This window comes from Synchiropus splendidus, chromosome 8 (assembly GCF_027744825.2).
Source record: "Synchiropus splendidus isolate RoL2022-P1 chromosome 8, RoL_Sspl_1.0, whole genome shotgun sequence".
Lineage (NCBI taxonomy): Eukaryota > Metazoa > Chordata > Actinopteri > Syngnathiformes > Callionymidae > Synchiropus > Synchiropus splendidus.
The window spans coordinates 22,145,064-22,428,091 of record NC_071341.1 but is presented as its reverse complement, the minus strand read 5'-3'; the positions used below and the strand labels follow the sequence as shown (position 1 = coordinate 22,428,091).

General features: G+C 45.2%; 17 protein-coding genes across 23 annotated transcripts; 10 read left to right on the top strand and 7 right to left on the bottom strand.

Moving 5' to 3' along the window:
• The first annotated feature begins 11,078 nt into the window (after positions 1-11,078).
• Positions 11,079-20,766, top strand: abhd15a (abhydrolase domain containing 15a). Its single transcript, XM_053873150.1, has 3 exons — positions 11,079-11,707; positions 15,724-16,076; positions 19,080-20,766. Exons 1-3 carry the CDS (start codon positions 11,270-11,272, stop codon positions 19,681-19,683), a joined length of 1,395 nt encoding a protein of 464 aa, XP_053729125.1. The 5' UTR covers positions 11,079-11,269; the 3' UTR covers positions 19,684-20,766.
• A 40,567-nt stretch (positions 20,767-61,333) lies between these two features.
• aipl1 (aryl hydrocarbon receptor interacting protein-like 1) lies at positions 61,334-65,101 on the top strand. The gene is made up of 6 exons (XM_053872687.1): positions 61,334-61,504; positions 62,123-62,302; positions 63,293-63,481; positions 63,693-63,869; positions 63,939-64,080; positions 64,810-65,101. Exons 1-6 carry the CDS (start codon positions 61,400-61,402, stop codon positions 65,007-65,009), a joined length of 993 nt encoding a protein of 330 aa, XP_053728662.1. The 5' UTR covers positions 61,334-61,399; the 3' UTR covers positions 65,010-65,101.
• Positions 65,102-66,928: 1,827 nt separating this feature from the next.
• trarg1a (trafficking regulator of GLUT4 (SLC2A4) 1a) lies at positions 66,929-80,427 on the top strand. The gene is made up of 3 exons (XM_053872691.1): positions 66,929-67,751; positions 79,084-79,210; positions 79,337-80,427. Exons 1-3 carry the CDS (start codon positions 67,347-67,349, stop codon positions 79,345-79,347), a joined length of 543 nt encoding a protein of 180 aa, XP_053728666.1. The 5' UTR covers positions 66,929-67,346; the 3' UTR covers positions 79,348-80,427.
• A 733-nt stretch (positions 80,428-81,160) lies between these two features.
• On the bottom strand, positions 81,161-96,225 carry gosr1 (golgi SNAP receptor complex member 1). 2 transcript variants are annotated; one of them, XM_053872688.1, is made up of 9 exons: positions 95,913-96,109; positions 95,486-95,597; positions 94,594-94,681; positions 94,391-94,498; positions 93,296-93,387; positions 90,031-90,105; positions 84,280-84,309; positions 81,788-81,870; positions 81,161-81,706 (listed from the first exon to the last, which is right to left on the bottom strand). In XM_053872688.1, exons 1-9 carry the CDS (start codon positions 96,004-96,006, stop codon positions 81,582-81,584), a joined length of 807 nt encoding a protein of 268 aa, XP_053728663.1. In that variant the 5' UTR covers positions 96,007-96,109; the 3' UTR covers positions 81,161-81,581. The 2 variants fall into 2 exon arrangements, with proteins under 2 accessions (XP_053728663.1, XP_053728664.1); XM_053872689.1 differs by lacking the exon at positions 95,913-96,109 and adding an exon at positions 96,156-96,225 and having other exon boundaries at positions 81,163-81,706.
• Positions 96,226-96,943: 718 nt separating this feature from the next.
• On the bottom strand, positions 96,944-111,965 carry cpda (carboxypeptidase D, a). The gene is made up of 21 exons (XM_053873249.1): positions 111,212-111,965; positions 110,212-110,459; positions 106,779-106,921; positions 106,509-106,678; positions 105,710-106,119; positions 105,443-105,634; positions 105,126-105,293; positions 104,904-105,013; positions 104,654-104,756; positions 103,493-103,635; positions 103,255-103,424; positions 102,873-103,175; positions 102,607-102,802; positions 101,971-102,106; positions 101,737-101,883; positions 101,564-101,662; positions 101,422-101,486; positions 101,023-101,154; positions 100,760-100,945; positions 99,426-99,528; positions 96,944-98,448 (listed from the first exon to the last, which is right to left on the bottom strand). The coding sequence occupies exons 1-21, from the start codon at positions 111,850-111,852 to the stop codon at positions 98,222-98,224; spliced, it is 4,092 nt and encodes a 1,363-aa protein (XP_053729224.1). The 5' UTR covers positions 111,853-111,965; the 3' UTR covers positions 96,944-98,221.
• Positions 111,966-112,320: 355 nt separating this feature from the next.
• On the bottom strand, positions 112,321-115,386 carry cryba1a (crystallin, beta A1a). Its single transcript, XM_053872296.1, has 6 exons — positions 115,345-115,386; positions 115,140-115,199; positions 114,944-115,062; positions 114,722-114,863; positions 113,883-114,025; positions 112,321-112,792 (listed from the first exon to the last, which is right to left on the bottom strand). Exons 2-6 carry the CDS (start codon positions 115,176-115,178, stop codon positions 112,645-112,647), a joined length of 591 nt encoding a protein of 196 aa, XP_053728271.1. The 5' UTR covers positions 115,179-115,199; positions 115,345-115,386; the 3' UTR covers positions 112,321-112,644.
• Positions 115,387-116,945: 1,559 nt separating this feature from the next.
• Positions 116,946-118,627, top strand: crybb1l3 (crystallin, beta B1, like 3). Of its 2 annotated transcripts, none has more exons than XM_053872292.1 (6): positions 116,946-117,058; positions 117,156-117,226; positions 117,290-117,408; positions 117,486-117,618; positions 117,814-117,956; positions 118,030-118,627. In XM_053872292.1, exons 2-6 carry the CDS (start codon positions 117,164-117,166, stop codon positions 118,187-118,189), a joined length of 618 nt encoding a protein of 205 aa, XP_053728267.1. In that variant the 5' UTR covers positions 116,946-117,058; positions 117,156-117,163; the 3' UTR covers positions 118,190-118,627. The 2 variants fall into 2 exon arrangements, with proteins under 2 accessions (XP_053728267.1, XP_053728266.1); XM_053872291.1 differs by having other exon boundaries at positions 117,287-117,408.
• Positions 118,628-119,195: 568 nt separating this feature from the next.
• unc119a (unc-119 homolog a (C. elegans)) lies at positions 119,196-131,205 on the top strand. 2 transcript variants are annotated; one of them, XM_053872294.1, is made up of 5 exons: positions 119,196-119,635; positions 128,736-128,849; positions 129,868-129,958; positions 130,240-130,412; positions 130,488-131,205. In XM_053872294.1, the coding sequence occupies exons 1-5, from the start codon at positions 119,512-119,514 to the stop codon at positions 130,598-130,600; spliced, it is 615 nt and encodes a 204-aa protein (XP_053728269.1). In that variant the 5' UTR covers positions 119,196-119,511; the 3' UTR covers positions 130,601-131,205. The 2 variants fall into 2 exon arrangements, with proteins under 2 accessions (XP_053728269.1, XP_053728268.1); XM_053872293.1 differs by having other exon boundaries at positions 119,200-119,635; positions 129,865-129,958.
• Positions 131,206-131,530: 325 nt separating this feature from the next.
• On the bottom strand, positions 131,531-150,402 carry foxn1 (forkhead box N1). Of its 2 annotated transcripts, XM_053872289.1 has the most exons (11): positions 150,176-150,402; positions 147,219-149,191; positions 146,220-146,306; positions 144,782-144,835; positions 137,828-137,909; positions 136,965-137,213; positions 136,784-136,890; positions 136,554-136,650; positions 134,181-134,388; positions 133,735-134,109; positions 131,531-132,917 (listed from the first exon to the last, which is right to left on the bottom strand). In XM_053872289.1, exons 4-11 carry the CDS (start codon positions 144,799-144,801, stop codon positions 132,718-132,720), a joined length of 1,338 nt encoding a protein of 445 aa, XP_053728264.1. In that variant the 5' UTR covers positions 144,802-144,835; positions 146,220-146,306; positions 147,219-149,191; positions 150,176-150,402; the 3' UTR covers positions 131,531-132,717. The 2 variants fall into 2 exon arrangements, with proteins under 2 accessions (XP_053728264.1, XP_053728265.1); XM_053872290.1 differs by lacking the exon at positions 144,782-144,835 and having other exon boundaries at positions 146,220-149,191.
• Positions 147,242-151,841, top strand: slc46a1 (solute carrier family 46 member 1). Its single transcript, XM_053872288.1, has 6 exons — positions 147,242-147,596; positions 148,166-148,557; positions 148,624-149,102; positions 149,981-150,064; positions 150,132-150,288; positions 150,352-151,841. The coding sequence occupies exons 1-6, from the start codon at positions 147,285-147,287 to the stop codon at positions 150,395-150,397; spliced, it is 1,470 nt and encodes a 489-aa protein (XP_053728263.1). The 5' UTR covers positions 147,242-147,284; the 3' UTR covers positions 150,398-151,841.
• sarm1 (sterile alpha and TIR motif containing 1) lies at positions 151,583-156,585 on the bottom strand. Its single transcript, XM_053872287.1, has 8 exons — positions 155,702-156,585; positions 154,862-155,480; positions 154,579-154,791; positions 154,423-154,514; positions 153,987-154,313; positions 153,727-153,916; positions 152,635-152,756; positions 151,583-152,559 (listed from the first exon to the last, which is right to left on the bottom strand). Exons 1-8 carry the CDS (start codon positions 156,163-156,165, stop codon positions 152,415-152,417), a joined length of 2,172 nt encoding a protein of 723 aa, XP_053728262.1. The 5' UTR covers positions 156,166-156,585; the 3' UTR covers positions 151,583-152,414.
• Positions 156,586-157,601: 1,016 nt separating this feature from the next.
• On the top strand, positions 157,602-160,743 carry LOC128764085 (vitronectin-like). Of its 2 annotated transcripts, none has more exons than XM_053873535.1 (8): positions 157,602-157,735; positions 157,888-158,007; positions 158,073-158,390; positions 158,442-158,581; positions 158,640-158,796; positions 158,858-159,010; positions 159,079-159,570; positions 160,131-160,743. In XM_053873535.1, exons 1-8 carry the CDS (start codon positions 157,678-157,680, stop codon positions 160,253-160,255), a joined length of 1,563 nt encoding a protein of 520 aa, XP_053729510.1. In that variant the 5' UTR covers positions 157,602-157,677; the 3' UTR covers positions 160,256-160,743. The 2 variants fall into 2 exon arrangements, with proteins under 2 accessions (XP_053729510.1, XP_053729509.1); XM_053873534.1 differs by having other exon boundaries at positions 157,619-157,735; positions 157,885-158,007.
• On the top strand, positions 160,697-164,483 carry LOC128764086 (vitronectin-like). The gene is made up of 8 exons (XM_053873536.1): positions 160,697-160,822; positions 161,090-161,163; positions 161,924-162,238; positions 162,298-162,437; positions 162,545-162,704; positions 162,921-163,028; positions 163,098-163,376; positions 164,062-164,483. The coding sequence occupies exons 2-8, from the start codon at positions 161,106-161,108 to the stop codon at positions 164,166-164,168; spliced, it is 1,167 nt and encodes a 388-aa protein (XP_053729511.1). The 5' UTR covers positions 160,697-160,822; positions 161,090-161,105; the 3' UTR covers positions 164,169-164,483.
• Positions 163,618-171,109, bottom strand: scarf1 (scavenger receptor class F, member 1). The gene is made up of 11 exons (XM_053873533.1): positions 170,644-171,109; positions 170,019-170,080; positions 169,684-169,785; positions 169,064-169,604; positions 168,777-168,995; positions 167,673-167,801; positions 167,029-167,135; positions 166,851-166,962; positions 166,355-166,479; positions 165,800-165,937; positions 163,618-165,459 (listed from the first exon to the last, which is right to left on the bottom strand). Exons 1-11 carry the CDS (start codon positions 170,742-170,744, stop codon positions 164,510-164,512), a joined length of 2,586 nt encoding a protein of 861 aa, XP_053729508.1. The 5' UTR covers positions 170,745-171,109; the 3' UTR covers positions 163,618-164,509.
• A 1,845-nt stretch (positions 171,110-172,954) lies between these two features.
• rab4b (RAB4B, member RAS oncogene family) lies at positions 172,955-182,388 on the top strand. The gene is made up of 8 exons (XM_053872702.1): positions 172,955-173,124; positions 176,790-176,870; positions 177,510-177,624; positions 177,791-177,853; positions 179,794-179,948; positions 180,026-180,121; positions 180,213-180,389; positions 180,521-182,388. Exons 1-7 carry the CDS (start codon positions 173,109-173,111, stop codon positions 180,326-180,328), a joined length of 642 nt encoding a protein of 213 aa, XP_053728677.1. The 5' UTR covers positions 172,955-173,108; the 3' UTR covers positions 180,329-180,389; positions 180,521-182,388.
• Positions 182,389-182,699: 311 nt separating this feature from the next.
• Positions 182,700-188,674, bottom strand: ap2s1 (adaptor related protein complex 2 subunit sigma 1). Its single transcript, XM_053873426.1, has 5 exons — positions 188,507-188,674; positions 188,012-188,161; positions 186,191-186,304; positions 185,644-185,703; positions 182,700-183,450 (listed from the first exon to the last, which is right to left on the bottom strand). The coding sequence occupies exons 1-5, from the start codon at positions 188,507-188,509 to the stop codon at positions 183,349-183,351; spliced, it is 429 nt and encodes a 142-aa protein (XP_053729401.1). The 5' UTR covers positions 188,510-188,674; the 3' UTR covers positions 182,700-183,348.
• Positions 188,675-191,286: 2,612 nt separating this feature from the next.
• Positions 191,287-248,699, top strand: arhgap35a (Rho GTPase activating protein 35a). 2 transcript variants are annotated; one of them, XM_053873423.1, is made up of 7 exons: positions 191,287-191,914; positions 224,194-228,018; positions 233,201-233,342; positions 239,566-239,643; positions 242,383-242,514; positions 244,804-244,909; positions 245,300-248,699. In XM_053873423.1, the coding sequence occupies exons 2-7, from the start codon at positions 224,305-224,307 to the stop codon at positions 245,784-245,786; spliced, it is 4,659 nt and encodes a 1,552-aa protein (XP_053729398.1). In that variant the 5' UTR covers positions 191,287-191,914; positions 224,194-224,304; the 3' UTR covers positions 245,787-248,699. The 2 variants fall into 2 exon arrangements, with proteins under 2 accessions (XP_053729398.1, XP_053729399.1); XM_053873424.1 differs by lacking the exon at positions 191,287-191,914 and adding an exon at positions 191,941-201,707.
• The last annotated feature ends 34,329 nt before the right edge of the window (positions 248,700-283,028 follow it).

Here is a 283,028-nt window from a genome sequence, read left to right as displayed (position 1 = left end):
CATCGCTGTACTGGCTCCACAGTCCAGTTTTAGCCGCCGTCTCAGGCGGTGACTACAGATGGAGTCCACCTCCCTGGAGTCCCTCAGCTCAGCTCACTTCTGCTGAGGGACACTCATAAAGACGTCCCTCCCCTGGTCAGCCAGAGAGTGCGGCCAAGTGCTCCGCTTTGCTTTACTTCACCCCGTCTGCAGCACCATGAAGGGGGAATGAGCGTTTCCCGCCTTTGTTTTCCCACATGGTGATTCAGGCAGAACAAGAACAGATCGTGATGAAGGTTACAGAAGGATATCTGCTCCTGGTGAGCTCAGATCGTGTAGAGAGATCATCTCAAACTTCACATCTCAGTAAACAAATGGCAAATGGTGTCCATTCAATGATCTTTCTTTTGTTGTTCATATTACTCATGAACAGTTGTATAATATCCTAAACCTAACCCATCATAGGATTTCATAATTCTCAATGAAAAATGAATGAAAATTCTCTTCTATTTTTCTTTGAATCTTTGAATAAATTATATACTTTGATTCTGCTCCATTTTGAAGCCATTGTTGTACATGTATATGTACTATGAGAATGACTATATTTACTGTTTTACGTTTCTCAATTGTCTTCTGTCACATGCTTTGCTTTAAGTCTATTTTGGAAAAAAAAAACAAAACCCTGAAATATTCCATAATTAATGACTATTTTGAAAGTGCATAAGTTGCAAATAAGATTTAATAGCACAATATTCTAAATAAAATTTGTAATTTTATAAAAATTTGTAATAAAAAAAAATTCTATTTAGTTATTTTTTTGTATTTTATTAGCATAGTATAATATATATATATATATATATATATATATATATATATATATATATATATATATATATATATATATATATATATATATATATATATATATATATATATATATATATATATAATATGACAAAATCCTTCATGTATTTAAGTGTATTTAAATGTGAATAATTTAATAATTTATAAAGTTTCAAAAACAAAATGACCACCGGCAAATAAATAGCACAATAGCGACTTAAATCTTGCCTGAATGCGAAACTGCATTACCAGATTCACAGTTTCACAGTTTCACAGTTTCGGGCCAGTAAAACTGCTATTGTCTCTGACCTTGAAGCAGCTGAGGGACCCAAGCGTCTCTTGCCTGATGCTGCCTGAATTTGGCTTCATGATGGATGAAAATGAATTGTTGTCATGAGCACCTTCCTGCTCGGGTCACTTGAGCCGCTCCATTAGGTCTCACACAGCTACAGGACCATCAGTCTTGGGGATGACGGGGGTCTTATCAAGATGCTGCAGGATGTCTGGGCGGCTGCACATGACCAATAGCACTTTAGCAGCGCAGTTCAAGCTCATATAGCCGTTTCCACCTCATTACCTGTGTGATGCACCCACCACAGGTCTGAGCAGGTTCTCCTGTGTCAGCGTGTCAGTAACACATTATGTTTGGTGGATCATAGTTAGGAATATAAACACACCTTCTCCCATAATGCACTGCAACAATTGACGCTATTTTTTGATCAACTTTATCGGAGTCAAAAACTTCAATCCAACATGTTTCCTGCTTCAGACAATACATTTGGTCCCTGTTTTCCCATAATTTCCCTGATAATGAGACCAAATCTGAGCCATTTGGTGATCAGACGCCTGAGCTGAGAGTCCATCACGTTCATCCACTCAGCAGAAGTGAAACATCGCGTCGTCCTTTAGAGAATCAGCTCAATAAACTCCTCATGCATCTATGAACTCACAGGCCAGGGGCCACATTTGGCTCTGAATATTCCCATAAATGGCCGTGACACAACTGTCACGCCGAACAAACAAGCGTAAACCAACATCTCACGTTTCAGTCAGGAGATGTTTGACAGCTCACACTCACGCAGCTCATTCATTAAGCAGAAAACTGGCTGCCTAACAGGAGAATAAACAGCAGGAGTCTTGGGTTTCCTGGAAGTGGACAAGCGCTGGAGTTCACTGAAGTCCTCACACTGACCTCCAGAACACAGCTAGGAGACCAGCACAGAGGCGCAGGGCTCGGTGGCTTGTGTGGCTCGAAGCATACCCTGATGCTTCCTGTGGATCTTCGTGGATGTTATTTGGTCTTGAATTCACAAGAAACGTGATCAAAAATGTTCGAACCCTATGAATGTCCAAACATGTACTGACTCATTCTTATCATCAATTCTTATCAACTGAATATTCTCTCATGGATTGCATCATACGACAACAAGCTCTTTTTGATCAATGATTGTGAGTCTTTATTAGTGAGTGAATGACTGAAGTAAATCCTTCAAAAAAAAGAAAAATATCTCACTCAACATGAAAGCACTTCTTTATTGTGTAAATATATATAATATTTTGTATGTAATATAATATATAGATAATATTTTGTGGGAAATAATCATGAAATGCTGCTTAATTTTGACATTTTAACATGTTTTTCTCGTGAATCTAGTCATTTAGATTGAAGCTATAGTTTTAAGAAAGTTGTGAGAACATCATGTGTTTACCTCAAATGTAGAAAGAAGTAAACAAAATCGTATTTTCCACCTCATTGTCCCAACTTTTCCCCGTTGTTCTCTTCGAATAAAGCTTCACAGCTTTAATTAATAAATGTTTATTATTTATTAACGCCCCGCCCACTCCTCCTCATGTCACGCAGTCAAGCCGACAGGTCGACAGCCATTTTGTATTGTTCACTTAATTCATTATAAATGGCCTTGTTATGGAGTTTGAAGTTTGAACTGGCTTACAGTTAAATGCTGTCAATTTAAATTTAAAAATAATTGCGGTGAGGTGTCCTTTTACTTTCCTTTTTAACGTTCCTTTTTTAATATATGTTTCCAGTGACCCTGTGATGAGTCAGGCTATATGTCCCATATTCCTCTGCAACAGTTGAAGTGCATTCCAGCACCAGAGCAAACATTGTAGTCAAATTTGAATGAATGAATTGGGGAATTTTTGGTAAAACCTTCTTAGTCCCAGACATCTGGCAGTGAGGAGTGGGAAGCCAGTGGGTGATAACCTCGAGCTTGAGTGAGCTCAAGAGGGCAGAGCAGCTGTAGATAGGTGAGGAAGAACCATCCTTCCAGCCTTGTTTGACAGGCTGTGCGCGTCCCTTCTGGGGGGTTTCCAGTCATGGCCGTGAAGCTAGCCATCAGAAAACGTGCTGTATTTTTGGTTTGCTTACATGATGACGCAGCACCTCCCTCCACTTGAATAAACCTCAGTATCTGGAGATACAATATCCCGGCGTGTATTTATGGAGCTGGAAGGCCTTTTTCTCCAGACTCAGATATTGAGCGTCTGTGAAGCTTTTACAGCGTCTGCACTTCCTCTCTGCGTGTCCTGCTCGGTCGTTGCCTTCTCTCCTTATATTGAGTCTTTGAGCTCAGCTCAAAGATTTTCATTTGCTTCCCTCAGCCTTTGATCCTGACTCCCACCGGACTTCTTTTCCCGATCATCGCCTTCCTTTCTGACCTTTGCTTGCTTCTTCTGACCCTAGAAGAGCAGCCATTTGCGTCTTCTCTTTCACGCCCTGCTTCACCTTCTCCTGACCTGCCTCATCCTGTATTTACACTGTGCTGCTGTTTACAAAGATGCGGGTCCAGCTAGTTGCACTGTGGTCCATCAACAACTTTTTATTTTTTGCCATTGATATGTTCCTTTCTCACAGCACTGTGTTGACCATAAAGACTATGGCCCACAATGCATTGCCAAACCACGTGACCTTCTAAGCCCAATAAAGCAAACGTGTCCTTGTATGGAGTCATGAAACCTTTGGCTCTCATTCATGTGGTAGGGCCGACTGATGCAGTGCATGATGGGACTTGCAAGACATTAACAACAACTTAACAACTCTGGAGAGACTCGGAGTAGAGGAGTCAGCAGAGGTGGTTCTGGCATCACATGAGGACGCCCCCTGGCAGCCTCCCTGTGGAAGTGTTTCAGGCACGGCCAGCTGGGAGGAGACCCAGGGGTGGACCCCGGACCAGGTGGAGGTATGAGATCTCTACACTGGCCTCTCGGGATCCCCCAGTCGGAGCTAGTGAATGCTGCCCGGCGTTTGGTGCGACCAGCTGAAGCTGCTGCCCCCGCGACACAGCAACAGATAAGTGGTTGAGGATGGAAAACAAAGCTATCACCAAACACAATACAACCAGTAGGTTTTGGTGCAAGCTGTTACAAGTGTGAACTGGCTTGGCATGTTTGGTTTTCATTTCATGGAACATCAACAGAAAAAAACATGGGGAAGAAAATACCTGTTCCTCAGTCCGCAGCATGTAGTCAGACTCAGAGTACAGAGGGAAATACACTGCTAAATGGCCACTTTCCTGGCATCTACTGTGCCTCCTAGTGGTACAGCTGGGTGTCAACTGAGAGTCAATGGTGGGAGCTACGTGTGTTTGTCCAAACCTTGCGTAAAACGCGGAGAATATTTGCCGCATTAGCAGCTAGCTGAAACATTGACTAAGGTCATGTGACGTACGCTGTAGTGAGTGCAAGCAACAGAGTGACGTGCGCCATGCTAACAGTGCACTGACAACATTAGCTTCTGGAGGTTGGACGTGGTTAAAGGGGGAAGTGAGTCAGCGTTAACATTAGCTTCTCTAGATAATGGTTGTAAATGACAGCGTCAGTGAATCGCAATCTCTGTCTCTCAGTCCAGCACTAATTCAGTTTTGACCGAAAAATATTGATGAAGTCGCGGGAAGCAAATTCTCTTTCGACGATATCTGAGGTTGCTTCTTTTAGAGAATAGAATTTCATTCGATTAAAACATCATGCGGCTCCGAGAAAACGCCGTGACGCCAAACTCCAGGGAAAAATCTACAATTAAATTACTGAGAAATCGTTTCCCGTTTGTGGAATTCATCCGCTGCAATTGGCAAATGAACCAAGACCTGGCTCTGACTTCATCTCTGAGGAAAACCTCATTTGTTTCAGTGACGCTGGATTGAGTTTTACGTGATATTATCGGCCGCGTCGGTGTCCAGTATCAGAACGATCGAGACATTTGGCTCATTTCAGCGCCGCCTTTGTTCTTCTGTTGTTGCAAGAGTGGATCGTGAAGGTCAGTGTGTGTTCACTCTTGGCTTGAGCTTCCTTCCTGTCATTCAGTGTTGATGTCATGGGTTTTATTTCAAGATCACGTCTAAAACTGCCATCATTGTTGAACTGTCTGCAGGACTGTAAATAACGTGGTGGGAGGACGTTGTGCTGACCATGATCTGCTGCAGCTTGTCATGACGAAGAGATCTGAACTTGGTGTTTACTGACCAGCACACATGGGAAAACAGGTCCTCCCATGCTTTAAACATGACTGACGCCCCAGTCGCTCCAGTCGGTGACTTCCATCATGTTGTTATCACGGCCTGCTGTTTGCTCAGATATCAGCCTGAGGTGAATAATACATGGATCCACAGCAAACCAGCGCTCCAGTCCAAGGCTAGAGGCGGCGAGGAGAGAGGAAACACACTGATGTCGACACAGATTTAAAGCCCTGATACTTTCAAGCCCCACTTTGAATGCTAGTCCTGCCTCAGTGAAGCTTCATAAATCCTTTTACCTCTAATGAAATAGTCATTTTTTCACTTGAATTTTTCCGCTTAACACATTGTTACAGACAAACATCACAGCCTGGGATTGGTGTAGTAACTCTGGGCTCCACTGGGCTGTTCACTACCAGGGGTTGAAGTATTTTGCCTGCTGGACATAAACAACATAAAGTAGAGTTTATGAGAAAAAAATACATCACATTTTATGTAAACAAACTTATCCCAAACAGTATCCGGTGCTTTATACAGTTTTATTTTATATCTAAATGAAACCTGACAAAGTTAGTTTATTGAGACTTTTCCCCCAGTTCTGCATGGAGCTAGGCCTCTGAAAAAGCTGTCCGATGAGATGAAACTAAATAAAAAGAAAAAGACATATGAAAATGACATGAAATGTTTCCATTTCTGGTTTCAACAGCACCAAGACAAATTAGCTGAGCGACACTGCAGGTCCACGTTTTATTTGTTTGGATGGATTGTTGAATGGACTTGATGTATATTGATTTATTTATTCTTTTTTTATTTGCACAATCTTGTTACACCCTGCTGTAGAACCACACAGTATATATGTATGACAACAAAGGTGTCCAAAGTCAGGCCCAGGGGCCATTTGTGGCCCTCAGTCAAAATTCGCAGTCAACAGCCTCTTTTCATGATTTAAAAACATATTTTTCCATTTCATTTTCTTGAATATTACTTTTTTTTTTTAATTCAGCATTGACTCTTTTAAGCAAAATCACTTCATTCAATTAAGTAAACAAAAAACATCACAAACAATTCCTCACCAAATAGGTGCCTCTCCAACAACACAGCAGCCACGTCTGCTGCAACCTCTCCACTTTCAAACCATGGCGAGGGTCGAAAGTCCTTCGGCACTTCAGCACGTTCGTCACTACCTCAGTCAATCATCCGGGGTTGTTTGTTCACGCACACTCACAGGAGGAAAGAGGAAAACAAGTGGTTGACTCCGCCAGGGTTCAGCTATGCGGCTCGAAGAGGCCGAGCGTCCATGAAAGAGACAAACAAAACAGCTCGGCATCATCACAGCGCCCCTCGCTAACTGGATGAACACCAGCGTAAACCATCCGGACTGAAGCGTTAATTGTCTGTTTTGTTCCGACAGCACAAGGCTCTGACAACCAAGAGCAAATCGCCTTGTACGGTCACCGCTGCTGGAGTCACGTGACATTCTCTCTTCAGTCTTGTAGCAGAGATGTAATCAAATACTTCACTCTCTCATTTACACTATCACTGCCAAGTGAGAATGTTCCTTCCTTCTTCCTTCTTCCTTCTGGTGCTGATGAATGTGGCGTTCTCCCTGAGAGATCAGTAAACTATCTGTCTGTCTATCTGTCTGTCTGTCTGTCTGTCTATCTGCCTGTCTGTCTGTCTGTCTGTCTGTCTGTCTGTCTGTCTGTGGCTGCCTGTCTGTCTGTCTGTCTGTCTGTCTGTCTGTGGCTGCCTGTCTGTCTGTCTGTGGCTGTCTGTCTGTCTGTCTGTCTGGCTGCCTGCCTGCCTGCCTGTCTGTCTGTCTGTCTGTCTGTGGCTGCCTGTCTGTCTGTCTGTGGCTGTCTGGTTGCCTGCCTGCCTGCCTGTCTGTCTGCCTGTCTGTCTGACTGTCTGTCTGACTGTCTGTCTGTGGGTGTCTGTCTGTCTGCCGGTCTGTCTGTCTGTCTGTCTGTCTGTCTGTGGCTGTCTGTCTGTCTGTCTGTCTGTCTGTGGCTGTCTTCCTGTCTGTCTGCCTGTCTGTCTGTCTGTCTGTGGCTGTCTGTCTGTCTGCCTGTCTGTCTGTCTGTCTGCCTGTCTGTCTGTGGCTGTCTGTCTGTGGCTGTCTGCCTGTCTGTCTGTGGCTGTCTGTCTGTCTGCCTGTCTGTCTGTCTGTCTGCCTGTCTGTCTGTGGCTGTCTGTCTGTCTGTCTGTGGCTGTCTGCCTGTCTGTCTGTGGCTGTCTGCCTGTCTGTCTGTGGCTGTCTGTCTGTCTGTCTGTCTGTCTGTCTGTCTGTCTGTCTGTCTGTCTGTGGCTGTCTGCCTGTCTGTCTGTGGCTGTCTGTCTGTCTGTCTGTCTGTCTGTGGCTGTCTGTCTGTCTGTGGCTGTCTGTCTGCCTGTCTGTCTGTCTGTCTGTGTCTGTCTGTCTGTCTGTCTGCCTGTCTGTCTGTCTGTCTGTCTGTCTGTCTGTCTGTCTGTCTGCCTGTCGAACACGTCTCCGCCCAACAGAAGGTGAGCAGATTTACAACACTTTCTCTTTTCATCATTGGTGGCTAATTTCTGCGGTTCACCACTGACTCATTTCTCTCCTTGAAGCACAAATATACTTGATCTCTTTCAGCGAATTCCTTCTTTCAGGGTCACATTGAAATTGTCCAGATTAGATGGAACAGCTAAGATGGAACGAGTGACGTCAGTAGGTCGTGTTGCACTTGCCATCCGAGTGTATTTTAAAGCACATTATACCACTGTGTGGGCAGGATTCGACCTCCAGTTGTTGTCTGGTATGGTTTGGAAACAGTGGCACTGAGGAAAAGACAGGAGGCAGAGCTGGAGGTAGCAGAGATGAAGATGCTGAGCTTCTCTCTGGGAGTGAGCAGGATGATGATAGAATCAGAGGGATGTGCTCAGGTGTTTAGGAGACCAAGTCAGAGAGATGGTTTGGACATGTACAGAGGAGAGAGAGCCAGTACATTGGTAGATGAAGATGTTGAGATGTTGGAACTGCCAGGCACAAGGTGGAGAGGAAGGCCACAGAGGAGATTGATGGAGGTGGTGAAGGAGGACATGAGGTTTGTAGGTTTGAGAGAAGAGGAAGCAGAGGACAGGGTGAGATGGAGGAGGATGATCCACTGTGGCCACCTCTGAAGGGAGAAGCCCAAAGGAAAAGAAGAAGAAGAAGACGAAGAAGACCTGCAGTTGTTGCACTACATTATTGCACACCATGGCTGAACTCATTTCTCTGTGGTGATAAAAGCAAGGAAACTCAATGTGAACTTGATCCATTGAGCTTGTCTCAGGTGTGTTCATGCTTGAAATTTGATGCAGAGATAAACACAGTCAGGATGGAATAGACAAGCAGCTGAGGTTGAAATGGAGGTGGAGGATAAACAGAATAACACATCCATGATTCTATCTATCTATCTAGATTTCCTCCTTCTTTCCTGCTCAGGATGTCTAACTATTGTTTTGTCTACTGTTTAGTTTGATTCCTTCACCATTGAGCGCCACAATAATCTTTTTTTTTATGTGAGCTTAAACAGGAACAGGTTCCGCTGAATGTCAGTACCAGTATTTACTACTCAGCGCAGAGAAATGCTGGTGTTATTTGCAGTTGCAAACGGCTCATGCAGAGTTGGCTTCGCTGGAGCTTTTGCTTTTGCGCCTCCAGTGAAATGCTGATCACTTTCTGCAGAGGAAGTAAGAGTCGAACGCAGTAGGGGAAGTGGTCATGAGTTGACAGGTACTGGTGCAAAACCACAACCTTATTATTTAGTTGAACTGAACAATGGTGTCGTCGAGATCAGAAGAGAGGACGCTGGTCTTTCGCAGACAAAAACTAGTCAAAGAATACGAGCACTTTATGAGAGACTGACGCCAACACTTCAGCATCTTTCACGCCCTGTCGACAACGGCAGCTCCAGAGCCAGCGTCTCCAGGCTCATTCATAACAAACCTTATTTTCCCTCCTGCATGCATGCGATTGTGAAATATTTGGCCGAGAGCAAGATTCTTTCAGACGTTCAGACGAGTGAAAAGTGAAATGTGGCCTGCAGCGGTCCATTTGCTCTACAGAGGTATCTAATAATGGAATTCTAAACTGCTCCATGAACTCTAGCATCAGCTTCTGACTTTAGTTCTTCACTCTTTCGTCACTATTTCTTCTCACTTTGTTGCTCAAAGGTTGTGTCAGGGCTAAACACACTAAGCTGTTAGATTAATGGTGAATAGGAGGAAAAAAACAGAGTTAAAGTGGTGAATAACCGTCTTAAAGTTATTAAAACATTACGGAAAAAGCAGCGGTAAAAACATAAAAAGCATCATCGTGACAGATTCATGGTGGTGTTTTCTGCCTTGTGAACAACATCTTTAGATTAGATTAGATTAGCGTTTTGCTTCGATACTGTACGTTACAGTGGCGCAATTCTGAAGCTTTTGTTTCACTAGTCAGGTGATGGGTTGATGAGGTTTCATGAAACAGTAGAGATAAGTTGATGAGGGTTTGTAAAAAAGTGTCCTAATTTTCTGAGCTCAGTAGGAGGCGCACTTGGTTTCATTATTACTTGGTTTCGTATTTGGATTAGAGCAACCATTTCAATGAAACTTCACCTCATTTTTAAACCCACAATGCCACCTACTGAGCTCTAAAAACAAGGACACTGTTTCATGAAGCTTCAGCTGCCCATCACTAGCAGTAGGTCCTACTCACACTTCCGGTCAAGCTGTACCTTGTGAGCCAAAGAACAAGATGGTGGAGTCATGAGTAGGTACACTCTCTCTTAAAGATCAACTGGGAGCGAGTCAAAGGAGAAACACTACTCCCCTGCATCTATTAACTGGAGGCTTATACTAGGGAAACATCTGTGTGAGGTGCAGCTTGGATTTGCCGTGGCAAATGGATGGACGGACGATGAAACCCTGCCATTGTCTGTTTAAAACAATAAACTTCACTTATTAACAATGTTTTTAGTTTGGTATTTAGGAATGCGCTTGAGAATATTAAGAATTTTGCAGATAATAATTCATAAATATTCTAAATGAAAATGCTGATTGTGGATCTGACATCAATGTAACTTGAGTTGAAATGTCTAGGTTTATGCAGCACTGTGTGTCCAGCGTCACTATTTAATAGTTAAAAAAAAACAGACGATTTTTGTAAGAAACACCGGACAGTCATGTGTCTGACGTGCACAGAAGCTATGGCTTTGGTCTCCCGTGTTGATGGTGCAGTGTGTGCCTCCTTAACTCATCTTGAACTGCTTCAACAAGCCACAGGGTTTAGTTTTTAAAAGCGCCTCAGTTAGTTGTGTTTAGCTTGTTCATGCAAAACAGGAAGGACGGCGCGTAAACACCACTCAAGTAAACCTTCTGAGCAGATGCAGAACTTCCACGTTCAGAGCTGTCGGTGTTTACACCACGCATGGATTCCTGCATGCTCAGCTCAGACTAGTTTTCGGGTCACCAGCCAGTGGCACCGGATGCTTCCTCTGTGAACACCTCACCGTTACTTGTTTCATATGAGGAGAAAAAATGGTGACCCTTTGAAGGTATCTGTCGCAGCCTGACCTCAAGATGGTTTGGACTCATGGGGAGTTAGGATGTGGTGAGGAGGTCTTCGGGATGGAGAGGGTGGATACGGATGGAGGAGGCTGATCTTCTGACATTAAAAAAAGGTGAATAAAAAGAGGTTTAAAGTAAAAGTAGTTCAGATGTTGATGTTCAACCACCATCCTCCAGAAGCTTCGCCTTAAAGGGGGCAGGACTTCGCGGGGGCGTTTCCAGCGTGCAGGACATTTCAGGAGCTCACAGCTGTTGAAGTGAAAGAACCGGTCCCTCTCGGAGCTGGAGAGGAGGAAATGAGCAGGAGATTGAAGTGTAATGGGAGTCAACCTGTGCCGAGCTGAGCTGGAGTCCGCGCGTCCTGGCGCAGACCTCGCGTCGCCCTACTGACTAACTCCGGGAGGAGCCGCCACAACGCTGCATCGATGCTGGAATGTCTCGCGGCTCTGTGCGTTGTGACCCTAGTGGTCGTGATCTGGCCCGGAGCCAAACTTTTTATCGCGCGGAAAGGACTGAACGCGACCGGTGAGAAGTCGCGCAGCGTGGATCTGATCTGCAAACCGTCGGCTCTGGCCAACTACCTGCTCCGACACTGCGGGAGCTTCTCCCACTTCCAGCCGTGTGTCGGCTGGCGGTGGAGGTCCAGCGCGGTCCTCCAGAGCCTCTACGAGGCGTGGTGGCCCCACCACAGCCCGGTCCAGTTCGTCAGGGACCACCTGCAGCTGAGCGACGATGGGCTGGTGGCTCTGGACTGGGCAGTGCCGGCGCACCAGAGGCGACGCCGAACCTCCAGTCACTCCACCAGCCCGGTGCTGCTCATCATCCCAAACTCTTATGGCAAGATCACCCGCAACGTGCAAGAGGTGAGCTGTTTTTTTGCTGCTAAAACTATTGCTGCATTATTGCAGAGTTTGGTCAGCTCAAAATATATATGACTGTAGCTCTCATGGTCAATATTAACAAGCCAGATTTTGACATCATAGTTTGAGCACTACACCTGTCTGTCAGGTGGAAAGAAAACAGTCATGTTCATAGTCCTCCAGAGAGTTTCTGTTTTACCCTGGAAGGGAGGGAAAGGTGATTGATGACACCTGCTGAGAGAAGTCAGAAGACAAGGTCTGTAGTTGTCACACTTGGTAAGTCAAAGTTCACGTCTGTTGCTCAGTTATTTCCTTCACTGAACACCTCTGTGGAAGGGGTTCCTCAGGTCAGGTCCGCCACAGGGCAACACTGGTCCCGGTCAGCTGCTTTCCCCAGGCACATTCCAAAACACGCAGCGATCATATGGCGACTGTGAACTGTTGTGTGAGGAGTTCAGTCAGTCAGGAGTCTGGAGATGGATGGAGCTTGACTTGAATGATTGATAGTGCGGCATATTTCCAGAGGGGAAGAAGGAGCGCTCTGTTTTCTAATCCAGGTCTGCGGGGAACTCTGTTTGGGTGATGCTGACTCATCCAAAGCATGAGTCAGCATCACATAAGCTGCGATATACGCCAAGTGACACTCCATTCAAACTCCTCTGTGTCAACTTTAGCGTCAACACTGGATGCTAAAGTCGTCCTTGGAGCAGAGGGCGCCATCTATTGGGCCCCTCCAGTGAGGACACTGTTTCGTGAAGCCTCACCAGCACATCACTACTGTTCACCTTCCCATGGTGTCCTGATCATCCATATAGTGGGCCAGTTTGCATGTCACACGAGTCACATGACTTGTTCTGAGAAAGGTTCTTCAGGAGGAAAGAGGAATTGAGCTCCTAGCACAGCTCTTTGATCAGGCAGTGCTATGAAAGCAGCCATGATTCAATGGTCTCACGAACAGGCCTCATGCCAGCTCCATGTGAGTTCACTCCAGATGATCTGAAAACACAGTGGCACATTAGAAAAGGATCAAGAGATGTTCACTGAGAACGAGGGATAGAAAAATAGCTCTGGATTTCACAACCCCGAGCGATCGGAAAGAAAAGCGGGGGGGTAAAAAGAGCGAGTGAGGAATTGCAAAATGTCTCATGAGTCGAGCTGCTCATCTGTTCTCTTCTGCACCTTGTGCGTCACAGGTGGGGCTTTTATTTTGTAGCGTTCTGTGTGGTTTGGGTGACGTCATGCAGAGACGAGGAGCACTCTGTGTGCAGTCTCTGTCAACTTCTGTTTCAAAAAGCATATTTTAGGAGCTCATTGATGCGGGATGATCTTCCTCCTCTTGAATATTTCATCAGTTTCCAGTGCCCCACATGAAGCGTCCAACCAAGGCTTTTAGAAGGAGCTGTTTTGGGTGAGATAAATTTGATACATGATTTACACAACGTGAAAACCATAAGGACTGTTCCTGATCTGTCAGCCTCTTCCAGCGGCAGTGGAAGGAAGGAATGGAGCGACTCTGCTCAGCAGGTTTCAGCTTGCCCTTCGATACACCAGTGCCTCTGTGGACTAACACCGTGATCCGGCGACACGCAGGACTCTACCACAGACCAGAATAGAACCCCAGACTGGTTATCCTGCTGTGAAGGAACCAGGGAGTTGCAGCAATAGCAACGTGTCATATTCAGTGTTTCACTGTCTGTTCTAGTGAAAAAGAGCTGAGCCAAAAGGCAAATTTTGAAGTTGAGTCCCTCAAACTGTATGGATGCTCGGATGCAAAATTTGTTTTGTTTTTGTGTCAATATTGAATATTAATATTTCTGCTGAGAATCTATTTATTTCCCACATTATTACGGCAGCAAGACACGACATCAAATCTGTTTCCTGGTAAACAGTTGGGAAGCCGAGCTCAAGCGCTTCCCCTGTTTAATACTCAGGACAAGGTTCTATTTTCAAACACCAGCTATCGTCAAGTGTTTAGCAAGGACTCGTAGCTAGATTCACATAGCTAATGCTAGCATTGCTAAGCTAAGTGTCACTCCAAAAACAAGCCTCTTTTGCCAGAGCTTTACGCCGGTTACAAGAGACATGTTAGCGCTGTCTGCTAACCACTGCTCAGCATCAGTATATATAGAAAAGATCATCCCAGCCCCAGTGAAGAAACTTGTAGAAGCTGGTGCATCTTCTGTGTCACTAACTTCGGCTACATTTTAGAGAGTCAGGTTTGTTCATTTGACTTCAGTAAAAGGAACAACTGTCGCTCCAACTGAACAACATTTGATTAATCCTTTAAGCTGCGAGTTATTCAACAGGAATTCCTTCAGAAGCCTCTCAAAAACGGCACGACTCTCCGACTGGTCGATGTGAAAACAGAGGCCTGTGTATATATATGTATAGTGTAAATGGCCACTGTGTTTGTGTTGTAGTTCCTCTTTCACCGCACTAGTGGCAACACCATCATGAGCTCTAACAACTTTGTGATGACACTGTAAGCAAGAACTCAGCAAGATCTCAGCTACTGCTGCTGTGTGAGAACTCTGAAAACTCGGTCCACTCCGTCTGAGAACATCCATGGGTTTGGCGATAGTGGGACTGCAGCCAGGCAAGAATTCATCCTGAGGTGTTTGTGGCTTACGTGGGAGAGTAAATGTCTGAGTGTGGAGTGACTGCTGCAGGAATGTGTCACTGAGCTGTCAGAAGTATCCACAGAGGTTCAGCCTTATAAAGGCTGACCAGATCAGCCGTCGACGACTGATGCAACCCTTGATACTTGGGCAGGTCATGTGTGACTCTGAAGTGTCCCAGACCTCTTTCTTGCTCTATTTGGCTCCAGTCCGGGTTTGTTAAGGGAATAATGTGTAAATGAGCTTGAAATAATCCTTTCGTAACACAATAGTGCACAGCCAGAATACGATGTTTGTCTTTATCTTGGTAAGAAGAGACAAGGCTCTGAGCCAGTAGTTACTATGTAGTTACCACTACTTGTTTTTTTTAACTTCGGCTCCGAGACAAGAGACGCGAGTACATGAGGCATGTTTTCATGCCTTTGTTTCTGTTTAGTATCCCAGGTTTCAGTTCTCTCGCTGAGACACCGTACTTCACTCGCACTTCACTCACACTTCACTCGTACACCGGCGATTGTTTTCCAAAGCAAAGTGGCTCCATGTGTGTCGAGGTGTGAGAGCGCAGCAAACAGCTGGCACAAATAAAGCCGTATGGACATGGGAAGGGAGACGCCAAGCTCTTGGCCGGGTGGATGAGGTTGACTGCTACATAGGGCTGGTCAGTCAATCGGTTTTTTTTTATCGGGATTACCATTATGTCTTCCTCCGATTATAAAAATGTGATTTAGCCGGAGACTTGTCTCCCCAACTTCTCTCATTCTGTCCCGATGCACGCAGACGCTGCACCACTCCTCGTCCGGAAGGCCCAGAGTAGCGCGAGGCTCCGCCTGTCAGCGAGAGAGCTCGAGCCTCTGTTTACACGGCATGTTGGACGCTAATATTAGCCACTGTTAGCTCCCGACTCGGTACAACGGTGGCATGGTATTCAGCGTCAGAACCTCCGAGGAGCAGATGGTCAGCCAGCGTTCTGAGTCACAAGCGCAGTGATAGCTGCTTGTTGGAGATGCTTTGAAAACCAATGATTATTTGGAATTGGATAAATGCTTAAGAACAGTCGCTCGTGCTCAACCTGAGACAGGGGTGATGAAAACAAGCGCCCCTTGTCATTCATCATGCTGCAGGAAGAGCGCTCAGATCTGGAAGTATTATCATTTAACTACTGACTTGTCTCATGAAAAATGACAAAAAAACCTTGGCATGTTAAATCACATCTTACAACATCAGAACCACAGAAAAATCTATGCATCCCAGTCAGTATTTTCTCGTCTCCACTGTTCTCTAAACCCAGACTTTACAGATTGGAGTTTCGAGATTATCATTTTTTGCCGTAATCGTCCAGCTCTACTGCTATGTTTTTGCTATGTGACTCCAGTCTAAAGTGTTCCTCTGTTCTCTGTGCAGTTGTGCGACGCGGCGCTAGCTAATGGCTACCTCCCTGCCGTCTTCAACCGGCGCAGTCACAACGGCACCCCACTTACCACCGTCAAACTGCAACAGTTCGGAGACCCCTCGGATCTACGAGAGGCTGTGCGCTACATCCGCTATCGGCAGCCTGCAGGGAAGCTCTACGCGGTGAGCGAGAGCACGGGGTCGGGGCTGCTGCTGTCCTACCTCGGGGAGTGTGGATCCTCGAGCGACGTGACGGCGGCTGTCTGCCTGTCGCCGGTGTTCCGCTGCCAGAGCTGGTTCGAGGGCGGACTCTGCTGGCCTCTGCAGTGGGTGGTGCTGCTGTACCAGAAGACGTGTCTCAGCAGGTGGGTGAGCCGAACCAAGAACAAGGGGCTTGTTTCGCAACCAGAAAAGCATTTGTCAAACGGAAAAAACATTATTTTCAGGAAGGTTTGTGAGTTGCAATTCAGTTTGGGCTGTCAGTTTTACATTCAGGTGTAAGAGCACAATTACAAGAAAAGTGAAAAAGTGACTTTATTCTTGTACATTGTATTTCAACTGGCTCTTCTTTCCCTATATTTTCAGTCATATTTACCGGTGATGTGTGTCATGGTGAAAGCTCCCTTCCAGGAGCTGCTGCGCTTTCATTCCAATAAGGGCAGCGTGACATTTAAGAAGCAGCCTGGTAGTTGAAGAGCACATTTTAATTAAAGGTTTGAAAGCTGCATCCACCTCCGCTAACCAATCAAATTAAAGGAGTGGATGGAAAAGCCAAACAGGAACGAGAGCTAATCGTGTTGATCTGGAACTGGCCTCCTCAAGTGATACTTACGCTACATTAGTTAGCGTGTTTTGTTTCGGTTGTTTCAATATAAATGGTGTTCACTCATAAACGCTTTTTAAAAAGACCAGCTAGTGGAAGGACATAGACATAAAGGACATAGAGTGAGCGTCAGTGCTTGATCCGGACCTGAAGCATGGCGAGATGTGCAGCAACAACGTATACAGCATCGCAAACCGGAGGCTTTATTGATTGAAATCTTTGAGCAAAGACAGGTCCAGAACCAAGATGGCCGCCCACCCAGTCATTTTGAGAGCACTCATTTCCTGTTTCCGAGAGCATGTTTTCTGTCAAGCAAAGCTCGCACAGTTTGCTCTTCAGTCGGAGATGGATGTCCACGTGTATTCTGATGTAGCATTTGGGTTTGAGAGGATCCATCGCTGATGCTGTTTCTTTTCACGGTAGACAGCATCCTGGTGTTGTGTTTCCGACTGAGCTCCACACCTCCACGGTTGGAAGCTTCATCGCAGTCTTGGCTTCTGGCTGACACAATTGTTGACACTTGAAAGTGCCTGTGAGGTGATCATGCTGGGGATGTTGAAACGCTGTTCTCTCTGCTTTGATCTGGGAGCCAGTGGCAGAGGAGGATCAGAGTTGTGAGTACAACGCCTGCCAGTTTCTCAGCAGCATCTCCTCACACTCAGGACGCTGTGCTGGCTTTCACTATATTGAGGGAACGTCACTGTTGGAGGGGAACTGGGTCACTTCAGTGGTCTTGAACCCAGTCAAGGGTTCGATTATTGGTAGATGAATGCTGTTTGAAGGACCTGAGTGCGTCCAACAGGATTAAAGTCAACCACACTTGCAGAAACGACCCATCTTTACATCTTTTACTTTAAAATCTTTGGTTCTGATATCATTGTACATAAGTGATTTCTTTGGTCTGAAATTCTTTCCTTTAACAATTCAGTATTTTTATTTATTTACTTGGTTTTAGTGGACCATATTTGTAGGGATTTTTTTTCAAGAAGTTTTTTCTTTATTCACAAATTTTTCACAAATTACATATATTTCATGATAAAAAATGGAGACGGCGATTATTCACATTATTGGTCAAGCTTTTTTTTTTTCTTTCGTCTAAAAAATAGATGTTTCCCTATATTTGACTGTGAAAAACAGATTGGATCCCAATAATTTTGGCTACAATAAGCCGTGTATGCATGTGTGATGCAGATGGTGTGATATTTTCCTTTTTTTCTCTCGGACTTTTCAACTTTTACAGCGTTTTGCATTGTTCAAGTATCACTGAGATGTCTCTTTTCTCCGCGGACATGTCTCTATGGACATATTTGGGGTGTCAAAAAGAACATGTCGACCAAAAGACGTACAGTGTCAACAGTGCCTCGCTGTTATTGCCAAAACCCGAGGTCAGTGCAAAATGACAAAGCAAATGAATAAATGAACGAACAGACGATTTTTCATGATGGTTTTGCAGCGGTGACAAAAAGAACGGAGCAGGGGTAGTGAGGGACTGGTGAGGCTTCATGAAACAGTGTCCTCATTTTCAGAGCCCACTAGGTGGCGCTCTCGGCTCTAAAATCTTTGGATTAGAGAAACAATTTCACTGAAACTTCAGATCGTTTTTGATTCTAAAGCGGCAACTTCTGGCTCTGAAAATAAGGACACTGTTTCATGACGCATCATCTGTCAATTATAACGGTCATAAATAACCTGTACCTAGGGCGATCTGGTGACAATTATCGTTAATATCGCAATATATATCGCAAAGAAAAATAAAATGTATCTGTTTCCTTTCAGCGCACTTAAAGGAACACACCGCCACTGACCCCTCCCTGATCTTAGACAAGTTAGTATATGTTTCACTCTGGCACGCAGCGCTATCATGCTAGCATTTAGCATTGCTAGTGGTTTCATCACGTTGGTTGCATTGACGGAAGTAAGAGTGGGGCGACGGGCCAAGTGCTTCCAAGTGTAATTCCTTTTTATCCACTTAGAAAGTGGCCAAACATACGTGGGACATATCACTCCTCAAGGGAAGACGTGTAAGTGCGTGCTACTAACTGAAGTGTGTTTTGAATCCAAATGACACCACTAGCGATGCTGTATGCTAACAAAACAGCGCTGTGCACCAGAGCTATTGAGAGTTGTGTATCAACTCCTCTACGGTGAAGGATGCTGTGGCCGTTTTTCATGACCATTTCAGAACTAGAGTTGTGTTATTCATTGTACATTCTTTCTTGGCAACCTGTGTCTGGCCACTTCCAAGTCGATTCAAACTAGAAATTCCAGAGTCTCATGTCAGATTGGGAGTGAAGGGTTGATCGACTTTCACGATGATGCGGGACGGAGACAGGAGAGTGACTGGCAAAGTATTGGCAGGAGGCCTTTGGAAAGGCGGTTGCCATGGCAACAGACGATCCGCTCTGATGGACATTGATTCTGTGAGACACTGTGACCCAGGTGAAGGCTGGGCAATCGATGCCAATTGGGAATATGGAAGCCGTGCGCCCCCAATCGATCCTGCTGATGATCCGGTGGTGTTCCTCACCCTCATCTGTGTGCACAGGTACCGGACCGTCCTGGGAGAGACCATCCCTGCGGAGAGGCTGTTCAGCAGCTGTTCCATGCGCAGCCTGGAGGAGGCGCTCTTTTGTCACAGCTGTCCTTCCTCCACCTGGGAGTCCTACTGGGAGCGTAATGAACCTCTGAGAGACGTCGATGAAGTGGCTATTCCGGTCCTGAACATCTGCGCTCAGGACGACCCGATCCGAGGAGAGACCCAGTTGACGGTTCCGTTTGAACTCTTCGAGACCAACCCTCATTTTTTCCTCCTGCTGACAGAGCGAGGTGGGCACTGTGGGTTCTCCACTGACTCAGAGCGCCATTTTGCCACCGGCGCGAGCGGTCCTGCGCCCGCAGCGAGTGGCGGGCGGCCGCACCGCCAGGTCAGGTGGAGCCACAGAGCCGTGCTGGAGTTCTTCAGGGCCACCACAGACTTCTTCGCGGCGGAGGAGCGAGCTAAGCAGCTGGCTCTGAGGAGGAGAGGGCTGGGCGGGGGAGGCGGGGGGAGAGCTTTCAGACACCGCAGTGTCAGTACGTGCAAACGGCTGCCAGTGTGTTCCCACAACATTCATGCTATCTACAGCTGGCAGAGGTCCTACACCAGATGAGGGGCCTTCTCTTACACTGTGCGAGTGAAGAGTCAAATGCTGAGTGGGGAGAAAAACAAAAGCCGAGAAAGTAGGTCAGAGAGTCATTACAGAGCCGCACTTCTGAGAGACGTCGTCCTCTGCTCCAGGCTTCGGCAGCTCTTTTTGCATGGGCTGTCTGACATTACAGAAATGGTTGTACATGCTGTCGGTGCGACACAGAAATACGTGTTTTGTCAGGCCACGTTTTTATGCTGTGCAGTCATGAGCCATGTCTGCAGGACACTTGCTGTATGAAGTGCATTTAAAATTCATGAAGTTGTGTTAAAGAAGATCAGCGCAGAATGATGATTAAATTTTCATATCATGATGTTTGGAATATGAGACACATTATTCATGTCATAAATTGTCATATTCATTTTTTATGTAAAATCATAATTAGGATTTACACCAAGAAAAATAAACTAAATGGAAATATTTTGTTCAGTCTGAAATGAAAAAACAGATTATATATATATATATATATATATATATATATATATATATATATATATATATAAATAAAAGTGTTGGCTAAAAATGTTCTCCTGTAAAAACTTTCACATTCATGTGCCCCACATTTGTGCCGCAACAGTGGTATTTTACATTTTTTATGTGTTGAATGTTTTCTTTGTGTGTCTTTAGTGAACTGGATCAAACTTGCATGGACATCAACAGAAGGTGCTTGGTGACACTGGATGGGTGGTTGAAGTAGTGCATGACCCAACAAAGCATCAATCGTTCCTTGTTTATGTTGTGTGCTTAGTTAATGAAACACGAGCGGTTCGCTCCTGATGTGTCATTTCCACGTCAGTATGGTTCCTCGTGCACGCCGAGCTGTGCTCCCACTGTGTTTTCTGTGTGCCCTCAGAGCGTGATCTCACCTGACAGCCGGAGCAGACCATTGTCCACATAAATGTTCACCTTCGTGAGCAAACACTGGCGTAGATGATGTAAACTGAGGTGACATTTGTGCCGCACCGCTGGTTGATAATTTTAGAAAAATGGGTCGGCAGTGTCGCACCACTTGACGTCCTTACTTCCTGTCTTACGATTTCTGAATAAAAATACTCCAAATAGCTTTTGAAAGTGTTTACTTTCTTTCCTAACAAAAATAGGAGACAAATATAAGACATACATTTCATGCACTGTTGATGAGGTTTGTCTTTTTTTGCCCATGAATGTTTTATTGTCTCCAGATCTTCATCTTCAATGTTCTTTGTCCAGCTCGTCCACTGCCTCTCCTCTCCACATGTCCCAACCCGTCACAGTAAGTCCATCCTCCCTGACTTTGTTGACACATTATCCATCTGTTCTCTGCACCTGTTGCTCCCAGTGGAGACCTGAACATCTTCAAATCTGACACCTCTAACTAGTGATGGGCTGGTGAGGCTTCATGAAACAGTGTCCTCATTTCAGAGCCCACTAGATGGCGCGCTCTGCTCTAAAGTCTTTGGGTTTTAGAAACCATTTTACTGACAGTTTACCGCATTTTTAAATCAACAGCGCCACCGACTGAGCTCTAAAAATAAGGACACTGTTTCGTGAAGCCTCACTGGTCCATCATTTCTTCTAACTTTGTTTGTGTCAGAGCTACTGTCTCTAAACCAAATAGGCCTTGTGCTGCCACTTCATGATCAGAGAACATCTTGTTCCGTAGAGCCACTGCCTCACTGTCCTCATGCACCAACCCTCAGATTGCATCCTCACACAGGAGCCCATGTTCTGGCTAGGATCTCTGAAACAAGGCTTCAAGGTAAGGCTGCAATTCTGTCTCAACTTATCTTCTTAACCATTGCTCTCACTGGTACAAAATGTGGACATTATTCTTATTCTTATTATTGTTACTATTGTTATTGTTATTATTGTGATTTTATTACTTTTGATGTCTGTTTTTGTTCTATTATTATTATTTTGAATCCCAATGAAGTTGAACAAATTCAAAATTTAAACGCCACAGACTATTTTAAATGTTATGACTTGTGTACAAAGTTAGTTTGAAAATCTCATTGTGTGTCTAGACACGAACACAATGACACTTTGGCACAAATGTCCAAAGAATATAATAATATTCAATGACTTTAAACGTGAGCCACTCGACGGTTTGAATTTAGCCAAGAAATATATATGTTCACCGATGCTGCCACCTTCAGGTTACAGATGACATTGCAGTGTTCAGACAGTCAACCATAACACGCCAAGAGCAACTTAAAGAAACTGTACGGTAAAACCTTTATTTGAGTTAACAAAATATTGGAGTGATTAAACCGAGGTGGTCATCTGATTTAAAAATCCACGAGGTATGAACCCTCTGGTGCATGAAATCTGAAAGCATTTAGCATAAAATCCCTTTATATTTTACATCGGGTCTTTTCATTTTTCAGTGGCCGGTTGTGAGGCTGACAGAACTGCGACAACACAACACGACACAACAACACAAACTTGATCTGGATTTTGATCTGCCAAACATTATTGTGTTGTAATCCAAACCTAAGAGTCGATGGCAATCATATCATCTGCCGTGAGCACGTGGTTCAGTGGCAGATCAACTGTCATATCTCCCACTTTTTTTCCCGTGACCTGGTTTCAAAATAGTGCCTGTATCACCACCGCGTGACCTACTTCCACGTCTAAATTAGCCAAGCATGCCATTAATGGTCACCATGGCGACCACCTCCTCTCCACTAGATGGTAGCACCAACAAGTTCCGCATGGCTTCTTCAGGGACGGAGTGTGATGCAGCAGTTTCAGCTTCTGATTCTGGCACCTGCCGTCACAGTGGAGCTCTTGCCTGAGGAGTGTCGATGCCAGCAGTGGCTGAGCATATCTGCTGAGTCACTCCAGTCACACGGACTGGATGACGTGCGTCGTCATTCAGCTGGAGCGTTTCTCTTCTGGATTTGCTTTTAAGGCCTATAAAGGCGCACCACTGCGAGGTCTGAGCATGACCTCTCACCTGGGTCCTGTTGGGTCAATCTTGTCCCACACAGCCAGAAGAACGCAGCAGCTCCATGAACGTCAAACAGCCCCAGGTTTCTGAAATGGAAATCTGCGTTCGCTTTTAATGTAAAATGGTTTACAACTGGAATAGAAGGTGCAGAGTGAGCCACTGAATGTGAAATGAGTTTAAATAAGCAAGTAAAACAAATAATAAATGGAGGAAATGAAGTGTTTTCAACTGACTTCAGCAAACAACAACAGCAGTGGGTAAATATAACCAAAGAACCAGTTTGACAGCTAACTGACCGAGAGGAGGGAAGCCACTCAGTAAAAAGAGCCGACAAAACTATAGTAATGTTAACATATACTAAAATAAATAAATGAATATTTTTATTTATTTCAATATTTGACTTTATGGTGTGTTTTGGCTTGGCCGCCATTCATGTGGCCCTGACGGAAATTGAATCGCACACCGCCTCTGGTCGGCTCTAAAGCGGTTGCCAGGGAAACCTACTCTATTTAGAGTCGCAACAAAATCCATTGACCCGAAATATCGCCAAACTCCCCTATCAGGTTCTGCAAAATCTGACTTGGTGAGAGTGGTTGGTTTGCGTCGCCACCTCTGTGCCATCGGTGCCGTCACCCCTCAGACCTGATTTAATTCACGCCTTCTAAAGTGACCAGCCTCAGGTCACATGCTTGCATGCAGACACACTGAAACATAGGTGTGCCTGCGCCCTCTACTGACCACTGTAGCCAGTACTTATTGCCAAGGCACCACGTTCTTTGCAGAATAGAATGGAACTTTGGAATGCGCTGTCGCATGTAGATGATGTCACACTATGCCTGATTCACAGGTGACACCACCGTATCGTCGACGAGGTGCTTGAGTTTGACACCTCTGGGTTCACTCTCATATGAGGCAGCTGCTTGGAAGTCTTGAAAGTGTTGTGTTCAGGAGCTATTTATGGAATTCATCACATCGGTGTCAGGCCCAGGAGATCCCTCTTTAGAGGCTCCACCAACCCGCTGATATTGAAGAGAGATTCATATGTAGAATTTGAATTTACCTTCCACCAGACGAAGCCTTCAGTTCCTGCAAAAACTCCTCTCTACATGATCTTCCTGCCACTCACTCTCACTGCGAGTGAGTACAAGTATCTCCAGATATTTGTGTCTTGCCTTCAGCAAATTCCTCAACTGTCACATTACATGCTGGGTGTGGTCACTCTCTGGTTGCAAGGGCCAGTGCACCGCAGTGCAGGCAGCGCTGGGGTTGGCTGGGTTCAGTCTATGGATCCTGAGAGGGGAAAAGGACGAAGCGCCACAGGGACACGTGGAGGATTTGTAGACAACACAGCCTCATTGTTGCGGAGAAGTACACTGCGAATGTCATGATGAAGACGGATGGCCGCTGGTATTTGCGTGTTCTCTGTGTTGTTCTAGCTCGGGTGGGTTACCACCTCCCCTGCAGGCTAAGTAGGAGTCAGCTGGTCGCTCTAATACAACATGACAGGTAGCTTTGTTTGTCTCGGCAGAAATTCCAAACAGCAGAAGCAGCTTCACAGACTGGAGCACTAGTGTCAACCAAAGTGCTGGAGACTTACAGAGGGGCGTCTGGGGTCATTTGGGGGTTTGCAAAATGCAACGCATTTTCACCCCTGCATGGGGAAAGCCGTAGCATTTGTAGAAAGGTTCTCAGTCTCATCCCTCTTTGGACTTCTTTCCCCGACTTTTGTCTTCAGGATTCAAACCCTCAGCGGGATGTGGTGGATATGTCCTCTGGAGAGGGTATCGGGGTCCAGTGAGAAGGGAGGGGCCGTGGCAGAGCTCTCACCTCAACCTCAACTCAAGAGAAACAGGGTTTCCATCCTCCTTTTATCGTTCCAAATAGAGAGAATAAACATTCATGGAAATGGCCCGATAATCCGGGTAAAAAAGGGCTTTTTGCTCGGGTTGGCTAAGGTTTCGTGGACAAAAGACGACTGGACCAGGTGCCACATCGTGGTTCAAAACAAATAGCAGCAGATGATGAAGTGAGATATGTTTGGGGTTTACGAAGAAATGGAAATCAGCCGAGTGTGTTGTGTGTTTTGTGGAGAGCGAGTGCGAGTCGCTCTTTGATGACATCATCTCATGCTGCACTCTCCTCCTAATCATTGCAAAACTATAACAAATGAAAACAGGCATGAAGTTGCATTCTTTTTGCACAAGTCCGGTAAAAATGTCGATGGAAATCTAACTACAATCGGATTACATTCTTTTTTTCCCCACGTAGATTCGGACGCTTGATTGTTCTAGTTCTCACAAAACACTACCCATAATTTTTACCGATATTTTGGCCGATGAGGCTTCATGAAACAGTGTCGTTATTTCAGAAGGTGGCGATTTCAGTTCAAAATTGATTTGAAGTGAAATGGTTTCTCAAATCCAAAGACTTTATCTAGTGGGCTCTGACACTGTCTCATGACGCCTCAGCAGCCCGTCACTAGTCACAACTTTTTTCTATCTATTTTATCGCTGTTTTGTTTTATCGATTCAAACGGCGAAACGTGAATCACTTCATACGTTCACCTCCCTGCCCATACGCTCATGAAATGATCATCTATCCTCATGTTCAGCTGGTCTTCTGCTGTAAACAGCCTCTCCCGTCTGGTGCGTAGCAACGTGCAGCCTGACAGCCCAGCAGTGGTGGAGGTCCAGAGAGCAGCAGGTGGGCTACAGGAAAAGCAACAGGCGTCACCTCTGGCCTCATCATCCACTGCACACCAGCGCGACAGAGTGTGGTCCAAGTGTCCAGTCATCCCTCAAGGACCCGGAGTTGGTCTCTCCATGTCCTCACCTTTTTGATGTGAAATCCTCGGCGGCTGAATGGGCTTAAATCAGGTCGGCCATCTTTCTGTGTCCTTGCTGTTTTTTTTTCAATGTTACATAATAAGCAGCTGCAGGAGTCTTCTCCTCAACAACAGGACCACTAGGAAACACATTTCTCTGGCTTATAGATGGCGCTGCGCCAGAAGTGAAGACGTGTTTGACTGAGATTTTGCTGTGGTGCCACGCTGACTGAACGTCACTACCCTCCCCCCTTCTCTTTATTTATTATTGCTTGTGTATTAAGTGTATAATATAACAACTGGCTCCAGCAAGACTGACATTCAGATCTTGGTAGGACCTTGAGTGAGTGAGCAGCGTGATGCAATAGGAATCCAAGGTATTATTGATGGGCAGCTCTGAGGCTCATTCACAAGGACAAGTTGTGGTCCCGTAAAAAACCTCTTGGACAGTCAGTCACTGAACAAGGGCGAGTGGGGAGTCTTCTGTGGAAATCTTTCATCATGTACACAACTTCCTTCACTCGTCCAGGAGAGTCGACTGTGAAGGACGAGAGCCTCCAGAACAACTATGCGAAGGTCAGCTTCACATTGTTGTGTCTCAAGTTGAGACCTTAAAAGCAACACGCCTTTTTAGACTTTCCTGAACTCCGATATCATTTTATCTACATTAACATTTGGATGTCGTGAATGTGTATTATTATTATTATTATGGTTATTGGTGGTTGGGATATTGCGCCCCCAAAACGTTCTCCAGTCAACTTGCTTTCCTTCAATCCGTATGTTCCAGCACATATATATGTGCCGTTGTTTAACGTTTTCCACACGTCCTGGTTGTGTTTTTCTTTTCTATTAATATCACCTGTTCCACTGTGACCCAGGTGGCAGTTCTTCCACCCCCCCAATAGACATGACACGTTCCACTGAAGGGGAAAAACATTCTGTTCTCCTGTCATAAAAACCGTCTCAATTTCATATTCAAAATTATAGGTCTGTCATTCTATTGGAGATCGACAGAATTTGAATTATATATGATATTCTGTGATGGGTGGTTAGATATATTTTAACAATTTCAACAGACCCTGTCTAACCTCCAAAATGATGAAGTGGATAGAGACCAGAATTGGAGTGACATCGCAGACAGCGGACAAACTTGGTTCATGAACTAGTGATGGGCTGGTGAGGCTTCATGAAACAGTGTCGTTGTTTTCAGAGCTCAGTAGGTGGCGCTTTACGCTCAAAAATGATAAGACATTGCTCAAATCCAAAGACTTCAGAGCAGAGAGCACCATCTAGTGGGAAAATGAGGTCGCTGTTTCATGAAGCCTCACCAGACCATCACTAGTTCATAGCCTAAAGTTAAGGATGAACTTCCTACAAAACTCTATTATCAATGACACAAATGTGCTCATGAAATGAATGGAAGATTATCAACATTTCAGAGGCTAGTTCTCTGTTGGACACGTGGAAAGTGGCCATGTAAATATGTCTAAAAAGAATAGTTAATATTTGAACCTGAACAGGATCAAGGGTCAAGGCCAATGGACCAGTCGCATGGTCCAACCTGCTTGTTTTGGAGGCCCAAAGTGTCATAGAAAGCAATGTGCGCTCGCTGAGACAAGACTCTCATGCGTCATTCCACAGGCCGATGACGCCGCAGCTCACCTCAACCCACCGATGGAACTCAGAGAATGTCGGAACCCTGTCATTGAAATGAGAAGTGAACCTAAGGCGGATGAAAGCTTGGTGAGGGGCCTTCAGGCTGGAGCTTCTTGGCTCACCCGAGGAACACAATCTGCCATGCAACGTTAACAAGTTAGTGAAGTGAGATTAGGATGAAGTGGAAACACATCAAAGGAACAAAAGAATGAGCGAAGGAGAGCATGAAGCTGTGGGTTTCCAAACCCCTGATAGGAAGTGCTGACTGACAGAAGAAGAGGAAGACCTGGTAAACATCAATTGTAAAATACATTTTGATTTGTGCTGAGGCTTTCAGGTGGCTGCCTATTTATGGAAGGAGGAAATACATTTGGATGAGTCACTTGTCCTCTGTCCCAAGCACTAAGTCTCAACACACACGCCGGACGAGCGCACGACACGCTTGAAGGCTGCTATGAAAACACTGCTGGGGACGGCTCATGTCATGGAGCCGGTCGGGATTCATCCAGAGAAACCGATACGTGGGAATCACAAGCACGTGTGCGGAGGACTTCTTTTTTTTTTTTTACATAACAAACACTTAAATAGAGCACCTGCTGGGACTTGATCAGCTTACTGTAATGCAGAGTCAGACGGGTTAATATGATAGGAAACCAGCTCAAGGTTCAGTCTCCTGCTGCCGTCCTGGCTCAGCCCTGCACAACTGCAACTGCTTATTCAGTTTGCACTGCACCAGTGCAACAAAAAGTGAAAAATGGGGACACTGTTTCGTGAAGCCTCACCAGCCCATCACTAGTTACATCTGAGTCCCCATTTAAAATTCTATGGGACAGTGATCTGGACATGGTCTGGACATGTGACAACTGTTTTTCTTGATGGTTTGTTCCTGATTTCCCTCTTTTCCTGTTGAAGACATTCATGCAACAATAACGCCTGCTGCTGGAGTTTGACCACGCACTGAACAGTTTACAGGAAAGGTCTGAGAGTGTAGACCAGGCAGGGCATTATATTCATGCAGCCCTCCAGAGATCAAAGAAAATTAACTTACATCATCTCATATCTAAGAAATTTAGGAACTAATCTCATTTAAAAATTACTGTTCTACTTTTATCACGAGATCAACTCTAAAAATACTTTGCGAAAGGTTATTGTTGAAGGACTCGTGTTCTTTTTTTTCCCCTTTTTTTTATTGAGTAGTTCGGGTCCCAAATTAACATAACATAAAAAACTATAAAATAAATAAATAATAATAATAATACAATGGGACCATTATTTCCAATATGTTTTTATATCCATTTTATTATTTATATTAGGATAAATTGTATATCAACTGTTATAAAATATACAATCAAACAGGGTTTTTTTTTAGCTTTTTTTTTCATTATTTTATTTTATTGCCATTGTTTTATTCGGTTATTGCGATTCTGTTTTGTGTTTTTTTCCCATTTCCCATTATGTTGTCATATTATACATTTTTCTTAGGATACATCACGTGGCCCCTGAGACGGTCTTATTGCCCGCTGTGTTTTAGATGACAAAACAACAGCAGAGAAGTAGATGAAAGAATGAAATGCGTCAACATTCAAATAATCAAATTAAAATGCTCCACAGAGGGGAGATTTGTTAGGAAAACGACAAGCCTCCAAAGCCTGACAGTCACAACTCAGTCACCTGAGTTCAATAAAAGCTACTGTGGATCCTCCTCTGCCATTGACACGTTTCAGTCCAGACACAGACTATTACTCATATGGGCCTTTCATTACGGCAAGTGGGAGCGTGAGCGAACACAGCTCAGCCACCCGACACTGACTCGGCCAGCCTGCTCTGCCTCTTTAAAGAGGCTGCGAAGAAGAGATGGACGGTGTGGAAGAGTGGGGGACTCGGAATAGGAAGGAAAAATGTAGGTCAACAGGCTGTGTCACATGTTCCACTAGTCTGGAATCTCGCCTCCAGTCCTGACCAGAATGTTACATAAAACTTTATTGATCTCTCAGAAGAGCCTGCGCCCCCGTCGGGCCAGCGCTCCGGCGCGATGCCATCTTTGAGAGCAAGACTCATCTTGGATGGGCGGTGTGAAGAGGCGATAGCTGGGGCAGAAAGTGGCTCAGGGCGGCCTGTCGTCTCTAATAGCTACCACTGGCCGCTGAGACGCCGTTGCTGAAAACCTCCCTGTCAGGGTGATGTCATCACTTTCAGCAGCCGCGGTTCCGCTGGCCCGCCGCCACCAACTGGCCTCAGCCTTCCTCGCTGTGGACTTTTAATTTGACTGACCTTTCATTTGTTTTTGTTTTTTTTTTTATTAGTTTCATCGTGTATCACACAAAGATTGTTTTCAAGTGACAGAGGTCACATGGGATTATATGTTCCCTGCTCCACCGACAGCGAGGCTCATCGTATCAGCGAGCCCTTGACCCCGCATGTGGCAACCTAGATAAAGCTTGCGGAAATGCTGTACTCTGGGAGTCTGTGCACCGCTGAACACTCGTGTGTCCTCCTCGTCTTCACATGCGAAGGGATCAGAGTTCCCTGACCGCTGCGGGGAAGGGTGGGTAATGAGTCGGGGAGTTACATAACCGCGACATTTAAAGCACACGGAGGGGTGTTTCATCTGTGAATAAGACTCTTGCCAATAAATATTGGTGGCAAGTGCGTGTTGAACATGACGTGGAAACGGCTCCTCCACTCAAGTGTTCCTGGAACTTCGATCTGTGAGGCGACAGTGTAAACGGAAGGTGAAGAATGAGGAGGAGGGGCTTCAGTTGTGGAAACATTTCCATTGGTTTGTGCTTCACAATGGTTGTGTCACGTATGGATACGTTTTCATGGACTTTGCTCCTTCATATTCAGCCCTCCATTACACAGGCGAACAATATGGACTTTTCTTTTTTTTGACAGGGAACTGGAAAAGTTCAAGATATCACATTTTTTTAAATTGATTTTTCATTTTATTTATTTATTTTACTTCCTCTAAAAACGCCTCCGTCCACAACAAAAAGGAAAACAAAATATCCCCAGGTCGTCCAAACCATGCAAAGCCAGCTCTAAGGCTGTGCAAAATCAATTCTTGCGTGATACTTTGATCCACTGTTCACGTCATTGAATTGGGTAAAATATCTTTTTATCCAACTGCGTTTGGTCTAGAAGCCCATCAGAGAGCAGCCGAGGGTCACATGCTTGCCTGACGTTCTGTCGACCAGCACAATTTATTTGAAATACTTGAGTGGTTCAACAACATCTAACAAGGTCCATGATCGTATCAACAGACTGAAATGAAAACTACCTTCCTTGTTCTCTTTGACCACCACTGAACAATAGTTTGAATCTGGCACGGGGCACAGCAACAGCCACAGTAGAAAGCACAATATTTGACCAGCAAATCCCTCCACATCAGACAACACTTGGGAGAGACCTGAGGGCTGGTGGAAGTTTCCACTGGCCAGGGCCTCTTCAGACTGCAGATCTGTGCTTGAGCAGAGAGAGAAAGACCAAACAGAGGCCGGACTGTTCCGAATATAGGTCTGCGCAATCTATAAGAGGGATGAAAGTGCCAACTCATTAGCAGCTGTAAATCTCTGTACAAGGGTGATCCTGGTCACATGACCCAGCACAATGAGGAGGAGGAGGAGGAGGACGAAAAACTACTGAAGAAGCAGAATACTCTGACCAGCTTTATGTCGAACCTGCTGCACATGCATTTTCTTTTCATTCATAAAAAGATACTTCCAAAACAAGACGTGTCCATTTCAGCAACACAATTGTAAGTACGCTCACAAACCAACGTCCCACTGTCCCATCAACCCCAGACGTCGTGTGACGTCGTCTCGGCCCTTTATATTGCCGCAAAATGTCATCACACGCAACTAAAATTGCTGATTCATTGGGTTCAGCCTGCTTCTGCAACCTCCACCCTGCAGGGCTCCTTATTGGCCTCAGCCTCCACACAGCACTCTCAGTGGTTGGCTGCCAGTTCCTTTCACCAGTTCTCTTTCGCTTGATCATTTCCTTAAAGCGACAGTCTCTGGCTCCACACACCTTTTTTTTTTATTTCATATTTAATGGACCTTCACTCAGTGATTGTTTTATGGCCACATCTCCTGCACAAAAGCATATTTACTTATTTTATAGGCGAGAACAACCCGCAGTAAATGGTCGGATGACAAGCCAATGATCCAGCTGCTCTCACATTATATTGATCATTGTTCAATATCTGAATATGTTTTGTATTTGTCACAATGCCTTCATATTTTTCCTCAAAAATATAGAAGTCATTAGAATTCCAAATTTAAAATCATATTTTATGTCGATCTTAACTGACTTCATGTTCAAATTTACAGGTGTGCTAGCAAATACATGATGCTCATCGTAATGAATCGAACTAGTCACAGCCTCGGCTGTGTCAATCATATTTAATGACAAATGTAATATTTACACATACAGTACACAGTCTGTCAAAATTAGTGTGAGTGTGTCGGGACACAGAGTCTTTCATATCTCAAGCGTAAACTGTGAGACGCTGGTTTGCATCAGCAAATGACGGTTGCCATCGATTAGCTTTGTTATGGTCACTGACTCGTGTCCGGTGGTCACAGTGGTACCAGACAGTACCATCTCTCAACTGAAGAAGCTTTCTCACTGTTGGATGCCTGTTTGCTTTAGAGAGAAAACAACAATAGATTTAAAGGTGATGTAGGGTTAGTATTATTATTACTATTATTATAATATGTTTTCATATTGAGAAAAGGACCTCTGTATATGAATTATTTGCAAATCTTAGTGATCGTTTTATTCATTCCAAAAGGGAGTGACATTCCAGTCAATAAAGCAAAGTCAGATTTACACGCTCGTGTTCACAGTTCAGCACTTCTCTATTCTCTGGCGTGACGCAGCAGAGCGGAGTCTGTGAAGCGGCACCTCACACAGAGCTGGACTTCCATCCACAGCGCAGCTGTCGAGTCATTGCATTCAGACATTCAACACATTCATTTATGAATTAATTTTCATAACAGGTAAACGCTGACTGTTGCCATTTTTAATGTCGGAAAAGCAACTATTTCTCAACATTGTGAGTTGCCTATGTAAACACATTGATTCAACACCTGAAGAAGAGTCAGTCGCAGTTTCACGGTGACGGCAGTGAGACTTCCAGGTTTTCCTTCTAAACCTCTCAACTCTGATGCGTTCGCTCAAAACAAAACCTCTTTGTGATATGAATTGTGAACTTCAAATGTTATCTGTGTGATGTTTTTGCTCTTTCCTAGTAGGTGAGATCCTCACTAACATTGGCAACACAGCTAATTCACAGGCTTGGGGAGGAAAAACAATAGATATTTCAGACATTTTTTAAGGGGGCAGTTAAATTACTCCTTCACTGTTTGATGTTCCCTAACCAGCAATGGTCTCCTTGAACAGAAGGAACGAGGAGATGCCCCTCCCCTGTGAGGCCCCTCATCTCCTCCATCAGTCCTCTTGCTCATGATTGAAGAGTTTGTTGTGTGGTAAGTGTAGGAGAGGAGACATCAGTGTCCACTGCAGTGGCTGAAGCTCAACTTCCTGACATGCAGACTCACATATATCTGTCCACTGTGCTGTGTATGAGATGATATGGAGCGTGGCCCCTTGAACAGCCGAAGGTTTGCCACCTGTTGCCCCATGTGACACCACTGCCCACCGCTCATCCAGATGTCTCTTTGGCATGCAGAGCAGATTCTGTGATAATGGGTGACGACGGCGTGAGAAATGCTAGGCATTAAAAGTGACTAATGACAAAAAAGACATGAGGTATAGAATGAGGCGAAGCACGGTGGGTGAGTGTGTCTGGCCCAAACTTGAAATGTTATAAAAGAAACAGGAAGTAGCAGTGATATTTCCACTGATTCATCTGAGTGCGTCACAGTGGAAGCGGAGCGTAAAGGCTGGTTAACCCTGTGAGTGCTTCAGAAGAGGACTCTTGTTTGGTGCCAAGAGAAACTCGCTCAGATTCATGTGACGGAAGAAAATGGGCTTCTTCGTGAGACATGGGAAGCGTGCAAGGAAAGGAAAAAAAATATGATGTGATCAGGAAATTTCAAGATTTCCTGCCTTTAGAGGCTCTTACTCAGTGTTACACATGTATTGACCAAATAAGGCCAGTATCCCAACTAACTAGTGCATTAGTTAGTTAGTGTACAGTGTACAGGTCTTTGTCTTCAAATGTAGCACATATTGACTTGGCCAGAGAAGTGGCTTGTAAAACAATCTGACGTGAATAGGACAAGAGTGCAACCTGATATGGCCAGTTCAAATCAAAACCCAGCAAAGGGGAAGCGTTTTCAGCTCATACCCGGAGGAAACAATGCCTTGTGATGTGGCTCTGAGCTATACAACAGCCCAGGGCGGAGGAAAGACTGACTTCCTGAATGCTGCATACTATAGCTACAAAGAATTGTGAATGCATTCAGTCAAACAAAGGGTTTGATCTGTTTTCTATGGCCATCACTGGTAATAGTCATGCACAAAATAAAGTGAAAATATGACCTGGTTAAATGCGCTTTTGTGATCTATACTGATAAAACATTATATATATATATATATATATATATATATATATATATATATATATATATATATATATATATATATATATATATATATATATATATTGTGTGGAAAATAAATAAATCATACTATAATATAATTTCTATTTTTGCCTTTAATCGGAGATACTAACGTAAAAACAATACAACGTCATCCATCAAGACTTTGATGAGTCATTTATGGAGAATTATCTGCAGCTTTAATGAAGAAAAGTTCCTCTCGTTTTACATAAAAACTTGCCATAGGTCAGCGAATAGTGACTCCCCTGGGCGGACGTGCTTCTATTGGTCAGCAGAAGCGCGTCCCGCCTTGTTTCTCACAGAGATCTGCACCCTCATTGGCCGACAGCGCTGCTCGTCATCGGCGTGTCTCGTGGGCGTCAGCCAGTGTCCTTTTCCGGTCCGTCCCTGATTGGTCGGTTGTGAGCGTTGACGTCACGGCCCTGCCAGCTGATCGGAGTGAGAAGCCGGTTTGAAGAGCGGAGTTGTTGGACCGGAGAGAGAGACCTGGGTGGGGGACCCGAGGAGCGGGCGGCCGCGCGGCCCGGGACCGATCCAGCCGGCTGGCCACACTCGGGGCTTTGGCTTTTCTCCTTCATATTCAGAGACTGAACCTTGGCGAGGTGTGAAGTTTGAGCCGTCGACATGCGCGGGAGTGTGAGGAAATGTGACTGAGAGTTAAGGTGTGGCTGAGGCTGCTCTCCCAAGGCGTCCGCAGTCGACATTCTCTCCACAATCCTGCGACTCCAGGATCGCCGACAATCGCGACAGATCCGCTTCGTTAAAGAGCACGTTACATAACGTCACCGTCTGGATGCGAACACCTTTCAGCGCCTTTATGATGTAAGAATGTTCTCAGCGGCCGCCGCTGTTTCGCCTCTGACTGAAGCAGGAATCGGGGAGGCGAGTTGACAGCAGCCGCTGGAGCAGGGCGTGCACGAGAGGGGGGGCGGGCGAGCGAGCCTCGTGTCCCACCCGAGGGTCATGGACGTGACACATCCTCCAGCCCAGTGGATCCTTCCGAACCCAGTAAGTTGCACCTCCAAACTTTTTAAAGGCCGCGCGCGAGCCCGGGTCTGACCAGCGAGAAGGTGAACGTGTCTCGAGTGTGAACTTCACCGCGCGTGTTGGCGGTGCCATTGATAGCTCGTGTGAAACAGCAACTTCATCACGAGACTTGATGCACTTTTTTTTCCGCCAAGTTGAAGCGAAGCCTTAATTGAGCGCGCAGCCAAAGTGACCCCGCTCAGACTCATTAGGATCAGCTTTGGATTGAGTGAATTCCTCAAGGCCCCACCCTTTGCAGCGCAACATGGATGTGAGGAGTTGCCTCCCCCTCCCCCTTCTCTCCCTGCGCGTCACTCACTTCCCCTCTCAAGCCTGTCTTCTGCTGCTCTTTTCCTTCCAGAGCCTCCAGGTGCTGCGGCCGGGTGATGGGACGCGGACACCTCACCGACTGACCTGTTGAAGGTGAGCCACCTCCGCCGGCTAATATGTAATCCAGCCATTGTGCAACCGCTTTCCTATAAGGCCTCGGCGTTTATGCAATCTCCATTTCAGGAGGCCTCTTATCAAACCCATGCTCCGACGCTGGAATTCTTTCGTGGAAACTGTGTGTGTGCTGGGCTTATTAGTCCGTAGGAAGGCCGCTCTTCTCTTGAGCAACAAGTAGATCTTGGATGGCCAGATCAGAGCAGCACCAGGCATGATGCAGAGTTTCACACTCCAGGGCTCTGAATTTCTCCAAACCCACCCAAGAATTCAGCCTTGTAACGTGTTCGAGTGAGTGTTGATGTGCAGTGTGTTATTTTTCTATGTTGTTTTATGTGCTGTCGGTTACAATTCAGTCGGAGGCCCAACCAAGAGCTTATCCACGTCTTATGTTCCCTTCGTTGCCGCTCGTGGACCATGTGACCTGTTGAAACCAGGAAGGTGGTTTCGTCCCCGGCACCAAGGGTGTAAAGGGATGTGTCGGTTAGGGAGACTGGGAAAAGGCCGTTCTTTGTCGTCCGGGTGAAGATGCTGCGTCGTCCGGCAGCTTTTCTTCTTCAATATTCCCTAGATCTGCTCGAGTCCAGCGTTCGTAATCCCTCAGTTTAAGGTGTATTCAGATGGAGACTCCAGGCTTCTGTTTGCAAGCTGGGAACTGCAGAGCGGCGTCGTGCCGTCGAGGCTCTCCCTCTGATGTTTAATATAAAACATGGTTTATATGAAACAATCTGAAGCGATAAATATTATAGCGCGACTTGGGTCCTATTTTTGAAGCTCATTTCAATAAATCCGATTTGGATGTCACACCTTTTGGGAGTATAAGGCGCGCGGTTAATGTTAGCACATCTTTATGGGATGTTCAGGTGGTTGTTCACCTTTGGAGTCATGTTGCTGTGACACGTTGTTCTGTGCTGTCTGTGCCGTGGCCTGGAACACAGGCTGCGTGTTGATCACCTACATGCGAATGACCCGCGCTGGCTCGTGTGCGTGTCGCAGGTCGGCCTGCGCTCGGCACCTCTGCATGTCAGCCTCCTGCATTGACGTGCATTGCGCCACTCCCTTGACACACGTGGAGCAGCAGGGAGCGCTAGATCCCGCCGCCTGCCACTCGCTATTTCCTTCTCCATCCGTCTGTGTCCTGTAGCGAAGCACCGTTTCCCCCCGGTTCCTTCAGTGTTTCAGTCCTAGACTGAATGTCAGTGCTGAGTCACAGCATGGGTGAGAAGCGACGTCAGATTCCCGGGGTGATTTGATGCACCGTGGCAGGGCTGAACCTTGACTCTCGCTGACAGCCAATCAAAGCCCGGGGATCCGGGGTGGAAATGCGGCAGCTGCAGTGAGGTTGCGTTTCTTGTGCGTGGCCACACCCTGACAGATCTTTGGGGAATTCTGGTTGCGAGCAGGGACTTCAGATGTCCTGCACTTGTTGTCTTGCGTTACACAACCTCAAAATAGATCATGAGTGGAAACAACATTTCCTGCTAGTAAACGTGCGTTTTTTTTAACTTGGTTGTTTAATGCACCTCCTCAAATTCCTCCAGTCGGGTTCCAATAATCCCGGTGGCAGTCATGCTCTGGAGTCCGGAGCCCGGATATGGAGCCTGGAGATCGCGGCTGTGTGACTTGTCTACCGCTGTGTTTGCTTGTGTGTTGGCTGACTGATATCTGCCAGCCTTTCTGTAGGTGACCCACTTATCCAACACTGGCAGTTGTGTTTGGATTGAGCTTGCTCTCAGTTCCTGCACCTGCATATGGCTGCGCCCGAGACACAATAGCAGCATCCAGACCTAAAACATTCCTGTACCAGGAAGTGCATGAACGTACACTTGGGAAATGGGAACAGCTGTCAGCCATTTCAAAAACCTCTCAGCTCATTACCCACGACGCCTCACTCATGGTGTCTATTTCCGATTCAACATGGTACAAAGGAGGTGCAACGCAATGTGCCACTAACTTTCATTAAAAGTATTTAAATTTACTTCATGGATGTATCAAACTACCTTTTTTTTCCAACTTCAAAAAGGGTGGACAAGTCTGTGTGAGGAGTGTGTGGCCGCTGTTTTAGTCTCACGCTTGCGTCAGCTGAGTGAGACGGGCGCTACTGTACATTCATCTTATTTTAGGCCGAAGCCGTCCTGCGGCACGGAGCGCTCCAGGTCGGTCCCAGAAGGGCCGGTGCTGAGAAGCGGTGGGCCTCTCTGCAGACTGGCTGGAATGTGGACCATATGTAGCAGGCATCTCTGGAATGTAGCTGGGCTTTGCTGAACTGACTGACCTGAAGGTGGAAAAGGTGGAGCTGGATCAAGTGGGGCGAAATGGAGGTAGAGCACAGGAGACGGTGGATCACAGATGCGGACGAAACAAAGATGTCGTGTCAGAGAGAGGCCGCGCTGGAGGCAGGAAGACGACGTGATCTGCAGAAGAGAATAGCACATACGGTCCTGTTATCACTGTTGTGTCTCAGTCAGCACATACTAGTTTGTAATGACCAGTAAAAGAGTCCCTTTTGTTTAGTTTACGTTTCCCCTGCTGCATTTACATCTAAAGCACATGGACCAATGATTCGGATCTGAAAACAGGAAGTGGGCTTCAGTCACCTACGTCAGATTATGTCCGTCTCATGTCCGTCTCATGTCCACTTGTACAGAATAACTTCCGTACGTTTAAAAAAAAAAGGTTTGATGGTGACCTCTCTACAGGCTTTTAGCTAGGATTTTGATATGGGGCGTCCTAAGCCACGCCCCCAGGCCATAACTCCACCCCAGCCCATTCCCTTCCAGACATGCCATGTCAATGACCGACTTTACAACTTGCTTTGTAAAAAAACCAGGCTGTAAACATATTTGTACGTTGTAAAAAAAACTTTTTATAAAAACACATCTGAGTGAAATAAGAATCATGCCAGTAAACAAATATAGCGCCCGCGATGGCCAAGCTACGACTGCATAAGTGTTGGGAAAAACTGCGAATTTCAACCATATTCTGTGAAAATACCAGGCGGAAACACTTTTTCAGTGTGATGACAATTGGAGTAGGGCATTATACAGGCACAAATGAGCGGACATTTACAGCATCCTGCTGTGGATGCAGCACGGCGGCCATTTTTTCATGTCTTGCAGTTCAGTTCTTAGCTAAATGCTAACACCAAGCAGCACCCCAAGGAATTTTTGGGGTTTACTCAACGGCGTTTTTGTAAACTGGTTCCCAACTGCCGCCATCTTTGCTGTCATACTAGAATACACTCTAACCAGAAAATGAAAGAGAGCCCGCTTGGTGCGGCCCTTTTGTCAGGAGATCCTTAATGCAGTCCTTCCTCTCTATTTAAATCATTTACGAGGAAGTGGCCACTCAACCCTCCCTCCGAAAAAAAGAGAAAAAACATCTCACGACAAGTTGGGTGACAAAATGAGTTGTGGTATTAGAAGACTTTCTGCTTGCTCTGCTTTGTTTGCCCTCAATCCTTGTGAAAGGGCCCAGCATCCCTGAAGCACCTTGCTCTCCACTTCTAGTTGTTGCTGCCCCACTTGCAGCTGTAACCAATCTCACTGTGAATCATTAATTTGTGTCCAGATAAACCGCCTGTTCTTTCAGTCACTATCGTCTGAAGGTCTGGAGAAATAGATCCCACAATACATATGTATATTTTTACCTCCTAAATGATCTGAAATGCATATTTTTAGTCTTTGGCTCCAGTTTTTGCCACACATTTTCATTATTACTGATTATTTTTGGTGAAGTGCAGGCATGCAGCAGCAACACCCTGACTGTTGAGCTCGCGTCTCCGCAGAAAGCGCTAGCAAATATATCGATCTGTTGCTGACTTGAAACCAATTTGTTTTGGCCTTGGTGTCAAGGGAGTTGGTTGTCCACATATGATGGAGTGGAGACCACGATGAGACGAGTGGTGGGTGACAGATGTACGTCCCTCACGTGTGACCCCCCCAATAAAACGTGACGTTAGTAAATTGGATTTTGGAATTGGAATGTAAACCAACGTGCCGTGACTTCTCATATATATATGTCTTTTTTTTTTTTTTTACTTCACTCTGACACTTGCTTCAGCAGTAATTTCTCGAAAAAAGACTCATCGGTGTAAACGCTAATTCTTCCCATATCCGTACTGTGTATTGTTTCCTAGCGAATTCCAACTCTTTGTTATAAAACACTCATTAGATTTGCTTTCATCTCGGGACAAGAAGTCATTTTATTTGTTCTGTTCTTCGTCTTGCCGGGTCCAGTAATTGAGTCATAGCTATATTTGGGGGGGGGGAAGAAACACTAGGTTTACCTCACATGAAGTGAAGGTCATACTCGATTAATCCACTTGGAGGGAGAATTCAATTTTGGCGCGGAGAAAAATGAAGGCATGGAAACCGACTGCGGGGACACGTCATAGCCTGCAAGAATGGCGAATGGAAGCAGCTGCCTTTGTGGCTGTTAGGTATGAAAAGTCACAGACGTGAAGCAGGAGGTTACAGTCCGGCCTCCTTTATATTGAGAGAAAATACATGATAAATATGTGTCACAGCTCTGGTGTGTAGATCTACTCTTCTAATACGCATTAGAAGGCTTTATATTGTATTGTTCACACCGGCCCATATTTTATCAAATGCTTTCCATGATAATTTAAATTCAAAGAAGCATGAGTGAAGAAAAACTGTCGTTTTACCAGCTGAAAGTCTCCCAGTGATTAGTCAGAAGACTCGGGTCGTGTCACCCTGAGAGGCGTCGTCGCTGCTGTCACCTGAACAGCTACTGTAATTCTAATCATCTGGTTTGACTGGCAGCAGCAGCAGCTTTCACATGACACACGGCAGCGCTACACGTGTCTAATGAAGATGGACACAGATGTTACAGGCGCCGCAGTCAGCTGACTCTTGTAAACATGTGCTGCATCCAGACCCGGTCACGTTCACGTGGCTGAGTCCGTCCTTTAACGCCGAGCCACATGAATCCATGTTAGCTGGGCGTCGACATGTTGCGTTCATGATCATCATCTAAATGTAAGACGGTAAATTTAGCAGCGCTGTTTATGACGATTCTATTCTTGCTCGTACCCAAAAAGGGCTGATATTTTAGTCAAAATTGGAGTTTAGTGTGGATTGTGTTAGTTGCATTTCCGGTCGTTCCGTGACATCACACAGTGTGTCTGTGAGCAAACCAAAGACAAACATGTCGGCACCACCAAAGTGGAAGAGAAACATCGGCCAGAGAAGTCTGAAGGTCAAAAAGTGAACACTGCTTGCGTTACTTCACATTTTCAAATCCCTCTATTGTCAGACTACTTTGAGAGCTGAATGTAAAAGACTGTAAACATGCAATGATTCCACACGGCATGAGTGTAACGTAATGAATTCAACAGAATAAAGGCCTTTGGAATGTAAGCTCCGCGTCAGACACCGGCCGGGAGATCATTATTCCTGGGTGTGCCATAAGGATGTCATTACGAAGCTAGCGTCGGTAGCGCTGCCAGGCCTGCGGTATGTTGCTCCCAATGTTTTGGATTGCAGCAATACCAGAAAGATGAGGACTGGTGTGAAACAGTTATTATGGTGGCCACTGGAGGACAGATAAGGGGCTCTGCAGCAAAGCTCTCCTTATCCTCTCAACACGTAACCGTAGATTATCCTCCTCTTATAGAAAACATAGTGCTGTGTTGTCATGTATACCAGACCGTGACGGGCCAATGACGGTGCGCCTCAGCGACTGTAGCAGTGCGGGACGTTGCATTTTTCCGCCGTGAAGTGGCATCCTTGGAATGATGCGCGGGGCTTCCCATTCTTTTGTTTTGGCTTCGCTGTTCCCGGCACGGCCTCCGAGATATGTTACCATTGGCAACTATTCTTAGATTCAGTCCATCTGTCGTCATTTGGGCACTTTTCACTCATCATTCTGCAATTTGAGGGAAATTACTGGTCAAACATTGGCTTCCTTGCCAACCATTTTAGACCATACGGTGCAGCTTCCAGTCCTCTGAATAAATCCAAATGGAATGGGATTATTTTTTTCCCTGAGCTCTTTGCTTCACCCTGATGATGATGATGCTGTAGTTGAGTCATTCCCACCTTCACTCTTCCGGTGTCAATGTTACGGACTTTGATTCTGAGTCTAAAGATCTCGCGAGGTGTCCTGTCGCGGCGTACGTCTGAATCTCCTCAGCAAGACTGAATCACCTGGACTCATTCTCACTCCGTGTGTTTGTGCGTACACAGGAGCTGCAGCCTGTTGCTGCTGATTGTCCTGGGAATCATCAGCCCGGTGTAATAAATCACTCCTCTGGTACACAGTGTTCTGCTCTCTGGGATGGCTGCCGTGCGCACGGACGCGTGCGAGGTTTCCACACCATGAGCTGAGGAGGAACCTGCTCACCCGACGGTGTGGCCTGTAATTACCTTCACCAGAGGTTAGGGCCGCGGTTTGACTTCCTCTCGTGCTGCGGAAGTGAATCTAAGGTCCGTCTTAAGCATTTGTTGGACGGTTATTGGCAGGTTAATGCGGTAAAATATTCATCACGTAACGTGCCTTATAGGCTCCGTCAGGTCATCAGACAGGAAGTGAGTCAGCGGAATGTTTAGGCGACAAGGTAAATGAAGCACTACCTATAATTTCTTTAATGTAGAGTGCACCTTGCCAAATAAAACGCCTGTTATTTAACTGGTGTGAAGTCTAAATATTTCATCATTTAGCTGGTAAAAATTCATATGTTAGCCGCGTATGCACTTGGCAGTCCCAAAACATTCAGCTCTTTTTTTAATATTCTCTGTTCAATATGAAACATTATCAGATTGGGGCTGTTTTTCCTCGTGAGCTGCCGCCTTATCGTCTAGTCTGAGAATGAGTGTTTTTATTTATCTCTCAGGCATGATATGGAGTCAAAATACTGGAGTCCCACCTGATTTATTAGCGCTGTCCTTTCATGCCTGTTGCTTTCATTGCCTGAATCTGTTTACTCACCACGAGCTGCTGTTTCCTCCTCTGTGTCAATTCATTTCTGTCTAACACCAAAACAATCTTAACAGGTAGCCAAAGCCAGAGGGACTATCAGGTGCCTCTTCACAAATCCGCCCGGCGAATACAGAGGAAGTTCCTCTTCCACCCCAGGTCCCATCTCCAGTGTCGCACGCCTGGAATGGTTCGGTCATGAATCAGATGGAGCCAGTCGGTGGTGTCGCCAGCGAGGGAGAGAGCGCGTGCAGTCCGGAGCGTTCTGCTGTTGCTCAGAGCAGCAAGGGGTTCGTTGGGTTTCCAGGGGTTGCTGGGTTCGTGCTGGTGCTCAGAGCCCCGTCCTTGAACTGTGGGAGAATACGCTGCGAGGGAAAGGCTTTTCAGAGCCACTGCAACTGTTCAAGCCCGGCCAGCTGACCGGGTGCCAGGCCAGACAAACCCGGGCCGACTCTTCAGCAGTGGCCGTCCCAGAGTCGATATGAAACGTCACTCATTCCTCCCCCCCCCCCAGCTCTCTGTGAAACCAGTGTTTCACCTTGAAAGCAGCCAAAATGATTTCCTAACAGGATTAATCCGTCTGAGAGGGAGGACGCCATGCAAAGGCGTGGTTTGTCAAGGTGAACAGCCACGTACTTGTGGGTGAAACTGTGAAATTCTGTGATGCTTTGACAGTATATGCTGTTACACAACGGGCCTTGTGGCGCAAGAGCTGGTCTGTATCACGAGCGCAGTCTGTAACCAGAGGCCTCGCACGACTTGTGTGTTCAATTATGGCCCAAAACAGAGGAAGGCTCAAACAGTAGGCTGGCATGACCGGTGAAGGAGACGCACACTCGCTGCTTGTTTGTTTATACACACACACGCACGCACGTAAAAGTGCTGTAAACCACAGCGTTCTCATGTAATGTCAAAGGAATGCTGTTAAGTATTTTTTCCTCTCTAGGGAGACTTTTTCTAGCTTTAAAAAAAACATCCATCCAATCCAGAGGAATCCTGTAATTGATTTCATACTGTTGTTAAGAGAGCGACCACGCCCTTCCTCCAACATGACACAGTGTCAGCCGCCGCGCTTCCTTTCAAATGCAAATTCAGTGAATTCTGATCATGTTTGACTCAGGAGCAGTAGCTTTTTACATCCAATTATGTCTCTCTCTGGCTTCCTCATTCATTCCTCCTGGTGCTTCACCTCTCCTGCTTCAAGTCGAACGTCATCCAGTTTGTTTCAGGTGAAGCGGCGAGCGAGCGCCGGTGTCCGCTGGCTGACCAACAGCAGTTCTTCACTGGCAAGCTTTATGTGCTCATGTACCGACTAAAGCTGCCAGCTGAAGAACTGTTGTGGTCGGCTCTTTCCCGCACCGACGCGAGGACGACGGAGAGGAGCGTCTGAGCGTGTGAACCCTCAGTTACTTATGCAGCCTGGTCATGTGTTAACATTCGCACCATGACACTTGCTGTATCATGTAACGTAAGCCTTGCTTCGACTTCAGCTGTGATCCTGTCAGCATGAGATTTTTCAGAGGATCGCTGCTTGAGTTTTGTGTTTTATTTTGTTGTTCGCCATGTGAAGGTCGGCAGCGTTGAAGTGGTCCACAGGCTTCCATTTGGGTCCGTCACGAGTCCAGCGTGTCCTGCAGATGAGCGAAGCTATTAATGCACAGACGGACGTCTTGCCTGTGACCCTCACTGGCCGTAAATCGCACTTCAAGAGAGAGGGCAGTGCCCAGACCAGGATATGAGCGCAAATATGTCCCCGTAATAGCTGCCAGCCCGAGTCGGACCGGGGGAAGGAATGTTCCTGGGTTTTAACAAAACCAGATGCCCCAGCTTATGCTGCTCCGCACACATGCTCTGTGTTGTCGTCTGGTAACGCCGCGCTCCGGCCAAGTGCTGGGTGGACTCCTTCCTGTCTGCACTGCATCACCTTTTTGTGCCGTCTCTGGCTCGCAGGACATTGTCTCCGTCCCAATCCCTTTATCGTCTTGTCTGCTCCTCTCCCGCTCTGGAAACACTTTTCCTCTAAGAACTCCTCAGAATACTGAGGCGGGATTATTCCGCTGCTTCTCCTGTACATCCTCTTCAGACAGGAAGTGCCAGAACCCCGCATTAATGCGCCATAACGGTACATTTTAGGCCCTGACCTTGTGTGTGCCGTGTAGGTGTGTCACGGGTCAGTGACTTGTCTGATCCGCTTGCAGGGAATTGGACTGTGAGTGCATTAAGAGATTGCAGGATGCATGAAGCTCTGAGGAAAGGCTCTGCACTCAGATCAATTCATGGGTTTTAAGGATGGCTCCTTTTGGGGTCGGGTTCATAGTTGATATTTCTTTCCCCCCCATCCGAGACAGATGCGTCGCCGCGGACCCGGTGACCTGCACCTGTGCGAGTCGGCCGCTGTGCCAGCTGCGCAGGAGGAGAGAGGGAAGCGCTCCAGCACACAGCAGGTGCCCAGCTGCGAGGCGCCGCAGTGGCCGTTACAGAACGCCGGCTTCAAAATGGATTTGTAATGGCACACAACATCAACGCAAAATAATGCAATCCTGTCAATGTTTGCAGTTATTTTTCTTTATTTACTGCTTTCATTCCTAACTCACTCAAGTTAAGCTGCTTGTCAAAGATTAAAAAGACCCTGGTGTGAATCCTTCAATCATTGTGGATTCATGAGTAAACACGAAACACCAAGCCACTTTAGTCACAGCATATTCAGCAGCAGTGGGAGGTGAACCAGGCTTTCTGCGTTGGCCACTTTGGTCCAGATAGCAAACATAGGAAGTGGACACTCCCAGTGTGGAGGCGCGCTTGTGGACATACGTAGTGACAACATGAGAAATAATCTTCTTAAGGTGCACACTGACCTTTCAGCAGTAAGTCCACACTCACCCCACCCATTTTAGACGATGAGCAAAAACAACTGCAGCTGGAGAGTAGAATGCGTCATGTGCAGCCATTTTAAACAAGCGCCTGCTTCAAACAATATTTAAACAGGTATAAGTCTATCGTCCTCTCGTCTCTGTGTTGGGTTTGTAGGAGTTCTGGAACATGTTTCTTCAGAGCCCGTGGTTTTCAAGCTTAATTTATTTCTGCCTTCAAAATCCATGGAGCTCTGTATTTCCATGGAGTGTGTTGCCATAGTGTCACACTCATGACATGTGGCCTGGCTACGTCTGACTTGATGCGGTGTGTCAGTTTGATGTTTTATTCCTGGAATAATATTCAGATTGTTTGAATGGAGTCGGTCAGCAGACGGTGTGTTCAAGAAGATGCACGTCACATCTGGCAAACTTCGGACGATGAACCCGAGTTATCGCTGAAGTTTATGGTAGCAGTGTTGCTGCTGTTTTCATCACCTGGATTTGGAAGAATATATCTTCCAAATTCTTCATCACTGTCTGTCGTAGCTGCGACAACTATCAACGTCTCCTGGTGAAACCGTGGCGCAATCCCTCCACTTGGCTTCCGGTCGCAGCTCGATGGCTTCATCTTTGTTTGAGAGGTGAGAAGCTGGCTGGCCTATCAAATAGCTCCAAAAGTATGCATCACGTATTGTCCATCTGAGCTGCTTGTTTGCTTTAGAAGCAGTAAGCTGGAGCTATTTTACTGCAACACAACTTAGCATGTTGAGCTCCGCTGAGTCCACTGTGCACCGCCTACTTCCGCTTCTGTAGGGCCCATTTCAGCAGGTCAGATGGGAAATAATTGGTTCTCACAGTCGTGGGGTATTGAGCCTAGCGAAGGAGATGCTGTTCTCATTCTGTCCCCACCACACACAAATCCAGCTAGCTGTCACAACACCAGTTATTTTCTGTAGTATGGAAAATTCCAACTCATCCGTGACACGTAGATCAGCACTTTACGACACACAGTACGTAGGTCTGGTGAAGAAACTGAGACAAATATAAGTGTTACGTGTGAATGAAACATAGTTGGCCTGACCAGCTCAAGCAGACGGCGCAAGGACCTTCATCTACGGTGGCCTGAAGTGGACCAAAAGCATGACTGAAGAGGGATTTGTGAGGAAAAGAGCATTTATATGAGTAAAAATAATAATTGAAAAGATATTTCACTTAAAATCTGTTGTAAACCTGTGTCGTTTATGCTTTCATAACACGCTAATCTAAAGTAACACCCATTAGAATCATTGCCCTTGGTCATGTTTGACTCACGGTGAGATAAGGAGGACGGTTCAGCAGGATTGTTGAGGACATATGAAGCACTCCGTCGCTCTCCTTATTGACTGTGTGGGGGAGGGGGATGTGACGCCTTATGCTATGCTTTTTGGTTTAAAATACATGTACAGTAAATAGGGGCTATGATTTTGCTTCTGTAATCCACGTGTCTTTCCACCACCTCCGCCCCCCCTCTGAGCGGATTGCCCTAACTGTATGACACCACTTGTGAGGCGGGTGCAAGTCGCTCCGGTTGCAGGAAACAATCGATCGAGTGTCAAGTCATTGAAAAGTCTGTTCCCACTGAACGCAGCGAGCGCTACTCTGCTGTCCAGTCCATGTTTGAGTTGCTTGGAGAAGACCATTCGCAGCTCCACTTTTCTGAGCCACCCAGACTGAATCACAGTCAGTTAAGAAAGAGCAGGCAACACAACGCTGATCCTCCATGAAACCCAAAGCGGATATATGATTGGGTACGAGCCGGTTTGGATCCCCACCGCAGTCCAATTGCTAGCGTCATTACTCCTTCCACCTGTTTCTTCCCGGCTCAGATGTGTGAGGACATCTGCTCGGAAAACCAACCAAAATGTCTCGCACTTATTTCATCATCCTCACCCGGGCGTCTGCTGCGGCTCCTTATAAAAGCACAAACATCTCAGCGGGCCACGCGCTCAGCCTTGAACTCGGTGAACGCAGACAAGATTCTGACTGAAACGGAGAAACCGCTACATTCTCTGGGCCATCTGATCCGGTGACGGTAACTTCTGCTGTGCAGCCGATGAGATGTCATCATTTTAAGGGACAGTATGAATGAAGCGACGCTAATGTCACAGGTCAGATGTGCAGTGACGTACTAGACCAGGGGAGGTTTTTTTCCATCAGGGATTGAGTTGCTCGTGCCCTTTGGAAAATGTCAGTCACATCTCAGCACAGCGTGTGAAGACATCAGGCCGCTGCCTCTGACCTGTAACCATCAGAAAACCAGCTGAAATTCAAAAAGGAGTTTGAAAACGTCCCCCTCCTCCCGCAAATCACAGTGCCAGCTGTTGAAACTCCATCGGTAATATTGTTAGACAACAACATCAGGGCGGCAATGACTTGTGACTTGCCCAGCTGCTTCTCGTCTTTTAACTGACTTGTACTTGTTTTATTACAGTTATTACGATTATTACTATACCCAATAATACAATGTCCCGGCTGAACCGAGCACGAGGAAAGGTTAGTCCATCAGAAAACCATGCAGACCTGCGAGAGCACTGAGACTTGCTAGTTCATTGGGACGTTCTTTATGATGGTCTCTGACTGATATCACTGGCTAAAATGGTGGAGACAAACACTTTAAGATGAGCAACATTGAGCTCAATATTTCTCACAGGATACTGTCGTTCCTTTATACCTCGCCAGGTTTCAACTGAACTGCTGTTCACAATTCAGACGTCTGCTAAGTTTTACTTTTATGCCGCGACCTCTTTATTTCTATCATCTTTTTTGTCTTGAATTACAATTATGTGTTGCATTATTCAACTACTTTTTACAAGTATGATATGATATGATATATTTTGCCCTGAAAACTGCTGACATCAATAAATAGTAGCATTTAATAGTTACACAGAAAAGAGGTTGTTTCTCAGTGGCACTCATCTTGATACAAAGAATCTTTTGTGTCACAAATTATGATTGAACTTTATTACCTCCCCGAAGGGTGTGTTGGTTTGTCCATCTGTGCTCAAAATACCATGAAAAGTTATGGACAGAATTGGATGAAATTTTCAGGAAATGGGAGAAGGAAGTCATCCGGATCACCATCTGGTTCCAGGATTTTTTTTAAAGGATTCCTGAACATTGGATGATAGAACTTCGTTTTTTTTTTTTTTTACTGTGTTCATTGTTCTCTGTGCCTGCTTTTCAAGGTTTCATGCAATTTTTTTAACCCCAAATTATTTCATTTAGAATTTCCCAAATATCTCAGTAGCCCTTCTGGAATATCAACCACCCCTGCAATACGTTAAAAAAAAAGAAAAACATCAATAATGAATTATTCCCTCTCAAATATGAGTATGTTTTGATTGATATGATCATCCATAGTAATCATTCATTTGAATAGTTTCCTTCAAATTCTTTTGCTATACACAGCATATAATAAATATTTTGTTTTTTTAAATTAAGTTTTGAATTTATTCCCCGATTCCTGTATAAACTGCCACACAACTATGAAATATGTTTTCCTGTTATGTAATGGAATCTTCTTTCACTCATTGGGTTTCATGCATATTTTTTCTCTTTTATAAATAATTTTTGGGTTAAAAAAAAATGCATGAAGCCTCAAAAAGCAAGCTCCCAATGACAACAAACCCTTAAAAAAAATTCAGTTCAATTCGTCTAAATGAAAAAAAGGTTGAGGAAAGGTGACGCTGCGATGAATCATGGCGTCACAATTGTTCCGTAGAGGAGACCAGAGGGATATGAGAGGCCACTTACAGCTCCCCACACCCACATGGCAGTCAGAAAACTCCCAAATAAAAAAGAGGCGACTGGTGTTTTGTCTGCCTCAGTGCTTTTTTTAAGCTGGAAGACGTCTCAAGGCCAGATCTGAAGAGGTTTACAAACCTCTGCTAAATTCTTCCCGGTGGGTGAAATCATGTGAAAGCCTCTTAGACAGATTATCCCTGCCTCGACGGCAGCTGGCAGTCAGATCCTTGGGAGTGCACCTGACTCAATACAGCCGCTGACGCAACCGCAGCCTGTAACAGTGAGCTGCCACAATCCACTCTGACCTTTGGCCCACCAGCGAAAAGTGTCTTACAGCATGTCTGCTGGCACCGGAGAGAGAGCGGCACGAGAAGCGCTGTCACATCAGCCCGCAGGACCGGCACCACAACAGTCGTATATAGATGCACAGGCTGGTGGTGGGCTCGGGCTGCAGACCCTGGAGTCCTGCTCCCACCAAAGCACGTCCAGTGATCTGCTCATCCTGGAACCTTCATGACCATGAAGCTCAGCCCTGCGGTCCCAGACTGCTGGGAATGAGCGGCAGATGTTCGCCTCAAACTGGAATGGAAGCCACTGCCACCACCCCACTACGCAACACTATTGTCCATAGTATATATATATATAATAATATAATATAATATATATATATTTGGTATATTACTGAATCAAATGATGGAGCCATACATACATTCAAACAACAAAATATTTTTCATCAGTTTGACAATGGCACAATAAACCACCATGGTGGCTATATTCAAGTTTTTATATCACTTTATTTAAAACTAAAGCCCTTTTAATGTCTTGAAAATATTTGTTTAAGAATTTCAATTTTCTAAGAATTTCAAGTCCATTCAGAGGAGCGGAAACCCTGGTCATTGTGTAGCGAAAAACCTCACTGAGCAAAAGCAAACAGATGCTTTTGTTTGCTATATATATATATCTATATATATATATATATATATATATATATATATATGGGATTTATTTTTTCAATCTGTAATCATGTGATGTATTGTGATGAAAAGTGCAGCCAGACATTTCAGCCGTACTTGCCAAAATAGCTAAACGTGATCAGGTGTGCTGCACAAACAAGGTGATCAGAACTCAGGAGTAGCGGACCAACAACAGTGCCAGACTGACGTGCACACGCAGTGGAAAGCCTGAGGACAAGAACTGCAGCGTTCACTTTTCAAGTGGGGAATGAGGCTGATCTGAAAGCCTCCAAAAGGCGGTTGTTGACCCTTGGAGTGGTGCGTCACGTTGTCATAAACAGGCTCCAAATTTGACCCAAAACCAATGTGGAGTCTGGGATTGTGCGAGTGTTTTACGCCTACTCACATGGTACTGAAGGCAGAACTCATCCTGTCTCAGAGGGACTGCGCAGCTGAGAGTTGGCCGGCGGTGAGCTCCCACAAATAGACAGCACTTTCACATGGAACGAAATGATGTGCAGAGAGAGTGAACTACTGTGCGTGGATCTGCAAAGTGGATCTCTCGCAGACATGTCATGTTTTAGAAACGCTTGACCTTTAGTGACATGCCAGTCTCGCCTGGTGGCAGTGAACAACAAACACTGAAACAGGTGCGACTCGGTCGAGTTGGGCTGGAAACTTAAGAAGAAAAAGTGTGTTGCAGCACTTCCAACTGAAGAGTTATAAATATCGCGACGTGCGCCTTAAGCAGGTTTTGTCTGGGGTTTGAGGCCAGGGAGAGTTCAATGTAACCTGACAACTTAATCTCTTGGCTGAGTGAGAGGCGGAGAGCGAGCGGTGGGTCGTCCACCGAGCTACTTCGGAGCACGTAGCACGAGACCCTTCGGGATTCTGTTCATCCAGCACTTCCATGTTCCGCACATTCACTAACTAAAACTCTGTTTCCTGCTGAGCAGATGAGCAACACATTTGGAAAAGTGACTCTATGAAACAATGTAGCACACATTCCAGGCCTGTGGGTGGTGTTCCAGCGAATGAAGAAGGCAGCACAGCGCATGAAGAAGCAATGGTGCGGTGCTACGCTGTGGTCACCTGCTCCGTCGACACCAGCAAGACAGTCATGTGCATGAAGATTCAAGCCGTAATGTTGTGAGGTGACAACAGTGACCAGGAAGTGACATCACTGTTTTCAGCTGTAAAGACGGAGACTCTGCGTTTTGCCGTTTTCAAATGTTTTCAGTATGGCTCCTGGTTTCATAAAGCATCGGATCAGGTGACATCGCATCCGGTTGGACGAACACAGAACATGCACAAATACATCCGGACAAACCGGATCTAGAACATATTGGGTTTGTCCTGATGAAAGAAGGCTGATGGATGAATGGATGGATGGACAGAAGAATACTAGGTGGAAACTAGCTAGATGGACAACAGTTGTGTCACTGGATGGATGAATGGATGGATGGACAATAGTTGTGTCTCTGGATGGATGAATAGATGGATGGACAATGGTTGTGTCACTGGATGGATGGATGGATGGATGGACGGAAGAGTACTAGAATGTTAACTAGCTAGATGAACAATAGTTGTGTCGCTGGCTGGATGGATGGATGGATGGACAGAAGAATACTAGAATGTTAACTAGCTAGATGAACAATAGTTGTGTCGCTGGATGGATGGATGGATGGATGGAAGACTACTGGAATGTTAAATAGTTAGATGGACAATAGTTGTGTTGCTGGATGGATGGATGGATGGATGGATGGATGGACAATAGTTGTGTCACTGGATGGATGGATGGATGGAAGAATACTGGAATGTTAACTAGCTGGATGGACAGTAGTCGTGTCGCTGGATGGATGGATGGATGGATGATGGATGGATGGATGGATGGATGGATGGGATGCAGGGACTGTGTAGCCGACAGCTTGAAGTGGACAGACAGAGAGAGAAGTGGAGAGAAAGCAAAACACAGGGAGATTGAGGCCACATGCTCCAGATCACATCTCCATCTCGCCAGCAGGTTCTCCATCACCACATCTTGATGTGCTGGTGGATTTCGCTCTGGCAGGAAATGACATTGTCTTTGAAGGAGCCGTGTTGTCTGTCCTGGTTCAGCGGGTTTGCATTCCCTGCTGCGGAGGGAAGCAGGAGACTGTGATACTGTAAAAGTGCGTGACATGCATTATTCACCCTCTGCTCCGAGGCGCAGCGGCGTCGGACAGTGAGGCGGCAGCTTCAGCATCCGTCACCAGTCAACAAGTCAGAATCCACCACGGCTCTCACCCCAGGGGCGCGGGAGGTGGACGGCGGTAACAACATTGAAACATCATCCATTATTACTGAGCGGCTCCAAACATGGCGACTGCTGCTGCAGTGTTTCCCCGGATATGGCCGCGTCCTCTTGCTGGAGCAGATCCGGTCAGCTGAGGTCAGACGGCCGCTCTAATCCTCCGACCTGGACACCAAACTAGTTATATCGGCTTGTGAGGGTTGATCCCGTCACTCTCCATTAGCTGCACTTCAGCCTCGCTGCCCTCTGCGCCAGTCACATGACCAGAAAAACTACACCCAAAACCATGCAGACATACACATACAACACTGACATACATTTAATAACAGAGTCAGAGGTCGCCACCTCTGTTTTGTGACGTGTTTGTTGGAGCTCCTCAGCCTCTCTCGGCTGTTGTGGTTGAAAGTAAAAGCAGGATTAGACTCTGCCCTGATCCATTAGGTCAATGAGCTCCCAGCAGGGCCCCTGGAGGATTTGCCTGTTTCGGCAGCGTCTCATCAAAACAATACTGTCACTTACTGCTGACACCAGAGGCCTCACACACACGCACGCGCATGCAGTGAGTCGCCTGCATCTGCAGCGACCACCTCTTCACCTGTGCCTTCACTTGGTGCTCACCTGAGGGGACTCAGATACGGAGGTTCTTCAAGGACGGTCCCAGACCTTCAGAATGTCCTGAGTGTGCGTCACCTGAGGTGAAGGAAAGGAGATTACCAAGTAGATCCCGAAACCGTCCTGAGGATGATGCCTCCAGATCCCAACCTTCAGGTCGTGACTGAAGCCGCACCAACACTGCACTATACAGACCAGATATAACACGTCGCACATGGTTGTTCACATTCAAAATGTCCTCTACAATGGAAGTGTGAGGAGGGTTTGCCACAGAGACAAAGGTGTTGCTGATGTTTGGTCTATTTTTTATTGCCAGGTTATGATGAACTCTGAACATGAGAAGGCTGCTTCATGAAGCTTCACGATCCTGTCGCTAATATCAGGCGGTGAGGGAGACCAGGTGTTATTTTCATATGTTTAATATCTGTCATGTGATGCATGGTTGTGCTCGTGAAATGTAAATAGTCATGTTGTTCTGCGTCCGTGCTGTTTTACAGACTCACTTCCTGCTAAGATAATTGCAGTTTTGTCTCGTCAAACAACCCTGAAACAACACTTTCACCTCTTTCAATTGTTCACACATTCTTACTGTTATCAAATAAACCTAGATTCAATTCACGAACAGCTCTTGTTGTATATTATTTCTATTATTGATGTGTATTTTTATTTTTATTTATTTATTTATTTATTTTTAATTTCATTTATTTATTTATTTATTTTTAGCACTTTTCTAGTTGGTGGTATCTAGATCAATATGAATGTATGAACTTCAACAACAGGATGCATTTTTGCAGTTCAAAGGTTCCTCTGCTATCATGTTTGTTCGCTTCACAACTCTGCCGAGATTTATGACACAAATATGTGGTCAAGATGATAATACATAAAAAGTAGAGGGAAAAAAATAAAAGAATAAAAAATCGTATTCACAGACTTGAATTGAATTGTTTTCGCCACAAAATTATATATATATATACCAACTTGGTTTGGAGGAAGATGTGATGAAACAAACGAATCCTTAAAAAGAAGCCTACTTTTCTGTGAGACTGCGGGGAAATAAAGATGAGATTCGGTTTGAGAGTAACTGTTTACGGCGGAGGGGCTGACTAGCTTCAGCACTTCCTGTGGTGTAGGACAGGTTTGCATAAGGAGCAGGGTGATGAAGTGGACCAGTGTTTATGTGTGGTGTGCCTTTGCCCTTTGTCCTGGCTGCTATGTGTTCTGGTATGTAGCTAAAGGTCGAGGCCAGGCGCAGCAGGGGCCATATCTGGGGCAGGAGAGCGGGCGGGTGTGTGTGTGTGTGGGGGGGGGAGCTGCGGAGCAAAGGCCAGCGGCTCTGGTCAGGGGATTAGTCCGATGGAGCCCCAGATATTGCAGCGCAACAATACACATCCTTGTGCGCAGGGTGACAGATTACTGGATGCAGAATACAGGAGGAAGTAATCGCCGCGGCAGTTGTGTGTATTTAACATTCTCTGCTGGACCCGCTTACGTAAAAGGCTCTGCCAGCGGCCAGCGAGGTGCTCACCTCAGGACGCTCAGCCAGTGTGTGGCAGCCCTCGCTGCCCACGGCCTGACTCCACGAGGCGCCGGTGCAGCCCGCTCCTGAGAGTTCTGCAAGTCACACTGCAGGCCGCCTTTTTAAAGAAGTCAACTCTGACCTTTTCCAGGCTGCGAGCGCAGCGGCGACTCAAACCTCCGTGAAGTTGTTTCCTTGTTCACAGTGGGGATAAATCATGGCTGCGTTGTTTTGTAAGAGGTTGTTGAAACGTTGCCATTTGTTGCACAATGTTTTCAGACGTGAGAAACCTTCAGATGATCCTGCAGATGTGTTCCAGCAGAGACACTTCAGGATTATTCACACTCCAGAGGTTTCCTCCGACGTGGCACGCGGGAAGGTGAGTTCCCTCCGTGTGGTGACCTTTCACCCCTGAGCAGACAAATACCAGTGACGTCGAGTGGCACCTAATGACCTTGGACTCATGTTACTATATTATAGTGTAATTATTGGCTCATCTGCATGCAGTGTAACAATTAGTTTACTTTAAATTTAGAAGCTGTTATGTTAACACACATTCATTCACTCATTCATTCATTCATGCTGTCAGTTGCTGAGTGTTTCTCCTTGCTATTTTTTAATAAAATAAACACATACTTACTTTAGAAAAAAAACGTATTTTAAAAATGTAAAATACATGTAATTATTGTAATATATATCGTATAATAAGAAATGTTTTATCACAAAATAATACAACAATATTATTTTTATTACATAATCTTATTTAAATAATATATATACATAAATAAAACGTAAAATATGTATTCATCTTTTGAAATATAATATAAAATAATATATAAAAACATATATGTTTATATATATTAAACGTATGTTTATGTAAAATAAATGTAATTATTATAATACATTTATAATACATTTTATCTTGATATATGACAAATTATAATATTCGAATGTTATTATTAAATAATATTCGTTAAATAATATAACCTAAATTATTTATTCATATTTTTAAATAACATTTTATATATATATCAAACGTATTGTTATGTAAAATTTATGTAATTATTATCATATATTTTTTGAATAATATAAATGATAACAAATTATAATAATTTGCATTATTTTTTATTTAGTAATATTATTAAAATAATACAGTTATATAAAAATATAACGTAAATTATTTATTCATTTCTTAAAATAAATTAAACTCATAAAAAAATATATGGACGATAGATTATATATATATATATATATATATATATATATATATATATATATATATATATATATATATATATATATATATATATGTCTGTGTGTGATTGGGTTTGTCTGTTTGGGGTTTTAAAAGGTATTAAAAGTAAGGAATTATGACCCAAATGTGTAGGTCATATTTCTCCCTTGTAACAATGTGTGCCACATTTTTCTAGTTTGCTGACGCTGAAGAGACGTAATTGATATCAAATAAATGAAAAACATTGACTGCCCAATACCAAGCCAATTCAGATGGTGAGGGATTCACGGCCAAATGATCTGGATGGTTATAACCTCTGCAGCTCTCACCATGGAGTGAAGTTCCAAGTGAAAATATTCATCCCAGCTGCAGCTGCTGGAGAGGAGGCTGAGAACAAGAAGGCTGCAGCCAAACAGTGAGTGACAGGCAGGAGAGTCTTCAGAGTCTGACAGCATTCGAGTCATGTTCTGCTGAAGTTGTCAGGAGCAGAGACAATATGAAGTGACGTTTATCACACCGTCTTGTACCGTTTCATCACAATCAGCGCACAAATCCATCACATGTCAAACAGATATAAATACATATATATAAAACACTGGAAGCCAGCGGAGGGTTTTACGAGGAGGATGTTTCAGGAGGAGTGGGAGCATCTGTGGGCTGGAAGACTCTGATGTTTTCTTTTCAAAGTCAGAACAGATGAAACCTCTGGCAAAAATTCTCCACCATTGAAATGAGCCTCCAACATTCTGTGCGTGTGGACGTGTGCGCGCTCGTGTGCGTGTTTGTGAGCCGCATTTTCAGCAGCCTCTGGCACAATGTGTGCATCCGTGTGTGTTTGGGAACTGGGCGCGGCTCAGAGAGGAAAACACAGCTTTGAATGACAAGTCTGCTGAAAACACTGAAGATACGCGGTGTTGAGTCGGACGCGTCTGTGTATTAATGTGTATATAGATGTGGCAAGGTGCGGTTTGGGTGCCATACGAGGCCTTTAGAGTGCAGCTGCATGGCCCCTGGAGGGCCACGACATTATGTAGCACAGGTGTAAGCACCGGATCCGTGGACTGAATGACAGTAACTGATCCTTGAATCCCAATGTTGTGCCTTCGGTCTGGCTGTAGGAAACCCAGCAGCAGAGTACACACTTGTCAAGGCTCAACTGGGAGTTTTCTTTTTGCTTCAAGCATCTGTTTGTAGTGCGGACACTAGTGATGGTCTGATGAGGCTTCATGAAACAGTGTCCTCATCTTCAGACCCCCACTAGATGGTGCTCTCTGCTCTAAATTTGATTTGACCAACCATGTCAATGAAACTTCACCTCATTCATAAACCAACAGCACCACCTACTGAGCTCTAAAAATGAGGACACTGTTTCATGAAGCCTCATCGACCCATCACCAGCAGACACTGACATTTCATTGAAGATTTGAAATATCCAAATCACAGGCAATTATTATTATTATTATTATTATTATTATTACAATGATAATAAGAACAAAAACAACAATGATTAAATTAATTATTTTTAGGAAGTCGCCTTTACGTGCATTGTACATGATCTTGCCTTGCTGGGCATTGATGGGCTGGTGAGGCTTCATGAAACAGATTCCGAGCCAATAGGTGGTGCTTTCGGTTCAAAAATGATCAGAAGTTTCAGTAAAATGGTTTCTCCAATCCAAATATTTTTGAGCAGCGAGCGCCTTCTCGTGAGCTCTGAAAATGAGGGCACTGTTTCATGAAGCCTCACCAGCCCATCACTACTCTGAAGTCTTTGGATTCTTGAAACTTGTGATGGGCAGATGATGCTTCGTGAAACACTGTCCTTACTTTAGCACTCACCACCTATTGGGCTCTGGAAATAGCGTCACTGTTTCATGAAGCCTCACCAGCCCATCACTCGTCATTTAAAACTGCCCCTGTGAAGTCTAGGATTTTAGTCAGCACAGACTGTTGTGTGGAAGACGCGGTGGAAGAAACAGTATTTTTGCTCCTCAAGGCAACCGGGCCGCCCCCACATCCTCCGTGTGTTCTGCCTTCCATGAGCTCCCCCTCCCCCCTCCCACCTACATGAGTGTTACATGTCATGTTGGCAGTGGAAGAGAGGACGAGGATCTCAGCTCAGACCTCCATCATTCCTTCTCCTTCATTTGCTCACATGTTCATGAGCGTGATTCCGCGTGCGTCATGGAAGGAGCCCAGCCCGGCTCTCATGTGTACAGATGAATGGCCTTTACACAAGGTACTGCTCCTCCCTGGGAAAGCCATGACTGTACTTTCCAAAAATAGTCTGAGTGGCTGAAAGTGGAGCGAAGGTATCAGCGGTGGGCTTCCAACAGGTCTGAATGAGACGGAGCCGGACCTCGCGCTGCTGAACTTGCTCACCTCAGCCAAGCACCGAGGCGGATCTGATTATTTATGCTGCGATGTACGTCCCATGAAGTCAAACACGCTCGCACTGGCACACGCTGCGCAGTCAGACATGCATAGTCGATGGGCTTGTGACGCGAGGCGGGTGACTCACTGTGACCAGCAACGTTTCCAGTTACCAGCCATCGCTTCTCTCCAGATCATGAATTGAAAAATGATTGACACCTTCTTGAGGGACCTTCAAAGCAGCTGACAGTGACTTAAGGCTGGACACATTTATTTTGGAAGTTCGTTTCCGAATTTGAATCATCAGGACATTAGGTAACAGATTGGTTCGTCCCGTTCCTCTATTTATTGTCATTTTCAGGTGAGGCTTCATGAAACAGCGTCAGTGTCAGAGCCCACTTATTGCCACTCTCTGCACTAAAGTCTTTATGATTTAAGAAATTATTTCACTGATACTTCACCTCATTTTTCAAGAGAAAGCGCCACCTACTGAACTCTACAAAGTATGACGCAGTTTCATGAAGCCTCATCACTGCTTCAAGATATGATCCCTGGTTCCTGCTCATATGGGAAGCGTCCTGGTGATTAAGATGCCTGAACCGCCTCTGCTAGCGTCTCGTGATGTGAAAGAGTAAGTGATGGGATGGTGAGGCTTCATGAAACAGAGCTCAGTAGGTGGTGCTTTCTGTTAAAAAATAATGTGAAGTTTCATTGAAATGGTTTTAGAGCAGAGAGTGCCATCTAGTGGGTTCCTCCAATGAGGACACTGTTTCATGAAGCCTCACTACTAGCGAGACTAAACTTGTCACTCTTTCTCTAAGGGTTAGAACAGATTTCCATCCAGAGAAACTCACTCCTCACATATTCAAAGGGATCACTTTAGCAATATAAATCCATAAATCCATTTTAAAAACTCTCGTGATATGTCAGATTAAGTTTGACAAGATTAGCTAACTTCAGATCATTTATTACATCATAAAGAAGGCCTTTTTGATCGAGTTTTAATGTTATATTGACAACTGAGATATTGTTTTTTTTTTGTTTGTTTTTATCCAGCGGAGCTATGTGATTTGTGTGAAACAGCCAGATGTTCTTCAGCCTTTTAGGGACAATATTTCGGCACTGACATAAACTTGTTTCCACAGCTTGCAAACCAGTTTTACAAGGAAGAACAAGTCTAGCTACCCTCCTCTATATTTGTTTGTTCTTTTTTTTTTAGTTTATCTACACTAAAACTAGTTCAGGCAAGAGTGACAAGAATTGCAGATTTTAATCCTGAACTTTGTTGTATTCCAATTTTGATTGACACCACTTGAAGAACAGAGCAGCCTGGTGAAAAGAAGAGGGTTTTTACACGCAAGAGCAGGACCGATAGCGTCCACCGGAGGGCGCCATCACGGGTCAGCAAGTTTCCTAACTCCTGTTTGCATAAAAAGTTCAGCCGTGACAGTTGTGATCACAGTGCTGTAAAGTTCTTATCCAAACAGAGATAGAGCAGCGACGTTGGCTCAACAAGTCATGGTGAAATACCTGTCTGCGCCGCTCTCACCAGGCAGCAAACGTTAGGTGTGAGAGCTCCGAGGAGTTGTGGGGATTTCTGTCCGAGCTATTAGTGGAAAACAAGACATTAACGCTGACTAATGCAGGAGAATAATTGGCCCCTCAAAACGCTTGCAGACTTTGCCGGCCGACTCCACAGGAGCCCGCTGACTCGCTCGCAGACACACGCACAAATATGTGGTGCCCAGATGGGCGACAGATGTTTCGCCGTCAGGGTCGTGGAGTCCACAGTGTAATTGTATTTCTCAGTATTCTCCACATTGTTCGGAGCACCACATCCTCTTAAAGCCAGGAAATTTCCTCTGGAATGGAAACCATGTCTTGCAACTCTCTCTCTCTTGTAGTCTGTGGCTCTCACAACTGCTCTGCTGCTGCGTGGTTCCATGGAGAACTGACCTCAGTGGAGACTTTACACGCACCCGAATCCTAAAATAAAGTCGGGTGGCCTGTTAGCAGCCTACTGAGGACTTCAGTTTCAATTTCACCCGTCACTTTCTTCTTCTCCCCTCTGTCCAGAGACATGATTTCCCCCAACACAAGAGCGCCACCAGGAGGCAACCCTCGATGAACGCTGGCTAACGTTTACCTGGAGCCTCCATGATAGCACCTGTCAAGAAAGTGACCAACATTACTGACATTAAAGAAGTGTTCTCCGATCCAGAACGGAGCTCAAGAGTGAAGAATTTCCTGGTTCACAGAGGAGCAGGGCGTTTGCAGGCTCCCTGTCTGCGCCAGACGTATATTATATTTGTTCACATTCCAGAGTGAATGAGTGCACAAAAACATGTTGGCGGTGTATGCAAATCTGTCTCGCTCTGTCTGTGTGCGTGTCTCCGACTCACTGCTGTGGAATCCTCAGGAACGTCTGCGCCGGGAAACTACCTTCATTTCTTAATTCACAGGGATCAAAACCAACTGAACTCAATCGAGGAATGAAGGAAACAAACAAGTACAGTATCAGGTCATGTGTTACGGGAACAATGTGCTGTATAAAAACTTCCTCTTGTGTGTATATCAAACTCAATGTTATACCTCCTTTTTTTCCTAAAAGGTAGTGATGGGCTGGTGAGGCTTCATGAAACACTGTCCTCATTTTCAGAGCCCACTAGATGGCGCTCTCTGCTCTAAATCTTTGGATTTGACCAACCATTTCAACAAAACTTCTACTCATTTTTAAACCATTTATTAAAACTCTAAATATAAGGTCACTGTTTCATGAAGCCTCACTGGCCCATCACTATTAAAAGAGCAATCTGGAAAACGCCATTGAGATTATCATGTTTTTAATGACTGGAACTTAGAAGAAATGTATTTTAATTTATTACAGACACACAGTAAATGATCCAATTTAATGAAATGTGTATGAAGTGTCGTTCACCGGCAACAGTTTTCATTGCACTGCGTAATACACTGTGACGTCTGAAACTGAGACTTGATGAGATTGAAGTTTAGAAAACTTCAGGATGAAAGAACAAAAAAATGTTGTTCCTTTTTAGTCCGCTCTTCATTGGAAGACTTCCACCCCGATGTTTAGGATTTTGTATCCAGATTCCAATTATATTTGATCAGTAAGGTGTCAGTTTTTCATTGCGATTAATCGCGATTAATTAATTACCAGCGTTCGCTTTTTTTTCAGCAACTTCACCCCGTTGCCCCGTTGCCATTTTTCCCAAATGTAGATTTGTCATTTGAAGTTGAGTTCGGAGTTGCTGAAGAAAAAAAATAAAAATTATGTTGCTCTTCTCTCTTAAAACAATGTTCTAAACAACGATTAATGTCTCTTTATTATTTTACTTTATTTTCTTTTCTTTTATTTTATTTTGCATTGTTTTGTTTTGTTTCTACAGTCAATATCGAGATTTTAAACAATAGACAACACAACAAACAATGGACTGTGTTCCCGAGACGTTTCTCTTCTGCCGTGTTTGTGTTTTTGAAACGCTGATGTGGACACAGAGATGCTCACTGGGAAAGAGGTAGATGTTTCTAATCAGATTATCTCAGTCAAATCTAATCCCGCCGCCTGTAGTTTCCACACAGGACTCGCGCCTGTAGCGTCTACATGACCGAGCGACACATTGCAAAGGGAGATGTCCGACGTGCAGGATGCGCTGCTGCTGGGGAAGGAAGGGGTCAAGAAAACCGTCCTGCACGGAGGCAGCGGAGGAATCCCAAGGTTCACCTCCGGAGCGAAGGTACGGTGTCTGTTTCTGGAGGCGAGTAAAACGTGTCCGTTCATAAATAGTGTTTCTGCGCTTACCAGTGATGAACAGCAGATGTCAGCACTGCACCGTAAACTGAACCATTTCACTCCGCTCTTTTCTTCTTCACCTTTTCATCCTGCAATTTGCATCTTCTGATCGTTGCCTGAAAAGTGATATTATCCAGTTATCGTCCATACAGTATGGACCAGTCATTTCATGTTCGTCTCCTGCTGCCACCTGCTGTCCGGTGGAGCCAACTGCAACCAATGTGTTTCCAAAAGAAAAGGTTTTAAAAAGTATCAGATTACACCGATAAAACAGATCCGTCTTTTACCTCATTGATTCCAAAGTTCACGTTGTTCCTCGCTCAGTTTCAGAAGTATTTTCCAGGATGTACTGCTGCTCTAAACTCCTCCTAGTGGGGGCGCTATAGCAATAGACATCACTTGGCTTCACCATCAACCAAAATATAATGGTTCTACTCCAAGTCACCGCCAAATGACGGACTCAAACTGAAGACAGTTGTGCACATACTGTACTGTTAGCGGTTAAATGCTCCCGCTGTCCTGTACTTTCTCAGGACGACGTGAAACTAGTTTTTCTCCTCAGGTGACGTTTCACTTCCGCACCCAGCTGTGCGACGACGAGCGCACGGTGATCGACGACAGCAAGGCGGTGGGGACGCCCATGGAAATAGTGATGGGCAACATGTTCAAGCTGGACGTGTGGGAGACGCTGCTGTCCTCCATGAGGGTCGGCGAGGTGGCCGAGTTCTGGTGTGACGTCATAGTGAGTGCCAGCGCTGTTAAATGAGCGTGAGCTCAGTCGACTTGTCGGGAGAAAGACCTTCCATCTGTGTGTGTGTGTGTCAGAGACAGATGGGCCGAGTCTCGCCGCTGTTAATCTGCAGCAGCTTCGCTGTCTTCTAAGCGGCTCAGATTCCTGCTGAATCAGCACTTCTGACTCTCCTCTGAGCAGCCACACAGAGGAGGATCATGGGAAGTTGGTGGGAGTTTAGCAAACGGTGGTTAAAATCTCCACAACTCCCACGTCGTGACAGTAACTTTAAACATTGTAAAAATATAAATATAAATTGAAAAAAATAGGGGTGGGATTTGATTAAAAAAATAGAGAATTTGTGATTAATTCATCTCAATTAATCGCAGTTTAATGGTACAAGAATATTTGCCGCAAGAAGCCACATTTTTCAATTGGAATGAATTTGGTTTATTACTGAATCAAATGATGGAGCCGTACACACATTTAAATAAATACTGCATCAGTTTGACAACAGCACAATAAACCACCATGGTGGCTATATTGAAGTTTTTATATCACCTGATTTAAACTGAAGCTCTTTCCATGTCTTGAAAATACTTGTATGAGAATTTCAATTTCATACGAATTTCAAATATATTCAGAGTGGTGGAAACTCTGGTCATTGTGTAGTGAAAAACCCCCCTGAACCAAAGCAAACAGATGCTTTTGTTTGCTTTGGTTCAGGGATGATTCCTCCATGTTTGTTGTTGTTGTTCTCATCCTAGCTGCCACGTGTCTGGTGCATCATTGGCATCAGTGGAGCAGGAACTCCTGCACTGACAAAGGTTCCCTGTGGTCTGGAGAGAAAACTGTTCAATTAAATTAAATGCTGAAACATTTTAATGCATTTTTTGTATGCATCAATATAAAAATGATGCATTTTCTGATGAAATAATCCACATTTCATGTATGAATTGTGCACATCTGCGAGCTGTCAAGTGTGAGCTGTTCCTGCTGCAGCACACAGGAGTGTACCCCCTGGTGGCCAAAAGCATGAGGCGCATCTCTGAAGGCAAAGACCCTCTGGACTGGCACATCCACACCTGTGGCCTGGCCAACATGTTCGCCTACCACAGTCTCGGCTACGACGACCTGGACGAGCTGATGAAGGAGCCCAAGCCTCTCTACTTTGTCCTGGAACTGCTGAGGGTGAGAACATGGAGTCTGGCGGCGATGGGCCGGTGAGGCTTCATGAAACAGGCGCCTTATTTTTAGATATCACTAGGCAGCGCTGTTGGTTTAACAATGAGGTGGAGTTTCATTGAACGTGCAGAGAGCACCGTCTAAAATGAGGACAGTGTTTCATGAAGCCTCACTAGAGTCTAGACTCCTCGTGGCTGAAGGTCTGTGTCGGGGTCAGGTGGAGCAGCCCGGCGAGTACCACAGAGAATCATGGGCTCTGAGTGACGAGGAGCGACTGAAGGTGGTGCCGGTGCTGCACGGTCAGGGGAACAAGCTGTACAAGCAGCAGCGCTACCAAGAGGCCACGCACAAGTACAAGGAGGCCATCGTGTGCATCAAGAACGTGCAAGTGAAGGTGGGGGAGTCTGAAGGGAAGCTTTCATCAAGAAGAAGAGTTCATCCTTCTTCATGCCGTCTCTTGCAGGAGAAAGCTTGGGAGGCCCCGTGGCTCAAGCTGGAGAAAATGGCCAACACTCTCACGCTGAATTACTGCCAGTGTCTGCTGCGCATGGAGGAGTATTACGAGGTCATCGAACACACCACGGATATCGTCAACCAGCACCCAGGTGAGAGGGCGCCGCTGTGGCTTCAACGTGTTATTCTTCTTCCGCCACGTTTTTTGGACCACTACTCCTAGTGCTTTCGTCATAGAGACACTCTACTCCGACCGGGAATCTCCTGCTGTTACTTTTCTCGGAGCTTTGCGTCCACTTCAACGGCTCGCAGCTCCCCCAAACTTTGGCCGAGAAACTCAGTTAAAAAGCTTAAAACGTAGCCGCACTCGTCCTCTGTCGCCCTGAGAACAAAGATCAGAGCCAGGTCGTATCTTTTGTCCACAAATGGGCCTCAAGCAACACCAGATTTCGACAAAAGAAAACAAAAGTTAGAGTGGGCCATCAAGCAGGTTAGAGTGGAGCAGAGCAGTAGAAAGATGTTTTCGACGACGGTGCTGCACCGAAACATGAAACTCTCCAGTTTTGTAGTCACACTTGTCCTCTCTGGTAAAAAGTGCTCAGGAATAGTGTCGCACTAAAACCTAGCTGCAGACTTCTACTGCTGCATATAGAGTCGTGGTCACGACACAGTGCATTCACACGCTGTTTCTTCAGAAGCAGCATCGTCCAGTTTGACTCTGATAAACACATTTTCTAACCTCCAGAAAAAGTCAAACAAGCAGGATATATAGATTTTCTGTTTTTTTTTCTCTCTTCAACCCTCTGGTTCTCAGCCTCAGTCGGCATATTTTTTCGTTCCACGTCATCCAAAGACAGAGTCACCTTTGCTTGATCTCCTAGGCGCAGTGAAAGCCTTCTACCTGCGGGGAAAGGCCCACGTGGAGGTGTGGAATGAAGCCGAGGCCCGGCAGGACTTCAGCAGGGTTCTGGATCTGGACCCTGGCATGAAGAAGGCTGTGAGGAGAGAGCTGGTGGTGCTGAACATGCGCATGGAGGAGAAGAACCAGGAGGACAAGATCAAGTACAAGGGAATGTTCTGACGCTCAGACTCGCTGCGGGACTCACACTGGTCAAATAAAGAAATGGGTCATCACAATAGCCATATGAGCAGCAATATTCCTGTTTCACATGTGTCACTATAAATGATGTGGTGCAACTTTGACTAACTTCTTCGGCATAGAGTTCAATTTAATTGAGTTTGCAAACACTGCAGGAACAAAGTAAGTAAAAGTACTTCTGGACTACTGGCCAAACCCTTTCACAGGGAGGCAATAACAATAATAATAATAATAATAATAATAATAATAATAATAATAATAATAATACTAAAGTTCCGATGCAGAACCGCCAGATTCAGGAACAGTTTCGTTCCTGTTGCTGAATGTTAGACAATAGCTGCAATACTGTTTGTTTATATTTAGTATATAATTATTTTATTATTATTATTTTATATCTTTCAGATTCATATTTATCTCATATTTATTTATTTTTGGACATATAGTTTTGTTTTTGGAAACCGGAGGTCTCAGACCGAAATTTCGTTGCCATAATATAGTGATATGTTTTTGTGCAATGACAATAAAGAAAGTCTAAGTCTGGTAATAATAATAACAACAATAATAATAATAATAATAATAATAATAATAATAATAATAATAATAATAAATATGTTGACTTCCTTCTTAAATTTTCGATTAACAAATGTATTTATTGACAGAGAAATGTCAGACTTAAACAAAGTTTAAATGTATTTTCTATTAATTTCAACCATCTAATGTAAAAAAAATCGGATCCAGGTTGGTGTCTTCTCCAGCAGGTGGCGCTATATGGAAGCTTTTCTCTCGCGTCTTCACGCCTCGCTATATCAACAGCATGGCGGGATAACTCAGACCTTCTGACTCCAGTTTGGCTCCTGCTGCTCTGTGCGCGGCGTCATTATTCACCGTTCACACCACAGCGAGGGGGGGGAGGCTGAATGGCAGGAGGGTCGGGGGGGGGGGGGGGGGGGGGGGGGATGGCTCTTCATCAAGTGACTTTTTCACTTGGAATGCAGCACTCGAATGCAGCTGCGCGCTGGTGAGATCAATAGCGTGACATCACACCGAGGGAATCCCCAGTCATCCGGCGCAGGTCACCGTGCAGTGCAGTGCAGTGCAGCAGTGTGGTGCTGATGCTGCGCTCTGGCCACGCGGCGCCACAGAGGGAGAGAAAACACTCTGGGGGAGGTTCTTTGTCTGACTGTAAAACTCAGTCACAGCTGTCACTGAGGGATATTTCTCTTCCTGGGACGCGATCCCTGCGCGGACTGTGGTGCTCTCATGCTGTCAACTCTGCATAGCAGCACAAGCGCCTGTGCTGGCTCCGCTCCATCACCACCTCTGGTGCTGGTGCTGAGGAGGGGAGGAGGCTGCGCCGCTGCCTGCTGAGGAGCATCAAGTCAGCTGCTGATGCCCGCCCGAGATAGGGCAGTCCACCCTCCAGAATAAGAGCATGCGACTGGCCAACATATAACAAGACTACTACAGTGTGTTAATAACCACAACAACAACAATAATAATAATATTATTATTAAGACGGGGGGAAGAATGATTTCCGCTTACTACTCTTGTATTGGATTGTCGTTATTTATTATATGGCGGGAACATTGCCATCTAGTGGCGCTCAGCGAGTCCCTCCTCTATATTCTATTACAATAAAATTTTATTCGCTGTTGGGTTGGGTGATTGTGATGTAACCCGGTGGGTCCAAATGAGAGTTGAGTTCGATACACGTGAGGTGTGTCTCATATTAGAGAGTAAATAATAGCTGTCGCTCTTGCGCTGCGAACGGTCATTTCCATTTTGTTCCCGCCAGCCGTTCAAATCCCACCACAGGCCTTTATTTTGTAGTCCCGCAGCGGAAGTGTGGTGCGTCCGTAGCTGTAGCTTGACGTGGGTCCCGAGTGAAGGAGTGGGTCGCTGAGATGCTGCAGCAGAAGAGGGAGGAGGAGAGAGTGGCTGATGCTTGTTGTTCTTACACACACACCGCATCGTTTCTTCAGTGAGCAGAGACATAAAAGGAAACTTGGGAGGAAAAGTGGACAGAATAATAAAAAAAAACCCTCTTGGATTTATGGACAGATTGTGTGGGGAGCGGTCCAAACACCAGGAGAGAGGAGAAGAAAGTAACTGAGGAGGAAGTGGAGGAGGAGGAGGGAGCTCGGAAGGATTTTCATCATACTTTCCACGTCTTACGTGTTTTGCCTTCAGTTGACTTGTCTTTTATCAACAAGTTGGGAACTCTGCTCTGTGAAGATGGAATTTAGTCGCCGTTGACTTGAGACGACTTTGCTGTGCTTTTAAGAACAACCTGCTTGAATAGGTGTTTTGAGAGGAGAGATGGCGATCAACACGGACGCCGAGTACCAGAAGTCTAACTTGGGAGAGGGGGGCGGCGGAGGGGGGGCTCAGGCTGCGGACTTCCAGGAGACGGAGAAGCTGCTGGCGGTGACCAGCGAGCCCGGCGGCCTGAAGACGTCCTCCTCCTTCACCGTGAACATGGACACGGACAAAGGTCTGGAGGACCAGAACGGCCACGGGGTCACACTGAGGTCGGGCTCTGCGGGTCAGCTGGCCGCCGGCCCCCCTCTCTCCCCCTCCAAAGTGAGCCTGAGCCGCTCCTCCACCGGGCAGGCCACCGTCCAGGAGGCCCAGGAGCCCAAAGACTACCTGATCCTGGTCATCCTGTCCTGCTTCTGCCCGGTGTGGCCCGTCAGCATCGTGGCTCTGGTCTACTCCATCATGGTGAGTCCACCTCCGCTGCTGTCGCCTTAGTCCGTGCTGATGAGCCTCAAATGATAACTGTCATTACATTGTTGTCCAGTATTGAACAAGGCAGTTCAGTATGAAAAAAAGAAAATACAAAGCCTTAAGACTGAACACAGTTATTGGTCAGAATTAAAAATATGTTTAAAAGCAATAAAGCGGCACGAAAGACTGTCAACATTAGAGTGTAAATACATTTGAATAAATGAAAATTGTTCAAATCAAGTTGTCAGGTATTGGATAAACAGCGGGAATTTATTATTATTATTTATTTATTTATTTTAACTACGAAACCTCAAAATAATTCCCTTGATTTGAATAACAATCCGGTCCGTTTCATTAGATAAATGCATGATTAAAGCGGTTTTCTACAGGTAGTCTCTTGACAGATTTGATTCATACTGTAGTTTGCACAGCAAGTGCCTCAGAACAAGCAAAGAAAAGAAAGATAGAGTGGAAGAGCAGCAGCTGGAATTGACTGATGTTTGCGACGTTACTCTCTTGTACAAATGGAATCAGGCAGGAAATGTGCTCATGAAGCGTCATGCTTTGACGTGAAGTTCAACCTCAACAGAAAGACACCATCTCTTCCATCTAGTCTTCCTCTCCTGCTGACGGATGGCTCTTTTGTTTGGGTGTGTTTTGGAGAAAACAGAGGGGAGAGAGGCTCACAGCCTCCACCTTCTGGTCCTGGGTGGAATTGTGGCCCACACAAAACTATCTTTTATAGATGCAGTTTAGCCGCTGAATGAATTTTTGTTTGTCGCGTGTCTTTAAAGCTGGGAGCTGGAGAGGTTTCATGGATCTCCTGCCGCGGACTTGAAGTGCACGCTGAGCAGAGCGTGCACAATTGTTGAGCCGAACATGCCGCGAGGAGCAGTCTGCTAATGTCTGGTGCTGAGCTCCTCTCAAGCACTGACATTAGATTCCTCCACAGCCCAGACAGTGGTCGTAAATAGCTGGACTTCACATCCTTTCGTCTCATATTGTTAAATTTAGGAGTCCCGAGTGCCACCCAAGTTAAAACGCTGACGCTGATGTCTTCTGGAATCCTCCCACAGATGGCATCACTCAGCTCCAGACAGATCAGACTGTGGACCTCCAGCTGCCTGGCTGAGCTGCTCAGGATCAGTAGCAGGACAGACTCGAAAGGCTGAAGGAGATGATGTGTTCATGTCTGAGAGAGGCCCGGTCCCCACAAGTTAAGCCTATATTTGAGGATTAGAACTAAATAACTGGGTTTGTTTGGCTCCTGTTTGAGTCTTGGTTGAAGTTAGTCATGTGTTTGGATGGTTAGGTTTAGGGGGAGTGGCTGGGGAAAGGGTGAAAGTCAATGAAATGGCCCCACAAAACAGAAAAACATTGACTGTGTGTGTCCCTCAAAGCAGACTACAGCTAAACTTTTGATCGAGCGGCCGATTTATCGGGGCCGATATGGGCATCTATGATGTCACCATGATCAGCCGATGAAATGACAAATATAAATAGCAAGAAGAAGATCATAATAAGATGCTATTTATGTTTATACATCAAAAGACACTTGGCCTCAAATCACCTCGCCAAATTTGAGCGTTACCAAGAGGCTAACAAACGAATGCTAACCGGAGCTAACCACAGACGAAACCAATGTGAATGGAGTGGAGTGTTTTGGATGAGCAGCCGAGTCAGGTGCTAAGGCAACATCCCACGATTTAGCAAGTTAAGTTTACACAGTGGGTTTGATCTGTTTATTGGTTATTGAAAAAGGAGGGTCAGGCATATTTATTTGATTCTTAGCACTCTGCCTTTTTTATTGTTTGTTTACTTGCTTTGAAAGTTACGTTTTCTACACAGTGTAGTTCAGTATTATTGTTATGTCGTAGGTTTGTATGAGTGACCTTTGTGAGTGATTCAGTTGGAAAATAGAATAAAAATGAAATCGGTATCAGTTTAAAAACGGTGATGGGTATCTACAAGTTTCTACCGGTGTTGGTCCAATGGCGACACCTGGAGGTGATGTGAGCGTGTGCACATCAAACAGGATGAACTATGGTTCAAGAACCGCACGAAAAGGAAAAAACGTCAGGAAGCATTTTCATTCCATCAAAATGCAGATCAAATGTGATTGGCTTAAGGAAATACCACAGTAGAAAGTCTTAGTGACTGATACTTCTACACAGATAATCACATAATTTACCCTTTAGTTCTTTATCATTTTTTCAGATGTTTATTGACCTACAGTTATTTTACTGATCAAATCTGACACCTTTTTAAGCATTTGAAATATCATTAATAGCAATGAGCTCAGTTGGACAACAGGTGGCAGAAGTGATCCGGAAACGGATGCTGAAATGGCAAAGCCAATATTGGTACCCAGGAGACTTGATACTCACTAGCGTGTCTTCATACTGCAGGGACACGATTCCTTCTGATGAAAGTCTTTATAACACATTTTCGACAGCCGTCGAAGGCGGCGGTGCGTTAGACTAACACAAGCTGCTACAGGACGTTTGCGTGGCGCCAGGAGTTCTTGGTACATTTGGCGACTTTGCTTCCAAAACAGCAGCAACTCAGCTCCACAAAGAAGCAAGTCACAGAGGCCATTAGAGCTGTAACATCACTCTGTGGGTTCCCTCACAGGGAATATCAGGCAGAAGCCACCAGACAGCCCTGCACCTCCATCACCCCCCACTGACAACAGGACGGAGTCATGAAGGATGGAAACTCGATCTGGGCACGAGGCGTGAGGAGTCGCTCGAGAGTCTCTGTAGAGAACCGGGCCTCCAGACCCGCAGGCCACGGGGCAGCAAATGGTCATAATGCAGTTTCTGAGCAAGAATTCAATCCGAAGCAGAGGAAGCGTTTATGACACTCAATAAGAAGCGGTGGATCAGAAGTAATGTGGTTAGTAACACGCCAGAGAGGAGGGGGAGGAGCAGCGGCCGCCGTGGCTAAGTGCTAACAGTGTCAACTGATACTTGTGGAAAAAGCAAACGGAAGAGGCTCATCTCCTGGTGAAACGATGTGAAGGAAGAAGCGGGTGCTCGCTCAGGCGGAAAACAACGAAAGGCTTCAGAGAAAACGGATGATTCAAATACAGCACTGGGGACTTTTAAAAGTATCTTTGCCTTTAGCGGTTGCCAGGGCAAGTCAGCCTCCTCCACCTCAACCATCCCAGAACATCTGCTTCATCTCGCCCATAACAAGTTCCCTTCCTCTTTTCCCTTTTCCTGGTGTCTCTTCTTCTACCTCCTGCTTTGTCATCTTCCTTCCATTCGCACATACCTTGCTGCCGCTGACTTCCATCCCTCTCCTCACCAGCTTTCTCTCACTACAGATAACCATGTCATCTGCAAACATCATAGTCCATGTCGACTCCTGCCTTGCTTCATCTCTCCATCACCATAGCAACCAAGAAGAGCCTGAGAGTTGATCCCTGCTACCGCCCCTCTCTCACGGGCCTTGTACATGCCTTTTTTGTGGCAATGTTTTGGAGCCACTTTGCTTAAAAACACTAATTCGTCTGGTGATGGCGGCAACTGAAAGAGGAACTGTTGTCATTTCCTGACTGGCAGCGAGTCACAGCCAATGTCCTCAGAGGAAGGCAAGTCTTCACTGACCTCAAAAGAGTTCTTCACCTTAGCAATATGGTTAGCCACCTGCTAGCCACTAGCATTGTCTACTGCCCATCGTGTCCACATTTTTCCTTTAAAAACTGTGTGTCTTCCAGAGCAGAGTGCAGGGGGCACATAAACAAATATGGCTGACAGGAAAACCAGCACTTGAAGTACTCAAAGATGGCACCCAGGTGGTACCACCACCCTGATTTGGGAGGATCTTGAGTTACAGAAGAATCGTCCACAGTTTGAGACCGATACATTGGTTCAGTCTGAGACTGTGAAATGCGATTATGACCGTTGAATGACACTCAGATTCAGTCGGCATGAGAGGAGTCAGCATCTTTTCCTCGAAACAGCAGATGAGGCGGAGCGAACAGCCGCACCAGCAGCGGCCACATCCGTCACCGTCCAGCGTCCGCGCGGGTCCAGCTGGCGGCAGACGCCGGTGAGGAACACCATCCGCAGCCGCAGCCAATTAGGAGGATGAGAGAGGCAGAGCGCGGCTGACAAGGCCGGCTCCATCCCAATAATGGGACGGCCCCAACTGCAGCGCTGTTATTGCCTGTTCGGCAGATTCGCTCCTGAAATATGGCCGTGCGCGTGCGTGTGTGTGGACGGCAGAGGGGGAGGGGCTTGTCAGTAAATGATAGACAGAATATTATACAGCGCGAGAACAAGGATCGATGCTGCTGTAGCAGAATGCACAGCAGTCGATAGAGGAGCTGTCATGCTAATACAATTACAGCGCAGAAATGTGGCGGCTCGCTGGCCTGCACACACCCACACACACACACTCATATCCAGGGGATCCTGAGGACAAACCCACCTGGTCAGGCTTGAGCCAAGAGTGTCCCCAATAGGCCCCCAGTCACCCTCGTGTGAGGTGGGTTCCTCCCTCTGAATGTTCACACACAATCCAGCTGCTGATCGTTGACTGTCCATGTGTTTATGTTTTCATGATGAATTATTGTTCTAGATGTTTATTGATCTTATGATTCAAACATTTGAATGGTGCGTTTAATATTGAAATTTGTTGAGTTCAGTAGTTAAATTCCCGTGTCGCCTGCTTGTCTATGTGCCCATAACTGACTGAAAAAACATTGCCTTCATAGATAAACATCACATTTTATTCAGTATTTATTTTATTTTTATTTTATTTTTTCTGTTAATATAATGCACACTACATTGGTATCTAGCAGCATAACAGCGCTACTTTTTTTTTTCTACTAAATGTATGTTGATATCAGATGTTTTGATTTTTTTCATGTATTTAATAGTGGTGGGAACCAAAAAAAATTGAATTGAATTTAGTTTAATTTAATGGAACAGTGTGCTCTCCAGACAACAGGGAACCTTTGTCAGCGCATGAGTTCCTTGTCCATTGACCACACTGACGCACAAGACACGTGGCAGCTCGGATGAGAACAACAACAACAAACATGGAGGAATCCTCCCTGAACCAAAGCAAACAAAAGCATCTGTTTGCTTTGGTTCGGGGATGTTTTTCACTACACAATGACCAGAGTTTCCACTGCTCAGAATGGACTTGGAATTCTTATCCAAATATCTTCAAGACATGAAAAGAGCTTTAGTTTAAATCAGGTGATATAAAAACTTGAATATAGTCACCATGGTGGTTTATTGTGCTGTTGTCAAACTGATGCAAAACAAACAATATTGTGTTGTTGAAATGTATGTACGGCTCCATCATTTGATTCAGCAATATACCAAATTCATTCACATTGAAAACTGTGGCTTCTTGTGGCAAATATTCTTAAACCATTAAACTGTGATCAATTGTGATGAATCGATAACAAATTCTCTACTTAACTAGACTCATATTTTAATCTAATCCCAAGCCCAATATTTTATTCGTGTTTTTGCCTTCATTTTTCTTTTCTCGTCTTCATGCGTCTTATTTTCCTGTGGCTTCTTCTGAAACTGGCTGATGGTTTGTGTTGGGGTCAGGTGGTCAGGCCAGGTCCATTCTTCACCCAGTAACTGTCCCGACTGAGGAACTTGTGTGAAATGTTGTGGGAATTTTGATGGGACCTGTAAAAACAGACATTTCTGCCGAGATTTTAAAGCATGACTTGTTTCTGCTCTTCTTGTTGGACTCAAATAGTGGAATATGAATTTGACTTTCCACCAGTTTTCTCTGCTTTGTAGCGGGTGCAGTGCTACAAAGACCCTGGCTACAGAGTGAGACCCTGTTATGGACGTGGACACGGGGGAAGCAGAAGAGTTCAGTGTGGGAGAATGTGGTTTAGACCAGCTGCCGCGGTGTGGAGGCACAGTGGGAAGAAGCCTTGGGGAGCTGTCCGCCTGACGTCTGGCAGCAGTGCTGGCTGGGAGGAGGAGTACAGTGATGGATTATTAGACTCAGCTTGTGGCAGAGGTGGGGTGGGGACAGCTGTTCACAGTGACCAAGAACATCTGTCCTCTGGCAACTTCATTCAAGACTCCCTTTTATGGGCAAAAGAGAGTCAGTCACATCAAAACAGTTGTGAAGTTCAAACACCATAGTTTCCTGAAGAAAACATGATATGCATCCAACCAATTGCAAAGGCAACCAGTTAGAGCTCCAGTGACTTCCATCTTGGGTGGCGTTCTGCTGTCATCTTGAATTGTTTCCTCTCCGAGTTGATACCTCAGTCAAGTTATGGATGATGTGATGTGTTGGGGAAAACTATCTCTTTCAGGTCAAAAATGCAAAGAAGTTAACTCTAAAAATAGGTATGAACTAGTGATGGGCTGATGAGGCTTCATGAAACAGCGTCCTCATGTTCAGAGCCCACTAGATGGCGCTCTCTGCTCTAAAGTCTTTGGATTCGAGATGCATTTTCACTGAAACTTATCATTTTTGAAAGCGCCACCTACTGAGCTCTGAAAACAAAGACTGTTTCATGAAACCTCACCAGCCCATCACTGGTATGAAGTCTTACACTTGTGACTCAGAGCAGATCGACGGCTGCTCTTCCCTTCCCTGGCAGAAGACGTAGGAGGTCCTGTCATCTCGTATGGAGAGAAGTCCTCGATGTGTAGAAAGATCGCAGCTTCATCGTGGCTCAGGAAGACTTTTGGGTAGCGAAGTGCTGACGAGGCTTCATGAAACAGTGTCCTCATTTTCAGAGCTCAGTCGGTGGCACAGTTTAAAAATGATTGAAATGGTTGTTTAAAACCAAACAGAGCGCCCTCTAGTGGGCTCTGAAAATGAGGACCGTGTTTCATGAAGCTTCACCAGCCCAGCACGACTTTTGGGGCACCTGCTGAGGTTGAAGGTCCTGGTCTGGGTACGAGTAGCTGACGTTGAAACCGACTTTGATGGAAACCTTCAGGTAAAAAGTGCCTGACTCAACAAAGCAGTACGCAGGACGAGCTCATCTGCACCGACCACACACAACACTCTCGTGTCCCGTCTGGTGTCAGGAGTGAGGGAAACCCAACTCTGATGGAAGCTGAGGAGGGCTGCAACTAACCGTTATTTTCCTGGTCGACTAATGATGAGACATGTCTCACTCCAGCACACACAAATTTTTGTTGTCGACGTCATCGATGACGTCAACTATCTGAGCCTCTGGTCAACATCACATCTTTACATATTGGTGCACGGTACTTTCCCCATGTGTTGAATGGAACGTGGCCTCACCACAGATGATGTTTTCCCACATTAGAAGGTAACAACCGGTCGATTTCAAACGCTCCACAGTGGCTTATTCCATCACTATCTGCTTAGATGCCTGCGAGTCAGAGCTGCTCCTCAAAACACAGCGATCGGAAATGATTCACTCCGGTGTTCAGGTGTAACAGGACTTGACGGTTGCTTTTTATTTCAATTCTGTAAAAGACGTGGCTTGAAAGAAAGTGCGTCCTCACCACCTCAGTGGATTTGTGCGGCGTGTGCTTGAAATAAACTGAGCACATTTGAGCTGAAACCTTCCCGCGAGCGTTGATGAGCCGCAGCAGCGGCCGCGTGTCCCGTCTCCAACAATGAGACCTGGTCACGTGAGCGCTCTGAGTGGCTTGCAACTTTAATGCTAATGGCAGAGTCGCACGGGCCGAGCCCAGGGAGGAACATGCGGCTTCAGAAGGAGGCTGTCCGGAGGAAACAGGCTGGAAAAGGCTGAGTCCTCAGTGTGTGTGTGTGTGAAGAGCAACCACAGGCAATCCCAGGGTCCCAGAAAAGAAACGCGAGGGCGACAGAAAAAGAAATGGATTGTGAAGAAACATGGCCTTTAAGAACAAGTCATAGAATGTTCAAGGTGGTGAAACTAAATGTGGCTTTAAATGTGAATTAGAATAGATTTATTCAAGGCATAAAAACACATTTAAATGAGCTGAAATTGTTGCAGTGAGATTAATAAATACTGTGATGGATTTGAAAAAACGTGTTTGAATATTTCCAATAGAAAAAATGGTGCCGTAAAAATGCAATTCAGGAGGAAACCGTGATTTTAATGTTTGGTTACTGTGATTTTGATGCTCATAACATTTCACAGATGATGTCTCCTGCTAAAAAAATTACAATATAAATGTCATGGGGATAAAACGAAACAAAAAAAAAAACAGACACCTCTTCCTTTTCTGTCTCCAACCAGCTGCAGCTTTCTCATCATTAATAATGGAAGGAAGAAAGGAAGCACTTACTTGCCCTGCGCTTGACTCTCTGTGTGTGTGTGTGTGTGTGTGTGTGAGCTGCATTGAATAAGACACCGAGCAAGAACGTCCCATTCAGGAGACAAATATTACCTGCTTCACTTTTGCTGGGAATCAATATCAACATTCATCAGCGAAGCAGAGGGTGACAACCTCTGACCTCTCTCTCTCTCTCTCTCACACACACACACACACATATAAATATATAAAGGGACATTGAAAGAAATATTTCCCAAATTTCATGCTGCCTGGATGTGATTTTTTTCCTATTCATTCTGGAGCTAAAGCCACTTTCTTCTCTGCGCAGCACCAGCATTGATCTAAGGTGCTGATGCTGCGTTTCTCTCTGTTGTGAGGCCGGATCAATAGTGAATCCCGGGGGAATGAGTTGGTACCCAAGCTTCACATTGCAGTACTGGAAGTGTGTGCTGGAGTGAGACGTGTCTTAAGGTCAGAAGAGAAAGGTGAAAAATGCAGGTGGGAATGAGAAAAATGTGGCGGTGGTCGGGACGTTGCGGCACAGAGACGGTGAGCAGACAGAGAGGCTCTTGGGAGGAAGTCATAGAGAAGTGGAGGAGAAAGAGGGGGGGCGTCTCTCCGCGCTTCTCTGTCTCTGCAGAGTCATCTTATCTCCCTGCACTGTGCTGATCCCAGACACGGTGCAGAGCAGAACCAAAGCGCTTCATTTCATTTGCACTGACCTTGATCTGAACCTGTAATACTGCTGTCAAGTCATTGATGTTCATATTTGGATTCTTTTCTCCGCTCTGTTGACTGTTTTTTTTACATGTATTTGTGCTGTGTAAGTAAAGGTTTGTGTATGTATGTATGTACATTGATGGACCCATGCTCTTGTTGCTATTTGTTGCTGGTGATCTGCACTATTCTCTCTGGCAACTGTTTAACCAAGAAACAAATTTGAGCTCGGTCATTGGGGAATGCTCAAAAATGGAACAAATGACTACATTTTCCATTTTCCAATTCCCGCCTGGATCCATGAGTATCTTTAAGATTTGGGAAAGTAGCCACTGTTCCCTCCTCATGTGTGTTGTGCGCACCAGTTCTGGGACATTAGTGCCACCTGCTGTCCGACTAAGCTCATTGCTATCAGTGCAATTTCAAATGCCATAGAAAGGTATTGAGTTATATGGATAAAATACAACATTAGCTTGTAGCCGGTTGTCATGCTGGCTCGTGGAAGTGTTGCAGGACACATGCACATCCATGAAATCATTTAGTGTTGACTAGTTTGTCATTTCTCAGCACTGCAATAAAAAAATATAATGGAATTTGAAGCCATTCATATGTGGGGAAATTGAATCCTTGTCTTTGAAGTACTTGGACAGATTTGCATCTGTTTATTTGTACTTATACATTGCACCATTTTGTTGGTCTTCACCAGACCTGATCAAAGTGTGGCCCGGGGGCCGAATGCAGCGCCTTGCCTGAGTTTTTGTGGCCCTCATGAGGTCAGACTAAAACTATACAACTTATAAGTTGTAATTTTTCTGTAATTTTTTAGTCCTGTTTCCCATTTTCCATTTTTTTTTTCATCTTTTCATTTGTTATTTTAGTATTTTCCTCAAAATTAATTGAAAGAAAATTCGAAATATATTTTGAAATAAATTGCCTTTTCATCTTCGATGTTTGGTCCATAGTTTTATGATGAGTTCTATTCAAATAATATCCATGTAAAAATGTTTTTTTATAGGCTTCAGGCCATATTTACACTTCTTAATATCCTTGCTTCCACTGAACCTTCCATGGTTCATCTCCTCCTTGTTACTTAAGATTGTCTTCCGTCAGAGTCACCGCCGCCTTTCTTTTGGCATGTTGGCCCCTCGCAGCAGTCACAGTTCATCATGTGGCCCTACAGGAAAGGAAAGGTAGCTGCCCACCTCCGCTCTACACGGACGCGTCACTTCATGATAGCACAGTAAAAGCCGACCTGTCAGGAGGAAACGCAGGCAGCGAGTGAATAATTGAACACGGCGCAGGCGTCCGACAGGAGAGTTCCATTTCCTCCTGCGCCGCCCTCCGTTGCTCATGCTGCAGGACAGAACAAAGTTCAGCACCAGGGACAGCTCCTCCACCTTAAACAAGTGAGGCCCATGAGCTGGTACTGGTTCTATCTTCCATCAGCAGTTCACTCTGTCGTGATCCAAAACACAGCTGCGGTTCAAAGAGCACAGTGTGGTGACACGTAGTTACAGCTCCAAGGCTCCAACAGCTTCTGAAGTGCACGTTTCTAATTCAGTTCCTGTCAGTCACATGAGAATGTTTCTGTTGTTTGGAAGCCAACATGGCGGCAGCTAACCCTGAGCTGACGCCTGACACTGCTGTAATACAGAAGAGGTGAAAGCAGCGTCTCATTTTATGGTCAGAAAAAGACGTTGTTTTACGTTATTGAGGTTCCAGACACGCCGCTGTGTTCTGCCAGTTCCATTACGAAGCCAAATAAAACTGTGAATAAAGAGAAAACACGCTGCCCTCAATATCTAATCGCGTCCATAAATCATGAGGCGCGCATCAACACCACACACACACACTTGCAACACGACCCGCTCGCTCTCACAAAACCAATCGGCTCAGTGTGTCACGTCCCTCCATCAATCCCTAGTAAACAATTCCACCTTTGACAGCCCAGCGTGAATTATTATTTAAATTACAGTGATGTGCCACCATCGAATTGATCTGTCCTTTAAAGCGCAGTGACGGGAAGCGCCAGGGAAGGAGACGGCCAGCACACACACGGCCCTCTGCCTGTGTTCTATTTGCCATAAGAAGCCACATTGTTCAAGTGGAATGAATTTGGTGTATGACTGAATCAAATGATGGAGCCATACATACATTTAAAGAACAAAATATTGTTTATCTTGCATCAATAAACCACCATGGTGGCTAAATATATCAAGTTTTTATATCACCTTATTTAAACTAAAGCTCTTTTAATGTCTTGAAAATGTTTGTATATTTCAAATACATTCAGAGTAGTATATATATATATATACTTTTTTTCTTACCACCTGCTTGTCCCACCTGCTGCGTGTCTCCAGTCCAGAAACAGTCTGCAGGCTGGGGATGTGGACGGCGCCAGGAGACTGGGTCGACTGGCTCGCCTGCTCAGTATCGTCTCCGTTGTCCTGGGGTTGGTCATCATCGTCGTCTCCATCTCCGTCTCAGGTACTTTCTCCTGCTGTCATGATAAACACCTTTGTGAGTGCGTGGTGTCGTGCGTGACACCATGGGTCAAACACAAGCTGCTTCTCTCCATTCACACTTCTGCTGAACCTCTCTTCGCCTCCACAGTAAGTCATTGACCCGGAGGATCCTGAACCATGTGGCCAGGGGGAAACGTCCACTCCATGAGAAGACCGAGTCGGCACTCCATCTGGAAGCAAAAAAGAAAAAAAAAAAAACTCGGGGGAGTTGGCGACAGCAAGTCGACAAAAAAGTAATCCTTCAGAAATGCATGCGATACAAACCAGTTACAATTGCTTGAGTAGAATAAAGAAATACCTGGTGGAAGAGAGGAGGAAGAAGATGCCGAACCATCTCCGGCCATTGGGACCACAGGCGTGAAGAGGAAGAGCTGCCTGGACGCAGCGTCCGATGGAGCCTGTCTGGACTATACAGTACATATAACCTGCATCTATAGCAACTCTCTTGCATATCCAGCTGCAACTCTATTTGAACTAGGGTTTATTAATACTCATGTATGAATACAAATGTACGTTTTCTAAGATGTTTATATGCCAAGTGGTGCTGGCTTTGTTCTCACGGCGGCTGCTCCGTCAGCACACAAGGAGACTGGAGGCGTTTTGAGGTCACGAGTCCAACTGCATGCCTGGACGTCAGTGGCCAACAGCGGGTCCGGACTGTGGTCCGCCTCCGTGCTGGCACACAGAAGAGTGCAGTGAAGGAGCGGAGGACCCAGGACCACCGACTCGGACAACTTCGGCTCCTCCACCTGATGTCCTTAAACTCGCCTCTGCTGAGGTGGTCTGACCAGAACTTTCTCTGCTGTCTTGGTATGAAGTGTATTTATATCAGAAGTATATCGATGCATTATGTACGCATGTGGCACACTGGCGGTTTTTTCTACAAAAAACAAGAGGCCTCAATGTCTGTCTGAAGATGCATGTTTGCTCTGAAGGGACTGAATGAAGTGGGCACGTGACAAGCACACCAGTCCTGTTTGGGGGTTGATTGAAACCATTTTTTTTTTTACCGTCCAACAGTAATAATGGAACTGAGTGGGTTTTCAAGGGCTCACAAAAGAAAACACTGGAAAAAAAACGTTCACCTGACAGAACAAAGTGGCTCAGTGTTCGGTCCGTGTCGTCGTCTGTGGTGTACATTCTGCACGTCTGGAATAAATGTTACCATGCATGGTCCAACTCGTTCTCCGGGATGGTTATTATGGGATGGAGTGAGCAGCCAGCTTCGCTCAGATGAGCCACGTGTGAAGAGCCTGGAGCTGTGAAGCGGTGAGAGCCTTGGGGTTCAGAGGGTTTGTGGCTGGAAGCTCTGTTGAAGAAAGTGACGCCTCGACGCTGCAGGACTAAAAATACAGGGATTTCCTAGCAGACAGGTGGCAGACAAGTTCTTTGGAAGTCACTGTAGCGTGACTCTCCTGGCTGAGAGGATCTGCAGCTTAGTGCTACTTGAATGGAATTTGGGTTAAGTGGCTGAAATATTCAGAAGCTCCATCCATCATCTGCTCAGCAAAGGCACGCGCCAGCTGATGAAACTGCACCAGAGTGACTGCAGGGGAGGACAGTGACACATGGGAAGGGAGAGGACGTCACCTGCTGTCCCCGAGCTACGAGACGAGACAAGACTCTTTCTCCACTATGTCAGTGGACTGGGGAAACAGTCTGGTTCAGTGGAAGAGCCACATGCCTGAGGAAGCGCTGGACTTCGGATGTTAGACAGTAGTGATGGGCCAGTGAGGCTTCATGAAACAGTGTCCTTATTTTTAGAGCTCAGTAGGTGGCGCTGTTGGTTTAAAAATGAGGTGAAGTATCATTGAAATGGTTGGTGAAATCCAAAGACTTTAGAGGAGCGCCATCTAGTGGGCTCTGAATATGAGGACACTGTTTCATGAAGCCTCATCAGCCCATCACAAGATTTCAACTCGCCCTCACCCGTGTTTTAGCCTTTGAATTTCAACTCCCAGACACAAACGTTTAAATGGATATGAATAATTTATTAATTGAAATTTACAAGCCCATCAATAATCCAATGACATGTGAATTAAAAGTGAACTAAATATACTTCCACCTGCAAATAAATGATGCTGAATCCTCCTGTCGCTCCTGAGCAGTTCCAAATACATCTTAAAAAATGAGACGCCGCTCAACTTTTGGTCTCCTCATCCCCCTGTGAACAGAAGCATGTCACAAGCGCCGTCTCAGTTTGATGGCAGGGAAGGCTGCAGCTCTTCAGATCCCAGTCCTGAAGGTCTTCTGCTCTTCAGATCGCTCAGCCCAACCCCCCCCTCAGGTCCCAGAATACAAAGATCATTCCATAAAAAGCTGGGTGCCGGCGCTCAGTGGAAGGCGTAGAGCAGGATGAGGATGGTGCAGATGCCGATCACCAGGCCGAGGATGAGAGAGTCGCGCCGCTTCCTCAGGTTGACCCGCTGGATGAGATTGTTGATGGCTGGGAAACGATCTGAGAGGAACGGGTTAAGGATGTCTCACACCTCATGATGGACCACATGTTCTCACGCAGGTGAATCACACCACAGGATACTGGCCAACGTGTTGACTTTGCTCTGTATGGACTTCAGCATTCCACGCTGCGACGTCATGTTCTCCTTGGTCGCCATGGCGATACTGCAGACAAGAGCGTGAAAACTGACCACATGTTGACAGTGTTCAATCACAGGGGACAAGCTGAAACTAAGATAAGCTCAACTCAACTAAAACTGAGATAAGCTCAATTCAACTAAAAGGAAGATCAGCTCAACTAAACTAAAACTAAGATAAGCTCCGCTCAACTAAAACTAAGATAAGCTCAACTCAACTAAAACTGAGATAAGCTCAATTCAACTAAAACTGAGATAAGCTCAATTCAACTAAAACAAAGATCAGCTCAACTCAACTAAAACCAAGATAAGCTCAACTCAACCAAAACTAAGATAAGCTCAACTCAACTAAAACTGAGATAAGCCCAACTCAACTAAAACTGAGATAAGCTCAATTCAACTAAAACTGAGATAAGCTCAATTCAACTAAAACAAAGATCAGCTCAACTCAACTAAAACCAAGATAAGCTCAACTCAACCAAAACTAAGATAAGCTCAACTCAACTAAAACTGAGATAAGCCCAACTCAACTAAAACCGAGATAAGCTCAACTCAACTAAAACTAAGATAAGCTCATCTCAACTCAAACTAAGATAAGCTCTGCTCAACTAAAACCGAGATAAGCTCAACTCAACTAAAACTAAGATAAGCTCATCTCAACTCAAACTGAGATAAGCTCAACTCAACTAAAACTAAGATAAGCTCAACTCAACTAAAACTGAGATACGCTCAACTCAACTAAAACTGAGATAAGACCAACTCAACTAAAACTGAGATAAGCTCAATTCAACTAAAACTAAGATAAGCTCAACTCAACTAAAACTGAGATAAGCTCAACTCAACTAAAACAAAGATCAGCTCAACTCAACTAAAACCAAGATAAGCTCAACTCAACCAAAACTAAGATAAGCTCAACTCAACCAAAACTAAGATAAGCTCAACTCAACTAAAACTGAGATAAGCCCAACTCAACTAAAACCGAGATAAGCTCAACTCAACTAAAACTAAGATAAGCTCATCTCAACTCAAACTGAGATAAGCTCAACTCAACTAAAACTAAGATAAGCTCAACTCAACTAAAACTGAGATAAGACCAACTCAACTAAAACTGAGATAAGCTCAATTCAACTAAAACTGAGATAAGCTCAACTCAACTAAAACTGAGATAAGCTCAACTCACCTCAACTCAAACAAAACAAAAAAGTACTATTAAGAGAATAATCTAAATAACTAAACAACTAACACTGACTTCTTCAGTCCAGGAGGCCCTAAAACAAAGTTCATATTTCACCTCCTGTTGGTGCTCTGCTCAGATTAAAAGCCTTCAAGAATCATTGAAACTCAAATGACTTATCCCAATGAAACAAGAGTCACTGTGCGATGGGAACCTGGCGTCATGATGAGTCGCCTCAGGGATAGAATTGCTGTGATAGTGTAGCTTTCTCTCATGCAAACTTGGGTCTCAGCATCTTTGGCATCAGGAAAGTGCCGCTGGGCACTTGGCAGGCAGAGTTTCAGCCTTCTCTGGCATCTCTTACACACTGGGATCGATAGACAACTTCCCAGAGGACTGAAAGTTTCAGGAGAGCGAGTCGTTTCCAGGGAAGATGATTTAACAGCAGCTCAGTCTGATTTAATAACACGCAGAATGGTACATTTAGTGGTCAGGAAACACGCGGCCAGAGGAGGAAACATTCCCAGAGTCGATGTCCTGAAGCTACTCCTCCATGAAAGACACTGCAGAAGGCAATAGTTGTGCAGGTTGGCAGCAGCGTGTGGGTGGCAGAGCATGGCATCTTTCTGTGGGTGGCGGATACTGAGGTGCGAGTCTGCAGTGCTGGAGTAGCGCAGCATGTGGGGATCATGTTCTCCTCTGTCAGGAACCGACACTTTGCTGACTGCAGCAACCTCCAACAGCTTTTCTCTCGCTGTTTACCAGCTCATGAAAATCAGAGACTGGTGAGGAAGATTCGTTTGCAGGGGGAGCGGAACTCAACTACTGGAGGTGTGAGTTGTAAATATAGCTGTTAACAGAGATGACTCAGTGAGGATTTGTGCCAGTTGTTTGAAGCTGCATGCAGTCGAAACGTGTCGCTAAAAAGTGTTGAGACTCATCGTTTTTGTTTATATTTTAAGGAAGGCTACTACTCTGAGTACACCCACATAAAAAAATGACTAAATGACGTCTCTTTCCAGGCGAAAAAGGCGGGGGAAACGAGAAGAGAAAAACGACTGGATGACGATAAAGTGGAAATAAAACAAATGGTGTGGAAAGAGGGAAAATAGAGGTGATGCAAAAAGAAAAGTGAGCAAGGACAGAAAAGAAGCTGCAGTTCAACAGTCAAGATAAATGTGTATCTGATGGGTGCTGGTCACACATGAGCAGTGGTGCACACAGTCCACACACTCCATGAAGAAAAGGTTGAAGGGAAGTTACCTTATTGTGTCGTCCATCAGTCGGTCCGAACTAAAGAGAGGAGAACCATAGGAAGACTGGTTAGAGGGGAACAATACACATCTCACTTCAAAACTTGATTGACACTCGTAGACTTTCTGGAGTCATGTGTAAACAAATGCGTGGGCGTCAGTAGCTCCCATTTTTCACTAAAAGGGGTTTTCAACAGGACTTTCGACTAAGCGGGGGGGTAAGAGAGTTAGAGATTGGTCGGCGAATCGGTGCAGCAGGGACGGTGCTGCAGCTGCTCTTCCACACTGTTGTGAGTCTATTGACCGAAGCTCACCTATGGTCATGAGCTGTGGGTCAATAGGATCCCGGATACAAGCGGCTGAAATGAGTTTTTTTCCGACGGATAGTAGCGTCTTCCTGTGTGATAGGGTGAGAAGTCCTGTCACTCGGGAGAGACTTGGAGTAGAGCAGCTGCTTCTCCATGTTGAGAAGAGTCATTTGAGGTGGTTCGGGCATCTCATGAGGACGCCCCATGGAGGCCTCCCTTAGGAGGTGTTTCAGGCGCGGCCTGCTGGGAGGAGACCGGGGGTCGACCCAGGACCAGGTGGAGGGATTATATCGCTACACTGGCTTGGGCGTTAGGCGCAACCTTCTGAAGCTGCTGCCCCCACAACCCGGCAACGGATAAGCGGATGAGGATGTACGGATGTATGTATGGAAGTATGGATGTATGGACGGATGGATGGATGGATGGATGGACGACCAAGCGCTCTGGCCGAGCCACCTTTGGTGGAGTGTCTCAGAATTTTTTTCAACAAACAGACTGCGCCATGTCTTAAAAAAGGCTGAAAAACACTGGATAAGAGTAATATTTAATGATGACAAGAAACAGACTGTGGCTGTTGTTTAACAGAGACAGGTAACAGTTGGCTGGTGCGGCGAGCAGATGCTCTGAGACCTCGGAGGAAAAGTAACAATTAAACAATAAAAATGAAAAGCTGCATCAGAGTTTAAAAAAAACAAAAACAAAACGACCCATCTATCCTCTTGCAGTACGACGGGTTTGAAAGCCCATTTCATTAGATCATGAAGAATAAGAGGGGACATTTGTGAATCACCTGGATAAAATCCCCATCGTGCTCACAGGCTTGGCTATAATTCCACCTACAATGCAGCAAGCAACTTTGGGCAGCAGTGAACTCACAGATGAGGTTAGACATCACATCGCCGTGCAGGACCCGCGTGCTCCCTTCTTGGATTTTTGCCCACCACACTAACACTCCCATACAATTCAGCAGAGGACTGTACATCACTCCCAGTCTCTCCTCCACAAGAAAGAAATAACTCACCAGCGCTGGACACATGGATCTTTGGCGCGGGGATTGAAATAGAAAATATAATCGAGGGCGCACCATTCTTTATCAGACATGACAACAATAGGCTATTTCCCGAGTCTTATAAACCACAAGCAAATCCATGCAAATTGTGTTATTATGTAAATGAAACAAAAGAGTGACAGTCTGTCAGCTGGCGGTGCCCGGCTCATAAATCAGGGACTGCGGAGAAAGAGACAGGTCGCTGCAACCTGAGGCCGGGTCTCACGCCGCACATGCAGAAATTAGATTGGGAGGAGGATTTATGCATTGTTCTCTTCAGCCACCAGCCACAGAAGTGGCGGTCACGACAACTCGGCAATCTTGGACAAGCACATGCGGCTTGGCGTTTGACACAGCTCCGTCACTGGAATCCAGTGGAATTCCATACAAATCACTTATAAGTCGAGCGCTAATTGCTCTGCCTCGATAATGTATCTCAAAGAGAAACCCGTCTTTGACGTGGCAGCAGAAGGTATGAATGCAGATCTCACTGTAGTGACTGCTCACTCCTGTCTGGACCACAGGTTTCCTCTGCGGTTCTGCTCCAGCATTTAGCCCCTCTGAAACAATCAGTATTCAGCAGGGAGGAGCTACGAGGCCAATAAAGCACTGAACAACTAGAGTGCATTTAGCATAAAACAGAGATGAGAAAAACAACCTTTTTAGCCCACTAAGTCGATTAGGACTCCAGCAGAGAGACTGCAATAAAACTGATCCAGGATCCAGATGCTTCGATGGCATTAACCAACTGTTGGGCATCATTCAACATACTCTCTCGGAGAGGGCCTTTTATGGCACAAAAACATGAGTATTATGACAAATTCAATAATATCTGAGGGACAGCACATGTGCTCAGGTGTTTAGGAGACCAAGTCAGAGAGATGGTTTGGACATGTACAGAGGAGTACATTGGTAGGAAGATGTTGAGGTTGAAACTGCCAGGCACAAGGTGGAGAGGAAGGCCACAGAGGAGATTGATGGAGGTGGTGAAGGAGGACATGAGGTTTGTAGGTTTGAGAGGAGAGGAAGCAGAGGACTGGGGGAGATGGGGGAGGATGATCTGCTGTGGCCACCTCTGAAGGGAGAAGCCCAAAGAGAAAGAAGAAGATTCAAACATTTGAACCCACGTGAAACAATTATTGGGCACAAACAATGAATGTTGGATCCATCCTGGCTTGAATGAAGCCTGCAGACATTGGTTTGATGGTGTCGAGGATATATTCTTGGCAGCAACTCAACTTCAGTGAAAAGCCAACTATTGTTATTAGCATTTGAAGTCCATCTCTGAACACTATTGGCGCCAAGGCCCGCATCATAGCAAATGAGGTTCTTTCTATTCTTTGTAGAATGTAATGGAACATTTGATTGGAGGGACACAAACAGGAAATAGATCAAGCCATTGCTATTTGTCATGACTGGCGACCTGTCCGAATGCACCGACACCACAGCCGCTGCTCCTCCAGGAGATCGGCCCTGTGGGCGGAGCTGCGGCCATGCGGGTGAAAACAGCGCATTTTGAGCGACGTAAGGTCAATAAAACACCTGTGATGTCATATCAGTTTGATGTGACCAGGCTCAATATTTTGGTAGCATGATGCTCTTTAGCCTATAAAAATCCATATTAGCCGCATTGTTTTATAGACCACAAGTAGTGGCTTATAGTCTGGAAATTACTGCAGTTGAATAAGTCATCATGACAGTCCGACATGGAGGAACAGTCAAATGTCATCATGATGGTTTTTGTTATTCCGCAACATTCTTCCATGACTAACACAACAGGAAGTCTTATCAGTGTGACCACTACCATTAGCCATTCCTCGTCAAACTTTTAATGGACCTCCACTCCTTTGCTCTACATTATTCATGAGCATTGACCTTTATGGCAAACAGATGGGAAAACAACAACACCAGTAGAGACGAGCGAGAGAGAGAGAGAGGGCACACACAAGAAAAATTAATAATAAGCAGCACTTATTCCTTGGGAACTCATAAATGCTAACAAAGTAAGGTAAGGTAAGTAAGGTAAAGGCACTTTAACACACCAATATTCATACCACTCTTCAGTAAAATGTATTGCTTCCACTAAGCAATACATCCAGAGGTCAAAGTGAAGGACAGAAAGCAATTCATAAATCAATTGTGTCGACCATCAGAATGAATTCCTCAAGAAAGTTAACTGATAAACGCTGCACTCCAGCCTGACTTCCTTGGTTAGTAAGTGGCCTCCAAGTGAAAGAAAACAATTCAGCATGGAGCCCATTAAAGCACTTTTTCCTCTGGTCTCAGAATGTAGTTTTATGGCCCTAACAGGATCAATAAAGCGCAACTGGATCCTCGCAACCAACGTCCTTCCCCCCTCCCCTCCAATCTTTGTAATGATCAGGGAAAGCCTAGTCATATGGGATGTGGTTCAATGGGATAATTTTATTACCGCTAGCCTGATCAATTGGGCAGGACTGTGATTCGCTGCTGTGACTCAGCCTGATGCAGTTGTTATCGTTCTCCGTGGCATCAGATCTGAGCCGGTAGCACTTGAGTCAGATGGAACATAGATGATCAGTCCACACTGGTAATTTCCATCTTCTTCACATTGAAGTCAATCCATCTATTGAACCAGCTTACATTATCACATCCTCCTATTTTTTAAAGAAAATCATTTTCGAACACTGTATACTTTCAACCCGCACCATCCTCAAGCAAATACATATACTGGACCTCTCATTAGTTCACCTTCTGCTGTGCAGAAGACTTTATCTATTTTGAAGAAGGCCATATCATCTAAAGGGGTAATTTGAGTCAATGCAGGGTTTCCACTACACATGAAAGAGCGTAGCGCTTCAGAAAAATGCTTTTTAAAGATGACCTCTCACGCAACCAAATGTATTGAAACGAAGTAGAAACATTGAGACAAACAGATAACACACAAAATTCCTGAAAGAAACCTCATAATCTGGAGATTTACTTCTCAGGATTAAAAGGAGTGTTTTTATGGCGACAAATTTAGTAAATGTCAAAGCGTTCCACCACAGTTTCAAAAAATCCCTGCGGAAACCCGGCACTGAAAAATCACTGAACGTCATGCAGTAATATTCACTTTAGAATGAAAAACAACAAATGAATCAACTAACAATATCACGCACACACACATCACTACTGAAACATCTGAAGTTGCTTTCGATATACATGATATTTAAGATGCACGCCAACACAGTTGTTTCAACAAAGTTTGCATATGTGCCTCACTATATAGGGAATAAAGTACAAAGAGTGCACTTTGAACACGATGAGCCTGCCGCAAGTTTGACCGAATGGGAAGCCAAACCTTCAGCCTGTTGCCAAGCAGAGGATCCCAGTAATATACCGATGCACGTGTGGCTCAGCAAATCAGCGGTTTTTATTTTCTGCTACTCACAGCTCTTTGCAACTAAAGTAAAGTATGTTTTTCTTAGACATGCATCAACTTGCATTAGATCAGATATTGAATTTTAATAAAGGTGAATGATAGGAGGGAAAAATAACGCTGAAATAAACTCGGGAAACTTTTGCTAAAAGGTGCGAAAAACAAGCAAGTGGCAGCAATATTGATGATTTCCACATTGCATTTGAATGGGCTGCTTGGTGGCAGCAAACCAAGGTGCCGTGAAGATAAATGATCTCAGCTACGGCTGTTGGAGGTTTCTGCTGCTGCTCTGCCAAAAACTGTGAACACACATCGCTTGCAAAAGTGCAGATGAACTGAACAGAAACTGCCAAGGTTAGAGAGAACGACACATTTTTCCTTGCTTGAGTCAGAATTTCATTCCTCTCATTCAATGACTTTTCTTAATTTCCACAATTATTCACATCGTAGATTCTTATTGAAGGCATCAAAACTATGAATGAACACATGTGGAATGATGTAGTAAACAAAGAGGTGTGTAATGGCTCGAAACATGTTAGATATTTAGAGTTAGATTCTTCAAAACAGCCACCCTTTGCTTTGATGACTACTTTGCTCACTCTTGGCATTCTGGCCATGAGCTTCATGATGTGGTCACCTGATGAGGTTTTCCCACAGGTGACTCCATCATGAAGCTCACTGAGAAGGACAAGGGTTTGCAGCGCTACCAGCAATGCAAAAGGTGGCTACTTGGAGTCAAAATATGAGACATATTTTATTCAACATTCTTTCTTTCTTTGCTACATAATGCCATATACCCTGCTTCATAGATCAGATGTCTTCAGTCTTCATCTACAATGTAGAGAGTAATAAAAATGAAGAAAAAACACAGACTCAGAAAGCATGTCCAATCTTTTGGCCCGTAATGTGCACTGTTTTTCAATACCCGGTGCACATCATTTAACCGCGAGAATGCATTATAGAACATGCAACACATAAAGTGATTTAAAAAGAAACACAGCTTACTTCCTCAGGTGCTCGTGCTCCTTCAGAAACAGTTCTGTTCTTCTGTTGTTGATTCCAGAGCCACTCTTATACGTCCTAGAACGGGACAAGTGCATCATTGAATATTTCCACATCACAGCAAAATATGCAAAAGCAAATGAGTAGAGATGTTTTTGTAACTTTCCTCAGTCGATGGGAATGTTTTTACAGTACAAAACAGTGTACAGACGATGATGTCAGTTGGTCACTGTTGGATCTATTTGCAGGAGCCATGGAGATCAAGATTCTATAGGGTATCACACACGTGATCCAGGGATCTTAATCCCTCAGAATCCATAGCAACACCGGATGCTGAGAGTTTTCACATGATGATGATGATCAGAAGGTGAAAAAAGGCGATGATTCTCAGGAGCAGAGTGCTTATACAGGGAGCGAACCCTTGCTCCACAGTTGGGGGAAGACTGCATGAAGTTCCTCTCTGGTGCATAGAGGGAAGCCATAAGGGATAAACACTCACAGAACTACAATTACATCCAGGTAACTACAGTATTTACTGATGACCTTTAATCTTATAGAAAAGAGTTCCATTTTGTTTATACATTTACAATGTAGTCAGTTCCATTACCACACACAAGACAACTAAATCTCAGCCAGGTGCAACACCTTCCATGCTTCTAAGAGAAAGTTCTCCATGGTCCACCACCAGTGGAGGTTTAAAAAGTGAGGTAGTCACAAGTCATGAAAAAGTAGCTTGCTAGCTCATGTACTATATGGATAGTCACTGCTTAAACGCAACTTAAATGAGCTGCCAAGGGAAAGAAAGCAGGGCCACACAGATAAAGCAGTAATGAAATACAGAATTCATACACAACACCATCAGTCAGGTTCAAGTCATTGAACACAAAGGCTCACTGGAAATAAATGCCTTTGTTTAAACAGTTCTACGGCCTCAAAAGAAAACCATTTAACTAAAAGAAAACCATTCAACTGACAAGACATGAGCTGAGAAATATAGACATTGTGTGCATTTCAATTTGCGGTGCTCTTCCAGTAAGAGCTTACGCATGTGAGTACAATCCACTTCGGACAGCTGACTCTTCACAGCTGTGCATCGCTTCTGCCACATCTCACCACCTTCTTACTGGGAGGGTAGATAAATAGAAGGGGCTAAATGATGCAGAGAGGAACGAGTCTCGCTGTGAAACAATAAATATATGTTCCCTTCCATTAAGGTGGAGAGTGCAACTGCTCTGCATCATCCCTGGAACACCATCATGACAACACTGCAGTCAGCAGGAGAAAACACACCCCCTTCACACATACAAGCTTCCTTAATGTGAGCAAACTGCAGCTGCCGTGTTGGTCATGTCAGGCATCTTCATCACTGCAGTGAGGCATTTCAAAAGGGCAACAAAGTAAATCACTGGTGTCCCGTCATTTTTGTTGCTGGCATTTACGGTCCAAGCGTAGGATACGGGAGGGCGAGCGCTCAGCTCAGCTTCATGACTTTATGAATGGCAGAGCTGCACACATGATGTGTGAACGAGGTGAATGACCGAGGAGGCCTAGAGGATTTTTTTTTTTCCACAGAAGCCATTTAAGGTGCCCCCATAAATAGATGCTGAGCTCCGTTCAAGTCAATAAATTATAAGGTTTGTGTGCTGCATAAAAAATGACAAACATCAAGATTTACAGCTCAGATGCAAATCGGTCCCGTATAGTCATCACGATCACTAGTGCCCCCTGTCGGCAGAAAAATTGTATTGCAACTACAATTCATTATTAATCATAGAAAAAAAATCATTGATGAATAACCCTAAACTTCTTTTTGAAGAGGAAGTTTACTGGGGAAACTAACAGAGGCTCTGAGGAGGCAAGTCAACTTGTAACTTCAGCAGGTTTGGGAGCATTGACACAGATGAAGCAAGCAAGCACAGACATGTAATATCCCGTGGAAAATTAATCACTGACCGGTTGGATAAGAAAGAAACCAAATCAACTTATGCAGAACTTATTTTTCTATTCGTTACAAGTCCATGCTGAAATTCTGTTTCATTTTCTCATTTTCTTATGTTTCATTCATGTTTCATTCATTTTCCTTCCTTAAAATACATTTAAAAGTATAGCACCATTTATATGACATGTACACGGTTTGTCAATAATTGAATAAAATAAAATAAATGAAATGTATACATGCACAATGTATGTGTGAAATATACAACCTAAAAATAATATCTATAATATCCTTTATGTGGTCCCTGGGGATGTTAAATTGCCCACCCCAGCCACAACATTCGTAAGATAAATTCTAAAATACACTGCAAAACTTGACACTCTGATGTTTTGGAAATTCCACTAATGTTACCCTGGGTTGCACTGCCTTACATGCTTCATTTGTGCAAACAAAAATCGGCTAAAAACTCAGTGTGCAATGAGCCCAAATGTCAGCTGTGATTTGTACACGCAAAAATCTGCATGCAACTGCTGACAGTCCATTCAGATTGGGTTCCCTCCAGGCAGCCAGTGGAGACGTGTGTGTGTGTATCACACTGAGCAGCAGGTCAGCAGCAGCCTTTTTGCCTGCATTAGAACCATCAATGTGGTTTCCATGGGCTGGTCGGATTGTGATGCACTTAACTCTAATGGGAGTCTTCTGCTGCAGGCAATACAAGTCTATCGGTATGTTGCGGACCATCTTCCGGGAGAGGGGTTTCTCCCACTGAAGAAGAATGGACTGATCAGCAGGTAGAGGTTTGTGATATTCAGGAGAGTGAAGAGGAATGTCTTCGAGAGGCAGCCGCAGGATCTCCGCACATGAGACGGGTGCAGGTCATCAATGAGAGTCCTGCAGTGCTTCAGCGTACACTCACTGCTGTGTCTTCCAGATCAATAAGCCATTTCAGCTGAACGGCAGGAGTCACGCTCTGAGGAGCCCCCGGCTCCTTTCAAGAGGCATCTCAAAGTTCAGCCAGTCACACCAAGAGGACACTTGCTCAAACCAAGGCCAAAGAGCTCGTGAATTATTTCCGGTTTAAACTACCAACATCCATCTAGACTGTCCAAAGTTAAAATCACGGTTGAGCCATCACTCTACAGACAAAATCTTTGGCAGATACAGACACAAAATACAATAAACAACACAGCACTTTTCTGATTTCTTAAGAATTAAGAAATGAAGTGGATTACGGCGCTCTTGAAGTCAAGATGAACAGATGTAGATATGAAGAATCAGGTTAACAGTTCCCAAATGAAGAAACACAAATAAAGCACAGGCATTCAAACCTACTCAATGTCTTTTCGCACTGATCCAAGAAGGTCTTCCCTTTCCCGGATGGCCAAGAAGTTTCCTTTGGTTTTATGGAATTCATGAGTGTAATCCTAAAAGAAAAATAAACCATCATGCATATGAATGATAAGGCATGATTGAATAGATCAAGACAAGAAAGGATAAATAAAAAAAGATATTTTTTCATGACTATTAACAACAATATGATTACTGAACACGACCGTAGTTTCTGTACGATATACCACAGCATTTCTTTCTGCATACTGTAAGCCCTGGACCTTTAACAATGCAGCAGTTAATATGTGGATTTTTAGATTAGACTGCCTTTATTCTTCCAAAAAATGGGCAATTAAAGTTGCTTGTATCAGCAACATTAGGTATGATCACAATGTTGCAAATTTGTTTTCATCATCAGAAAGCAGATACGTGGAGAAGCTCGGCTTGGCTGAATCTGGCCATCGAATTCGGACATATTGGAACAAGCCACCAGGAGACTCAGAGAGACTCAAGGGCAGATGGAAAATTCCAGCATCAGCCTGACCCAAAACAAGTTGTCATCTTCATTGGCTCCCAGATACAACCGGCCTCCCAAGGTCGCTCAACTCTCCTGGAAGTTTTGCAGACAAGGCGCTCCGCCCCCGCCTCTATTCCCATCACTGACTCTTCACCCTCGTCTTCAACGCCTTCTTTGGCCCCCACTGTGCCCGCCTCCCTCTCAGCGCAGAAAAATGTATGGCAGCGGCTTCCGTCATCTGCACTGCGAGTCCTCCCATCCCAACTGCCTCCCCCCCTCCCATATGTGCAGTCCTTGAGTTCTTTTGTTGTGTCCTCGATGTGCTCACGTGCTGAGGTGTTTCTTTACGGAACCCACACTGCGCCCCACTCACAGGAGCCTAGTTTGACAGTTGCTCCTATATTCTTACTGTGATCGCTACTGTTATGTCTTGTCGGATGGGAGTTCAATCTCGTTGTTACTACTTGTGGTACAATAACAATAAAGGCTCATTCATTCATTCATAATTCAGTGCCATATTTGAATACCAGGTGAGTGAATGGATATCATACACTAAGATACAAACAAAACATGTTCCGTACCTGTAGAATGTCTCTGTGTCTCTGAAGCGTGTGCATGAGGGCAGCATTAAGAGATGCGGTGCCGGGCCCATTTGTGTACTCCACCATCTTATCATTCACAGCTGTCAACTGTAAGTGACATGTCAAGACTTCAACTGAGACAGTGAGAGAAGAGACAGTGGGATCCACTGTCCGTCCGGTGAAACCTTCCACAATTGACTTACTTTCGCCAACAACTGCTCGATCTCTACTGACATGGTGTCGAACATCCTGTCTTGGGTTGAGTTGTTTAATAGTGGCGTCGTGTCTGACCTAAAAGAGGAACAAACAAACAAACAAAAAATAAAACTTTTGTATCACAGGAATCGCACAACAGTTAGTAATATTAAGTGTGAGTCTAGTATCCAGTGACATCTACAGGATTGCATTAAAACAGCCAGCATTCCCTCCAGATAAGAGGACAGTTAGCAAATGAATTTGTCAAAAAAAAAATCACATGATGGAATTGAAGATATTATAAATATTGGAAGTTACATTTGTAGCTTAATTACAAATAACAAATATCAACATACAATGTAGACAATAGACCCCAGTCAAGTAGATTTAAGGAAGTTGTACAGCATGAAACAAACAACTATACGGTGCAAAAGAGCAACTTCAAATTTGGCTTCATGTTCTCTGTCATTTGGGAGTAAATTATCACCTCATCCCGTGACAGTCAAGTGTGTCTGCAAGGAGCTGTTTGCACAAAGGAGTGCCATTTCATTCCGTCTTAATCCTGAAAGATACATTCTATACATGCCAGTTTGTTGCATGCAGGCTCGCGTGAAAAGAACCAGCTTTTATGGAGCAAGGCAAAAAAAAATATCCATAAAGGAATTTCTTCTTCCGATCCTTTTTTGAAACATTAACTTGCAACAACACCGCTGTAATTATATTTATATTACGTCATACAATTTCAGGATCCAGTATGGAAACCTGGTAACAGGTATGGTAACACCACCAAAAATGTCATCTCTTGTTCCTGAAAATTTCACTGAAATGTTCTTGAGTTACTTTAGTAACAGACAATTTAACACCAGCGAGAACAAAACTCCAGGAAAACAAGGATCTTACGAGTCTCCGCGACGGCCATCTCTGGATGAGTTATAGCTGGTGCACAGTTTACTGAAGGAAACCAGTTTCAAGTCCAGTTCATTCTCAGTCTGTCTTGCCTGCTTTCGCAGATCTGAAACAAGCAGATCACAACAATCGTATTGCTTTCATCTGACAGTCGCAGCACATTTGGTGAAGTGAGAAAGACAATATACAGCAAAATACTATAAACTATGCATTGGACGAACAGCTGTAAAACAGTTTTGACATCATATATATTTAAATAGTAGTTGTTTGTTTATAAAAAACACACGTGTAATATTTGTTAGAGAAAGAAAAGTGTTATCGATTATAGCTGAGGATAAAGACAGTTAAAACAAAACTTGGGCCGACAAAATGATGTTGTCGCACAAGCACGTTCATAAACGTATAATATAAGGAGGAGTACTCGGAGCGTGTCGGGAGAAGTGCGCGGCGTGACAGTGATTCACAGGCTCCCTGGCAAATTTGAAGTTCCACGGCGACATGTTAGCTGCTAGCATGCTGCGGCTACAGGATGCTAAACGCTCGAGTGCATCGTCAACACAGAGACTCGGAGTACGAACAAACAAGTGCCTTCTGTTCCCACTGTTCACTGTGGCGACGACGTTAATGTCAGTGTTATTCGTTCTGGCATTCGTTTGTTTCTCACCTTCCCAATAGTTACTGCTGCCTGTTCCAGCCATCTTTGTTATTCTGAGACGTCACCAAGTTCCGGGTCTCTGTGACGACACAAGAAGCGACACTTTTCACCGGAAACGTTCGCTGTCAAACCTCCTTTCTTGTTTGGACCATGTTTTTTTATGAGATTTATTTTTTAATAGCATGTGTAAATGAAGGCATGTAAAACATTGAGGCGGCTGTGAACGCTAAACGTAATGACGACACAGATGCGCCTATAAATCTTCATCTTCACCTTCTTCTGCCGCTTATCCGGGGTCGGGTCGCGGAGGCAGCATTCGGAGCGAGGAAGCCCAAACTTCCCGATCCGCAAAAAACCTCCTCCAGCTCCTCCCGGGGGATCCCGAGGCGTTCCCAGGCCAGAGTGGAGACATCATCTCTCCAGCGAGTCCTGGGTCTTCACCTATAAATAAAACATCAAAATAAAGTTCCGTTACTGTCACAAACAAAACCTTTTGAACCTTCAGCGAGGTTTTTACACGAGTGAAATAACAGAGGAAAAAAGTTGCCAAACATCGCTCTCTAGTGGCGCCCTCGAGATACAGGATCAGGAGCTTTGTTTTCCAGGATGAGCTCAATAAACCGCTGGTCCTTCAAACCTTCAGAGGCCGATTTGAAATGGTTCACTTGTCCAATCAGAACGAGGGCACTTTAACCCAGCAGAGATCCCGGGTCTGGTCTCTGTTGTAAAATAACACTTCACTAAATCAGAAAAAAAAGAGGATTAACCAGAAAAACATTGATGAGCAGATGTCACTGTGAGATTCACTTTATTATGTTTTGTGTACTTCATGGTCACGTGGAGGCTGTTCCGAAACCTTCAATGACTGTGGAAACATCACCAATTGCACTTTTGTCCATTTCACAAAACAAAATTTACAGTAGATTCCAGTCCATATAAAACATACACCCAGATCATTATTTTACAAGTGCTCACTTCCAGAAGTCAAACAGTTTACACAGGATAAGAAAAGGATAAGTTCCGAACCAGATATGTACAAAACTCATCAACAAAAAAGTAATGCCTGTGCGCGGTGACCTTGTGATGGAGTACTATTTAAGGAAGGGAAACCTAAACACAAAAACATACAGTGCCCAAACTCCAATGGTGGAAAATTCTAATCCACACCAATAGTATCAACCATTTTGGAATTCTGTAAATGACACGGTCATTTAATAAATTGTTTCTAAAGGCAATATTATTTAGCACAATCCTCAGAGCAGTTGTTACTTCCACTAGCAGTAAAGACAGCTGCATAACTGGACAATGCAACTGAAAAGACTTCTAAATGTCCAAAGACAATGCATCAAATGATTAGATCAAATAAAATTTCCATCTTATTTCCGAAAAAATACTTTTTTCCATCACAGTTTGAGCAAAAACCAAAAGAGGAAAACGCGTAATCCATACTCCAGAGAGAGAAAAACATGATGCAGTAAACGTATGGCCGCGCTCTCCTTGCTTTAGCAAAAGACATCTTGAAAGGTCTGACTCTGTACCAGGAGAGGTCAGGCTGAACTAGGAGAAAAGGTGTTTATACCCATCATTCAAGAGAGTGCAGAAGGCTGTGGAGCCACAATCGAATCTGTTACGTCAAATGTGTCACGACACAGAAAGGCACTGGATTCATTTCAGTCTTTCGACAGCTGTGATAGTCCGATGTAGACATGCCGTTTACGACAGTAAACCTAGAAGCACTGTTGGACAAAGTGCACGGTGAGGACATGGGTGGAGGGGCAGATGTGTAACACTAAGCACTTGAATGTGGAGTCGAGCACATCCACTGAACAGCAGTTTGTTCGTCGAGTCACCTTCACAGCAAGAGTGAACAGGAGTCACACTAGCGTTCAGGGGCGTGGGACGGATGAGGAGCACAGTAGGCCAAACATTCTTTCAGTCTCCGCAGAAAGAGCCAGTCTTCTGTGCCGGCAAGTCCAGCTGCTAGAGTAAATGCTTTATACACACGTCTTTTCCTGATGGTCGGGGGTGAGATTGGAATCAAGAAAACAATAAATTAAATCCTGAGCCAACGGAAATCACAATTTGTTGGCATATAAAGTCTCTTCTTCGCTTTCACTCTCATCCTGAAACTCGTTGGCAAGTAGCGACTTCTTCGAGCCCATGGAAGTGAGACGGATCTCGTCGTCATAGTCGTCGCGGTGCTGCCTCAGGCGGTGAAACCCGTCTTTCTGATGGTTGGACTTGGCACTGCAGACGCACCAGATGATGCACGCAGTCACAACTAGTGCCGTCATGGAGGCCGCTGCAGTGAGGAGAATGTGACAAATTATATATGCACTTAATTACCCTTTCATTCATTCATTCATTTTCTGTCTAGCACAGCACAAAATTAAAGATTAATTTACCAATTAAATTCTGGACCAGAGAGCGCAGCAGAATATTGGCCACACCGACTCAATTTAAAAAGGAAAACAGATCTTGTTTATCTATAAGCCGCAGCGGCCCATAAGCTGTTGGTGCAGTGAAGCAGTCTGTGCTGTAAAAAGGCTTAAAAATGCACGAGGATCACTTCTAAACTACTGTGGAAAACTGGCTCCAGCATGGAGACTGACTCGTGAAACAAACTGGAATCACCAAGTCCTCACATCTGTTACTGACATTAAAGCTCAAAATGTGTCCCAAGTTCCGACACCACAGCCGATCTCAGCTGCTGCCTCTCGTCTCCGCTCCTCCAGGAGATCGGCTCTGTGGGCGGAACTACAGACACAGGCGCATTTGGAGCTTTAAGGTCAAGAAAACACCTGTGATGTCACTGGTTTGAAGTCACAAGGCTCGTAAAAGCCTGAGAAAAAAGTAGCGGCTTCTAATCCGGAAATTACGGCACTTTCATAGAGAGTTGGAGTTGCATTTTTCGAAGTACAGGTAAATTATAAAACTTTATTCAAGTAGGTGTTTTCCTTTGACAGACTTCAAAAGTTTAAAAAAATAATTTCCATTTAAATGTTTCCTTTTTCTTATGAATTATTCCAACAGTAACACAGTTAATATTTGATCTAAGTTTGTCCTAAAAATCATAAATACACATGACACAGGTGTTTACATTGAGGAGGAAACGTAACATTCTACTAAAACACGTGTGAATGTTTAACAGAAATCTCCACCAGGGGGCGCAAAACAGAACAAATCCAAACAAACAAAACACAAATCATCAAAACATTGCAAGAAAAGCATTGTCATCACGTGGTAGAAATCCAGATCAATTGCTTGCATGATGCTTACCAGCACTCGCCACCACAAACTCCCTGGGCAGCCCAAATATACTGTTGTCCATGTCAAACTCAATGATAACGGAGCGGGCGGCTTCATCGGACAACACCACCACCTGAGACAGTGCACAGAGGGGAAATCACACTGGTCACAATCGAGATGATGCAGGGCAGAAGTTACAGAGCTGCAGCAAATGAAGGAGTGTCTGCACCACATGTCTGACGACAGAGGGAACCATGAAGACCTAATTAGCAACCAGGTGTGCCTGTTTAGTTTAACAGATGCAGGTCACCTTCGCAGCCACCTAAAGATATTTTGGGGTCAATTTGTGGGAAATAAAACGATAAAACAAACCCTAGATTTTCAGATTGCCAGACTAGCGTTTTCAAAAGGACATTCAACAGCAACTCGTGTGACATGTCTGATAAGGAGGAGTGTCCAGGCAAAACGTAAGTTAATTCCCCGTCTTTCTTCCAGCACAACCTTCAACATACGCTGACATTGAATCTCCACATCGCAGGAGATGACACGCTATGGTCTGAGAAGAAGCATACGATGTCCAAAGAAATACGGGGAGACGACAAAAGAGAGGCTTTTCACGCTTCATGAAACTGGCAACTTGTGGAGCAAGCAGAAAGAAGATCCAGCAAAACCACTGGACAACAGGTTTCTAAAAAACGCAGCTGCGGTCCCCGACCTCATGACCCAGGATGTAACCAGCTCGTGCACCGTCAGTACCAACCAGACGGAGCTGCTACAGATCCACGGCTTCACTGTGTCACAGTACCAACGCATTTATCATTCAGTGGTGGATCCTCTTCTCCTCAGTCCCAGTGGGAGGCTCAAGGACTACACCTTGGAGTTGGGACGGACCATTAAGGAACAGCTCTTTGTGGAGCTGGCCTATCCTACTATTCAAATTTCAGAGACATTTAATGGAAAGCTGGAAGTGAAGGAAAGATACTGCGTGCTCAGACCAACACCTTTTGTTGACAGTAGAGGGGAGCAGTGGTAGCCGGCAAATACGGATGCGCCGTTCATGTAATGAATTCATGACAATAGCATGGACCTTTATCATGAATCATTGCAATCTGAAGACTATATTCAACCCTAATGTTGACAAACACTGAAGATACATCTAATGAATTATGCACTCTGAGACAGCATATTTATCTGGCCAAAATACAAGCCTGAAATCTAAAATAAACGGTGAGCGAAATGATTATTATTCTTTTCTAACTTGTTCTTTTTGTGTCCTAATCATACTGAAAGAATATGGTTAATATTAATTTATAATTATGGAATAAAGGCGCATTTGTTTGGAGGTATATGTGTGAACTGTATACCTCCTGCCGTTGCTGCTGGTAGCCGTCAGCCACAGCCTCAATGTTGTGGTTGCCAGGAGCAAGCAGTGCGTGGAAGTATCCCCCTTCTGTGGTGAAGACTCGAACGCCTCCATTCAGAACAATGATGGCACCAACAATGGGTTTCCCACTCTTGTCTCTCACCACTCCTCTCACTCCTTTATGGACCTGGATTTGAATTAGACGAGGGCAAGTTAAAATACTGAAAAATGATTAGTGGTGAGTCATGACATTCAGTCGCATACCTCCACCAACATGCTCAACAGAGGCTTCTTGTTTTCAGCCCAGAGCGTAGTGAGTTGCTCCGCGGGTGGAAAGCGGCAACAGCCAGTGTAAACGGTGATTTCTGGACAGTGACCAAAGTCCATGCTGAAGTCCTGAGACAGAAGCATCAGTGTGCCAGTCGGTGAGTATTTCATATACAATGTTCACAATTCATTCAATAGGCTTTCGGGGTGTTAACATAAAACTCAGTTAACTTTTAATAATGGCACTTAAAAAAGCAAAAGACACAATAATAAACGATGAGAATACATCATTCCAAATATAATAGTAAAATAAAGATGGACTGGAAAGAAAACACTATAAAAAAGGTGGGTGGTTGTTTTGAAATGTATTTCTAGTGTCCAACCGTTAAATCCCACCTTCATGCTCCCCATGTGACTCTGTCTTTCTGCTGCCCTCATGACTCCACCTGGGATGTTGCCAGCTGCATGAAAGACAAGACAACGCAAGTCCATTTTGATGTCACATTAATTTCAAAATCCAATTGTGTGTGTGTCCTACATTGTCCATTGTTGGAACAGCTAGTGTCACCGAGGTGCATCTTGGGGTGGTTGTTGGCATAAACACTGGCCAGGTACTTCAACGTCCCCTCGTTTTCAACTGAAAGAGAACAAGATATGATCCCTAGCAGATTTGGAAAAAAAAAAATGCGTACAAATAATCTCTGTACTTACCAGACTGGACTGGCTTGTCATACGGGTATGTTGCAACAAGAGAGCCCCCGTCCAGAGCAACAGACAGTGTGAAGGTCTTATCAAGGATCAGGTTCATCATCGCTCTCGTCTCAGGCTGCGCCTCCACGACACGCTGTGATGCATTGCCTTAGAAAGGACGGCAGATATGAATGAGCTATGACAAAGCCATAGGAAATGAGCTAATATGATAAGGTGCGAATGAGAAATAAAAACCAAAGAAGTCTGTGTCCAGATCTTTGCCATGCGCGTTTGCCATTCCCTGGGTGGATGAGCACTGTCTCTCACTGGCTTGTTCTCTTCCGTCTGGGTTGATGGATGGCACGATGATGATCCGTGTCTCATTGATCAACTGAAAGTGTGACATGAAGAACAAATGACACGCATTTTTTAAATTTCTTGAAGATATATTTCAGTCTCATCTTGTCCATTGACATACATTTCCATCACACCTGTTCACATCAAAATTAAAAGAGCGATTGAGCCTCAGGAAAACTCCTCTCAGAAGCACCATAAATTAAGAGGTAACTCAGTTCTGTAAACAGTGAATACACTACAGCATGCGGTGACTTTATTTTTTTCAGTGCTCTCAATACGTTAAGTTTCCTCTTGTGTGGGTCTAGTGTCCACGATGTTATGTCCTTCATATTATGGTCCTGCTTTTCAATCTGCTGTAGAGTGGTCCTCAAGGTTTTGTGCCAGATACATTGTTTTATCTGAACATTCAAATAAATTAAGTAAAATTGTTAGAATCAAAACAAAATGCACATCACATAAGTGATTTAATTTCAGAGAAGTTAAACATGGATTGCTAAAATAAATGCTAGTGAGGTCATGTTTGTCTAAACTCACCCGTGTAATGATGGGGTTCTTGCCATAGTTGATGCAAAGGAAGGCAGCAAACTCCAACAGCAGCTCTGTGCCCACTGGAGAATTTCCATGAATCCCTGCCACAAACCGGATCTTGGGTTCCGACGGTTCAGGCTCGCCTGGTTTGTTGGAGATTTCCAGTGCCCAGATAGTTCGAAAGTCCACACTTTGGCCCAGACTACACAGGAATACAACACACATTGGTGAGGAGTAGAGACCTTCAGATGACATGGTGACATGATCTGTACCTGTGCAGGAACACAATTTTGGGGAAATTGAGGGTTAGACCTCTCAGGAAGGAGGACATCTCTTTATAGCGTCTGAACCTAAAACTATTCTCGGTGGCTGTGCTCCTGACCAGCTCATCCAAGCCAGTGCCCAGGGACAGCTCCTTTATTAAAGTCTGGAGCTCTATTTCTGACGGGTTTTCTTCAAACTGAGGTCCTGAGGGAGCCTTGCCGTTGAAGTCCGAGTGAACCCGAGTCAGCCTGAAGTCCACCACCTCTACTCCATTCGGCAACACGGTGGCGTAAGTCCTCATGGGGATGTATCTGTTAAAACAACAGGATGCTTAACAGACATTTGGCAGACTTGAGCACACACACTTGTGCGAATAACATGTGATCTAACCCGTGGGCGGAGGCAGTGACAGAATACGTCCCAGGAACCAGCAGCCTCCAGTAGTCTCCAGTGAGAGCTGTGGTGACATTGTGGTCTATATCAGCAACACTAATGGTCGCATTGGGGATCCCGGTACCATCTCCACTGTCAGAAACAGTACCCTTGACCCCACTGTGAACCTGGAGGGAAACATCTGCGCCTTTACACACAACCCCAGCAGGATGTTAACGGTGATTCGCACACTTACCTGATGGATAAACTGCAGCAAGGAGCGCCTGTTCTGTTCCCAGTATTTTGGCAGCTCCTTGGCCATGGGGTACTTCACACAACCTAACTCAATGGTCACCTCAAAACAGTTTGTGTTCAAGTAGTTCCAGTCTTGCATTCCACCTGCAAGAAGGAGAAAATATCTATCACAAATCTAACATCAATGATTGTTATTATTCTCCTGAATCATCATCTCCTACTCCTCTCCAATAATTTACAGTGTCACTGATAAAAGAAAATGTCACTGAATACAAACATAAACATTCGTAGCACTTCCTTTAACTTGAAAAATTTTAAAGCAGTGTTTTCCCACTTGACTTTCTCTTTAACTACGACACTGCCATTCTAGTCAGTTGCAACAAACAGACGAAAGGAAGGTTATAATCTTGAAGATCCACGATTTAAAGACACATTTTTTGCTCCATTTATGATTTTTTATTACAAATGTATATTAAAAATGGCAAACATCACAATATTGTCCCACAATATATATTCTGTTTTCAAATTACAATTTTTTTCTGCAGTTTGTTTATTACATATTTCCATAACCAGTATTTAAAATGAAATAATAGTGTCAGAGTGTCCCTGATTTCTATTTTAATTCCAATGAATAATGGATTAAAAAAAATTACATGCCAAAAACAAAGTCACTGTTCTCGGCTGATTCAGTTTATAATGTGGAAATTTAACTGCCCGCGACAAACCTATGATCACTGCTCAGCGATAACTACTAAAAAACACAATAAATCGGTGTTGCAAGCCAATAAAATAAATCCTCCAGTTATAGGGGTTAGTTGTCCATTGCACAAAATGCAGCAACAATGCCCCTTGTACTGACAATCACACCAGGCTGTCCATTCATCATTTGTTTTTGTGTGCATATCCACGTTTCTCTAGCATGAGGGAAACACCACAACAGCTATCCTGATGAAAACAGATGGTAGCAGATTGCAGATGTGCCACAACATGTGAGAAACTTCATGCTTCTGAGCACAGTGACTCATGCTCGCTTCAGTTGCTTACTCATAGCTCTCAATCATTTTACCTCCAATAACTTCCCTTTCAACTGAGCCCAGGCTTCATCTAAAACAATGATCTTTGTTGCAAAAATGAGCAGGCTACACTCTAAAACATGTCCTACCTGGAACATTGTACCAGTTTGCCCCATTGGTGATGCCATCGGCGAAATATTCTCCAGGGTACAGGTCCTCACAAGGGTGGCCATTGTGCATCAGATAGTTTTCCTGCTCATTAAAACAGCAAGGACAGTGACTTAAATCAGAAACCTGCTGTATTTGACACAAGCCCGTCTTGTTTATTAATCGAATCAACCAAGATACAAGCAGCTAAAAAAAAAAATCTATCTACACACTGGGTGTTTTGCCACTCACCTGTGAATAAGCTCGGGCCAGGTGTTGAAACACCTTGTCGTCCGGACACGTACTATACTGGGTTACTCCTTCCTTGTCGTCATCGTAGGGATAGTTAACCACCAAGGAACCTTCCCAAGACACACACATAAAAAGATTGAAGATTTATTACTAAAAAACAAATCTCTCAATGAATGAATGTGATATGATAAGTAATATAGTCAATGTGTTTTCTCAGCGCACCTCCGTGAAGGTTAGCAGAGAGCACAAAGGGGATGCTCTTGAGCCAGTTCATGACAGCAATCGTCTCTGGTTGTCTTGGGTCACTGATGACAGCAAACTGATCAGGAAAGTTGCGGTTCAGGTCAAAATCGTTGCTGTTGTTGCGTCCTTTGACTCCTTTAACGTCACCTGCAAATGACAAACAATGTGCTTCATTAAAACGGTCCTGTTTATTCATTTAACTATTTAGAGAAATGAGTGCGCTATAGATGCATGGACGATTTTGACCTGTATGTTATAGCACTCAAGCCGGTGTGTGAGATTTGCGCATCTCTAACCTTCAGTAGCCACCTCATACCCGTCCGGATTCATGGAGGGCATAATGTGAATCCGAGTGTTGTTGACCAGCTGAGTGACCTCCGTGTTGGTGCCATAGTTAGTGCACAGGTACTCGATGAGATTTAGCAGCAACTCCCGGCCCACCACCTCATTGCCGTGCATGTTACCAACATACTTGAACTCTGGTTCACCTGGAAACGTACCATGCCTGTTAGCAACTCACTTTAAAATGCTGCCTTTGAATGAAAACTTCAAAAAAATCTGACCATGCTCATGAACTTTTGGGTTGTCCGAGATGACCATCACATACAGCTCCCGGTCCTCCACCGAGCGTCCAACTGAGTACAGATGGGCAATCGTTGGAAACTCGCTGCTGAATTTGCGTAGGAAGATTTCCATGTCAGCATAGCTGTGGTGCCGGAATTCCTGTGGCTGAATGGGCAGCTCTTCAGGTGGAAACGGAACTTTAGTTTTTATTTTTTCCTCCTGTGTCTCAGTGGTGTCGGCGGAGTTGGAAGAATTGGTAGAGACTTTGGTGTTACTGGTTATCACCCTGGTGGAAGTGGGGAGAGTGGTGCTGGCGACAGACTCGCTGAGCAAAGGCGCCAAAGTGAAATTCAGTTCTGTGGCCATGCCATTGCCAACCTGGACGTTGTTCACGGTCATGGAGGCGAAGCTGCGGGAGACAGAAGTAGGTTAGTCACAGCCGATTTCTTAAACACAACTCCCAATTAAACCATATTGGATTGCAATAACACACAAGTCACACATCAATTTGTGTGGCCACGGTATGTTTTAGGTAATTTATTATGTAGCATTATTATTTTTATTATTATTATTGTTAAAAATGAGGGGAGATTTAATTGAAATGGTTGTTCAAATCCAAAGAGTTTAGTGCAGAGAGCGCCATCTAGTGGGCTCTGGAAATGCGGCCACTGTTTCAAGAAACCAGGTCTCATCTGTCGATCATTTCTATAAAACTTTGTAAACTGAGAGCACCACCCACTGAGCTTTAAAAATAAGGACACTGTGATCACATAAGAGAATGGGAAAGGGAAGAGTCACCCTGGTGCCACAGCTGTGATGTTGTACGTCCCCGGGAGGAGAAGCCTGTAGTAGTCCCCAAACTGTCCGGTGGTGAGATTGTGACGAATTCCCTCCACCAAAATATTGACATCAGTGAGGGCAGAACCATGAACGGCCTCTTTCACATAACCACGGACTCCAATGTGGATCTGAAATACCCAAAAAACCAAGATCAATAAACAGACTGAAATGATGTCAGCAAACAAATGCTATTATGTTATGAGAAACTTCGTGCAATGCATGCCACACCTTTTCCATGTAGGCCAGCAGAGACTCTCTGTTGAGCTCCCACTCCTGGTGGAGTTTAGTGGCATAAGGATATTTGCAGCAGCTGAGCTCCATGGTGACTTCCAGACAGTTTCCATGGAGGTAGTTGTAGTCCTGCATCCCTCCTGGGCAATGACAAATATGGCAGATTCATTTACACCAAACACTGTGATGAGTTCATTTCTTGTACTTTGAGTGATTTATAAGTAAGCAGCAGCTGTTTTAAGAGGGTAGATACCTGCAGTGAACTCTGGCACACGGACAGAAGCAAACAAATCACTAAATTAGACCAGAAAATTGACCTTGGTTTCCACGACCGGCTGTCGAAAACCAGTTCAACCTGAACCCAAGCTACTCCACTCAGTAGGAATCCCGATGTGCGTTTCAGATATTCTGAACAGATAAAAATGGCAAAACAAACTATACTTTCACAGTGACAGGGTGCAGAGATTAAATGCTTTAGTGCGATTGTGAATCCTATTTAGCAACATAAACTTTGAACTGGTTGTACTATTAGCTACAGCACAACTCCACTGTGAGATAATGTGCCGCCGAAGTGGTGACGAAGCACATGACTTGGTGGTGAGAAATAAAATTCACACTCAAGTTGTGCTAAGTCATGACTAGCCCACTGACTACTTCTCCCTCAATCCTGAATCACCACGCATACTGACCCTCTTAAATACCTAGATGGGAAACCTGCTAGAGAAACTTGAGCCATGGTCAGAAAGATAAAAGATGTCAACAAACTTTGAAAAAGCAATTTTCTGGTGAGAGTAAGACAATGCATGATCATTTGGTTTTGGTGTGTCCGTTTGTGTAGAACCAATACCATCTAAATCAGATGTCATTACCTTGGAAACAAGTAATTCCTGGGTAAATACTACAGACATGTTTATTCAACCCAAAGAAGCGCACAAGGAATCTCTGCCCTGAACGTAAACATCCTGCTTGTGTACCGGATACAGAGCCACGCCTAAAAAACAGCAGGAAACCCAAGACCAGAACTACAGTGTCTAGAGAAAACCGTTTTTGCATGAAAACAACAGTGTCCTTACTGAAAATAAAAGGCACTGCTGCTTTCTTCTTTCCTTCTGTACAAATCCTCACTTTTTCACTTTTGAAAAAAAAAAAAAAGTTTGAATTCGTTTCCAGGTTTTCATTTGGATTCCTGTGGTGTTCAATACGAGGTTAGAGCGTCAGCCACTGAAGACACTTCCAAGATGTGTCTCTTCACTACACTAATTCATATTGATCTGTCCAGCATCAGCACTGCCATTTAATGTTTGAGCTCCAATTACAGTCACTAAATGAACTATGAGCCAGCTTCAGTTCATCTGAACATAAAGCTGGTAAGCAAGAACTGCAGTCATCCTAGTGATGTTTTCCTTTTCAAGAGTCATATAAGCTCATTCCCATTCCTCAAATATTAAATTGCAATGAGAGACCAAGTCAGGGAATTATCCCACAAAACAATAGCTCTTTATTGACCCAGTCTGAGACAGCAAACACTCAAGAAACGCAGTCTTGTGTGTATTCCCATTTTAAACCAGTTAAAAATCAACCAACGCGAATAAAGTCATTCATCTTATACTTGCTCTGCCAATCATTTAGAGCCTCTGGCTCAGCCATACCAAATCAGGTCAGCAAAACAGTAGCCTTTTCACTTTAAACTGGGTCAATCAAAAGTCACGGTGACCAATACAACAAGGTTAGTGACTTCGGCCAACAAAAAATAATGAAACATTTCCACTCTAAAAACTGTATCACAACATTCAGCAGCCGTCACTCATCACAATTCTGAAGAGAGACAGATAAAGGTTTCTTTCTTTTGTTAAAAATGTTCAAGCTCAAACCATTTTTAATATGAAAAGCAGTGTGGTAACTAAAACCTGGACATTTAGCGTCACCGGCTCTGAGAGAAAAAGGCTATGGAGATCGAGTTTCAGCCATGACAAAAGAGTCGCCATTTCCAGTCATGGAGGCTGGAGAGGAAAAAAAACACTGAACATGTAGAAAAACATTAGCACAGCAGCAAAACGAAAGCTGAAGCCATTTCCAGGCAAATACGGACAACACAAGTGAAAACACACTTGACAAACATGATTAAACAAAATAAAGCAAAAGAATATAACTATACTATAATGTTTCTAAGGTGCTTAGGTGCAGGAAGATGAATGAAATGAAACATCTTATCACATAAGACATCTTAGCTGAGGTCACTTCATCCTGTCATGTGATCTGCTATTTTTCTTCTTCTTCTTCAGCAGTGACCTCTGCATATTTTAACATAATCTGATCCTTGTGTGGGATGTTAATAATTCAATTTGCAATTGCACCTGCACCAGTGCTTAAGGACCATATAAATGCTCCGGTCCACGTCACTGTTCTATTTGGAACAGCAACCGGCTTTGGATGACTGCGGCATTACATTCCAAGTTACACCCAGGTTGTCAAGAGAGATTACAAAACAGCTGGGTTAAAATGGCGACACATGGCTCTGTATTTCCATACCTGCACATTACTTGTCCACTACACACGATTTAATTTCAGAAAACCTCCTCAGACAATGGCTTCAGGGCACAAATGTTAGAAACTGTGATCAAGTTGCAGAACTAGTCAATGTATCTGACACATTTACGGGTTCATTTTTATGTCTCACGTCATGCAAAGTTTTTCCAAGTGCAGTGACAGAAGGAAAAATAATATCTGGCAATGAGATGGAAGCATAGCAACGTTATTTATAGTTTAAAAGGCCTGTGCCAGGATTTAACTATGCAGATCCTGCCAACTCAAGCATAAGAAATTTTGGAGGTCAGTAAAATAATAAAAGGATGAAACAACATTACAGCAACTTGTGCTTGGATATTTTTAGTCCATTCTCAATGATAGTCTTATAAATAGTTGCTGTCTACTTTGATCAGTCGTTCTATTCCAATAATATCATACCATGAGTTGCGGACAGTGAGGGAGAGGCAATAGAACATTGAACGCTACTTATAAAATCTTCCAGGTAAACAGATGTTGTGGTTTCAGGACAACACATACAACACAGTTTCAAGGGCCAAAGGTTTGTAGCAAATATTTAAACTGGCGACTACGACAAGTCAAAGATGCCAAACAAGACGGCTCTTTGGCGCCATGGCAACTCAAAACGAACTTTTTTTACAATGGAATTTAAATGCAGGACATAGGAACATCTGCCACTGAGACATTTACGCTGACATAGACCACCTTTTGATTTGGTGTTTAATTTTGGGATATTTTATCTGATCTGATGAAGAGGGGAATGTTAAAATCAATATTCTTTAGTTCATAAAAACAATTCAGAGGGTTCTAATATAGACATACTAATTTCCTCCAAGCATGCTAATACTGTCACATAAGTAAAAATAAATAAATAAAAAAGACTTACCGGCCACGTCATACCAATTTGCTCCATTGGTGATGCCATCCTTGAAGGTTTCATCCTGCAGATCAGGGCAGTTTGGCTGGCCAGTTTTCATCACAGGGTGATTTTTGGCATACACAAGGGCCAAGTACCGGAACAGACTGTCATCTGCTGACTGACTGTAGTGGCCCTGACGCTCATGAGCCTTCGAGTCATCAAAAGGGTAACTGGCAACCACAGTGCCACCATGAAGGTTCCCCGACAGAACAAATCTGGAGAGACAATGTTCATTAAGAATGAGAATCTTCAAGGGTTTTCTAAAAGGTTTCAGGAAAGATGCTCACTAAAAGGAGAACAGACCATTTTTAAAACTATTCACTACTGTGTAGATTATAAATTGCTATGGGTTATTATAAGGGACATCGAAGGTTGCAAATGGGAACAAGACGTTACCTAAATCGCCTCCTTCGAACCATATTACTTCTCAAAGAGAGAATCAAAGGTTGCCCTTTTGGCTGTGTTTACAGAATAGTTTAACTCCTTATAACAGGAAGGAAGTTAGCCTTGCGTGCAAACTCATGTACTTAAATGTGGCAAATGTAAATACAGTTTGAACTGCATATTGAAAATTCATATACAGTATTTTAATGCACTGTAGGTAGATGAATGTGTAGAGATTGACAATTATGTGACACTACATTAATAAAGAATGTAGTACTTTGTTCTCATAAAAGAAACCTAACATGAGATCAACAATCAACAAGTAGTGTAATAGCTTTCGTCTCTTGCGTCTTCATATTTCAACCATGAAAGAATCCTGCAAACTTTGAGAAACCACACCACCAGTTCAGTGCAGAGAACCAGTACCTCAGACTTTATGGTGTTAACTCATACTTCAAAATCAAATTTAAAGCTTGAAATTAGTTCTAGATTCTATTCATACCAAGTGTCCAGCTATCTCGTTTGCAAGAAAACTAACTAACTTAAGTAAAAACCAAGCTTTGCAGCCCCCTGTGACACTCACTTTTTCTGCTGGATCCACCTTATCATAGCCACGACTTCTGGAACTTTGGCAGTATCCACTGCTCTGTCGTCGAACTGGTCGGGAAAGCTTCTGTTGAGGTCTTTGTTTTCGGCGTTATTGCGACCCCCGTGCTCGCCACTGCAGTCCCCTTCTTTCGACTTCTCGAACCCGTCCGGGTTCATGCTGGGCATGATGTAAATGTCTGTGGTGTTCACCAGCTCGGTCACGCGTGGATTCTCACCGTAGTTCTCCAGCAGGTACTCCACAAGGTAGACCAGCACCTGCCTCGACACGGTCTCGTCGCCGTGCATGTTGCCCACGTACTTGAAGCGCGGCTTCCCCGGTGTGTCCACATCGGGGTCCTTCGTGATGCGCATCACCCACAGCTCCCTGCCCTGCACTGACTGACCTATGCTGGACAAGTTAGCTATGTGGCCGTATCTGTGCGCAAGCGCCCGCAGCAGGCCGGTGAGTTCGACATAGTCGTAATATTTGCTGTAGGTCTCCTCCGGGAGCTCCTCCGGGTCGCTTCGTGCCCGATGCAGACTGGCGTCTCCCACCGAGAAAACAAGACAGAGGCAGGCCAAAAGTGGGAACAGACGCTCCGCTGTCCACTGCAAACTCTTCCGCAGACGCGCCATATTCTTTCAACTGAACTTCCACACCATAAAGGGATTCCCAGACGCTAAATACAAACGAATACTCAACACTGGACTTCCAGGCGGAAGCCGTGGCTCTTCCACCAGCTTCACTCGCCTCCGTGCTGAGCGTCAACTTCCGTTTCACCTAAAGGGGCGTGGCCACAACGGTGACGTCCCTTAAAAGGACAGGAAATTTTGTAAAAATAAATTATTAGAAATAAAAATGAATATGCTACAGTGCAGTAAGTTTATATTTAAAATTGGAAATACATAGGAAACCATCAACTTGTAAATTAAAATAATAATATAGTCATACATCTTCCTATAATCCAGTTTTCAGCTTTATTGTTGTTTATGTTGTTATGAATGATGTCACTGTATTGAGTGTGTTGCTCATTGTTTTGTTTTCATTTTGACACACACACGCACAGGTCTGTCGCTATATCAGTGTGGGGTCCGCTCACTGACCTCATGCTTTCCATCGCTAACTAATTCTGCATCATTTACACAAACACAACCAAGGTTTTTTTTCACTCCTGTGTTGCATTTTATTGAAGTCATCAGCTCTTGCTTGCATATATCCTTCACACCATGTGAGCCTGTAGCAAGTGCAACACATTCACACTCTCCCACTGTCACCACTTCCTCCTGATCATTTCACAAGTTTGCATCATTTTTTTGAAGAGCCGTGCAGAGCATGGCTCAAGCACCACCAGGTGCCGGAATGATTTGGAGACCAACACAAAGAAGGAATGTAAGACCAATAAACCGATGGAGAAAGATGGTCTGCTCTCAGTGCTGAACTCTGCGCAGCGATTGCACCTGGAAGGACTGGGCATGGGAACCCCACTCTCTGTAATGTTTGTACTCCCCGCCATGATGGTCACTCTCCATTACATACTGGTAGCCACGGTAACCAGGAAACTGATAGCACACCCAGCTGGAGTGGAGAAATGGAGAGAGGGAAACTCAGCAATTAGAATGATACAAATGCATAGGGTTGAACACATTTGAGAATATTTCAAGACATAAGCTAGAAATGCACTGATTTCCATCCACAGTGTGATTTCCCCCAATACTCTGGCCATATACAGTGGTACCTCGGTTTTCGAATGTCCCAGAATAACAAATCGGAGAGAAATTTCAAGATTTTTTTGCTTCGGATTTCGAACGAAAATCCAGAAGTCGAACGCCCCCGAAAAAAGCCAGAAAAAACATAACGTGCGTGGCGCTTTGTTAACGCAGGCTCTGTATGCAGACGTGTCCCGTTAGCTCCATTTACTGACTGTTTTTTCTTCATATTGAGGTGTAAAACCTTTCCTGTCTCCGCACTGGACCGTGGTAGAGTGTCACAGGGGAGGTGCTGGAGCGCTCACTCCAGGGTTTGATGTCCTGTTGTGGGCTGGAGCTGGGACAGGGATGAGGCGAGTCTCAGAAAGAGCGTGACTTGGTTTATGACTTTGTCACAGCCAAACTGCACAGAAGCGCACATTCAGAGCTGGACACGCACCGGGCACCTCTTCACTTCTGGAGAGACGTCACTCACTCGGCAACCCCTCCCACATGCAGCGGCCACACACACATAGAGGAACAGCCACCTGCAGCAGACACTCTACATTCACTCCTACAAAAGACTATTTTAAGGCTTGGAACGCATTATTGCTTTTTCCATTCATTGTAACGGGAAACATCGATTCGGATTTCGAACAATTCGCTTCTCGAACGGCCGTCTGGAACGGATTGTGGTCGAGAACCGAGGTACCACTGTACTTAGTTTATGTATTTAAAGATGTACATTTTGGCTGCTGTAATTCTCAGAGGCAATGCACATGGGAGTACAGTTTCAGAACTTGTACGCTGTAGGAAGAAGATACATCTGACAGCTGCCCTGTTAACACAAAGTGACTAATTGTTTAAGGCCTTAAGATAACAATCAGGTGCCCCACTAAAATGAAACCATCTGTTCCTCGTCTCATTGCTATTGCCTTTTATTGGAACCCATTCATTCTCTCCGGTGGAGGCAAACTTACGCGCCACTCTGAATCTGCATGGATCCAATCTCATTGTTCCCCCAGCCCATGGCTTGCAGAGACGGGTAGTCATCGGTCACTTCCCACTGCCGTCCTGTGAAGTTCTCCTTCTCAAACAGCACCATTTTGGAATCGTTGTGGTTCTGTACGAAGCAAAACATAAATAACGAAATGTTTAAAAAGTGCACTATTTATCGCAGTAAAAAGTGATTTAGAAAAGCACAAGGAAAGCTGCATATTTAACTGTGTTCTTGCATCCCATGCTCTACTGAGTGGTTTGAACCTCAGGTGAACTCATAACTAAGCACACTGTCTCCTCACACCGGTAGACAATTGTAACTACAACAACAAGGCTGACCTTGATCACATGTTCCTACACGAGGCTGTACAATTTAAGGCTCAGTCTATTGTTGTTTCACAAGGATATTGATAAAAAGGGGATAAAAGTGCTGTGTGGAGTCTGGTGCTGCAGCCAGCTCATACCAAGGTGTCAGCTTCTTCTTTATGGTGCTCAGCTTTAAGCTTGAAAACATACAGAAGTTGTTTTTAATCGCTATTAAACAGTGACTCGGATTTACTTCAAAATACATATCTGACGCAATAATAAATAGTCTTATTTGTCTGAGGGCCTTCGCGGCATGTTCTGAGTGAATCACAGTTTATTCTTAGCTCTCCCGAGCCCAGAGCCTCTGAGTCACCCTGTCAGCCTTTGAGATAAGAAAGCAGAGAGCTCGTCACAAGTGATTTAATTTTCACGCCGCGGAATTGGAGCGTCTTTCCAACTCTGGCCGCAGATGACAAGTCTGACAGAGAGTGTCGGAAGCTGTTGAGAGACTCACTGCCGAGCAGATGGGGCGGAAGGACATCATCCTCTCCACGTGGTAGGCGTTGCTGCCACTCCACGACTCCCACTGAGGATACTCTCCTCTCTCCAGCACAAACTGCTGTCCACAGAAATTGGAGTGCTCGTATCCTGTCCAGCTGTTGGCACACGCCACTGAATCAGACTTAATACACACTTAAAATGACCATTTCACTGCATGACGGTTGGCAGGACTTACGCTCCACAATCCACCTTCAAAGAGCGGACATTCTGCACGCCGCTGTCCACAACGTTCTGGCAGGCGGAGGTGAACTCATGCCACTTGCCCTGGAAGTTCTCCTGGTCGTAGATAGTGATCTAGTGAAGGAACAATGGCACTACTTTAATCTGATGCAAGGTAGATGGATAGATATTGCACACACGCGTCACTTCACCTTCCATGGTCCCAGTGGGTTGGGATTATTCAGTGCCATGCTCCAGAGGTCACTATTTACCTTCAGTATAGGAAGTCACATCAGAAAAAAATGCATGCAATATTCCACATTAAACACACAACAGTGCAGCAAGGTGTTCCCAGCAGTGTGTGCATCAATGACAGCTCAGACAGAAGACACCGTGACAGAGAGATAGAGGCCTTACCCAACGGGCCCCAGAGAATAACTGATGGTCCTGATTCACAAATACCACAATCTGACCCAGTTGTGCACACACCTTTTTATACGCGCTGCTGTTGACAACAGCTGGCGTCTGGGGGTCCGGCCAGGAGTCAGCACATTGTTGCGCCACCTTTTGTTTCGCGCTGAGCTGCCGGGATCTAGCTCTCTGGTTCTGGACGAAGGGCATCATGCCCAGCGCAGATCAGCTCAAGATCCAAGTGATTCATGAGGGGGGGAGCGGATAATGCTACGGCTCACCGTGAAAATGTCCAGACGCTGCATCAGGTAAAAGTTTCCAGCCAATGAGAAACTATTTATTTCATTTCCTGCTTGGTCCTTTCACTTTGGATGGGTGAAGTGAAAACTAGGGATGGGCCGATGAGGCTTCATGAAACAGTTTCCTTATTTTGAGAGCTCAGTAGGCGGCGCTGTTTGTTTATGAATGAGGTGAAGTTTCATTGAAATGGCCTTTTAAACCCAAAGACTTTAGAGAAGAGAGCGCCATCTAGTGGGCTCTGTAAATGAGGACACTGTTTCAGGAAGCTTCATCAGCCCATCACAAGTGAAAATGTTACCCATGTTGAGCAGGAATGAGAGCGCCCCAGGTCCTGGGCGTGTCCTGTGACAACCCAGCCAATGGTGTCCTCCACCTGAGAAGACTTTGGCAGGGGTCACACACACACATAGGTTAGTTGCACTATCATTGTGAGGACCGCTCACAGACATAACCCTTTCCCCAGCCTCTCACCCTAAACACATGGCTCACAATAACCAGCACTCATAACCCAACTGAAACCCACACATAATGCCCCAGTTATTTTAACATTTTCATTCTCAAGTTAAGGCTTAACCCTCTGCGGTCTGCACAAAAGTCCAAGGTGTCATGTGGGTCTGACAGACCCAGAAGTCACTTATTCTTAGATGACTACTGTCCATGTCTCCTGCTTCGTCTTTGTGTGAATTCCTGCCCTGGACCTTTTTATTTCCTTCGTTGCTCTATGTATTTATTTCCATTGTAAATGGGCACCGTAACTCATAAGATGGAAATATAGGTAAATAAATATCAAGTTTAACTTTATATTGAAGATTAACTACATGTATGAATAAAGATGTACAAGCACCAGGTACAATAATATAAAGCAGACAAAAAGAAGACAATAGACGTAACAAACATATTCCTTCATATAGTCAGTATCTTCATCTTATCTCACCTGCCACCATATTAACACAAGAAAATGCCATATTCATCATAATATATTGAAGTAATAAAATGAGTTGCAGTTATAAACAAATTCAGAGATATTACACGACGGTACATCAGGAGAAAGATTCAATATTCATTGTATGCATAAAATATTTTTGTGATTTGTGATATTTTGACATTTATTTTTAGAGAAATTGGACAAGTGATGCAGTATGAAATGAAAGTCTTGCCTCAGACATGGCTGCGTGTACGTGTGCCAGCGAGCATTCTGCTGAACACAGTGTTCCCTGCACAATGGCAGGGACCAACAAAACAAGCGGTCCACTCAGCAGGGCTGGTCCGAAGATAAGCTGCGTGACCTTCAACCCCAGCGCTGTTCCCAAAAACCAGTGACTCCAGGCTTTGCAGTCAGGGATTAGGTGTGAATGCATATATATACCCACCCCCCTGCAGCAGCCATCAGTTCGGTGCTTTCCAGGCGTCAAACACAGCTGTAAGTTTAACATTCAGGAATGGAATTTAAAAAGGAATTGCATGGGGTTTTAGGAAGCTTGACCAGGTATAACAAGGATCCGTGTGTCTCTTCTTAGGTTCAACCATGTCTCACTCAGGTACTAAAGGCAGCATGGGCAGCCACTCCATGGGGCTCCGAAACAAAAAGGTAGTGTCCTGGTTGTTCAACCGCACCGAGCAATGTTGCACTTAATGGAATTCTATCCAGCAGATATTCCTCTATGAGTTTGAAAACTTCCAAGGTCGCAAGATGGACCTGTTCGCAGAGTGTCCCAACCTGACTGAGAAGGGTCTCGAGAAAATCGGTTCCATCAGGGTGGAGTCTGGACCGTGAGTTTTCACGCGCTGGTTTCGTTCTGGACAAACACACTTGGGTGAATGCATGTCTTGCTTTTGAACATTTATAGCTGGGTGGGCTATGAGCAGCAGAACATGACTGGAGAGATGTTCATGCTGGAGAAGGGAGAGTACCCCCGCTGGGATACCTGGTCCAACAGCTCCAGGTGTGACAGCCTGATGTCAGTCAGGCCAGTCCAAATGGTGAGTTCTGTCTATGTTGTGGGCCGGAGGTCTGTGTGGAGAGCCTGGTTTTGGTCCCCAAAATCATTCCAAAGATTCCAAACAATTCTTAGTGACATACTTATTTACATAGCCTTGTTTATGTCAGTCTTACGCACTGATGTACGATATTTGATTCGGTGATCTCTTAAATGTGGTCTGTGTTTTGATGTAAAGGATGCCCAGGACCACAAGATCTGTCTGTTTGAGAGCCCCAACTTTGAAGGGCGCAAGATGGAAGTATGTGATGAGGACATCCCCAGTCTGTGGTCCTACGGCTTCCAGGACCGCGTGAGCAGCATCCAGGTCACAGGTGGAACGTAAGTTTCATTGGCAAAAATGATCTGAAAAGGCTAAAATATCCTGATGTTGAACCTACATTTGATGTAACAGCTGGGTGGCCTACCAGTATCCTGGATACCGTGGCTACCAGTATGTTTTGGAGGTTGGCTCTTTCAAGCACTGGGATGAGTGGGGGGCCCACAGTCCTCAAATCCAGTCGATCCGCAGGGTGAAGGACATGCAGACCCACCGCAGGGGGTGCTTTGAGTAATCCAGCTGTCTACACTTGGGAAGAAGAGCAGCAGCCCTCCTGCTGGACGCCACTGATGCGCCATGGCTGCAGGTCTCAAACACATTATTCATCACGCAGGAGGTTATTGTCAACGTAAATGAACTTGTTTTACCGCTATTTATATATATAATTCCTGTTACATTGAAGTGCTTACCCGCTTACTACATGTAAAGATCCCAAGCAGATGTATCAGAGCACACCGCCGCTGCAGTAAGCTCACCAAGCAGAGGGAGGCGCTGTTGTATCGCTTGACTTCAGCAGCGTTTGAACCACCTGCGGTTCTGAACATCTTCTAACTGGCTTGTTTCAGTTCTTTGGTGTGGCAGTTCACACTTTCTCAGGGATGTTGACATCTGGAAAGCATCTTTCCATTCGAAGTAAAATACTGCCAACTCAAATAAATCCACTTTTCCACTGTGGCGGTGTCCTTTCTTCACTTGACAGTAAATACACTGGCGTCATTCTTCCAGCAGCAGCTGTGATGGGGATTTATACCAGTGCTGAAATGCTCCTTTATTATTATTAGGAATAAGAATAAGAATAAGAATAAGAATAATAACAAGAATAAGAATAAGAATAAGAATAATAACAAGAATAAGAATAAGAATAAGAATAAGAATAAGAATAATAACAAGAATAAGAATAAGAATAATAACAAGAATAAGAATAAGAATAATAACAAGAATAAGAACAAGAATAAGAATAAGAATAAGAACAAGAATAAGAATAAGAATAAGAATAAGAATAATAGTAGCATTTCACATTGGGTTAAGACAAAAATATACACGTATGAATCGACTCTATTATTTGACATGAGGTTAGCTGAGGACTCTGGTTGTTTTTGCGTGACTGTTGGTAAACAACATGGCTGTAAGCAGGTCGACCAATGGAGGGGTCCAGATTCGAGAGGGCCCCCAGATTGTTTCCGGCGCGAGCGAGTGGACAGCAGCGGGGACAGGCGCGCGCTGGCGTGTCAGCAGACGACGACGAGGCGCGCAGACTCCGCCGGAAAAAAAAAGCCGCAGGATTTGGATTAAACAGCCTGCGAGAGCCGATGAGCCTCGAACAAGGAAGGGAGGGAGCTCAGGGCTGATTTGTATCTTTTCCCCAGCCGATGAGGGGAGGAGGCGCGAGAATGAGTCGTTCTTGTAGCGAGTATTAACCGGCTTCGACGCAAACAAATCGGCTCCTGCGGCGGCGACGACGACGACGCCGAGAGAGAGAGAGCTCCAGCTCCAGCAACACAACCCGGGCACCACTTGCTGTCACCTCCGGCCGCACAACACACCGCCTTGTCGGAGATGAAAGTGCAGCAAAGCTGCAACTCGTCAGACATGGGCATCCCGGTCAGAACCGAAGACGAATTGCGCAGAAATACCACAATATCTCCCGAGGATGTGCTCGGGCTGCAGAAGATCACCAAGAGTAAGTGACCCGCTCTTGATCAGACGATTCGGGATGGTTACACTGAGCGCAATGTCTCCGTGCTGGCGGATTATCGCGGCGGTGATACAGCCTAATCCGCGCGCCTGGGTCCGCCGATACCATGGACAGCGACAGTCCTGAACCGAGGGACACAGCGGGTCACACAGCCGTGTGTGCGCATGGTGTGGGACATGTTCAACCAGAGTTCCTTCCATCGTCACCTGGAGATACTTGAAGCACAAGCACTTTAAGCTGTGAGGTAACAGGTGGACCACCGATGGTAACCATCTTCAGAGGCACTGAATCGTAAATCCTGTTTTGTTAGAGCTGTTCAGTAAATAATCGCCATCACCACATATAAATGTTGGTCTTTACACAGCAATATAGCTTTCGCTTTAGCTTTGAACAGCATTCGCAGTCAGCTGAATTTAGCATTGTATATACAGTAATATTTTCATAATTATATGACCTGACTGGGCTATTCATTCGTTGGTATATGGTCTTCAATAACAGATCGTCCATGTGAATAACACTGGCTGCTTCGAAGCAATACTTCACAATTTCTTCAGCCAAATTTGTTGTGCTAAACCGGGCATAAATACATAGAATAGAATGTCGAAGTACAGCAAAAAGAGAGAGACGATATTGTCATGAAAACAAAGAAGTGAAACTGGAAAACCTGCCTTTATTGACTCAAACAAAATGGAAACGTTCGCCCAGATATGATTCCTAAATCAACACGGATGGTGCTGTAATCTCTGACTCCACTGACATGTAATCTGGATTATGTCAGGAGGTCTGTCACATACCACCCTGCAGTGATGCACCTCAGGTAATTAAAGCCCCTCCTCTCTAAGAAACTGGTTGTGTGCTGCATTCATAGGTCAAGTACAGAGTCATAAATATCACCTGTTTTTACTGGAGACACAGTTTCCATGAGCTCAGGGGAAACAACCTGGCAGTTCGAGAAGCATTCAGCTCTTGCTTGCTTTCCCAGTTGTGATTTTGGGTTGGAAAAGACAATATTTTGGGGCCTGTAATAGCGTTCCAGGACTCATAAGCTGTGTCACATTGTCACGATAGGAAAGGAGTTTTAAAGGAATCCTGAAGATAGGACCTTATCGGTTGGTTGTTTGCATGAAGAATGATTTAGGCAGTTGTAAAATGCTCCATAAGTAGCAAGTCGAGTGTGAAAAATGGATGAAAAAGACACGAGGCAATGAAATAGCTGGGCTTTTTTTAAAATCCTCCAAGCTAAAGTAGGCTGCGGGGACTTTTGTTGGAGTGCAACATTAATGTAGCTGCAAACATTTGAACCTATCTGTTGGAGAATGTTTCATACTGCAGTGCTATGAACTGAGATATTAGAGTGAGAGCAATGCAGATGCACTCCAGGTCATGGTGGAACACCAACCTTCATGGCTCTTTTAGGCTTGAAAACATGGAGAAGATGGGTAGTAATGGCTGTAGGATTCACTAAAAGTGTCCTAGAGGACTAGTTAGAGGGTGCCGTCACCAGGTTTATGCATGTCTCGCTGCAGGAGAAAGTGGACTGAAGCCTGTTTTTTTACATATTAAATAAGTTACTTTAAGGGTGTTTCATTTGTTCATGGTTAACTTTACTTTCAGTCCTTGACTTATCAAGTTCTTTGCCATCTATAGTATTTATTTCAGACTTTTAATTGCCCTCCGTGGCTTCAGCGTGTGATGATGCAGATCTCTTTAGAAGGAAAGCAGGGCCTAACAAGGTCGAGTGATGCGTGCATTCTCTCTGAAGTCGCGATGACAGACTTCCACATGTGCCATTGTGTTTCATGTCTGAGGATAAACAGACTTTCATCTGAAGGTTTCAACTGAAGATATTTCCGCCACAAAAGACGGACCTTGTCTTTTTATATCCGCCGGGTGATTGACGCGGAGTCATCTGGCTTCATTTACTCTAATGGCTGATCAATTATTTGGCCTTATTAAGTCAGGCGCAGCGAGCCTGGCTTTATCTGTGCGGGACTGGATTCCCACTCCATGATCTCGGCCAACACAATGGATGCTAATTTAATTAAAATTGATTAGTCGGGTCTTAATCTGCCGCGAACATCTGTCACAAGGTTAGTCTTTGGCCGCGCTCTGACATGGAGCATGACTGTGTGTCTACATGTGTCAGCAGCGCGAGCAGCAGCTGTAACTCGCAGGGGAACTTTAGAATTCAATCTTTTATTTTGTCGGTCTTCACCGACGACTTGTAGCCCAGTGACTTGAGGTGAGAGGCTGGAGACATGTAGAGCAGAGGTGGGCGGTTACATTTCCTAAAGGGCCACATGTTGTTGTGAGGGGCCGTCATGTCTAAAGAAAGGCGGCGGTGACTATGAAACATGACGGAAAAAAAATCAAATGAACCATAAAAGGCTCAGTGGAAGCAAGGACATTATGAAGTATATATGTGGCCTGAAACCTATAAAGAATAATTTTACACTCATTTTATTTGAATAGCAATCATGATAAAACTATCGAAGATGAAAAGGCAATTTATTAAAAAATACATTTAGAATTTTCTTTCAATGAATTTTGAGGAAAATACTAAAATGACAAACAAAAAGAAAAAACAAAAATTACTGGCTAAAACAGAAACAGGATTAAAGAATGACAGGACAATGACGACTTACAAGTTGTATAGTTTTGGTCTGACCACGCAAGGGCCGCAAAAACACCGGCTAGGGGCCACATACGGCACCCGGGCCGCACTTTCTCCAAGTCGGACATAGAGAGACATCCACTCACACAGACACCGCAACCTGCAAGCAATTTAGTGCCATCAATAAACCTCTATATGTTTTGGGACTGTGGGAGGAAACCAGAGTGCCAGTGAGTTGCCTCAGGTCTGAATTGTTGTGATGAGTAAAACATGTTAAAGCTTCTTTACCGGTAAAAAGATGCAGTCTAGTCTGGAGAGGTTGAAAAAAGAAGCATAAATTCAAACAAAAAATTGACGTAATGTTTGTGCTGGAGAAGTTTCACTTTCTTCACGGCGATGTCGTCTGGAGACAGATAAGAGAAAAGCTCCTCATCTGCATTCAGCTGCTCGCCGTAAAACCTTCCCCTGAACCTCTCACTTTGCCAGTTTGCCCAAAGGTGCCGTTGAGAGGCATGAAACAACCTGTCGTACACAGGTGAATGTCAGGGTGGAACGCGAATGTCACCCGCTGCCTTTGGCGAGCACTTATTTGATCACATGACTGCTCATTGTGTGCTGGGAGTCAGAAGGTGTTCCTCATATTCAGATGCTACTTTTGGACTGAAATGACAGCAGGATGTTGATTTGTTTTCATGATGTTTCATGCTTGTTTAGAAGTGGTTGAACCTTAAAATTGTGATGTTACTAATATTTATTATTGTGGATTTATGAGCGTGTCCCTGGACCTGTGTAGCTGGGACAAACTCCAAACCACATGCACCTACTAGATACAGGAAGAGGACTTTCTCACCAGACCATGGAGCAAAGAACAAGCTAGTTTTTTATTTCATCTCGCAGCCACTGGTAATCCCAGACTGTGGAGTAAAACGGAAAGAGTATGGCATGTAAAGTCAATCCCGAGGGCGGTAGCTCCAGGCTAATCTCCAGGATTAGGAGCTAAAAGTGGCAGTTGGCCTGCGTCTAATGATGCTACTTTGGTGTCGCACACAGAGTTTGAGCTGGTGAAGCGAGTTTGGCTCTGAAAGTGCATTTAACTTTCCCCCTTTTGCGGTGACCTGCTGGTCACTGCAGTGCACTGTTGCACACAGACAGACGTCTGAAGTCACGTCACTAGAGACTTGCCTCAGCTCCCAGCAGCGGCGGCAGGAATGCTTCATTTGCCTGATTCCAAAGCCCAGATTCTTGACTCTGATTTGTTCCTGCGCCGTGTTGTTGTGCAGCAGTCAGGTGGATGAAGGAGAGGGAAGCAACAAGCCAATCGGGCCCACCAAACAGATGAAGGGTTGCTAGGTGACGCTGCTCAAGGAAATTAAGTGGAGCTCTTTATGTGCGTGTGTCTGAAGCTTCTGCATGAGCAAAGAGAGACAGAGATGTTGGCCCCATCGTATAGAGTAGATGAACAATGTGTCTACTAGCTTATATAGAAGCATGGTACAGCTGCAGCTTTAAGGAGTAGCATCCGTCCATCTATCCATCCATCCTTACTTCCTATTTTACCCTCAAAACCTCAGCTAGCCAAAACACTGAAAAGAGACTTAGTCTCCCCAACATGTCCCAAGTCATCCCTGTATCTGACTCCTTCTCTAAGACCGAGTCCAGACACCCTTGTTTCCACTCTATTTGTTTGGTCACGACCTTATTCATGAACGAAGATTAAGTAGTAGATCAGGAGCTTCTTCACCTGGCACGCCTCCTCTGATCCTCCGAGCATCAAATATAGATTTCCTTTATAAAATGTATTGATTACATTTTAGTAATACTTTGCTTGGTTAAAGCAACGGGTCAAAGGATTCTTTGATATGAATGAACAGAAGATCAGTTCCTGTAGTTTGACAGGTTTGGGGATCAAAAAAAAAAATGTGAGTCTACTTGAGAGACATGGAGAGGAACTCAGTCACCTACCTGAGACTCAGTGTTGAGCATCGCTTCTCAGCATAAAAGGAAACTTGAGGAAGGAAACTACAATGGCGTGTATCTTACTGCGTTGCTTAAGACACTTGTTTACGTCACGGCACGGCTACCAAAGCACATTTGTCACTCTGCGAATGTCAATGAAGCTTTGAAGTGAGACGTCACATTAGCCGTTCACTCTGTTAGCTCTGCGGTGCAGACAGTCTTTGGCCTGGTGGCAGCTGCGACAAGGATCCCTCCCTCCCTCCCTCCATGGTTCTGTGGTGAAAATGTGTGGTCAAGTTAGAGGCGCATCAGCTTTAAAAACAGCTGGAAGTTGCACATTTGCCCAGCGTCTTCGCTGCAAGTGAGTGAGGGAAGAGGAGCACTACTGCGAGTGACAGACGAGTCAGAATAGATTTATAGTGTACAGAAAGAATGTGACCGAATCCATGTCATCGCCTCACGTCGGTAGATCATGTTCATGATATAAAGGCATCATATCACCCACCTATATCTCCAGACAAATGGATCATTGGATCATTTCCCACTTCACTTTTTAGTTGACAAAACAAATGAGTAAAAGTTTTTGTTTTCTTAGGATCTGACTTGTGTCTCTCCTGCTGTCAATAGAGGAGAAAAATAGGATTTTTAATTTCTCCTGCTCCACAAGGCAGAGGGGTCGGGCACCATCCGTCTCGACTGCAGAGAGTCCGATATGAGTGTTCTGCGCTCTCGCTAACACGTCCTGACTCTCACAGGGAAAGTGACTCGGCTATGTGCTGCTGCACTGAGTCGAGTGAAAGTGACTTTCCCTGCAGTGTTATCTGATGGAAACTTGTGCCTTTGTAACAGACTAAAACTCCCTCTGTATCTTCCATTTTCACGCAAAAGAAAGGAGCAGAAGTTCCTTACAACCGGATATTAAAGTCCCAAAACAAAAGTTCGACTTTGAAACAATAAGCAACCGCTGACTCACAGGATGTGAGCAGCATTGATATGGCGGAGTTCAATTCCCCACAATCTACAGGACCTAGCGCTTGATCACCAGATGTGAAGCTTGAAAGTTTTTTCTACTCTCTCTGGTCACAGAGCTACTTGTAACATTTTACAACAGCGGCTTCAGAGGCTGCAAAGGCCCCAAGCCTGACCTTGTACCTGCTCCAAGTCATGGATCATGGCAGGTTTCACTTCAATCCCGGAGGATAGTCTTTGACGTTTGGCTGTTCTTCTGATGTCATCAGTCCGGAGATAGAGGTGGGCAACATGATGACATGAAATCATGACAATGAGAAGGTGTTGAGGAGCAACCAAGGTGAGGAGATCTCATGGATTGGCTGCCATTCTTTCTCTCCACTCTACTGTAGAGCTCCAGTGTGTTGATGCGCTGATCTGTCCCTCAGTCAAAGCAGCGCTGCTGTGGTGCGCGGCGCTCCTCTTCCCACACACTCACAGCCAAGAAGCTTCTCACATGCGCAACTTCCAGCTGTTTTTAAAGCTGATGTGCCTCTAACTTGACCACACACTTTCACCACAGAACCATGGAGGGAGGGAGGGAGGGATCCTTGTCGGAGCCGCCACCAGGCCAAAGACTGTCTGCACCGCAGAGCTAACAGAGCTAACGGCTAATGTGACATCTCACTTCAATACTTTATTGATACTCATGGTCAAAGTTTGCTTTGTGGTTTAAAAGTTGGCAAAAAACTAAATGCACAACAAAATAAACGTGCTCCAAAATGTGAAGAGAGAAAGAATCATTGTTTTTATGAAGTTCAGGCAAAGAATTCTAAGGATTTGTCTGGAAACTCAAAACTACAATAAAATTATGCAAAAGAGAAGCAATAAAATCACAACAGTTATTTAAAGGAAGTAAATAAATGAATAAATCATGATATATTTGATATATTTTGCCATTTTCACGCCTCTTTCTGGACACATTTGAAACAAATCCATTTTCTGCATTTGTTTCTGCAACTAGCCTGGCAAAATAACAAGTGAGTGTCAGTAGCTACAGTTTTTCACAAATGGATAGGGATTTTCTATAGGACTTTAAGCACAAGTGAACTTCGGCCCAGGTTCCTGTGGTGGTGAGCCTGGCATTTTTTCAATGAACTCAGGGTGGTGTGGCTTAAAAAAGGTTGAAAAACACTGCAATAGACAATATTTTGACTCACAATGATAAATCTACTTATCATTTATTCTGCCTGACCCTCCACATACACTTACTCATCGACATGTGTTTTATAAAATACAACACCCTTTGCACCTTGAAACAGCTTGTGGTCACTGGAGCTGTGATGTTTGCTCTATTGCATCACGGCGGGGAAAAAAAACAGACCTGAAATAGTCCCGTTTCACAATACAGCCAGATTTAGCCGCGTGCGAGCCGCAAGCCTCACTTCTTTAAGACACAATCTATAAATATCTGCAGGCAGGTGGCTAAAGCCTCTGATGGCCATCTGCTCCCTGACCCGCCCAAATAGCTCCATCACAAACACTTGGATTATCCAGGCAGCAGAATAATCACTCATATTGGGAGGTGGCAGCTGTGATCTGGGTCGTGAGCCGGGTGCGAGAGCCTGTCGGTTCCTCTCAGTTTTCAGGTTCAAGCTGTTCATTTCCTAACACGTACCTGAGGTGGATCAATCTCACGTTCCACCATCCCAAATACCAAAGTTATGAGAGGTGAAAGGCTTTTATTTATGGTCCACCTTGGAGATCTACCGGCAGATTCCAAGCTCCCAATCCTGTGTGATCGATACAGCCTGTCTGAAAGTACAGTTGGCTCAGTAGTGCTGGGCCGATGAGGCTTCATGAAACAGGGTCCTTATTTTTAGACCTGAAGTTGAAGTTGATCTGAAGTTTCATTGATATGGTCGTTCAAATCCAAAGATTGTAGAGCAGAGAGCGCCGTCTAGTGGGCGCTGAAAATGAGGACACTGTTTCATGAAGCCTCTCCAGCCCATCACTATTATCAACACGTCGTCCAAGCAAACATATCAAACGGTTTCTTGATATTTGAGCACTAAGCACTTAGTCATGTTATTTCTCTGATGGATATCTAGATGTGAAGATGTTGTACGCATCCACCTCGATTATTAGGGAATGAAAAAAATAGATATTTATTTTATTATTTTTAGATCTTCCTTCAATTCATATGTTAAGGATTAATAAGGCTTCATGAGACTGTGTCCTTGTTTCTGGAGCTCAGTAGGTGGCGCTGTTGGTTCAGAAATGAGATGAAGTTTCAGTGAAATGGTGGTTCAAATCCAATGACTTTAGAGCAGAGAGCGCCATCTAGTGGGCTCAGAAAATGAAGACACTGTTTCATGAAGCCTCACCAGCCCATCACTACCAAACAGTATCACAATAATGCAGTTTGAGAATGAACCTTAAATCTCCAGAGTCTCATAATATGAAAACATTATTTTAGTAATTCTCGTGAGGAAAATCTGATAGAGCACACAGAGTTGCAGTATATATTTTTCTTCCACATGCTCTGGTTGACAGTGCTAGTGATTTCATGTCAGGCGTTTGACCCGGGAGAAAACTGATGAAGGCCCATAAATGGCCCAGGCAGAATAAGACGTTGATCAATCACTATGAATATCTTATTTCTTCAACACCAAACCCATCTTTAATATGCAAACACAGCATCTCAGCATGCTTCTTGTTTTCTTCACATATACATTCATGCATATCTGCCCTGTCTCGTCCTGGATTGTGGCTCCAGTCTGACCCAAATAAATAAAATTCCACTGTAAAATAGATGTGTAATTGACTAGGGGATGCAATATGTAATGTTAAATTCTCTTCTACTGCTAGATAACGTTTTGTTCTATAATCACATCCATTTATAACAATAAAATGTACCTAGATTTTTGTGTATTTAATCTTCAACAACCACACAAAGATACTCTCACCCAACAGAGACTGACAACAAACTCAGCCTTGCATGTTGTGTGCGTCTATGTGTGTGGGTGTACCTGACACATCCTTGGAAACACACCCACTTGTGAGGACATTTTGCTTGGTGGGGACATTTCTGCTGGTCCCCACAAGGTTTAGCCTCAGTATGAGGTTTGAAATTTCACCATAGCTGGGTCATTACACTTGGATTTCAGTGTGGTCCAGGGTCCTGGTTAAGGTCAGCCATTTGTTTATCGATGGTTAGGTTTGGGGTGAGAGGCTGAGGAAAGCATGAAAGTCAATGAAATGTCCCCAGAAAGATGCCGGTGTGTGTGTGTGTGTGTGTGTGTGTGTGTGTGTGTGTGTACGTGTGTGAATATGTCTGTGAAACACTTCCTTCCCAATGGTGCAGGATTAGACCTAAGAGGCTTATTGTGTTCAGAATCACATGGAAGGACCAACTGGGAAACACTCGCTCGCTGACTGTGCTGTGTGGTTGCTAACAATCCGTCTGATGATTGTTCATATTGAACTGATGCATCTCAAGCTGTGTTTTGTTTTGTTGCCACACAAATGAAAGTGAGAAACGACGCTTTGTTTTCCTCATTCCAGATTACCTGTGCTCACCAGAAGAAAATGTCCACATGATCGACTTCACCAGGTTCAAGATTCGTGACATGGAAACTGGGACGGTTTTGTTTGAAATCACCAAACCTCCAGCACCAGGTAGCCGGGGCTGAACTGGGAGGGAAGAGAATGAACTGAAATAAATATGTCATTCTATGAAACAGAGGTGCCGTTTCCACTGGACAGTTTGTGAGACATATTATCTGAAAAACAATTTCCCACCCACAAGCATCAGTCCCTTATCCTCACATTTTATTTTATTTTATTTTATTTTATTTTATTTTATTTTATTTTATTTTATTTTATTTTATTTTATTTACTAGCCTCTTACAAGCAAGCTGTTTGTGAATAATGCATGAATGAACTTTCATTGTTCATCTTTAAAAAAGTAAGCTTGACATTATAGGTTTGTTTTTTATTGTTTTCATGTAAACAACCACGACACAGTATTCCCTATGCCTATTCCCTGAACACCTACATCAAGGCACATGGCGTGGGAAATGGCCCGCATGACACCATGGTTCCTGCCAGGGATGGAGTGATGTCATATCCTGTCAGTGGTGTCACTTAAAGGAACAGTGCTTTTGTCATAGTGAAAACACGCAAGGTGTGGTGGAAGGTCTTATGTTATAATTATTATTATTGTAATGTTGTTTATTGCAAAACAACAACAAGATAACAGGATATATTTTTCAATTTTTATTTAAATTTGTATTGGTTGGTCAAGTGCTAATTTTATGTGCGACCCTTGGTACGAAACAGCTGAAAACTGTACAGCTTACATTGACAAAGACATTGAGACAGGATTATGCTATTCACAAGACTTCCATTTTTTCAGTTTCCTGAATACGTTTGGACACATTTTTACACATTGAGAGCTCATGAAATGGATCTGACAGCCACAAGTTTCATAGACTGACCAATAAAGTAGTGATCTAAAGTGTCGTAGAAGTATATGCACTTACACACGCTGTAGTGGTGGTATACATCCCCAGTTGACCAGTCCAACCATGATAATAGTAGCATCATGTCCAATGCTTCACTCACGTTTCTTGATTTTAAATATGTGTTTTGTTGTTCTAAATGGCTTTGATTTGTGTTTGTTAACTTTCAGCAGGAGGGAGAAAAAACTGTGACCCGAACGCCGGTCGCTTCGTGAGGTACCAGTTCACCCCAGCCTTCCTGCAGCTGCGGCAGGTCGGAGCCACGTAAGTCGTGTTTGCAGTCATGTCGTCGCAGATGGAGTCGGGCAGTGAGGGTGATGCGGTCGGGTCTGTTCCGGCCGGCTGCTCTGACAGAAGTCACATCCGGGATGTGGGAGTGTGCGTGGGCTCTAGTTTGGGACGACAGACTGCAGGAGCGGGAACATGCAGACCAGTGCATGCTCCGACTCATGCTCACGTTCATGCTTCCATCATTTGTTTTCCACCTTTGTTGTGAGGTGGCCCTACCTCTCCTCTAACAAGGGCTTCCTGTGTTTCCCTCTCAGGGTGGAGTTCACGGTCGGCGACACGCCGATCAACAACTTTCGAATGATCGAGCGGCACTACTTCCGCGACCAGCTGTTGAAGAGCTTCGACTTTGAGTTTGGCTTCTGCATGCCCAGCAGCAAGAACACATGCGAGCACATCTACGAGTTCCCGGCCCTCTCCGAGGACATCAGTGAGCAGCAGGCCGAAGCGCTCAGATCACACTGAGCCGGACCCTGTCACTTGTCTTTGTCTCTCTCTCTCGTAGTGCGCGAGATGATCCTGCACCCTTACGAGACCCAGTCTGACAGCTTCTACTTTGTGGACAACAAGCTAGTGATGCACAACAAGGCGGACTACTCCTACAGCGGGGGCCCGTAGAAGGATCTGCTCCACTTATGACTGATGGACTGATGGACAACCGTGTCTCTTTCTTCCGTCATTTCTCCCCTCACAGTCAGTGCAGGAACATCGACTTCGACCAGTTTTGGTGTGTGTGTGCGTGTGAGTGTGTGGGTAGAGCGCACATGCGGCGTCTGTGTATGTGGGTGTTTCCGTTAGCTGGGCATCGATCCATTTACTCTGTGTGTGTTACACCACATTCCATAGTACTAGGAGCCAGAGGAGAAAGCAAGTAATAACTAAATCATTCAGGTGTATATTTATATAGTTTCTATAGAGTCATTTCTTACTCTTGTGATATTTTAGTAGCACGCCCGCCATCTTCATCCCGGAGATGTGAAGCCAGTGAGTGTCGTCGTCTCAATGTTTTTCATGATAGTGAGGAGAGTATTTTTTAAAGAGCTAGTGTTTTCGACAAGAGCAGAGCTGGCGTCAGGCACCCATTTTGATATGTAGTGCTGAATACTGTGTGTACTTTATTGATGGGGGATGTTGTCGGCGTTGGAGGGAAAGAAGATGTAAAGTTGAAATTCCATCTCTGCAATAAACATGGGATCTTTTTTGGAATCTGGATGTGTTTTTTTCAAACAATTGGCTGCCATTCTTCCTCTCCACTCTACTGTAGAGCTCCAGTGTGTTGATGCGCTGATCTGTCCCTCAGTCAAAGCAGCGCTGCTGTGGTGCGCGGCGCTCCTCTTCTCACACACTCACAGCCAAGAAGCCACTCACATGCACAACTTGCAGCTGTTTTTAAAGCTGATGCGCCTCTAACTGGACCACACACTTTCACCACTGAACCATGGAGTTGACGAAAAACAAAATGCACAAGAAAATAAACAGGCTCCAAAATGTGAAGAGAGAAAGAATCATTGTTTTTATGAAGCAAGTTCAGGCAAAGAATGCTAAGGATTTGTGTCTGGAAACTCAAAACTAGAATAAAATCATGCAAAAGAGAAGCGGTAAAATCCAAACAGTTATTTAAAGGAAGTAAATAAATCAATCATGATATATTTTGCCATATTGCCGCCCCTTTCTGGACACATGAAACAATTTGTTTCTGCAAATATCCTGGCAAAATAACAGGCGAATGTCAGTAGCGACAGTTTTCAAAAATGAATAGGGATTTTCGATAGGACTTTAAGCACAAGTGCACTTTGACTGAGCTTCCTTTGGTGGTGTTTTTCAGTGAACCAAGGGTGGCGTGGCTTGAAAAAGGTTGAAAAACACTGGCTTACAGTACATGTTGCGAGCATCACTCTGTCACTGAAGGGGCTGCTCAAGGCCCATATGGTCTCATTTAAAGGTGGGAGGGTTCCCACGACAAAAAGTTCTCTACAGTTTCCTGCTCACACCTGAGAATCCTCAGCAGAAAGAAACCACTTTGGCCCTTCTTGTGCAGTTGTTGTGTGTCCTGTAGAGTCGCAGTCAAGACCAAGTGTTTGTTCCAATGATGCATTTCACTTTTCTACATAACTGTTTATTTTGCAGTTACAAATATATGACTGACAGACGTCTGTGCTCAGTTTGGATTCGGGTCCTCGAAGTCTTGGACTTGGACTTGACTGGTGATTCTGAAGTCGATCACCACCTCCTCTGCCTTGCTGGTGGTTCTGCTCACGCAAGAAGCAAAGCCAGTGATGACTTCTCTGACTTGGTGCTGCATGCAACCAGGTCACAGTCGACTCCTGCTCCTGCAAGGTTCCCCCTTAGCTCAACACCTTGCACCTCATAATACAACAACAAATCTACTTTTCTTAAATAATACTGTATACTTTTAAAACAAGGTGCCTCTTTTTCCCTCATGAACATCTGAAAAATGACCATTTGAAAACCATCCAAACGACAGTTTGAAATGTCGTAGACCTTTATAAAATATTAATTAAACGCTCCTTAATTTTTTTTTATTTGTGAGTTTGTTCAATTAAAATTGCACAGTTTAAAACCATACAGAGGTTAATGGTTGACTCTCAATTGTCCGTAACACTGTCCTCAGCCAACAGGAACTATGACTCCCCAAAAGCCTCAGGATGAACTGGTGAAAACAGTAGCGTCTATGAAATGCATTCCTCGTGTTGGATTCTGGAGGGAAGCCGTCTTCACAACAGAGTGATGGAGGTGGTGCAGCAGCTCATGTATCCAGTCAAACTGTCGGCTGCAGTCCAGTAGGGCTCATCTATCGGCCCCCCACCCGTGAACTGTGCCGTGCTTGGTCCTGAGCTCTGGGCCACAGTGGTGGGGACGTGCTCCGGCGGCTCTGACACCAGACTGTCCTCCCTCAACTCCTCCCACAGGCTGCCTGCAACACAACAGTCATCCAAAGATGGGCTCTTCATGGCTGTGAATTTACAATTGTATTATTAAAAGAGTCAACATTTAACGTTGTCATCTGAAATTGTACCTTTTTAGCTGATAGTATTTATCTTTTTTTAACCAGCATTATTGAATCAACAACCATTTCAAGCTCCTCCAATACACTTGCGCAATGCATCGTTTCTGATACATTACAGAGTGAATGGGAAACATTTCTCCTTATGTTTGTTTCACATAGATTTAAAAGCGCTACACTTTCACTGAACAAGCTTTATGCGACTAGATTCGAATGTGACAATGTGATGACAACACTTGCGTGCACAAGATAATGTTGTCACTGCCTTGATCTGATCCGCCGGAAATTCCGGTGCTGGAGCCAGAAATTGCACCTGTCTGAAGTAATATATTGCACAGGTCAAATGTTCTGGAGGAGCTTGAAATGTTTACTGATTCAATAATGCTGGATTAAAAAAAAAAACAAAAACTAGAATATCAGATAAAAACATACAATTTCTAAATCTAGACTACTTTAAGTAAAAAAAAAACTTGACTAACCATGAACGCATGCGCTTACCAGTAAACGTCAGTTGTTAAAACATGCGTGATTTCCGGTTCCAGCACCGGAATTTCCGGCGGACCAGATCAGGCAGTGAAAAATGTCACAGTGAACACTCGCCAACATGTGCAGTTATCGTCGTGTCCACATCAGGTTCCGTCTAAGTTGAGCAGCGCATGCGCTCACCAGTAAACGTCTGTTGGTAAAACCAGATGAGGCAGCGAGAGGGAAGACCAGAGGAACTGACCTTGCAGCTGCAGGTCAACCAGACTGGGGTTTAGCGTGTCCACATCGTACATGGCGTCTCTCTCCGACAGCCAGTCGGGCAGCAGCCGCTGAGCCTCGCTGTACGGCGGCGGCATCATCCCTTCCACGGCGGCGCTCAGGCCTCCAGAGGCGGCTGGGACCGGACACAGTGAACACGGTGTGAAGAGGCCGGGGTGGCTGCTGGTCTTCGCCGGAGGAAACCATGACATCTGCGGGGGAGGAGGCGGAGGAGAGTGGACGGACACGGAGGTGCGGCTGTAGCTGGTGGAGAGCCTGGAGAGCAGGTCTCGGCCGGCGTAGGGAGGAAGTGGCCTGATTTTGCTGCGCCTCTCACCAAACAGATGGTCCAGCTCCTCTGGATATGACCAACGCACACATACACATCAGCCCCCGAAGGACGCCTGTGGTCCCCTGGGATGTTCTCACCAGGTCGCGCCATGCTCCTCCGCACCGTCACCGGGTCTTTGCGGTGCCACTTGTGCAGCTCCTCCTGCATCTTCTCCACCTTGGCAGGGTTGAGGGACCACAGGCAGCCTTTACGAGAGGCGTTCCCGTTTTTGTTCTCCACCTTCTCGAAGCATTTGTTCAAGGAGAGATTGTGCCTCACAGAGTTCTTCCAGCCGTCAGGAGCCGTCTGATCAATGCAACAAATAGATTTACAATTTCAAAACGTGAAACTGAGTTCCTCTCAGCCCAAAGGAATCGAGAAGGTCGCCGGGCCTTGTTGTACTTCTTAGTCTGAACACTAGATGGAGCTACTTTCTCCTCAGTGCGGAGACAAACCAAATTCAAGTTCAAACCATGGAACATATATATATTTTTGTCTAGTTTTGATTCATCTATTATTAGTTTGTCAATTTTCTGAAACTACATAGCATATGTAATGTTTATTACAACTCAGGCAAATATAATAATCATCAACATGTTATTACACATTGTTATTACACAACATTGTTATTATATTAGTAAATTTCTAGTTTTCTAAGATTGCAGACATAATAATTATTATTATTATTTGAAGACCTAATTATTATATTATGTGTAATTGTACTTCATCTTTTCTACGTTTATGACATCTAAAAAATTAAGGCTTATTTATTATTCATGTGTAATAGTTGATGATACAATGATTCATAGTTTGGATTTGAATATGAATTATTTTCAAATTATCCAAGATATTTGTAATATACATTCTTTTCTAAAACATCAGACACTTCTTTTATTGCATATCGTATCTTTTAATGAAACACATCGCACATTACATAATAACTGTATGTGCTACAATACCTCCAGAGTTATTGTCATTGTAAACTCACGGTTAGATGCTAAATTTTCATATACATATTGTGAAGCATGTTGCCAAACCTCTGACTCTGACAGTCTTCCTGTCTGGATGACACAGATATACTAACTGGCAGCTCGGCCTGGGGGCAACATTAAAGCCTTTATCTTTAGCATCGACACAGATTGATACCTGCGTGTCACGGCAGGCCACTATCCAGAAAACCTTTTCAATCGAAGATACGGCTGCGTTTTTATACCTGCACCTCTCCTGCGTCCTATGGGGCCCTGCAGCCGTTGCTCAGTGCTCACAGGCAGCTGTTAGGAGAGAGGCCATCTGAGGTGCCTTCTTCACAAGGAAGGGCAGCGAGTGTGTGAGGTGAGTCTCAACATATTTGATTTGTAGGTGGAATGTGCCGCACTTGTGACACTCAAAGGTTCAATCTGAGGTGCGAGCTCTCTCTCAGTGTGCTCCTATCACACGGCACATGAGCCAGAACAGACCTAAGGAAGGGCAAACTAAGGCTATATCCAGAGGGACCTGGTGTTTTAAGACTGTGGTAAAGGGCAGAGAAGATCAATTCTGATCAGGTACATGAGAAGTATTGAAATATTAAATATGAGGGAGGACTCTACCTGCCTCAAAAGGCCTCGCGTTCTGAAGATATGCTTATTATATTGTAATGTTGTCAACACTGGTGCTAACTTAAAGGGCCTCTTTAATGTCAATGTTACAACAAATCTAACAAAAAAAAAAAAAAAAAGATAATATAAAAAAAATAAAATCTGAGCAAGGACCAAATGACAATAAATTAATTAAGAAATAAATGAAGTCATAACATTATTAAGGACATAAATGTTCTTATTAGAACATTTATGTCCTTCTAATATCTGTCCAACATGATTCAATAAAATTGAATATATATATATATATATATATATATATATATATATATATATATATATATATATATATATATATATATATATATATATAATAGATGCATATTAGAGAAAATATGCATCTTTTATACACATCACAGAAAAAGATCTTTTTCAATAATATATATAATAATACAGGATTGAGTTGTAATAACAATGTAACAATTTGTCTAGCATTTCAATATCATTAGAATATTTTATATATATATGTATATATATATATTAGAATATTTTATACATATATAAAATATTCTAATGATATTGAAATGCTAGACAAATTGTTACATTGTTATTACAACTCAATCCTGTATTTTATATATATATTCTAATGATATTGAAATGCTAGACAAATTGTTACATTGTTATTACAACTCAATCCTGTATTATTATATATATTATTAAAAAATATCTTTTTCTGTGATGTGTATAAAAGATGCATATTTTCTCTAATTGCTTATCCTCAATGAAAAAACAAATGTCAAGAGAAGTTTGTCCAACTAACAATGTGTATAATGGCACAAAAGGGTCAGAAAACAAACGGATCAAGGCTGAAGAATGAAACTGGAACTACTGTACCTTAAAATAGGGAAAGTGCTCCGTCATGAAGCTGTAGATCTCGCTGACAGGCAGGCTTCCCGTTTTACTGTTTTTCAGAGCCATGAAGATCAGAATACTGTGATCGTGACAGAAATATATAGATAAAAAAAAAACACTAGCAGTGAATACGTCGACCAGAAGTATTCGATATTTGGTGGTTAATAAGGAGAATGTGGACTGGAGGTTAGAAATAAATCACGAATAAATACCTGTATGAGTAAACAGGTTTTGGGAAAAGGGGGTGTGTGGCGCCTCTCTGCAGTGGATCATGCGGATATTTGGAGCGATCATGACTGGGATAGGCAATCGGTGAGTCCTGTATCAAACACACAGACAACTGAGCTGTTGCATTTCACTTGTGGATGAAGTGAAGGATGAATGAAGAAGTACCGCCACTGTTGAGTATGTGTTGTAGTGCTCCCAGGCCTCCATGTTGGAGTTGGGCGTCCGTGAACTGGAGTCCTGCCTGTAGACCTCTGGCAGGCAGGTCAGAGAACCGGCTCCCTCCTCACTGAGCTGGCGCGGGTACGGATGGAAGCGCTGTGAGTCGCCATCAACGCTGCGCCTCCGGTCCATACTCGCGGCTCTTGAGATGAAAGTGTTGCTCTCGTGCAGAGCGTAGCTGCCGTCATCGCCGTCCTTGAAGCGAGGAGTTACAAGTGAGGCTCCATGAAACAGTGTCTTCACTGTCTGCTGTGTATCGTTCGGCTTCAGTGATGGGCTGATGAGGCTTCATGAAACAGTGTCCTCATTTTCAGAGCCCAACAGGGGGCACTCGGTGCACTAAAATATTCAGATTTGAACAACCATTTCGATGAAACTTTTTTGCGCAACAGCGCCACCTACTGAGCTGTGAAAATAAGGACACTGTTTCATGAAGCCTCATTAGCCTATCACGACTATTCAATGAAAACTCTTTTCAATCCAAGATCGCCACTTATTGAGCTCCTTTTGAACCTTGCATGTACAAGAAATCTTAAGGTAGAACTAGTGATGGGCTGATGAGGCTTCATGAAACAGTGTCCTCATCTTCAGAGCCCAGTAGATGACACACTCTGCTCTAAAGTCTTTGGATTTGAACAGCCATTTCAATTAAACCTCATCTCATTTTGAAACCAGCAGCGCCACCTACTGAGCTCTAAAAGTAAAGACACTGTTTCATGAAGCCTCACTGACTTATCATTAGCTAGAACAGATTTTGCTCAATGAAAAAAACACCATGGTGACCAAAGTGAAGTTATATAATTCGGTACCTGCGATTGTTCCATCGAGTGGCAGGTGGTTGTCACGTATCCTGACTTGAAAGAGTTTGATCTCCTGCACAGGAATCTGCTCCTGTTGAGAAAGTGAAATCAGGTTTTTCCAAGTGAATATACATATTTATTGAGGAGAACAGGTGATTCATTTGTCACAACATAAGATCCCCAGCTGGGCAGCAGTTGACTGTCAAGGTTTGTCATCTGATCCGAGAAGAGGTGGGAGACACGTGACAAGGTTCCAGTAAAGGTAACCTCAGCCGTGTCATAAAGCACGCTCATTAAAACTGGCAACACAGCGTGGCTGTCGGGTCATGTGACTCCAAATAATGCTGAAGAGACAAAGCAGTGAAGTGTGAAGGTGAAAGAAGGCTGAGGGAGAAAGGTAAGGAAACCTCTCATGGACAGACCCTCATCCGCACTCTTCGCCTTCAGGAACTCAGAGAAGACTCTAGTTGGCACTGCACCCTAATGTGAAAGGGAAGTCCCGGGGTCAAATTTCTTATGTTTGAGTGACACATTTTTACATATCATGGCCCTTATATACTCAACGTTCCATATGGCTCTGGATCTGTTTACACAAAGCTTACCGATAGACCAAACAAAGCAGTACCACCAGAAACATCCATCCTCTTCAGTGCAAGAGCTACATGATCAATGCTTCTTCCACAGTCGCCATGTTGATTTTGGAGTTTGTTGTTGTCATAAACGTTTGAAGCTGGGCTGCTCCCCCTGGTGGACATTGTGGTGAACAGCAATACCAATGTAAACAAGGCATGGAAGCATGTGATCAGTGACGGGAACATAGTTTGAATTGGGATTATGACTGAAATATAACAGTTCCGTACGTAAATGGAGCTTGAATGGGCCTTCAGTCAACTTCAGTCTCTTGGTGTCGCTGTGTTAGGACCGACAACAGGATAGCAATGAAGCTATTTATCCGACCAGATCAGATTTGCTTCACAGGCGACGAGGGAAGGTGATGACTGTCATGATGGGCTTTTATTTTGTCTGCTTCCAGTGCTGGGTGCCAGTTCGACTGGTTCCTTCTTTTGCTTCCTGTACTCAGCCGTGTGTGACCTCCACGTGCTTCTCTGACTGCTGTTCTATTGTTACCTTCCGTTCTGTTTTTATACTGCTGCGCTTCATGTTCGACCACTTGGGTATTGTGTATTTTCCACGAGCCTGTACTGACAGCTGTCTGTATTGTGTGCTTCTGTTCAGACTGCACTGACTCTCCTTGTCTTCACATCTGTTCCTCAACTCTGCTCCTGTTTCTCTCCCAGTTCACTGACCACCTCGGTTCTCCTGTCCCTCTCTTTGGTGGTATATTTATCGTATTAATACTGTTCATAAAACTGTTAAATTGTAACCTAGAGTCCCAGTCTCTCACAGAAATGACCAGCATGTGGGTTCTGCTGCACTGGCTTCCTCACAGTGATGTCATTGCATCCTCCCCCTGGTCGAACAGAGGTGTCAGTTTTCATATTAAACATGTATATGTTTGAGATTCATTTCTAAAAGAGAGAGGGAAATGGACTTCTTGCATCAGCATCTCTGGGGAGTGTGATGTTTTATTTGACATAATCCTCCATGTATCTCCAGTGCTGGGAAGGAAACACACCTGACACATTTCAACCATGATCTGTATTGCAATCCCTTTCACTTAATTCTTGACTGGGCTCTTATCTTTATCAGTCATGCATCTAAGTGCAACGCTTGTTGACGTTATGGTATGAAAATTGATTCTAGTGATGACGGTTGTTTTTGTAAAAATCTTAAACTTTTGTAAGAAAGTAAACCTGCCTCTCTGTAATTCCACGCATCGTACCACAGCTCAAGGTTATGTTACGACTAGGAAGTGAATGTCCCTGTTTAAGAAAAACAGCAAGCCTCGACTCTGAAACCTTGGTGAATCAGAAACCAATCATTTCAGCGCTCGCACCGCACAAAAGTCTGCTGCGACACAAAATTATTCTATGGTCACAAGCTCTGAGGGACTGGAAGCACAAGACTCCTTATACAAGCGGTCTTAAAGCCAGTGATGGGCCAGTGAGGCTTCATGAAACAGAGTCCTCATTTTTAGAGCCCAGTAGGTGGCGCTGTTGATTTAAAAATGAGGTGAAATTCCACTGACATGATTGGTCAAATCCAAAGATTTCAGTGTACCAAGGGCCATCTAGTGGCCACTGAAGATGAGGACACTGTTTCATGAAGCCTCACTGGCCCATCGCGACTTCAAGACAAATCTGGCTGTAGCACCTCTCCATGCTTCTCCATGTCAAAAGAGGCCAGCTGAGGTTGCTCAGGCATCTTTCCAGGAAGTCTACCAGCCTCCTCCATTCTACAGCAATGTGCAACTGAGAGGAAGCCCTGGGGCAGACCCAGGTCTCTCTGGAGAGAGCATGTCACTGGATTAGACTGGGAAGACCTGAGAAGAGATAAAGTTTTCCAGAGAGAGAAGTTTCCTGCTTTCGGCTGCTGCCCCAACACAACGTATTTTCAAACTCCTGGAACAAATTTACAAATAGCGAAACACATTTACAACATTTCTTCAGCAAACTATTTTTTTCCTGCGTTTATAAGCGTATTTTGTAAATGTGTTTTCAGAGTTTGTAAATGCATTTTCACAATGAGTGCATTTGAGTACATCTTTCTGCATTCACTCCCAAAGATCGGTACACGTGGAACGTTCCAGCAACCACTTCTGGACCACGTCCATAATTTCGTCTCCTCCCTTACCGTACAGTTCTTTGGCAAATTAGCATAAAATGGCAGCACATTTTTAAACTCTGACTAGAAATTCACAAACTCTAAAGACACATTTACTTGAACTTACGCTTAAAAACTCAGGAAAAAAAAATTTGTTTGAAATGTTGTATATGTGTTGTCTAAATTTCTTCCAAGAGTTTGTAAAATGTACTGAGCACTTCTCAGCCACCGTGCAATTGAGATCCACTGCAATAAACAGTAAAAGGAAAACAAAAAACAAAACAAGTCGATAGCACGACCAGTATTCCAATAACATCTGCATGCAAAGGTGTCACTCATCCTGTGCAACATTTTTGACTTTATCTGTGTGTAAACGTTGGATGTTGAACGACAAGCTGTGCCACACTCACACTGTCATATTCTCCTGATGTGATTTATTTCCACACAAATCAGTTGAGAGCAAGAGGCTTCAGAACTTTCAAAGTTGACAGGATTATGATTGCAGCTTATCATTTATTAGAATTAAAGTAATTACATCCATAAAATGGTGTAGAACTGATATTAGAAGTAATTACAAAGTAATGCTGCATCGTGCAGCTGGTCTATTTGTCTGTTTCTCTTCCGCATGAAGGTTCCATGTGCAAGATCTTCACCTCTCACTCAGTTCATTCTCACATGTGACAATGGAGCAGTTGGCACCGAGGAGGCATGAAGTTATACTAATGTACTGCATGTTACGAAAACACCGGCTCAGTAGCAAGTACAAACAGCTTTTGCAGAACATCTTACCCAAGTGTCTTCTACCTGAGCGACTGCAAAGGAGTGGAAGACAGACCATAATATTTTCAGGCCATAATCTATCGACCTACTGTTGAGAACAAATGCATAGGCTTATTGTTCCGACATATTCCGCACAAAGAAAGTAGATTTCACTCCGGACTTTTTGCTTGAGTTTTTCTGTTCTGAGTGAAACATTATGGGCTTTGAAGTAACTATTCAGTACTCATTTAATCAGTAGCTTTTGCTGATTTAGTTTCTGAAAAGTTGAAATCCTGCGCAGAGGAGGAACAGCTATACTGAGCTTATTTACAAACCAGGCCCACGGCTGTGTGCTTTCAGTATTGTGTTAATCAAATGCTGGTGTCTGTACTGTACAGTACAGGTAAATATGTGGGTGCATTTTTCCCACAGTTATCATGGAAACTTTACAGTACAACTGCAGTCCCGAAGCGTTCAAGGATTCAAACATCAGAGCGGATAATGTAGCGGACACCCAGGTCCATATCGGGGTGGAAAAGTGCGTCGACAATAAGAGAAGATATCGGGCTCCATGAGTCATGCGCTCAGAACCACGAGAGATTCACAGAACTGGGTCATTAAATTCAACTCCGGCTGCAATATGCAAATCTCTCCGTCGTCGACTTGCAGTGACAGCAGTTGGCGTCGATCAGCATCTGAACTCAAGTGTTTGTCACCGTTCCAACGTGTCAGCTTTGAGCAAAAACACCTCAAATACATAAAGGCAACGTGACCAACTCTAGTGCGTCGTTCAAACATTCCGATGGAGAAAAAGCGAGGTGTTTACCTACCGGACTGCAAGTGTCAAACACCTCCCTGTTGTTTGGTGTAAACTTTCCCTGCAGCCGTCCACGTTCCTCGCTCATTCAGCCTGCTAGTTGTGTCACACGTCTGTCAAATCGACTGTCTTTTCATGTGTATTGAGGTGGTTAATAGGTTGGAGTGTGTGTGTGTGTGTGTGTGTGTGTGTCTGGCACACATCCAGGCAAACCCAGCAATAAGATATACAGTAAGAAAAACCTGCTGCAACAGGTTCCAGAGGCTCTATTGGTGGAGTCATTGGCAGCTGGCAACTCTCTCATCTTTCTCTTCCTCCTTCCATCCGTCTTTCTCTGCCTGACTGAATGGTGACTTGTCAGAAAAGACACCAGATACGCTGCTGATCACAGCCTGTGGCCAACCACACAGCAACCGACCGTGATTTGGGAGCCTCCCGGCTCAGGCCCGTCCAGCGGGAGCTCCAGTTAACGGTGCACCGACATGTTCGCAACTCATTTAGCCTCAGAAAAAAGCAGAATGAAGAGTTGTGTCAGCACAAGCAGTTTCACAGGAGCTTTCCGTCGTCGCAGCGCTACCTCACGCAAACCTTGTCCTCAGTGGCAGGGTGAGGCATCACGACACAGACAAGAGGATGAATTACAGAGTGAATAAACTCTAGCGTTACTGAGTGAGGGCCACTGCCGACGGCACTCGCTGCCAGAGCCAGGAGAGTGTAATCTGGGAAGAGATGCCACAGAAAGTCTCATTGTCTTAGACGGGACCAGGAGCAGAGCCTATTTGCAAGCGTCACTTTTACCCGCGTGCCTTGCAAGACGATCAGTAGAACACCACCTGCCGTCCGTGTCAGCAAGATGCAAACCACGTCGGCAAAAATTAGAATCATTACTCAGCCATTTCTGCTAGCATTAGCGGGTTAGTGCAACTGAGGGCAGACATCGACTAGCATCGATGTGACGTCACCATCTCACTGCAGCGACCGCGGCTTCACCATTATAAACAATGCAAAAATGCCTTATGTATTTCCAAGCTAAATATTACTTGTGCATGTTATTTCGCATCTTCCAAAGACAAACCACTGAGCGCTCTGTGATAAATCACTTATTCGTCTTGTGAGCGAGTGTCACACCAGCACATGATCATCTCACAAATACGGTGGCCCCCAAGGGCAAAAGACGACACAAAAGAAAAGCACGACCACAAACCAAAAAGCACATTTACAAAAACGGAATCACAAAATCACAATCCCCAAAGCAGAAACATATTTACAAAAACAGGACTGCAATTGCATAAACGGAATCAACGGCGATCACAAAAAACAAAACCGCAACTGTTGTTGTGCAATGTGTCCAGTCAACAACAGGCTTTATAGCAGGTTGGCGTCAATGTTATGGCGATTCCGTTTTCGTAATTGTCTTTCTGTTTTCGTAAATGTGCTTGTTGGTTTGTAGTCATACTTTTCTTTTGTGTTTGTCGTTTGCCCTTCTGGGCCACCGTCCATAGACCCTGGGAATCTATACACGCACAAATGGTTATGAACTAGAAGAGACTTCAGGTGGCAGTGGCCGGCCACCAAAACCTGAGCTGCTATGGGTCAGGAGCTCACGACCAGCATGTCACGAAGAATCAAGAGTGACATCTGGAACTTTGACTGCCACGAAACAGATGGAATGTTAAACAGTTTATTTTTATCACCGCACTCATCTTGGCAGGAGAAGATGTTTAACTCTTTAAATCCCAGCTCAGACTATCGTGCTGTTCTGGGTGTCACAATCCTGAACCACACCCGCATTTCTCCTCACCTCGGCTGCACGTTTATGAGCGTTGCTCCTCTTGAACTTGTTGACAACCCCTCAACCTCTCCACAATATCTATATATTGGACATTGCTTTGAGTTTCTGTCCTTCCCAAACCAACAGTTTTTGTTTATTTATAAACGTTTCATGTCTTGTGAAGGTTTTTTTCTTCTACTATGTTTAAAGTATTTATAAACACTTTTGAAAATAGATATTTTGACTCAGAGTAAGTGTAAGTCAAAGTAGTAAGCTCCTAACAATAAGTGCTATACTCATACTGTCATGTTTTGCTAGAATTATTTAAAGGATCATTGAACTCAGGAAACTTTTTAATATTTTCTGACTGAAATCTTTCTTATCTTTTACATCATCCTATAGGCAGTCAAGATTTATGAATGTTTCATGTCTAGTGAAGCCTTTTTTTCTTCATGAAAATTCACTATTTTTTAACTACTTTAAGAAACGTTTTAAAATAGATATTTTTGTCTTACAGCCAAGTAGTAAGCTCCTAACAGTAAGTGCTATAGTCACACGGTCATGTTTCGCTACAATTATTTAAAGGATCATTGAACTCATGAAACTAAAATATTTTCAGACTGAAATATTTCTTATCTTTTACATGATCCTATAGGCAGTCAAGATTTATAAATGTATTCCAAGTGAAGGTAAATAAAGTCTGGAGTTATTTTCTGACCCCAGGGGAAGCGTGCAGCTGCTACTGCCGCAGTCATGATGAAACACAGCTTCGCTGAGTGGTGAAGGTGCTCCGGAGTTTCACCACGACACATGCCATTGGATGGTTTTGGTGAATATGAATCAGGGAAGCGTAGAACCAAAAGGAAAACACAGAAGAGGAAGACTGACTCACCACTGAAAACGCATTTCCATCACGCCTCATTAGCTCCGACTGCCGCGTCGAACTCTGCGAGGGAGAATGATAGTTTCACCTACGTAGTAGTCATTTCACTGACGTGCACTAGATCCTGTGATGAAAATAAAGCTGCCATCGATATCCATTTAGCCGGTTTGACCTTGGATCACAGAGCTTTTTTAATCCCTCTGGTTCTTCACATAAAAGGCCGATGCCAGAAAATATTTTCAATCAGTTTCCCTAAAACTAGTTCACCACTCGTCGGTTCGGTCAACTTTATAATTTATGATCAGAATCAATCTTCTCAAGGGATTTGCCCTCTGTATCTCTGGATGATTTCATATTGAACCCAGACCATATTCTACTAATCCTAAGTATGAAGAGGATTTTAGTTACCTGAGCTGAGCCGCACGGAACCTCCTACCTACTACGTTCAAACTACAGCTATTTTGTGTCATTTGAATTTTCTGATAGCTCCATATATCTTTTTTTAAACTAAGGCTGTACTGTCGACGGATTTACTCTCAGTGAATGGCACCAACAACGAATAAACTTTCAAATGAATCACACATTTAGTATCTGTACTAACTTATAGGAAGGAACACTGTCAGCATTACTGGCCACTCTACTGTCGATGAAATTCTCCTTCCAGGTACACAGAGAACATCTATCTTAAAAAAACATGTTATGAGTAGCAGTGTGTCCAGGTTGGAAGAGAGATCTTCCCCCTTGGTTGAGTTTAAATATCTTGAGGTCTGGTTCACCAGTGAGGGAAAAAGGGTGTGCAAGATTGACAGGCAGCTTGGTACAGCTCAGTCGTGAGGACTGTGCATCTGCCATGGGGATAGAAGAGCGGCGCCAAAAGGAAAAGCTCATGATTTTCAGGCCAATCCACATTTCTGCTGCCAACTACTTTACATTGCAGATTCAAGCGTCTCACATTGGTTTTCCCATAGTGTGAGAGTCAGTTGAGGTGGTACAATGATCTTTTGAGGAGGCCTTCTAGACACCTGTGGTTAGTGACGGGCCAATGAGGCTTCATGAAACAGTGTTCTCATTTTCAGAGCCCAGTAGGTGGCGCTCTCTGTTCTAAAATCTTTGGATTTGAATGGCCATTTCAATGAAACCTCACCTCGTTTTTAAACCAACAGCGCCACCTACTGAGCCTCAAAGGTTAGGACACTGTTTCATGAAGCCTCACTGGCCCATCACTACCTGAGGGGTACCCTAAGAAGGTCAGTCTGGGAGAACCAGGAGCGGACTAGAGGCGGACCCAGAAATACCATGGAATTCCCAAGGAAGAACTGGTTTCTGGGGAGAGGAAACCAAGGCCTCTTAGCTTTGTCCGCAGCCCCCAGGACCTGACCTCCGAAAGGCTCGGAAGATGGATGAATGAAGGGATAGATAAATACATAAGGTACTTTAAAACCAATACCTGGATTGTAGCTCCTTTACTGCGGCCCCAGGCTTTGGAAAGGGAATGAATCACCATGTCAGCGCTCTGTGTCCAAAACACAAAGTCCTATGAAAAGAAATAGGACACACTTCACTTGGGTTACGGACAGACTGGAGAGAAATGTGATAAAATAGAGAGCAAGTTCAAGGGAGGGAGATGAAAAATAGCAACCTAAAGGAGTAAATATGGAATGCACTTCAAACACAGCAAGTAAACAATAAAGAAGGATGTGAATTTTCATCAGTCGAGTCACTGGTTTGGTTTCAAAGAGATGCAAAACCTTGAAATATAAGAGTAAATAAGAGTTTATGTAGAAGATTAATAGTTACATTACCAGAAAAAGGGGGGGGGGGGGACATCCCCTTAATTTTGTTCCATCTAAAAAGGATGGTCTGCAGTAAAAAGAGATTTTAGACCCTTAACCCGGATCATGTTCGAGAGAGCTTAATCTCTGCAGAGCCCATCGCTGCTGCTGCTACTGGTGACCCCAAACAATTCCATCATCTCTGCACGCAACGTCCAAATTCAGGTTGAAATCCCGTTATGACAAAAAGGTAATTGCACCAAATACTTTTCTACGATTCTTGCATACACACTATATAACGTCCATCCACCAAAATATTCATCTGACATAATGTACCAACACAATATACCCTGGATGTCGTGATAGTAGTCGCAGAGTAGTAAAATAAATGAATGCATAACTAACATATAATAACCAAGAGCAGAATTAGACATTATAGCTAAATATATTACACAATTTCCCTCGGGATTAATAACGTTTTAATATTAGTAATAATTAAAAAAATAAAAAAAATAAAAAATATAAAATACATTCTGGGTTAGTGCGAGCGTATTGCTAAAACAGACACTACAGTTGCTCAACAGTTGTTTTTCCTTTATTTTAATAAACCCTCTCACATGACGAAGGTTGGTGTTCACCCCTTGACCACTAGATGTCAGTATATTCTAACTCACCGATTGCACCGCCGGGTGTTTCCTGTTCCACAGTAGTTAACAATGTAACTTAGCACAGGCGCCGTCATGGACGAACCGGACACGGCAGCGATACTTCCCGTAGGTGACGGCCCGAAGACCTCCACCGAAGATGCCAGCGGTTCCATGGAGCAGCAAGACGACGTCCGCGTCCGGAACGTGCGCCCACCGTTCGCCTGCCCGCGGCCGCTGCCGGTGTCGGTCGAGCCGGTCTTGTTCCTGTCCATGTTCTCGCTGAGCCTCCAGGCTCCTCTGGCCACTCAGTACATCTGGGACCGGATGAGCCAGGACCTGGGCTTCAATGGCACCAAGAGCTCCGGCTGCAGCAACAGCTCTGGCCCCGCGGACCCGCTACTGCAGGTCGACACTCTCACAGAAGACTCCGTTCAAACTTTATTGAAATGTTCAAGTTGACAAAATGTCTGCAGGGACTGGTTCCGTAAACAGCTGGAAAATACGTGTGATATGCACTTTTTTAAACGCTGAGTACAAAGTTCTTTACATCGATAACGATTAACACTGTCGTGACATTTGGATTTTTCAAGAAAAACACAAATGTCCCTTTAGAGTTATTATGAAAGTATATTCAACTTTCAGCAGTGGCAGTAAACATAGTTTGACAACACATTGTAAGTATGATGTGTTTTGTTGTTATATTTGGCTGCTTAATCCTTAAATTCTTCAAGTTAGAGTGGTGAACTTTTATATCCAGTAGTTATGCCGCAGTCAGTCTGAGGTCATGTTCTTGGACACTACTTTAAGAGATACTTGTTGTACAATCTTTGTTTCAGTCTTGTTTGCTGAGGTCAAAGAAAGGGCAGTTTTTGAAGCCGAGGCGAGGTTGTTTGTCTGACCATTTTTGAACATTGTTTATTGGAGGTTTGAGAAAGATGCGGTTTCATATTCGTGTCGTGTGTTTCGCTCCACAGGAAGTGGAAACTCTGACGGCTCACTGGAACCTGTACATCAATCTGGCGGGCTTCTCGGTGGGTCTGCTCATGGTTCCCCTGCTGGGCTCCTGGAGTGACCTTGCAGGTCGGAGGCCGGTCCTCATCGTGCCCAGTCTGGGCCTGGCCCTGCAGGCCATCATCTACCTGCTGGTCATGTACCTGAAGCTCCCGGTGGCCTACTTTCTGGTGGGGCGGCTGCTCAGCGGCCTGTCAGGTGACTTCAACGCCATCCTGGCCGGCTGCTTCGCGCACATCGCCGACATCAGCGACAGAAGCTCTCGCACCTTCCGTGTGGCCATCCTGGAGGCGTGTTTAGGTCTCTCTGGGATGCTGGCCAGTATCATTGGCGGGCACTGGCGAAGAGCTCAAGGGTAGGAAGCCTGTGCCATGTTTGTGAAGATTCCCCAAATCTCACCGACTCCTCTCCCTCTACTTAGGTACATCAATCCATTCTGGCTGGTCCTTGCCACCAGCCTGGCTTCAGCGCTGTACGCCTTCCTCTTCGTGCAGGAATCTGTTCACCCTGACCCCAGCGCCAGACTCCTCACCGCTCGCCATCACAAGGCCGTGTGGCGCCTCTTCAGGACGGGCGGCAGCTCCAGCGAGGACTCTGGGAAGCTCCACCGTTACAAGCTGTGGCTCTACACCTTGTGCTTCTTCCTGGTGGTCAGCGTCCATTTCGGGACCCGAGAGCTCTACGTGTTGTACGAGCTGAGCACGCCCCTGTGCTGGGGCTCCGCTCTGATCGGATACGGCTCCGCGGCTCTGCATGTGGCCTATCTGAGCAGCCTTGTGGGGTTGAAGGTCATGAAGCTGTGCCTGAGGGACTCGTGGGTGGCAGTTATGGGTTTGATCTCCAACATGACTGGGCTGGTGGTCCTCTCTCTGGCTGACACCACGGAGCTCATGTTCACAGGTGAGTGCACCTTCTTCTCTCCTTTATATTCTTCTCTTCTGTGTCTATTACACGGGGCTGAAGGGGGAGGTGGAGTAACCTTCAGTCAACTGAGGAAGACAAACGCATCCAAGCATTTATCCAGTTCATACGGACAGGCTTTTAGTCGGGAGGGCAGGTGGACGCCGAGTTTTTCTCAGCAGGACGCCCTAAATGTCTGATCATTAGTGCCTGTATAACGCCCTACTGAGAGTGTTATCCACTGGTTTCCATAAAAAGAGTGTTTCTGCCCAGTAATTTTGCAGAACAGAATGGAAATTCACAGATTCTCAACCATTTTTGAGCCGTAGCTTGGCCACCATGTTTGTTCACTGGTGTGATCTCGCGGTTATCCTCATCTGGCGAGTCAGCAGGAGATAAGTTCCACACTTTAAACCAGGGGTTCTTAACCTTTTTGATCTCGGGGCCAAATGGGTCCGGGGCCCATTCAAGGAATAGAACTGATTCATTACTGTCATTACTGATTTCTAATCGGAGGAGTATTTTGACGCATCTTTTGGCACGAGGCTCGCTCCCTGTGCTCCTCCTGCTCCCCAGTGCCGTGCAGAGAGCTGCGCTCGGGAGCGGTGCAGTTTGTGTTAAGTCAGTCATTGACATGGCGTGTCAGGAGGGGAATGGGCCGAGGGCACCCACTTTCAAGAATCCTAGCTAAAAGCCTGTGTAGCGGTTTTAAGTTTCAATAATAATGTGTGTGACCTTGTACAATACTCAACTGCCATTGAACTGATGGCAGTAGAAGGAGACATATTTCAATAAAGAGTCAGATAATATCGGATTTCACGACGTACACCACACCAGCCTGAACTGTCAACAGTGTCTCTTGTAAATGTCGTCTCCAGGTTACGGTCTACTCTTCCTCTTCATGGCCACAACTCCAGTCCTCAGGTCAAAGCTGTCCAAGCTGGTGGGACACTCTGAACAAGGTAGCCTTGTCATGTGACCAATTTAAAAAAAACTTCAGAAGTGTAGTGTGATGTTTTTGTGTTCCAGGTGCACTGTTTTCCTCGGTGGCCTGTGTGGAGAGTCTGTGTTACCTGGTGGGGAGCGCCGTCTTCAACTCCCTCTACCCTGCGACGCGGCACTTCATGAAGGGCTTCCCCTTCCTCTTCGGCAGCCTCCTCCTCCTCTTCCCCACAGCAATTATCGGGTGAGAATTAACAGTCACTATCCCTTGTGTGCAGGGTAATCATGACAGATCATGTTTCTACAGGAGCCTGGAGTGTCTAGGCCGAAGGAGAAGGACTGCAGCATCATAAGTGGCGGAAACGTCACATTTTTAAATGAGCCATATCAGAAGGGAGCGCAACACTGACACCTGCTTTTATGATGTCAGGAGAGACTTTGGACCAAAGCGCTGTACTGTGAAAAAGCACAGTAAGATTTGCAATCTTTCAAATGTATGGTCATTTTTTTACTCGCCTTTTATAAAGCTGATTTGTGTCTGTTGGCTGAAAAGTTGCCATCAACTTATTACACTTAAATGGCTGTCAAATAATGACTATACAGTAGCAATGACTGACTCGCTGCTTTGCGACGCTACTTTGCATTTGTCTTCAATGTTTATACTTTGCTGCTGTGACAAGCAGATGTCCCGTCGTTGGAAGAATAAAGGCGACCTATTTATTTTGATCTAAGTTATTGTTCATGCTCGCAACAATTTCAATCAGTAATGGCTGACAACGGTGCTGATCATCGCGGATTCTGCTGTGCACACATTAATGATCAACAGCAGAGCGAGTCAAACAGTAGTGACAGCCTGGGGTCAGTTACACTGTGACTCTCCTTCACACCAGCAACACCAGATAGTCCCAGAGCTCAAACCCGTAACCAACACGTGCGCAAAGGTCAAGTGGCAGTTGCCCATAAGAGGGAGAGGACCTGACAAAATGAGTCTCAGAGGGAATGTTAGAGGTCAAGTGAAGAATTAAACTGAGCTCAGGCGATCGAACGGCAAAAACGTGAGTCGACCCAGTCAGATGTTTTGACTTTTGGCTTGACTCAAAATCAGAAAACAGTTCATAAATAGAGGCTTGAGACACCTTTAAAACAGCAACACGTGGAAGTGAGTTGGAGATGCTTTAACCCTCCGGTCGTGTTTTGGTCAAATCTGATCCTTCTCATGTTTGTATTTTCACTGCAACATATGTTCTTGAAAGCTAAAATGAGCGTTAAATAAATAATAGTGATGAACGGCTTTTGTATTAACTAAAGATCAGTTAAAACATACCGGTCAGAAACGTTAAAAACATGGGAATCCAGCGTGATCATGACAGAGGGATCGACTTTAGTCTGACATGTTGTGGTGAACATTTGTATTGCAGTCATTGACGTCGCTTCCTGTCAACTTTGCAATAGTTTCGCGAAAGATATCTTGATGTCATGTGAAACACAGCCGGTAACATCATGAACACACCACACGCTTGACAACGGAATTGATCAGGAGCCTTTTAATGTACATTTCAGACACCAGGAATGAAACAAGGCAGCTTTCACAGTGTAAACAACCATGGGTTGGTAACTGAACACGAGAATAACATGACATCACAACTAAGGGCGGCAGAGAAATAAATGTCAAGTGTTCTCTGACTCCCAGCGTGCCTCAATGATGCATTGCACTTTATTAGGGACACATGCAGACGCCTGCTCGTATTATTATTATTATTATTATCATTATTATTATGATCATCAGTGCCTCCTCACTTACATGGTGTATTGCTACGTTTCTCTGCTCAAACTCCTTCATGTGAGGGAATGATCTGCAGGGCAGAGTGACACTGAGAGGGTAACTGCTGTTTACAAGGTTTAATAAGGTTGAGCACTGCATTTATACGTTTACCAGCGTTTCCATTCGCTTCCATATTGTCGCTGAATATCATACTGTTTCAATCAAGTCTCTGTTTTGCAGCACATCATTTCATTTGTGAACAGTTGAGACCAAAGACAAATGCGCTGAAACTCATCCGTCTGAAAGTGTTTGGATGCTTCCGTCACTCATCAGAGTGGAGCAAGGCAGAGCTCAGGAGGTAGAGCGATGGGTCATGTGATACGGCAAACAAATTCTAACCTGCGTGTTTAGATTAGGATCAAAGCACCTGTTGGTTAGCCAAAGTGTGATTCATTAATGCTGCGGCTTCATGTGTTTTCCTGAGTCGAAGGAATCTGCGGACACACTCACGCACACACACACACACACTGCAGTAAAGGCCGGTTTGTTATCTACAATCAGGAAAATAGTTTGCAGGATGCAACGTGGAGAACTCACTACACCAGCACTTATTTCATTTCCCTAACACTTTCATCGTCCTTCTTGTTCTTCTTCTGTCCCTCTGCACTGTTTGGAGCGTCAAGCAAGTCCTGGTTGACTTTGAGGAAGCGCAGGATCTTCTCTATGGAGGCCTCCTGGTACTCATGGGACCACCTGCCGCACGAGGAGACACGTATGAGCCACCTCACATCTGCACACATCGCTTGCCGTCGGGTGAATTCAGCTTACTTGATGCCGTTGAAGTTAAGAATGGACCTCATGTCCTCAGGCAGAGATTTGGGGTCAGGCCAGGTGAAGTTATCGGTGACGGGAACGATGTTCTTCTTGCCAGCCAGGGCCGTCACGATCTCCTGCCGCCACAGAAGAGAGGCGTGTTGAAGAAAACACATGGGGAAATGTGCGCGCCGTTGTAGCTTCATGGAGCTGCTGCATGAGGTTAACCAGCGACACATTAGAAGGGAGGGGAAAGTCCCATTGATCCATTAGCGACATGCGGCTGCATGACCCCACCACAACAGCCCTGATGAGTATTAATGTCCCCTGAGTCAGAGGCGCCGTACTTCCTCACACTTAGACTCAAGTAAAGATCAAGTTAAAAAAATAAAAAAATGTAGCCTGAAATCCAGACTTTATAAAACAGACACCGTGCGATCAAAGTGACAAAATGTGGCTTTATCATTTATTCCCTCAGTCATCTATCGCTGCTATGTGAGCCAGCAACTCAATATCGGTACCCCAATATCGGCCCTTTAAATATGGGCTGCAGCGGCCCTTTCCCAGTATTGATGTGGCCGTCCTGAGGTTGTAGCAAAATTACAAAGCAAATTATCCTTTTCATTTTTTTTCAACCATTTTTTGTCTCGACTTCTTCCTCCATACACACTTTAAACATGTATTTTAACATGACTTTTAGCAGTTTATCAAAATAAAAAGCAGTGTTTTACTCACAGTTCAGTGGCCAGGATCTTCCAATATTTATTTACCATTTATACTGAGAATCTTTGTATATAAAATGGGGTGGGGGGAATCATGTAATGGTAATAAATCTTTTTATATTTCTCTACAATTTTAGCAGCAAAATATCAGTTGAATTTAAAACTGTTCTTCTGTTTTTGGCTTGACGTCCCTCACAGCAATTACAGTATATAACCCTGTCATAAACGCTTCTGCCATCTGCTGTTCGATTGTAAACATTACACCTCGGATATACTGCCATGATATAGATAAAATACATGCAGGACAACAGTATCAAAGTCACAGTTAGGGTGAAAAGGAGTGGCTTGGTTAACACATCAGTGTCGGCAGAGGTGAGGCACTGACCTTGTGCACCCAGTCCTTCATGGCCGTGTCCCCCATACACTTGTCCAGTGCGCTGGCGGAGAGGACCAGGATGAAGTTGCGCGCCCGCTGGACGCTCTGAATCAGCTTGTCCTCGAACTTCCCCGCCTCCAGCTTCTCCACGTCGATGAAGACACTGAATCCTCGCACCTGCAGGTGGACCTTCAGCAAGCTGCGGAGGAGAGTCCAGCTTTTTAGAGCCACAAAAGACCCACGTGAGGACTCATGTCCGGAGCGAGCACCTGGCCAGCTGTGACCCAGTGGTGCGACGGTAGCTGATGAAGACGTCGGGACCGGCCGGCTGAGCGTCCCTGTCACAGGGTTTGCTGGGCCTGCGACTGGCGCTCAGGATCTTCGCCCGGTGGACTCCGTTGAGGACGTGGCAGTCCTGCTCCAGCTGCTGGTCCGTCAGACACTGGATGTTGTTGCGATCCACCCCAGACTGGACCAGGCCGTACGTGTACTGGCGAAAGCGAGGGTCCACCGCGGCCAACCAGTCGGCCATGTTGTTCGGGTCACAGGTGGAGTAGTTTGCATAGGTTTTCAACACACGGAGATCCCTCAGGAACCTGCGCCGTCCAGAACATGAGGCTTTTTTAAATGAAAACACTCATTACGCTTGACAAATTTCAAAGTACAGATCGAATCACTTCTAAATGTTGACTTCCGTGAACTTGCCTCTTGCGTGAGAGTCCCGCACTCATGCCCACATCTGAGCTCAAGTCCTGCTCTGTGATGTTCAGCAGCAGATCTCCGTCCACTTGAAGCTCCTAGATGGTTCAAATGTCAGCGACAGAACAGCCACAAGGGGGGGAGTTGTTCAACTCCACTCACCTGGAATCGATCGCAGAAGACGGTGAAGCCGACCTGCTGCAGCCACCGCTGCACGTCGCAGGTTTTCCAGTTGGGCACGCTGGACAAGATCCGCCGAGGCACCTCCTCCCCCATCATCTTCAGAGCCCGCTTGGCAAGGGAGCAGACCGTGCCATTGGTGCTGTACATGGCGATCCTCTTCAGGCTCTGGACCGCTCCGATCTCGTGGAAGATCTTCAGAAGAACCAGACAGACACAGTCAGGGCTGACGTGGGTTGCGCTGTAGGGAGGGACCGGCTGGTACCTTGGTGTTGCGCTGGCGAGACTTGATGCTGGTTTCCACACAGAGGTAGAAGGCAGCGATGCACTGACCTTCCAGCCGGGAGCCATCCAGCAGAGGCAGGAAGTGCTGCAGGTCCGACGCCGTCCTCCCCTGCATGCTGTCGGTCCTGTCCAGCAAAGTTCTGGCAAAGTCGTCCGGATCCAGAGACGCAATGAAGGGCTCCACCAGCTCCAAGGTTCCGGACTTCACCACCTCCTTCTCAATTTCCCGGTTGGCGGCCAGCACGGTGACGGCCAGACAGGCGTGGAAGCGGATGAGCTCGTCCTCTTTGGAGAAGGCCAGTGGGAAGAGCCACTCGGCGGCTTGCTTCTCGATCATCCAGCGCTGGCACCGGTGCCCCCCGTACATGGCACAGTTAGCCAGGGCCACGGCGCAGTGACGCAGCACGGTGGGGTCGGTGCCCCGGCACCAGAAGAGCAGGGCGTCCAAGGCTCCGTTTTTGATGAGATGGACCGAGGTCTCCTCCGTGTGTTTGAACATGTGCTCCAGGATGCCCGAGACGCTGCGCGCCAGCTGGGCGTCTTCCTGGTGGCGGGTCAAGTTGAGGATGACCCCCAGACCCATGCGTGCGATGAAGTCCCTGCCAAAACACACTTGTAAAGGTCACTTTAACACTACATTTGTGTCATGACTGCTGCAATTTTCCAGAGGACCTCCCACAGGAGATTCATTTTTCTTTCTTTATTCACATTATGTCTTGTGAGCTCAAAACAAAGCCTTAAAATGTCCTACTTCTGACATGAAATTGAGTGTATAAGATGCGGTGCGTGCTGTCGATGACGGAGGGGAAGGTCTCGGTACCTGTTCTCTGAGACCAGGATCTGCTCCAGCAGTTTGGCCGACTCATAGGTGATCTCCACCGCCGGGGTCTGCTGGAGCTGGAGCAGCAGCTCCAGGCCTCCTTCCAGCCGGATCTTCTTGCACATCTCCTCGGCCACCTGCCGCCCGACGCCCGGCAACACCCAGGCCTCTTCCACCAGCTGGTAGATCTCCGCGATGGCTCGGCGCGTGTCGTCCGCATCCGAGGTCTCTTTGGCGGTTTTCAGCGTGTGGATGGAGGAGCGCAGGGCGGGCAGTGACGTGTCCAAGACGGTCTGCGCGTCCGCGCGGATCCCCGGAGAGACCGGTCTGTTGTCGGCCGCGGAGCCGCTCCTGCCTCTCTGGAGCCGGCTGACGTACTCGGGCACAGTGAGTCTGTCGGAGCTGAACATGGTGGACAGGTGTCGGTAGATCCTCCACAGGAAGAAGGTCAGAGAAAAGAGCATGTATCGGCAGAGCGGACGAGGGATGGGTTTGTTGACAACAGCCGGGGATCACCGTGCTTCGTACCCGCGGAGGCCTGACGGGGGAAATCACCACTGACACATCATCACTTGTCCATCATCTCATCGAGCGTCCACCAACGCAAATAAGAAGCTTCCAACTGATCAGAGAAGAAGACAAACCCTAATCCCGGCGGAGACAAGTGTTTGTCCAGGGCGCGTGCGCTCGCAGCAAAAACAAACCCGTTGTTTCCATCAGAAGCACTTTCTGGTATTTTAAGCCGACATTTCCGATCAGCTGGATTTGCTCTCGGTCATGACGCTTCAAATTAAACGAACTGACTCATCTCATCCTTTGGTCCGTGTCCGCAAACTGCCGGTGTCTTCAAGGTGTTTCCACCGCCCATCGGATTCTGTTCGGGACGCGGCGTAGGGTAAAAGAAACGCCCCTCAATTCCACTGCGTCTCCAACGTCTGTACAGAACTCTGACGCCCTCTTCTGGCCTTATAGGGTAATATATTAAGGAACAAAGAAACCATTCATTGTTTGTTTTGCTGAAAGGAAATAATAATAATAAAGTGATTAAAGAATTAAAATGAGTAAGTAATTTTGTAAATAGTCAGAATCGGATTTTAATTTATTGCCACCAACTAGGAAAGTGTTTTGGAATAAAGTGCTGACAAAAAAACAAAAACATAACATACACATAAAAATAAAATAACATAAAATAAAAAATAAACATAAAAATACACATAAACTAATAAAATAAAATAACAACAAGATAACAACAACAATAATTACAATATTTGAAATCAGATCATTGAATTTTACAGGTGCGCGTGTGAGGTAATTCATAAAATCGTTCCACAGTGGTGCAAGAAAACTGAAAATAAATAAATAAATAATTGAAAATAATAATGACTCTATTGAGTTTAAAATGTATTATGCAGTTTGTTCTATTTTTCGACACTAATTGTTTACTGCAGCTCAGTCTGGGTGTCAGGAGTGAGGAAAAGCAGCGGAACAATGGCGGGACGTGGAAGTCAGGAGGACCGTTCAGTAGGTTGGATAGCCACAAAGCAAAGCAGCTGAAGACAAAACTGTACAAATCTGTATGGTGAGGTATGATCGCCTGTAAAATACAAAAAAATACACGCAGGAAAGCTGCCACAGCTTTTGTGAAAATCCGTTCCCGGTGTCTGAATAAGATGAATTATTTTAAATTTATGTAGCACAGGGAAAGTTGTGAGGGTCATTTATCACATTGTATTTTGTGACTGCTGAAGAAACAACTGAATCCATAACCAGCCTCCTGACAAGAAGAGCTCAAACTCAGAAGCCAAAAGACCTGACTTATTGATCTCATCCGTGTTTGTTTGCTCCAGTGGACAGAGTTGTTCACATGAGGTCAAAGTACACAAGAGCGCAGGGTGACTGACACATGCTTCCAATCATTGAGAGCACACTGTCCGTCATCCCGTCTCCATTCTGTCCAGTCCAACAGCGGAGGAGACATGTGGCTGCCTGTGCTGTTGCTGCTCGTCCTCATTACCCCGATTCCAGCGGCTGATGGTGAGTGCTGCGATGACGTCATGCTCCAGGATGTTGCTGTGTAGCAGGAAAGGGAACACGATGATTCGATTCATGTGGCAAAGGAAGATTGAAATGATGTTGTCATCGCATGTACCACTGTGTCCAGCTTCACTTCTTTACTCACCCAGCAGAGTCGTGCATGGATCGCTGTGAAAATGGCTTTGACTCGGAGAAGAAGTGCCAGTGCGACTCCATGTGCAAGTACTACGAGAGCTGCTGCTCCGACTATGACGTCACCTGCGGCATGATGAGTGAGAGACCAGCGCGGGTCCCGCATGAGACCCTGTATGACTCATTTGTTCCTGCTTGGCCTCAGCTCGAGGAGACACTTTCGTGGAGGACGACGACGACGATTATCACACACCCACGCAGCCGGCCTTGCCGACTCTCCGTGGCGGTCAGTGGGGCCCGACGCTGGTGCCAGACCTGCTTCAAAGACCACCTGCAGGAAGCCAGATAGAAATGACCAAGCCCCAGAGAGGACCCCCTCCTTCGGTGTCAGCTGTTACAGCAGCAAGGCCCAGCATCTCAGGCCCCCGTACTGCAGCCCCAGACCCTGACGCTGACCACTGCAGTGGAAGACCTTTTGACTCCTTCATGAGGGCCAAGAACGGCTCCGTCTATGCTTTCAGAGGTAAACTTTGCTTCCATCAACCAGACAGACAGTAAAACTCAGCTCTTTCAGGCCAGCACTTTTTTGAGCTGGGTCAGAGGTCAGTGCTTCCTGGTTATCCCAAACGCATCGAGGACGTGTGGGGGATCAGCGGACCGATCGATGCAGCGTTTACACGCTTCAACTGCCAAGGGAAGACGTACATCTTCAAGGTGAGCGGCACCACTGGACCGTCAAGATCAGGTTTCAACTGCCGTCCATCCCGACCAGGGGAGCACGTACTGGCGCTTTGACGACGGCGTTCTGGAGGGTGGCTATCCACGAAACATAAGCGTCGGCTTCCAGAGGATCCCTGACCACGTGGACGCAGCGTTCGCCCTTCCTGCCGCCGGCTATGGCAGCAAAGAGAAGGTCTACTTCTTCAAAGGTAAAACCTCATGGTCGACCTCGCAGTCGTGGTCATGAAGCGTAACCTTTGGCTCTTCCAGGGGATCAGTACTACATCTACGAGTTCTTACACCAGCCGAGCCATGAGCAGTGCGTCACCATGTCTGAGAGTTCACCGTCTGTACCCTTCAGGAGCTACACCGGCGTCTACTACAACAACTATGAACATGTCTTCAGAGATCTCTTCTCTGGTGGTAAGTTCAAGCACAGCGCTGAAGAAGGATGGAGCTGCCTTTGTCTTCATGTTCTTGGTCTTGTTTAGTGTCGCAGCACGACAGCCATCACAGCTTCATCGGCAGAGACTGGAAGGGCATCACATATCCGGTGCACGCAGCGCTGGCCGGCAGGATTCACGTCCCCTCCGGCCGCTGGACGCCTGGGCGCGGCAGCCTCTACCTGCCTGACCAGCAGTGGGGCTTTCAACAGGGCCAGCAGTGGAACCAGCAGTGGGGTCGGCGGAGACAGAACCGCTCCCCACAGTGGGGCTCCATGGCCGAGCAGGGCATGAGCATGGGGGAGGAGATGGCCAAGAGAGGGATGGAGATGGGGATGAGACTGGCCGAGAGGAGGATGGAGATGGAGGAGAGGCTTGGCCAGGACTGGGGGAGAGGCTGGGATCAGGACTGGGACCAGGACCGGAGGAGAGGCCGGCAGAATAACAACAGAGGGAATTACGATCGTCGAGGGGACAGGAGATACTGGGAATACATGCGCAGGAGTCTCCCTACTCAGAGCGTCTACTTCTTCAAGGGAGGTAAGTCGCAAATACTTGGAACTTTTACAAAGTTTACACATGGCATCCGTCAAAATGAAATTATTCTGAGAGATATGAGACGGTTTAAATCAATAAAAGAATGCATCAATGAGTAGTGATGGGCCGATGAGGCGTCATGAGACACTATCCTTATTTTTAGAGCTCAGTAGGTGGCGCTGTTGGTTTAAAAAGGAGGTGAAGTTCCATTGAAATGGTTGGTCAAATCCAAAGATTTAGACCACAGAGTGCCATCTAGTGGGCTCTGAAGATGAGGACAGTGTTTCATGAAGCCTCACCAGCTCATCACCAGTTGAAACAGAAAGGAAATAGTAGGTGGCAGCAAAAAGAAGGGAAAAGGAAGAGCAAGAACATGTTGCTGTGGGATCAGCCTTGTCACCACGGAGAGAGAAGAAATGCAAGTCATTCATGAATCTTCCAAGCAACTCGGGGCGAAAAGAGCTGATCTTTTTTATGTTATTTGTCACTCTATTGTACACAAAACAGTCAGCAGGTGACCTTCTTCGATGACTGGGTCGACTTGCTTCTGTCTCTTATTCCAGATCAGTACTACCGAGTGAACCTCAGCAGCAGGAGAGTGGACCTAGCGATGCCGCCATACCCACGATCCATCGCCAAACATTGGTTCGGCTGTTCATCGCTGCCCTCTGGAGCTGAGAGGAAGTAGTTTTAGAAGGTTATTTGAATGTGAACATACTGGGGCTGCACTGATGTTTCACCAGCTTTTGGCAACATTGAGCCACAGTCAAAGTCCGTGCAGCTTATCTCAGACAAAGTTCAGGATTTTTTTTTTCCCAACTGATGTTTGCTGAAGTGACCCACTTTCTCAGCGCGGCAGGATGATACCAACACCACTGGGTATTATAAACCCTGTTTAGTAAAATAAAGGCGAGGAACAAAAGATTTGACTGATTGGACCTCTACAAAAGTTGAAATTCTTAAGTAAATATACAGTATAGAAATGTTAATGTTTTTTAATATACATGATTAATACATTGTGGTTCAGTCTGTATCTACCCATCATCTTCATGAAATAGTTTGTCATTGTAAATAAAGTCGTGAAATCTGATGAGAAAGTTCTTTGTAGTGTCAAAATGTTGATACTTTTTTGTATTCAGTGTTTCATGTGGAGTTTATTAAATGTTCTCTCTCACATCTGTGTCTCCAGTCTGTTAAAAGGATTTGTCTCAGTAGCTTCAGAGCTTGTCATGTGACCACTCAAGTCAAGATCAAGGTGAGTTGAGGTGGAGGAGTTTGACAAAAGAACTGGGAAAATAAGTATTAATACGTACTAAATGTCATGTTTGGCTTTTATAGCAGAAATGATCTGAATCCTTCCTCCCTGTTACAGGAGGGTTCATACTGTCACGTGGTAATGAAACCCATCTCTGTTCAAGTCAAGGAAATCTTTGTGGGATGGAAAGAGACGCAGGGCGGGCAACACGTGCTTCCAATGATCAAGAGCACCAGGTTCTTCATTACTTCTTCACTTTGTCCTCAGGCAGCAGAGAGGAAACATGCGTCTCTCCCTCGTCCTGCTGTTTGTTCTGTTCACCGAAGCTTCAGCTGCAGACGGTGAGTCTTGATCATAGCAACACACTGATGCAGAGTCACTGCTCATCATGAGATGATAATTCACTGTTAGTGACTGATACCTGGGGATTGCTTCACTTTAGCTACAAAAATATGTACATAAAGTATCATTGACTGAAGAGTGTATCTTGTAGTATTTGACAATGATGTTAAAAAAAACAGATTTTCTTTTTCTATTAGTTAACTATTAGTTAAAAAAATCTATTTTGTCTTACTGGTTAATTAATTGACTGGCATTTTCCATTTTAATATTCTATTTTTGACTGTAAATGGCACACACGTTTTTATTGTTATCGCTGACATGATGCTTTCCCCAGCCTCTCAACCCAAACCCAACCATCCAAAACACACGGCTAACCTAAACCTTAACCAGGACTCTGAACCAAACTTCAATCTAGTAATGAATTGTTATTGTCATTTTGAAGTCTTCACCCTCAAATTTAGGTTTGGACCTGTGGGGACCGGCAAAAGGTCCCCACAAAGACATAAGTTCCCCTCAATGACACACACACATTTGTCTTTCTATTTTAGTGAGGACCATCATTGGCATGCATTGATATAACCCTTTCCCCAGCCTTTAGTGCCTTTTGTGTTTCAAGTGAGACACATGAAATAACTTGAAATAAGCCTGTAGTTTCATGCTGGTTCCCTATTGCTGATAAAAAACGTTACATGTTTGTTCCACCATATTGACTGAGACTGACATCTGGTGGACGATTCACACAACGGTTTGTGTCCGCAGGTGAAGATCCTGGAACCTTCATCGCTCCAAGGCATCTGGTGGATGATGAGCCTCAACAGCTCAGACAACCTCAGCCCCGTCCCAGAAACTCATTCCAAATGAACAAGCCTGTGAGGTTACTGGACGCCATCATTCAAAGCCTCCCCATCCCGCGGGATGAGCCGCTGACCTCTGACATCAACGGCACCACTGAGGCGCCCCCAGCTGCAGGGTCCACCACCACTGCAGCTCCAGACCCGGACGCCGAGGTCTGCAGCGGTCGGCCGTTTGACGCCTTCACCCAGTTAAGTAACGGCTCCATCTACGCTTTCAGAGGTGAGTGACTCGGTTCTGGTGATGAAGCTGAAGCCTCACTGAAGAGTTTGGATTTTCAGGGCAGTATGTTTTTGAGCTGGGCCAGAGGTCGGTACTTCCTGGTTATCCCAAGCTCATCCAGGATGTTTGGGGCATGACTGGACCGATTGATGCTGCTTTCACCAGATTCAACTGTCTCGGGAAAACCTACATCTTCAAGGTGAAGTCAGGTTTGGAATTAAAAAACGTCAAATCTTAAATCGCATTTTCCGTGGAAAACGTAGCAAGAAAACATGTGTTTATATCCATATGAAATGGTCCAAACAGGGCAGCCAGTACTGGAGGTTTAACAAGAAGGGTGTCCTGGATGAAGACTACCCGCGGGACATCAGCGTCGGCTTTGATAACATCCTCTACCCCTTTGATGCGGCCTTCAGTATCCCTGCAGCTGGGAACCATGCCAAAGAGAAGTTCTTCCTTTTCAAAGGTGAGGCCTCACTCTTCATATCACAAGGGTCATGTAGTCACGTACGTTGGTCAGCACAATCTGATAGTCACTGCAGAATAATGTAGGCATAGTGACCTTTGATGATATGGAGCAGCAGCACTGACAAGATAAAAGGAAGTTTGGCTGTTTAAGATGTGGACATGTCTGCTGTGTATTTCTGTTCAATGACCCTTTGGATGCTTGGCTTCCTGCTAGCGGAGCAGTATGCCACATACGAGTTTGTCCACCGGCCGACACCAGATCAGTGCCATTCCCCCTCAGATGGTAGCCTGGAGGATCTTCTCAGCGAGCCCGTCTCTGACTGTGAGTTTGATTTCTACACGCTGAAACTGGGGTTTGGAATCTGTCTGAAGCTACCGTCAACCTCCTCAGTGCCTCAGCATCACAGCAAACACCACTTCATTGAGAAGGACTGGAGAGGCCTGAAGTCCCCGGTGGACGCCGCCCTGACCGGCCGAATCATGCAGCGGCCCAGGAGCGCGGGTTCTGACCACCTGTCTGACCAGCAATACCAGGGGTTTGGACGGCAGAGAGGGCAAAGGAGAGGAGGCTTGTCGCATGAAACGGGGTCCGTCGATGGTGAAGAAGTGATGGACAACACAGATGACGATGACGGTTTCCGGATCCAGACCGCCTACTTCTTCAGAGGAGGTGCGACCACAGCCACTTCTGCTCCGTTAGCTCGCTGAGCTGCTCTTTACTTTTCATCAATATCACAAGTAAATAAATGAAACAACTCCAGGTTCAATAGTGAGTGAAAGTGTGACGCATTTGTCAGAGCCTAAATGCGCTTCTTTGATTTTTGGTTTAAAAAAGTGAATAAATCATTCAAGTTAATTTAAAAACAGATAACATTTATCACAATATATGTTATTTATTTTGGAAGGAGGGATTGAAGGGCCTGCAGTTTGCAGGTGTTTCTGTTCATTTGTGTGGTCAGTTTTCATTTGTCAGTTGAATGGGGTGACTTTCGCTACGTTGTTGTTTGGATGCTTCAGTGCCCTCTTTTTGTATCACCTTTTTTACTGTTTGGCACAAGTAAACTGTTGAAACCTTTACAAAGGATTCTATTTGAATGGGAATATTGAGAGTGTCAAACCGAGCTCCATTGTGTGGATATCTACAATATTTATACTCAATATCCAAACACCCATGTTCATGAGGAAAAAAAGCAAGTTAATATTGTCATTTCTTCTTGAACCCACAAAAGTGACGGAAAAAAAGCCTCAGCAAATCTCTTCATTTTACTCAGTACTATCAGTCAGACTGAAGCAGATCAAAGAATCTGACTCTATACAACCCCTTATTGATTCATTCATTCGTCTTTGTTTTTCAGCTAACTACTACAGAGTGGACCTCAGCAGCAAGAGGGTGGAGCCCGGGGTGCCTCCGTACCCCAGATCCATCGGCAAATACTGGCTGGGCTGCACTGATGGGAGCTGAGCCCAGACGAGCCAGCGCCGACCCGACTGCCCATCCACTCACATTTTCTGCTTTAATACGTTAATGGCAATGTTGCCGTGTGAATGGGGCGTATCATCTGCACTGCATTTCTTCTATTGTGGGAAACATGACAAATATACCTGTAGACGCCACTTTCCAAGCTCCGACTCGCTGACTGTTTCCTTTATTTCACTTTGCTCTGGCAGCCGATTTAAAACTGCAATGTTCGATCAGAGAGATTTCTGTCAACACTGAATTTTGCACCGCATGCCTCGATCTTTTGATGACCGCTTGCAATAAAACATCATAACAAAACACGTGTATAAAGTCTGTGTCTGAGCTCAGGATTGTGGGACCAGGATGTTTTCATAACAGGGTTCATCACGCTCACCCACCTCCGCTCCCGTGCTGACCTCTGAGAGAGCCACCGCTGGTGCTCCCACAGTCAGGTACCCGCTCTCTGAGGGGTCCACACCGCCCGATTGTCCTGGATCAGCGGCTGACACCTCAGATACTCTTTTTAAAATGGATGACAGAGGCCTTTTCGTGGCGCCGCCGTCTGTGCTGACCGGGCCTTGTTTCCTCCTGACGGGTTTACAAACGCTCCCATCCCGCCTCAGTGGACCCCCCTGCTCCCACATGCTGGCACGACTACCAAGTTTTCTCCTGGGGGGTTTCACCATTCCTCCAGTGCCTTTAGTTTTCAGCCCCTGATCCTGATCCCTTCTTCTCTGGAGGCTTCCCAGTCGACGCAGCATGGCCTGAACTGGACCCTCAGAGCTGGAGTCTACTTTGGATGCAGGTCTCGCTGCCCGGCCCACCGTCACGTAGACCGTGGTCACTTTATTAGGAACCTCTGCTGGGAAGTCAGGAGCTGTTGTTTGAGGGGCTTGTGAGTCTTCATCGACTTCCTGGTCAGTTAACTCTACATCCTGTTTGTCTGCTCCCTGTACAACTTCCTCTCCTCGCTCAAGTCCCTCAGGCGCCTCTCCAGATACAGACTGCTCTCCTTGACTTTGGAGGGAGGACATCATGAGAACCCCCCATGGAGTCTTGGGTTTACGGTTGTGTGCAGTCGAAGCGTTCAGGTCCTGAGCGGATCCACGTCTTTCTTTAGGGCTGAACCGTGTTCCCTCAGCAAAGGACACGGACGGCCGCTTGGCCTTGGCGATGCTGGAGGTGCGAGGGATGTTGAAGGGGGACGCCATGTCCTCGGCACTGAAGCTGGACGGGTCCAAGAGCATGTTGCACTTGGAGCTCACTTCCTGGAAGTCGGCTGTTGGCGCAAAGTCTGAAATGAAGACGTAATTTGTTTAATACCAGCTGACCACTAAATGTTTTGCTTTCCCACCTACAATGATGTCCTTTGACTGACCTTTTGCTTTGTCCTTAGTGCCATCATTTCAGTCACTTGACCAAGGTTTTGGTCAAGGTGGAGTGAAGTTCATTTTTAAATCAACATTTATAGATTTATTTTTGCACCAAATCTCATTTTTCTGTTTTTTTTTTTGTGTTTTGTTTTTGACATTTTCAAACCAGATGAACTCAAGCGTCTCATACTCCCTACATTTAGAGCTGCATGGGCCTTGGGTTAGGGTTAGGGTCAGGGTCAGAACTAAGAAGGAGCCCACCTTCTCGTGGAGGGACGCAGTAGAGCGCCTCCCCCTCCTCTTCATCACTGTCGAAGGACGAGCCCTCCGTCACCCAACCCGAGGAGGGAGGCTCAATGAAGCTGTGGTTGAAGGTCAGCTCCGGGTCATGATGAGATACTGTGGGCGACACCATCAAGAACATAAATCAAATCTGGAAAAGCATGTTCTTCCAATACACTGTGAAGTGGATAGTGCGTTGAAGGCATTTCCTGTTGAAACTTAACTGAGCTGGGACTAATAAAGAGCATCTGATCTCTTGATCGTGGGGGCAGCAGCTGCGGTAAAGAGGGCCACATACCCAGGTCAACTGAATGTCTGGAGCCGGCCAGGGTCTGTCATCGAGCATCTTTTGAGCTGGACATGCCTATCTAACCTGCCATGTGAAGGAGCCGCAAGTTCCACTAGCTAACTAACTCAAAGGGCCGAAGTGGGCGCAGGTTTGAGACTGCTGAACAAACCCTTCTACGCTTCATCTTCTGGGTTTCGGATGACTTTGAATATATATATATAGAGCAGTGAGAAGTATCCACCAACCTGTGACACGAGGGAGCCCAGTGGACCAGCTGGACACACAGGGCAGGGCCGCGCTGACGTTGGCTACCACGCTGTAGACATGGTACTTCATCCTGACGAAAACTCCTGCGTCAGTCGCAGAAGTACTGAGAAAGAGGTTTTTTAAAAAAACAAAATCAGCCCCATGTCAAAGCAGAAATCATACTGGGAAGCATTTATGAGATTGGTATTCTTTTTATCAACTGTTCATTGAAACGCCTGAAATATACTGTTTTAAACTTTTAAATGATTGCATTTTACCACAGTTTTCTTTGTGTCTTAAAACACTACTTAAAACAATAAAATGCCTAAATTCATTATTTTTATTAATTTGGTTTTGTGTTAAATATTTCCTCTTTTTGATGCCTTTAACTCATTTTTAACTCAACTGTCATATGGTTTTATCTTTATTCTTCACGTTTCTGTGACACTAATACGACAGTGAGTGTATAAATAACTAGAGGATGAAGGTGCCGACCTGTCTTTCCCTTCAGCTGGACGTCCTCCACAACACAGGCAGCAGCAACAGACGCCGACGAGTAACAGCAACAAAGGAACCAGCAGACCAGCGAGCAGTGCTCCCCGACCCCCTGAAACACAGGCCAGGTTCAGTGTGAAGCCTTTTAAACTGCCAAAGTGAGACGCGGTCTCCACACCGCTGTGACAGGAGCCGGTGACGGGGTGGCAGCCGACCCCTTCAGCGCAGTCACAGACGGACGAACAGTTGAGTCCAAACTGCAGCGCAGAGCAGCTGCTGTTGCAACTGCAAGAAAGGACATTTGTTTTTGTGGGTTTTATTCACAGCAACAAGCTACAACTATGTTGTACTCCACCTCTAATAGAGAGAGTGTGTTGAAGGAGTCTTTGACAGAATAAAACAGAATGATCTTCTGCCTCTTATAACTAGTCTTGGACTTATGAGGCTTCATGAGACATTGTCTTCATTTTCACAGCCCACTAGATGGCACTGTTTCCTCTAAAAGCTTTGGATTTTAACACCCATGTCAATGAAACGTTAGTAATTTTTTAAACTGACAGCGCCACCTACTGAACTCTATATATTTCATTAAGCTATTGAAAAATGTAACGCATTGTTTTTTTTTGTATTTTAATATGTATCGTCCCCCAAAAGTGCTTACTGACAACCAAGATATTACCAGCCATGATTATTTACATGGTTTATATTATCACTAAAATAGCGTCTACATAAGTTTCTGCCAAAAATTTGGACACTGAAACACGCGACGCCATCGTGACATTTATGAACTCGGGATCAATGCTGTTGATGTTTAAGTCTCACCTTTCTCCTTGAAACCCAGGCTCACAGATGCATTTTCCTGTCACATGATGACAGTTGCCATGGAAACAGGGTCCGCAGAGGAAGCTGCAGGCGTCTCCGTACGTCCTGTTAACGCAGGCCGCCTCACACCTGCGAGAAGATGAGTGAGAAGAGAACAGCATTTCAAACCTTATAAGTTCAGGTCCGGCCTGATGTGCTATTTGTTGCCAAACAATAACGTGTGTAACTATTAAAATGCAAACTGAAGCTCTGGCCCCCCTTTTACATGACCTCTTGGAATCAATCCCACTTCACAAATTGTGATCACCTGACCACATAATTCCACTTAATCAGATCATCCAAAGTATTTCCAGCAGCACTCGCCTGAATAGTATTGAAAGTACAGTTTATCTGCGTGTAATTGTGTTAGACTGAATCCAATTTTAAAGTGGGAAAACAGTGTTTTAGTTACTGTTCTCCTAGTTATTCACATGATTTCTTTCCTGTTTGTCAGTGAGTCGAGGTTAAGAACTGTAGCTCCATGATTCTGAAGGGATCTGGAGGAGGAATGGAGGTGCTGGTCCAACAAGCTCAGTCAAGCAGAGACAAGCTCAGAAGCTGCAGAGGCGTCGGTCGTGACAAACTTTTGCCTTCAATTGAGATGATTTTATGTGAGATTATTTAGAAATAAAACGCTTAATTCATTTCTATTTTCACTCGAGATAAATCTCATTTATATCTGTTTTGATTTACAAAAAGCTATGGTAAGCCATTTTGAAATGTTAAATTAGAATATATTTTTGGATGATCAACTGAGCTGTATTAGAGCAAAAGATGTCAAAACATATCTCATGATAAAGTGCCTTTACATCACATTTAATATTGTTCCGATACCAGGAAAATCACAACTCAAAAAGAGAGAATCAATAAAATATATAGATAGATATATTATATAGATATATAAAATAAAGTAACATATAAGCAACCACCAATAACATTTTAGCAACATAATGAAGAAAGATTTAAGACTCCTTGAGGGCCCCCAGTCGCGGTATGTAATGTGGCCCCCAAGCAAATTGCACGCCCCGATCATACCAAAAATAGGGCAACAGGTCGAGCACCTACCTGGGCCCAGTCCAGCCAGGCTCACACCTCCTACACTCCCCTGTCTCATGGTGACACGTCTCGTTGTTCCAGCACCGCAGACATGTCTCGCGGCACCTGTCACCGTAGTATCCAGCCAAGCACCTCTGGTCGCACCGAGGGCCCCTCCAGCCGGGGGCACAGGCCGCACAAACGCCCTCAGAGCGCGAGCATGTCTGGTTGGACCGGCAGTGACCGCAGCTTGGGATGAGATGAGTCTTAGATTCATGGATTTACAAGTTTAAGTCGAAGCTGTTCAGATCTCGTACCTCATTTTACAGCCGCTGCCATATTTCCCAGCAATACAGGGCTTGTTGCAGTAAGTCCCATTAAAGCCTGGATGACACACGCAGACCCCCGTGGCCGGATCACAGTCGCCGTGCCTGAGGTCACAGTTGCACCTCCAGTTGCAGCTGGGCCCCCACCAACCCGCTGCACACTCACAGGCGCCTGTCCGTTGGTTGCACTCGGACAGGTGACAGTTGCACGAGACAAGACATTTTTGGCCCCAGTGACCCCTGTGACACTGACACCGCCCGGTCTTCTGGTCGCAGCCCGGACCCACTGAGCCACCGGCGGCACACCCGCAAGGCTTGGCGCAGGTCGGCCCCCACCATCCCGTGTCGCAGGTGCAATTCCCGTTCAGGGGGTGGCAGTGTCCGTGGCGAGCGCACCTGCAGGAGAACTGGCAGCGGGGACCCCAGCGATTGGAGTTGCAGGTGCACTCTCCTGTGGCCGGGTCGCAGCTGCCGTGAGGGTAGCAGGGACATTGTTGTCGACAGTCTGAGGCCCAAAACTCTGGAGGACAACCTGTTCAATAGAGTTCATTGGTCTCTCTAGCCTGTCGGCAGGCGAGAGTGCATTTAATAAAAGTACCAAAGTGACTCACGTGTTTTACACTGAGCTCCATAGAAGCCTGGTGGACAGCGGCAGACTCCGGGGTAGACGCAGAGCTCCTCCTGCTGACAGGCCTGCTCGCCCTCACACACCGCTGCACGCACCACATGTCAGCCACAGCAGCCGTAAATAGTCGGTGGTGATGGGCCGACGAGGCTTCATGAAACAGTGTCCTCATCTCTGCTCTCTTTGAATTTGACCAACCATTTCAATGAAACCTCAACTCATTTATAAAGCAACGGCGCCGCCTACTGTACTCTAAAAATAAGGACACTGTTTCATGAAGCCTCGTCGGCCCATCAGCAGTAAATAGGCACTCAAACTCACCTGTTGTGCATTCACGCCCCTTTTGTCGCCATCCAGTGCAGCAGACCAGAGTGGAAGGGTTCCTGAGTGACAGCATAAGATGGCCTTTGGATGTTGGAATTAAATTACCTCTGATGACAGGAACGTGCTGCACCTCAAGTGAGTGCTTTCAATCACTTCATTTATTTATTTTACCCTCCTACTTCATTCATCTTTCGTGGGGTGCATCTTTTTTTTTTATTTATTGTAAACTATGTTTTATCTTTAACACGTTTCTTTTCATTTTGAGTCGTTTTTATGGTAGTTTTGATGCAGGTTTTTCAGAATATTATGTGAAACATTTAAATAAAAAGGTGATTTTATTTATTTTAGAGCCATCATCTGAACTAAACAAGTACTGTACATATGTGGGAAATTGTGAAATTACTCACAGGTTAAGACGGACTGTAATAGTTGAACAAATTGCTAGATTATTTATTTATATTCAGGCGTGAACGGTTGGTCCAACAAACAAATATGTATACAGAAAATCAGCATTCTCCGTGGCCTAAAACAATCCAGGTATTAATTAGCTACTAGCATCTCAGCATAACAACATGTTTTCGGACGCACCATGTGATTAACTTCAGGTCAGGGTCAAACGTACCTGGGGTTGTGGCAGACGTTCCTCCCAGCTGGGTCGAGAGTTTCTGGCGACGCTAGCACACACAGGAGGGAGACACTCACAGCCTTGAGAAGAAGCTTCATGTTCTCCAAATGTAGCCAAGCCGTGGTGTCCACCGTGGCTGAAACTGCCCGTCTGACTTCGACCCTTCCCCAACGCTCTACACTGAATGAGTCGTCCCGCGGCTCCAGGAGGGTCCAGAGGTCCAAGCCACGGAGTTTCCTCTTCTCGTTTCCTGGGGAAGTCGGAGTCGCTTCCTCCTATTCAGCCAGAGGCACAGCTTTTTAAAGGTCCTGTATTATGGCAAACCAACCTTTCCTAGTGGTTGGTACATTGTGTTGTCTTGTTGGCGTCAGTGTGCATGTGATGTGTGAATTAAAAAATTATCGATTGAATTATCCCCCTCCTCATTTGGCAGCAAAAGGGCGGTGAGGAGGAGGCCATCAAAGCTCGGGAGCTCAGGAGGAAGGCGCTTCAAGCGGCTGCCACGTCTATTCAAACCTGAATAGACTCAGGTGAAATAGAAATACAATGAAGGAGGCTTGTCCTCATCCAAGCCAGAGGACAGCAAAGGCCAAGATGTGTCAAAGGAATCGTGTCACGTTGAAGAATCCATCATTCTTTGTCCAAGGAACAACAAACGCACATCGGACATGTACACATTTAATACATCTAAAGCTACATTTGTGTCTATATTGTCCTTTGTCTAGCCATATCTTCACCTCCACCCAAGTATGTGGGCTCCATTGAAAACACAGGAAATGGGTCCTCCATTGCAAACACACTAACATGGACAGTGGGGGCTCCATAGAAGTGTTGCTTGGAGCTTTGGAGCGCCATCTGGCTGGTCTTGGTACTGAGTAGTGTGTCAAATCAAGACGACAGACTTTGGGAATAATCTATTTCTTGTTCTTTGTGACTCTTAGGCAGTGTGTAAAATAATCTCAGTATCACCTCATGAGTATGTGTAAATCAGTGTGTTTTGTTAGCCCTTATTTTGTGCACCGCCTTTGTTTCTGTGTGTAAAACTACGGGTGTCCATGATCTGTCATGTGTCATGTGCCATGTGAGGAGACACATATGTGCTACAGAGCTCACCTGTCTGAATAAGTGGCATGATCCTGCGAAAAATGATGAAAACAATTTGTTGTAAATGTCATTGTAAATGTCGTTGAGTTTAAATCGGGATTACCCGATTGGATCATCATTTGTTTTGGTTTGAATCGCCCTCCTCCCTCGGATGCGTGTCTCCTGGCATGAGTCAAGATGAGCTGGCAGTTGAGACACAACGGTTAATGGTTGACCCCTGCACACTCACAGGTCACGCTCATGCTTTGCAAATGTGATGAAGACCTGGCTGAGAGTTCAAGGACGAGGAGTGAAACAATGACTACAGCGGGGCTCCCAACAGGAAGAGGCAGATGTGTGTGTCTGCTGCACACCTTTCATTTGAGGCCACCTGAGGAAAACATACTGGCCCCTGCACAACACTGAGCCGCCTTCTTTAATCTGAGAGAAAAGAGATTTTAACAGGGTCTGGGAGGACGAGGGCCTCTGCCAAATCAGAACAAAGCCTTGGAGAGACGTTATCAGAGTCAAGGGCCCGGTAATTTATTACCTGTTGCCCTCGGGCTGCTGTGTACTTCAAGTCCACGGAAGCCCAGAGGTGGATTGACAAGAACAAGAACAGGAAGGAGGAGTTTCGATCAAAGATCATGGAAGTCAATGCAGAACTATCAACTCTCTGCTCATAAAATATTGTAATGACCGACGTTTATATTAAACCTTGAACGCATATACCACAATAACGTGGCCGTTTATCACTTCCCCAGCTACAAATGAACTCATATCATTTGTATAAACACCAGGAAGCGTGATGCAACTCTGCACGAGCCCCTGGTCAGCCTGGTTTGCTTTGTCCTAAAGCCTTAGTCTTTGACTGACATCTGGTGGTTTACAGTTGCACATGCAAGAATCAGAGCAGAGCTGTAACAAAAAGCCTGAAAAACGTCTTCATGTATAAAAGGAAGCAGATTTAAAATTAAGTTGTGATCTTTAAATCAAGGTCTAATTTTCTGTGTTGTTTTTTTTTGCTCGTTTATTTGAGTACGTAAGATAGATTTTTTAACAACACCATCCAGGTGCTAATATAACATTTATGTGTTGTTTTTTCTTAAGAACACGAAATTATTTTCCTGATGAATGTTTTGAACGACCTGAAAAGTCGGGGCCCGTTTTGACAAATCCGACGCTCGTCCGACACCCTGAATGCAGCGCGGCATGATGACGTAGAGCGCCGCTGCTGTGTTTGGTTGAGCCGAAGCTCCGGGATCCAACAGTCCGTTAGCATCGCAGATAAACACCACACACGGGTGGCAACCAGCTGTTCTAGCGCCCCGGCAACTGTACCAGCCTCGAAGTGAACTCTTACTGCGGCCAGGGCCACCATGTCCGAGACGTACGGTACGTTTGCTCCCGAACGTTATTTCATGCTCCAGCGGCAGCTAGCTGTAGCTGTTAGCCACCCCCGCTTGTGTTCTCCTGCATCCCTGTCTGCTTGTTATTGTGCTCATAAGTGCGACAGCTCTGGATTTAGTCACGTTACTGCATTAATTCTTAATCATTTTATTTGTCGCCTATCCAGAAACCAAGGTGTGACGATGTTTCAGTGTTGAAAGTTGGACTCACTTCAGTCAGCAACGCGTCAAAACAAGAACGGTTCGAGTTGGTTCATGAAAGTAGAGCAGGCGGTGAGGAATCAGTTGCCGTCACTCGTGTATCAGATAAAAGGGGATGTTGTGACAGTGAGGCCTGAATGAGGAAGTGTGAAGGATTATACTAGATACCCGTGAGTCTGGAGCTGCGGTCGCGTACGTGTCTCCATCTGTTTGGTTTCTCCGGCTGCTCCAGTCACCTATTACCATAAGTACCTTGAAGGCATGTGACTCTTCATACGAATCACCGTGGAAGAGTAGTTCAAAACATGGAACATGTTCCAAGTACTGCTACAACTCACGACTATTTTCATAGTTGACTAGTCACTACTTGAACGATTATTCAGCTAGTCCGCATATGACGCGTGAGCTCTGAAAATAAATAGTTAAAAAAAATGTGAAACACTTATTATTGCAGTTTTAAGTGCAAAAAATTTGTGTGTGTATATGTATGTATATATATATATATATATACATACATATACACACTAATGTTGGAATTCAATGATCCTCGTGGTGTCATGGATATTTAAGAATTTACTATTCACATAAACCATGCATACATTGTCCGTCTTCACTCCATCCATCTTATAACATGAAGGGTAGGAAAGTTTTGGAACCATAAAAGACTTTGGTCTGCATCATGTTGTCTGGTTAATTGTTGGAATCCATCAGCTCACTAAAAATGGACTTGAACACCCTCATGCAGTGCTGCGTTTTCATAGGCTCTGATGTAGACATTGTGCAATAACATTGAAACCTGTGTGAATATACCCTTTTTTATATTTTTGATAGTGATTTTGACAGCGTGTCAAAATATTTTTTTTTTCTAATGGGAATTTATGTCATTTTCTTTGACCAAATTTAACCAAGGATAAAAAGGTTAAAAAGGACACTCCACCTACAATATGTAACCTGCTACGACCCGGTTCAAGGCTGACCTACATAAATGCTCACTGAATGTTGATCTTAGACAGATAGGTCACCACTCATGCTTCATGCTTGCTAAATATTTTATTACTTTGAAAAGGGTACCATTGAGAAGTCAGTGTTTTGGTCAATGAATTGGTGTAAGTATTGTTATTAATTTAGTAATTGAACTATAATTTATCTTAGTAATGTTACTGGTCTCAAATGGCATTTATGTATTTGTCCAGCAGGCTTCGCAATCTTAACAGAACAGACACAGCAGTTTCATCCTGCACGGTCAGGCACTCCGTTCATCATTTCCATCTCACTCCAGCATGAAACATTATACTAGCGGCCTGTAATTTTGGATGTAATAGCAGCTCTAATAGCTTTCATTGATTTCTCCCTCTTTCTACCATCTGTCGTGTCATTCCTCCCGTAGGACCTGGCAAATGGCTAACAGGGAACAGTGATAGCCTTTGTTTGCTCTCCATAGTGCACATTTTTAAATGTTGCTGTATTTACTGTCGACTAGCACGGCCCAAGATGAAGGTTTGAAATCCAACTTTGGGATCAGAGTAGGCGCCTTGTTGGTAATTAAAACACAATCCTGTGTATACAAGTACATGTGCACCAAGCAGGATACGCATGTCGCAATCCTGCTACTGACACCTACTTGCTGCTGAGAGTGTGGTATCCATCTCCAAATGTCACCTAAAGTGTGGTCTCCTCGAAAATCCTGCTAACAGACCATGGTCTCACACAGGGTCTCAGTACAAGTCACGGGTGTGGGCCATTCTTCCATTCTTTTCCCCTTGTGTCCTTCTACTACAACATGCACCGTCCTGCCTTTTTATTTTACGCCACTTCCATGTTACGCTTTTACTCTGAAGCGTTCTAACAATTTCATAATAACCAGTCCAAGCAAAAGGGATTTGGGATTTATTTTAATTTCCACTTTTGGATTTTCCTATTGCCCTTTGTTTTTTATTCTGGATTTATGCTTTTCTAAAAATGTACTAGCTGTGAGTCAGCAGTCACTGATGCATCAGCCCATTTTAGCTGTAAAATTCAGTTCTAACTGACATTCTTTAGCTGTTCAGTTGATTGTTGGCAAGTTATTCAGGCACTGTATCCATTTGGATTTGTATCAAGTTGTAAGCTGGAGCTCTTCTCTTCTCTCAGCTGGTGGTTCCACTGGAGGAGTGGCTCAGCAGCTTTCAGAGCGAGACCTCAGCATGACACTGACAAACTACACGTTCATTTGTCTCCCAGCTTTCCTACAGTAACACAAGATGCTAAACCTTTCAGCCTCAGCCAAGGCTGTATTCTCCTCTAAGATTGTCACAGCCGCATATTTACTCTTCAGGAAACACTTGAAGCTGCCGATTCCAATTCCTGCTGCAATCTACCGTGGCTGTTCTTGATATTGAAATATCCTTGTGCGATTGACTTTTTATTTAAACTAATGTATTGAAGCAGAGTGTCACAAACCTGGTAGTAATCGATGTGTTGGGGTTTATTACAGTGAGTGAGTGAGTGAACAGCTCTGGTGTTATTTAATAATGTGTTCAGAGCCTGACGACGAGATGAGTGGCAGTGGAGACCAGTTCTTCGCTCCATATTTCTCTGAGGCAGTGACAGCTTGATTGTTGTATGCAGATGCCGCCTGGGAGTCGTCCCTGGCTGCCAAGAGCCAGCAGGCGTCTAAAGCAGCCGCGAGCTTCTGATTCTGTCACCTCGGCTGTCATGGCCGTTGACAGTGTGTGGATGAGATCTAAAGCTGACGGTTGCTTCAGGAAGGGGAGAAAAATTCAAGTGCTTGTCTTCACCTTCGATGTGTTCTTGGAGACTGAATAATATAACCCCCGGCTCGGGCTGGCGGAGGAAACACCCACTTGTACAAACATAGGTGTAAAATTTAATGAGCTGGAGGCTGTGCTGTGTTGCCCATCAATCTCATCAACTCTGGCCTTTTCTTATAAACAAGACCAGCTCTGGTGACCTTGTCTGGAGTGAAACGTTCCGAGGCTGTGAACCTGTCAGGCTGGAAGCGCTGTGTTTACATTTCAAACATATCTGTTGACTTCATTTTGGAGTATTTTCTGTCCACATTGAACCCAGCGGGATTCAAATATTACCATCGTACCTCACAGTGCAAGTCGGCCAGAGAAGTTTAACAGACGTGGTCATGGAGTCGCATTGTTATTGCTGCACTGTTACCTAACTAAACAGTTTTGGCAGTGATGTAGCACATGACTCACCGACTTGCCTCACTTGTGAAGAGGAAACAAACTGTACCACTGTAAATGGCTAAGTCAGTGCGAGCAATTTAATTAGAATCTTCAGTGATATGTTCATGCGATTACGATATAATTATTGATTATCAGTTGGCTAAGTTCATCCTCAGACTTTCACTGATGGTGAGAGAGAAGTCCTTTGAACAGGAGGAGGCACTGCGAACAGACATCTCATGGGTCTGTACATCTGCTCTTGTGCTTTCAGACTTCTTGTTCAAGTTCTTGGTGATCGGCAGTGCCGGCGCAGGGAAGTCCTGCCTTCTCCACCAGTTCATTGAGAACAAGTGTAAGTTGGGATCTGATGTTCTATGAATGTAAACGTGTAGCACCTGAGATGTTGGATGTCCAGACTAATGGAGCTGTGGTTCAGTTTCATGGGAACATAAGGTGGTTAAAGCCTCATGTTATCTTACTGAAATCGTGTCACGCAGGACAAACTGGCAATGCAAGCTAGCGATAATTATCAAGAGGTGCTGTACACAGTGCCTCTCATATTAAACTGGATTCTCACTGTAACTGAGGTATCAATCCATGGGCAAACTGGAAACATACGGCAGATCCTGAGCATGTTTAATTCCAAAATCAATTTCAGCGAGAGCTTCAATTGTTGCTGCGCATCATGCGGCTAACTGTTTGAAAATGATCATTACTAAATGGTGATGCCCACTCAACTTACTTACTTTGATGTGAACCGTGTTGAGTCCATTTTAAAAGGATGGCAGCCCGGTGATCTTCGTCTCTTACACACCTCTGTTCCTCCTCTGATGTGTGTAGGAGCTGTTTGAAGGTGACGTCTTTGTTTCTTCAAGCAGATGCAGTGTATAATGCTTCAAGACTGGAGTTAAAAGAGTTGGTCCATGATGACGCTCCTCATGAGGTGAAGCCGATTTGTGACTTTCTCTCCTCCTCTTCCTTCTCCCACCAGTCAAGCAGGACTCCAACCACACCATCGGCGTGGAGTTTGGATCCCGGGTGGTCAACGTTGCAGGGAAGACAGTCAAGCTGCAGATCTGGGACACGGCAGGACAGGAGCGATTCCGGTGAGGTCCTTAGATGCCCATGCTTTAGTGCTACAAACTGGAATCAGTCGTGTCAAGCTGGTGTTAATGTCATGAGTCCGGCGACGCTGTGTCAGAGGGACTTAAATGTGTCTTCTGAAATACACTCTGAAATGAACTGTGTTTCAACCTAAATATCTCCTCACAGGTCTGTGACACGCAGCTACTATCGAGGAGCAGCAGGAGCTCTTCTTGTGTACGATATCACGAGGTAAGATTCATTGCTGTCTTTATCTCGTTCAGTTATTCAGTGATTTGTGTATACAGATACAGTTACAACCGTGGTGAATAAATACACATTCAGACACATCTGATGGATATATATATATATATATATATATATAGCGAGACAACGTGTCAACATTTTCAAAAGATGGAAATGAAGTGTTCAAAACTTGCTTTTCAATAGGTTGTTTTCTAGCGTGTGGAGGCGCTGATTCATCTAGAAGCCGAAAAGTTAATGCAGATAGCAGGCAGTTCAATGAAAGGGAAAGTGGATGATTCAAGGCGAGAACTCTCCAGTGTTATGAGGTGCAGTGTGGTGAACCGAGAAAATGCTGAGACGGATGTGCTGTTCTCTTCAGACTGTTTCCCTTTGACTGTTCAGTGATACACATTTTCCTCTGCCCTAAATTTGCTCAACAGTTTGACACCACCGTTCTGAGGTTTCTGGCAACAATTTACTGGATTTAATCTAAAACTCAGGTTAATGTATAAGCAGAGAAAAGTCTCTGAAACTAGTGAAATGTTGACCCAAGAGGTTTGTCTGTTTTGAGGACAATTTTCTTGTTATAACCTAATTTTGCCAAGATAAAAGAGTGGATGTAAACATACCTCAGACTGTATGTGCTCAGTTGGTGACAATCCTACATCAACCTGAGGAGGTTGGCGCTGGACCCACCAGATGTGACCACCTCACTTGGTCTGCGCAGGGGTGGATCAATGTTTCGTACTGTCTGTCACTGGCAGCTGGAGCCTGTTTCCATGGAGGAGAGTTCTGATGTAACAAATATGAGGAGTGTGTGAAAACGTATAGTGCAATCTGATTCAAAACCACTCAGGCTGGTTGTCATTAAAAATCCATTGATATGTATCAAAACAGGTCTGAGAGAAGTTTGAGTGACATCAACTACAAGCGCGTCCCAGAAAGTGTCATAGACGAGGGAAACTGGTGAGATGAGAGCGAAGACTTCCCAGGCAGAGGGAGGAGGCCAGCAAACAAGAGCGTGTGAGGGAGTCGTAGTCGCATTCATCTGTTTCGCAGGTGAAAAGGTTAGCAGGAAGATGGAGGGGAAGTAGCCGCAGAAACAAAGAGGAAGTGTGTCAGACTGCAGCCTGGCGGCTTTCTCCCCGCCGCGTGAGGATGAGGAATGATGTCACTGTTGAGCTGCCAGTGAATCCAGCTGTTTATCATCAGGCTGCTGACCCACACCCTCGTCTGAGGTGCTGCGCTGTGGGCTGATGTCAGGAAATCACAGCCTGGCTGTGGTGTAGTGAGCGCACTCTCTCATCAGGGCTCCCGCCGCAGATTAAGGACAAGGATTTGAACAATGGTCTTTTTTTAAAGATGAAATCTCACCTTCTCACCTCTTTAAACAGAGTGGAAACACCCGAACAAACGGATCACACACACACACACATCATGGTGGTGGTGGTCTTGAACATGAGGCTTTTCGCTGCGTTATTTGCGAAAAAAAATCCCGGACTAAACTTCATAAGTGAAATCTGTTGCACGCGCTAATTCCAGACACCTGAAGAGGATTGGAGGCAGATTTACTTCTCATGATTCAAAACTACAGTATATACAATATGGATGAACTATATGGACAAAAATGTTATCGGGATAAATACATGTTCGTTCTTTTCCATGGGTTGGACACTGCCGAAAAATGACTTTAAAACTACGATCGTGAACCAAAGTCCACCACACTCTCCACATCAGCCCAGTAGTGAGAGCGGCCATGATGTCTGGTTTAGAGACGGAGTGTTGGAGAAGTTGAGATGAAGATGCTGAGGTTGTGAAAAAGTGATTCACCCAACGTGTGTTGTTGTGATTGTAGCGTTGTATCGCTTGTTAGGTGCAGGACTCAGTGTCATGATTCCACTTGCGTTTCCCGGCATTAACTGGGTGACTTCCTGTTGGTGGTCCAGCAGGGAGACGTACAACGCACTGACCAACTGGCTGAGCGACGCACGGACGCTGGCCAGTCCCAACATTGTCATCATTCTGTGCGGCAACAAGAAAGACTTGGACGCCGAGCGAGAGGTGACCTTCCTGGAGGCCTCGCGCTTCGCTCAGGAGAACGGTACGTCTGACTCCACGTCCTCGACCCGTCCTTGGGTGACCGCGCTTGATTCAAGGTTGCTGTGGTTTCTGCCGCAGAGCTGATGTTCCTGGAGACCAGCGCTCTGACGGGAGAGAACGTGGAAGACAGTTTCCTCAAGTGTGCGCGCACCATTCTCAACAAGATCGACTCAGGTACGCTTGTTTGCGAATGGGGTGTGACCGGTGTTTGCACGGACTCGCTCTCACTCAGGCAAACCTCTCGCTCTTCCTCTGAATGGTGCAGGTGAGCTGGATCCAGAGAGGATGGGCTCTGGGATCCAGTACGGGGACGCGTCTCTGCGGCAGCTGCGACAGCCGAGAGGGAGCGCCGCACAGAGCAAACAGCAGTGCAACTGCTAGGTGGGGCCACATCCGCCTGGCCTCGGCACACAGGCCCGAGCTGGCAGGACGTCCTGTACAGGTCAGCCATGGCTGCTTCCTCTTCAGAGGTGGAGTGTTGGAGGCATGATGACCATCAACGCTGCTCCTTTGACAATAAAGCTACCTAACCTAACCTAACCTCTGACGCTTGTCTTCTTTCTTCCTGCCCAGCTCCAGGTGTTTTGCGGTGTCTGGAGACCAAGGGAACCACACCCCACACCCCAGACCACCTGGATGAGCACTCTGACCCCTGACCTTTGGTAAGACACTCGGAGATCACCCTCAGAACTGAGTCTGGAGCGTTACAGGATGTTTCTTCTTCCCGAGCTGGGACAGGTCAAGGGTCGAGTGTAAAGCCCCTCCCACATTTGTACCCTCGGTTTTAGTCTCTGACTTTCCTCTTCTGTTTAACAATCGACGTGGGTCGCTCCAGCTGTTCCAGAACCTGATGTCCCACTATTGCACTCTGCTCGAACCCATCGCCGTGGCTTCCGTTCAGTCAACAAGTGTGTTTTCAACTCCAGAGTGTCGACCGCGGCCTCGGTTCCTTTGTGTGTTCTGTCCAAGATCTGCGCTCTGAAACGGTTTTTACATCACATGTAAACAAACGCGTGGTGTTTCCTGGAGGTTTGGTTCCAAGCACAAGAGACACGGTGGCTCCTGCTCATCCCAGAGTGACAAATGCTGCGGTTTCAAAACACTCTTCCCTCCTGACCTCCTCTGTAACTTGCGCCTCTTTCTCATACCGTATATGGGACGTCACACTCTGGCTGCAGTGCCATGTTTGGGAAAGTGCTCTGCCGCCCATACAGTTCCCTCTCGCAGGCTGGACACCCTTTAATCCGGCGAGGTCGAGCCCCGGTTCATGTGCAACCTCGCAGGATTCAACGGTAACTTGGAGGTGGTTCATCGCTACGGTGGTTCGTGAGAGCATCGGTGACATGAACAGACACCTGAGGACAGTCAAGGAAGAGTCAGTTCCACAATTGAAATAAGGCTCACATGTCAAACATTACTGTTTACGGTAATGTCTTGAAGAAACAAGCAGGATTTTTGGATGCTGATTGGATAACTTCAATTCCCTCAACTGGAAGGGGTCTTCATTACAACCCCCCACTGCTGAATCACGGCTACTGAAGCACCTGCTGCTGTCAGCGCAGACCTCAGAAAAAGATTTGGTCATCGCTGCGACTCCCATCCTGCGGTGGAGACGAGTCCCTTCCTCCCTCCAGAGGTGAACGGTGTATCATCTGGCCACAGGTCGTGGTAGTTTGTCTCCTTCTGCAAGTGCACTTTTACTTTTAAATGTTCTGTTTATATGCTGTAACTATAGATATGTACATTTTACTGAAAACTATATCTATGAAATAAAGATTTTAATTGTGTGCGTGATATTTCTGTCCAAGCCTCTCGCTGTGCGGAGACGTCAGGATGCCGGCGGGGGGTCGTTGCCCATGGCAACATAAAGGATTCTCAAACTGTCGCGGCTGCCTCTCGTATCGACGCCGCAGTCATCCACGTGCGTCACGGGGAAATGTTCTAATCGCCATAGCAACGCAAGTCTGGGTTCCGTCACATGATCAGCGCCTCTGTGGTCGCTTAGTTACTGTGATGTCATCCAACCTGGACGCTACTGTACATCTGGACTCGCCCGATCTGTCTGTGAGGCTGTGTCATGATTTACCAGCTCCCTGAGTCTGTATGTCCTGCTGTGACTGGAATGATTGAGCTGTCACTCTGAGTAGGGGGTGGGACTCGCTCACTTCCTAGCTTTCTCGTCCAAAAGTTTCACACGTAAAGCACCGAGTTATAGTGAATTTTTCGTCTCTGTTGTTGAGTAATGTACTCTCTGTCAGTGTCAGCCACACGTTTTTTAAAGCTCTTGTGGGCCTCATGAAACGACTCGGGGGGCCGGATTCGGCACACAAGCCATGAGTTTGACAAATGCTCTGGAGCAATTGCGGTCCAGTCTGAGACCCCAAAGTGAGCCCATGCAGATATGCTGATATCAATAGTGTGATTTTTCATTTTTATTAAATCTGAATGTTCCTCTCATGTCTGCTTATTCACTCATTCATCCCGTCACCTCACTGTTCGCCTCCTCCTGAACTGTCGGTCAGATAACAGGATGTGCGTGATGAAGATCGAGTGTCCCGTCTGTCCAGATTCATTCTTGCGGTCCAGTGAAGGAGCAGCCTGAGTGCTCTTGAGCAGCAGAAGAGAATTTATTGACCCTCATCGATCTGAGGCGAGTGCGTGACGTCAACTGCACGGCCCTGCGTGGGTGGCCGCCAGGTGGTGCTGTGTGACCCTGCTGTATTGGCGTCCACGCTTCTTCAAACATGAAGACTTTTGACTTCACTTGTTCATTTATTTACACGTACTGAGACATGATGATGGAACAACACTCAAATATCATCCACACACTGACAGAACGTATAGAATGCCTTAATCTAAAAACAAAACATCCGTTTGTTTCGACTTCAAAGTGATTCAAACCACTGACGTAACAACCTCTGGAATGACACTATTCAACACTGACTCCACAGAAATACCTGTTTTAAGCAGATTATAGGGAATAATCCGGATGACCTGAAACGCCCTGACATAGTCCGAGTTAGTGGTGTGACATGGCTCAGGTCGGTCAAACTGCTCCATCATGAGCTCCAGGGTCCAGGACTCTGAAGAGCTCTCAGGTGGTTCTGCAGGCTCGACATGACATCAGTGTGGGATCACGGCTACTCACACTGAGGGCTTTTCAATTTAATCTGGTGCTTGTTTGTCAAAGAACATGAGGATTCGGAGGGGGGTAGAGGTTTTGGGGGCGGTCACTCTTTCATACTTTTTCTCACAACAAATATAAAGTCGATCATTAGAGTTGAAATGTCTGTTAACAGATACAGAATATAGCGACTTTGCACGTCCAGATTACATAGATTTAAATGTAAACAATATATGATTCTATTCTGTATGTGAGCGAGGACTCCAGACTCGGGCTCCTACTCCAGCGACTGCAGCATGAGAAGCTGCTTCAGGACCTTGGTCTGACTGGTCTCCCGGATCTCCCCTGCCAGGAACATCTCGTCCACCACCGTGTAGACCTGCAGGGGGCAGACGAACACGCAGAGGAGGCCAGGTTAGAATCCTGTTGTCCTCAGCAGCGGCCACAGATTTAGATGAGTTGTGGAGGAGTGCAGGTGTCGTCTGTCATGAAGGCAGAACTGGCCCAAAAGACTCCTCTGCTCTGCTTCAGGGATGAGGTGAGAAGCTTCACCATGTGGGTGAGTAGAAGCTGTGCTCCCTATCTCACCCCTTTACACCATGACTTTCCCAACAAGGCTTCTGTATGATGTCAGTGCAGCATTTCATCTCTTTAGTGCACTCAGAGGGCAGAACTGCTCTCAAGGTAACGTTTCTTAAATCCACAGGAAAACAGAATTTGGCATCGATGAAGAGAGTGAGTGAGAAGACCAATTCAAGGTTGGTGATGTTAAAAAAGTGAGGTGGACTGAAACCTTAGGAAAGTGCCAGCAGTCGCTCACAGAATCGGCCGCTAAAAGTTTCCTCCTCTGAAGAAATCAGCGAAAACCAAAACAAGCGAAACGCCGGACGACCTTTCAAAGCACGTCGTCATGGTTACAGTCCGGCAATTAGCTTCTCAGAACATCAGACCACAAGATGCAAGTTTCTCTTGCAGCATGTTGGCGAGCGCTGATGGACCGACTGAAGCAGAGCGCCGGCTGTGCTAGCTTCAGAAAGGCAGCAGCCCGAGGGCATCGCTGCTGCTACTGCCGTGGCGTCTTAAAAATAACCGCGGCACGGACGAGCCAACACCACGTCTCGCTCCGGCACCTGACTCAAGTGGGCGACGGCGCTCGTGAAACATTCTTGGGCAGCAGACAGTTGTGGGTTTGTCTTGTTTGTCAACTTCCTGTTGTAGCGCGTCAGACAGCGCCAGCTAACGTGGGCAGCGTGTGGGCCCAGACGCCAGCGGCGATGAGCGGAAGCTCCGGCAGCAGTTTGGTTGAGATGTGTGTTTACAGTTGGTTTGACACCCCTGTCCTCCTCCTCACCCACTAACCTGTCGCAACATATCTGCTCCTGGAATAAGCTCCTCTCCTCATCTGCTGCCAGATTACTGTGAATGTTCAGTCTTGGGAACACGACTTTGAACCTTTAAGATCCCTCGCACAGGACCATCTGTCAGACAGCGAGTTCACGCCACAATAAGCCAAATCGGTTGGGTTCTGTGTGGATATCTCCAGTGAATCCATTCCAATAACTGCTCAGGTTCCAGCTGCGCCACCGCGATGCTGACTGTGTTTGCATTGAGGCAACATGACGCGTAGGCCTTAGCCTCTGACCTGGAGGGTTGCAGTTGGTGTTCAGAAGGGGAAGGAGCTTTACTGGAGCTGGTGCTGTTGCACTGCACCATGACGCCCATCGATCCGTGAAAGCAGAGACGCATCTGGTTTCATACTTGATTTGTTTCAGCTTCGGTATTGATGCAATGTATTGATCAGAAATAAGATTCTCCAGTTAAGAGAAGAGCGAGTCGGTGTTGGTCCGACACGTCCGTGGTGCTGTGTGCCAATGTGTGGGTCCTGATTCATGAAGCTGTCTACAGTGTTTCTTAATGTCTGACCAGAGGCTGCCAGAAACATTGTTTACTAGTAGGGATGGGCGATTAAAAAAGTTATCACGATAAATTAATGTTGGCGATAACGATAATTCTCAGGATAAATCCATGTTCGTTCTCTTCCATGTGTGGAACACAACAGTCTCTCTTGAAACTGTTTTATGATGAAACACATTAGTGGAGCATCATGATTTGTTGATGTTTGACTATAATAGTGAACTAAGCGTAGAGATGAGAAACTCAATGTTTCAGGTCTCTGGTAGAAGCCGCTGGTGTCTGACAGGCTGCTCTGCCAGCTTTATTTAGGGGTTAAATGGAGCCGTCTGTCTGCTGTCTCTCATGTCTCTGAACAGTTGACTAGATGCTACTGAAGAAATATTAGAAATCATGTGAAGAAATGACCTTTTCATCACATATCATGGTGTCTTTCGAATTTATGGTGAGATGCAGAATTGTCATGGTGGAGATTGTGTTTGGTGGTATATGGTGTACGATAAGTTATCGGCCGTCCCTATCAACTACTTAACAAAGGAGCAGATATGATATGTTCTGCATCATCACAGTTCAGCACTGAGGGTGTTTAAACTTGACTGAAGCACCAGGTGAAACCCAGACTCCAGCATCTGCCTTCCCTCCGTCATCCCACTTTGGTTACCTTGTAGAAGTTGAACACGAGGTCGAGCTCACACACGTTGTGGAAATACTCATTCAGCACCTGAGGGGAGAAAACCAAATGCCTGGTTAGAATTCAGTACGGAGCAGAAGAGGCTCAGGGATACAGCAGTGCTGCAGGTTTGTCTCACAGATGGTGATGTACGTAGGTGAACCTCTTTGATGTGTATTTGCGAGGAACTACTTTTTCGTCTGAGAGATGGGAACACCCTGCCCCAGCGTCTCACACCTATAGACGAGTGGTTTTGGACTGTTCTGTTCTGACAGAAAGCTGCAGAATATCCAAGCGATTTATATTTCATCAGCCCATCAATATTGTCAGACGGCTTGTCTCAGGAGATGAATAATTCACGTCTTTATGTCGAGTCGGTCCAGAGTGCATCTCTGCTGAAGCATGAGAGTTGCCGAGAGGATGTTTTCAAGCAAATCATTTACCCACATTCCAAAAATCAATCAGACCATGACGACCACATCATCATACTTCACTTACTGAGTAGCTGGACGCGTCATGTGTTGTGCGTGTCTGTTACCTCCACAAAGTTATGGATTCCCTCGAGGTATGCCAGGTTGTTATCCGTCACGTCCACACAGATGCAGAAGTAGAGGCCGGCGTAGCGCCGGTAGATGATCTTGAAGTTCCTGAACTGTGAAAGAGAACGGTCAAACCGGTTCTTGCCGACTTGGACTGGTGTTGTTACAATAACAGCAGATTTAGGTGAGATTTGTTTTCTCAGCTCTGAAGGGAAAACACAACCAGTCTGTCTCCCCAAACACAACTACACGGCTCAGTCCTGTGACTATGAAAAAGTACAATTTCAACAGATACAACAGCAAGTTTTAGGTTGAAGTAGAGTTTCTGCCAGGATTTTGTTTAAAACGTGGCATAACCCTGACCCCCTGCCCTTTTGAAAATGTAGTGTGTATATATATATATATATATATATATATATATAAAAGGCTAGTTTTTGATCATGAGATGTACTATTAAGACATGTTCCTGTCATTTAGTTCTGTTTTACCCCACGTCCAAAACCACCATAATGATGTCCACCACCATGACGCCTGGTGTTTTCCACTTTTTTCCATGGTTCATTCATTAGATTTCAGCTTTAAAATACAGATTATTATTATTATTATGAAGGCATGGTGGTTCTCATTTTTGCTGTGGCAGTGCGCCATGATTGTTTACATGTAGCGGAAACCCTGCAGTAATCGTCTACTGTTTGTCTCTACTACCTGTGTAGGTGGGGATTTTTATTAGAATTCACAATGTTGAAAAAATTGTAGAATTATAGCCTTATAATGCCATCTTTGCCTGATGAACATTCAAGCGATATTTACTAAAATTACAGTACAAAAGGGAAAAGTACCTTTTCAACTTTTAGGTCACCATACACCCTTCACATTCTGAAGCGACTGATTCATACTGTGCAAACACTATGCATTAGAGTTAAACTGAGAAGCCAAATAAATAGTCGTAAAATCATATATTAAGGAAAGGTTTTTGTTTTCTTCTTACAGGAAAACATATTAACAGTACCCGATTTTCTTCTGACGTTCATTCCCACTTTGTTCGCTTGCAATGCATAACTGAACATAATCATATTGGCGGATAAACAGTAAGGTTTAGAAATCTGCTCATATTAGTATCCGTCTATCAGCCAACCCATTAAATCAGTTCACTCAGCTTTTAAAAAAGGATCCATCTGAAGACGTATATCACAACATAAATCAATGCATGCTTGTTCATAAAGTCAGATCACAGTTATGACGTTGATCATTTGCAGACTACAAACCAAAAGCCACAGTCAGATTTGTCTACTTTTATAAATTATATTGTGTTCAAAAATAATAATAATCAAATATGTGCAGTATGCTTGTATTGGTAGGTTCTTCGGTCACATATACATTCCATACTGTGACGGTCCAACTTCCGAAGCGAGATAACTAATGCGTTGATGCTGGTTACATTAATGTAAAGTGTAGAGCAGCCTGTAAGCAGCTGATGGGAAAACTGTCAGCACACTCAAAAGCAAACCACACACTCTGCTAAAAGCTTCCCACAGACAGGATTGTGTGGTTTCAGTCATGATGGATTTGTAAAAGCTTCAAACAGATGAGCAATGTTGTGGAAAAACATCAGTCAAAACCAACAAAGACATCTGCTTCGTGATCGTAGCAAACCTAGTGAAGCGGTTCATAAGGCTTGACTTTTTGTGAGTACAATATCTGTATCCAGATTATGATCAGGGCAAGAATGAATGGTCAGAAACTTAATCCACACTGGTCCGTGAAAGACATCAGTACAGTCATTATTTGTTTGACTCCAGTGCATTTTTGGAGCCGCATACCTCCACAAAGTTGGTGTGCTTGGCGTCCCGCACGGTCACCACTGCGTGGACTTCTTCGATCAACTTCTGCTTCTCATCGTCGTCGAACTGCATGTACCACTTGGCCAGTCGTGTTTTCCCGGCTCGATTCTGGATCAGGATGAATCGGATCTGGTGTTGTGGAGGACAAGACACAACCGTGGCGTCAAACAGCGTTCACAGCAAGAAGAATTTTAATAGTGAACATGGCCAAAATCCATCATTCCAACCCGGTTCCAGAACCACACCCTTTCATTCAAGTCGAACACGGCCACAGAACGCAGTGGTTGCTGTGTTATTTCAGTGTAACTGTTTTAAGTGCATCACCATCCACGGACTGGCTGTAGTTAGTGACGACTAGATGTCAAGTGTTCTAACATATCGAATTAGAATGTCATCCGTGTTGCTTCCACCGCGCAAAGCTCCAGCTAAAACGCTATGTAGAACGGTTATGCAGGGCGTTTGCGACATATTTACCATTTTATCGTCTAGATATCGACCTCAGCAGCTCCAGAGAAACACGCTAATTCGAACTCTTTGGTCAGTTTAAGTCGTACATCAATGTATTTTTGACCGCTCGTCCGCTATATTCCACAGCTAACAGGAAGCACAAGATAAGCTAGGTTTGCGTTGCATCATGGGGGATGTCGTTTGAACACTCCCACATAAACGCACTTGGAGTGGAAATATTACTACAAGTCCCAGAGTTCTTAGGTGGACGACTGCCTTTGCGCCGTGTGTGGGTCACATGAGACGTTAAAGGCATATTGCAAATTATTAAAAATGCCTGTAATAGCGACATAGACTGACATAATAATGTATTTTATAATGTTAAAAATATTTTTTTTAAAATGCCCCCATATCAGTTGATGCATTTTTTTTTCACATGAATAACTGTTTTTAATGACTTGACTCTTTTTCACGTGAAATAATGCATTTGTCATTTTTATTAGGGACGTTCAGGGAGTAAACGTGGTGAAAGCTGACCCTTCATGTTAAGAAGGAGTGTTCTACTGGCTAGATTTGTCCATCTTCTGGTTCTGACTGTGAAGTTGAAAATGCCAAATGAAATGCTGCATTCAAATTAACAATTCACTTATCAATGAGCTTGAAGCTACATACTCTCTGAAATGCTGCCTTCATCCACTCTGTTAAACTCATTCGAATCACCGTTTAAACTTCAAATGTTTTACACAGAATGGGAGCGGAGGCAAATTATTAAACACAAACTTTGACCTGTTGCTAATCTTGCTCTGTGTTTTCAGGGCTGTGCAAATATTGCTGGGGGCACAGTGACTGATGCCATTGGACAGTTGCTCGTGCTCCACTCACCTTGAACCTTCTCGTGTTGTGTAATGACTCACCATTTTCCCTTTTTTACAAGCTTCATCAATGCAAGAGACATTGCAAAACTCAACCTAATTTCACCATTTGGTGACCTCAAAAGTCCCAGAACCAACTTGATGATTCCTTTCCATATGAAAAGGCCTCACTTCTACTCTGAGTCTCTCTGTCTTATGTGTCTTATTTCAGTCATTTCTTCTTTCAGTTGAATTACACAGCTTTGCCTCATGGTAAATATACCAAAGGTAGCAAAGCCAAATACTAGTTCAGATATTTACTGCATATTTTGTCCAGTACTGATTCTACACCAATAGACAAGTGTCTTGGTTTCACTCAGAAATTGATTTATTCTTTTCGATTACTGAACTGAGAAGAGAAACTCCATCATAGCGCCCCTCACCAAGCGGACATAAGTGGGAGTAACCTTTGAAGTTATTGATTTTCCCGAGTAAAGCATTAAATATTTTCCCTGTGTGCTGCTCAATAATGATTTAGCTGGAAGTGCTTGGATGATTTCACAGTAAATTTATGATGAAGCCATGGAACACTGAAATCCATTTGGGGATGACAAATAACAGTATTTCTACAACATTGAAGCCGTAAAAGAAAGAGGTGAGAGACAAATGAAGCAAATAAATGCAGGCTAAGCCAAGGGGGGATTAATACTTTCATTTATTTCCCTTTAAATCTCAGCGAGAGGTAGCCATAGATCAACTTGGTGCACAGTAGGGAATTTAGATACAAGCACAATATTGGATTTTATCGGTGGCGGAAATTAGATCAGGTGATGGTCAATAAAGCAAACAAGCAAACTAAACTAGGATAAATTAGCGATATAAATACTGAGGCTGGAGTCTATCCCAGGTCATTCACAGGTGGAGGACACCGCGCATAGGTTGATGCCAGGACTGGTGTAGATGGGCACTCACAGGTTATGGACTGGGAGGAATCCAGAGCTTCTAATTGGAGGGGCTGCACCTTCACATTTGAGAGATGCCAGTTTGTCGGCCATCTTGCCAGGATGCCCTTTGGACGCCCCCTGAGTGAGGTGTTGTGAGCATTAAAGACGTTTTGTATTTTTTACTTTTATTGAAAAAAACAAAAGCAGAACAAAAATAAAAATAGACAATGTACAAAAAAAATCTGGGATTGGGCCTAAATTTACAATATAAAACATGATAGAAAATAGAAAAAAGAGGAAAAGTTAAAGACAACCAGGGCTGAAATATAATCTCTTATAAGACTGAAGACTGGTCCCCATCTTCTCTCAAAGATTGGAGCCTTTAACTGTAGCTGTGCTGTTAACTGTTCCATTACACAAAGTTGTTTAATTTTCCAACAGTAGGAGGCTCTGGCTTCATCCAAAGCATTATTGTTATCATCTTTCTCGCAGTCATTAGAAGAAGATGAAACCTAAATGTCTGCTCATGGGACATAACTGTCCAGAAAAATGTCCAGTATAAATAATAAGGGATCCGCAGAGAGGTTCACTTTACGTAAATTATCCAATATACCTTTAACATCAGTCCAAAAGTGTTTCACAGTAGGACAATCCCCGAAGATGATTTGAAGGAGGTTTCTATGGTGACTTAAGTCTGGCCATCTTTCCTTGGACTGCTGCCCCCGCGTCCATTCTGACTGATGCACAGTATGACTTGGACCAGTTTATTATTTTTTTTAATCATTATTTATTAACAAATACACTTGCCTCGTATATTATTATGGTAATCGATATTGTAATTTTTTTATTTATGTTGATTTTATGAGTCAAATACATAATTATAATCAATAAATATGTTTCATTAAACGCGTATAAGGAATAAACGTCGGCGGTGAAGGGAGTGTGTGCGTGCGCGCGTGTGTGTTGTAATTGTGTCCACACGCCGCTGGGCGAGACTCTCTCTCTCTCTCTCTGCTCTCGCTGGTGTGAATGGGAGGGGAGATGCTGGATTCGGGAGAACGTCCGCCATTATTGGGAAGCTGACAAAAAAACAGACTTCCACACACCGTCACACGTTTAGCTGTGAGGAGCTAAACATTAGCGAGGCGAGCGCGAGCCCTCGGCGCCGACCCTTGTTCCCAGACTCGTCGCGGCGCTGCTTCCAGGACCGTGTTTCCTCCGGACTCTTTTATTTTGGACACAACAAAGGAAATAATAATTGGTCAAAACAACGTGGTGGTGAACCAAGAAGGAAAGAAAACACACACACACACACACACACCGAAGCAGCACTTTCCAGCGCCTCCTCCAACCCCTTTTTTCTCCAGCTTTTGCAGCCGAGTGAGAGACTTTGTACCGCATTTCTGGCTCGGGTTCTGTTCCTGACGAGCTTCGCTTGTTTTTCTGACCGGACACACGCAGAGGAAGAAGACGTATGCAAATGCTCGGCGAAAACTTCTGACGAGGCGAGCTCATGGAGCGGGCAGCCACTTTGTTTAGCCCTTAAAACAAGCAGAGAAACAGTCGCTGGGAGTGTTTCTGCCTCGATTCTGGACGGACTTCCACCGGCAGAAGGAGAGGACGCCGTCAGGAAAGCTATGGTACGTGGACCCTTCCTTGCTAAAATCACAATTCTGTTGATTTAAAAGGCATTCGAGGCGTTTACATGCTCCACTTCATCCCCTCGTTGCAGCATGGGTGTCCACCCTCGTAGCCCTCTGGGGCGCTTGCAGTTTTACGCCCGTAATAGTGATAATATAGTCGGGATGATAAAGTTGAACGATTCGCAGGGTTTAGTGGCCCCTCGTTCGTGTTTCGAACCAGAAGTTGGGGACTCCTCAAACATTCACCGCCCCTCATGGTCCTGTCAGGCCTGGAGAAACTCCCCAGTTTGCCCTACATTTACGAACAATGAAGACTTTCTACTGCTAAACCAGTCGGAATGGTGCGTGGATCTTCCAGTCTTCCTCTCAGAAAGCACCCCTGAATAATGTGTCAGGTTCCTGCCTTTTGTTTACGAGTGATGGAATCCTACCTGCTGGTTAATAAGAGGACGCGGATGACAAGTGTCATCGTCATGCATCTATTTTTGCTCCAGAACTGGTCGCAGATGTGTCAGAGCTTGACACCACTCCCACAGCAGAGTGGTCATCCCGGCAGCCACTCCCTTTCTTTATCAGTCAGGCTGCTGGACTTCTGAGTGTCCTGCCTGCAGGAGGTCTTTGGACCCACCTTATTGATTTCTGGATTGGCTGCTGAAAGAGAGTCAGAGACGGACAAATGTCAGGGGGGGAACTTAAAGGTGCCATGGTTTCAGTCACTGTTGCTGTGTCACTGCTGGGATGATGGTCAGATCCTTTCAGATGACCTCATGAGTGACTGACAGAGCGACTGACACACGTTGAAGTCATCTGATCTGGGAGACAAATTGTGGCTGAGTGAAAGTGGTGTGCACTTGTGTAATGACTGCAGACAGAATAGTCAAATTTCTTTTGAGTCTGTTGTGAGGTGAGACACGTCCTATTGATCCAGCATGTTACATGTGTTTCATTTCATTCTCTAGTGCAGTAGAAACTCTTGCAGGCTTGACGCTGTCGCAGCTGTTGGCATGAGCATTGGTCGCATTGTGTCCTGATCCAGGGGGTCGTGAATCGCTGACTGAAGGTCCTCCATCATCACTGAGATGGTGCGAGCTGATGCTCCTCCTCTCCATCAGCTCCATCAGTGTTGCGTACAATAGTTTCCGAAATCCTCACTGCCGAAGCCAAATCGGTCTCATCAGACATCAGTTTTTTTTTCTGTAGAATTTAGAGCATTAAATATTTCAACACTGAATTCTCAATTCATAGTATCCAGTGTCTAAAGAAATCTCATGAGATCTGCTTCTTAATAGTGTTAAAGTGCAGCGGTAGCTGCACTGTTCTACTACAGCAGACCAGGGCAAAGTGCGGTCTGGGGGCCATATGTGGCCCATTGCCTGTGTTTTTGCGGTCCTCATGAGGTCAGACCAAAACTAAACAACTGATAACTTGTCATTTTCTGTCATTTTTTCAGCCCCTTTTTAGCCAGTAACAGTAAATACAACACATTCCTGACTTAATTTTTGTTTCTTCTTTTCTTTTGTCATCTTAGTATTTTCTTCAAAGTTTGATGAAAAAAAAAATTGCCTTTTCATCTTCGATGTCTGTTCCATAGTTTTATGATGATTTCTATTCAACTAAAATACATATAAAATTATTTAATACCCTTGCTTCAGTTGAAGCTTATATAGTTCCCTTTGTCCTCATTACTTAAGATTTTTTTCCGTCACGTTTCGCAGTCATCGCCGCCTTTCTTTTGCCATGATGGCCCCTCTCAACAGTTCATAATGTGGCCCTTGAGGAAATCTAACTGCCCACCTCTGTACTCCAGTCATCTCCGCTTCACCCTTCTCATTTACTGTCAAGACAGTTGGTTGTCGTGACTTGACTGAAACATACCCCGTGAGTATGTTTTTTTCATCAGTTCCTGGTTTTATCATCGGCTCACTGCGGTGCCAGCTTCCATGTTAACACTCAAACACGAGTTCCTGGCTGAGAGACAGTCTCTGCTCCCAGGTAAATGAATTAGCAGCTGTCAGCACTTCTCTTCTGGTCTTGATTGGGCCCTTTGCAGCGCGGTCACACCTCCCCAGGAAGGCTCGTCTTCCTCTAATCGCCGTGCCATTTGCCCACTGCCGGCAGACTGGCTCGCCTCTCCCCAGCCAGCCTGTGGGCGCCCAGATCATGTTGTGAGTCCTGGTGTTGGAACATGTTGCTGGGATTAGCGGAGAGCACGTTTCATTCATCAGGAAGTAGGGCAGAGATCTGACTGTGGGCTGTTGCATCAGGGAAGTGGACCCTTCACTTGACTAGTGAACTAAGCGTAGAGATGAGAAATTCAGTGTTTCACGTCTCTGGTAGAAGCCGCTGGTGTCTGACACACTGCTTTGCCAGCTTTATTTAGGGGTTTAATTGAGCTGTCTGTCTGCTGTATCTCATGTCCCTGAACAGGTGACTCGAACTATGGACCAGTCTGGACACATTTCCTAGATGTTATCGAAGAAATATTAGAAATCATGTGAAGAAATGATCATTTAGTCATATTTTGTTCTCCAAATCACAATACAAAGTGTCAGTTCTTTGTCTTGTGTGATGAAAAACAGTTTCACGATTCGCTCTCCCAAAATGGTTGTTTTCCATTGCCTTATTGAAGATTTCACTAATACTTCTAGAATTTGTTGATGGTCCCTAACTGATGGCAGCTCCTAGCATTAGCGCTACCTGTGAGAGTGTGTCCACGATCACTGAACCCTAATGGGGACGCGGAAGAGGACGCTGCCGCCAATACCGGAGCAGAGCTCCGTCCAATATCCAACTATTTTCACCAGCGCAGCGAGAGACCTGCATGTGTTGATGTGAACCAAGACAGACGAGTGCGTCAGAGAACCTATGAGGACCACTCCATCTCATAAAATCAACAGGGATCCAGAGACTCAGAGTCAACCAGTGTCATGATCAAAGGTTCCCTGGATTAAAAATAAGTTTAAAACTATGATTGTGAACCAAAGTCCACCACACTCTCCACAACTGTCAAATGCTGGCGTCAGCTGTCAAACGCAGCGGAGCTGGAGAGCGTGGCGGCTGTCGTAGTTTCATCATGTTCATGTATGCAGGTCCAATGCAGCGAGTGTGTCATGTGTTTATCAAATTTATTGTGAGATGCAGAATTGTCACCGTGGAGATTGTTCTTGGCGGTACATCGTGTACGATAAGTTATCACCATCCCTACTGCAGACGTCTAACTTTTTGCTGCCCGACACCTTCTTCTGCAGCAGAAGCTCAGCCTCCCACCTGCCCACTGGCAAACGCTACCCCTCATGTAAAGGAGGTCACTTGTAAGTGAGTGTAAACCCTGTGTTTGATGGAGAAAGGAGCTAATTATAGCCGGCTGCTTTGGAGTTTGGTGGACCAGATTACAGTAGCTCCCCTCTCAATGGCTGCCTTGTTCTGGTGGCTGATTATTAGGCAGGGAGAAGTGCATTCTGGGATGATTGTATCTGAATTTCCATTATAAAGTGTGTCTGCCTCAGCTGAACCGAGATCCCGCTCGCTCACCACTGTTGTTCATTACAGATAGAAAGGCCTCTGTGCTTTGCCTTTATGCTGTTTCGCCGTCTGAATGGACGAATTATGTCGTGACCTTAAATGCTGCCACGTCTCATTGAAAACGTCAGCGGCTGAATCCAAACAGACAAATGGATTTGTAATCATTTCTCATTTTTTAATTGTCGGCTTTAATTGGTCTAAACGGCGGAGGGTGAAAACATCCGTCAGTGACCATGCATGTAAACCGCAGAGGAATGGTGACCTCTGGATGTGAGCGGCTTTGCGTCGCCGTTCGAGATACAATTACACAACAGAGGGACAGGGGCAACAGGCTCTGGTGGTGTGTGAGAGGCAACAAAGAAGGCAGTGAAACTAGGAGCAGTGAAAGAGCCACGCCACAAAGTAGCTTGTCAGTAGTCGGAAAAGGACTTGAGGGAGCAGAGTAATAAACAAGAACCAGTAAACTGCTTTTAGTTTCGGCTTCAGGCTGTGTTTCTGGTATGCACCCTTTCAGCTCAGGAACCAGCCAATGGCAGGCGGGCGCGAGCGGCTCCACTGCACGGCCGTTGCTTGCAGTTAAATTCCATGACTCAGCATGTCCCTAGATGAGATGTTATGATTGAGACGCTGCCAGTGAAATGTTGACGAGTTCAATTCATTGAAATTCTACGGCTGTAGTGTCACAGAGCCTTCACCAGCATGCAGGCCTGCGAGCTGGTGGGAAAAAGATTTCACACGCCCCATGCGTTCTCCTGCCTGCTCGTGGTCGGCCGCGAAATATTAACTTGCTGATGTCATTTATTTTGGATGAAATTGTCTATTTATTTATTTGTTTGTGTCTGTATAAAGGAGCCACACCTTTTGAGCTCCTTTGAGCCAGTTTTCTATGGTAATAACACTAGTACAGTAGTCATTGTCTGAAGCAAGGGTCATATTTTCCTACCACCGTTCTAGACTGAGGTCATGTATGAACAAGCCACAGGATTATCGGTGTCCTTTGTAGTGGGAGACGTGTTTTTTTTATTAATCATAAATAAAAGTATGAATTCAATTTGAAGCACCTGTAATAGTCACTTTATTGCTCCATAGTGTAGCAGAAAACGTTCGATTGCCCACGATGTCTTTGAGTTGCATGATTTTCAAAGCCGCTCGCACTTCACCGTTTTGCTAATTCTTTGAAGTGCCATCATCATATTCTCGGCTGAATAATCTATAATGACTGGTTTGCTTTGTGAAACTTAATACGGAATGTCTTTCAGCATTTTCAAAGTTGACAATTAAACCATGGGGAAGGGAAGTTGTGATGATATTTAAATATAGTCATTGGATTACCAATGAAGGCTTTTACTGTCTCTCTGTGGTTGTGGCTTTGCAGAACCGCCAAGCATGTGAAGGCTTGTAACTCATGCGCCTCAACACTTGAGCATCATGATGTCTAATGCGAGCGAGCTGGGATGTTGATGACGATCAAGCTGCCCCTCTGCCTCGTGTCCGAGCAGAGGCAGGAAAGTTACACGCCGATTGAGTCAAGACTGTGGAAAAATGTTCATTTTTTTTATGAATTTATATGAATGGTGGAATTCAGTTTGCCTAGCTTGTTGAAGGCTGGTCCCATGTCAGTGGCAGGCAACCCAGATCGAGTCTAGACTGAAATGCTGTGGTTTGATTGGGGGGTTGAGTCAACTCGACAGTGGGAGGATGGACTGTTAAATCAGAGCAGTTTGAGGCTAGAAAATTGTTGCCTTGTGAACGTCGGTGGAAACTAAGTTGGTAGCCACAAAATGAATCATTGTAATATGCAAAAAGGACACAATTACAGATGTGGTTTCTAAAGCATGTGTCGAACTCAAGGACCAGGGGCCAAATCTGACCCTCCTGGTTATTTTGCCGGGCCCACAAGAGCACCAAGCTTCCCAGTAATGCATGTCAATATCATGACTTGCAAAGTGCTCTAGCCTTGTATTTCAACATGAATTTGTTTTTGCAAGTGGAGGAAATGAGCGGCCACAATAATAAATAATGATAAAACATTTATGTAGCCTTTTTAGAACGATGCTCACAATGTGCTCAACAGGCAAAATAGCAAAGAGTAATTTCACTTGCTCGAAGGTGGACAACTAGGCTTTCAGCGAGAAAGAACTAAGGAAATGCAAAAAGTTCTGAGCAGAGACTGAAAGGTGGCGGTGCACGATCTACTCTGGCAGACTGTTCTAGAGTGCTTCATGCTAAAATTGAGAGTGTATTACGCCACTCTCTTTCTGCCATTGCTTGAGTGCTCCAGGGGCTCCGCCTCCACAGCTGGTTCAGCTACAGGCATTGCTGAATGTGAGGGACGGGCAAAAATACCACATTGAATGCATTCATGTTGTTAGAAAGCATGCGATTCCATCGGTCTGATGTGATGAGTCCAATTATATTTGCGGTATAATGTACACTTGAGACTGCACTGAGCATCTGAGTTTGTTTTCATCAGTAAAAGTTGTGTATAGAGGGCACAGCCGCACCCGCGGCTTATAGACTAGTTCTTCTCCTTTTTTTTTGCCCTCAACTTGGACTCTATTTAAAATGTTTGCAGTATAACAACCCGTCTTAGAGGCACGAGTAATGTTTACTGTTGTGTTTCAGTTGAGTCCTCCGACTGGAATAGGGAATTAACACGGATAGCAACACCTGCCTTTTTCTTTTTTGCCGCTTCATAATCACTCGTCTTTTCATGCCTACTAATTAAAACACAACACACCATAGTGACTGCCCTGGAGGCATCTTTGGATTCCAGACGAAGTGAGAAATAAATGAGAGAAAAGAAATATGCTCTAAACTTTCCGCGCCATAAAATAACACTCCGATCTGCAGTGCTAATATTTTGTCTCACCACTGGCCTTTCTATTGCAGAGAAGTGGAATTGCGGTGCCGATAAATAAAGCAGGTGATTTATATTCACATTAATGTGGAAGGCGCTTGGTAATGTACAACTCGACCTTCTCACCTACCTAACATAACTGTCGCTGGGGCTCTGGTAGTTGAGCGGCCGTGTGACAGTACGCATCATATTCTCTTTAAGGTGCAAAGATAAGGTGGCTGTTCATAGCCATTAGTTATCGCGAGCAGCGGGCCCCTGACACCTCCACATCGCTTATCTGGTCCATTCCCAGCTTCTGGCCAGAGCGCATGGTAGTTCCTGGGCTGATGAGTAAGCAGTGCTCGGGCTTGCGCACGGCCGTGCCTGCTGTTATCGATCGCAGCGTCGCGGCTTGTCATCCAGCCACCACTTAGCTAATGATGTCCATACAATTGTCTCGCAGCCAGGAAAACGGCCATAAAACAGTGGCGACCGGCGTCGGAATATAAGGAGAGATGAGTTTTACCGTCACACATATACATCCCCTGACAACTTTCTTCAATCTGAAGAAACACACTTCCAGTCAGGCTCCGCTCCGTTCCTTAATAATCTGAGCGTTGAAACAGAAAAATACACATCAGTGCATCACGTTCCTAATGTAAATAGCTGTTACCCAGAGTTGGCTTTCCACAAGGTTGTCATGGGTCATTTTTCTTCTCAGTCTGCGTAATTTCCCAGGATGCAGTGGGGCCCCCAAAAGTCCATAGCTCTTATGTCAGAGTTCATTTCCTGTTGCAGCTGCTCCTGAGGATCCACCATCTTACTGCATTCCTCATTGTGGCTTTGTTACTTAGATTTGAACTCCCTGCTGAAAACACATTAGTCAGATGTTTTTGTCGCTAGTTCTGCGATAGTGTTGTCACGCTGACGTGTGACAGCAGCCGTGGATCGACCGTGGGGAATGTCGCACAGCACATAATCAAACTGCAGACCTTTGTTGTGCCCATGGAGGCAGAAGGTCATGAAGAATCCTTCTGTTGTGGCTCAAGTCCACCCAACCGCCGGAGAGAAAGATCTGCAGAAAGTGTTATTGAAAAGTTTATTTTTATGCAGCTACTTTTTCGCCGTTCTATTGATTTAAAGAGGGTCAGATAATGTTGACTGTGAGGGAGAAAGCTGAGTAATTGTAATCCACCCTGAGTTATTGAAATGGTAATACATGATATTTTCTCTCTTCATAACACAGAGACGGACACACTATCAATCACCAGGACTTCAAATTTGCTCACTCTCAACCTGTCTCTGTCCGATATCGCCTCCCTTCCTTGTATTTTCTGTCAGGCAGTTCCTCCAAAACAGCAATTAATCACTGATGACTCGCGGAGTTTTCATCACACAGTGATTGCGCTAATTAGTCGTTGGGTTTTTTGTTTATTTATTTTTTGCTCGCGGTCGTTGATCGTCGACGCGGATGAACCAATAACTCATCGCTTGAAACAATTGAGAAAGTTGTCAAACACTTTTTCGCTCGTCCCTGAAAAACGAAATTAGCATTTCGCCTGCGAGGAACAGAATAATAGAATCCTTGCTTTTCCGAGTGATTTTCCTTCTGTGGATATTCCATGGTCCCAGCGTTTTAAGGTGCGAAAGAAGGGAAAAGTATTCATCAGACAGGAGATGCTGGGAGTGTGTGAAAACAAGATTACCCACAGTTGCGTCATCTTGTGAGCCGCAGACTTTCTGTGATATATTGGCACACAAACACCAACGTTGGTCATAAAAATAACCCCCTCAAAAATGTTAAACTTCACATCATGTAAGTTATGCACCTTCTTTCTCTCTTTTTAAGTCTACATGTGCTGAAATATCTTCAGCATGGCGAGCTTTCTAAGAAGACCGTGATTGTCCTTTATCATTTCGTATCAGTCATATGCTCTTCGTAATTTACTGTTAAGTTGCCACACCTATTACCACCTGCAGCTGGGGATCAGATATGCAACTTAAGGGTCAGTAAAATATTAACAAGCTGGACACTTTGGTTGGCGACCGGGTTACGGAGTTCAGATGATTTGGACATATGAAAGACAGTGTTGGACAGCAGAATGCCCTAAGGTGAAGAAGAAGAAGACTATCTGAGCGATTAATCCTTTGATTAATTATCATGGAAAATGCCTGTTCTATTCCGATTATTGGCCCTGTTTATTGATTGGGACACGCCAAACTCCCCCAACCCCCACTCCCACCCAACAGAGAGGTTCATGTTATTCTTTGTGTGCCGAGTCACCCAGCTCTAACTACGGGTGAGGTTCATGGATGTGGTGAAGGAGGACATGCAGAGCATTGGTGTGACAACCATTGATGAGAAATGCTGAAAGACGTTGTAGATGCAACTACAATAAGGCTCTGTGTCGGGTTTATTGATGTACTTTAGCATATCAAAACCCTGCAACCCTCATTTTCACGCTATAAAGCGTAGTTGAACAGATTGAACACTTACATAGATCGGATGAATGAAAGCGGGGCCTCAGACACTCTTCTTCTTCTTTTTTGTTACTCACACAGTTTGTGAATATCAATTCACACTTTGTTGCCTCTGAACATTTTCAAATCAAACCGTAATGTAGTGCAGTCACTATCCAAAGTTTTGCCATAAAACTTTACAAGCACTGGAAAACATGCATTGTCATGTGTGTGAAACTCATATCCAAACTTGCATAACAAAATTACAGCCACCAACTAAACATGTCTCTGATGAGTCTCACTTGCTTCTCACCACCATCACCAAAGATTGTCGATGATACTTCTCCAAACAAAACCTGACAACATATATTATACTGCATACTGGTGGTAATACTGTCTTCAGCTCTGCCCTTGCCGTGGCCAGCCATTAAGGTCATGCTGTTTTGACGTCTGAGAGCGTCTTGTTTGTGTGCGGATTGGTTGAGTGACCGCAACAACATGCCCTTGAACCCCCAGCTCGACGTGGGCCACGTGAGGAAGTGTGACGTCAGACAGTTGCCAACTCTCTGTTTTTGCTTCGCAACTATGTTGACGCATCCTCTGTTTTTCCCCGCGTCTCTGTGTTTGTCAGAGTTGGATCAAATTCTTGGAAATGGTGCAACTCGAGTGTTCTCATCCCCCACCCCTCTCCGACCCCTCAGCCTGTCCCTTTTGGAGGTCAGAGTTGACAAGAGACATGGCGGGTGATGTCAGCCGTCTGCTCTGGGGATGGAGGGGGCCGGGGATTCTTGAGGGACCCTCTGATTTAGGGTACCAGCTTTGAAGCAAGGGCAGGAAGCCGCGATGGCAGAGCAAGGGAAGGAACAGCTTGCTGTCTTTCTGCCGTGTTTGTTTTTTCATGTGTCAGTGCTAAAGTGGGAGACACGGGATGTTGATGGTCCAGCGTTAGTAGCCAAGAACCACTCGCATGTAAGTGTGCTCACATTCTTATCTGAGGGCCGTTTGTAAGCTGCTCATTTTTTCTGTGAAAACTTTGATTCAGCAGTATTTTTCAACATCTTCCTCAGCAAATCCTTCTGACACTTAAAATGAATAACATCTGTGTTTTTCTCTTGGTGTTTTTTCATCCTATATATTTGAGGTTTTTATTGTGTTTATTTTTTTCCCTAACTGTCTCTCTATATTTGCCAAGTTCTTGCGATAAATGCTTGTACTTGTTTTAGAGTGTCTGATAATGCTGTGAAGGTGGTCCGTAATATGTAGTCTGACTGAATTGATCCTGAAAGATTTGTCATTTGTGCTGTTCACTCACAAACATGTCCGCACACTTAGTGCTGATTGGCTGGAGAGAAAGTTAAGGGTCCAGCTTTGTCGCTTATCTGCCGTCAAATCTCTACTGATGGTCGTCTGCAGAATGGCTTTAGCAAATTACTGTTCCAGGGAAGGACAAATCCCTTCCATCAGATAGCTGTGGTCCTACGCTCCGTACTCTCCACTACATCAAAACTGTGAGTCAATACTTCACTCAACTTTTCTCTATTTGACCAGCGCTTGACTGGTTGATTTGTAGTTTACAATTTAAAGAAATTCTGCATTGATGAAGCGAAACATGTGGCAGGACTTGTTCTGAGGCGTGTACTGTGGAGTGTTTTCTCTTCTTCTTTTACTGCTTCGTTTTCCATACTCTCCAGCAGAAGGTCACTCTGCTCATCATTACCTGTGACTTGACAATAGAAGGCCAGTGTTGTAAAACCTGTCCCAACTGAAAGAGTCTGAGGTGGGGAATGTTGCGTGGCATGTAAAGCTGAGCGTAGCCAAACTCCCGTTGACCTCTACATCTTGTTAGAGCACTTACTCCCCCTCCCAGCACACATAAAACTGCCAACTTTACAACCGCATGTTTGCATATGGCAGCAACTGAGTCACACACCGCCCTGCTTCCCTATTGGCTACCGTGACATGCCAGGGCAGAGATGTTCAGCGTGTGGTTGCAACACAATGTTGTCGACCCTGCGTACGATCAGGCATGTTTGCATCACTTGCTCCAATGGTACTGGTGATGATACTGCCCATCCAGTAACTACAGATTTATTTGTGGTGCATCTAATGGCGATGTTTCAGAACCAAGAAGACAGTTGCTCAGGCTTTTGGTTGTATTGTTTTGCAAATCTAGTACTTGTTTTGCCTAATATTATTTTAATCTTTGATCTTGCCTGAGGTGGTTTGAAATGTTTGAGTTTACCTGCCCTTGACTGCATAATGCGATGTTGCCAAGCCAGACTGGATAGGTCATCTGTCAGACTGTGGGTCACTTGTGTGGATCGACTACCAGCTGGACCGAGCTGGAAGCATTAATCGGATAAAAGATTCTGCCATAATAAGCTTTTATTTCATTTGAGTCAGTCAGTTAGAATATTTAGTGGTTGAAAGGGAAGTGAATGCAGAATCTCTAAGAATGCACAGCTCTGTTTAACATTCATTCCCAGGTCACTTTCCCTCGAAGCTTTGCCTCACGGGTTGGTTAGCTTTCAAATCCTCTAACGTGATGCCGGCCTTCTCTTACTAACAGAGCATTGGAGAAATCAGCTTAGCTTTGAAATCTGAGTGTAACCTGCATGTTAAAGTGGGCATAAACACACTTTGCCGATCTCTTAATGACCAGATTGCAGCGCCTAATCCCGGCCGCGTAACGCTGCTCTGCAGAGTGACAGAAGTGTTTGGTCAGCCCCACCCTTCTATATCGACTCCTCTTCCCTGCAGCCTGAAAGAAAGCATCTGCCTCCCCGCCGCTCATCACACATGCTCGCTCCTCTCCCAACATGCTGCTCGCTATCCAGCCCTCACCGGTGTCAGAGCTCTAATCTCTCCAGCATAAAGGCCATGCAAAGGGATTTCATGTTAGCCTAACCGGAAGAAAGAGAGAAGAGGAGAATCGTTTGAGCAGGTTGACAGATAAGACTCTTGTGCGTTCTGTGTGGTGCTTTTTAAGCCATGTTAAGCTGCTTAATTAGACGTAATCTACAGACCCCAGACTGAGGCGGAACTAATGAAGTTAAAAGACTCAAATCCCTTTTTACCATCACACTCTCTTCCTCACCGTGCCATCATCACTTGCGCCTCTCAGTCTGGTAGCCTCACCCCTCTTTGCTGAACATCACACTCCAGTCTCTTCGCGGCACATTCTGCCCTTCTGTCCGCCACACTTATCTCCTCCCGCAATGATATCTGGATCTGTTTGGACTTGCTTACGCAACAGAGCCCAGAAATGTCCACAGTTTTTACTGTGGTGTCACCAAGTTGTTAAAGGCCACGCGAAGAAACCATCCAGCTGCTTTTTGTGGCTCCGTCTGGATCAATTCAGCACGTTTTTTAAAGTGCAAATAAATCATTTTAACTCATCTCAGTCATTTCATCCAGATTAAGAACAGAGGGCGGAAAATCTTGCCCAGATTATTTTCCTCGCTGGCCTGATTGTGTTTCACTTGTTGACAACGCTTTGCTATTTTGCAGCCAGTTTTGTGCTGCCTTTTTTCTTTAAAACACACACGCTCTGATTAAAAAGTGGACACCAAATGTGCATAATAACAGCAGATGTACCTGCTTGTGCAGCGACTGGCGTCTTCCTAACATTAAGTAATGAAGATGGATATGATCCAAGGTTTTTTCTGAGCTGTCATGAGACTGATGGAGATCAATCAAGACATTTTCATCAGTACAGGCCTCAGCGATGATAAGATACTGTCCTTGCTTTTGATTTGGCTCATATTTCTTGCGTAGTGAGTCCCTCATTTGTCTCTTTACTCGTTGATTTACCATCGAATCGGTGCAAGTCAGAGGTCAACCTGTGGATCGATTTAAAAAATATATATATTTATTTATTTTTTGTGTGTGTGTGCACTCCATTATTGGTGAATGTTATTAGCTGCCGTGGGAAGAATGTAGCAGGTTTGAAGCTTGTACAGGCTTCTGGTGATTAATTATATGCTTTATGCATTTAATTAACTGAACAGCATAGATTGAACTGTCTATCAAACCAGATTATATTGCTTTGCTGGGTCACAAATCAATAACACACTTTGTGTTTAAAAAAAAAAAAAGCTATTCTCGCTTGCTGCAGTAGCTTTAACTCCTTAACTCCCTCCAGACTTTCAGCAACTTTAAGTAGGACATTTGTAGCTAATGTTCCTTCCCTTACCTCACCGTTGTTCACATCTATGCCCTGATAGTGAGTATTAATATTCATACAAGGTGAATGAATAATTCACTTTTGCTAACAATACAACTGGTTTGTCCCGGCTCCTCATGTGCCCCCACGTTGTTGCTGTTTCATGTTTACATATCTTCACTATCTCTGCATCTTGCTGGACCTGCTTGGTTGTTATGAATCTACCCTGGAGTCAAACGGCAGTTGTTTTCCTCACTGAGCTGACATGCTAGCCGTTCAAATCTCTTTTGCTGTTGTGGAGGAAGTGGTGGCTAACCATAAGTGGGTTTGATCATGGGGACTCTGATTTTATTACCCTGCTGCAGTCATTTATACTCTCATGTTTGGTGTATAGTTAATGGAAATGAGGTAAAGCAAACAGGGGGTGTCTGGAAATCGCTGACTCACTATGCCCCCCTCGCCGCTGCATGGATACGTGGCTCAAGATTTTGTATCTTTTAAAATGGTTTTCATACAAGCCACACGTCAAACTCAGTTTCGGGGTCAAATTCGCCCCAGAATAACCAACCCAAACCACGATATTTTTGGTTCACCTAACTTGGCGTGCTGGTACTGCTGCTGTTTTAAGGATGCAAAATATGAGTAAAATCTGCAGCCATTGCTGTTAGCGAGCATTACCTCACTCGTGGTCGAAACACGGTATTAGATTAACAACTACAAATGTCAAGAATTAATCTGGAAAAATCCTAAAAATTGATGCAATCACAAGGGAATGTGATGTAGAGGAAAGCCAGACTGTCTCCAGTGTTATGAGTCACGTTGAAGGTCTTTTTTTACTTTTTGAAGCATGGTGCTAATATTAGTCCTAAATAATTAAAAGGATACTAATATCGGATTCTGTTTACACTGTTTTTTCTTATCAAAGAATGTAGTGGTTTTTTTGGTGTGACTCATTGTGACACATGAGGTGAAAATTAATCTTACACAATGTACTGGTCCAGGTACAGGACAGGACAGTGAGATGAGAGCTTCATAGTAAACTCTGCTCTCTGCTTTGTCAATGCAGATCAAAGCACTTTCTTCAGCTTTAAAGCTGAGACCAGTCGTGTTAAACACGATTGATGACTGGAAGGTCAAAAGTGCTATCTTGTTGTATGGTTGCTGAGGTTGGAACACTAGAGAGAAACGCAATATATTCAGAATCAGATGTATTATATGTTACTGAAGTTAAATTTGTGTCAACAGGTTATGGTTCATGGTTCTATGGACCAAACTTCTCCAGAGTCTTTGCTCTGGTGATGTAGAGGTTACATTTTATTGCAGATGATAGGGTGTTATTTGCTCCATCAAGCAGGGACTTTCAGTTTTCTCTTCTAAATGTGAGCCAGAGATGAGGTCCTTTCCCTGGTGATCTTTTTGGGGGGGGGGGTCTCACATGTGGGAAGTGCCCAAGATTTAGTGAGTGAAAGGGCATGATCACGAATGTAATTGGCTGTTTGAGGCTGCAAATCTGGGGAGCAAGTTCAGGCGTCTCGTCCTGATGGCTCCTGGATGCCTGGTGAGAAGTTCCTGCTTCTCTCCAACCCATTACATCTGAACGAGGAAGGGATGGAGGGCTGGAAAGATGATTTTGGCTGAGTCGTTTTTGCAGTGGCTCTTAAACAACGTTTCATGTGCTGTATATCTAATGATAAAAGGGTTTCAGATGGCTGCAACATCTCGTCAGATATTGTGCCCAGCTTGATATTCATGAGGGGCTCAAACTCTCCGGCTGTGCCTGCGTTATGCCAATAATTGAGGTGTTTGTTTTTGCCAATCGTCTGATTATGCTAAAATACTTTCAGTCCAACCAAAAGTATGGAAATGTTCCTCTAAAGGTGAAGCCCCAAATGATCGTAAAGATATTCCCACCGCTGCAAATTGTTCCTCCATGCTCTCATTAAATTTCTCCTTCCCTGTCCCTGCTGCATCCTCTCGCACAGGTACAGCCTTTTCGCTCAGCCCTGGTCTTGGCGCTGTCCAGCGTCATTGTGCTGCTGAGTGTATCTGAGCGCTGCTGCATTCTGGTCTTGCATGATTAGCCAGCCTGCGATGCTGTAGGCAGATTTGTTTTGTTGCTGAATGGGCTGTTCCACCGAGAGGAGAGGAGACGACAAGAAGCTGGCCGAGGAAGGAGGGGGTAGGTGTGAAGGGTGGGGTGGAAAAGGAAAAAAAGATGAAAGCTGAGGGGAAAGTATATAAAAGCAGAGGTGGTGAGCAGATGAATGAGGCAGGAGAAGAGGCTGGAGCTGGAAGTGTGAGCTCAAATGAGGAGCAGACAGTGATTTAGCGGGAAAGAGGAGGAAAAGAAATGACCTTTCCTCCAATGGAGAGGGAAGATAACTGAGTGTTTAGAAATGCTGAGGTGGACAGAAGCCCTATCTTCCGCCGGCACAGCACCTGCAGGCCGCCTCCTATTCACTGACCAACTTTCTCCTCATTTGCTTGACGGTGTGGGAGTAGCCGTGTGTGGCAACACAATTAATATGCCTGTTTAGTTGTTGCCGTCGCCTGCTATTGTTCTGAAAACCTGTGTGTGTGGACGTCTAGTGAAGCTCTCTTCATGCTGTGTTTTCCCTCATTCCCAGGTAGGGTCCTGCCCAGAGCTTTAGCACCATAGGGGCTCCCTACGCTGGGTGTTTGACCCTTTATACTGCAGTTTTCAGCTTTTTTTGTCATAATGTAGCAAAATATGCGACTGTTGGTGACTCCCTCATGTCAGTCGAGTAGGACTCCGCCTTTTAAGGTCGGATCTTAAGGAAGGCCGTGAAGGATGTACAATGCACTCTGCTTTTGTTTTCCTCTTTGTCAAAATCCGGCCCATCGCTGCCCAAATCCCCGATTGGAGACGCAGCTATGCTGGGAAAAATCCCTGGGGAGAATGTTTTAGAGATACCTATGCTATTCTATGACCTCACTGTTTGATATTATGTTTGATCGCTTAAATAGGTATTTCATAACATTTTGGGTTGGTTGTGTATTGCCTTACTTGACAGAGGCGAGTGCTGTTCTATAGCTTCCTTTGGGTTCCCCAACATTTGACAAACATTTTTTCATCGGCCAATCACGTGACTAGCTTTGGTCAAACCAAGCAGAATCTAGAAAGCATACTCTAGGAAATGGGACGTGCAAAGGAATCGCTGAAATAAATAGACTTATGTGACTATGGTGACCAATGTTGATGTTCTCGACATTTGTTTCAGAGATAAGGACTCCAGTATCTTGAGGACCACACTTGCAACTTTATGGAGAATCTGAATGTTGCTATGATGACAAGATCCTGGGAGTTAAATGTAAACAGCACAAAGATCTTTTATGAGGATAAAAACTGAAATCTTTGTCCTTCCTCACTCCAATTTTGCGTTGGTCAAAACAGGTTAAAATGGAGATGCTTCTGAACTGAATAACTCTTTCTCTGACGTTTTGCTTGCATTTTAATTGTAATGCCTTAATAGATACCTGCAAGTACAGTGAAATGAAAAATCCCATTTGTACACTCTGATCACGTCGGAAACGTATATTTCTTTTGTTTAATTCTGCCTCCCCTGACTGGAACAGTTGCAGGGATGATATCTTCTGTCACACACTGCTTATGAATCGTCACCTTCCCTCGACTGATGACTTCTCACTATGGTAGATAATAATGACATGTGAAATGTATTGCTAAAATACAGAGGTTTTCAGTCTTCCGGCCTGCTGTCTGTCAGGCATTTTTGTGTGGAAATATATGTCTTCCTCCTGTAAGCATGTTTTGTGGAAGCAGGCAGTCTTGTCGAAGGAATAAATCCCTCTGAGTGTTGACAGTATTGGCTTGTTATTGCTGATGGGGCGGATGAATTCTGAGAAGAGTGTTCGGGGATGAAAAAGCATATCTGCAGTGTTGTCTTGTGCCGTGTGCGTCTGAATTCCTTTTTATGATAAATTCAAGGTTGTCTACTAAAATAAAAATATGGCCATGATAAGCCCCCTTGAGCCGCACTTCCTCTTTCAGTGCCTTTTTTCAAATTCCTCTGTGATTTCTCTTCCCTGCTTCATCATATTTTTCCTTGTCCTAGAAACCCTTTTCCTTATTTTCTTGTGATTTCGACTTGTTTCTCTTCCTGCTCGTAAGACATGGGCTGTTTAATAGTTGATTGGGTGAAGCCACACATGCACACACACACCAGCAGGAAACTGAAATAAAGATGCCCTTATCTTCCCGACCAGAGACTCTCCGTTCGTGTGCTTGCATGAAAATGAATAATATGTGTGGTCGCCCGCCCGGACGCACACGCACACACACACACACGCTCTCTCTCACAAGTAGCACTATTTAATTGGGGACGGTGCTGACATAGACTGTTGTGTTATGAGTTCGTCCTCTCTGTGATACAACTGTGCGGGTGCTCCGCTGACTGCTGTCACTGTGGAGGGACTCAGTCTCCAGGGGCTCGGTGATGAATGGGAGTGTTGTCACCAGTCAGGTCCAGCTGCCTTATGCTGCATGTTCCGCCTCTCATCTATAGTGTGACAGCGTTTTGTCTTAACGCAGCTTCCACAATCCCTATTTTAAAGGGTGTTTAAATATTCCTTACATGTGTGAACATGCTGTCGAGGCGTCGTCTTTACACGCACCTGTGCACCCGCCACTCGTCTCATGCATCAGATAAAATGGCTGTGTGCTTTTCATTTGCATGGATAATTATGAGTCGCTGTGCCAGTGTGGATGTGTGAAAAACAGTGCTCTGGAAAAAAAATGCAGTCAAAGCAGAAGCTGAATAATTGGCCTCCAGACACAGTCATCATACAGTGGTGAGTGTGTGTGTGCGTGTGTTGGCTCGCGAGGTTTCCAGTTTGTCTGGTACAGTGGAGAGGCTGGAACCAGTTGTATGTTAACTGTCATTTACTATAACATGTTGAGGCATGAACGTTTCCATGCCCAATTAAGACAGTCATGGATCATGCTGCCACTTATTAATACAAAAAATATAAAGATATTTTCAATGGCTTAAGTATGAATGTACACAGGCATGTCATAGCCATGTATTCCTTTGATCCTTCATGTGCTGTGCTGTTCTCTGACAAACTGAATTTCTTCTTATCTCATCTCATCCTGTCCGATGTGATTATGGAGTCAAGAATATAAAAAGCAGTGTATGTCCTCATATGGTGGGTCATGCTTGACTCTTGTATAGGCACAAAATATCGAGTCGAATGCTTACATAAAAAAATGGATTTCTGCTGTATATGAAATTATTTTCACATAATTTGTCAATGTTCACAAAATCAGGAAGAAATTCGACCTAAAATGAAATTCTGTGTAACTAGAACCCTAAACCAGAGCGATGAGATTGTGCTGATGGATGGAAAATTTAAGTTTAAAGAACTTAAAGGACACAAACTAAACAATGTTGCTCTGCGCTCTCACTGCTGCAGTTTGCTCAACACGGAGCAGTTCCACCCTGAGGTTTTGGCTCTGTGCTGAGAGTCAAGTTAAATTTGATCATTCTAAAATAAAATCAATTCATCGAGATTAATTAATAACCAATCGTTAATTTGATTTTTTTAATCTAAACCATCCTCTATTCAGAACCAATGTAGTGTAAAAATTATAATTATAAAAATATTGCCATCATGTTCCATACGTCAGCTGGTGTACATGTTCTTCATCTAATAACTAGCTAAAGTGCTTGATGAATGTGCCGATGAATCTGGTATGCGTTTGGGCGGTGCTACTGTCGTGGTTGCAGTCATATGAGTGCAACGCCCCTCGTTTTCAGCTTTTCGGCTCGTCTTTTGAATATTTCACATACCAGACACTTTCGAGGAGATGTGGAAATTTGAAGGAGCTTCTCCATACAGGAAGAGGATGACAACAAGAGCGTTTATATATATATATATATATTTTTTTTATCATATTGTCATGTTAACTGAAATCTTTCGTGTTACACAGTACTTTGTTGTGTATCGTATTGTTTAAAATTCAGTTTCAGTTAAAATCCCGTATCTTGGTTCCAAAACATTTTTTTTTGAGCAATATTTAATCAATGATACCACTCAGCTGTACACACAATGAAATGTTGACTGTCAAAACTGATTAGATGAACTCTTGACCCTCTTTGAATAAATCTACCTTAAGCAGCTATATAGCCATTAAGTCTAAATGTTATTGAGGAATTGCAGACTTGGCAAACTCTTGCCTCTGTCGCCTGGCCTGGGATCTAAATGGAAATCTAACTGCAGGTAAACACATCGTTGTGCTGAGCCGCCCAGCAAACAGACAGTCTGACAGGTCAGTTAATGGGAAGATGAAGGGATAGGATTTATTAGAGGAGGAGAAGAAGGGATGGATTTATTTAAAATGGGACAATATTTGCCAACCTAAACAAAGTCTGATCGCGCTTCAATTGGCCTCACGCGTCCTTCTGTTTCCCTTTATTCCACCACCTTAATTCCTTATCACGCGCCCCCTGATTGTGCCAGCCGTTTGATTCAGCGTCTGCCGTGGGTTTCATCAGCTCGTGCGAGAGCCCAACTTGTGAACCGAAACATCGGAGTTGTTGGTGTGACGCCTGCCAGGCGTGTTGGCTTCCAGGGTTGGTGTTCGTCGCAGAGGCTACGTCAGCACTTAATATCAAAGGGAGTGGTGTGGTTATTAGTCGGATATTGATAAATGAAGACTGAGAAGTGGTTTTGTTCGCGCAACAATTATGTAGCTGATAAATATATATATATAAAATGAAAGATATGTGATGAAATCGCTCCTAAAAGGAGTGTGTGCTTGCTCTCTCTCTCTCACCACTGTCTTAAGTGTGACATAGGACTTCTTAATCTGCTTTAATTTGTTTACTTTTACTCCACCCCAATCTGGCCAGATCTGGTCCCTTCTGGGCATTTGCCTTTGTCAGTGAACCTCTCGGTCATTTGGTCACTGCGAGCATCAGCAGCTCACACATATTTTCTTTATCTTTCTAGAGGGAAAACAAAACAATGAATAGCCGCCTCCCTTTACTCAAATCCCCATGGAGACGAGAGAGGAAGTGAAAAGTAAGCTGGAGAGATTGACAAAAAGAAGAAGAAAGGGAGGGGAAGAAAATAGAAGTTTAAATCCCCTGATATGTGTCGAGAGGATGCTGGTGGAATAAGCCCTTCACAGGGCAATGACAGTTATGACCTGACAGCAGTCATCAATATACAGACCCAAATCTCCAGAACGGACAGGTGGAGTGCCTGCGTGAGTGTGAGTGTCCCCTGCCTTTGTCTGAGATCAAGGATTACGGAGGCTTATGGGTGGTAGGGCTCACAGAGTGTGTGCATTTCTGTCTTTGTGAGGAGAGGTGACGTCAGCACGAGGAGGAAGCGGTGTAGCATCCGAGACTCGCTCAAGCGTAGAGGCTGCAAAGAAAAGGATGAGGTATGAAAGAGAAGGGTGTATTGAGGTTCTTTAGAAGGAAGCTTTGGCTGGGATAACAGCAGTTACCTTTTGACTTTTATGCCTCAGTGTGGATGTCTTGATGGAGTCAATCGTAGCTCAAGATTCATCCAGCATTGAAGCGTGTTAGTCTCTCCTAATTTAGCTAAAATGTGAGGTCAGGAGTGAGGGCTGCTGTAGTGTATGGTTTAGAGCTGGGGTCTCATGCTGATCCACAAAGGACGCCTTTTCAGGTGCAGGTGTCTGCACCAGGTTAGAGTGAAGGGGTTGCCATTAGTGGTGAGGGTGCCTGGAGATATGAGAAGAACAGCTCATACGAGACGTTTAAGACAGGAAACAGGGATTATGTTGCATGAATAAGGGGGAAGGAGATGAGGAAGGTCTGCAGTAGGGACTGGGGTGTATTAAATTTGTTAACCTGCCTGGGCATCTGCTGCTGCGCTGCCAGTGTGCAGGTGCCCACTGTGTAGTGTTGGTGCCTTGGCAACTCTGTATAGTATCCTGCGTTTGAGTATTGATACTTTTGACAGGCTTAGTGAGGACTTGGAGAGAATAGATGGCTCCGGACAACGTGGACCATTGGCTAAGGTGTTGGTTCTCCCTTGTCCCTCAGAGATTATGCTAATGCTCCTGAAATTCAGAGTTAAAAGTAGAATGCTGAATGAGAAGACAAAAGCAATGACCGAGAGGAATGTTGAAATGAAATTAATCATACTTTTTAAATGTCAGAAAATGCCACGTCAGGCAGAGTTGTAAATTAGATTTTTCACAATTCCACACTTAATCTGTGCTTCTTTTGCGGCGTCAAGATAAGCTTGCAGCCGTCTGGTCCGAGTTCAGTTCATTTCAAGACTTGATTGGCGACGTTAATGGAAGCCGATGGGCATTTCTGGCTTTGCTTGCTGCTTATATTGCGAACTTTAAGACCAGTAAACACACAGTCCATGCAGATAAAAGTGCTGGAATTAGGTGTCCAAACAGGAAGTGGCCTGAATAACTGCACACTAATTCACCCGATGGCAGGTTTATCTTTTTCCCCTCGCTTGGACCTGTGATGTCAGCAAAAAAAATGTAACTGCCATCAGCAAGACTGGCCAGAGGACTCAAACAATAGCCCTGAGAAATGATGAAGTGGAGGGGCAGCAGTGCCAGCCTGAAGAGCTGTGCGTCTATTCTGTTGCTTGGTTTTCCTTGTAATTTCGGTGTCATTTTCCTGAGGGTGTGAGACAACCGAACAAGAAACCCGCCAACAGAATAAAATGTCATTCGACATACACGTAACTTTCAGAATGGAGCAGGATAGAGGTCAATAAGGGTCGATGTAATTCTGCATTTTTACCACTGCGACTTAATCGATGGCGGTGGTGTGCTGTCAGGGTTCGGCTTCGACATGGCGTCCACTGCTCTCCTTTGCAGTCTCTGCAGTTCTAATCAAATCCACAGACTCTCTTGACAGATCCAGTCCTCCAGATTAGTGTTGTGACCTCCAGCTGCCAGTCTCCATGCTGGCTGGGGGTTTTAGCGAGAGGACGAGACACTCTGTAGCACCAACAGGAATGACTGTGACTTCTGGGTCACATCGCTTGTCTGGAATATTTCTGGCCACGACTCTATAGCCGTTCAAATTTATGCAACAGGATTCTGTCTTCAGGCTTCAGACTCTGTAGCCTGGGGCAGTGAAGACCAGACCGGTACTCTGATGACTCCGAGCCGCGCCTCGAGACTTAAATGGACAAATAAGCATAACTTCTGTAACCTTTACACGGAAAGTCTTGAGCAGTGGTCAGCTATTTCACACCAGACCTTTGCATTTACTGGTTCCACAAAATGCTGCTCTGCGTTTCCGACACTGATACATACACTTTCGCCCTTTCAGCCATGTCATTTACTTCTTGTTTTGTTGATGGTGCTTTATTTACCCGCTCTTTAGTTGTTGTTTTTTTTTGCTGGAAATGAGCATCATTTTTTACTTTGTTTATTTTGGTGTCCAAATGTATTGTGGTAGAAGAACAGGTTCCAATAAAAGTGCGGGGTTTGGTTGACCTTGGAAGGGATTCAGTATTGGTTGCTTTCTGCGTTTTCATGAGGTCCTGAGGGTCAGCCATTCATTTGTGTAGTTTCAGTGTTGAGCTCTTCTTCGCACATCTACTGTATGTGCTGCAGGAGCTTCATAACAGTACTGCCAACAATAGACCAAGACTGCATTCGGAAATAGTCGCTATTTGACGTTATGTGCACAATAATGTGTTAGCTATATTGATTAGGAATGCTCCGATCAATCGGCCACTGATCATAATCGACCAATATCTGCATGATCTGTGAATGCCAATCACTACCCGTCACTGCCGATCACAACCATGTCCGGAGTAGAAACATTCATAAATGCAGCCAGTCCAGCTACAAGCAGCCTGCATGTAAATATTTCACAGACAGGGCAAAGTCCCAAGAGCCTCACCAAACTGCGACGTCTCTCATTGACTTAAAGGTTGATGCAAGATTTTTCCTCTTTTTCCTCCCTTAGGAGGTGTATAAAAACGTGTATGAATTAAAATGATTTAATTGTCAATTTATTCACACCATGTACACGTAAGGTCTCATCGTTTTGATCACAAATTCATAGTAAATCCATGTAATCTCTATCGGTGATCGGCTGCAAAAATCCTAATCGGAGCATCCCTAATATCGTTGCTGTTTTTTAAATTATTTTTTTTAATTAGTAGCTTCTTACAGTTTTTGCCAGGCAGGGCTGTGCTGCGTCCCCGGCAGCGGTTGAGCTAGAACCTTTTGTCTTCGAGGAAGCCATGAAGTTTATTAAACGTTTCTTCTCGAGGTATTAGTCTATATGTTGTGCTTTGTCGTGTTTGTACGCTGGTAATGGAGGATCATTTATTTGTTGGCACAATTTAGAAGGTGTAACTAATTGGCTTTCTTAGCAAAGCTAGCATTCATCACATGCGAACAGGAAGATAAATCATGGTGGTGGCTTTTCTTTTTCCAGCTCTTCGAAGTTATTTTTCTTTCTGTCTGAACGCATGAATCTATTGTGTTGCAGCTTGACGTAAAAACAGCATTTAAAGGTCCTTAGATGCGATGCATTTTCAAGCTTCGTGAGGAGAAGACGCTCTTATTAATTCTTCGCTGCTGCTTGAATTCTCTTAATTTGCTGCCACCGAGGAGACAAATGTGGGGCAACTTTCTCACAAGGTCATTAAACTGTGGAAATTATGCATTTCTTTGGCTCTTTATTGCCCATGAGTGTATTGCACTTTAGCCGAGCTCGCTGGCGGGCGGAAAGGGAGATTGCATCTCTTGGAAAAAGTGCAAGTGAAGAAGAGTGGGAGGGAATCGGGGCTGTGCAGCGTCTGCCTTCGTGCCAACAGTTGGTTGCTGTGGCAACAACTTAAACAGCGATTATCTTTAATTGACGCCGTGGCAGGTTCAGGTGTTTTCAATTGTCTCAGTCGTTTCTTTCTCTCTTAAGTGATCCTCCATCTTTGATATTCGCCTCGATGTCCCAGTTTGTCATTTTCATTAAAGCTTTGACCAGCGTCAGCCAGGTATTTGGTGGTATAAAGTGCTGTCTAACTGTCCTCTGGGAGACTTTATAATACTTTTGTTCTATAAGATCTTAAGAGGTATTCTCGGATTAGCGATGAAGTACGGACTGGTTGTCTGTTTTAATAGCGGCGCTGTTCGTTCTTGTTGATGCTTGTCAGGGTAATGGCAGTAAAAGTGGAGAAGAGTGATTGTAAAGTAGCCTTGTCTGTGTACCATTAGCCAACCACAAGCGCTTAACACTTACCAGAAGCTGCCCGTGTCAGCCTGCGCCTCTCCTCCTTCTCCTCCTCCTCCTCCTGCAGCACAACCCTACAAAACCCACCTCCCTCAACCTCCTTTCTTACTTTGCATTTTGCTTGCTCCTGATATTCTTTCCAAACATCCTCTTTCTTCTCTATTTCCATCTTTGTATAAGGAACTCTCATTTTTCTTTTTTGCCTTTCATCGGGGAGAGTCTGGCACACCTACTTCTGTACGGGTGACATTTAAAAATGGTCCCACGTTTGAGAGTGAAAAATGTAACTCTGCTTCAAGGGCTTTTGGGTAATGCAATCATTCAACAGCTTTTAAATACAGTTTTTCTTGAAGTCACATTTCTCCTCTGGCTCCGAATGGGTGATCTTACGGTGGATACTGATGATGATGATCATTGTTACATCACAAATACTGGGATTCCCATGTTTTAATGAAATAATAAAATGACACATTTTGGGTTTTTTTTTTTTAGAATAATCGTTCGTGTGGCGAGTTAGTCAACCCGAATATACTCGTCAACCAGTGGTTGTGACTACTCAACTGACAAAATAGTTGACCAATTATTTTTTGGAAAAATATGAACATAATACACATGGATTGTAGGATGTCTGACGTTTGCTATTGGCTGACTTCAGCTGTCTATCAGGTGCCACCAGGAAAAGATGTTTGTGGTGAGAAGGTCTTCGCTGTAAAGTGAAAGGCAAGTGCAAAAATGACATTTGCTACTCCCACAGCTTCACACGTAGGACAAGCAGGGGAAAGGGACGTTGTTGGTTTTGTGTTGTATATCTGGATGTAGACCATATAGGCGATCTTTCAGCTCTGCACGCTAACACCTTGGCCATCCCTTGTATCACACAGTGCATAAAAAAACTGAAGCAGTCACTCAAGTCTTTTGTCTCTCATATCATGGGCACTTATTAGGTGAATTTAACGTGCCAGATTTGTGAAATAATTAGAGCCTTATCTGTATAACAGAGGAAACACTGGGAGACTGGTTTTCTTTCACAAGTCTTCTTAACTCGTGTGGCATCCATTTCCACCTGCCTCTCCAGCAGCACGCTGTCCTTTAATCAGAGCTAAATGATACTGGAAAGCTCAACAGTGTCGCACCAGGATTCATCAGTGTGGTGTTTAGTGTGAATGTGGCGTCCAACACTGTAATATTTCCAAACATTTCAGCAGAAATTGCTTTTTTTATTATCTCCTTCCCCCCTTCTGGCCCATCCTCCTTCCTTCATTCTTGTCATTTCCCAGCTTAATTGGACTCCAGATCCAGCAGTGCATGAACATTCCTCTTGTTGAAGAAGAAACAAGCCTTAAAACATATTTTATTTCAGCTTGCTTTTACTTTTTAAGCCAAGGGCTGTGAAGTTAAAGGGCGTTTGTTCAAGGAATGCTGTCTAGATGAGAGCATATGGTCTAGGTTGAGGGAGGCTGGTGTCTGTGAGGACCATCTGTCATCTACTAAGTGTTTGGATGATCTCCTGGTTGAGGTTTGACCCCACCATGTAGATCCATAACACCTTGTGATATACAAATTCAGCAGGTTACACGTCCAGATGGAAGGAGGGCTTTGAGATGAAACAAATAAATGTTCACTATTAAAATGCAGTTACTTCATATTAATTCACGAAGGGAACATTTAATTTATTTCAGCTCTACTAAACTATAAATATCACAACAGCGGATTTGTGCCCCAAAAATAAGAGATTTCCTTATGTGTTCCTCTCTTCACTTCTATGTATTATACTACTCTTTCTGGGAGTACATTTAGTATACTTAATTTGGTGTCAGAATGTGAGGTGCGTTTCGCCACCCACGCTCCCTCATAACACGCCTGTTTTGCTCCTGAAAGCACCATCGCAGCTTCTCTTGCATTTATGAATTAATCCATCAAATTTGGTGGGTTGTGTCGGTGCAAACACAGGAGCTACATCATCTGTGAATCGTGCACAGGCATGTATTTATTCTGATGTAACCATGAACCAGCCTCTGTCAGGCTCTCCGGCTGTCTGATGGTAATATTAGCAGCGATGTGATCTCTACTCCCCTGCTGGAGCTCTTGTCAGCGTCAGCGCCGCTGCACGCATACGCACACACACACGCACGCAGACATCCCATGCAGCTGTTCTGTACCCCTGCCAAACTCGATACAACGGCAACAAACAAGCGGCTACGTCCCAGACGGATATGGAGCATATGCAAATTTGTCCAATAGACTCAACAATGGAGGCTATTAAATCTGAAACAAGGGGCACACTGCCATACTATACACACACACACAGACTGGTTTAGTAGAAGGGAATTAGCTCTCCTCGAGGCTCAATCGGAAAGCGCTTAGGGGTTTCTTTAACTCAGAGGCCAATTATTTTTCAGTTGCATGAACGGAAGTGAAGAAGTGTATGTTGACTGACATTCACAGGTGAAAAATCTAATGTGTGCATCATAAAAATAAGGTAACACGACCAAGATTTGTGTCTGCTGCAGCTGTTATGATGGTAAAAATAATGTGTGGCAAATGACAATTACAGGCGTAGCAATGGTTTCTTATGCATGCTTGTAGCTGAAGGTATTTTTTGGGTCACATATTGAACAAAATACCTTTGTTTTTGCAAGTATATTAAACACTTGAAAAACAGATGTCATGACTCTTAACAGAGCTGTCAGATTTATTTTTTTTATTGTGGCACCTACAATTTGATATTAAATATTAAGGCACTATAAACAGTAGTAAGGAGCCTGCTTTCCTCCGTGCACTCGATGTGGCTTGTTGGTCTGCAGATGGAAGGATGGGCAGATGTTTCCACCGCTAGTGTTTAATGTCCTATCACTTCATCTGCTGCCGAGTGAATGGAATCTCCGTGCACTAATTGCAACACCTCCTTGTTCAGGCTCCTGTTGTTTTGAACTAAGTGTGATGAAGGTTTCCCCCCACTTAGGGTGAACAACCTTAGAAGGAGATTTGTGATTCTGAAATGGACTGAAACGTATAACTGATTTCATTGCAACTAAATACAGGGTCATTGTTTTTTTTCCCAGAAGTATGAATGTAATTAAACATCAGTCAAACTTTAAGTTAAAGTGGCGTTTTTCTGGCTATTTGTGTGTTTGCCTGACACACCTCTAATGCAATTTTTTTTTCATCTAAAAATAAAACTAGTGTCTGTGCATGTTTACAATGAGCATCATGGCCTGTTTTTATGCTGCAAGTTCCAGTTTATACGAGTCACTTGTGGCTTTCAGGCCATTATATTTAGCAATGATATCACTGAGGCCTCCTGCTGCAGTTGAAGAGGTTAAACCGCAGTGCCACAGTTGTCATCTGCCTTCCTGCTCCCAAAAATAAGCCATTCCATGTTTTATCGCAGCCTGGATGTCCTTCAATTTCAACCCTTCATGATGAATGTGGCTATCCAACGTCTTCATATTTGTCTGTCGTCGACCTTCTTTTTTGTTGCGCCTGCATCCTTCCTGTCTCTGACGTCCACCAACCTTCTCAGGGTTACGGCAGTCTATTGCAGCAGTGCCAGATTGCACTTCCCGTATCAAAATCCCATTTCATTTGAGGGAGAGAGAGCAAGCTGTCTTTTTTCATAATTGAGTTTCATGTTAAATTTTATCTCTGCTACTTCTTGATTAATGATGCATTTAAGGAGTTCATAATCTTGGTAATCCCCCTATCTTTTGTTAAGTTCTGTAATGATTTCGCATCTCTTGCCACAGTGAGTGAATTCAGTTTCATCACCTGTTTAGATGGATTGAACACTGAGGGAGGAGGCAAACAAACTCACACTCACCCTCTCAATGCTGCTGCAGCACTCCACCCCACGAAGCTGCTTCCAGTTAGTTCCACCATGGGAAGGTGATTTGTTTCCTATGTCTGAGGTCTGTTTCTCTGTCATATTTGCCGTTGTATCACTCTGTGATCGGATCACGTTAATGGACAGGCAGTGCTGCCTGTGATCCTGCAAATGGAAAGATGAAAATAGCCAGAGCTAATCCGTAATCCTAGTCACAACTGACCTGCTCTCCTGGATCATAACCTGCGTGGACTGTATATAGAAAAGCACTTTCCGATGCTGTTAATTTTGCTGCCTGGATGTTAGCGGTTTTCGTGTACGATTGTGATGGTGGAGCTGCTTGATTGACAGCTGGTGAACGCTTCAGTGTGCTGTAATAAACCCAAGAATCCGTGATCAGAATTTTGACTTTAAATTGTGATCATTATTAAACAGTCCTCGGTTGATTCTGGCAATATTAGTGCCGAGGCTGCCAGTTGGCTCGGAGCACATCCCAGTATTAAAATGTGATTGCTGTTTGCCAATATTTGGAGAACACTGTTACGCTGCCAGTGTTTGTTGGAACATTACTTTACAATGTATCATTGCCTTAATCATGATGTGTTTGTAGTAGTATTCAATAAAAGCCTGTGAAGAAACTCAGTCGCCGATGCTGCATGTAATAAGCTTGTTATATGGTTGTTATGTGAAATTAGCAGATTAAATCAAAGACATTAGGTTGTGATTAAAACATAATTGAGCTAAAATGTTTAATAAGAATACGTCTTTCAATCTGACCGAGATAGATTAAGCAAGAAGTGACTTCGACTTCAACTTACGAGGTGTCCAGCATGTGACATGCTGACTTTATAAATGCTTCTGTTATAAGAAGTCATTGTCCCACTGACACTTTTTGGATTGTCTTGTACCGGACTGGACTTTTTGTTGAGCTGGGAAAACAGTCATTTCGCAGGATGGCTTTCAATCATATATGAAGAAATCTGACTTACACCATGAACAGCGCAACTCGAAAACCAGTGGGCTTAGTAGGAAGCCAACCAATCTTGACCTAACATGTCGGTACATAGAAAAGGACTGTGAACATTTTCATTTATTCTACTGTATTTTCATGAGGTTAACAAATATCTCTATATCAACACCTTGAACTACATGGTTGTTATAGTCATGTAGTTCAATGACTCTGAAAGATTTGTTATTCAAAACTTCTCAAGTGTATTTTGATAGAAATGTAATTGAATTAATTGGTCTATTCTACTCTATTTATGAAATTTCATCAGTATTTGACAATGCTAGTTACATCAGAACAAGCTATCAGGATTTTGCAAAGCATTGACTAAATCAGTCCAACATTTTTTCCTTTTTTTTAAGTCACTGATAAAAAAAATTGAAAGGTAACTAATGTCCTTTTATTTAGGGGAGATCCAAAGCCGTTGATTCATTCATACATAACTTTTGAAATTGGTCCTCGGGGTGAGCTCTGGTTTATTATAGACCAGTTCCAAAAGCAGTTCACAACCGTAATCGAGACAAAGTATGAAACAGAAGAATAAGAGGAAGTGGGGAAGGAGGTTCGGCGTAGTCTCTCTTGTTGCTGACAGAAAACATTTCCTGGCCAGGGCTGTTCAGCCATGTCCTTAAGAGAATAGCAGAAAGTTTTTCCCTGCTGCCCCCCCGTCATCATCATCACCACCACCATCGCGCTGCTTCATAATTATTTCATGACCTTTGTTTCTGTCAACTCCCAGCCTTCCTGAGTTTAGACGATTGTGCAACCAGAAGACTCGCGTGGAAACTGAAAAGCACTTTCCATCTTTTCCCGTCTCTGAGGCAGAGTCAAAAACATGTCTTGATATGTCTGTCATCGTGGAAGCAGGACACTGGTGGGCCCTCGTCGGTGTCATGACTCTTCGCAAACTTCAGGCCAATGCTCTTGTGAGCTGGGAAATGAAAGGAATGCTGCCCCCCTGCATGCTGCATCATTCTTTATCATGGCTGGTGAACACAGTGTCTCCCTGCTATCCTTTGTAGCACATGTTTTCATTAACCTCACGCACCAGTGCCCTGGCATTAGCTCCAGCTACTCTCCAGTACCCCACATATGCAGCCCATCATATTGGCTGCCATTGTCCCTCAGACATCAGTGACCTAGAAAGGGGTGCCTTAGTCAGCGCAAGACTGCTGTCACAAGTTGTTTCCACCGGGCAGATTGACTGGACCCTTGTGACAAGGAGGAATGACAAGAATGGCAAATGAAGATGTGGCTTTTGGGATGGTCCTAAGTAAGTTTTGGATTATGTGTGGAGAGTGGTGTTAAGGGCTGGACCTTCGCCCATAATTCTTTCGGTCTGACCCTCTTTCCTGAGGGGATTCCAGTGTGCAGCTCACATGACCTGTGCCACTGACCTTTCCCCTCTTCCCTCCATAGCCATTCTTCTGCACTAACTTGCTAACATACACCTCCTCCCAACAAAAGCTTCCACTCCTTCCTGCACGTTGTCGACCTCCTCCTGCTTTTTTTGTCTTCTGCTTACCCTTGTGTTTTGGGGTCAGAGGCAGACGTAGCGCAGGCCCTAACCTATCCAGCTCATCTCTAATACATCCCTAGGCCCCGAGACAGTGGTATGTGGTGTGACATGCGCAGCACATATCAGGCCCCAGGGTGAACTGGGAGACTGGTTGGCTGACTGCTCTTTCGCTGAACTGAGGCGAGTGCAGCTCTGGCACTGCTGCTTTTATTGGTCTTCGGAAAGAGGAAGCGTATTCCCCGAATGACTGGATGTATTGTGCTTAAAATGTTCCTCTTTAACTGTCAGTCGGGCGGGGGGGCTGTTAAAACAGGCAGACTTCTGCATTCCTAACATCAATTACATTTTTGCTGCAATTATTATTATTAGTCTTTTCCTCCGCCAGAGTTAGAAAACTGTCACGTCACGTGAGGATTAGATTGGAGTCTGCCGTTTGTTTTGCTTTGTGCCTCAGACAGAGGTGACTGGGTTTCATTTTTGCTGCAGAAATATTCTTTGATTGCGTGTGGTGTCATGAAGTACTGTGAAAAACACAAACATTCCTACAAAAATATAGGTGGAGTCTTTTAAGCAGATGTGGGTCTCTCACATTTTGTGCCTCAGCAGGCAGCAGTGAGTGCTTCAGGGTTTTGTGTTATGTATTATCATAAAATAAGGCAGTTGGTTGTTTATTATGGAGGAAAACAGTCTGAGCTGTCAGCACCAGCATCCATACATATTCATGTAGGGTTATGTAGGTCGCTTGTGCTAATGTAGGTCTGGTATCCATACTTATCTGTCAATGTGACTCCCTCGGTCAGCTCTATTGGTGTCATAACAGTTCACTGCATAATGGTTTTAATGCAATTCCAATGCTTTCAGAAGTACCTGGTGCTCCTGTTGAAACGGGCGCTCCTTCCACCGTCTACCAGTCAAGGTCATTACGATGCAATTCAGCAGCCACTTGTCTAAAAGTCATTCTCAACGTTTATTTCCACCAGTGCTCTTCAATGGTTGTTATAATGTGGTTTACATTCCACAGAACTGTGTGCCCTGACAACCTCAATTTAGCTGCGATGAGGTCTTTTACAGCATTTCACGAGCAGTTAAGACTTTTGATGACCATCGAATGGTTGTGATATGGAGATGATCGGATTAAAAACGAAGAAAATCTGACTTAACTGCTAATTTAAGGGTCTGTGTTTCCCATCTAGATGGATTTGACATTGCGAAAAAAAAACAATTAGGTGAGGATGTGTTTTTCTTCCAAGTGAAGCAGCCAACAGGCAGCTTCTGAAACAAAAAAGCTGCCTTCCCTCGTCGGCCAATTAGCAGCTTTAGCGAGGTGCGGTGACACTTATCTGCTTTCATCTTTTGTGTGTATGTTTTTTGTGTTAGAGAAGCATACTGCTTTTTAATTGTGCAACATGTGTACTGCTGGAGCGTGTGCCGCAGTCATGGGTCTGTTGTTAAAATTCCACCACTCCTACACAGCAGATATTGGCAATGTGGACTTCCAGCACTGTCCGTAGTGCAGTTGCACTGCTGCATTTTATTGAATTATACGCTTCTGACCTTAATCTTTCCCCCCAAATTGGATTTATTATTAACTGTGCTTAAGCAGTTACATTAGATTAATTCATGTGGCGAGTTCTCAGTATTCTAGTGCAGTAATGTGTTGCCTGTTAATGAAATAACCTTTTCTTTCTTGATCCTGCAGGGCAAGACCCCAGTCCAGTGACCCCACCCTTGTATGGACACGCTGCATGTGCAGCAGTCTCCTGCAACTTAAAGCTCGACGGCAGCATGGCAGGATGAGCCTCAACCAGCGATGATGATGGCCAAGAAGCAAGATGCCCGGACACCCACCTACAACCTGGTCGTGGTCGGGCTGTCTGGAACGGAGAAAGAGAAAGGCCAGTGTGGCGTGGGGAAGTCCTGCCTGTGTAACCGATTTGTCAGGCCGAGTGCGGATGACTTTCACCTGGACCACACCTCCGTCCTCAGCACCAGTGACTTTGGTGGGAGGGTGGTCAACAATGATCATTTCCTGTTTTGGGGAGAAGCTGGGCGCACACTGGAAGAAGGACCAGAGTGTCGTATGAATGTGGTGGAACAAACTGAATTTATCGATGATCAGACATTCCAACCACACAGAAGTACGGCACTGCAGCCGTACATCAAGAGGGCGGCCTCCACCAAGCTGGCTTCTGCCGAAAAACTGATGTACTTCTGCACGGACCAGTTGGGCTTGGAACAGGACTTTGAGCAAAAACAAATGCCTGAAGGCAAAATAATGGTGGATGGATTTTTACTCTGCGTAGATGTTAGCAGGGGAATGAACCGGAGTTTTGAGGACCAGATGAAGTTCGTCACCAACTTGTACAACCAGCTAGCCAAAACAAAGAAACCTGTGGTGTTAGTTCTCACCAAATGTGATGAAGGCGTTGAGCGCTACATTAAAGACTCGCACACGTTCGCCCTAGCTAAGAAAAACCTCCAAGTCGTAGAGACATCTGCACGCTCAAACGTCAATGTTGACCTAGCCTTTCTGACCTTGGTTCAGTTAATAGACAAAGGTAGAGGAAAGCCCAAAATCATCCCTTATTTTGAGGCACTGAAACAACAGAGTCAACAAATTGCCTCTGCAAAAGATCGGTATGAGTGGCTCGTGAGTCGATTTGTGAAGAGTCATAATGAGACATGGCCGGCTACGAGTCGTCGCATGCAGTCTGACCCAGAGTACAAGGACTATGTTTTTCTTGAGGGTACTGCAAAAGCCAAGAAACTGTTCCAGCAGCATGTGCACAGACTTAAGCAAGAGCACATTGAAAAACGAAGGAAAGCCTATCTGGCTACTCTCCCGCAGGCCTTGTCCACACTCTTGCCTGAGTTGGATGAGATTGACCACCTCAGTTGGTCTGGAGTTCAGAAAGTCTTGGAGACAAAAAGAGAGTTCACCCAGTGGTTTGTGGTGCTGGATGACACGCCTTGGGAGACTACACAGCACATTGATAACATGGACGATGACAGAATTCCACAGGACCTTCTTGAAACTCCTGCTGCTGAAGCCATATACGAGACACACCTGGAGCAGCTACGCAATGAACGCAAACGGGCTGAGATGCGGTGGGAGTTCAAGGAAAAGTTGAGCGTTTCTCCATTCATTACTCCTGGAAAACCATGGGAGGAAGCTCGGAGTTTCATCATGAATGAAGACTTTTATCAGTGGCTTGATGAAGCTGAATATCTGGATATTTACAACAAGCACCAGAAGGAAATCATTGACAGAGCCAAAGAGGACTTCCAGGAACTCCTTCTAGAATACTCTGAGCTTTTTTATGAGCTGGAAGTTGACGCCAAGCCGAGTAAAGAGAAGATGGGAGCCATTCAAGAGGTTTTAGGTGAGGAGCAAAGGTTCAAAGCCCTGCAGAAGCTTCAGGCGGAGAGGGACGCCCTAGTTTTGAAACACATTCACTTTGTCTACCACCCAACAAAAGACACTTGTCCCAACAGCCCGCATTGTGTGGACACCAAAATTGAGCAGATATTAGCTTCTCAATACCCGACACGCTATGCTTCTGACAGCTCCAGGCTGGAAGGAGGGAGGGCCGAGCGGATCAATCTGGTCATTTTGGGGAAAGATGGACTAGCAAGAGAGATGGCAAATGAGATCAGGGCTATGTGCAGCAGTGATGACCGGTACGTTCTGGACGGAAAGATTTATGAGCTAGCCCTCCGTCCGATCGAGGGCAATGTACGCCTGCCAGTCAATTCCTTCCACACGCCGACCTTTACACCTCATGGTTGCTTATGTTTGTACAACTCAAAGGAGTCCCTCTCCTATGTCGTTGAGAGTTTGGAGAAGATCAGGGACTCGACGATAAGTCGCAGAGAAAGAGAAAACAGTTTGTCACAACTCCCACTGTCTCTACTTCTTGTGACGAAAAGAGGCGTTGGTTCTATCGGAGATATTGGCGTGGAGACGGCACAGACTCTTATACAGCAAGGGCTGCACGTGGCAGGGAAGCTGCAGTGTTCCTACTTAGACCCTGCCTCTCCTGGTGTAGGTTACGGGCGTAATGTCAGTGAAAGGCAAGTCAACCAACTGTTGCGAGGTCTGTTAGAAACAAGACGAAGCATAGGCAGCTGCTCTCCTCCCCTACCACCACCTTCCTCTGCCTTCAGAGATCCACAGACCCAGGTCATGCTCGAAACAGACCTAAAGATCGTCATGTGCCTCATGTGTGGAGACACGTATGATCTTGACCAACTTCTTGCCCCCTTTCTCCTGCCACAGCATTGTCGTCCTGTTTCTAGCCTTAACAGTGGTACCTCTGTTTTACTAGATCTCAATATTAGTGGTCAACGACAAACTATTGAGCTCTCCATTCTTTCCTTTCATTCTTCGTTCGCTCTTCGCAAGACAAAACTTGTTCATGGCTACATTGCTGTGTACTCAGCACGGCGCAAAGCATCCATGGAAACATTATGCGCTTTTCTGTGTGAGGTCCAGGACATCATACCAGTTCAGTTGATAGCAGTAGGTGAGAGCCAAATGGAGCTATCAGACTCTGAGTCAGCTAGGGAGCAGATCAGCCAAGGCGAGGAGCTTGCCCATGAAATTGAGGCCAGATTCAACACGGTGATCTGTGGACACGGTGGGGTGGTAGGTGGGCTTCATAAGATAGATATGTTCCAAGCTTTTCTCAAGGAAGTTGTGGAGAAGCGCACGATTGTGGAAGCCACACACATGTACGATAACGTGGCTGAGGCATGTACCAATGAAAGTACCAGTCCCCGCCACGGCTCTCCAAGTCCGGTTAACATTCTGATGGACTCGGAGGATGACATCGACCCATCACCTCCGTACTCTACTCTCAGCTCCCATCTGGGGAGCTTTAAGATACCAGACCTGGAATCAGGTGACACTTTCTCAGTCATTTCTGAGCTAAGCGCCTTCGAGAGCAAGTTAAACAACAAGGTCCCCCCACAAGTCAAGCCCAAACCAGTCCGTAAGGTCAGTATTAGCCATTTCACGGATCAGCACGTCGGCACCAATCGTCGTTCTTTACCTCAAGCTGTCACGTGGGCTCCTGGTAGCGATGGTGGTTATGACCCTTCAGATTACGCAGAGCCAATGGATGCCGTGAGCAAACCTCGACTTCCCGAAGAAGAGATGATTTACTCTGTCCCACACGACAGCACGCAAGGCAAGATCATCACCATCCGGAATGCCAACAAGGGTCACTCCAACGGGAGTACTGGAGGGAACGGGTCGGACAGTGAGGCTGACAGCAGTTCGCTGGAGCGCAGACGGAAATTGTCTGCCATCGGGGTGAAGCCCAAGCTGTACAGAGACAGATCCAAACGGCTCGGAAAGTTCAGTAATTTTAGGACGAGCTTCTCGATAGGCAGCGACGACGAGATGGGGGGCCCACCCAAAGCCAGTCTTGATGATGGGGCTCAAAAGGACAATTCCATTGAGGAGAGTGAGGACCCGAAAAGAAGAAACATCCTGAAGAGCCTGCGCAGAAACACAAAGGTGGGTGCACTTCTTCTAACTTCTTCTATAAAAATTTCCTTCAAATAAATTGAGACCAAAAGTTGATTCTGTCCTGTGAAGAGATGAAAGTCAGTGCTTTCTACCCTAAGATGTGCCTTTGAACATAATGTACTGCTCATCAAAAGTACCATTAGTTCATCAAATTTACTGCCAAGTGTTTTTGCCAGATAAGCTTTTATATTCAAAAGTTGAAAACAACTAATGAGTCTGAATTTTCCTGCAGTCCAAAATACTTCTGAAGTTCTGAAGGCCTCTGTGCCACACTTTTTACTGACTCCCCAGTGGGAGCCTTTTAGACAAGCTCGATCATCAGAAGAAAGAGGCCAACTATGCTCTCTAACAGGAACCTCTAATGAGAGGGGACGCGGCATGTTTGTGCACAACACTGTGTTCACATCAGCCTTTTCAAATAAGAAAATAACAACTTTGGGTTTCCTCACACCTTTTTTCAGTACATTGTTATAGTGTCACCAACCGAAAGGGACTTGGGACCATGGGTAGCAAGTTAGCAAGCCCATTAAAATATGTAAAAAAAAAACATGAATGAAAACACGAATGAACTGTTTTGCATCAATTTGCGAACAAACTCTATTGACTGGTTTACTTTGGTGTATTTCTGAAGAACCTTGAATCCTTTTTACTTTCTTTTTACTGATAATTCATCTCAACAATCTTTTTTTAATACACCCACGTGTTGAGCTTTTCCCAGTTCAATATATGTCGGGAAAATATGTGGACCACCAAACATAGATTCTTTTTTCTGTTGTTATTTCTCAGTTCAGTGTGAAGGCTTCGCATAGATGAGAGAACATATCAATAGTAGTGTTCAATATTAAAGTAAAAATTACATTTTTGAAACTAACTTCCCATCATCGAGTTATCGTGCAGTCATTGGATTGTATTCTAATATCTATGCCATTTGTCCATTTCCCCTCATTTTAATCATGTTTTTGACATTCTGTGTTTCTCTTTAAAGTCAAGTTTTGCTGTCTTAAGTGACGTTAATGCGCACAAACACTCGTGCCGTGGTCTTTATAAAAGGCGTGTGCCTGTTAGAGTCTTTGACCTGACACTGCCGGGCTCATCGCTACGGCATGTCGCTCATTCACATATGCTGTTGAACAGAAGGTGCAGCTGTGGATGATTTTCTCGTGCATCTGGGATAATTACGGAGCATTAAGTAGGTTACAAACGAGGGATTGGTGATTACGGTAATCAAACATTCAGTTATGATGCACAGGTATTCGCAGGAAAGCTCTATAAATCAGCGGCAAAACAGACGTAATATCAAAGGTTGTGTATTCTTAGCGCTAACCTTTCTGGCTAATGGCTGGTGGTAATCATCATCACGCTCAATGTTGTGTCAGTGTTCTTGTGATGAAGCGGCTAAATTAAATCTCTGACAGTGAGGTGATTGTCAGGTCAGACTCCTGTCCTCGCGAGCAATACATTGGTGAGTGGTGGAGATAAAAGGATTGAAAGTCAAGGAGGCCCGATTTCTAACCCGTGAATGTAATTCAGCACACAGGAGGAGTGGGTCGATGATTATTAAACTTTGAGTCGGGAAGTGGAAACGAAGACAACTCGAATGTAGAGTTATTTACGTGAACAGCGGTTTCTATAAAGCAGTCTGAAAGTAATCCATTTCCAAGCTGCTTCTGCCTGCTCCCCTTTTTGTGTAATCGTTCTTGTTATCCGGTCGATTCACAGGATGGATTGCAGAAGTGAAAGTGGTGTGTTTACAAGAAATACTTTCAGGCTTCTGTGAAAGTCTGACTCTGGTTTTGAGGGTGATTTTATTAAAATCATTGAGGCTGCATGCTGTTGTTACTCATCCTATGCCACCGGTGCACCGTCACGTGAATGGTGGTCACAACTCCATATTGACATAGTGGGCACTTTCTGCTTGAGTCCATTTTGAGCTACCACCTTTGCCTTCCTTCCTCTCTGAGCAAGAGGCCGGAAACATTTCCCCTCTATCTCTCCCGTCCTCTCTCTCCTCAAGGTTTTTTTTTTTTTTTTTTTTTTTTTTCGAATCTTCTCAGCCGGCAAGTGAAATGTTTTAAATTCCTCAGTCACCTAGTTGTAGTCGAGTGCCCTCATCTTTGAAGAGGCTGAGACAATCACAGCATACACACAACAACACCAGGGAAATATAAAGGAGTTAAATATCACACACGACTAGTTTCCTTTCTAGTAGTTTAATTTGAGGTTTTGTGCCTATTGTAGTGGGCTCTGTTTTGTCTCCTCAAGCTGCCAACACTTCCTGTGACGGAAAGTGAAGCTCAGAATGGAAGACAGACACAGACAGACACAACATTTCGACGAGATGCTGGTAAATTATGAGCTTCTATGAAAAAGCAGCAGATTTACGACTGATCGGATCAAAACCCTTCAGCTGTTGTCTTACAGTGTCAAATATATTTTCACCGCTCTACAAATCAGCAGAAGCACGTGGTTTAAATGTGTCGGATTTGTGTCAACATTGGGGAATGTCAGGGAGAACACAAGGAGGCGGGAGATAAGAAGAGATGTGTCAGTGGTCAGTCATTTTATCCTCATCCTTTATAGCTAAATTGATGAAGTGAAGTAAATAAGTCAACAATTTTAAGCCGGATATGTTCGAACTTTCACCCAGTTTAATTTGCTAATACTTCAAAAGAAGTCCAACAAGTCTTGTGATGAACGTAAAAGTAACCGTCAGAGTGAAAATTACTGTAACCGAAAATGGTTGGATGGAAAACGGTTATAGCATGTAGCATGCTATATTTATAGTTAAAATACCAATGCAAGATTACAGTTAGGTGCGTCATGATGTGTCCTCTTATCTGTTGTGCTTATCAGAGGTCGGGCTGTAGGGGCTGAAGCCAAAATAAAAGAGTTGGCGCTACACTTCTCCGGACGAGGAGAAACTCTTTGGCTACCTATATCTGTGATTTTGTTCTCTTGGTTTCTTCTCAAACGAACCACAGGTGAAGGTTTGAATGACGGTCAACTAGTAAATCAAGAGCTTTGGCTTTTGGCTCAGCTCTTATCGAGCCTTCTGTTGAACTCCATCCTCCCCTCACCTTTACGTGATAAAATAATCCGGTAAAATAGGTGAAAAATGTAGGAGCAAAGCCATCAGACTGCACGTTAAAATCCAAGTCTTCTCAGGCTTTGTGATGCCATGCTTGCTCCCGTGATCACTTCCACAAGAGAGATTATTTAAGCATCCACCAAAATATTTAGTGTGCAGTGAGGCTGCTACCAGGAGTGGAAGGTTCATCACATTCTATCTCTAATGAGCTCTCCTCTGCTCTGTCTGTCAGCCCCGTGTTACTCCCACAGACTACGTGCCCAGCCAACCATTCACCCCTTGTCTCACCACCCAGCCTTGCCATACTTGTGCCTTGGGGGGTTCTGATGGACTACTGGAGTTCCAGGCCTCCGGGCCTTTCAAAACGTCCACATCAGACTCCATTAACAATTACAACTGCTGTGCCGGCCGCACAGAGGGGCGGAAAATTGGGGTGAAATATGGGGGTTTAAGACTTTAAGGGCGCGTGTCTATGATGAGGTAGGGAGAAATGTGGCTAAAGAGAGGTGAAGGTACAGATGTGTATCTTACTGATGCACAGGAGGGAGCTCAAGATGGAATGTGTGATTGCTTATCAGCTGGCCTCAAAAAGGAATGTGCAGGGCGACTGTGTTTGGGTTTTACGCAAGTATAAACCGGCCAAATCAAAAAACAGGGTTACATTGTCGGGCAAGTATGTCTCAACATCAAGCCAAACACCGGCCCTCAAGTGACATCTTCTATTCTAACTTGTTTACACAGGTTTGTTGTTCAGAAACTTGTCTCCAAAAATTTTGCAATTAGAGTATGTTATTAATGACAACGTTGATAGTCATCTCTCGATGGTGCCGTAAGACATGGTGGATTAGTGTGTTGCTCTCCTGCAGATATTGCCTCTCTGTGGAAACCAGTGGTGACGTGGTAGTTTTGTGTGAACATAAAATCAAGATGTTAAGTGGGTTTGTAATACCCAGTACACTGATGAAAAACAGCAGCTACAAGGGCTGGGCAAGTATGGCAAAAATGAAAATCACGATAAATTGAATCTTCTGTCTCAGTTTTTGTTAATGCACTCTTATTCCAATCCCAAGTCGTGTTAAGAGTTAGAAAAAACAATGTTATTTTTACTATTATTTATACTCAAGGTTCCAGAACAGCTTCTGTCAATAAAAGTTTGGGGCTGTAGAAGAAAACCGAGCTGGATCTGGAATAAATACCCAGCATCCAACACCCCAGGATGACTAGTGTCTGCATTCTCAGTGGAACAATGCTGAGCATCTCTGTCGTAGTTAGCAGAGAGCAGCTAACCGCAGTTAGCATGAGCTACATGGATCCAGCAACCAGATACTATTTGCAGATACTACTCAGGTTCATGTATGTATGGCCTCATTTGCACTGGCAAATCACCGCTCAGTCTCAATGAGATGTAATGTGACTACGATGGATGGGATATCTGTGCGTCCATGAAGCACAACCATCAGTACACAAGTCCACATTTCAGCTCTGACCTGTTATTTCTTGGCAATTTTTGTACAATCCCGACTGGAGTCTGAGGTTGCTAGTGAATGTGGTTGTGACTCAAAAAGAGAAAGGGGGACATAACAAAACAATCACACGAGACAGCGGGGATTTTTGCTTTCTTTTTTTGAAAGTTTACGATAGCTCTGACAAAAAGCCTGGAAGCAGAGTTAGAAGTGGCAGAGTGGAAGATGCTCAGGTTGTCATTGGGAGTGACGAGAAAGGACAAGATCAGAAATGAGCACTTCAGAGGGACAGCTCATGTGGAAACGTTTGGAGACAAAGACGGGCTCAATTATGGCCGTCTGCTCTTTATTCTGGGATGTGAAATGATTTGCTGGCTGTCACAGATAAAATATACTTCAACGATAGTTTGTCATAGCGTTAGATTTACCTCTGAAACAGTGGTGAGCATCGATCCGCCTGTCCTCTCTGTCGCTTTGAAGAGTCTGAAAAAGATTTTCACATTTCAGGTCTTTGGCATTTTCAGATAATTACTTAAGTCCACCATTACTTCCAATGCATGAGTGGATGACAAGCACATGAAGCCTTTGTAAAAGTTGTGCATCCCTCTTCATTTTTCAGAAAACCAGAGCCAAACCCAGATATTCCATCTCCAAGCCCATGGAGAGCAACTACTTCGGAATGCCCCTGGTCAGCGTGGTGAGTCCCGAAAGGCCGATCCCAGTCTTCATTGAGAAATGCATCCGCTTCATTGAAACCACAGGTGAGTGGCTGTTTGGTTTGTCTTCATTCGCCTCGGTTGTTTATATACATTTTGTTCTTTTGGGTGTTCCGGTGTTAACCACATTCAAATTCTTTTCAAAGGCTGCTTCTTCTGTTTGTGCTCTTTGATTTTCTTTCCTCTGCATTTCCTCTTATCTTAATCCGCCTCCCAAGTGGGATTGTTACCTACTTTGGTCCTCACCACTCAGAGTGTCACTCTGTCGCCCCGCTTGAATCCACACACAGCTTTTGTGCCAGTGTGTATACACTTCCCTGCTTTCTTTTGTGCATTTTACACATTTGATGCCTTTTGGCTTTGTGGTTATAGTTGAATGGTGGTCTTGAGCTCTGCCGGCTCTCTCACCACTCAGGGGAGTCACATAAGCATAAGCAGTATTTCCAAAACCTCAGCGCAGTGCATTCTTTTTGCTTAAATTCTCTTGAAACTTTGTGACGTTAGACATCGTAACCCAACATTCCGCTTGCTCGTTGGTAACCCCAGGGTGACTAAGCTTAATTATTTGTGTATATGTTTCTAAAAGGGGATAAAGGTTGTCGCCTCAAAAACCGGTTTGACACCTGTGCTATAGATGATTTGCAGTTACTGTACGTTCACACCGAATGTGAATAGGCGACACTTGCACCCGAGTGATTGCTGGTTTCCACCCACCAAAGTGACTTTCAAGTCTCAAGTCACGTAAAAAAAGTTGGTCCATCTGCTTCATGCAACTCTGAAGTCAACATGTAAACGCCACCTGAAATGCCACCATGGCTTTGTTTTGACTTCACATGTAAATTGTTTGCTTTTGTCAGTTGAATTGCATTTTGTGTGAACATACTTGCTGTCTTTGATGCAATTTTTTCCATAAAGCCACATGTCTTTAGCGGTAGATGGATATGGCCAAAGGAACATGACACTGCCATCTGGTGTCCTGGATGTCAAACCGTCCAGCATACTCATTTGATTCTCTCAAAAACTACACCAACAGGACCAGCAGCTAGATTTTCTTGCTCTCTCCTTGTGTGACAGCCTTTTTAATTGTGTTAACTGACTACTAGCATTGTTGGAGTTTTCCTTCAGCATGTCTTATCCAGTCTTTTTTGTGTGTTCCTGCTGTTGTTTAAAGCTGTATTTGTGGATTACTGACACCTGACAAAACATGCCCTGCTTTTGGCTTCATGTGTCAGAAGCTGCCAGGAGGCTTCAGCTCAGATTTCTCCTCACCGTGTTCAGACAACTGGAGCAGCTACTCGTGCAGTGGAGGAGCACTAGTTCAGTGTGTGTTTGATATAGTCACCCACAGGAGAAAACGCAGTTGTGTTCTTATTCTTAGAAACTTCTTATCGGTCTTAATTCAATAGTTCCTTTCAGCTTCTGTCCTTCTCTGTCCTTGTTTTCCTTCTGAGTCACCTCTCTCCCCGCCCCCCCGCCTCCATGCACACTTTCACCTGTCACACTTGATTTCTTTCATCTTCCCACTAACCTTTATTTCTATTCCTCCTCCCGTCTTATCGCCCATCATCAATTCTCACTTTTGCTATTCAAGCCACTAACTCTCAATTGAGAACGGTCTTTCTGTGCGCGACTGTGTGTGTTGTGTAGGAAATTGAAAGAATGTTTCGGCTTGCTCTTCATCAGCGTTGCTATTGTTGTGCGAATGCACAGAAATAACTGGACACACGCTGGGACCCCAAGCGGAAATGAATAACAATGTGTAATGAAGTTGGACTGCGGTTGTTGTGAGTCTGTGTCTTTTCTGAGCAAGTATCTGCTTTTTCGATCTTTGGCTATAATGGTACAGGAAATTATGATATAGAGCTGAGACTATGTCTGGCCGTATAGTGTGAGGCGATAATGAGTGACGTTGGGATGCTGGTCCTGAAGCATTGACCCACATCCTTCCCTTCCCGGCGTATTCCCAACAATAACCTTGGCTCCCCTGAACCATCACGTTTCCCTGTTTTCTGTCTCAACGTGCATGACTTTATCGTCTGGGACAAGGGTTCTTTACCTTTTTGATCTCAGGGCACACCTTTCCTCTCTAGATTTCATTTGTGATCAATAACCACATTCAATCTAGTTACACGTAAACAAACCAAAACCTTGTGAAATGACATGAAGTCATGTGATCTTTGCAAAGATATTTGTCATCGAAAAGTCCAACCAGCAGAAGAACCAGATGCAAGTCATATTCTTCAATTTACTAAAGAAAAAAAGACAAAAATATACTCATATCAAATTTATTGCCATGGTCAGTGGGGATCTCACCAACTAGGAAAGTGCCTCGGCGTAAAGAGTCAATAAAATAAAATAGAATAAAATATAAAATAAAGAAAATGCTTGATGCATACTGTTGAGAAAATAAAATGAATATAATAAACCATGTCTAAATATCATAAAATGAAAAAAAAAAATTTTAATTTTATATATTTAAGTGCAAACTGTAAATGAAAGTATTGCCATAAAATGTTCATATTCATTTTCAAAACTGTTCCAAGGTGCTTTCATGACCGATTATTACCGTTGGGGGCACCATCACTTTCTTTATCATTTTTTTTCTTTTCAAGAACTAGTTGAAGAACATAGTTGGTAATTATCAAAGATTTGCAGCTGTCAAGTCAATTCAGTGATTCACTACTGCCACCATACGTGGCAAATGTATTAAAACTGAGCGTCTCATGGCCCAAAAGTGAAAAACAAAAAAACATTTAGCGGCCCTCCAGGACGCGCTCGCGGCCCAACCATGGGCCCTGGCCCTATCGTTAAGAATCACTGGTCTAAGAGACTGTGGGGTTCTGAGGTTTGTGTGCTGGAAGTACGTCTGGTTGAAATGTCCGTCCCATTGGTCCATTTTCTATCAGCAGTGAAGACCCCCAGAAAGCTTGATCTCTGCCACTGGTCCTCCCAGAGGTGTCGCATCTTGACAAGGTGCCTTCCCTATTCCAAGTGTCTCCCATGTGACTGAGCAGGTCATCACAGGACAAACTCCATCTTTTTCCTGAAACATGAATTACACATTGACCCAGATCTTTTCAGTTGTGGACATAACCTCAGGACAAAGGGCAAGGGAGCCTGTTTAACTTTAAAATACAACATTCTGACTTGATAAATTAGACCAAAACAAGGCTTCAAACTGGCCTCACAGACACCCGCTGCTTCGCTGTCCTCACTTTGAGATGTGAGGCGTGATCAGCAAAAGACCATGGTGATGGTGAAATGACCTCTTGGTAGACTAGACTCCCAGCGAGCCAAAAGCCTGCTCCCTCCTTCCTTCACTCATGAAGTAAACACAGGATACTTTAACTTCCATCAACCACAGACCTAGAGTGGCTCATCATGGCCCTGCATAGGACAGAGGTGCCAGGCTGCTTTGCTAACAGCTGAAACTTTAAGTGGTTAGCATCAAAACACAGAAACTGTTCTCTTTCACTTCTTCATGAAACAAAAACACCCATCCGCTTTTTACAAATTCCATCTGCATCTGCGTTTTTTGGCCTATTTATTTTTTGACATATATATTAACTTTGCTTCCTGAAAACAGCCTTTTGGACAGCAGTAATCTAGTTTTTGTTAAACTTCAAATCAGTGTTGCTTTTCAGTTCTTTCCGGCACGGGGGACCCTTCATTTTGCTGTTTCTGTCTGTGATCCTGGGGTCAGGTGCATGTTTCTGTGGTCTTGTTTGAGTTACTGTGTGCCTTGTTACTCTGAATAACGGGTGTGAAGGAGGCATCTTGTGTTGTTTTCATGCACACTGAGCAAGGAAGGAAAGAAAAAACAGTCGGTCTAAAATCAATCCTTGGTGGCTGCTGTTATCTCCCTCACAGCTTGGGTGCAGTAGTGTGTACCACTCTTGGGTGCCGCTGTGATGAATGCGTCTTAGCGTATCGAGCCCCCATAATGACGTGAAGGGCAGCACCCGGCGACGGCTCGTCTCTGCGGTGAACGAAAATAATCCTTCAGGCGACTGACCCAGGAGAGGGTGAAATCGGTGCTGATGTCGGATCAGCTGGAGCGACGCTAGACAGGGAAGTGTGGCAGCAACACATCTATAGGGCAGTTTCCCGACTGTGGAGGTTCACAGCGACACTGGCGATGAGGTGTTTGAGGTGGAGTGTGGAACTGTCTGAGCAGAACTGTCTGAACTCAGAAATAGTACAGGAGTGTACGTTGATATTTTGACAAAGGACACGCTTTTTTGGTCCGTGTTAAAAACTCTAAATATTAAATAGAATGAGTTGAGTCCTTATAATAATCGAACCGAGTTGTGTGGTGTGCACCCAGTTTTTTTAAGACGACTGATATCTTCCCTTGTTTTCTTGTTTAAAGCAAATGGTCTCATCCCCCTCTGCTATCTCTCTTATCTTAATCCCTTTATTTTTCTCCTGCTTTCATCGGTCTGGCCTGTCCACTCCCCCACTCCCTGCCTCGTCCTTGGGTGCGATTTTGCCCCCATCCCTCACTCCTCCCTGTCTGTCCTCCGGTCCCTGTTTTTCCCAGTGTCTGGTTTGAAAAGCTTTTGTGGATAATTGATTGGTAAAAGGAGAAGATCGATGCTGTTGCCTTCACTGAAAGCTCCTTCATTTCCTCCCCGCCTGTCTCTATTTTGACGAACGCTGTTGCCACTCCTTATCTCTCTCCCAGCCTTCTTCTGTAAGAGCCAGGAGAACCATAAGTAGATTTTATTCTGTCTGTTTTTCCTTAGGTGTTGTTGTGTACGTCGTCCCAGTGGATGTTGTGTGAAGGTTTTGGGTCGCAGATCATCTAGTAATGGCTTCCCATTGACTTAAAAATACACTGCAACCTGTAAATTTAAACAACCTCACGTTACTGTTCATGGAAGAAATATTATAACCTAGAACAGCGGTACGTTATTTGTTAAGCTAGTATGAGATACAACTGTTGTCATATTCTATTTAAGTTGTGTTTAGAGGAACCATTTTAAATTAATTAAAATTAAGAACCTAATGGGAAGGAAAAGTCAGAATACAGTGAATGTTTTTAGAAATAAATATTGTGTGAGTGGTGTGAAAAAGTTAATCTGGGGAAAAAAACTGGACAACAATAATATATGTTCACAAATAAGTCAAGTCTTCATTTTTAGAAAAATGGCAAAAGGAACATAAAAAAGAAACAAAATGTCTGAAGCATGGTGTGTTGTGAGTGTGTGTTTTCCTTATTATTTTCAACACATAATCCTATTCGGAAATAAAAGGACTTCCACTCTAACTTAATTCTTTTGAATTGACTTAAGAAACATAAAGATATTAATTGGAATTTAATTCAAATCGCAAATTTAAATCACACACTTCACAATTCAAATCAATCCACTGACAACGGAACCAGTGATGGTCGTATGTGTCCCTATAATGCACTTGGACCACTCTGTCTCACAACTAACATTCACTGAATCATTTGAACTCTCATCATTTCTGCTGACACGACACCATGGAAGTGCTGTTGCTGTTTCCTTGCACCGAACCCTAGGGGGCGATGTTAAACTTGAGAGGGTATTTCATATTTAATCCTCTGATTTTGATCATTCTTGTTGAAGGAGACGTTAAAAAGCACAATTAAAACTCCCATTCAATTGTTCTCAAGACGAGATGGAGCCACTCCTGAGTGAACAGCCGGTGGAAGACACACGGAGAACTGGAATACATTATTATTGTGTTGTACAATTGGAAGCATCCAGCGAGATAAATGGGTCCGTGCCGCCTGTTTTTAATTATTCACTCATCTGTTCATTAAAATGCCTTTGTTCTTCAGGCCCCCAAATTTCATGCTCAGGCCCCGCTCCTGTTAGTGTGGAACGCTACCGTTTGGAATGCATGACCTTTTTATCAGGCGTAGATTTATGGCCCTGAATACAGGACATCCACAACCTGCTGCGCAGCATGTGCTAATTAAACATATTCAGGCCGACTGGTGAATTCTGCGTCAAAATAAAAGAGGTGACGTTGAGCATTTTAATGGCCACCAGAATAGATGAGTGTGTGTGACTTGCTAGTATCCTCGCCATCTGGGCCTAACTGGACTCGACCAAAGTGTTTTACAGCTTTAATAGTGGCTGGTAATTGTTTGTTTAGAGAGTGGGGGGACGCTGCCTGGATTAACAGCTTTCACCCGGCCTGGGTTCAATACGGCACCATTTTGTAGTATCTCCGAGACGAGATGCTGTAAATTGTGGTATTTAAACATGTCTTGTGTTTGTGTCTCGTCCAGGTCTGAGCACCGAGGGCATCTACAGGGTCAGCGGGAACAAGGCTGAGATGGAGAGCATGCAGCGGCAGTTTGATCAAGGTATGCAGAGGCCACAACTAGCTGTTGGTGCCCAGTTATTGGGGCTTCACCGGTGATACTTTTCCCTCCTGGGGCCTCCATTATGTGCTATCCTTTGGCCGAAAATTGAATAATTGTGCTGTAATTTCCGGACTATAGAGCGCACCAGAATATTAGCCACATGAAAGTTAAGAAGGAAAACAGATCTTGTTCATACATAAGTTCCAGGTGCAGTCGTTTAAAAAAACGTTTTTCTACACTAGTTTTGAAAACAGGGTCCAGCATCGAGACTGAGGAAATAGTGGAAACAATAGGCGTAATACGGAGCGTCTTGATTGATCCATGCTGCTCTCACAATAGACAAGGTGCAGCTCTCCATCCGGGTTCGAACCCGACTCACTTTTGTTCATGTCGGACTTTTGAGCCAAACGCACTTGGTCTGGAGACATCTTTTATTCTCATTAAAGCCCTCAAAATGCGCTGTTTTGGCCTGTGTGCCCAAAGTTCTGACACTGCTGGTCTCAGCGGCTGCGTCATGATTCCAGACCTCCAGGAAATCGACTCTGTTGACGGAGCTGTGGACACACATTTTCAGGGCTTTAATTGTGAATAAAAAGCCTCTGATTTAATCTGATTTCAGCCTGTAAAAATCCATATATTAGCCGCGCTGTTGTATAAGCTGCAGGGCTCAGACCACGAGAAAAAAAGTAGCGGACTATAGTCTGGAAATTCTGGTACATGGAATTGTGAAGGTGTAGAGCAGGAGCATTCGGTGGCCGCTCTGGGAATCGATCCAAACAATAAGGTTTGAGGTGTGACTGATGTTGTGTGTGTGCAGCTCAGGCACGTGTCGTGCGTGCAGAAGGTCAGGCGTGATGTGAACCTACATGTCTGCGACAAGCTCACCTCCCCTTAATTAACCAGAGCGCATTAAATCCGCTGCCGGAATTGGCTCCAGCTTCCTTATAGACTGCATGGCCGTCCGCAATCTTCCACCTGCCATTGTGTGTTTGTGCGCGAGTGTGAGCCCATGCGAGTGTCGATCAGGTGAGGCCAGTTAATTACCTCCAGATTGGTTTGGTTAATGAAGCATGCTGCCGGCGAGATGGATGGCGGTGAGGACGACCCATTAGTGTGTGTGGAGGTGTGTGTGTGTCCACGTGTGGTGGAGCTAATATCCAACCCAAGTCATCAGAGTGGAAGCTCACCGCTGAACCCCTGTGAGCCGGGGGCCCCGGGGACGCGGCGGCGGCGGCTCCAGATGAACGCGCGGCGCCGCGCAGGTGCCTTCTCCTCACACCAGAGATGTCATTAGCGCCCGTTCAGAAGTGCTCTCCAAGTCAGGATCATTGTGAAGAACTGGCTCCGTCTCCTTCCAACGCTTGTGTTGAACAATTATCAGAAAAGTGCTTTTTTTTAATGAAGTGTCTCGCTCACTCAATTCCTCAGAAAAGTCACAGTCGTGCAGCGCTGCTCTCTCCACTCTGCTCAAAATATAATTGCTACTCCAAATCCTCCAAACAGCAGATGCTATTGATTGTTGCTCACCAAGCTGCCAAGTCAATTACATTTGTGTAGAATTAAACTCACATTCAGAATGTGACTGGAGCTGTCAGTGATGTGTAAATAAACAGAAGCGCGTTTACAGTTGTTCAAGGATTTGATGAGGTTTTTTTTTTCCAGCTAATGCTAAAGGCCCTTCATAAAGGCGGCAGGCTCATGAATAGCATTGAATCTAGCAAACTCATTAGAATTTGGACTCAATATAGAGCGTTTTATTGTTTATCTTAATGTGCTGCATCAGACTTATTTAAATTAATTGGGTTTCTAAAGCAAAAGGGAAGCAACCATTCACTGTTTTAGTATTTCTACAACTTCAGTTGTACAGTATAGAAAAGACTGTTTTTGCATTGAGATGATTTGAAGTTATTCTAATGTTAGGCACAGACACAGTTCACGACAACGATGTTGATCTTACTGGAAACATGAACGCAACTTCTGCACCTCTTTTGTTGAGAGCAGCTGATAACAACATAGAAACAGGCAAAACAAAGTGTCATGGATGAGTTGATGTGCTGGACAAAGAAGTCTGTCAAAAACAAGTTGAGTGTTGGGACCAAACTTAAGTTTTCAAACTGCCTTCGTTCGCTCTTCCCAAGTTTCAGTTCAGGGGACTCAAGCTGATCCACAACTTCTGCCTCACCCTCAATTTAACCCCAAACAAAACTAGCATCATGTGCCTTCTTCTTCACTGTCAGCGAGCATGTTGCACTGCCACCTATAGGACTGGCATGTGTACTATGTTTTCTACTTGTTATCATCACCTTACATACTGAAGCTCTGACCTGTTGGGCCGTGGCTATTGGTTTACCTCACTCTCAAGCCGATTGAACCAAGAGTGAAAGCTGTTGGCGGGCACACATTCGTAGAACCTGAGTTACATATCCCGGGCACTTCAGATTTGGCTGCGTGACAGAGTCATTAAAGCAAGTGTTTTTTTTCGATTTAACAAGGACAAAAGTGCTTCATGTAACACAAATGTTTTCATGTACCTGATGCTGTTTTTTCCTCAGACTTAGTACAAAGAAATGATTTTAAAAGCTTTGAATAAAGCAGCCAGGCGACGATCATTTGAAGGCAAAAAGCTAATTATTCCAATTGTTAAAGCCTTTTAAATCAAAGGGGATGAGTGAACTCATGTTTGGTGTTGTTCGCCGTATGTGTTGTGGTGACAACCCTTGTTCTCTCTCGCGCCTTCAGATCACAACCTGGACCTGGTGGAGAAAGACTTCACCATCAACACCGTGGCTGGAGCCATGAAGGCCTTCTTCTCCGAGCTGCCGGACCCTCTGGTGCCCTACAGCATGCAGGGCGAGCTGGTGGAGGCCTTCAGTGAGTCCTCTGCTCTTCTCTCCTCAAATATTTTCTCTTTATTGTCAAGTTTAACAAGCAACCCCTGCCGTCCAAATCCACTCATGGAGAGAATTGGATTTGCCTCCCAGCGATGATGTGGTGAGCTGTGGAGAAGAGGATGAGTTCAGGCTTCCAAGTTGTGGCCGTGCGATCAGGCGTCGTGGAGGAGCGCACATTTGTGCACGTAAAGGTCCTAATGTTTACCAATAGAGACAAACAGCCTTGTGTTTGATAAACACGGCTGCTCCGCGGAGCCGCTCTCCGGCCTGTAATCTGCTGGAATTGAGATTTAAGGCGTAGCTTAGTCTTGCATTGCGCCAGAGAGATTTAGCTGTGGACCGCAAGGCTGCTGTCACTCGCCACTCTGTGTGTGTGTCTGTTATTTTAACGTCTCCAGTGAGAGCCTTCAGCCGTGACAAGGACCTGATAAAGCTTCCGCAGTCTCTGCCGCTACAGAAGTGGAGAACACACACTTTGGAATTGTGTTGTGCAGTGGATCCCCACCGATGGTCTTCATGGTGGAGGCCTTTCAGCTGAGAAGATGCAGGATGTGATGTTTCGGTCCGGTGATGGATGTGCAGCGGCGGAAACCGGAGCTTGTGAAACGATTCCGCCTCAAATCTGTTTTTGATCCACACTGACCTCATTGTGGGAATAAAAACTCCGATTCCCTGATTGTAAATCATGTTTGCGACGTGGTGGAGAACATCTGCTGTTCTCCGTGCTGCTTTCTGCTCCACACACACACACACACACACACACACACGAGCACGCACATGACGTCAGATTCTGACTCATTCCCTGCTGCCATCAGGCTAAACACACCCTGCGTGTTTTGGTGTATAGCTCTTGTACTATGTAGGACATCGCACTGGGCGGATGCTTTTCTCGACAGGAATGTGTATGCAGAACCTCTTTCCAAAAAACATGACATATATGTCATCGAGCAACTCCAATCTCAACACCTGGCCTGAGTTTATTTTGATTGCGAGGCTGTAAAATGGTGAAAAGATGTGTTGCTAGTTAGTGTGATGGGAGTTATTCAGCATTCAAGAAAACCCTATGACAATTCTCATAACAATAACAAACATTCGATCCTGGCCTTGTACTGTTGAGTTTTCCTGCCACTCGATAAGACTTTTTTTCTAGTTGGGGTGGTCTTCTCCGCCTCCTCACTGGAATAGCATCAGCGTTTGCCGCATTATAAACACTCAACTTGCTTTTTTTATCGATCATACAGGAGTTATTGTGCGGCGAAGTCAATTGACCCATTTGCCGACGACTCTCCTCTGTATCTGGGTATTCATAGCGCCAATGTGCTGGGGGTTACCATAGTAACCAGGGTGGAGCCCCGGTTCTTAGTGTTCAAATGGTGTTTGAATCTAATTCTAGTGGATGTGAAGTGGCTAGCTAGTGAGTAATGGCTAGTGATGGACCAGCGTGGCTTCACAAGACAGTGTCCTTACTTTCAGAGCTCAGTAGGTGGCGCTGTTGGTTTAAAAATGAGGTGAAGTTCCATTGAAATGGGTGTTCAAATCCAAAGACTTTAGAGCAGAGAGCGCCATAGAGTGGGCTCTGAAATGAGGACGCTGTTTCATGAAGCCTCGTCGGCCCGTCACTAGTAATGACTGGTCTGTGACATGGTGTCCGTGTTGTCATTGTGGACTTTTCCTCCATAACCCGTCCACAAGTTGTGTATCGGACCAAGTGACAAGCGCCTTTGCTGGATTCCTCTCGCTGGTTCAACTTGTTTGAGAGGAACAGAGAGATACAAGGGAAAGAAAACGGCTCATGAAATAGAATTCCTGCCATAGTTGGGTCTGATTCCTGGAAGTGAATGGCACAAATCATTTCGTGGACTTGAAAGCGCCTTCTGAGCTGAGACGGTGGCGTTTAAACAGAAGTGCAATAGCTTCATAAGACTCAGAAATATGTCGTGAAATATGAAGGCGGGATTGAAGCGATGCCACCTTTTCACTTTATAACAAGATGTTGCAACTCATTGCAAGTCTTTAATGCACTTTTTTCAAAAGTTGCTGAAGCTATTATTGGGGTCCCTTTTCCAAGAAGCGGCTTGACGGTCGTGTTATGTGTGAGTTTCCAGGCTGCGTCCGCTCCTCCTCTCATTCCCTCCTGTCCGTTGTGCTTTCCCTCCCTGTCCATCCTTATCTCCTCCGCTCTCCATCCTCGCCTCCGATTCTCCTGATCTTCTCTTTCAGCCACTCTCCTCCCGCCTCTAATCTGTCTTCTCTCTCTGCCACCGTTCAGAGATCAACGATAGGGAGCAGCGCTTCCAGACCATGAAGGACATTCTCCGCCATTTCCCCAAGGAGAATTATGAGGTCTTCAAATATGTTATCAGCCACTTGAACAAGTAAGTAAGTGAGTGACGTGTCGGAGGCGACCTCTGACTCGCGGGCGGATCACAAGACCCTCTTATTTCTCTGCTCGAGCGACGTGTGTTTTACTTTACATTCCGGTCCTGTTATCGACCGAGTGCCGCCTCTATCGAGCTCTTTTCGTTCATGTCGCTCGACCGTCATGTAAGGGCCGAACCCTCTGAGTGGTGATTGACAAATATGTTCCCGTTTCTCAGGATGTCTGGGTCCTGCTCGTAAACAAAGAGCACAAAAACTCAAACCCGTGATTCAGATAGTTTTGTGTTGAGAGCGGCTGGTGTCTGCGTGTGTTTCAACTCTGGGGCTGTGATGTGAGTGAGATTTCTCTGTGGCTCTCGGCCAACCTTGTGCCTTTGTCCCTTCAGGGTGAGTCAGAACAACAAGCTGAACCTGATGACCAGCGAGAACCTGTCCATCTGCTTCTGGCCCACACTGATGCGGCCGGACTTCACCACCATGGACGCCCTGACCGCCACCCGGACCTACCAGACAATCATCGAGAGCTTCATCCACCAGTGCGCCTACTTCTTCTACAACCAGCCGCTGGCCGACGGCCTGCCCGGCTCCCCGACCTCCACCCTCTCCGGGGGAACCTCAGCCTACTCCTGCATGGCCGGGGGCTACTCCTCCTCGCCCACGCCCTCCCCGACCCCCTACGTGCTGCCCGCCACCCCTCCGGTCATCCCGCACTACGGCCCTCCCATCCACCACCACCACCACCACCATCACCTGCACCACCACCACCAGTCCCCTCCTCACTCCCCACCTCCCACCCCGCAGTCGCCGCTCCCTGCCCTTCTCCCACCCTCCCTGCACCCCCACCTGCCCCCCACGGAACAACACACACTGTGAACCAGGGATCAAGGGAACCGCAGGCAGGATGAATCATCAGATTAAAGAGAGATTTAGGGATTTAGAGAAATAGATTTTGAAGTCCACAATGAAACTGAAGAAGATGAATGAAAAAAGCAGCAGAGGAAGTTGGAGCACTGACATGCAGTATGTACAGGGAGAGAGCGACTCAGCTGGGAGACGGAGGCGAGTGTGCCCCCTAGCGGTTGTGTTCAGAAACGCCTCAGTCTCACGTGATCTGAACGCCGCAGCCTGACGGAGAACCAACGTTGGTCAGCAACAGGAAACAGCGCCTGGTATCAGGGAATGAACTGAGGCAGAGGTCACGTGCGAGGAAGTGTTTCGACTCACTGGACAGGATGTCACAAATTCTTGTGAGTCACACGGTGGCGGTTTGCCAAGCACAGAGGAGGAACCCAACTCACCCGACCTGATCTGCTGGGCTGCACATCTTCTTGTCCTTGTGAACACTTGAAACGACAGGTTTTTTTTTTCCTTCTTCTTTTTAGTCTGCCTCATCTGACAGAGTGGTGGAGTGTCTGGCCGTCTGTCTGTCTCTGTGGTGGTCTCACCAGCTGCAGTTTTCCTTCTCTGGACCTCGATTTAAAAGCACTTTCCCCAGCACTTTGAAGGCACATTTTTTTTTTTTGAATGAAGCTGCCTCGACGTGACCCCACGCGCCAGCTTCATTAACGGATCACACCACTGACATCTAGTGGGAGAAACCAATACTGCAGCCGTGTTTTCCACTGCAGATCGCTTCCCCCCGCTGCTGTTTCAGCACCGAGTGGTGACATTTATTAGTCTGAGCTCCCAGCGACTGTGTCTGAAGACTGGAAGTCAGAGTTCCTCAGCGCCGTCCCATCGTCGCTGCTCCTCGGGTGTCACCTCCAGGGGTGTAAACCACTCACCTGATGCCCCAGACTGTCGCTCCTGCACCGCCACACCTCCCATTCCCAGTGGGCCCAGTTGGCTTCGGAAGACTCGGCCCCCCGGAACAGACAGTCCATTCATCCGTCTGCATGACTGGAGAGGAGCATCGCAAATTCCTGGGCCCGGCCTGGCGTTGCCGTGGAAACCGGCGAGCCGGTCCTCCAGGATCGTTTCCCAAACCCACATCCAAGTGAGCGCTCACACGGGCGTTTGTGCTTGTCTGAGCGTGCACGTGAACTTTGCTGGCCGGGGTCACATGACGCTGGATCTCATGAAGACGAGTCCGTTGACATGGCTCCTGCAACTCCACGAGACCAACGGAGTGTGTATGTTTGAGGCTGAGATGCGAGCGAGCGAGCCGCGCTGGGCAGGCGGCCAGACACCAGCATGATCCAAACAAACGTGAAGGAAAGGAATGTGCTTCTCCTGGCGGTCACTACCCTGCTGTTAGCTCATCCAGATCACACACTGATCCTCAGAGAAAGTGTGAGAAGAGAGACGGAGGGAGGGAGGGAGGGGAGCGGAAGGCAGGGAAGGGGTGAATGGGATCATTATTTGGGAGAGGAAGGAGTGTTGACCACTGGTACTTGTGTGTGCGCCGTTCCCCATGTATATCAATGTGTTCATACTGAAGCGACTGTGAGGCAGCCAAAGACTGGAAAAAGGGTTGAGGCAGAAACGGGAAGTAAAGTGTAGAAGAACAATTCAAATGTGACTTCGGTGCAGCCATCACGCGGCTGTTTTTTTTTTTTTTTTTCATGGTGGCAGATGTCTGTTAATTTAAAACCAGAAACAAGCAAACTATATTCAAATGTATTGGTATGTCGCGGGAGGGGGTCCAACACTTTGCCCTTTAGTAAGTGGTGAGAAAAAAAAAGATTTTTTTTATGTTTTATTTTATTAATTAAAGTGTCAAATGTGTTTTTTTTATTAAGTATTTTGCGTTGAGACAGCAGCCCGATGTAATGCATGATTTCTTCCCCACCGAGGAAGAGGGCTCCACCACTCTCACTATTTAAGAGATGATTAAAGAATAAAAATAAATGGCTGGGTGAGGGGGGTGAAGAAATGAAGTACTGTAAAAAGGATAAGGTAACAGAAAAAAAAAAAACAAAAAAAACTGCTGAGTAACTTGTCTGGACGGGAATGGTGTAAACAGCAAGGCCTTATGTGATCTGTATCATAGTTAATAAATGAAATCTTGTTTAAAAGATGCTGTTGGTTTGGGTCTGATTGAACTCCGGATCCAAGTGTCCAGTCCTAGAGCAGTTCTGGGTACTGACCACAGCCCAAGGTCAATATAGTTCAAGAAAATCATTTTTGGTTACTGGAATAAGAATAAAAAAATAATTGCTTTTATAAAACGATAACAAACTGCGTTGTCTGTTTACAAAATGAACTAAATTGTAGCCACAATGTCCTTCGTTTTCATCTGCATTTCATAAAGAAGCATTTTGAGATGATTTAAAATCTATTTTGGCTGGCTGTCGGTCGAGCAGAATGACATCACTTGTGTCGATGACCTGACATGACAACGCAGACGAGTGTGATGGTGGTTGTTGGGCAAAAGCCTCATGTTTCCAAAGTTGATGCATTTGAAATTGTTTTTTTTTACTGACTATTTTTCTGACCTATTTCAATCTTACTTCTTGTTCCACTACCCCCCCTATTGAAAGAAAAACAACTAAAACTAATAAAAACTAAACTGCAACAAAGCATTTTTCCAAACTGAAACTCGTGAAAACAAGCCAGTCCACTCTAAAAACTCATTAAAACTCAATGAATTTGAAAGACAAAAACTAAATAACAACGAAAACTAATGAAAAATCCCAAACTATAATGACCTTGCTGGAGGCTTTTTGAGCTGGAGATGGAGGAGCTTGAGCGACCGACATGGTCCTGGACTCGTTTTTTATTAGGTCTTGCAACAGGTCTGGCATCTGGAGATTGCTGCCCCCTTCAGGTGACATCAGATGGAGCACAAACATGGGCTCTTCTCCAAGATCCACCTCCCTCCTTGGTTGGACCTTGACCTCCAATGAGGGGTCCAAGTTAGTCCTCGCCTCAGCTCCAAAGTATCTTCCCCTCAGAGGTGGTGAGGCCCCACAAAGCTTTCACGTGACTGGCTCAGACTCGCAGGTGCTCGGAGGGAAACCCTCTGTCGGAAGACTCGAACAAGACCGGTGTCACCAAGTTCCCATCACTCAGCAAACTAAACACTGGTGGTTGAGTGCTCTTCACTGGAGTGTCGCGTCCCTTTTCCCGCGCTCCTTCATGTGGTTCTGCATCCTCTCATTCTGTCAACCACGTGAGCCTCTCCACCACCAGTCAGATGGTGGAAGCAGCTGAGAGTTTCTCACACTTGTTTCTTGTCCCTGCAGACTCCGCAGGGCCTTCTCTTAAACCATGACCTTTACTTCTAAAACAGATGAAGGTCCCTGACTCACTGAAAGCCTCAAGAACTTGGCTCATGTTGAAGTCGGGGTTTCTGCGGCGTCTTGCTGATGCCAGTCACCATCCTGAGGTCAGCTGGCTCTGACAAGTGGTGTCATTAGTGGGATGTAATGTGAGGCTCATGCTGGACTGTGGAGGATGGTGGACCTCGCGGCTGAGGCCGAGGCCATCTTTCCCCACACATGGTGCCAAGAGTGGGATGGTCTCCATGAAAGTGTGTCTTCTCTCTTCCCAGGACCAGTTTATTGAGATAAGGTTCAAGTTTGGCTTCAAGGTCGCTCCTACAGAAGACCAGGGCGGAGACCTGGTCCACTCTGAGGGGCGTGGCATCTCAGATCTGAGGTTCGACAGCCCGTCGGACCAGACTAACCAAAGATTGAGTCTCTTCAAACAAGCAACAACACCACAGCCAAGCTGGAGACGTCGGTGTGGGAGTGATACAGGGCTGAGTCTGACCCCACCACTCAGGCGGCCGGAGGGCCACACCAGGGACTACCAGGCTGGAATCTTGCATCTCCACCACCTTCTTGGCAGAAGTCAAGCATGATTCAAGTGAGAGTTTGAGGTCTGCCTTGTGCCGACAGATGAAGGAGGCCCTGCACTGGAGTCAGGAGCTTCATGGTCCCCGATCTTCAGTTCAGATGAAGCTGGAGGACGGTAGTCTGATCCTGATCAAAACTCTAGGGGAAAAGATTGTATGAATAGATAAGCACCAGTGATTTTTCATTAAGTAATGAAGGAATTTCCTTTCAGAATCACATAACTGCAGAGCTTTTCTGCGTGAAACTCAGTCCTTTCATCTCTTTCCTCCCAGAGCCACTCAGAAGTGAAACAGTAGCTAAACACCAGAATAATGAATGGGGCTTATTATTCCATTTCTAAAATAAAAAAAAATCACTTGAATTTTCATTGTTATTTAAATTCCCGCGTCTCACTCTGGCGGTTCGAGTGTTTAGTGAGTGTTATTTAAAGGTGTTCTAACAACACAGCGAGGTCACCGTAGTGGTGGTGGCCGTTATTATTGATACCTTTCTGTATGAAAAACAAAGCTGATCAATGAAAAAAATAAAATCAGTTTACTTTCTGATTTACTGTAGGAACATTCATTTATCCTCCATTCTACTGTTCTCAGTAATGACTGTGTGTGTGCTCATATTTCCCATAACCTTCTGTGTCCCCCTGCAAACTTTGTTCAGGAGCCACAGGAGAGGGTCAGCAGGACCTTCAGCGGTCACCGCGCCTCTGAGGACCCCCTCAGCTCTGCCACTGGTGGGCGACACGCGGGACGGCCGAGGCCCGGGTGCCATTTCCTGATGCCCTCATCTGACCTTTTCATTGAGTCGCACCAAAGAAAATCCATGTTCATGACCTTTGAGGAGCATCGCTCCATTCTGGCACCGGAAGAAACAGAGAAGCGGTGGAGGAGCTGATTGGGATGGAAAAGGGCAGAGCCCTGAGCACACGGGACACGCGACCCTTGAACTCTGACCTTTCCGGAGGTCCACCAGAGAGTCCAGCGTGGTATTTGATGGAGAGTCAGATGTGGCCATCGACATCATCAGGACCAGCCCGATCATGAACATCTGCGCCATTTCTCAGGTTCTGGTCCCATGCCACGGGTCCAGAGCAAAATTTGGAATCCAGCTGCTGAACCAGAGTTTCTGTTAAGTATTGCGAGAGGAATTGTGGGTATTATGATGGTGACGGAAGTAGACAGTGGACAGGCAGGTGCAGCCAGCCACCTCCTCGTGACCTGTCTGTCTCCAGGACCCAGAGACGTGCAGGTGGGATCGGAGCCTTCGACCTTTCTCACCCTGGTCATGGACTGTTTGCTCCTCTTCCCTCTGGCAGGAGGCTACGGTCCATCCAGACCAGAACCTGCCGTCACAGGAGCAGCTTCTTCCCCGGGGCCCTCAGACTGTTGAATTTGTGATCAGCCTTTGTTATTTTATTTTATTTTTATATTTATACGGAGCACTTTCCTAGTTGGTGGAACCCCCACTGACCATGGCAATAAATTCCATTCTGATTCTGAGACACAAACAGAGTTGTGGAGATGAGGAGCAAGGTACCAAAACTGATCCCGTCTGGTGGAAACTGTCAAGAGAAGGAGCGACATGCCTTTATTTCACAGTTTGCTTCTTAGTTTCTGAATGAAATCACGTCAAGCCGCCGCTTGAACAGGCGTCCCCGCGTCTCGTCGAGTCCTGCACCGTCACAAACTCTCCGCTAGGAGTCTCCCTCGCCCCGCCGTGCGCCGCAGCGGCAGCGAACCCGGGACCCGGAGCGGGTCGAGATGAGGATGTCAGCGGTGAGAGCAGGTTCTGATCCTGAGGAGACGGTGGTGCGAGGAGGGGAGTGAAGGTCTGGCTGAGCCGGGACCGGGAAACACGCCTCTGAATTCAGACAAAGAAGTGAATTCTGAGTCTCGGCTGCTTTGCGTTGACGCGCAGCTGCAGAGTCAAACCCCAGAAATCAGAGGGATTTATGGAGGAAGCGCTCGGATGACGAGTCGAGGCACGTCGCTCCGCTCGAGCGCGTCTTCGCCGGCTCCGAGCGCAGCTATTGAATTCAGATGCGGCCTGTCTGGCGGCGGCTACAGGTGGAAACGCTCTTATCAATACGGACTGTCCGGGTTTGACTCCGTCTCATCGATGGCTCCGGGAGCCGCTGCCCTCCTCCCCCTCCTCCTCCGCCCCAGGGGCCCATTGATGAATGTCTGGGTCACCTGGGTGTTTCCATATTGATACCCCGATTGATGACGGAGCTCCAGGAACAAGCGGTATTGACCAGCGGTACCTTTCAAACACTCGCTATTTATGCGCACAATGGAGACGAGGAGGTTCAGATGCATCCACTTCAGTGCGCGGGAGATAGTGTGGCGCGCGTCCGCGTCCCCAGCTGGGACTTTTCACAGCCAGGTCTCTGACCTGTGCCAGAATTTGCTTTTCACACCCAAATCACATTCGTCTTTTTACTCTGTATTCCTTCACCTTCTCCTGCCGATTATCCGGAGTCGGGTCGCGGAGGCAGCATTCGGAGCAAGGAAACCCAAACTTCCCGATCCGCACAAACCTCCTCCAGCTCCTCCCGGGGGATCCCGAGGCGTTCCCAGGCCAGACCGGAGACATCATCTCTCCAGCGAGTCCTGGGTCTTCCCCGGGGTCTCCTCCTGGTAGGACATGCCCGGAACACCTCCCCAGGGAGGCGTCCAGGGGGCATCCGGATCAGATGCCCGAGCCACCTCAGCTGGTTCCTCTGGATGTGGAGGAGCAGCGGCTCCACCCCGAGCTCCTCCCGGATGACCCAACTCCTCACCCTATCTCTAAGGGTGCGCCCAGCCACCCTGCGGAGGAAACTCATCTCAGCCGCTTGTATCCGCGATCTCATCCTTTCGGTCATGACCCAAAGCTGGTGACCATAGGTGAGGGTGGGAACGTAGATCGATCGGTAAATCCAGAGCTTCGTCTTGTGACTCAGCTCCCTCTTCACCACGACGGTCCGATACAGCGACCGCATCACTGCTGCCGCTGCACCAACCCGTCTATCAATCTCTGCCCCAAGTGGTGGAGTCTATGTATTTCAGCCAGTTATTTCAGAGCTGTGGCTCATTAGCTCGTATAGCTAGCACCATGTGACATGGACGTTCGCTGTTCGCTGTTCGTCCCAAATATTCTCCATAAATGACATGAAGCACATTACAGCACTCTTTGGTTAATGAATTCATGTCAACAATTGAAATCTTGCTCAAGTTTAAGTGCGGCAAAACTGCAGATGAGGTGTGAGGTGCTGTATGTGTTGCTAGCGTTGTTACATGTGGCTAACTGTCGAAGGGGCTACAGCCGCGACTTGTTTGCGTCTTCTCTGGTACCAAACAGTTTGAAAAATTTAACAGTGATGTGAGACGGGAGTGAGAAATCTCCAACAAAATGGAGGGTATGAAATGGAAGAGGACTGAAACGGTCGTACTCAGTCACTCACTGGCCTCTGGAGAATATGACCAGGTGCTTCTGGGGGACAATTAGCCGCCTCACTTGCTTCTGGACTGAAGTGTCGTGACTTCCGACGGAGTTAACGTGTAGCGATTCCGATGTTGATGCTAATAAAGCTGTACATGTCCGCCAGTCTCGATGCAGGTCCAGAACAGAGAGCTGCTTTTGCCAGTATAAATGTTTCGCATGTCGTCGAAAGTGCCGTTGAATTCTTCATTTGAAGTTACATTTACTCATTATGAGTTATAAAATAAACAACCTGCCTGATGTGATGCCATTGCATCAACAACCCGGACACTGGGTGATGGAAGTGAACTGGCTCAGTCTTTTTCACCCCAAATGCACATGCACAATTCTGCCTCCCTGATCCGCCATTTTGACTGTCCACTCATTTTAGCGCCGCCCTCCAGCAGTTTGACCTACGTTTATAGCGCAACTTTACAGACAAACTTGTGTTCAAACTTCTAAAGTATTTTTATTCACATCGCGAAACATTTTTGGACTACAACAAAAAGATGAAGTTATTTTCCTTATTGAGGTTTGGAGCTGATATAAAGTCGGACACTAAGTTGTTGTTAATCTGTCGTACTCATCATATTCTCTTTCTTTTGCAGTCCAGCTCTGGCGATTCATCTGACATCAGGCTGCTGAGCTGAGTGAGTGAATGCTTGATACGAGGAATGTTTCCTTCCAAAACGCTGCTCTTTTAACAACACCTTTTCAACTACAAGTGAATGAAGGGCTCATGTATTCATCAGCTTCCTGGACAGCATCAGTAGGTGATAGGTTCCAGTCACACGCAGTGGATGGCGGGTTTTTAAGGGTTGAAATAACTAGCTACACCTCCAAACATGTAGGGTTGAAAGTGAAGTGAGCAGACCGATCCAGGAAAGAGTCTCCACCAGTGAGCGGCCTGTGAAGACGCAGCACTTGCTCTTTTTGGGCTGCATCAATAATGCAGAGAAAGTAGCGGAGAGGTCCCGGCGAACGGCGTGGAAGTCCGAATAGTTCGGATCTGTATTATTTTGTAACTCTGAGGACCTTTTGAATCATCTGGTGTAATTTTGGAGAACTGAGTGAAATCTTGCAAAATGACCCACAGCATTTTTTTCCCTGTGAGATTAATCTCTGATGTCGACTTTTATCTTCCTCGTTATCGTCTTGCCATTTATATGAAGCCACGGCGGAGGGTGATAAAGCAGTTGGGTGGGGGGTGGGGTGGTCGGGGGGGGTCTCTCCTGCCATCACTCTGCATGTTTGCCACTATTACCTTCCCATTAAAGTCCGCCGTGCGCTTTGTCCCAGCTGTTTGTCTCGCCCTGCTCAAGCTGAGTTTCCAACTGCAGCTGGGTTTGTCAATGTCACTTGGAATTTGTTTGAAAACAAAACCTTGCGTCCGCTGTGACGTCTTGACATTTCTGAAGGAATTAGACAACATCACCACCATGGTGAAATACAGTGGTGCCTCGGTTTTCGAACGTCCCAGAACAAATCGGAATTCGAACCAAAATTTCTAGATTTTTGCTTCGGATTTCGAACGAAAATCCAGAACTCCAACGCCCCCGAAAAAAGCCAGAAAAAACAGAACGATCAGCTGACCCATGACGCGCTTTGTTATTGTGTATAACGCAGCCTCTGTATGCAGACGTGTCCCGTTAGCTACATTTACTGACTGTTTTTTCTTCATATTGAGGTGTAAAACCTTTCCTGTCTCCACACTGGACCGTGGTAGAGTGTCACAGGGGAGGTGCTGGAGCGCTCACTCCAGGGTTTGATGTCCTGTTGTGGGCTGGAGCTGGGACAGGGATGAGGCCAGTCTGGGACAGAGCGTGACTTGGTTTATGACTTTGTCACAGCCAAACTGCACAGAAGCGCACATTCAGAGCTGGACACGCACCGGGCACCTCTTCACTTCTGGAGAGACCTCACTCACTCGGCAACCCCTCCCACATGCAGCGGCCACACACATAGAGGAACAGCCACCTGCAGCAGACACTCTACATTCACTCCTACAAAAGACTATTTTAAGGCTTGGAACGCATTATTTCTTTTTCCATTCATTGTAAAGGGAAAAATCGATTCAGGTTTCCAACAAATCGCTTCTCGAACGGCTGTCTGGAACGGATTGTGGTCGAGAACCGAGGTACCACTGTATATATATATATATATATATATATATGTCAACACACATTTGAATTAAACATGTCTGGGGGAGTCGAGGGGCCAAGCTCGTGGACTGAACAAGTTCATATTTACTGAGCAGCAGAACTGAATTTTCTGTCTTTGAACGGAAAAAGTACTTTAAACTGAACTCAGTGTGTTTTTGCTGAAATTTCAATGAGTTCTGAATTAGATTCCAACTATATTCACCTCGGCACGAACATGACTTGGGCTGCATTTGTCCTCGTGGAGACGTGTCGGTCGTGTCAGGTGTTTTCAGCCACCACTGTTTGAAACCATGTGCTCGTGTGGACCGGTGATCCGCACCTTGTTGAAAATGATGACATCACTGCCCCCTCACTTCACAACAGTACTGGCGCACTACAGTGTCGTGGTAATTTGGCATCAACTGTTTAGCATAATGTAAATATTAGCACTCAAATTTCAAGCACTCCTCTATAAGATAAGATAAGAGGCATTTATTCCTAGTACTAGTATTGCATCCTATGGTCTTATAGGTCAGTGATTCTTAACCATAGGGCCGGGGCCCATGGTTGGGCCGCGAGCGCCTCCTAGAGGGCTGTTAGAAGTTTTTTGTTTGACACCTCTGGGCCGTGAAAGACGCTCACATGAACACATGAGCCACGTATGGTGGCAGTAGTGAGTCACTGAATTGACTTGACAGCTGCACATCTGTGGTAGTTACCAACAATGGAGAAGATCTTGAAAAGAAAAAAATGATAAAGAACTGTAAAACTGTTCATGAAAGCACCTGTTGAAGCAGTTTTGAAATGAATGAGAATATTTGCTGGTGATACTTTCATTTACACTTCACTTAGATCTTCTGTGGAGTTTAAATAAAATTATTTTGATGTTATGCTATTTAGACATGGATTTATTATATTTAATTTAATTCAGAATTTAATTCAGTTTTTCCAATTTTCTCAACAGTTTGCATCAAGGGTATTTTTTTTTGTTTAGTAAATTTTATGAATATGACTTGCACCTGGTTCTGCTGCTGGATGGACTTGACACATAAATATTTTTGGCAATAATCACATGGTTTCATGTCATTTCACAATGTTTCGGTTTGTTTACATGTGAGTAGATTAAATATGGTTATTGATCACAAACGAAACACATCAGTCATGAATCAGTTCTATTACTTGAATGGGCCCCGGGTCCATTTGTTCTGGGAAAAGTGGGCCCTGAGATCAAAAAGGTCAAGAACCCCTGAACTATAGATGAACCTGCCATTCAAAATCTCAGCCTTTTGCCTCAGCTGTGTCGTCTCCACGACAGACCTTCTCAAAGTCCTCTTTGCTCTCGCAGATATTCGTGAACCCCACTATACTCCACCCGTCCACCTGGGTCAGGATTTCATCTCCACCTGGATGGGAGGAACTGGTCCTCATTCCTGTGAGAGTGAGCCATCAGAGGTCACCCCACTGGAGACCCTCTCCACCCTGGCTGCGCCAACACTCTCAGTCAGGTACTACATTGTAGTTGGAGGTAATGTTAGACAGGTGGCGATCTTCTGAAAGATTTACTGTGGTGACCAGAACATGCCACTTCTGCCTTACATATCTCCGATTCTTCATCGCTTCAGAACTATGCTCCACAGCGATAGAACGTCTCTACTTGAGGAAGGACTTTCTTGTCTGTCCAGAACAGATCTGTGAGCTTATTTGCTAGACTGCTAAACTACCGACTCAGTTCATGAGTCGCCGTGTCAGCATTTCCCTCTGATCAGAAACATTTAAAGCTGCGCTGTTAAAGTGCAGAATAGAGAATTGAAAGTTTGCCTCGGTGCTTCCTAAAGCTGTCGCGATATTTCAGCCCCCGTGTCTAGTTCCGTCTTCAGCGGGTCAGGAACGAACCAGGCGTCATGCGGGGCGACTCCACGGTGTGAAGCCTCCCTCATGTAAAGACGCGCCTGAGTCTCTGCGTCTGGTTTGTGGTGGAGGCGACTTTAGATGTTGGATGGCAGTTTTAGGGTCAGCGGTGGAAGTGAGTCCCTGTGACACGGATCAGGGGCCCGACGTGTATATATATCTATATGTCTGCTGATTACATCTCCTGAAGTGGAAAAAATGCAAATAATAAATGTATGAGCAACGTGCTTGTTTTTTTGCTTGATTAATTATGCCGTTTAATTCCGGATCCACCGCGCGGCTCCGCCGTATAATTTCCCAGTGGTCTTGGCTGTTTCTTCTCTCTCGCGCGCTCTCCTCTCTCCTCCGTTTTTTCCTTTCCTCCTCATTGCAAAATGAATCATGGATCCGACTGTGTGCACCCGGGGGAGAGCGGCGAGCGGGCTGACCAATCCTGAGCATCCCAGGCAGACGCACACACAGACGGAGGCAGCCTTTTGTTTTGTGCTGCCCTCATCAAGATAGGAGGCAACCAGCCATGTGGCCTGGAGAAAATGGAGAGACCAAGGGGGCGAGTAAGGAGACACAATCATCAACTTCATCAGCCTTTATCAGACTGTTTTCTCTCGGTCCCGTCGCTGTAAATTGGCCCTTCTCTTCAGCCGCAGCTTATCCAATCAGAGGCACCCGGGGGGTTCCGTCCGAGTGGGTGGCAGTGTCCGGAATGGGACCGGCTCACGGTTCTATTCCCAGCCAGGCCCAGCCTCTCTCAGCCTCCTGACAGTTCCAGGTTAGCCCTCTCTCCTCTCCCCTCCCGCCTTCCTCCTCTGCTCTCTCAGGGGCCCCGCTGAGAATACTGCTCAGATCCAGGCCTCTGAGCCCCAAAGCCGGCCCTAATCCTCCACATCGATCGCCCTGAGAATTTCCTCCTGAGCGCAGCAGGCGCTTGCACTCCTCCACCCTGCGCTGAGCAGCCAGCGCTTCTCAGCTTGGTGAGCTAGCCATGTTTGGAGGAGCCACATTAGCCTTGACCACAAACAACTCTATCAAACACGCGTTGGCTATTACTCTCCGTCCTCCTCTGAAGAAGACGTGTCCAAGACAGTCCCGCCGCTGTAGGGCCTAGACAAACATGGTGAGAACAGTGTTTTTCAGACTCAGACTTCCTGTATTGTCACAAGAAAACACAGCAGCGAGACCTCGGCCACGTTGCTTGGCTTCGCTTCCAATAATAATAAGACTAGTGAGTGCAAACTAAGGGTAAAGAGCAAAGCAGAATAACCAAAAATACCCCTCTTTAGGACGTCCGAAACAAAGATGAATTTCCCAGCTTCATGGTGATGATGCAGTGATGATTTTGCCACGTGCGGTGAGAGGAAGCAGCTGTGTAAATTATGCGCACGCGTGCCCAACTAGCTCTTTCCCAACTGTGCGCCGCGCTTGAAGCGCTCGCTCAAGTCAAATGTACCGGGCTTTAGAGCTTAAAGGCGCTTAGGCCGGGCGTGGAGGCCCCGGTCTCAGCTTGCCCTTGAAGTGCCAAAACACCAACAGCACACCGGAGAAGTTGTTGAAAACTCCATTGTTCCACACAGTTTCTCAGAGAACGGCGACTAGCTAACAAGGAGGGCCTGTCCTCCCATCCATCAGGCTGATGAAGATGGAGTAATAGATGGTGGTTTTGCTTTGCAACTCTGCAGGAAGATGAGAAAGCATCATTAGGCGCGTGCTCCTGGGAATGCTTCTAACCAACAGTCCATCCTGTAGAACATACTTGTTCATAATTTATTGACAAGGCCAGCACCGTGCTGGGTGTGTTTCACTCCTCATCTGGTGCCGCTATGGAGGGGGTTTTCTCAACCGCGTCTGCCTTTGGTGAAGATCTGTGGAGCTTCGTGTCATATTTGATGGCGGATGAGTGAAATGAAACGCACTCAGAGAGTGCAACCCTCCGCCGGCTCGCTGATCTCCTCCCATTTTGTGATTCATTTGGACATTTATTTTCAGAAAATAGCATTCATTTCACTCCCACAAGCGAGAAGCAACTGGGACAGTCGGACCTTTTCCTGCCATTTTCTTAAATGGCCATTAGACACGTGACTTCCTAGGTATGTTTTTTTTCAAGGTCACAGGATCTTCATTTATTTTGCAGTTGGTTTCAACAATACTTTTACTGTCACTATACTTTCACTATACTTATGCTAAGTGTTGTTATTTCAATAAAATCCAAACGTCTAGTTTGACATCAAATGTAAATGTTATAACACCTCAAATTGTGTCGTTTATATTTATACATTTTTTACTGGACACTGTATTGAAGTTCAACGTGTCTCTGTGGACCGTGATGTTTTCAGATGATTCGGTGATTTGCAGTAAACAGCGAGACAGAACTGGCGCGTGAATGAGCCGGAGGCAGGCGGAAACAGCGGAGGGAATAGAGGTAGTGAAAGCAGAAGAGGTCAAGTGTTTGGGGTCAGTCATCCAGAGTAATGGATAGAGATCAAGGAGGAGAGGAAGACGAGGTGAAAGTGTGACGTCGCAGCCAGAGTGAGGGACGCCAGCGAGAGCTGCTGTGATTTATGCTTCAGAGACTGATAAAACGGCAGCAAGCTGAGTGAAAAGTGTCAGAGATGAAGATACTGAGGGCGTCATTGGGAGTGAGTGGAAAGGACAAGATGAGAGATGAGTGTATCAGAGGGTTAGCAGAAGTTTGGAGTCTGAGTTCGGCATGGTTTGGATTGGTGCAGAGGAGAGACCGGTTGAGGTGGACACGGCAGGTGAAAGGAGCAGAGGAAGAGGAGGACAGGTGAGGCGATAGTGTCGGGTGGAGCGGGGCAACGTGAAACGCCGAAACTCAGAAGAGCCCTGCTCATGTGAAACTCTGGGAAATAACACACGTGTGTCACAAGTAAAGAACAAAGAAAACCGCTCATTTCCTCCCAGGACTTCATATCTTCCAGCAGTTCACTGATGCATTCATGGTTCTTCTGAAACAAGAAATCTATAGCTCCAACTCGGAGGAAGTGAAATATACTTCATGTTGAAGCTGGAGCGTCGCCCCCAGACCACGGCACTTTCCTCGACATTTGAAAGTTAGATGTGTGCTTGCCATGCAGTGTCATGCAGAGAGGCATGTCCCTCTCTAATCTGGCATTTAGCAGCTTATGCATAGTTGCACGTTTTACATTTCATATCCGCCCAGAGATGTTTTCGCCAGTATCTCAGCCCGTCTGGAGATACTTGCACAAATGTGCTTGGCTCGTCTGCGATGCAACTTCCACCTGGATTTTTAGCCCCTAAAAAGAGCGGCTCTTGAGTCGCCAACCTTATCTTGTTCATTAGAAGCCGTCCTCATGTCGGAGCTTTTCACTACCTGAGTTGTCCGTCTCACCTTTCCTCCCACACACTCAATTATGACAGGCATTTCCTTGCTCCTCTGTACACTGCTTCCCTGCCCTTTTCCTCTCCTCTGGTCCGGTCCCTCCTGCCATCCTCCGCTCTCCTCCTGTCCTCTTTCCGCACTCCTTCTTCCTCTTTATTAATTTATTGGGTTGTTATTCTCCTTGCCTGGCTGCGCTAATGAAGGCAGGATGCAGATGAGGGCGAAGGTCGTCTCCGTAGCGATCGACCCCGCCGCCCCGCAGCATGGCACTCTGTCTGGCACAGGTCAGTGGCAGCTGTCAATCAAAAACCCGCCCGCACACACAAAAACACACTGGCGTAAGGCAGCGTCAAGTTCTCCTGCAGCATCTGTGTTGAAGGTGAGGCCACTGAGTTGTTCACGTCTCCAGATATGTGAAGGAAAAGTCGGCGTGAGGTGAGCAAGGCTGCAGTTGATTTGAGGGCGGAATAGATCTCTATTCTCTTCTGTCTTGTCGGAGTATTTTGCATCCGTCATGAACGCAGTTTCCAAAGTGTCTCCAACAAAACGTCTGACTCAAAATCTTGACCGACAAGCTTGTGTTTTTCTTAAGCCAATGCGGGTCCACTCTCAGTACGGCTGGCTCGTCCAGTTCACTTAGTTTGGGATGAATTCGCTCCTTTATGCTTATTCATGATGAAAGAAGAAAAGACATTTGAGCCAATGACTTCGCCCTGCTCAGTAGTGATCATGTGCATGAATGTAAATAATATTTTCCTTCAGAATATTTAAACAAATAAAAGTATTTCTGGTGGGAGAAAAATGTCAAGACTGACTTTGCTGTTTCTAAGTGGTGAAATGGGAAAATGTTTTGGCTGCTGGCCATGTGCGAATGTGTTTGTCCCCGCCGACAAAGTTTAAATTACGACCACACCGGCTGGGCGATATTTACTTCGGAACGGACTCTGCTATGAGTTTGGGGGATTTTTATTATGCAAAACGTTTAGACCTCAAATATAAATTGCGTAACGGTGACACTGTGGGAGCAGAGCCCCTCGTGGAAGAAGTTTAGTGAGGAGTTTAGAAGTTTTCCTCGTGTCTGAGGGGTTTCTCTGGTCAGGAACCTGAGGTGCATTCAGGCTGAGTGAAGTCTCTTGGACTTGGCTGGACACTCACTCATCTGATGCTCTGCATGTCCGTCAAAGGAACTGAGAGGAATACGTTTACTGTTGATGTGATATCTCAGTGTGTGTTGCTGTCAGCAGTGATGTCACATGCTTGACCACTGCTAAGCACATTGTGTTCATGTATTTGTGGACTGTTTTCACTGACCTACTTGTCTTTCTAAAATGACACTGGTCTTCAAGAAGCTGGTTGAAGATGCAGGAGAGTCGAGCCAGAATGTAAGCTTGACTTTTGGTGAAGTTGAATCTTTTTATTGCTGTTTCTGATCCCAGATGAGAAAGTAATCCAGACCACCTAACCCAGACCCAGTCAAGGCCAGGACCAGAGCATGCAGTGACTGAGAGGGCCCAACACTGAGCTGAGCTCAAGACCATGACCAAGACCAAACTGAATACTGAACAAACAACAAGCTTGTTCTGATTTATTTTGGACGAAAAGTTTCTTTTGCCGTGATAAACAAATGTGTGTGTCTGATAAACCAATCGACCAATAGGCTTCAGCACACTGTACTCAGTATGGTTTCGCTCTTGGCCTTGACTCTGCCCAAGGCTCTCAAAGTCTTGGTCCTAGACTTTGATTCTGTATGCTCTGGTCTCGGTCTCAATTCAGTCTTGGGTTAGGTGGTCTTGACTGCAATACTGGGAGAAACATTAGAACGTTTTCACGTCCTTTTTGTGCTGAGTCCCCCACTTGTTGTGGTCACTGTGGTGCCGCGATGATACCGATGCCACAGGTCTGAGGTGCAATAAAGTCCATGGTGTGGCACTAACATGGTGCATGGACACCAAGTGTGAGTTTGAATTCAACTGGAAGATTGTTGTGAAAGTTGTGGAAACAAGTCTTGTGGTCGAAGTTCCCCTCTGCTCACTGTCCTTCCTTCCAAGCATCCACTCTCCTCCCTAAACCCACGAGCGTAGACATCCAGGTGCCCTCAGCTGAGGATGTTCCAGCTGCAGGCCTGCGGCTCTGGGGTCTGTTGCCCCTCTGATCTTCATCACAGCGTGTCAGACGTGTGTGTGCGCGCGCGGGTGTCTGTAGAAACACTCTTGTAAACGTCTTGTATACATGTCAGTTTAGCTCATGCTTATTGTCGTGGATTTATTTATGGGCTCAGACATGTTCATGAGTCTATTCACCTGCATCTGCGAGTCTGCGAATATGCCCAAGTGACGCTCACGTCCCGCGCGCACACTCACACACACACGTGTGTGTGTCTCTATTAGCAGTGTAGTAGAGTTAACGGTGTTATGCCATGCGTGAACCTCCCCACCTTTCCCTCATATCTATGCAAAGCTGGGGTCTTGTCAATCAGTCACCTTGGTGACACGGAGCCCCACCTCCCCAATTAGAGCTGACAGGGCAGGATTAGGAGGGGGGCGGGCCCCCGCCGACCTGCCTACGTGTCAATCATGCGCCGGGCATCCACACGCCTGTTTACTGTCAGATCCCATCTCCGTCTGTCAGACTGCTGGCAAGCGTCGCCCAGGGAGGAGGGGAGGAGGGAGGGAGGGAGGGAGGCAGGGGGAGGAGGAGATCTGATCGGAATTAACTATGCTTCTCCCAACAGGCCGGCCGTGCTTTTAATTCATGAAAGGGATGAGCAGAAAGTGGGAAGGGAAGGGAGTGATGGAGGAAGGAGAGCGTTTAAAACCCAGAGCAGGGCCTCCTTTAGAAGTTTTCACACTGATGTGTCTTCCCTCCCTGACAATCACTTTTCTTCTCCCGCTAGCTCTGCCTCCTGTCTTTGCCGCTCACTTATACTGCTTTCCAAGGTGTACTTCCTGCAGCCGCCCCGATCCCCTCCCTCTGTCTCCCTCTGAAGTTGTTATTTGACCCTGGTTTTTAAAGTTGCACAAATATGTTTTATTCTTTTTTTTCCAAGTCACACAGTTAAGGTCAATTTGTTTAGTTGTGCACTTGCTCATGCAAATGCGCGTCTGTGTTTTACCTGTCTGGCGACGAGGGTCCCGCCAACACACCTACAGTCGCTGAATACCTAATGCAGACGCTTTGCTCTGAGCGATTGTCATGTGTGCAGAGTTCCCACAATGCTAATAGGTGTGTGTGTTTGCATGTGCATCGCTGGATCTCCAGTCCCCCGTGTCTGGGCCAGTCTTCTCTTTTAGGGTCTCTGGTGGTGGCCGGCGTGTGACCCCGCGTGCCCCCACTTTAATCCTTGAGCAAATTAGAGATGTGCGCGGCTGATGGGGGTGTTTGGGGGTCTTGGCCGAACCACAGTTTTAGGATTAAAGGACCCGAGTGAAGGTCGAGGGGTTATGATGGATAGAGAGAATGGAAAGAAGGGATTGTCCGGGGGAGAGGGGGGGGGTTTGCTGTATTGTGTGGCCGCTAACAGATGTTTCATTGGCTTCAACTTCAGTCCTTGTCTCACCGCTGTAATGTTTCTGCCATTAAAAGCGAAGACAATGTCCTAATTCTTGTGTGACACGCTGGTGTTTGTGATGATGTTGACAGTGTTTAGCTATGCAAATGTCCCTCTTAAGAAAGTATTAAGGCTTCTCAGCTCTGAACAACATTATCGCTCGGTACAGACTTTAATTATGAAGGCGCCACACTGTAATGATCACAGCAAAGCTTGTTAGCCTCATTCCTGCACTCACCAAGTCTGTCGTCGGCTCCCAGGGCTCCGATGGTTCTGTCTGCTCAAGTTCCACGCCTCCCCACTTTTCACACATCGAGCCTCACCTTCTCATCAGGTGTCCCGCTCCTCCCTGGTGAATTCGACTGGTGAGTTACACGGTACGATCCGGGTGGCGCTGAACAACCAGTCTCCTCTGGCCGGAGCAAGGTCCAAACCTTGGGCGTTCTGACTCCTGGAAATTCACTGAAACAGTGATCGGACTCCAAAAAAAAAAAAAAACCTCCTATGATGAAACAGAAATTTCAATGTTTTCCAGGAAGAGTTTAAATCTTTTGATACATGACAACTATTAAAAGGCAGAATATTGTTGATCAATGCGTATTTTATTTATAAACAACACTGAACAATAAATATTAAAATTCATTTGGGCTGTAACACAGTCTGAACTTATTCATCTCTAGCTGGCTCACACTTTAGGTCCATATGCAGCTAAAAGAAGGAGAAAAAACTGGGACATTTATTGAATTGATGACAATAACAAACACTAGTTTCTTACCACGAGACGTGAATCTCACTCCGTCTGTCACCTGGTCCGTCTGGACACTGGGCTTCACCTTGAATTTCCAACCAATGATCTCAATCAGGTATTAGATCCATTTTTAAAGAGTCAGATTTTTCATCCTCCCTGGACTTTTAATACTATTCAATCTAGTCAGATTCAAAGAGAGGGTTTTCAAGGTTCAACTCCATGTGTTCTGTGCATCAACACTCGAGGCTGTTTGACACAGTAAAGCGACAGCTCCATTACTGTGCACTGACCCCTGCACCCCGACAATATTCAGACCCGCTTGACTTGGCTCCAGGTTCAACATCAACATGCTGTCTTTATTAATATTGAGAGAGAAAAATCGTCCAGCTGACAATAACAATAACACATGATTTTGATCATGACAAATGACTCGATGAATAAATGATTTCATTCCACTGTGAGGAATTGACTTTCACAGAATATGTGAACAATGTGTGATCAGTTTGCCGTTATTCGGGAGTTATCTCAGCTTCAGTGCGATTCATTGAGATTGAAAATTGTGATCTATTGACAGCCTTAGCTTCGCTCTTGAGGAGCAGCAGTGCGGCCCTGCCGTCCATCTGGCAGCAGACATGCGTCCTGTCTACAGCGCTTGAATCTGCTCCTCTTCCTTTCCTCTCACTGTCTGCAGATCAGTGCTCTATACTTGGCTCCAGTGTTGGACCCGTCCCAGTGGGTTGGGCCGCTCACCTGGGCAGGTGGTCCTGTGGCCGGTGACAGCTGGATTTATTGCCCCGTGACCCTGGTTTGCCGGGATAAGTGCCGCGCTGTGAATGAATTGCGTGTCAGGTCTGAGTAAGAGCAGGTCAGACTGGGTGAGAACACTTGTCTCTGCCTCCTTCGCAACACATTTCCACTTGAGGATTTATGCCATGCGTGGTCGACAGTTGACGTGGCTGATGGCTGTGTGTTTTCAGTGTTTGTTGGCGGCGGGAACGGTGGGTTCCGACATGTTTTCCTGCATGTGTTTGCATGAGAGATGCGCTGCAGGGTTTTGTCTGAGACGCCGCTGCGCTGTCTGCCAGTGTCTGTGGAACGACCTCGCTGCAGGGAACAAGCTATCAGGCTGAGAGGGAGGCTATCATGTTAATTACTTTACACACACCCCGCCAGCGCACACACACACACACACCTGCGAACGCACACACACACGCGTCACTCTTTCATTTTGTCATTTCTCTGCACCCCCTATCTCTGTTTGAAAGTCTTTGGACATCAATTCCCCTTTGCTTTCAAGAAAGATTGTTTTATATTCTAATCAATTCCACTCCGTCCCGCGAAATTAATTGACATTCATTCAGTGATTTGAAAATTCCTCGGAGGCTGCTTTTGTTTCAGCCTGTCAGTGAGCTGCAAGTAAGATGGGGCTAAATGTTTTGTCATTTCACACTCCAGGGTGAGCCCACTCCAAAGCGCGAGCCCGAGGTCATGGTAACCTCCTCGCAGTGCTGTCTTTACCGCTCATGAAAGCAGAGGAGATAACAGATTCACGCTCGGAAACTTGGGCGCCGCTCATTCTTCGCTGGCAGCTTTCATATGTCTCCCCAGGAGGATGTTTTCCAGATGATGTCGGGGCCACGCCAGGCGGGGTCCGGCGCTCTCAGGCCGGGTAATGAGAGAGGCAGGTTGATAGCTTTAGCTAAATGATGCTGGCACGCAGAGGGATTGCTCGGGGAAGTTGTCATCCATCATGATTTTCCAGCGACTCAAAGCAGAACTCTGCTTTTGGGGTTATGATCTGAGATCCGTGATTGATGGGAAGTGTTGCCGCGGAGAAATGGACTGCGCGTTTTGTTTGCCTGCGCTTGGAAATGAGATTGACCGGTTCATCTGCTGGAAATTAATTGTTTTATCAAACCTGTTTTATCGAAGCTTCTCACATAGCCGCGTCTGTGACATGAATGCCGCTTTGATTCGTCTGAATCCAGGGAAGGAGGCTGCTCAAGCACAACCGAGAACTCCTCAGTGCGCACGCCGTGTTTTCCATCCTCAGCATATATGTGTGGAAACCGCTGCGTTTAATCTCACCCATCTGAAGCATTTGCATAGGCTCAACTAATGTCCGGAGCTGTAAAGTACATACAATATAGTCTGAAAATCTGCAGGATTTCCAGCGGGTTCTAAAATTAATGGCAACATATGGTGACACCTTAATCCAGAGAAATGAAAGGTCGAACACTATGCTGGTGTCAGAGGCTTATGAATTGGGATTTGAGTTTGTTTCCCTCAATAAAACACTCCACGAATCTTAAGTTATGTGCAGCACAAATCTCTTTGTAGCCATTGTTCAGAAGAAGGGCTCTGTTTGAGTCGTGTGACAATGTGAGCGGCTCCAGGTGTGAGCTGTGAACAACAGTAAAATAAAGTAAATGCAGCCCATGATTGTCTGTTAACAACAAACAACGGTTCTGTCCAGTTTATCTGAGCCAGTCAGTGCTGGAGTGAGGAGACACTCATCCCAGAGGTGGATCATTTTGGGCCTGTTCACATGTTGGAAATCTCAATGGCCGTCTTAAAGTGCACGCAGATTATATTTATCACTTGTGCACGGAGGCACCTCTGACCTAAAATCATCCCCTAAAATACCAGAAAAGAAGTCAGTCAAGAAGAAGTCAAGAAGGCAAATAGCAAGGTAGGAGAAAAAAGATGCGTAATGTTGGGCCTTTCAACTTTGGCTGAGGCCTTTAAGAATCCTCAACAAACGATCAGTCCATGTTTGCATGGAAAAACACTAAAAATGCGTGTGTTATGTGAAGTAAAAAATGCTGGAATGTCTCAGTAGTTTGGATTGGTATATTCATCGTGTGAGAAGAGCTCTGTTCTCTATACGGCCTTGTAACGTCTGTGTCTTACAAAGCACGTCATGGAAGGCAGCCACTCGAGAAGCGATGGAGAAACAATGAAGCAGAGGGGAAGTTCTGACATTTACTGAACAGGAGACAGGGCGGCACGGTGGAGCACCGGTGAGCACTGCTGCCTCTCGGCAAGAAAGCTCCGGGTTCAAATCCTGCTAGTATGGAGGATTGTGTGTGTGTGAATGAAGGGTGGTTGTTGCTTAGTGGGGACCGATTTTTGACGTAACACAATCCTTGTGAGGACCGTATGACTTTGCGGGGACATTTGGCTGGACCCCACGAGGTTAGGACTCAATTTGAGGATGAAGACTTCAAAAATAACTGTGTCATTATAATAAGGTTTAGGTTTGGTTCAGAGTCCTGGTTCAGATTAGACATTTGTTTTGGATGGTTAGGTTTAGGGTGAAAGGCTGGGGAAAGGGTGATGGGATGCGATGTGAAACCTTGCACAAGGATGCAACACACACGCACACACGCCAGGTGACCTGGCATAGGCTCCAGCACTTCATATGTCCTGCCTGACTGCGCGACTTGAGTTCCACAAGCAACAAACTTCAGTCATGATGATGTTTCTTATGGGGTTTTTCAGTGAAAACTACTGTCATGTTCATCGCCACCTCCATGATACATGATGTGTCCCTTCGTTTCGATGTTTCCTCTTTGTTTATAGAAGTTAAATCACGTGACATTTCGAGTTTAAAAAGAGGTCACGCACTGGCTTACACGACAGCCGTGGCAGCCTCACCGTCGCTCACATGTAGCAGAAACCTTGTCTTACAAATGTACTGCTAGTAGTACTTGATGACAGCCCTTGTGCTAAATGACACTTTAGAGCTCATTCGGATAGTCAAAATGTCCAGCCCTTTTTGCATTTGTCGCTGCGGCTACAGATTTCTGAGCTCGCTCATCTACGTTCTAACTTACAGCTGCTCTAGTTAGCATTATTCCAAGGTAAACTTGCACATGGCCTGCAGTGAACTGGTGACCTGGCATAGGCTCCAGCACTTCATATGTCCGGCCTGACTGCGCGACTTGAGTGAACCAACAGACTTCTGTCATGATGATGCATGATGTGTCCTTTGTTTCGATGTTTCCTCTTTGTTTACAGACGTTAAATCACGTGATATTTCCAGCCGTGGCAGCCTCACCGTCGCTCACACGCAGCAGAACAAATCTACTGCAGTACTTGGTGACAGCCCTGGTGCTCAATGATACTTGAGAGCGACTCCAGTTTGTCAGCGTCCTGAGCTCGCTCATCTGCGTCCCACCTCTGGTGCTGTAGCCTGGTCCAGCTAGCAGGATTCCAAGGTAACTCCCCCCCCGCCTCCTGTGTACTTATTGTATTCCTCTAAGCTGCAGCGTTTTGTCCGTCTTTGCCGTCCGTTCTCTGGGTTTCCTCCAGGCCCGTGCCTCACCTAAGTTAATTCTTCAATTAGAGTGATCCCGATATTCAGGGGAGATCATGGAAAAGAGCCCCGTCAATCGATGTCCAATTAGCCAGGCAGAAGAGGGAACCGGGGGCTGGACGGCGGGGTGGGGACTGCAGGGCCGGCCGGAGGATGGACGAGAGAAATATGAGTCCGGGCGCAGGCGAGGTGTGGCGGGGTGTGCGGATGTTCCAGGCTGTGAGGCTGAGGACCCTGCAATTAATCCCTGGAAGATGTTCTGATGGCCGATGACTTTGGGAATACGGGAGCGTCGACTGGGCCTGAGGGAGCAGCGAGGGCAGGAGCAAGATGGATGCAGGCGTGCGGGCAGAGGAAAGGCAGAAGGGCAAACAGAGGGAGAGGCTGAGATGAATGGAGACACCAAAGATACAGTAGCTTTTAAATGAGAAGGATGAGTTTCAGTGACAGGCCGGGAAGGAGGTGGGAAGAGGGGAGAACAGGGGAGAATTGATCACGTCGGGGTCGTGTCGCACCATCACTCACCGCACTTTGGGGATGAAAAGCGCCGCCGTGATGTCACATGTATGTGAAGAGGCTGGGGAGCCGGTGGGGTTTTGTATCCTGCTCATTTCCCTTCATGGCACCTATTGCTGACTTCCGTTTAATGGACTTTTAATGAGTTTGCGTGGCGCTGTATCTGTTTTCACAGTGCAGTCACATCCTGAAGAACAGTGCGCTGCTTTCCCTCTGAGCTGCAGAGTCTGGGGAGGGCGCGGCGTGAGGCCAGCCGCTGACCTTGAGTCCTTACCAGGAACTTTCAGGATTGTTTTTTTGTTTATGCTAATTACAGTCATCATTGAACTGTGTCCAATACTTGTATGAGCCCAGGCGGCGCCGCCCTCCAGGAAGCCCAGTGTGTTTAATGCAGAGGGAACAGAAATTCCAATAATCTGGTGAGTCCTTCAAACGCTGGACCTACTGGAAACACTTTGCTTCCTCATGCCGCCGCACTTGTGACGTCAGTTGTCAAGGAGTTCACCGTCCAGACCTGACCACGTTTTCAGAAAATGATCATGCGTTGTGCGGTGCATTTACGATTCCGCCGAGTTGTTCTCTGACTCAGACCCTCTGGTGTCCACAGGGATCATTTATTCGGCTACAAGTGTCAGCTCATGTTACGTGCGCCAGTCACAACGTACAACTTTCCTCCTGTCAAAACTCAGCAAGTAGCCGCATGAGAAGAGGTTCTCCCATCACAGTCTTAAAAAAAGAAAAAAAAACATCGCAGGATCAAGGCTCTTTATTCTGGAACTTAACTTCCCTGGCTTCTCCAGCCATAGCTTAGGGATGAATCCTGTGTAGATGTCAGAACTCTAATTGGACCTGGGTCTTACCTGTGGTCTCCTCCGAGCTAAAAGTTCCTGGTTACATCTAAAGGAAGACAACTAGGTATTACCCTTCCACCACCTTTCCCAGATCCAGGGAGTCGTCTGCTTTTCCTTCTTTTGCCAAATGTCCTCGGCTGGTGATGAGTGAGGAGCTTTAACTGGACCTGGTTCTAACGTGGGGGGTAAGAAAGTATCGATGTGCTCCAACATTGCGATGACTGGTTGATATTCTCTTGATGTTTTTAGTTGACTACATCAATATTTAATACACGGCTACTTGGATATGCCGCTGCTTTTGTGACTTGTTTGGTTCTAATGACATTTTCTTTCTGTAAACTGGAGTCAAATATTTAACTGAAACTGAAAGTCACCAAATTTCACTGGACTGAGTTCATAACAACAAACCTGTTTCATGCACATAATATTGCACCGCACGTCAGATTTCTTCCGCCTTAAAATGATTGATCTTGTTCACAAATACTTAACTTACAGTATCGCAATACATTGCTATGTATCATATCACCACTCCCGTTTCGGAATATGTATCGCAGCACAAGATACCTGTCACTACACAGCCCCAGTTCTAACTTGTGGTTTACTCCGGGCAAGAAGTGACTAGTGACCGCCTGTGATTTATTGAGCAGCCGACTGGTTTCCCATGCAAAGCTTCCCGCCTGCCAAAGATGAAGGAAAAACTAGCAACGTGATGAGGAAAAACTAGCTTCTTGTAACCATGTTAAGCTTTGGTGGGCATCAACTCCCAAGGTTCTCACCTGAGATTCATGATATCTGAAGGTGGATAAGTGCCAAAAGTCTGGCATGAAATATGGATCATCCCACTACGTATGAAGAGATTACAGGTACAGTTTTTCAAACCCGTTTTTAACAAGCATTTTAGAGCCATAACCACCTGATTGTATGAAATGTGGTTTCCTTCACGTGAAGCAGAGGGTGTTTTTCACCATCCAGTTTGTTTACACGTGACAGCCATTGGTAAACAAAATGGTGTTTGTTCTCAGGAGTGAGGATGACAGTCAGGAATTCTCTTGGACTTTGGCGAGGAACCGACTGGCGCGACAGGGAATGCTGACAAAAGTCAAACTCTTAATATTTGACGTCTCTCATGGCAGAGCCAGACTGAAATCTGACAAGTGAAAAATACTTTTTTGAAGAATTGAGACAAGAAGGCGCACAAAACTGTACAAATAGAGAAGAGTGGAAACAGTGGGACGGGGACGCGTCTCAGATCTCGCCCCTCCCCTCCACGTCCTCCGTTTTCAACTTCTTTGCAGCGAATGACTTTGTGAGTTTTGTTCTCAAAAGTTGATGTGCCAAACTTGGGGCTGGTTTTTCTGACTGCGGGAAACAGTGGAGTGTGGATTAGTGAAAAAAGGATTTCTGCATGCATCTGCTGGTTGAGGATGTCTGGCTCGAGTAATACTTAAATGCGCAGTAGCTTAGGAGGTAGCGTCCCGCTGGTAACTAAAGGGTTATGGTCCAGTTCCCAGGCTCCCTCTAGAGACTGACAGAGTGTCCTTATGCAAGGCACTTCACCCCTAATTGCTTCAGGCGCCTCGATATCCCCCTCTTGAGGCTTTTGTCTGGGTATGTTGTCCAAGTGGAGGAAAGGCGGCTGATGCAGAGCTGAGATTAACAAAGGCTTAATTCTTGCCATCCAAATGCCCATGAGTTACACTCACTTATTCCGCCGATCATTTCATCCAACGCCACATAAAAATGATAATCAGCCGCAGTTGAGGGAGAAAACATGAATCAAGCAGTGGATCTATTCAGACGGGGACAAGAGAGATGACTAATGGAGTGAGTGTGAGGCTTATTAAGATGTTGAGAGGGGAGCGATCAGAAGAGATGACTCATAAAAGTCCACACAGACACATTCCCGCTAACATCATGCGGCTCTTTTGACGCGCCACTTGAAGGTGGGGAATCCAATTGAAGCACTAAATATCTACTTGCCGGAACGTGTGATGGCAACACGGTGGTGCTTAAAGGCTAGTACGGAGTCGGTTCACCTCTTTTGGAGCGAAGCTTCTGGTTGAAGGAAACCAGAGTCAGTATTCTTAGCTTGAACGTGGAGATGCTTGCTGACAAGCCATGAAGTCACTCTCTCAGCAGGCGCGGTTGCTAAGGTGATGGTTTCATGATGGCCTCCTGAAAATATTTTTCCTCTGAAGCTTCATTGGTAAAAATGTGTCTTTTTGACTCCTTGAATTACGAAACATCTGGCCCCTTTGCCTGTGCTCATGTGGCCCTCATGACAGCAAAACTACGTCTTTCATCTTAGCTATTGATTGTCATATTGAAATGTTAAATTAAAGTAGTTTTTCTTTAAGGAGCATTGTTCTTTTTAGCAGTATCTATTGTCGCTAAAAATGAATTAAGTAAATATATTGAAAAAAAAAGAGCCACCACTTTTATTATTTGTTTATGGTTTACATAGAAAATCTTGGAATAAAATGTAAGCAAATAATATGCAGCATATAATCTCATGGATTAAAAAGAGATTTTCTCTAATTCTCCCTTGTTTTATAATGTTTAGATATATAATATTTAGTTGCTTTTTGTCTTTTTGTTTCTGTCATTTCTTTAAAAAGACATGCTGGTGCTACACGACATTACACCTCTGTTTTCTGCAGCAGCTTTGTGAAACTAGCACAGGATGAGTTGGTCACTTTGGAGTCCAAGTGTTTCTGCTGTGGCCGACGTAGACCTGGTGTGCTGCATCCATGTTGCTGCTCAGGTGAAAACCAAGCACTTTTAAGGGAAGTTTAGGATTTGAATGATCATGAAGTGAAACACTCCTTTGCTCTTTCAGGCCCGCCTCCTTTTCATCCAAGCTTCACAACCTCGTGGCTCAGGGAGCTTCTGAACATGGGTCCACAGATGCGCCTGAAATTAAAATACTGACAACAAAAAGCAAGTCCATCTTTACCGTGGCCCTCTCCTTTAGCTGACCCTCAGGGTCTCAGGAAACACACAGCCTGTCCACCAGTCACATAGTGCCTTGTCATTTGTTATGCACCGGCCTGCATTTTGTTCATCCTTCTCTTGGGTCTCTGTGTGTCTCTGTGTGATGCAGCACATGTTCTGACGCGCTGAGTGTTTCAGCAGCCGTTGACTGAACTAAATAAAATAATAACTAAATATATAAACCAAAATAGAACACCAGTCAGGTGGACTGATGTGTGGATTATTAGGTTACACCTTAGAACAGTATTATGATAAACAAACTACTTATCTATGTGTTTATGGTGCATATAAGCAGGTTATTATTGATGATAATGTATTGATCAGGATCTATATTTTTCCATGGAATCATCTCGAGACGTTCGAGCTAAACTGCACCATAATTACTGGTCATTAACAGTTAACAAGCTATTCATTCCGTATTGGTTAATACATATTAAATTACTTTATGTATTTATATATAGAATGTATTAGCCGCATGAATGAAACATTTTTCCTCAACTTGTAAATATGTTATTATATGTTAATGGTGTTCAAGATGAATCATTTTCATTCCTCAAATGAATCAGTTTTCCACGTATACGTTGCCTTCTGTTCCCAAAAACGCATCTCCGCACACTCCAGCATGTAGGTCAACATCCCCTGTAAAGGGTAAAATATATGTTCTGGTTTTGGCTGAGTTCTTCTTTTTCACTCCTATGTTAAGTTCATGCAGGAATTTCACTCAATAATTCATGCAAAACTAACCTTTAATACATTCAATGAATAATTGAAAATGAAAATAATACTGTTTAATGGATGGATTTTTATGTGTCCGCATGCCTGCTACTGGTCAAGTCTTCTGTTTATTAGAATCGCCATGGCAACTTGTGGGTCGCACTCTGACCTGTGTGACATTTGGTGGCGCTACGTTTCCCCTCCTGACTCGTATGGAATATGGTTTTAAATGAGAAGACCTCATGGATCCTCTGGGGCATCGCTGTGGTGCGGTGATAAGGTCCCGGGTGAAATCCTGCTGTTTCCTTCAGGTACTCCCACGTCAAGCTGACACTTGAAACCACCGCTCCACGTGAATATACCGCCTATAGTCTGTCGTGAAAGCTATGTGCGTTGCTTTAAAGCAACGTCAGCACAAGTGAACTGAAGCAGGCTCTGGTTTCCTGCAACCTTGTTTATGTTGCATTTGGTTGTTAAATAAATAAAGAGTGTAGCGGTACAGAGTGCACAGAGGTGGTTGTGTGTCCATATGTGACCTCTGTCACGTGACTGCGATTGGATCTTTCTTAATGGAGCAGAACTATTGGTGGTCGGACAATAGTCAACATTGTAGTTTTGTTATTGTGTTGAACAAATACATTTAAATAGATGAGATTCCTGCGTGTGCAAGTGTCTCTAGTATCGAGAGGATAATAAAAAGTGAAGTTTGTATGGTCGCGTTACTACATGTGCAGACTGGTGACCTGTCCAGGGTGTCCCCTGCCTCTCCCCCTGCTCACCAGTTAGAATAGATACACGTCGTGGCCCCTGACCCAAGTGGCGGGCTATAGAATGTAGCACTGGTGTCCTCAGTGTACGCCAACCCACCACACACATCATGCTTGTTTTTAGCTTTAGAACCAGTTGCCCGATATACAAAGAGGAATTTTGGAATGTTTAAATTGCCGTAATTTTCCCAACTATAAGCCGCTATTTTTTTCACACGGTCTGAACCCTGCGGCTTATGCAACATTGTTGTTAATATATGGATTTTTACCGTCATGCTGCCAAAATATTGAGCCTGGTCACATCAAACCAATGAAATCACTGGTGTTTAATTGACCTTAAAGAACCAAATGCACTGTTTTCGCCCGTGTGTCCGTAGCTCCGCCCACAGAGCCGCAGCTGAGAGCCTCTGTGGTGACGGAACTTGGAACACACGGGCAAAAACAGTGCGTTTTGAGCGCTTTAATGTCAATAAAAGATGTGAGGAGTTGATGATTGCAGTTCAGAACATCGCACAGTTTGTTTCATGAGTCAGTCTCCATGCTGGAGCCTATTTTCCAAACTAGTTTAGAAGTGATCCTCATGCATTTTGAAGCCTTTCTACGACTCAGACAGCACCACTGCACCCGTGGCTTATAGACTGCCGCATCTTATGTCTGAACAAGACCTATTTAAGACCAATTCGATTTTTTCTTGACGTTTTGATCGTGGGATTATAAACAGAGTATCACTTTTTGGTGGTGTTGTAGATTATCTTCTGGATCCAAGAGTCGAAAAGCTCGAGCTCCAACAACTTTCTTCTTTGGTCCTGCTGCTGCTCAGTTCTGCTACTGTCCCAATGAGCACATTTGAATTTGACTGTTAATCGTATCAGTACTAGTTGAAATGCCCCAAAAAAGTATTTAAGCCGGAAACAAACGATTAGTCATTTTTCTCTCCTATATTAAAAAACAAAACATGCCGAACCACATCTGCAATTTTCAAAGCGAAAATCTCAAACAAGCTGTAGGTCAGAGACGAGCGGTTCTCACAAAAAGGGAACGATGCTGAAGTCGACTCTAATTCATATTCAACCCACTTCTTTTCAAAGTTGTGCGTTTTCGTCAAAGGTTTTTCATTCGCGAGGCTCCAAAATCCAAACAAACTTTAATTTCCCTTCCGTGTCCATCGCTAAATTGTCTGACATTATTGTGCACTTCAACACACACCGCGCGAGCGCCGGCGCGCGCTCTCGCTCATGAATTCATATTGCTAGTTCAATTGACTACTAAGAATATGACCGTCCTTCACAAAGAAATCTATTTACATGACATATGAAATGAAGAATATTTCCTCGGCGGATGGTCTCTTATCAATAACATCACAATAGCGGCGTGACTACTGGCCTCATGCCTAATGCGCCTGAGTTCCTTAATAGTGAGCAACATCATTTCAAGGTGAGCGAGCCGGTGTGGTCCGGAATAAAAAACAGTCGGGAGAAAATGAGTAAAATATAAATTAGTGAAGAGCAACATCAAAAGAAGTGGGAGATAAAAGACGTTTTTTTTTTTTTTTTTTTGGCGGGGTGGTGGAAAACGCTCCAGACGCGGGGAAAACGGCGACATGCCGGAGCGGCGTGGAGGAAGAAATCTAACATACAGACGTGGTGAGAGCGAGGGAAAGCGAGACAGGCAGAGACAGACAGCGCGAGAGATAGACAGTGACAGAGGGAGAGACAGACGAGCTGTGTGAGGATGCAGAGAGTGTCCCCCTCTCTCGGCTGCTGCCGGAGGCAAACAGACAGCCTCTCTGCTGCTGGAATGCTAATGCAACAAGCTGCTGTTCTCTTGTCTTCCCTCCCCTCTTTACCTTTCCATTTCTTCTTAAGGTCTCCTCTGAGCAGAAAGTTTAGACACATGAACAGACTTTGATAATGCGGACCTCCCGTCTTTCATGTTAATTGTCGGCGTTGGTCAGCGCGGCGCCCAAACATCTACCTTTGTGCTGGTCGCTTCACTGCTAATTATCATCTGAAGGGATGCGTGTTCTCTGTGTGTGTGTGTGACCCCTGGCCCGCACCTTTCCCTCTGCCTGCATCGTCCCATCCTGACATCATGTTTGTCTGCAGCTCAGTCGTCATGGCTACTAAAGGGGGTCCGCGGCAGGTCAGATGGTAGACCGTCCTCTGTCTCTGTCGCAGTCGGCTGACCTCTGACCCCCGAGCCCTGAGCCACGCTGCCCGTGAGAGACACTAAGCAGTTGCTGAGTGACGACGAATGTCTCCTGGCTTTATCGTCTCGGCAGGTTGTAGTTAGCTTCCATCATCGGAGACGTTTGCGTCACGTCACGCTGGAGAAATGCCCCCCGCTAAAGATAATGGTGATTTTTTTCTCTCTCGGACGCCGTCACATTTCCCTGTCGTGGCAACGGTCATCAGTTCTCAACTTCAGGCAGGACGTAACCTTGAGTGGTGCGAGTCGGCGGGGCCCCTCTCACCCCCCCACTCAGTCCGTCCGTCCGTCTGTCTGTCTGTCCTGGTGTCTCTCCGCGCAGCGGCGTCTGAGAAATGGTGGTAGACTCTGAAGTGTGATCCATTTAGATAGTGGCGTGGTTCTCCCCCTGCGCACACACACACACGCCTAAGCTCCACACACACACACCACAAACAAACACAGATGTGTGAGCGTGTGCGCCCTCGCCGACTCACAAACCTGTGTGAAGACAAAGAGACACATGGCTCCCCTACACATATACATCCAAACACACGCCCAAGTCTCCTGGCGTGCACTTGTTTGGTTGACAAGTCATCTCAGATAAGTGTGAGTGACAGGTCAGGAGTGTGTGTGTGTGTGTGTGTGTGTGACACCTCCGGATGATTGTGTTACACGAAAATTTCTATTATTTCCGCCCCAAATTATCAGGACTGTATCTCGCCCTTTGGAGGCAGATTCTTCTCCCCAGGACACATTCCTTTCCCAGACATTGTTCCTCGGCGCTTCAGTTTTGGTTGTTAATTTTCCTGCCACCGTTTCCTCTATCTGCGTTCAAACATATTGCGGCGCCTCTGTCATCTAGAGAGACTCTTGTCAGTTTTTGGCAGCAGATGTATGTTGAAGCAATATTTTGAGGATTCAGGCCTTGTATACCCGCTCGCTTACACCTCTCCCCCTCCGCTCCCTCTATCCCCAGGCCTCCCTGCGCTCCATTCCTCTATTTTCTTATCTACTTTCTTCTCCTACTTGCTCCTCTATGTCATTGCCAAATCTCTCCTGTCTGCTCTCTCCTCCTCTCTTTCTGTCTCCTCCTCTCCCTCCCACCTCTATCTGTTTCTTTTACACACTCTCTTCTCTCTCTATCAGTCTCTCTATTCTGCCACTGCTCTGGCTGGTCCCCCTGTGGCACACCGTGTCGTGTCCCTAATTTATTTATAATTAGTGCTCTTTGTCGGGATGCGCAGGGAATGTTAAAGTACACGCCACCTCACTCTGGGTACAAATGGGCTGGTGTTCTTCCATCCTCTCTGCGCCCGCCCCAACTGGCCGGACGACATGGCCGCTGGGATGGACTCCGGACGAGGAGCCCGCTTCCAGATCATATGAATAATGACGATTGGGAAACTTTCGAAAATACCTTTGTCACTCCCTCCAGAGTTTGCCTTCTGTCTTCCAACGTCATTGACAAACAACAACTCATTTCATTGTTAAAAAAAAAAAAAAAAAGAAGAATGACTTGTGACTAAAGTTCTCTCACAGCTAAAGATACTGTAATACAAACCCAGTAAAGTAAGTCCAAATGATGTTGAGGTCTTACAAAGGTTCCCAACAATAAGTTCCATTATGTGTTATAATAATAATTTAAACTCGCAAAACAAACAGCCTTTGTGAAAAACAACATCGAATCACTTAAATAAATTTACCTTTAATGTGACTGTGGTGACAAATCGTGCTGCTATTGTTTATTCAGTATTGATTTTAATCACTTTGAAACTTTGACATCACTTTGAAAAAACTTTGAAAGCTCACCCCGTGCCCTGGGTACCTCCTTTCCTCAAGGCAACACGATTGTTCGATCACAGATTGATGTGATTGTATGCTATGTTTTGTACTCTATATAGTCCTGCGGAATAATCTCCTTGGCGGAGCCTTGCACTGTCACAGTACTTTTCTTGTCACAGTGATGGATGTTGCCGGTTGTTGCATTCACTGTGGCTTCAAAAGGATTTAACTGTGACATAGCATTGTTTGTGTTGGCAGTTATTTTCGCTTGGAGCTATGAGTGTGGACAAAAAAACCAAACAACTGACTGGTATATTTACCTCAGTTATGTTTTTGAAGTTGAAAACTAATGGGTAGAATGAAATTTGGAGATGTAAACTGGAACATATGATTCAGTTTTGGGAGCAATGAGGATCGTTGTTAGGATCCCGGGATGTTATTTGAAGGACACTTTTTCATTGGGAGATTGTGTGGGGGTGGACTGAAGCTGCTTGGCGGAGGTGTGGCGCTCACGTTTTATTATTCTGTAACCCGACGCTGCACTGAATGTGGCAGTAATATGGCATGGTGACAGTCATACGGAAATGTAGGGAAAGAAAGCTAGAACAGGCTCATAACCCAAGGCCGACTGCTCTAAGGTAAGTATGCAGATGCACATTGATCCTATTATTTGACAGTCAAGGCCTGTTTAGTTGCGGGCGTGTGTTTCCCCTATTAGAATTGTTCTTCAATAATCTTCTTGTGGGAATAGGTGTTTGCAAGCATCGCATACCAAGGATGTGTGTTGCTGTTGTGGTGGTGCGCCCAAACAGGCCCGTCATTTCACACACGTCGTGTCCTTCACACACTGATTTAATTATTCCTCGTGCCCATCACAAACACAGTGTGTAGTGTTTATGGCCTTGTGGTGACCATCCCACCTCTGATACCCGGGGAGTGCGGTGGTCCCTGGCTTTCTTGGTGCCAAATATCCTGCGCTGCTGTTGAGGTTGCAGAGGATACGAGGAGGCAACTCACAATAGCTTTTACCTTGAGGGTATAATGTGGGGAATTCATGGCCTTGGTACGGTGCAGTGCAGGAAGAGCCACCAGCCCAAACCGTCCTCACTCCCTCAGCATCGTATATTGACGGTGAGAAAGTTGGCTTTGTGTTCGACACCGACGACAAAGGCAGCCTTCTACGCATGGCGTTTCATTGGATTGAAGAAATGTTTTCAGGCGAGTGTGGAGCACACGTCACGGAAGGGGCGAGCGCGAGGGCCGGGAGGACGTACGGAAGCTCTCTTCACTGAATCATGCTATATATAACCCCTAACGTGGCTGTCCTCCTTAGTCACCGTGACCAAAACACACAGCCGTTTGACAGGCTTTGAATAGCAATTGACACTGTGTTACATGTAGAATGAATAGAGCGCCATCCCATGGCTTACAAACACCAACGTCTGTCTTTTCTGTGTTGACCAGCCATACTATGAGTCTGCAGTCCTGACCCCGCCACTAGACCAAGGACTAATAATTTTACATAGAAAAATGTGCAAAGATTATTTAAAACTCAACTTCTTTGGGGAAAAAAAACATCTAAAATTGAGCTTTTCATCCAAAACCAATGGCTCTATGACCAGGACCAGGACAGGGATTTAGCCTAAAAATGACTATTCTAAATGATCGACTTATGAGAGTGGTGGCATTCTGTCTTTCGTCACCTCTGGTTTTGTTACTATTCCGAGCTGTATGGACTGAGGGGGCTCCAATAAAATATTGACTGTGCATAACTGTTCGATGAAGAGAATGATTTCGTGATGTGGAGACGTAGAAACCGCTCGGCTCTACCGGCCATTCCGCCTGCCGACAAATACACATGTACCACTGTCAGCGCCAAGATTGTGGTTGACGGTGGTTCATGTAAAAATAATAACAGTCTGCAAATGAAGGGGGACCCCGAAAGCAGCGCGCGATAAGTCGGGTTCATGCCTTGACTGACACGTTCTAAGATACAGATACACACACACTGTCAGCGCGCTCACCTGCACGGCGCGGGAATGCAAAGCAGAATAACAAGATGGGACAACATGTAATCTAAAAGTGTAATTTATTAAACATCCTGCTGAATATTAATGTCCATCACTCCTAAATTTGAGTTGTTTTTGGGGAGGTTAGAGCTGCAGAGTGGGGGGAAAGAAAAAAAAAGATATTTTTCTTATCACACTTTATTAATGTCAAGCCAGTCGTCACACATAATGTACTTGACCAGGAACGACGGCGCTGACAGGAATTTTGTGTGTGATCAGTCGGGAAGAGCTTTTGTCCTTGGGCTGAGAGGGCACCTGGCTGCTCTTCCCGTCCTTGTGATCTGTCTTTTCCTGCTCTCTCATGCCACTCTATCCCTTCTCTATCCATCTATTTCTCTCCTCTCTCAACTCGGATCCCTTCATCCCCCCATCTCACGTTCTCCCTCTCCACTGCCCAAGGCAATGCCGTCCTGCAGGCTTTGATCAGGGGGCCAGGGAGGAGAGAGGAAGTGGGTCAGAAAGTTGTGCTGGAGACTGCAGGAGAACAAGGCTGGAATATCGAGTAGGTGAGGCTGGGAGAAAGAGAGAGAGAGCCAGAGATGGGGTAATCTGGTGAGAAAGTGATAGACTAAGAAAGGGTAGGATGGAAAAGGAGGAGGGGGTGAAATGGGGCAACCATTTGAGGTGGCAAAGGTAGTAGGAGCGGGGGGCTGCTTGAACTAAACCAGCGGAAAAAGATAAAAAGGAAATGAAGAGAGCAACAGGATGAGATAGAGAGAGGAGAGGGACGTGGGAAAGGAGAGGTGTCTTCATTTACTGAGGGAAAGAAGACAACACATTTGTCTTGAATGTGATGCTCGCATTTAAATAGCAGGTTGGAGGATAAGAAGTTGTTTAAGCTAATCTACATTGTGTGCTGCGAATAGTTCAGCTCGGTGTGTGCGTACGTCCTTCTGTCACGGTGAGGAATGTTTTTCTCTTTCAAACAATTGTTGCTGTGAGGCCCGCGCACATTAGGATGATACAGAAGGATAATGCCACGCTGCTGAGTCTGGGTTTGATTCTTCTGACGCCGGAGCTTTGCTGCCAGTGGTGGCGGCGACGATGTCACGCTGGTAAACAAAACACGCAGCTGGGATCATTTTCAGGCAACCCACTTCCACTCGAAGTTTGCTGACTAGTTTTTGGACTTATGGAGACTTATTAAACACATGTTTGTTCTCAATGGCTCCGGAGAGACCAGGGTTTTCTGTGGGAGCGACGGTCCCAGTCTTTTGCTTCTTAACAGTTCGTTTCACAAGACACCTCCAACCTTCCAGCTCTCTCATTGAGAAAATGCGTGTCGTCGTCCCAGACAACACAGAACCAACACCGCCAGGCTCAGCTACAAGCAGTCAGTGAACTCACAGGAAGATCGAATTTTGAGCATTTAAAAGCAGTTTGAAAAGTTCATGTAAACAATTCTGCACAAATAAATTTGGAAGGATCTGCAATCACTGGTTCACCAATGATCCACTCTAGGTTCTGCCAGTGTGAGATGTTTGAGGCCTTAGCACAAGACAAATGGCACAAAAAAGTTAAAGGACTTCATGTACTATGGACGCTGCGTGGCTTTGCTATTGGCTCTTGAGCTGCAGGCTGTAATCTCATTGGCTGAATTGTGAATGAATTTCCAACCTTGTTGGGTTAAAAATGTTGGATTATTTTTGCTTACAAAAACATTTCTTAAAAAATGATATTTGACTTTCCTTGAAATTGAATCTGTTTAATGCTCACAATTCAAAAATTTAAATAAACAAATTCATATACATTTTATTTCCACTTTTTTTCCTGCCATTGTTATTACATTATTTTCATAAAATTTTATATCTTTTTTTAGCAAGTTGCAATCAGCTCAGCTGGTGGCAGCGGTGTAACAGAACTTGCTTTCACGACACACACATTTAGTGCAAAGTAGTTTGAGCTCAGGTCCAGTCCACAGATTTGGGCCACAGTAGTTAATAGAAGCGTG

Coding starts and splice junctions, on each gene's coding strand:
- abhd15a (XM_053873150.1), top strand. CDS start 11,270: ATGCTGGAATGTCTCGCGGCTCTGTGCGTTGTGACCCTAGTGGTCGTG. Junction 11,708..15,723: donor TCACCCGCAACGTGCAAGAG/GTGAGCTGTTTT, acceptor TTCTCTGTGCAG/TTGTGCGACGCGGCGCTAGC. Junction 16,077..19,079: donor CAGAAGACGTGTCTCAGCAG/GTGGGTGAGCCG, acceptor CTGTGTGCACAG/GTACCGGACCGTCCTGGGAG.
- aipl1 (XM_053872687.1), top strand. CDS start 61,400: ATGTCCGACGTGCAGGATGCGCTGCTGCTGGGGAAGGAAGGGGTCAAG. Junction 62,303..63,292: donor AGTTCTGGTGTGACGTCATA/GTGAGTGCCAGC, acceptor TTCCTGCTGCAG/CACACAGGAGTGTACCCCCT. Junction 64,081..64,809: donor TATCGTCAACCAGCACCCAG/GTGAGAGGGCGC, acceptor TTGATCTCCTAG/GCGCAGTGAAAGCCTTCTAC.
- trarg1a (XM_053872691.1), top strand. CDS start 67,347: ATGGCGATCAACACGGACGCCGAGTACCAGAAGTCTAACTTGGGAGAG. Junction 67,752..79,083: donor CTCTGGTCTACTCCATCATG/GTGAGTCCACCT, acceptor GCGTGTCTCCAG/TCCAGAAACAGTCTGCAGGC.
- gosr1 (XM_053872688.1), bottom strand. CDS start 96,006: ATGCTAGCAGCTAACATGTCGCCGTGGAACTTCAAATTTGCCAGGGAG. Junction 93,388..94,390: donor GACACAGAGACATTCTACAG/GTACGGAACATG, acceptor TTTTTCTTTTAG/GATTACACTCATGAATTCCA. Junction 84,310..90,030: donor GAGCACGAGCACCTGAGGAA/GTAAGCTGTGTT, acceptor TCCTCTCTTTAG/TTCGGACCGACTGATGGACG.
- cpda (XM_053873249.1), bottom strand. CDS start 111,852: ATGGCGCGTCTGCGGAAGAGTTTGCAGTGGACAGCGGAGCGTCTGTTC. Junction 110,460..111,211: donor AGGTGGATCCAGCAGAAAAA/GTGAGTGTCACA, acceptor TTGTCTCTCCAG/ATTTGTTCTGTCGGGGAACC. Junction 106,922..110,211: donor AAATTGGTATGACGTGGCCG/GTAAGTCTTTTT, acceptor GTCATTGCCCAG/GAGGGATGCAGGACTACAAC.
- cryba1a (XM_053872296.1), bottom strand. CDS start 115,178: ATGGCACTGAATAATCCCAACCCACTGGGACCATGGAAG. Junction 115,063..115,139: donor ACCCACTGGGACCATGGAAG/GTGAAGTGACGC, acceptor TTCCTTCACTAG/ATCACTATCTACGACCAGGA. Junction 114,864..114,943: donor TTGAAGGTGGATTGTGGAGC/GTAAGTCCTGCC, acceptor GTGTGCCAACAG/CTGGACAGGATACGAGCACT.
- crybb1l3 (XM_053872291.1), top strand. CDS start 117,164: ATGTCTCACTCAGGTACTAAAGGCAGCATGGGCAGCCACTCCATGGGG. Junction 117,619..117,813: donor CAGTCAGGCCAGTCCAAATG/GTGAGTTCTGTC, acceptor TTTGATGTAAAG/GATGCCCAGGACCACAAGAT. Junction 117,957..118,029: donor ATCCAGGTCACAGGTGGAAC/GTAAGTTTCATT, acceptor TTGATGTAACAG/CTGGGTGGCCTACCAGTATC.
- unc119a (XM_053872293.1), top strand. CDS start 119,512: ATGAAAGTGCAGCAAAGCTGCAACTCGTCAGACATGGGCATCCCGGTC. Junction 128,850..129,864: donor CACCAAACCTCCAGCACCAG/GTAGCCGGGGCT, acceptor GTTAACTTTCAG/CAGGAGGGAGAAAAAACTGT. Junction 129,959..130,239: donor CTGCGGCAGGTCGGAGCCAC/GTAAGTCGTGTT, acceptor TTTCCCTCTCAG/GGTGGAGTTCACGGTCGGCG.
- foxn1 (XM_053872289.1), bottom strand. CDS start 144,801: ATGGAAATGCGTTTTCAGTG. Junction 137,910..144,781: donor ATGGAAATGCGTTTTCAGTG/GTGAGTCAGTCT, acceptor CTTTCTCAACAG/GAGCAGATTCCTGTGCAGGA. Junction 136,651..136,783: donor AAACCTGTTTACTCATACAG/GTATTTATTCGT, acceptor TCACGATCACAG/TATTCTGATCTTCATGGCTC.
- slc46a1 (XM_053872288.1), top strand. CDS start 147,285: ATGGACGAACCGGACACGGCAGCGATACTTCCCGTAGGTGACGGCCCG. Junction 147,597..148,165: donor CCGCGGACCCGCTACTGCAG/GTCGACACTCTC, acceptor TTCGCTCCACAG/GAAGTGGAAACTCTGACGGC. Junction 150,065..150,131: donor GGTGGGACACTCTGAACAAG/GTAGCCTTGTCA, acceptor TTTGTGTTCCAG/GTGCACTGTTTTCCTCGGTG.
- sarm1 (XM_053872287.1), bottom strand. CDS start 156,165: ATGCTCTTTTCTCTGACCTTCTTCCTGTGGAGGATCTACCGACACCTG. Junction 154,314..154,422: donor GCGGGACTCTCACGCAAGAG/GCAAGTTCACGG, acceptor TGGACGGCGCAG/GTTCCTGAGGGATCTCCGTG. Junction 153,917..153,986: donor ACTGGGTCACAGCTGGCCAG/GTGCTCGCTCCG, acceptor TCTCCTCCGCAG/CTTGCTGAAGGTCCACCTGC.
- LOC128764085 (XM_053873534.1), top strand. CDS start 157,678: ATGTGGCTGCCTGTGCTGTTGCTGCTCGTCCTCATTACCCCGATTCCA. Junction 158,008..158,072: donor CGTCACCTGCGGCATGATGA/GTGAGAGACCAG, acceptor GCTTGGCCTCAG/CTCGAGGAGACACTTTCGTG. Junction 158,391..158,441: donor CTCCGTCTATGCTTTCAGAG/GTAAACTTTGCT, acceptor CAGCTCTTTCAG/GCCAGCACTTTTTTGAGCTG.
- LOC128764086 (XM_053873536.1), top strand. CDS start 161,106: ATGCGTCTCTCCCTCGTCCTGCTGTTTGTTCTGTTCACCGAAGCTTCA. Junction 161,164..161,923: donor CGAAGCTTCAGCTGCAGACG/GTGAGTCTTGAT, acceptor TTGTGTCCGCAG/GTGAAGATCCTGGAACCTTC. Junction 163,029..163,097: donor CAGCGAGCCCGTCTCTGACT/GTGAGTTTGATT, acceptor CAACCTCCTCAG/TGCCTCAGCATCACAGCAAA.
- scarf1 (XM_053873533.1), bottom strand. CDS start 170,744: ATGAAGCTTCTTCTCAAGGCTGTGAGTGTCTCCCTCCTGTGTGTGCTA. Junction 170,081..170,643: donor AACGTCTGCCACAACCCCAG/GTACGTTTGACC, acceptor GCTGTCACTCAG/GAACCCTTCCACTCTGGTCT. Junction 165,460..165,799: donor CTGCGTCCCTCCACGAGAAG/GTGGGCTCCTTC, acceptor TCTTCATTTCAG/ACTTTGCGCCAACAGCCGAC.
- rab4b (XM_053872702.1), top strand. Junction 176,871..177,509: donor CCAGTTCATTGAGAACAAGT/GTAAGTTGGGAT, acceptor TTCTCCCACCAG/TCAAGCAGGACTCCAACCAC. Junction 179,949..180,025: donor GCGCTTCGCTCAGGAGAACG/GTACGTCTGACT, acceptor TTTCTGCCGCAG/AGCTGATGTTCCTGGAGACC.
- ap2s1 (XM_053873426.1), bottom strand. Junction 186,305..188,011: donor AGCACACCAACTTTGTGGAG/GTATGCGGCTCC, acceptor TCTCTTTCACAG/TTCAGGAACTTCAAGATCAT. Junction 183,451..185,643: donor TCGTGTTCAACTTCTACAAG/GTAACCAAAGTG, acceptor TGCCCCCTGCAG/GTCTACACGGTGGTGGACGA.
- arhgap35a (XM_053873423.1), top strand. CDS start 224,305: ATGATGATGGCCAAGAAGCAAGATGCCCGGACACCCACCTACAACCTG. Junction 239,644..242,382: donor GCAGCGGCAGTTTGATCAAG/GTATGCAGAGGC, acceptor TCGCGCCTTCAG/ATCACAACCTGGACCTGGTG. Junction 242,515..244,803: donor CGAGCTGGTGGAGGCCTTCA/GTGAGTCCTCTG, acceptor GCCACCGTTCAG/AGATCAACGATAGGGAGCAG.